General features: G+C 39.7%; 1 protein-coding gene across 1 annotated transcript; it reads right to left on the bottom strand.

Annotated features, from left to right (window-relative positions):
* Nucleotides 1-46112: 46112 nt before the first annotated feature.
* On the bottom strand, nt 46113-254123 carry LOC149167045 (uncharacterized). The gene is made up of 4 exons (XM_089431446.1): nt 253877-254123; nt 150261-150354; nt 46812-46916; nt 46113-46673 (listed from the first exon to the last, which is right to left on the bottom strand). Exons 1-4 carry the CDS (start codon nt 254005-254007, stop codon nt 46398-46400), a joined length of 606 nt encoding a protein of 201 aa, XP_089287572.1. The 5' UTR covers nt 254008-254123; the 3' UTR covers nt 46113-46397.
* Between the last annotated feature and the right edge of the window lie 34235 nt (nt 254124-288358).

Here is a 288358-nt window from a genome sequence, read left to right as displayed (position 1 = left end):
CGTGAAGCTCAGACTGGGTAAAGCAAAAAGAAAAACGCTAAAGAGGGAGGACGCTCCAGAAAATCCTGGAACAAAGAACGGAAGCAATTTTCAATATGGAAGATTGTTCAGGCAACGAAATCCCTAACTCATTGAGTCATTCGCACGGCCGGAAACCGAAATAGCAACAGCACAATCAGTTTGAAAGAAATCTGGGTTATACTAAGTATACACACAGCAAATACACCCAGCCAGAGGAAGATTTTCAAAAATATCTTCTAGTTTGTCAGAAAGAGGTGCCAACTTTTGTTATTTCTACTTTTATCGCTCGAACAAAAGAAAAAGACAGCCATCCGACTCTTTCCAGGCGAACCTTGCATTGCTTACAGCACTAAGGAGCAGATACAGAAACGGTTAGAAATTAGATTCAATTTTTAGAAATAAATTTGTTTTAGTAAAAGGACGGTCATTTGAAGCCGTTTCATAAATTTGTGTAATTAAGATTAGTTAGTTAGTAGTATTTAACCCTTCTCATGGCATTTGGAGAAGGGTCCGGAAATTTGTCAAAAAACTTGTCCTCAGAACATGCACTTTTGCACCCTCGGAGGGGGTTTTTGATGAATGGATGGATCGAGATTTATTTATGTTTGCATTTTAATGTCTGCTACTAATGTTGCACTTCTGTACTCTTAGTAGATGTTAGAAGTAAGTAGAGATAAATCGTTATTGCTTGAATTTTGTGAGTGAAATCAGTCATAAATGATACTTTTATCTCTTGATTAATTTCTGCTTATATTCTTAGAGTGATATACAGCTGAGTTGTTTATATGTTAATGTACGAATGTGTGGGTTACCATTTGGCACTTTTGTATGGTGGAGTCATTTGTTTGTGCTTGACATATGAATAACTTATTATGCGATATGTTGTTCACAACTGTTTTGCCTAACTTCTTATGCAGAATGGTTTATCTTAATTGATTTATATTCTTATGATAGTTGAATGATCTTTATTACCAGTTATTGTATGAAATCTTTTTAGATCGCATGATGAAAGAATTCTACCCTGGGTTAGTATAGATTAGATGTGTTGTTTTTGTTAGATTACAGTAGCATAGAGTCAGTTTAGAATTAAATTAGCTTAAAATTACCTCTAGATTAGCATCATCAAAATCTACACACACACACACATCCTTTAGATTGGGAAGCTGGTCCCATTATCCCCGGTCGGACCCGCTACATCAAACGGGCAAGGAGCCGCCAACCAGGTTTCGGACCGGGTGGGTATCCCCCTTGTTGTTGACCCGATTTTAGGGCCCTCAACATATTTGGCGCTAGAAGGGGGGCACGAACTATGAATGGCAACTAAGTCAAAATCCATATACCATTCTGAGAGTAAATCACCCTCATCAACTCCCCCGACTTCTCTAGTACGGTTAAACCCGGAGTTAGAAGTCGCTCGAGTATCCACCGCTGCTACCTACCCTAATATATCAGACCAACTCATCATTGAACCCCCTGAAATTCAAACTTTGATTCGTAAACTCCAGGGATTCTCTATTTTTTCTCAGAGGTCTGATAAATCTCACAGCAGCGTGACTTCGCAGTACAATCCTACTCATCCCCTGACCAGATTGAAGAGTGAAAAATTTGGCATTCAACCAAGTGAACTCCCTCTCCCTACTAGGAAAAGAGCAAGGAAAACACCACTAGAGTCTGACAGTCAGACTCTTTCATCTACTTCGTCCATTTCAACCCCCTCACCGCGAAGTCAACCACCCACATCCTCATCCCAAATCACTCATCCATCTTCCACAACCCTTCCTCTTCAACCATCAAAGATCATAATATCTTCATCTTCTCAGCATCAAGGACCATCCTCTGCACTTTCATTAACTAGCGGCTCAACGATGGCCCAGTCTCCATGGAACAATCCTGGGGCGGTTTTAATGCCTCCACCCCTGAGCCCAATACCAGCCCATCCTGAGAAATGGCTACCTAAATTCAATCCAGAAACAGGCATGCTAGCTGAAGAGCATATCAATAATTTCATGCTTTCTGTTAATCTCAATGGAGTTACCAACGAGGATGCTGTTGTCCGGATTTTTCCTTATACAATGCAAGGAACAGCCGGGTCATGGTACTTTTCGTTACCTTTCGGGTCCATCACAAGTTGGGACATTTTTCAAAGTCAATTCCTCACCAAGTTTGGTGATGACAGATCAACAGCGACATTGATCAATGACCTATCTAATCTTAAGGCTGAGGCTAGAGAACCCATTAAGGATTTCAATTTACGGTTCAATAAGATCCTCAACAAAATTCCCGCTGCTTCTCAACCCAGCGAGGAAGTAAGATGTGAATGGTATATCATGGCCTTACCATCAAACTTGGCTATCTTCGTAGATAGGGCAAACAAGACAACCTTAGTTGAAAACTTGACAGAAGCGCTAGCAGTAGAAAAGCGCGTAGTTGCCCTAGAAAAGAGATCTGTAATAGAAGAACGCAAATCTAAGAAAATCTCTTTCAAAGAAGGCACCAAGAAGAAGCGAACGAAAGATCCTTTTGATATGGAAGGATTACAAAAAGTGTTAAAGGCCATGTCCAATGAGATGATTGACATAAGAAAACAAGTAGCAAAAACTTCTTCAAAAAAGCCCTACAGATCTTTTAAAAGAAATCCTCCCATGGAGGTGAAACCACCCAATGCTGTCTCAAACATCGAATCTAAAGAAGAAGAAGAAGAAGAAGAGAATACCACTGAAGGGCAGACCGATGATGAAGAAGTTGTGGAACTACAAGGAATGTGGGATTTCATCCTCCCACAAGAAGAATATCAAGAAGCATTTCCGGTTAGCACACGAAGCAAAAATCAACTTGATCCTCCCCAAACTACCCCTAAACAGAAGGGCGCAAGCCCTGCAACAAAAGATAAGGTCGCAACAAAGAAAACAACCGCCAGAGCGACCCAATTTAGCCCAGTCCAATCAGATCAAGCACCTCCATCAAGAACACTGATAGTATCGGATGAAATGGAGTATAACATTATCGATGACATGAAAAAGACTAGGGCTAATATCACTCTTTACGAATTGAGCAAATTGAAACATCAACAGAAAATAATGATGAAAGAATTACATGTCGTGCCTACTACATCTTTACCTATAGCTGTAGCTTCCCACAACATGGGAATACCTCCAACCAACATGATCAATAAGATTGATCCAAATGACATTGCCTTGATTGGAGGAAGATCAAGATCTCATACTCCTCCTTTTCTTCTCACTTATGAAATTTTCAATAAAAACGTGCACAATTGCTTGGTTGATTCTGGTGCTTCAACGAATATTTTACCCAGATCAATATGTGCCAAATTGAATGTTCAACCACAAAAATTCGCAGTGTGCATAGTTCAACTTGATCGATCTCAAGTCGAAGTGATTGGTGAACTTAACCAGGTGACCATAAGATTGTCGTCTAACCCGAAAGTATGCCAGGTTATCGACATTCTAGTAGTTGATATCCCTGAATTCTATGGTTTAATTCTTAGCAGGGATTGGTCCGAAAAACTCCACGGATATTTCTCAACCGACTGGTCGCACATGTGGTTACCCTACAACGGTAAACCGAATCAAATAAAGGTTGAACAAGAGTTGCACCAAAAGTACATAGTGACTGAATTGGAAGGAGAGAATGAAGCAATAGCATACAACAGCAGTATCATAGGCAATTACTTGGTAGATTCTTTCCTCGGCAATTTCAATGCTCACACCTCACCTTACTTAGAAAATTCAGTTTTGTCCCAAATTGAAAATTTTTCCCAAACTGATGATTCAAAGTGTTTTAATTTTTTAGATAACTCTGTAAATACATCTTTGTTTTGGAAATTATATTTTGATGGCTCTAAATCTAATGAGGGAGCAGGAGCAGGATGCGTTCTGATTAGCCCAGACGGAAACAAGATCATGCTTACATGCAGACTTGAGTTCGATTGCACAAACAATAAAGCAGAGTACGAAGCCTTGGTGCAAGGCCTATACAAAGAAATCGGGCTGAATGTTAAGTATCTTCAAGTCTTTGGAGATTCTGAAATTGTCGTCAAACAGGTACGTAACACCATACATTGCCTGTCAAGTCATTTAAAGCACTATCAATCTTTAGTACAAGATCTGACTTCACATTTCATAGCATTCAATATTTCGTCAATCCCAAGACTCCAAAATGCGAGCGCGGACCTGTTAGCTAACGTAGCCTCTAGACTTATTCCCTCCGAAGATTTTAGTCCAGATAGGTTCTCAATACAATTAATCTTTAGACCATCCATCCCTGACAACATCACCAACTGGAGAGTATTCAACGACGATCCTGACATTGTGAATTTCCTCACTTCTGAAGGATCCTACTCAAATCAAATAATTGACGAAGACCATCATGATCACCAAATACACCAAAATAGCATTGATAATGCTATACCTAAATCGGTGGTTAGGTTAGAAGATTTATATGATTTAAAAAGTCGATTTAAAAGGTCTGCCAATTCTAAACTCTACAGTTCAACTCTGAATTATGAATTAGTGAACCTAGGAACCGATCAGAAGCCGCAAAACGTTAATCTGGGCCATGGCCTAGCCCCTGAAGAAAAACCAGCATATATCCGTCTTCTGAGACAATACAAAAACGTTTTTGCATGGAATTACGATGAGCTGAAGACATACAACACTTCTATCATTCAACACACTATCCCTATGATTGACAATGAAAAACCTGTCCAGCAGAAGCTCAGAAAAATCCACCCCAACTTAGAAAATCAGATAAAAACTGAGCTAAATAAGTTGTTGAGAGCCAGAATAATTTTCCCCGTCAGACATTCCAAATGGGTATCCAATATGGTGCCCGTTAGAAAGAAAAACGGAGATATCAGGATCTGTATTGATTTCCGGAATCTCAACAAAGCCTGTCAGAAAGACAATTTTCCCCTCCCACCTATGGAGCAAATACTACAGGCAGTAGCGGGCTCAGAATTAATGTCTTTCCTGGATGGATTTTCAGGATACAATCAAGTGCTAGTACATCCCGATGATCAGTTGAAAACCACATTCCGAACCAAATGGGGCACATACGCATATCGGAAGATGCCATTTGGTCTGATCAATGCCGGCGCTACCTTTCAGAGAGCCATGGACATCGCGTTTAAAGGTTTAGTCAATAAATCGGTAGTGATTTACCTGGATGATATAACAGTGTACTCCAAAAAGCGAAGCGACCATCTCAAAGATTTGAAACAAATCTTTCAAAGATGTTTAAGGTATGGGATTTCACTTAACCCAAAGAAATCTTTTTTCGCATTAAATGAAGGGAAATTGCTAGGATTCATAGTGTCGAAATCTGGTATTCACATTGAACCTGACAGAATCAAAGAAATTTCCGAAATATCCATGCCCCATAACAAAAAGGCCATGCAATCTTTCCTTGGACAAATCAATTTTGTAAAAAGGTTTGTCCCGGATTTTTCACGTATTATTTCTCCTTTACAAAATATGATAAAAAATAATTCAAATTTTAAATGGGGTCAAGACGAGCACGAAGCATTCAACTTGATCAAACAAGCTATCATCAACGCTCCATCTTTAGCTACCCCAAATTTTTCAGAAACTTTTATCTTATACACTTTTGCCTCAGAGAAATCTTATGCCGCGATTTTAACTCAAACAAATCAAGAGAAGGCGGAAGCTCCAATCGCATTCTTTAGCTCGAACTTACAAGGTGCTGAGCTCAATTATTCAGACGTGGAGAAACAGGCATATGCTGTTTTCAAAGCGATCAAATATTTCAGACCTTTCTTACTTAAAGCCCATACCAAAGTCGTAGTACCGTTTCCAGCGGTAAGAAACCTACTGGTACAGAAGGATGTGGGCGAAAAGAGAGCAAATTGGATTACCGCTTTACAAGAATACGATCTTGAGATCAAGCTAGCAAACATCGTAAGAGGTCAAGGCTTCTGCAAGATGTTAGCTGGAGCATCGCAAATTCCTGAGAACTCATCTGAAGAGGTACATACATATGAGGTAAGCCTAAACGACGCAGAATCATTATATGCGGACACCATTTATTATCTTAAGAACGGGTATGCTCCATCACACCTGGATCACACCAAGAAAAGAGCTCTGAGATTGAAAGTTAAACAATACCAGCTCATAAATGATGTTTTGTTTAAAAGGAATTACGATTCTGTACTTCTTAGGTGTCTTGAGAAAACTGAAGCCGAAAAGGTTTTGCAGGAACTCCACGATGGACCAGCAGGTGGACACTATGCTGGAGAAGCTACTGCACATAAGATCTTACGTGCAGGATATTATTGGCCCACGTTGTTCAAAGACTCATACAATTACGTAAGGAAATGCCAAATCTGCCAGACTGCTGCAGGGAAACAAAAGAAATCGCCCATGCCACTACAGTCGGTTAACATCGAGCAACCATTCAGCCAATGGGGCTTGGACATAATAGGTGAGATCGTTCCTCACTCTTCTAAGCAGCATAGGTATATCCTCACGGCAACAGATTATTTTACTAAATGGGTAGAAGCAGTTCCTCTCAAGACAGTTAATTCTGAAAACATTATTGAATTCATAGATCAATTTATCATCACTAGGTTTGGATTGCCAACGGCCTTAATGTTTGATAATGCATCATACTTTTCTGGAAATACAATGACTGAGTTTGCACTTAAAAGAGGGTTCAAACTGAAGTATTCTGCCAACTACTATCCGCAAGGTAATGGGTTGGCTGAATCAACAAACAAAAACATAATCAGGATTATTAAAAGAACAGTCGACCAAAACCAAAAGAATTGGCACAAAGCGCTGGTAAATGCTTTATGGGTAGATAGAATTATGAAGAAAGCTTCAATCGGCACCTCTCCCTTTAATTTAGTTTATGGGAAAGAAGTGGTTCTTCCAACTCACTTAGTCATTCCCTCTTTGTCTTTAGTACAACACATCGATGAAGTATCTACTTCCTCCTTACAATTGAGACAAATGGAGATAATCAAACTAGAAGAACGACGAGAACAAGCTAAGAAAACCCATGCTCACCACCAAGCGCTAATAAAATCCTCTTTTGATTCAAGCATAATGACCAGAAAAAGATTTCAGATGGGAGATTTAGTTTTGAAATGGGATAAGGCTCAAGAAGAAAAGGGCAAACATACGAAATTTCAGAAGCTGTGGCTTGGTCCTTTTCAGATTGTAGAAGTCATAGGCCCATCGACATTTGTGTTGCAGGATTTGGCAGGTAGAAGAGATTCTTTGCCTGTGAATGGACAGATTCTTAAAATGTATTTTCCATAGAAGATCATTCTTCTCTTTTTGTAGGATAGTTTTAGTTTTTTTTATTATTATTTTGCTTTTCTCTTTCTTATAAATAAAACCGGTTGTAAATGATCATTGAAAAGGATTCATGAAAGAGCACACCAACTCTCTATCATATTTTGGTTTCACTTTTACAAATAGCAAAACTTTTCGAAAAATCTGATTTTTATTATTGACAAATAGAGTTAACTTTAACCTGAATATGATATTAGTTTCAACCTCTCAAAAAACTTTGATGAAAGCAACCTTTGGTAAAAAATTGTTTTATGTCAGCACAATGAAAGGTATCTTCAATAATAAAATAAATATTCTCTGTAAAGCTGTTGTTTTCAAACTCTATTATTGTCGTCCAGAGCTTTCTTAAGGAAAAACAATGACTTCCTCCCTGCTAAAGGAAACCGCAGCATTCAGAGAAACAATCTGAGAAAACACTATATCTCAAAGAATAAGAGGTCTCATCACGAGCCGGCTTATCATGATCACAGATATTATAACTTGCTGACTTTGCCAATATTGTCTATCAAAACAGGGCAACGACTCAAGATTGTTGCAATCAAAAGACAAGGGGTCTCATCACGAGCCAGCTTGTTCAGCAAAAGTGTAAATCAAGTGAATGACTGTGTCATAATTTGGCCACCAAACCAAGACATTGTTCTTTAGAGAATAAAAAAAAAGAAAAAGTGTCAAAAAGGATTTTTCTCTGAAATGTTGTAAATAACCTCAAGCAGGAAAAAGGATCATTGTTGGATAACATGGTAACCCTGTCGAGGCTATGGACGCTTGCGGGCAGCAGAGGCTCTACCTACGACAAATGAGCATATTTTAAAGCCAGTACGCAGAGAAGACCTTATTTTATCTTTAAAAAAGGACCGAGTAATGTCTGGGGTGAATGCAAGAACTAAGCCTAAGGAAGCAGACAATTGGAATAAAAGAAAGGTTGAGACAAAGTATCATTGACAGGATAAGGGGTAATCTACTCTATATGTCCATAACAAAATTTATACATATGAAAATTTTTCTATTTCGGAAGTGGAAATGTCAATAGAAAAGCAGAGATAACTGGTTCTTCACAGTGAATCGCCATTGTTGTGGTCACCAACAACCCCCCTCTTTGTTTGGTATTAGCAATAACATCAAGCAAAGGGGGACCCTTAACAAAAAATCCCAAAAACATTTTTATCAAAATTTTTGTATTTAACTCCCTAAAAGCTATATCGCATCGCAAAGAGAGAGTGAAGCGTTTTCCTATGCGCATGAATAAGCTGCAAAGAAGCGGTGCGAAATTCATCGCATCGCATATTTTGAAAGCGCCCTTAAAAGAAAACCTAAGGAATCGCCGACGGCCGATATGCGACGTCGCATATCGCAACGTCGCATAAGCAGCGCACAATGATCAAATGAAAAATGCGATCTTGCGATTTGCGATTTGCGATGAATGAGACTATTAATTGCTGCGATGACACCTCTCGACATCGCAATCCTCGATGTTGCGATGCGAATCGCAGAAACCGCTCATCGCAAAGTTTCCTCGGCATGATCTGTAAACCCAAAATTGAACGCGCACCTTAAGGGAAATTAATGATTGCACGCCTGAGTATCCAAGGATGATCGTGTTGCGTTTTTCGAAGAGTCAAGTCATTATGAGTGTCATGATTATGCATTCATTAGAACTTAAAGCTTTCATGTCAATCTTTTCGTCATTTCTCTTTTCCTTTGCGTAAACTGTAAGGCAGCAACTAATATAAATCTATATGCAGGAAACATCTAAGGAAAAGGGGAAAGCGCCAATACTAGAAGAACAGAGAGAAGATGCCTTCGCAAATGGATGTCGCATGCAGCAGGGCCGTGGATTCCAGAGTATCACTCAACAGACACTGATGAAAATAGACTATCCGAAACTCAGAGTCAAAGGCGCACAAAAGCAGCATGTTTGCAAAAGATCCTGAAGCTCAGACTGGGTAAAGCAAAAAGAAAAACGCTAAAGAGGGAGGACGCTTCAGAAAAGCCTGGAACAAAGAACGGAAGCAATTTTCAATATGGAAGATTGTTCAGGCAATGAAATCCCTAACTCATTGAGTCATTCGCACGGCCGGAAACCGAAATAGCAACAGCACAATCAGTTTGAAAGAAATCTGGGTTATACAGCAAATACACCCAGCGAGAGGAAGATTTTCAAAAATATCTTCTAGTTTGTCAGAAAGAGGTGCCAGCTTTTGTTATTTCTACTTTTATCGCTCGAACAAAAGAAAAAGACAGCCATCCGACTCTTTCCAGGCGAACCTTGCATTGCTTACAGCACTAAGGAGCAGATACAGAAACGGTTAGAAATTAGATTCAATTTTTAGAAATAAATTTGTTTTAGTAAAAGGGCGGTCATTTGAAGCCGTTTCCTAAATTTGTGTAATTAAGATTAGTTAGTTAGTAGTATTTAACCCTTCTCATGGCATTTGGAGAAGGGTCCGGAAATTTGTCAAAAAACTTGTCCTCAGAACATGCACTTTTGCACCCTCGGAGGGGGTTTTTGATGAATGGATGGATCGAGATTTATTTATGTTTGCATTTTAATGTCTGCTACTGATGTTGCACTTCTGTACTCTTAGTAGATGTTAGAAGTAAGTAGAGATAAATCGTTATTGCTTGAAGTTTGTGAGTGAAATCAGTCATAAATGGTACTTTTATCTCTTGATTAATTTCTGCTTATATTCTTAGAGTGATATACAGCTGAGTTGTTTATATGTTAATGTACGAATGTGTGGGTTACCATTTGGCACTTTTTTACGGTGGAGTCATTTGTTTGTGCTTGACATATGAATAACTTATTATGCGATATGTTGTTCACAACTGTTTTTCCTAACTTCTTATGCAGAATGGTTTATCTTAATTGATTTATATTCTTATGATAGCTGAATGATCTTTATTACCAGTTATTGTATGAAATCTTTTTAGATCGCATGATGAAAGAGTTATACCCCGGGTTAGTATAGATTAGATGTGCTGTTTTTGTTAGATTACAGTAGCATAGAGTCAGTTTAGAATTAAATTAGCTTAAAATTACCTCTAGATTAGCATCATCAAAATCTACACACACACACATCCTTTAGATTGGGAAGCTGGTCCCATTATCCCCAGTCGCACCCGCTACATCAAACGGGCAAGGAGCCGCCAACCAGGTTCCGGACCGGGTGGGTATCCCCCTTGTTGTTGACCCGATTTTAGGGCCCTCAACATGGTTGTATTCCAGGGTTTGAAGAATTGATGTCGAGATGCATTCAAGAAGAAACCAGGATGGTGGAGCAAGAAATGCCTTCTAATATAGGTGACCCTATTGCTTTCTCCACTCATGCCAAAAGGAGAAATAATGCAGGGTTTAAAGGTCATTTCAATGAAAAGCCCAGATCTAAGGGTGGAAGGAAAGGCATATGCTTTTCCTGCAAAAAGTTTGGTCACTATGAAAGGGAGTGTCCGAATAGAAGGGACACATCACATGATAATGATCACAATCATTCCAGGGGAAACTTTAATAATTCAATAATCAAAGGAATGACAGGTACAATTGCAAAGGAAAAAGGAATGCAGGGCATCAAGGTAATGGTCGACCCTCCAAGAAAGCAAGGAACTCCAGGTATGAAGAATCAAATGTTGTTTCTAATAAGAAAAAGAAGTATTATTTTATATTGGCCCTCTCCTCTACCTCTTCTCCGGATACTTTGGGAAATTGGCTTATTGATAGTGGTGCTTCAAGGCACTTCACCGAATCCAAGGAAGCACTCCCTAATCTAATAGGAAAGGAAACAAACTTGGAGATTATTCTTGGAGACGATGCCACCTATCCCGTAAAGAGTGTAGGGAATGTTACCCTTCAATTGAATCAGTGTAACACGATTCATTTATAAGAAGTTCTTTATGTACCTAATCTCAATAAGAACTTAGTGTCCATTTCAGCAATGGAAGACAAAGGTTACAAGGTGGCATTCATCTATGGAAAGTTACGTGTTTGGAAAAGGAATTTTAAAGATGCTTTTACTCTTGGGTTCAAGGTTGGAAATTTGTATCAAGTTGTAGGAGGTCCATTGGGGGCCATGTCTGATCTATGGCATCGGAGGTTTGCCCATCTTCATTGTAAAGCCCTACCCGATGTGAGACAGATGGTGACAGGGATGCCTGAATTCAAAGAAGAGCATGAAGGTACATGTTTAAGATGTACTGAAGGAAAACTTACAAGGGAACCTTTCCCCTCATGTAATAGCAAGACCACAGATGTGGAACAACATGAGGGGTTTGAGATTCGTGTTCAGGAATCTCATGCATGTAGGTTGAAGAAAGATCTCTATGGCTTGAAGCAAGCACCCCAGGCTTGGTATGAGATGATTGATAGCTATCTGATGAAGTTGAGATTCACTAGGAGTGAAGCCAATCCAAACCTTTGATTGAAGGTTGTGGATGATAGACCTCTCATACTAGTACCCTATGAAGATGACCTCTTTCTAGTAGGTACAGACCCTCTCATTTGCAAAATTAAGAGGGAGTTGGATTCTAAATTTGGAATGGTGGACTGCAAGCCCGTAACTACCCGGATGGAGCTTAACTTCAAGAAGTTATGTGGTAGTGTTGCCGGACCTGATTTGGGAAAGGCCTCTCAGTTTCGTCAACTCACAATAGCATTGATGTTCTTGGTGAACTCTCTTCCGGATATATGTTTTGCAGTTAGCATGTTGAGCTCATATATGGTCAAGCCTCACTGGATTGGTGCCAAGAATATTTTGATATATCTTCAGGGCACAATCTCTCATGGACTGAGATACACTACCGGAAATGTGAGGCTGCATAGTTACTCTGATTTTGATTGTGCAGGCGGTGTGGAGGATTATAAGAGCACTACTGGGTGTCGGTTCTCTTTGGGTTTTGCTTCGATATCCTGGATGAGCAGGAAGAAGAAGTCGGTTGCTTTGAGCACCGCTGAGGCCGAATTCATAGATGTGAGTATGACCTTGTGTGAAGTTGTCTGGTTGAAGAATCTCTTCAGCGAGCTGTTTGGACACGTGTTGGATACCACCGTGATATTGTGTGACAAACAGAGTGGGATTCAATTGTTGAGGAATCCCATGTTCTATGATCGCTCTGATCATATAGACATCAGGTACTGCTTTATCTAGGATATGGTACAATGAGGAGCAAGAAGGTTCCAACACATTGGGATTTATGTGCAGGTCGCTGATATTCTGACGTAGCCCCTAGGAAAGGTCAAAATCATGACTTTCCGAAAATGACGTGGAGTCGTGGAGAGACCCTCTCATAATGGTCCTGTATGATATGGACATTAAGCTCTGGGAACTCCGCAGGCTTTGGGATACTCCTTGGAGTGATTAGAAACCATAGGGTGAGTGGTTTAGCCTTCCCCTAGTGGTTTTCTATGTAGGTAGGATGAGTGGTTCATCCTTCTCCTGCTGAGACACAATCATAGGGTGAGTGGTTTAGCCTTCCCCTAGTGATTTGTTATAGGGTGAGTGGTTCAGCCTTCCCCTAGGATACCCCTAGAGACATGTAGGCAGGATGAGTGGTTCATCCCTCTCCTCCTAAGACATCCTACCCATGCAGTCTAGGACTCATGGGAAGTACCTCTCATCTGGCCAATTAGCAGGGAAATGAGGATAGGGACCATAGTACTATTGATGGACGCATTGTGTACTACAGTACTCCCTATGCTAGGATGATATTGATCTGGGATCAATTGGAACTGACTTTAGGTCAGTAAGAGTGGTATGAGACACTCACTTTATTTGGAACTGATTTTGGATCAATAAGAGTGGTATGAGACACTCTCTTTATTTGAAACTAATTTCGGATCAGTAAGAGTGGTATGATACACTCTCTTTATATGGGACTGACTTTGGGTTAGTAGAGAATGGTATGAAACATTGTTGATCACTTCTTCTTCTTCTTCATAGTTGAGCAGAGCAAAGCAGTGCAGGACATTGCATTGATGGTAGAGAGTAAACACTAGCAGATGGATTTCTCCCTAGTTGAGAGGGAGTGTTAAAATTGGCAATTAGGGCAAAACTCCATGTGGGTCATCTTATTTATGGCAGTTGATATTTTTCTTGGATTCCTCTCGTCGAGAGGTGTAGGATTGATCTAAATATCATCAGATTTCGACATGTATTCATGGAGATATGAATTTATTTATGTTATGTGACAATTCGTCAAGGTTGGCCAGCAACCAAATTAACCCCAACTTATCTCAATGTTTCACTATAAATAGAGGTAGATTACAAGTTAGTTTAGGCACACATCTCTTGTGATCTCTCTCCACTTGTTTGGGTTTTGGTTGTAGGAGACCTAGCCCTATCCCTAGAGGAGATCTATCCCTAGCCCTAGGCGCAGTCAAACGATAAGGTTCTTCGCAATCAAGGAGGGAGCTCTATCCGCAGTTCAAGAAGGGTTTCATATGCAGCAAGAGGAGCCACTTATACGCAGTTAAGATGAATTCTAAAATGATGTCTTAATGGAGACCTAGCCACAGTTAATAAAATGAGAATATGTCATCTCAATGTGCCCTAATCACAGTCAATGAAGGATGCCCTAGCCGCAGTCAGAAGAAGCCCTAACCACAGTAAAAAGAGAAACTTAGCCGCAGTAGAAGGAGATCCCTAGCAGCAGTTAAGGAAGAGATATAGCCACAGTGGAAGGGAGTTTTGACCGCATTCAAAGGAGGTCTATATCCGTAGCCAAAAGAGCCTAAGCCGCAGTAAGAAGAAGACTGGTCAGCGTGGACATTTAAGGGTTGTTTCAGGGGTCCAATTAGAGGTAATAACTGTTGGTTGGTAGGTCGAGGCCTTGTTCTTGAAGGCCGAGGCTAGGAGGTTTGATTGAGCACTTGCTGGAGGGTTAACAGTCACTCTAATAAGTTTCCACAGGCCTGTTCTAAGGGTTGTTGGATGCCACTGTAATAAGAGGAGGGCATAGCCATTGTTTGGCCATTGTTAAGGGCTAGAAGGTTGCTCTGAATAGTAAAGGGGACAACCTTCCCTTGGAGAACAATTGCAATACAAACCTGGCATATTTTGAGATTCTTAGGAGACAGTACTTTGGACCTTATTCAGGCCCAGTCTTGCTGAGCTAAGTCGCAGGAAATAGCTAGCAACATGATATTAGAAGGACTGGTTGAGGTTGTTTCAACCAGCAAGGAGCAGCATGGTGGTGTAAGAGTCTCACCTTGGAGAACCTTATTCTAGAAGCTTGATATGTTGCAATCAGTTGAAGATTGATGGCTTCTCTACCAGTATTCCGAGCTGCAATCCTTGAGTATAACTCCATTGTGTCATCTTCATGGTGAAGATCTTTTATTTGGCAAGTCAGTATTGAATTTGAATCATTGTACTTTCTCTCCCTCTCTCCCTCTCTCTCTCTCTCTCTCTCTCTCTGTTGAACTATTGAAGACTAAAGAAGATTTGATCAAGGGTTTCCCCACATTGGGGTTTGTCCCTAGCTAGTGCCACATATTGTGTCCTTTTTTCTTGGCTTTTCTTCTATTGTTTAGGCTTATGTTCTATCTACAATTTACTATCATGCTGATGTGATTGCTAATCTGAATATTGTCATTGGGATAATATGAAAAATTGAAGTAAATTTCTCTACGCATAGAACATACCAAAATTTAACAGTCATCTACACCATTGTGCCTTAAAAATTGGGCAGAAAATTACCATTGATCTCCCTTAAGGCTCACTTAACGAGCAGGATGTATGAAGGTCTGCACATTAGGGAAATATGTCAAATCCACTTTTCATGGATGCAATAGTAGAGCATATGCAATCTTGGATCGAGTCCACTTTGATGTTTGTGGACCCTTTTCCATAGCCTCCATAGAAAAACATAAGTACTATGTTATTTTTATTGATGATTTATCTATAAAATTTTGGATCTTATTCATGTGAAAGAAAGATGGAGTTTTCTCAAAATTTGTTGAATTCAAGGCATTGGTTGAGAAGGAGAATCAGAAGAAGGTGAAGGCTCTCATGAGCGACAATGGAGGTGAATTTGTTTCACATGCCTTCAAGGGTTTTTGTGCCAAAGAAGGTATTTGGAGAGAACTGATAGCACCCCATAACCCACAACAAAATGGGGTAGCTATAAGGAAGAACGGGAGCATAGTGGGAGTAGCAAGAGCCATGTTGCATGATCAAGGACTTCCATTACATCTATGGGCAAAAGCATGCAATGTCGTAGTCTACTTACAAAACCAGAGTCCTCATAGAATACTTGGTATGATCACATCGGAGGAAGCTTTATCTGGGAGAAACCCTGATGTGTCTCATTTCAAAAGATTTAGAGCTTGAGTTTATTGTCATTTCTCCAAGGATTTGAGGAAGAAACTTGAGCCCACAACAGAGTTAGGAGCTTTTGTAAGATACATTGAAACTCCGCACAATTATCGAGTGTATTTACCTTCACTGAGAATGACACTTGTGAGGAGATATTTCACGTTTGATGAGGAGAAGACCATGAGATGCTCTCTATAATGAGAGTTAAGTATCCCATCAGTTTTAGCTTCGAAGGAGGAGCCTCTGGATGAGCTTCAGGAGGTTGTGGAGTAGCCACATGCAGCAGAGAAGACAAGAGGTAGAGTGGAGACACCCACTCAACCAAAATCTTCCAGAGAGGGGAGAAAGAGAACCAGAGAAGTTGATAGATTGTTTCAGGATGCTAGGGAGAATGTGGGAGCCCCTACATCACAGCACATGCAGAGGAGGTCACCTAATAGGTACACTGGTTACATGGCTCTCATGACAGAGCTCATTGAGACAAATCCCTCTTCATTTGAGGAAGTGGTTTCTCAACTTGTTTGGGTTGATGCCATGGTGGAAGAATATGAATCCATCATGAAGAAAAATGTATGGGAGGTGGTGCCGAGACCAGAAGGGAAATTAGTGGTTGGTTCCAGATGGATCTACAAAGTGAATCATGTAGATGATGCAAGCATTGAGAAGTGAAAGCCCAAATTTGTGGCCAAAGGATTCTCTCGAGTAGAGGGAGTGGGCTTTGAGGAAATATTTGCACCATATGCAAGATATTCCTCAATCAAATCCGTTCTAGCATTGGTTGTGCAGATGAAGTGGAAAATCCACCAGATGGATGTGAAGACTGCCTTTCTCAGTGGTGTTGTTAAGGAGGAAATTTACATAGAACAGTGAGAAATATTTGAGACATATGATCAGGATTCACATGTGTGCAAACTCAGGAGAGCATTGTATGGTCTCAAATAGGCTCCTCGAGTGTGGTACACTCGGATCGACAGTTTTCTTGGTGGATTGGGCTTCACCAAAAATGAAGCAGATGCAAACCTCTATCACATTGTGGTAGATGGTAATTTTCTTATTCTTGTTTTATATGTTGATGATTTAATATTAACAAGTGATGAGTAGTTGATTTTCTCTTGTAAAAAGGATCTTGCAAGGGAATTTGAGATGAAAGACATGGTCTTAATGCATTACTTCCTCAAGCTGGAAGTATGGCAAGGTGATGGTGAATTTTTTGTGTCCCATGGTGATGGTGAATTTTTTGTTGGCATTATGATACAGGTGTTTTCCTTGATGGCAACTCACTCAAATGACAAATCATAGTGCAGCAGGTCAATAGCAAAGAATTAATGATCAGATAGAGGTATACACAAGTTCACCTGGAAAACGAAGCGTATACACACGGGTTAACAGACGAAAAGGAGCATATAACGTACACACGCACTTTCACAGAAGTAAAGGCACGTATATCTTGGAAAACTAAGTTTTGGTCCAAGGTATTTGTTCCATGATATTTCGATCCATGGTATTGGTCCAAGGTATCTGGTCCGAATTATTGACCATAGGTATTTGGTCCAAGGTATTGGTACTAAGTGGTTTTGGTCCATGGTATTGAGAAAGGCCTAAAACTATAAAAGGAGGAGAAGATCATTAGGCCAAGCATGCAAGTATTGAATATCTGATGAAGTGTGAGATCTAGTATACAGGTTATCAGCTTATGGTGCTTTGCCTGATCTGAATCGAGGATGAACCTTAGCGGTTGATGAAGGGATAAGATCTATTGATGGATCAGGATCTTAAGGCTTGAAATGAATTATCATTATCTGGTTTGATTATGTATAGTCTAGATTTGAATACTAACGCATGGGTTATTCTGTAAATGTTATGATATGGGTATAACTGAAGTCTGTAACAGCTACAAAATTATTTGCAAATGTATAAACTGTTTGGCTTTGGTTAAATTACGTATATATGTTGTTTCGATTCTAAGAGTAGCGTATACATTATGAAATATGATATCTGAATTTGTAGATGGTTCTAGTGGTTGTTGCAGAGTTTTGGGTTCTGCTCTGTGTTCTAGTGACTATGTTTTGATGACAGGTCTTCAGTGATTCAGTTGTGGGTGATTCAAAGATTGAGGATTGAGTATTTAATGATTGGTTAATGCAATGGTCGTATTACAGTGGTGATTGATTTTTAGCTTCAATGTTATTGATGGGTCCAGTATGAAAATTGGATGAAACGTGGCCTTCAGATTATGGTGTTGTGTTCCAGGAGTATCCAGTCTGAAAATTTATGAAACGTGGTCCCTAGAGGAAGAGTGAAGGTTGGAGCCTTCTGTAGGCCGGCGCCTACGTATTGGTAAACATATCGGCCAGTACAAGAGCCAGGGGGTTGGAGCTCCCTTCCAGTAGTAGCTGGAAAACAAGTGAAGGTTGGAGCCTTCAGTAGGCCGGTGCCTACGTACTAGTAAACAGATCGGCTAGTACAAGAGCTAGGGGGTTGTAGCTCCCTTCCAGTAGAAGCTGGAGAATGAGAGAAGGTTGTAGCCTTCTACAGGTGGGTGCCTGCGTACTGGTATGAGTTTGCACCAGTACAAGATTGTAAACAGGTTTTTCTTATATTAAAAGAAGACAGCAGCAGGTGGTTTTTTTCCCGCATTGGGTTTCCACCTTAAATCTTGGTGTTCATGTGTGTTTCTTATGTGTGATGGTCTGTTTTGTTTTTCCTACACCTGGTTACTATTTATATGGTTAATGAAGTTCTGATGCACTGATTAAAAATCAACATATGATGAATTAACTGAATCATAAGTTTGTTAGATATACGCTAGTTGCCTTAAACACAGTTGCGTGTACACGTAAATTCCATTAACTAAAGTAGTGTATATAAATCTGATTATGGAAATGAAAAGTTATTGAATTGCTAATACTGATTCACCCCCCCTCTCAGTATTATTTCCAACATTTCAGTGGTGTTGTTAAGGAGGAAATTTACATAGAACAATCAGAAATATTTGAGACATATGATCAGGATTCACATGTGTGCAGACTCAGGAGAGCATTATATGGTCTCAAATAGGCTCCCCAAGTGTGGTACACTCGGACTGACAGTTTTCTTGGTGGATTTGGCTTCACCAAAAATGAAGCAGATGCAAACCTCTATCACATTGTGGTAGATGGTAAGTTTCTTATTCTTGTTTTATATGTTGATGATTTATTATTAACAGGGGATGAGTAGTTGAATTGCTCTTGTAAAAATGATCTTGCAAGGGAATTTGAGATGAAAGACATGGTCTTAATGCATTACTTCCTCAAGTTGGAAGTATGGCAAGGTGATGGTGAATTTTTTGTGTCTCATGGGAAGTATGCCTCTAAAATACTTTAGAGATTTCACATGGAGAGTTATAAGCCCATGGACACACCTCTAGCTACAAACTGGAGGAAGGAGAATGCCATTTCAGGTGAAGAGGTTGATGCTACCATTTACAGGAAGCTTGCAGGGTCTTTAATATATCTTGTGAACATAAGACCCGACATGTGTTATGCAGTAAACCAGTTGAGTCATGTTATGGTGCGGCCTACCAAGTTGTATTGGAAGGCATCAAAGAATGTTTCATGTTACCTCAGAGGCACTACTGAGTATGGATTATGGTACAGGACGACAAAGGGAGTGAAGCTTCAAGGCTTCACCGATGCAGATTGGGCTGGGAGTCCATCAGATAGGAAAATTACTTCAGGTGTTATCTTCAGTGTTGGATCCGCAGTTATTTCCTGGTACAACTAGAAGCAAAGGTTTGTGGCACTCAGCTCAGTAGAGGTTGAATACATGGTTACAAGTCAAGCAACATGTGAGGCCATATGGATGAGGAAAATACTTGTGGGTCTTTTCATTCAGGAGATGGATTCGATAGTGATATATTGTGATAATAATAGTTGTATTAAGCTCTCTGAGAATCTGGTATTTCATGATAGGTCCAAGCACATTGATATTTGGTATCATCATTTGTGGGACTGTGTGCAGAGGAGAATTATGTTGCTACAGTACATTCCAATTGAGAAGCAAGATGCTAACATCTTGACAAAGGAATTGTCAAGAGGTAAATTCAAATTCCACATGTGCAGGATAGGGGTGGTGAAAAATCTATTTCTTGCTAAGAGGGAGTGTTAAAAAATGTAGCAAGAAAGGCTCAATTTGACTTTAGCCTTAATCAAATTGAGTAAATTGAATTTCCACATCAGTAGGAAAACTTGGAGGCAATTAACTAGTGTGACATGGCTCTTGTCACTCATTTATCTTAGTAAATTCGAGTTAGAGGCTTGGAGTTCAGTTATGCATGTGTTGTTGCTAAATTTTAGCAATCTAGTTCAATTATTTTCAGTTGTATTCAGTTAAGTGACCTCTAACTATTGATAGAGTCAGTTGAAGGTTAGTTGTACAATGGGACAACAATCTAGCTCAGAGATCTATTAGTTAAATGCTCCATCAACCCAAAATAGATCATGCATGCATGGAATTAAAATTCCTCAATTGAAGTGGAAGAGTCAAGGCCAGTTTGAGTGTATAGTTGTTGCATGAGTCAGAAGATCAGTCCTTGGGAATTGCACAAGAAAATAGGAGGAAATTCCTATATTTTAGGAGCTAATTTCCTCATGAATTGTGCAAGGAAACAGGAGGCTAAATGAGAAAATAATCGGCTAAGTGTTGGCCATAGTTTCTCATTTTAGTAGAGAGAAGAATTAATCTTTTGCAGGTTGTGCTCAAAGTTGGAGCAAGTAATTATAATAGTTTCTATATTCAACTTATTAATGCAAAGAGGCTTGAGGGGTCTTTCCCAGTTGGGTTTCCATAGAAATCATTGTGTACTTGTGGTTTTTCTTGTTGCGTGTCTATACATGTTCTAAATTGTGATTTCCATTCCGCGGATCAATAGAGTAGAATTATGTCTCTTGTTTTCAGTTTGACATCTTGAGAAATTGCAATTTCTATCAAATTTCTATAGATGCACTACTATTTGGGGCTAGAAGTATGACAAAATCCTCTTCCTTGTTCAAGGAAAGTATATTATCAAGATCCTGCAGAAGTTTGGAATGATGGATAGTAAATCTATGGAAACTCCCATGGTGACAAATAAAAGAAAATTGAAAGACTCAAGTTAATTTTGGTATCGAATGTTGATTGGCTCCTTGATGTATTTGGTTAATACAAGGTTGGACATTTTCTTTGCAATGAACACCCTAAGCCAATTCTAGGAGGAACCAAGACATGATTATTGGATTGCAGCAAAGCATGTATTAAGAAATTTTTGTGGCGCAATTGATTATGGTTTAAGTTGTCTCAAATGATGATATACAACTACAGGGTTATACAGATGCATATTGGGTAGTGAATGTTAAATACAGATAGAAAATATTCAGAGGTTGCTTCAGTTTGGGCTCTATTATGATTTCATGGATGAGCATGAAGTGTACCTATGTTGCACTCATCACTACCAAGGCAGAGTATATTGCAGTCAATTTAGCAAGTTGTGAAGCAGTGTGGCTTCAGAAGTTACTCATTGGACTATTTGATCAGGTGCTAGATCCGACCATGATATATTGTGACAATCAAAGTTGTGTGAAGCTTACAAAAAATCAAGTTTTACATGACAGGTCGCAGCACATCGATGTCAAGTACCACTTCATATGTGACATGGTGCAAAAGGGAGCATTGAAGCTATAGTACATATATAGTGTGTTGAAAATTTGGCAGCTCAAAGATGAATTTCTAAAAAAATAGAAAGTCTCAAATATGACTTTCCAAAAATAGTAAAACACCTTGCATTAATTTGTAATCAAGTATTGTTAATTGAAAATCCCTTCTAGTCATCAATCAATCCTAATAGTTTAATTTGGACTTAACAATCAATATTACTATTATTATTATTATTATTAGAAAGAAATTCAAGTCTCTCAAACATGGCTCTCAATAATTTTTTCTTACACTCTTTTGCTCCCATTAAAAGAATCATCATAAAATATTCCTCTTACTCATGTCATAAAATATTCCTCTTACGCATGTCATAAAAGATTCCTCTTATAGGGTGTAGCATGCAAGATTTCTTTTACACACTCATTAAAATCATGTCATAAAAGATTCATCTCACCCTCTCATCTAAGGCATGTGTTGTCTCTCCATAATGGAATTTGAATTGTCTCTCCTTAATGGCATGAGTTACTCTTCCCTAAATGGAAAATCTAACTCCTACTCAAGGCATGCATATTGCTCCTCCTTTATGTCAATAATTCATTGCTCCTCATGTATATATGTGTCTCATATCATATCACCTCACTTACTTTTGCATTGTGAATTTGAACTCGAGAGAGAGTTGGAGAGACTTAGAGGATATTGTGAGAGAGAGATACTTGGAGAGTAAGAGTAGAACTTGGTGAGGCAAGGTTGATTATGTGTTTGCTTCAGTTGCTACTACCAGTGATCTTCATGCTACAACTTGTTCAGATTTAGGTGAACTTTCTCATTCTCTTGATCTCTAATTGTATTTTGTAGCTTTGTTCAACTATTAATATCTAATTAATATTTGTTTCATTGTGTTCTTGGTTGTATTATATTGTGCATATGGTTTATATGGTTTATGTTCTATCTACAATTGCTTAACTAACATTTCAACATAAATAAATTTTGTAATAAGTGATTTTTACAGCATAGAACATCAAAATTTCGACACAATGATGAGAAGATATCTGATATTCTTACAAAGCCTTTGTCCAGAGCGAAGTTTGTATGCTTCAAGGACAATCAAGGAAATACATTCTAGTTGTGTCAACTATGTTGACCAAATTAGGGAGAATGGTCTAGCATAGGATAGTCATTCTTCTTGTGTCAAGTATATTGACCATATTAGGAAGAATGGTCCTAGAGGCCTAGTATCACTCAGTTGAGTGGGTTCCTTTCATTATCAAGCTTAGATTACTCTTGAGATAGGTTGAGTGAGCTCCTTTAGCGTGATGGCCTAGAATGATGATTTTGGATTTGGGACTAGATTACTCAAATGAATTGAGTGTGTCCCTAGGGTTTTCACCATAGGTCAGAGATGACCAAGATAATGGTGAACCGGGACTAGTCATTATACCATGTGTCAGAGGCACCGACCAGAATCATGGTGACTAGTTGATGCTAAAGACGTGCCATGTTTCATAGTTGTTGACTAGACTATGGTAATGCGTTAATGTTATTGTTTTACAATGTGTCACAGTTAATGACTAGATTATGGTAATTGGATTTGTTATAACCTTTTCTTAAAGAATTGTCAACATGAGAACATCTAGTTAGTCCTTATCAATACCTCCCTAGCTAAGAGGGAGTGTTGAATTGTGTAGCTATGGTTGGTCTTCATAATTAATGTTTTAGCCATTGAAATATATAATGAAATTGTAAGACGTGTTTTTCATGTCAATTTTATTTATTAGCCCTTAAAAATATATATGTAAGACATGTTCTTCATGTTGGTTTCAAAATAGAAATTTGAAATTTGAAATTTTGGTTCCAAACTTGTCAAATCGACCCTCCCTAAAGTCAAGTCGGCCCCAGTGAAGAGACACTCTTTCAAAAATGAAGAACACTATATATAGAGCACTCGACCTCCTCCACAAGGCACCATTCAACCTCTCATAAGGAAATATATTTTTTGGGCATCTTAGTGAAGAAAAAGAAGAACAAAGTAGGAAAGAGAAGGATGAATTCATCTCTGGCATCTCTCTATTTCTTTGACTTCGCATGTGTGACTTTCTAGGCATATTCTAGGCAGTAGGTCAAACTTCTGGGCAACAAGGCCAAAATTTTGGGCAGATTATTCTGGGTTGCAAGGCCAAGTTTCTAGGCATATTATGGAATGTTTAAATTCGGCCTAGGCAAATCAGAGAGGGCCAAAGTTGTTAGGCAGAAGAGTGACTTGACAAGAGGGTTTTTTTACCAGGTTTGACCATATTATTGTTGGTCAGTTTGATCATCATGGTTAACTAGAGATATTAGGTGCATCTCTTGTTGAACTGAAGAATTTCTCTAAGGAAAAAGGTTGCTAGGTTTTTCCCCCAAGTAGGTTTTCCTAGGGTAAATCTTGTGTTCTCTTTGTGCATTGTGATCTTTATTGTCCTTGTGTGTTTATGGTTGAATTTTTGAACTGTAATTTTTTATTGATAAACTGGAAATGCTAAAAGAATATCTACATCATTAGAAGTAATTATCAGTGTTTTATATATTAGTGCTTGTATATATTTTACTTGAAAAATCAACAAGCCTCCCTAATCCAGTGTCTCCTCACTTCTAGTTCATGATATATGAACCCTAGAAACTCTTCTTTTCTTCACTTGTTTAAACATATCTGAATTTTCCTTGATAAAATTTTTAAAGTGCCTCCTCCTCATGCATATATATAGTGTTTTTCAGGGTCCAAACAGTCACTATGGGGCTGACTTGTCAAAGGAAACATAATTAATCAACTTCAATAAGTCATATATCCTCAACATTGAGAAGTTAGAGGGAGTTACATATACCATTGGAAAGGTTTGGGAATAAGCTTTCTAACCATTTATGCTATGCTTCCATTTGAGCTAGGTAAATGGAGTAAAAATTCATTCAAACAAATGGTATCAAAATCGATTTTTCTTGGACATCCTTTAACATCAATGACAACTTTCAACAATATCTCGCTTTGTCATTGGTGGTAATCAATATACTCCCCCTATGATCATGATCCCCTTGTCTCCATGCTTCCTGGTCTTTCTCTCCCCCTTTGACATCAATGGAAAAGGGTGATTCTTCTCTTTGGGGTTTCTCCTTCTAAACTTATGGCGCTCAATAGTACTTCACCTTTCTTTTTTGTCTTCTTATCCTTTCCTTCCTTGTTATCCTTGGAACTCTTTTGTGTGGCTTAAATCTTATCTCTCTCCATTTTTACTAAGATGTATATGTTATTTGATATTATTGTTGCTATCACAACCAATATTCTAAAGTCTTCTCTGATTTCACATCTTCAGGAATCAAACATGAGATTGTATCCCTGATCACATATTTTGCTAACACTAAGGAGATTATGCTTCAAATCTTCAACTAGTAAAACATTTGTTGCTTTTACATTTTCACTTCCAAGACTTACTACACCCTTTCCAAGTATATTAACAAAGGAGTCATTTCCAAATGCAATATTGTCACTTTTGTTTTCTCCAAACGGATGAATTTTTTTTTGTTCCCAGTCGTGTGTTGAGCACCTATTGTCTATGTACCATTCATATTCTTTATTTTTAGCAAGCAATGCTAGTTTGTGATCTTCTTTTCCTTTTCCTATATTGTAGTTGGTTTCACTTTTATTATAATAGGAGCATTCTTTTATATTTCTTCAATCTTGTGCCTGGAAACCAATATTATTGCATCGTAGCATACAATGTTTTGATCCATCAGTGGATCAAATGGATTGTAATTTATGTTAAAAAATCCATGAGCATTTCTAGGTCTATGGTCGTCCTTTGTATATCCATAATCATTTTTGTTTCCTGTATATTTGTTTCTTGCATTGATTTTACAATGAATTGCTTTATGTCCAAAGTTTTTGCAAGAATAACAATGACCAAGAAAAATATACCTGGTAGGAATGAACCTTCTTGATGGCTCAATTTTCCTAAATTCTGATCTTCTATTCCAACTGGTGGTGACATGTTCCTGTTGTTCTTCAACTCCTTTTTGTTTTTTACTTTCACCTTTCAAAGCATTGGCATAACTTCTATATTTTTCTTCATTTTCCCTTACTAGTGGTTTTGTGACTACCTTCTTTGTGATTGATGTTTTTAAATTGTCATAACCAAGTCCCATCTTATCAGTAGGTGGTATTTTTTGTTGATCATTTCATCTAATCTTTCAATACTTCTTTCAAATTTCAAGTAATCATTTAACTTTTTTGTTGTCAACATCAACTCCTTTCTTGTGTGATCCAATTCTACTTTCAATTCCTCATAATATTTGGCTTTATCTGACTGCTCCTTCAAACTATTAATTTTCTTTTCAAGCTCATGATTCTCTTCTTCACACCTTTTCAGTTGGCCTTTCAATTCTCTATTTTTGTTTTTGAGCTTGATATTTTCTTCTTTAGCATACTTCAATTTTTCTTCAAGATTCTCTTCATCTTCCTATTTGGTTTTTGTATCATCTTTGATTCCCCAAAAGGTGTCTAGTTCCATATTTGTTTCTTCTACATCAAACTTAATTGTATTGTTTATGAACTCTTTTTCAAAATCGATATCATTTGTTTCAGAAGTTTTATGGTCATCATTTTGAGTTTTTTTTAGTTATGAAGAGAACTTCCCTTACATCGTCTTCTTCTCCATCACTTTCATCTGAAGAATTATTGTCCTCTTTGGAGTAAAGACTCTTTTTTCTTGTAGAAGCTTTTCTTTTCTTGAAAAGGACATCTCTTAGCATAGTGTCCTATTTTACCACAACTAAAACGTTTAAATGGTAACTTACATTTGTATCTTCAAGTTCCCCTTTTTAGCTTCCTTACGAAATTTGCTTCTTCTTCATCTAATTCATCGTCTGGTCTTCCTTCTACCCTATGTTCTTTGTTCCTTGTCTTCTTTGAGGCCTTAAAGGTTTCTTCTCTATTTGATTGTCCATCTTCTATATCTATTCTCATTTCATATGTTGTGAGGGTGCCATGTAGTTCATCCATTGTCATTTTGGTCAAATCCTTAGTTTCTTCTATGGTAGATACCTTAGCATCATATCTCAAAGGAAGTGATCTCAATACTTTCTGTACGATCAAGGATTCTTGGAATTCTCCTAATCCTCTGATAGCATTGACAACTTCATCTACTCTAAGTAAATAGGTTGCAATATCTTTTGATTCATTCTTTTTAGATTTTCAAATTGTGCTCTATGTCGTTGAAGCTTGACTTGTTTGACCTTTTGATCTCCTTCATAAAGACTTTTAAGTTTATCCCAAACCTCTTTAGTTGTGTTGCACCCCATCACCTTGGTCTTAATGGTTTTTGACAATCCACATGTGATAGCATGATGAGCCTTTGAATTACAACTAAATAATTTCTTCTCATCAAGATCAGTTGAGAAATTTTTAGAACTTGTAGCCATTAACAATAGAGAGCCAAACATCCACTCCTAAAGCCTTCAAGTAAATTTCCATGTTATTGCTCCATAATGCATAATCATTTCCATCAAAACACCTTAATTGTATTTGGAGAGAGGCCTTTCATTTCATCCATATTTGTTCACAATCTTCCTTCTAGTGATTAGACTATTCTGAAGGTAACCTACTATGATACCAATTGTTGGAAATATTACCAATACTGAGAGGTGGGGTGGGGGTTGAATCAATATTGGACACTTTTAACAATTGTTTAAAACTTCAAAGACAACATTTAAATAATACTAGCCCCGAGGGTTACCTCAATTGGTCGTGTCCCCATCATTAAATTACTTTTACTATTGAAAGGTCACAAATTAAATTCTCTCGACACTCTTGGGGTCAAGCTCCATGAATAAGCCGGCAGGAAGTGATCCCTTCAAGTGGATCCACTTGGTACCAATATTCCATGGATGTAGCAGTCACCAATCTCCATGTTCAGTGTACCACATAGAATAGAATAAAAAAATAAGCAATAATAACAAAACATTCAAATAATATTTATCAACATCACATTCATTTATGCATGAAACTTATCTTACTTAGTTTCAATGTTTACTAGTACCAACTTGAAATAGGCACCAACCCCATACTTTACCAGCACCTACTTGAAGGAGGCAGCAACCCCCTAATTTACAAGCTTCAACTTGAAGGAAACTACAACTCCCTTGCCTTGATCCACCCTGCCACCCTTGTTTTAATAAAGAGAAATAAGGACTCCCATACCAGGGATGTTGACCCTCTCACACACAATGCACAAGAGAAAAAGCTACAGTAATACCTATTATCCAAGGTGTAAGCATGTAAAATCCTCCTAACCATAACTAGAAACTTTCAAAAAGTGTGCCAAAACCCCTTTTTAAAATGTGCCAAAAAGAACTTCAAAAATTGTGCCAAAACCCTTTAAAAATGTGTCAAAGGCCCTTCCATAGATTAACTCCCCGTTTTGACCTCTCCTCACTTCTATTTCATGAGATATGAACCCTAGAAACCCTTCAGTTTTTCACTTGTTTAAACATATCCGAATTTTCCTTGAGAAAATTCCTATATATAGTGCTCTTTGAGGTCCAAACCGTCATGTGGGGCTGACTTGTCAAAGGTAGCATAATAAAAAAACTTTAAAAATTCACATATCCTCACACGTGAGGAGTTTGAGGGGTGGCATATACCGTTGGAGAGGTTTCGGAATAATTTTTCCAACCATCTATGTTATGCTTCCATTTGAGCTTGGTAAATGGAATAAAAATGCATTCAAAGAAAAGATATCAAAATCTCTTTTTCTTGGACAACCTTTGACATCAATGACAACTTCATTCAACAATATATGTGGAGCCTTCATTTGTATCCAAACCAATACTATCCATTCATACATTTATTCAATATATTATATTGTATCATCAATGGATTACTTTATAATCCAAATCTTCTTAATTATTTCACTGTGAGCCACATTTGACTATCACTTTAAACCTTTTCACCAAATCCTCTAAAGGCATTCACAATTTCGGCTGTACAAAGGAGATAGGCTATAACATTTTCTTTGCCTTTCAATTTCAAACTCTCTACCTTCTGTGAGTTTGGAACTGTCTTCTTAATATTGACATTGTCTTCATAGATATTTTGAAGTTTGTCCCATATTTCTTTTGTCGATTCACAACGCATCGCCTTGAAAATCTCTAACTCTGATAAACCACACAGGTTACCATTCATGGCTTTTGCATTATGTTCAATAATTTTCTTTCCAACTTGATCCACTGGTGGAGTTGTTGAAAACTTATAACTAGCCACAACATATTGTCAAATGTCAAAACCAAGAACCATTAGGTAACTATGTATCTTTATACTACAAAAATCATATTTTGTTCAGTCGAGCAATGGAGCTTTGTTTTTGGAGAAGCCTTCTTGTCTAGCCATGTGTGCTTCTGATATCTACCTTTTACTTGTTAGACTATTTCTAAATGAGTTTACTTTGTTATCAATTGTTGAGTACACACTTATATTGAGAGGGAAAGGGGTGAATCAGTATAAGACAATTTTATATATTCAAACCTTCATGAACCATAAAAAAAACCAATCACATATGAGATCTATTAGTTGCAGTACGTGGAACAAGATTTATGTGAAAACCTTTATGGGAGAAAACCACAAACTTTATTTATATTTATTTGTAAGCACCAACCTACTCTTTTAAATCTTTGTAGACGCCAATCTACTACAAACATCAATCCCCACTACTAAGTACCTACTTTGTTATCAATTGTTAAGTACACACTTATATTGAAAGGGAAAGGAGTGAATCAGTATAAGACAATTTTGCTTATTTAAAAATTCATGAACCATAAAAAACAATCATATGAGGTTTATTAGTTGCAGTACGTGGAACAAAATTTATGTGGAAACTTTTACAAGAGAAGACCACATACGTTTTTTTATAATTCTTTGTAGGCACCAATCTATTGTTGCAAATATTTGTAGGCACCAACCTACTCTTTTAAATCTTTGTAGACACCAACCTACTAGAAACATCAATCCCCACTGCTAAGCACCAACTTAGCAAGAGACATCAATCTCTTTGTTTGTGCAGTAACTTTCTCAATCCTTGCTTATTTTTGCCTCTTCCCAAGAGAAAATTTATATAGCATGTCACGTGTTCACTTCATTATATTTAATTCTAAATTTTTTACTTGATCCACATTGGTATGTCTTCTTAGATCTATGAAAATTTCACAAGCAAAAGTGTCCCAAAAAAAGAATTATAGCAAAAATGTCATGATCATTCTTTTGAAATTGATTTCAAAACCATTCACAAACCCTAAATTCCACAAGGCATATCTCCAAAACTATAGTGAACCAGAATAGTAAAGTTTTACCATATGTACTTGAACATGCTCAAAATTTCACAGTTTGATGCTTCACAGAATGCGAATTATAGCCAAAGCTCCAAGTTCATTATTTTAAATTGATTTTAGGACCATTCACAAACCCTCACTTCCATAAGGTATATCTCTGAAATTATACTGAACCAAAATCTAAAATTTTTACCAGCCATACCTTACAATGTCTTTTCAATCTGCTCCAAATTTCATGGTTCGAAACATCTCTAAAAAAATTATAGCAAAAATCCTACGATGACTCATTTGAAATAGATTTCAAGACCAATCACAAACCCAAACTTCCACAGCATATATCTCTAAAAGTATAACAAAGCAAACTCTGAAATTGTAACCACATATTCTCCTTAATCTCTCCTCATTATGCTCAAAAATTCACCATTTGAAATATCATAGATAGAAAAAACACATAAAGAAAGTTACAACAAAACTGTCAATATGACTTGTTAGAAATTCTAGTTTCACACATAGTTTCCTTCCAATACTTTCTCATTTTGTTCATTATCGTAACACCATGAAAAAACATATCAATTCATTAATTAATTCCCCTTTTATTTCAATTTTTCAAATACCATGGGTTTGAAACCACCATTTCACTTTTTATTTTGACTTCACCTTTTTGTTACGAGCACCCCCCTTTTAATATACATGAATACTCATATATATAAAACATCAATGATATAAGCCATTTTACACCCATGACAACACTTTGTTAAACACTCCATTGTCTTAAATCAATGAGACATATAGCTGAAAATTGCAAACTACGAAAAATATAGATGGTAATAAATCAAATTTGCGATAAGGCAAGTATTGGATAGTTGCAAACTTCATTAATATATATTTAATTGAGTTCATATACATATTATAGCCTTGTCACAAGGCTAATAAAATCCATTAGCTCTCCAAAACCTTAGCTAAGGAAAACAAGAAAGCCCTAGCTCAACCAAGGAAATGTAGTAAACATGAATCACTCAAATCACATCCCTCCAAGGCAAAGGCATCTCCTCCTCTTCTCCACTTTAATAAGTGCATTTAAAGTTTCATCTCAATATCCTAATCTCCAACTCTCCAAGGAATGAAATCCTAACCCTAAACTTCAACATGTTCCAACAATGTTAATAAACCCTAGTGACTCTGGGAGATAAATTAAATACATAGAATGATCCAAGAGAAAGAAATGGTGCACTCCACTTAATCACATATCTAGCACAAGAATGAATGAATAATCATCACCAATGTCTTCCTCATAAGAATAAACTCTCATCCCACAAAGATCAAGCTCCAAACCAAGACACCCTCTTAAACTTATAACTCCCCCAACATTTCCTCATGAATACTCGCAACTTCCTCCTAGAAGACAAGTACAAAGCAAGGAACGCAATGATGATAACTAAAATACTTTGTCCTTCTTCTACATATATAAGATCTAAGGAAGGCCAACAATACATATGTGGGTCTATGTCCTTACAAGCAATCTACAAAGACACATGTAGACTCACATAGGTGAAGTGCTACCCTTGAGACATACAAATGTCAAGCTCCAAGGCGATGTAATCCACAAGCAAGGCTCCAAATGCAAGTGCCTTCCCCCATCACAAGCCTTCAAGGCCCCATTAATTCTCCTTGTACTCCACTAGGTCCACTCCCCCTACATGAACATTATGCAACGCAAGCATTCCCGAGCCAACTCTAGGCCTCCATATAGGAATCCAAGCCACCTTGTCTTGTCCAAGGTTTTATGCCCTCCCAGATGGAAAATATTCCTCCAAAGTAGAGCATTCTCCAAGCAAGCCACAATCTCTGTGTGGCCATCATGTAGAGTGTCACCCAAGTTGTTACAAATTTCCAATGCCCTGGGAAAGAATGCCAAGTAACCACTTCATGGAGGTCAAACTATTAGAAAATCAAAAAGGCAAAAATATTTTCTTATACTTGATAATTATTTGTGGCATTCTTAACTTATTATTAGGTTGAATCATATCTTCTTTCTTTTAGTTCATCAAGTGATTACCAAAGCAATAGCACATAAAACAATGGACACCAAATATAGGCTCAAACTTGCTTGTGAGTATTTCAAATGGAATTCGGACTACTTCATTTATAGTCCATTGGTGAGGTCAAATAGCCCTCTTTGAGGCCGAGTTGGTGTGGAGGCAACATAATTCATATTTGACTCAATACTTAACATTTTTAAATGATTCAAAAGCCCAAGAAGAGTCTCTTTACAAGTACAATGACTCTATTAACTCATAATAAATCCTAGAAGTCCTAAGTGGGGGCTTTGACCTAAAACATGATGACCCAAGCATGAAACTCATGCTTTAACAAGTCATAATAATAATTATTATTATTATTTTCTTTATTCTTTTGACAAGTACGTTACAAGATGACTCAAATACATTTAATGAAGACCAAACCTAGTTACATTTTCCAACACTCTCTCTTCACTAGAGAGTATTCATCATATACAAGTACAAGGAAGATCTCAACTATATGAACCATGAAGAACTTTAGGCACCTCAATGCCATGGACTAGATTCTTGACCAGAGAAATATATTAATTGGTCTTTCAAAAGTTTAGGCACCGCAATGCCATGGACTAGATTTTTGACCAAGACAATCTATTCATGTGGGACTAAGATGGACTCGAGCTTTCAACCTCTCTAGGTACCATCAAGCTTACTTACTAACCATCAAACTAAAGGTCCAGGTGTGTATCCAAAAACATAGATGATCCGGATTTAGACAAAAACGCAATAGATTACAGAGATAACCATAAATACAGAGCTGCAATAACCATAAACACAGAGATACAGCGGAAATAATGCTTCATTTCATTAATGGAAAGTACTGAAATATGCTTACAACCAGAAATGGAAATAAACCAGCTAGGGCGATGGTAGCTTATCTCTGAGAAGAGATGTGCGGCTACATGCCTCTGAACTGTTCCCAACTGTGTTACAATGAGGCTCGAAGGCCTATTTATTGTTGAGAAACAATGGAAAACCCTTAACATTCCAAAACCTAACCCTAGAAGATGAAACGCCAAATTGTGGGCCCCGTTTGGGTAAATTGGTACATCAATTTCCCGGGGTCGTAACTTTGGCATACGATCCCCGTTTGACGTGTACGATAGCTCGTTAGAAAGATCTATCCAAGTACTACCACTTTGGGAGGCAACATGGGTCCATGGACCCATGTTGCCCCAAATTCCCAAAAAAACGTCGTTTAGGGCCTCAAAACGGCTCCGGAAGTTCAGGACCCGAAAAACTGCTAAAAATAGTAAATTGTGCTACAATTTAGGAAACTGAAAAGACTGAAAGGGACAATTGTGGGGGTCCAAATGGGATAGGTGGGTGGCCACCAACAACCACCTAGATCATTCATCCCCCCTTAGGAAGCAATGGTCCCCATTGCGTTGAGTTCATCCATCTGCTGAACTTGTCCTGCAATCTCTGATGTGTCCAGTGATGGTGGGAAGCATGGTTGACGATGGTCCACATTGAACATTTGGTGCCGGCGAAGGAATGGAGGAATGATGTGCTCCAAAGCATTGTTCCCCATAGCCTTGGTACTGCTGTAAGGACCATGTCGGAGTGATCTGAGCTTCTGATGGGTTCTCGTAAGGCATTCTTTCTGTCGATGCAACCAGACTTTGTTGCCCACCTGAAACTTGTGTGGTACCCATGTGGGTGAGGAGAAGTTGTTCCTGTGTTTTATCATGACCGTATCCCTTTGCTGCTGCTGCTGCGTGGAGGAACCCTTTGCAGGGGTCATGGATGTAGCAACGATATTTCCCTTACTTTGGGAGTGAACCAGACAGATGAATTTCCTGGTCTGTGATATGAACTTGCTGCCTTTTTTGGTAGTGATCAAAGAGGTGGCAGTAGGTGTGGCTACCTCTGGTATCCTGTATAATGAATTATTCAAAGAAATAATGACAGCACGAGGCCTTGACTCATACACAGCATGTCGTCTCCACGAGTATGGCTGGCCTAATAATACATCACAAACATCCAGAGGTGTAACATCACACAATACCTCGTCTGTGAAGGGTTTGATGCTGTAGGGAAGGCGGCACTGCTGGCAAACTTTTAGATCTCGTCCTTCGTGAAGCCACCCGATACTGTACCGCTGCGGGTGTGGTGTAGTCGGTAGGCCCAACCGCTTCACGACCTCTGCTGAAATGAGGTTCTTTTGGCTGCCACTGTCGACAATGAATTGTAGCGGCGAACCCTTCACCCACATCTATGAGTGGAAAAAACGCTCCCCCTCTTCTGGATCTGCAAGTTCATTCTTCTGGATCTTGGCAATGGCAACAGTGGCGCTGGGATCTGCATCAATGATCTGCTTCCCTTTGCCATTCCCCTTTTCAGGTTCTGGCTCAGGGTCAGAACATGCATCTGATTCGGAAGTCTTCAACTCAGCCACCAGCGACTGCTTGGTCCGACACTCACTTGTGTTATGAGTGGGACTCTTGTGGAACTCACACCACTTTCCTGTGTCCTTCTTCGGCTTCGTGGTGTTGTTCTTTTCTTGCGGCTTCGACGGGTTGTCTTGGGTCACCCCGCCTTGGCTTTGTCCTTTGGGCTTCGGATTTGCAGATCCAAAGTCTCGCTTCTTCTGCTTGAACTTTTGCTCGATTTTGACAGCGTATCGGTATGCTGTGCCAAGTGAGGAGATGTTCAAGAACACCATCTCTTCCTGGATGTACTTGTGCAGGCAGCCACGGTATTTGAGTACCAGATGCAGCTCAGAATCTTTGATACCCAACTGTGTGCAAAGGGTATGAAAAATGTTTGTGAACTCCGGCACATCTTGGTCTCGTCCCTGCCGCAGTGTGGTCCATTTGATGTATTTGTCCTCATAGCTTCCGACAGGGTAGTACTGCTCTTTGATGGCATCCCGGAAGTCATTCCAAGTGGGTGCGGCTGAAAATAGTGAGCCTGTACTTTCATCCTTCTGCTCGCAGTAGGTTTCCCACCAATCCTTGACGTGGGGGGCTGCTTTGAGAATAGCGAAAAAAATCTTTTCCCGACTTGAAAATTCATGAATAGAAAAATACCCATCTAGCAGATTTAACCATTTATCTACGGCATCTGCATCTATTTGACCCTCGAAGATGGGGATTTCAAAATTAACTTGTACCTTAAACGGTGTGGCGTTTCCAGAGTAGCTGTTGGAAGCCGATGCGTCGCCTCTGGGTAGCCGCTGAAGGATCTGCGCAAAACTATCCATCATCGTGTTCCTTTGCTGCTCGAGCGCTTATTCGAGCAAGATTTTGATAGGATCTCCTGCCCCCTCGTCTTTCTTCTCATCCGCCATGGGAGGCCGTCGGGATTTGCGAGGCTAGTCTTGCAAAGGTTTGACCAGTTCAAGCCCTAACTCCTTATATCCCGACCTCGTTGGGGACATGCAAAGAAAAACAGAGAAAAAGCAGACCGCTCTGATACCACTGATCCGGATTTAGACAGGAACGCAATAGATTACAGAGATAACCATAAATACAGAGCTGCAATAACCATAAACATAGAGATACAGCGGAAATAATGCTTCATTTCATTAATGGAAAGTACTGAAATATGCTTACAACCAGAAATGGAAATAAACCAGCTAGGGCGATGGTAGCTTATCTCTGAGAAGAGATGTGCGGCTACATGCCTCTGAACTGTTCCCAACTGTGTTACAATGAGACTCGAAGGCCTATTTATTGTTGAGAAACAATGGAAAACCCTTAACATTCCAAAACCTAACCCTAGAAGATGAAACGCCAAATTGTGGGCCCCGTTTGGGTAAATTGGTACATCAATTTCCCGGGGTCGTAACTTTGGCATTCGATCTCTGTTTGATGTGTACGATAGCTCGTTAGAAAGATCTATCCGAGTATTACCACTTTGGGAGGCAAGATGAGTCCTCAGATTCCCAAAAAAACGTCGTTTAGGGCCTCAAAACGGCTCCGGAAGTTCAAGACCCGAAAAACTGCTAAAAATAGTAAATTGTGCTACAATTTAGGAAACTGAAAAGACTGAAAGGGACAATTGTGGGGGTCCAAATGGGATAGGTGGGTGGCCACCAACATCCACCTGGATCAATAGCTCTACATCCAACACCACCTTTCCAACTTTGGGACTTAGACATCAACACAATGTGTCGGCCATATGCCCTCTTAGGCAATGCTTCACTCACAAAGCCTCAGCACTCCTTGATCCAGCGGATCAAGGATAACCAATCTCTCCCAATCATCCTGATTGGTAACCAGCATGCTATCAAAACCTTCGAGAGATTCACCTATACAAACACAACCCCAATCAATAATATACTTTCACATGTACATAATCAAATACAAACCTTTGGGGTCTTTCAGACAACAGATGTTGCTCCTCAACATAGTAGGATTATCAATCGAATCTTTAACAGAAGATTCCTTAGTCATATGCTTTTCTTTCCTACTTTATATATAGCAACATATCTTTCAAAATGCATTCTCCAATCAAAACTATGTTATGCCCTCCCTCTCAACCAGGGAGCTTCCCTTTATCCAGACTCCCTCTTAATCTCAGGGAGATATTTCTTATTCAAGCTCCCTCTTAACCTAGGGAGATCAACTTCTTTACTTCGACATTGGAGAATATTTTGTGGCTTCCAACCATTTCATCAGAGTTATCATTGCCATCACTATTCACATCATGCTTATTAACAAACATCTTCACCATATTGAAGATTGTGTACCTACACAACTTAGATAACAAGTACAACCAAATCTCTAGAAGCATGAAGTTAGCCATATCAAAATTACAGAAGCATTTCAACCTTATATATATAAGATACCCAAACTTAATTACAAACAAGAGACACATACTCTTCAACATCTTGCTAGGGACTTTGTCATAAACCCTAGACTACTTCATAACAACTTTCATTACATCTAGGGTTTCAATGTTTCTTCCAAAGGTATGACATACCCTACTACAACATATAGCAAACCCTAGAAACAATTCAAATAAATATAGATCTACAAAGCATCTAACAACTTTCAGAATTCATATGTTAGACTTCTCACTAGGGTTTCACACAAATCCTAGATTTCATACATGAGAATTAGTCAATCACAGATTAGTCATCAACATGACCAACTTCCACTAGGGTTAGTTGCAAACCCTAGATTTTTCAATCAAACATCAATTACAACTAAAACTCAAATAACAATCTTACACAAGTCTCAAAGTGTCACATATACATCAAAGATTTTTACTTCTACTAAGGCTTAATTCCAAAACCCTAGAATTTCACAAATATTATCATCCTAGAGAAACAAAACTTTGACTAGGGCTTAGTTCCAAACCCTAGGATTCATGATCACCGATAAACAGGTCAACTCATACATCTAGGACTTCATCATCATGCATAGGCATTTCATATCATGTGTTAGTCAAACCCAACTTCACAAATACCAATAAGAGTTAGACATACTACAAGCTTGGTTAGACTAGGGTTTGATCGGACAAACACACATTCCAAGGAAATCATTTCTAAGAAATTACAAGGGTCTTGTTTACACATTCCACCAAACCCTAATGAATTAGGGTTTCAATATAAGAACATAGCAAACCCAAAATTACCAATACTTCAAAGGTTCGGGATGTTAGACTTTATCATTCAACCCTAAAAAGTTAGGTTTTCATGATCATACCAAAATCCCAAACATGGCATCTATTGAAGTTTCTAAGTTTACTTAGTTCAAAAACTCTTCATGCACTTTTTCTGATTTATTCCTACCTACTTGTTATTTTTCTTTAACAAGTTATTTACAAAGTAAATATTGAAAATAAACACCAGTGCATGCTCAACATATTACAAATCAGCAACTAAAAGAAACAAGAACGAACACACCACATGACACCATTATTTTTGGACCAATGTCCCCGGAAAAACCCAATGCGAGAAAACTAGTGCGACTATCTAATGGTTTTCTTATTAAGCAATATCAAAGTACAATCTGGGTGCCGAAACTGGCCTACCCAACAGAGAATTTCCTTGGCAGCTATACCTCACAGTTTGAGAGAAATCTCCTGGTTGAAACCCCAGAAAATCTTTCTGGCAGCTCCTTAGCACAACACTGCTCTGCAACCCCAGTGTCTGCCCAATCTAGACTACGTTAGCCCCTCTCTGCTTCACGTTGGCCCTGCGTCAACCTTTCTGGGCCTTTGTATCAAACACGCTGGCCTCTCTGGTGCTCTGCGCAGCACTTGGCTGCCTCTGCGTGAGCCCTTGCTGGCTCTGCATCACTCTCCTTAGCGGTTGGGCTACTCTCTCGACACAATATCTGCCTTCTCTGTTTCTCTGTACTCAATGCCCCTTAATTTCTCTCCCGGTCACTGATTATATCTCTCTTTGCAAACCCCGCTCTAGAGAATAGAATGATTGATCACTCTGGTGTATTCTCCTAGTGACCCTCAAGCCTCTTATATTTTTCCTGTTGACATCACAACGACCGAGATTAAGTCCCTAATCAACGGCTAAGATTAGAGTTGGCTTGATCCATGTCTTTTGGACCACTCTAACACAGATTCATATTAATACACATTAATATTTTATTTTCCCTAAGTTTAGACTTAGGGACTTCATTAAAAATATTAATTATTTTAATATCCCCTGATCTGTTTAAAATCTGCCCAAACCCTTTCTGGGTATTGGAAATCTCATATGCCCCAACCTCTCCACCAAATTTTGTGGCTAGGGCATATCCGATGCTACTCCAAATCAGCACTTTCTCTTAGCGAGGACTATGCTCTAGCAATACTCATCACTGAGTATTACTTTAATCATCCAGCATCGATACCTATGTTGATGCTAGGCCTTCTTGCCCAACATCCTTTGCATTGTTGCATCTTGTACTGCTGCCCATGGTTATGCCACTACCACTTTTGCATTTGTACGACAGCTCCCTCTACATCCATGTTGTTGCTGGTCCTTCCTCCCAGCACTGCACCTGTACTGCACCTCCTCCCATCATGTTGCATCGTGCTACCCACTGTTGCACTGCAACTCAGTTACTGATAAGTAAGTAACTGATCTCCCAGCTGACCTCCCTGTTGGGATAGAAACACCCACTGATGCTGAAGCTCCCTCTGTCACTGACAAGTGCTCCCTCTCTCTGACCTCTGCGTTGTTGCAACAACTACCTACATCTCGCACCGTTGCACACCTCGATGTGCCTTCCTGCACTAGTGCAACACTCCTGTGCCTCTCGCATTGCTGCAGCCTGCTAGCTCTACGTTGTCTCGGGACTCCTGCACTGTAGCTCTCTCTGACGCTCCATCTGCATCCGTCTCTACCCACTCAGCGAGTCTTGCTACTCCTTGTGAGGGCTTCGTAACAAGGTCTAATCCAAGAGGCTGGGTACCTCAAGGATCCTGCCCCTCATCGCCTGTAGTCTGCCTGACTACAGCTCAATGTCTCCCCACTTCCGCTCAAGTGGTGCGTGTGCACTCATGGCACAGTCATCATCTGTCAAAACTTCCTTCTATGCCCGTGTTGGCGCTGCCTTAGTCTCGGAAGACTCTCCCTTACTCTTCTTCCTCGGGCACTAGGTCACATAATGACCCATCTCCCCACAGTGGAAGCACTTGATCTTGGAGAGATCTTTCTTCTTCCGCTTCTCCTACTTTCCCTCATATACTAGGGCCACATCCTCCTCCCCCTGCTTGACCTTGATCCCTTTGTTGCTGCTACCTGTCTTCGACTGTTGTTTGATCTCTTCCTGGCGAAGAGTTGCCCACATCTTGTCCCAAGGTGGGAGAGTCCCTCTGCCTAGGATACTCTGGACAAACACTTCCCAATCTTCTGACACAGCATTCAGGGTTGTCCACACCATAAGCTCTTGATCCGATGTCGCTCCTATAACAGTCAACTGGTCTCGGATCTCATTCAGTCCTCTGAGGAAAGTGTCAATCAATTAACCCTTTCTCATCTGATACGACCTCATCTAGTTCTCGAGCAACATTCTTCTCTGCATAGAAGTATGCTAGTACAAGTTCTTGAGAGCCTCCCACATCTCAACTGTCGTTTCCTTCTCGGATATATGTAGTACCACATGATCCTTGACCCCGTCAAAGATAATGCACTTGGCCCTCGCCATTACCTCTTCGTACTTGTCGTTATCATTGGGGTCGACTGGGATAGCTGTAACCTTCAAGGTGAAGTTCTTGACACGATTCATGTCAAGCAGTGATAAGATTCTGGCCTTCCACACTGCAAAGTTCAATGCTCTATCCAATCTATCCTGGTCTCTTACCTCATGTAGTGCCATGACGCTCCTCTACTTCCCTCCTGGAAGTTCTTTGTTTGACTCCTCTGAGTCTCTACTGCCCCTCTGGAAATTCTCTTATGGACTCCCTCTAAGTCTTGATTTCCCTCCTGGAAATCCTTCTGCCGCTTGTCGAGATGCCCCCTACTATGATCGTCTTGTGCAACTGCATTGTTGATCTAGGTTCCTCGACTAGAAACCCTCGATAAAAACTCCTCTGGCCCTACTCTGTCAGGTATTGTTCTGACTACAGTACCTCACCAGCTCCACTCTGCAATATTTTTGCAGCGTTCTGAACTCCAACAACTGTGTCTCTATGAACTGCGTCAGCCCTTCTCTGCCTCACGCTGGCTCTGCGTCACCCCAAATGGGTCTGCGTCAGCCCTTTGGCCCTCTGCGTCAGCAACGCTGGCCTCTCTGGGGCTCTGCGGAGCTCCCAGCTTCTTCTGCGTGGCTCTGGCTGGCTCTGAGTCACACTTCTTGGCTTCTGCGCTGCTAGAAACAGCTTTTGTCATCTTGGGACAACTGTTTTTTGTTGCTATTGCTCTGCTTGTATGATGTCTTTTATTCCTCCTGTGATCTGCAATCACGCTAAAGATACCATGTTGAAGTTTTTAAGTTTACTTAGTTTAGAAACCCTTCATGCACTTTTTCTGATTTATTCCTACCTAATTGTTATTTTTCTTTAACAAGTTATTTACAAAGTAAACACTGAAAATAAACACCAATGCATGCTCAACATATTACAGATCAACAACTAAAAGAAACAAGAACAAACACACCACATGACACCATTATTTTTGGACCAATGTCCCCAGAAAAACCCAAAGCGGGAAAACCGGTGCAGCTATCTGAGGGTTTTCTTATTAAGCAATATCAGAGTACAATCTGGGTACCGACACTGGCCTACCCAACAAAGAATTTCCTTAGCAGCTATACCTCACAGTTTCAGAGAAATCTCCTGGCTAAAACCCCGGAAAATCCTTCCGGCAGCTCCTCAGCACAAAATTGCTCTGCAACCCCAGCGTCTGCCCAATCTGGACTGCCTCAGTGCCTCTCTGCCTCACGCTGGCCTTACATCAGCATTTCTTGCTCTGCGTCAGCCCCAAGAGGCCATGCGTCAGCTTTTTGGGCCTCTGGGTCAAACACGCTCGCCTCTCTGGTGCTCTGCGCAGCACTTTGCTGCCTCTGCGTGGCCCTACGTGAGCCCTTGCTAGCTCTGTGTCACTCTCCTTGGTTGCTGCGCTGCTCTCCCGACATAATCTCTACCTTTTTTGTTTCTTTGTACTCAATGCCCACCAACTGCTCTCCCAATCACTGATTCTATCTCTCTTAGCAAACCCCGTTCTAGAGAATAGAATGACTGATCATTCTGGTGTATTCTCCTAGTGACCCTCAAACCTCCTCTTATACTTTTCCTGTTGACATCTCAACGGCTGAGATTAAGTCCCTAATCAATAGCTAAGATTAGATCTGGCTTGATCCATGTCTTTTGGACCACTCTAACACAGATTCATATTAATACACATTAATATTTTATTTTCCATAATTTTAGACTTACGGACTTCATTAAAAATATTAATTATTTTAATATCTCTTGATCTGTTTAGAATTTGCCCAAACCCTTTCTGGGTATTGGAGATCTCATGTGCTCCAACCTCTCCACCAAATTCCGTGGCTAGAGCACATCCGATGCTACCCCAAATCAACAGCATCATCAATAAAACTTCAAATAGCATTTCTCAATAACCCTAAGCAGATTAGGGTTTTAGACATTAACATTAGCATACCCTTTGGTTAGGGTTTTCCAGAGAACATGTCTAGGGTTCTATAAAATCAATTAAGAATATGAGTGGGGTAGATTTATCAAGTGATGAATCACCCAAAACAAGAATCGTTATGATTCAATATAGCTAAACATAACAATGTTAGTAATAGATTGTCAAATGAACAAACATTTAATATAAATAAATCAATGTTTTGTAGTTTCAGACATACATTTGTTTCTTGACAAACCTTGCCTTGGGTGGCTCTATTCCATACTCCCTGAAGATATAGCGGATGCTTTCCTAATCAAGATAAAAGAGGGAGAATGGTAATTAGTATTTAATATAATCAAAACTTAAATAAGTACTTGAAACCAAAAACTGAAAGGAGATGAGATACTTATCCTTTGGAGATGTTGGGGGCTCCTTCCAAAGCTTTGAGGGATACCTATAATCTTATAAAAACAAAAGAGTATATTTTCCAAAAACATGTTAAAAACCTATAAATTCTAAAACATCAAAAATACAAAATAAGATATCTAAGACTACAAGCAAAGGACTTAGTAGTGTAAGTCCCTTATGTCAGATACTTCGGGTTTGGCTTTCTTTGGATCTTCTTCTTCAACAATGTTAGCATGATCTCTATCTCTCTTCTTATTCTTTGGATTGTCGAGACAATCACTCCTGTAGTGACCCTTCTTATGACATTGATAGCATTCTACCTTGGACATGTCTACTTTCTTCCTTGGTCCTTTCGATTTCTTTCCTTTGTGTTGAGCAGTGTAGGCATTTGAAACTCCTTCAGGATTGGCAACTAGTGAGATCCTTAATTCTTCTTGACTGCAAGCAGTCCATAGTTCTTCAAAAGTGGGAGCTTCCTTCCAATTGTTAAGACCTGCAGCAAATGCACCCAAAATAGGTGGCAATCCTGATAGAGCAATGATCATGAGTTCTTTGTCTGGAACAATTTCATCAATGGCTAAAAGATCATCTTTGATTCTTGCTATCTTCACACAGAAGGGGGCCATTGTGTCTTCTTTAGTCATCTTTGTGGTCCTAGGTTCATTCTTCAAGCTTGCTACTTGACCAATGTTCTTAATAGTGAATAACTTTGACAGGGCCTCATACATTTCTTGAGCATGATTAATGTTGGCTATAAACGGGACAAGGTTGTCCTTTATTCCTTCTACCATTAGGGTCATGGCAACTAATTCTAATTCTCTGAACTTCACTTTATCAGCATCACTAGAGTCATATGTAGGCTTCTTTACTTTTCCTTTGACCAAGTCTAGAACCTTATTCTTTTCAAGGATGAGGTCAATCATCTTCTTCCAAGACATGTAGTTTGAGGCTCCTTCAAGTTTGTTCTCTCCTTTGATTGTGTTAGACATTGTCTTTGAAGATAGTAGACTTCTTCCCTTGAATAATCCTTTTGAATGATTCCTTGATCAAGTGCTTGAGACTGCCTTTTTCTTCTTTCTTCACCAAAGCTCTGAAACCATGTTAGAAAATCAAAAAAGCAGAAAGATTTTCTTATACTTGATAATTACTTGTGATGTTCTTAACTTATTATTAGGTTTCTTTATATCTTCTTTCTTTTAGTTCATCAAGTAATTACCAAAGCAATAGCACATAAAACAATGGACACTAGATATAGGCTCACAGTCAGGCAAAACCCCTCTATAAGGGAAAACCCAATCAATAGTTCTTCCTTCAATAGTTTTTCAGAGATATTCCAAGACTTTAGACCTTGACACAAACTTTCCTCCACATCAAGTCAGTGTTCCTCTTCTCTTGCAGATGATCCTACTTGACCTAGCAGTGGCAACACTTTTTTCAACCCAACAACTTCGACCTTCCTCTTCTCTTGCAGATGATCCTACTTGACCTAGCAGCAACAACAGCAGCAGCAGTATCAACACTTTCTTCAACCCAACAACTTCGACCTTATCTTGAAGACTTCGACCTTATCTTGAAGATTTCGATCTTCACTTAGAAACTTCACTCTTGACCCAACACAACTTCTAGAGGCAACAGCACCCAACAACAGTGTTTTCGACCTATACTTTGATTTGGCGACAACATGCAGCGACTGGCTATGACATCAACAAGAGAACTTCGATCTTCCAAACTAGGGCACAAAAGGGAGTGATGGATGCACCGAAATTTCGATCTTCCTTCCTTCCTTCTCTTAGACCAAACTCACACTTCCTTTTCTTCCATCCTCTATTTCACACTTTTTCCAGCTTCAAGGAGATATCGAACTTGCTTGTAAGTGCTTCAAATGGAATTCGAATTGCTTCATTTATAGTCCTTTGGTGAGGTCAAATAGCCCTCTTTGAGGCCAACTTGATCATATTAAGGCCGACTTGGTGTGGAGGCAACATAATTCATATTTGACTCAATACTTAATCTTTTTACATGATTCAAAAGCCCAAGAAAGGTCTCTTTAAAAGTACAATGACTCTATTAACTCGGAATAAATCCTAAAGTCCTCAATGAGAACTTTGACCTAAAACATGATAACCCAAGCATGAAACCCATGCTTTAATAAGTCATAAAAATAATAATAATAATTCTTTTATTTATTCTTTTGACAAGTACATTACAAGATGATTCAAATACATTTAATGAAGACTGAACCTAGTTACATTTTCCGACAAAAACAACCACTACATAAACCATCTCCAATATGTAAATCTATCACAAACCATCTCTCATGTGCAATCCATCAAGGACCATCCAAGGGCTGAAAATATACTATGTGCCCCAAAACTCATAAAGCACCCCCAAACACGGTGTGTACATGACATCAAAAGCTAACACCTTCAAAAACAATGTTGCTAAAGGGCATGAACTAATACATATGATGCAGACGAATATTCCAAACAGGCTAGCAAGCCAAGAGAGAGACAACATATAATTAATAGAGAAGGCATGATGCAAATGCATCGTGTGGAGATTCTACTCTAGCTAGTGTCTTTAATAAAAACATAGGATGCATTAGAACTTCATATGTAGATGAAAGCCAACATTTCATCTATGGTTGTATTAAGGCCGTACAAGACCAGTACAAGGCATTAGATGCATACAGCAAAAGTTTTTAAGTTTGTGGATCAAACATTCAACAGGGCAACAGGAAGCAACAATGAACCAGATTTGACATCCGAGCTGTAATGAATGCTCATGTTTAGGATTCAGTATCACAATTAAGATGCCATGGGATATGGTACCCAACTTATCCTCCGTGACTAATACATGTCTTGGTTCAAGCTTCTACACCTATTTTAATGTTTTGCATGACTTGCTCAATTGCTGAGAAGCTCTTTCAGTCATATTGTGTTTTGGTTTTGGTTTAGCCTTGTGTTCACTTACCTTTATATGGCCATTGTTAAACTGTGATCACATATCAATATGGTTGTTGATTGTGCTTATAGCCATATACTGCACCAAAATGTATTTGTCATAGATTACTTCCAAATTCTGTAAGGTTACAACTTACAAGCTGTACATACAGCTATCTTAATAATAAAAGTATTCATATTTGGAAATCAAATAAAAGACCGGAAAAGCTTAGGATACAACCCCACTGGAGGTGATGTCTTCATAAATGAGTTGGTCTGAAAACGTACAACACCACTGGAGGTGATGTCTACATAAATGAGTTGGTTTGAAAACGTACACTAGAAATTGCAAATCATATATCACGTTTGTGAGAAGCAACTCATGTCCAAGCTCCGTTATCATAGACATTCCTTGCTAATTGTGTGCTCTCCTCAATTTCCCTTTCAAAGGTTTGCAGATTGCTTGAGTTGTTAATAAGTCCATATTCTGTTCAGTATTCACACTGGCCAGATTGTTTGGAAATGAGATAAACATGCTGAATTAATTACTCCACTAATTGTTTCTTGTTAGGATGTTGAGATACAGAATGAGAAGAGTGATATCAGGGGTTTTCCTTTAGCTACAATGGCTCTGGGATAGAAGGTTTTTTCAGAACTTAGTGGCAGACTTTCATATTTCATCATGAAGAAAGTGTAGTTTTGTTTCACCATCTTCTATAATTAGACCAGATTAGTTGATAATGTCCCGTGGAAATTTATCATAAGGAAAATACCACAATGTTTCTATAACAATAGGTGCATTCACAAGCCAACGGCTGTAGTTATGGAAAGAAAATACTGCTGAATCGCATGGACAATAATGGTATTGACAGTTTCAGTCGAGTGCTTGTTCTGCAATATTCTTTTCCAAGTTCTACGATTCCAAAATGATAGTCACATTTAATTGTCAGATAGCAGTAAGTTTGACACCAACCTCACCAAAGCAAGCAATGCTTCCATAAATCTTATTTCTGTCTTCTTTGCACTTATCTCCAAATGCCTTGCAGGCACTATAAGGATAAGAGAGCCATGTAATACCTTTGTTTGATGTAGGATATACAAATCCTTGTTATAAAATCCATCGTTTTACAACATTTCACAAGCCTTCACTGCAATCTCAGAAAAGCTGTAATACATGTTATATACAAAAAAATCAGGTAGTAGACATACAATTGCCAATGCCTCTTACAATATACCCAGAAATCCAGCTAAGAAATAGTTCATTGATTCTCCTGACATTCTTTAGCTTCCAACTCTTCAATCTCATATCTAACCTCTTCCATTTGATCATTAATATATGTCACTACTTCCTGTATAACTCTGATTGCTTCATTTAATGCAGCATCATACTCAGCATCTGCCTCTGCATCCTCAAGCCCAGTGACCTCTGTTATCTCAGTAACATGAACGCATCGATGCTCAACAGGCCTGTTCTTCAACTGAACATGGCGCTCTGATGGACGGCCAGCCTTCTTCAAAACTTGGATAGTAGCAACCTTTTTTGGGAATAAAACAGGATAAATAAGAAGATTCAGGCCTATTGTTAAGAGTAGTGATGAACAATTAGTAACAGAATTAATAGAATACAGATTTTTTGTATAAGCAAGGCAGTACAATTATGAAATTTCATTTACCATATGTAGCTTCTGCTTCTCATGGGCCTGAACTGTCTTCAGCAAATGAACAAGGTCTTCTCGGCGATAATCTGAGCCCCCGAGTATTGATTCCATTTCAATTACCTGATATAAAATAATCCAGAAAACAATAGTCAACATACGAACTCAAACATTTGGCAAATGGTTAAGCCTCTGCTTGTATGTGGGTTTCATTTGGGTTCTCTTCATATGTGTGAATGTAGGAAACTATCTAGACAATGTGGAAAGAAAAAACCCTTCTCCCTTGTTTGCAAAAAGCTCTATACTAATATGAGCAGCAGAGTATTGGATAGCTTGAAAAATACAACCAACAATGTTCAAGGTACAGCTAGGACACCATGAATTCATTATTTTCTAAGGCATAACCAAAGTCTTGCTCGCATATTTTTCCTTGATGTTGTATTGACAAATACATGTAGCATATAATAATTACCTTAAATAGGAAAACAGCAAAAGTTTCATACAAGAATTAACTTTTTAAAATTTTGAAATTCGGTATAAATATATATTTAAATTTTATAAATATTCATACTTGTGTGTGTAGCCACAGACACGAAGAAACCTTGGAAAAATACCTAAGTTAACAACATCCAAATGTTTCATGTGACAGAATTTACTATTAGCCCACTAAAGATTATGGTTTACAGTCCAAAATATGATATGAACTAATCAAATAGAGCAGCATCAAGATCGTCACATTTCAATATCGCTGACTCAGTTATGAGAATGTTATACCACTGTAATGCTTGCGGGAAACCTGCATAAAGATGAGGCTGACCAATCTGGATTAGAAAAAACAATGTTTGGATTGGAGAGATTTCTATATGTAGTAATCCCATATAGATACATGCTCCTAGTTGAAGACGAGATAATAACTGAACTACATAATAATTACAGCTTTTATTTCCTTTCAACCCAAAATGGCCTTAGACATTGACAAAGACGTTTCCACTTGTGAAAAAACACAAATTGAAAGTGAATGCGATTTTTCAATATCTACAATGTCAATATCCCATATCACTGTTCAGGTATGAATTATATGCAAACAGCTGCAAGGCTATTAAGGATTACAAAATCTTGGTCGTAATCACCTTGTCCCTATGTTGGGCATCCCATGAGCACCTTCCTATTCTTGTTTTGGGCCTCTTTTTTCTATTACTTTGCAAGAATGAAATCATAATCACAATATTTGAAGTTAGCATGTGTGCAAAAAGTATGGAAGCTTATTATGAACAAACTCTATATGAAAAACATAATGATTTTGTATTTTGTAAATGAATATTATAAACTCCATATCAAAAAAAAATGATCTCTTTCATAATGAATATTATGAACAACAGTCTTATTCTCTAATCGGATTACATCCATATAAAAATGCTAGAAGAAAAGAGAGGATATTATGCAATGTCTAATAATTAATACATTGATAATCATGTCCAACGAGAACAACGTGAGTTGGATAGCCACCAGTACGCTGCCATAGAAAAGTGAAAGCAACTTAGTTAATCATCACTTAACTCACTTTATCCCAAGTCAAAAGTACTAATGATATAAAATAATAGGACAATTATTAAAACATAGACTCTATCACCCTCATATAATGGTCATATGGAAAACAAATGATTTTTCCAAATTATAAACTTATATGGACCATGTGTCATAAAACATGTTTGCAGTGTGCCTCTTAATTGTGCGACCAATCAGCAATTAAATCAGATGATATTGGAAGTCAAACTATTGGCAACCCTATATTCTGTTGTCCACAAACTCACATCCCAATACCTCTTGTACTAGACCATATGCCCCTCGCAATGCACTCAAAATTTTAACTTTTGAAGCTGCCGCACAGTGAGTTAAAGTTGAGCACATGACCTACCAGCATGGTTGATGAAGGATATGCCAAGACACCAGCCACCTATCCGAACATTAACTCGTTTTAGTCATATTAGATTCAATGTTAGTTGAAAAATTCAGCCTGCCTACCCCAGATGTAGAAGCTGATTTCAACTCCAGAAAACCACTACTTTCTACACCTAGGTACCAAAGTATATCAATCTTTAGAAACCAAGTCTTCAGAGCTAACTTCGACCTATAAAGAGCCCCATCCACAAGATCCCTCTTACCTGCAAATCGCACCTCTTGTGGCAAACTATTAAATATGCTATTAATTACATCCAACCTGCAAATCCACCAGCCCAAATGTATTTCCATGGCTAGCACTAACCTAGATATATGCAACTTCGTTGTAGGAGCAACAAGTGTTTTCTTCTACTTACCTTGACTTCTTCTCCTCCATCAAACAGGGATTCAAAAGAGTTTAAACCAGTGGAGAAATCAGCCATCAACAAAACACAAGAAACCTATTGCACACCTTGTTTATCTTTGTTTTTTCGTGTTCCACACAATTCCTCGACACCAAGATGTGGAAGTTCTTCCTCGACATCTTCTGGCCTGCCCTCCTCTTGAATAGCATTCAAATCAACATCATTTTCCACTTCTATTGAAACATTTTCTGCATGATTTTTGCATATCACCCTGCACCTGTTCTCCTCACAGACCAGCGAAACTTGCAGTTTCAAAACAGAAACTATCAGCCAATTATGAAGCACAAATAATCTGATTTAGATCTGATTTTTCATATATTCACATGTCATGCTCACAACATGGTTTGAACTTTGCACAAGAATCGAGAATCCTATATACTTTGGTTTGCTCAAAATAGGCAACCAACAATAATTTCCTAGATGTGACTTCATATTCAATTGTATTTTCCCTTGGAATTACCTTATAAGCAACAAAACCAAAGATTTTGAAGTGACTTACTTTTGGTTTCCTTTCGGACCATGCCTCCTCTAGTAAGACTCCTATCTCACTTTTCTAGTGGGACTCCTATTCAAGAAATAGATTGTCATATGCATTGCCTTTGTCTAGTGTTTCTCTAAAAGTAACTTTTGTTAAAAAAATCATCATTTTTATAACCCTTTTCTTTCTTTCACCGCCTAACTTTTTTTGTCTATGTTACTGCAAAATCTAGCACCCTAGCGCTAAGCCTCACTAAGCATTCTAGATTAGGAGCAACAATGGGATCAGCCAACACTGCCACCTTCGTAATTGTTCCCCTGTTGTTCTATGGATGGATATTATCCCCACAGGGGGGACTTCCCAAATCCCTAGCAAACCTCAAAGTTAGATAACCCAAGATTTCCTAGGCTAAATACCCTCCAAGGGTTGTGCTAAAAAAAACACCCAAAGATGATATTCAATAAAGTAGGGCTCCAGGTGAGATGAGAGATAATTCAAGATAACGAGTTCAACGGAGCTATGGCTAAATCTAGAGGGTTTGAATAATCATGAAGAAGCTCAAATAGATCCCAAGCACATGCTACCATTAAATTATCAACAGTTGATATAAATTAGGGTTTTTAAACAATACAATTTACATCATACAACATTTATGACAGCAATTATAAAACAACCTATAAATGATGATAAACAATAAGTTAAAAAGGCTATTGGATGAGTAAATAAGGAAAAAGGTTGCAGCAATTTTTCAATGGTTGAAAATACATAAAACAGCTACGAAACTCTAGGCGTCAGACCTAAAAAGGTGGCTGAAAATTGCATTAAAAATGATATTTTTCTTTTTTCAAATTAGTAGATGCAAAGCCTAAGCCTACAACTATGAGGTCCAATGTATTTTATGCTATTAAATGCAGATTTTGCCGTAACCTAACCCTAATCCACCCTAGAAAACATAAAAAATACAAATCTAGGGCTTTAAATTTGAAAGGATATACACACTAATAGACTAGTGTCTTTCTCAATCCTAGACTAATGGAGTCTTTATGCAAGATCAATGGAAGAACTAAGAAGACCAATTGAATGATTCATGAGAGAGGAAAAAAATACAAAGAGGTTTCTCTACACAAACCCTAGCAATTTTCAATCAAATAGGAGAAAATGTAAAGAAGCTATACTAATGTTCCTTAATGGAATCTTCATGATAATCTTGTCCAAGAGATGTTAGAGCCATAGAATATTCAATACATTTGATGAAAATTTCAATGAAACCCTAATTTTACAACAAGTACAAGGTGGAAGAAAATAACTTACAATAAATTTGCACAAATCACCATTGATTTACCATCCATAATCCAAGAGAAATTCACATCCGATCACAATATCTTCCCCAAGATAATCTTCTCATTTAATGCCCCATAGCGACCAAGAGAAAGGAGACTTAGTGCGCACTCTCTCAAGTGAGTAAAGAGTGCGTGATGACAAAAAATTGACTTCCCTCTATTTATAGGAGGGAAGCCAAGTCGATTTAGGTCTAATATTGGCTAAAAGTGCTAAAATTAATAAAATATGCGATCTGACCACAAGTTAAGTAGGTCACAAGTCGACCTAAAGATAGTTATCTCAATTATAAAACATAACAAATAGTCCCTTTTTAACCTATATGTGTGAGCAAAAAGACTTCCAAGGGTGACATCATCCTCTAAAAATGATTATCTCCATCAAGGTGTGCCATGGATGGGTCAAAGATTGCTCCTCACTCAAAAAGGCCATCTCCTCATCAAGAAGGTGTCAAATCATCAAGCAAAACCCTTTTCATCAACACATCATATTAACCAAGCCCACGTCATGACCCCGAGCCACATAGGGGATGTCACAAGACTAGAGCATGACATCGTCATTTAGGGAGTGTCCCGTCCCCTCCAAAGGGGTCTCAAGTCATCATCCTCATCAAATCGGCTCGGCACTAGGGCAACATCCAAAAAGAAGGTACAACACCAACTTGGGGGCACCCTATTGTCTTTGGGGTACATCATCTTTGCTTCAGCAACGTCCTAATCCAAATGCCCAGTGTTTTAGGCTCTAAAAAGAGAGGAAAAGTTCATCGTCAATGTTGAATACAACCCAAGGTCAATGCTCCTTAAAAGATGGTCAACATCCTAGCTCTAGTGGTCAAAATGGTCATCAAGTGGCATTGGACATCCTCTCTAAAGTGTTGGAGAAGCTACACTCGGGATGGCAGCTACACTTAGGATTAACCACCTGAAACATACCCTCAAAATCAAGTGAGACCATCATCATAGGTAAAATAACCATAAGAGTATCACAGTGGACCATATCTAATGCAAAAGACACAAAAGTACTTCACATAAGCATCATCTTCAAATTCTTCCTAGCTTATGATTTGTAAACAAGTTACCATATTTAGATATGGAAGGGTTATCAAAAGGCCCTATTAGGTGCTTCCAACCCTAAGGGGAGGAATAGTTCCTAGTTTGACCCATCAATCAGTAGGTGCAAGTGGTTAGTGATATGGCACGATTTACTTCATGGAGGATGTCACAGTGTTTGTATTAGTTATGAAATTCCATCATCTTTGAGTGTTATAATGTGAAGAGGGAGCAATTGTGGGACTTGAGTTACCCCTTTCCTCAGCCTATTTTTACCACCCCTCTTGTGCACCTTTTTCTTCATTAATTTTCTTTTTCTTGCATAGCTTGGGTTACAAGCTTTCATTTATGCATCATTGACCCCTTAAAAATGAAGTAGTTTATTGCTCATCGAGGTTGGAATATTCATAGTTCCTTTCATTTTGATTGCTCATGCATTAGCCTAGAACTAGGTGAGGGCTAATGAAGGGAGTTAGAGCTTAGACTAGGCTTTTGTCCACATGCTTTATTATATCCCAACCAATTTTTTACATTTACTCATTATGGCTCATGCTTTTTCTTTTCTTTCTACTGCATCAACCTCTTAGGGCAAGGTTTCTACGCTCCTACTCAAGAACGAGGAAAACAAGAAACCAATATTGGTGAGAGATGGGATGTGGATAAGGGGATAGTTGAATAGTGTTAAGTATGGATTACCATGGACACACAACATCAATCAATGCCTCCTATTTGCACCCCTCGTGAACAGTGAAAGAAAGGCCTTAAAAAAGGTCACACTAGACTAGGGGCAAGGGATAACCACCACGATGAAGCATGGGAAAAAGAATACAACCAAAAGTGGTCTATCATCCAATTCCACCTGTGATATGTACTAGAATGTCCTTGGAACATTAAATCAAAGCACTTGATAAAGAATTGGTTAATGAACTTTTTAATAGATGACCCAGCTAAATCTAATGAGTAAGATGAAAGAAAGCACTGACCCAAGCATGGATGGAAGTCCTTTGACGCTAGCTATCTGAATATCATCTTAGGGCTCTTGGTTGGCAAGTTGAACACATGGGAGAAAAATTTTCTCCTAGTGGTTATCCACTTCGATGGTTAACAATATACTCTCACCAACTTTTGTAACCTTAAATATTTTATTTTTCCTAAATATTTCTAATATTTAATTAAATGTATTAACACCCAATAATGAGCCTTCAATGAAACCATTTAGGAGCGATGGCTCTATCACCTCATGAATTCCTCTCACTCTATGTTGGTTTGTGACAACACCAAGGCAGTATCTCTAAAGTTGCCTATGACCTGCGAATTGGCCCAACAAAAGCAAATTAGGTCAATAAGCACACAAAGCGCACAAAGGTAAAGACTACAAACTTTAGGAATGGATCAGGAAACAAGTGCTTGTCATTGCATCATGGAGTTGAAAAAGAGCAAACAAAAATGTCTATTCGGAGATAGAGAATTCAATGAGAAATCCATGCCACATGAATATCATTGGACTAGTGCGTCCTAAACCCCTCTGTCAACACTAGTTTCACAACCTTATCTTGGTCACTCAAAATACAACCAAAGAAGTAAAATCTACCCTACAAACCCTTGGGGTCAAGAACAACAGCATGGGTTTATAACAACCTCATTAAGCTTAGGTAGAGAGACACACAAGACTTAATGAGATTAACTGGTACCAGTAAATGAAAGCGCTGCAAGCATTAATAGCAGCAATCAATAAACTAGAATGATAAAAAAGATGTGGACCAAAATACTCAAAGCTTTTTTCGTTATCAAAGTTGTTCAACAATTACAAGCAAAAGTTTTTTTTTTTTCAAAAATACAAAAGCAACTCCTCATGAATCCAATTACTTTACAATCAGTTATCCATCATTTAATACACTTCTGATCCTTACCACATGATGTGCTCTTCCACTAAATTTGTGGATGCATACACTATGTATGCTGCCCCACAACAGACGTGTAACTCCCTAAAGAAAACACTTACATGTTTGCATGGAATCACCAACAATCCTTGCCATCAGAACGCTTTCACACACTGTTGTGTACTCACTACATGTAGAAATCCGAAGATAAGGCGAGAATGCACCCACATGTCCTGGCATTTGAAGATTAAGATATGGGAAAACACTATCTAAATGGTGCACTCTCCTCTTGGCCAAAAATAACCCACCTACCACTTCCATATACTAAAACAACCTCAACCATGCAGATTAAATTCACTTCAATATGTATGCCCTCTTTCTGTGCAAGTCAACCGAAAGCATGAATCGGTAAAATCAGATTGCAACTCAACTGCATGCTAACCAATCCACCAGTGTGCCCTCTCCAGAATAGCAAAGAACCTCCACATACACACACTCATTGACATTTGCCAAAGATAAGCACAAACCCCACTATAGATGAGAGGTTACCCCTTCCATAAGCATGCTCTGCCGCTTGTCATTATTTCTATCAAAACCACCCTCATTAAAATCCAGGAGATGAAAGATAAAGCAGCACAAGGTGTACTTCAGCTAGTACAATTGCAGCCAAAAATAGATAATCACTACTGTTGTGAAAACCTAACAAATAGTACCTCTAGAGTCTATGCTCTTGTAAAAGGGTTAAAATAGTGAGACCTACAAGGCTTATTGGATCTATATGACAACACAGCAGAAGCCAATGGTAAATCGGGATGTTAAGTTTGATGATGATGCATGATCTTCTTAGTCTCAAGACCCTCCAATGAAAATTGAGGGACAAAAGCTTGCTCTCACAAAGGTTGATCTACAGAATGAGGAGAAACCAGATTCAGATCAGCAAAGTTCTGTAAGGAAAAGATGCTTCAGTACCCTCCAGTTCAATTAGGAAGCCAAGACAGCTCGTTCAGACATTGCAGAAGGCACTAGAGAAAGTGGAAGCACTTAAAGCTACATTTTGGGCCATTATTCCTCCTAAGAATTTTCCCACTCAAATCACATTAATGACTTCTATTTGTATGAATAAACATTTCCGCTGTAAGGAAGCAACTAAATAAGTATTTCAAGATGCCATGACAGAGGATGTCTCATTATCATAAATAGTTCCAAAACCTAACATGGATACATTGATTGACTGTGAGTATGCAAATGTTGATGAAATCTTCCTTGAGCAAGGGAAGTACACCTTGAAGACTCATGAAGATGCTAAGGGGAGAAGCTTGGTTTAGTGAAAAACTCCTTCCTCACAATGAGGGAATGTTAGAAATTTCCTTAGTTGCTCCAAAGTTCTTCTCCCTTTGCCTTGGGTGAGAAACAGTAGAGATGGCACAGCTGGAGAGAGAGGGCACACTTGTGAGGGTTCCTTAAGGGAAGTTTAATTTGTGAACCCTCTTTACCATTTATGTTCCAAAGTTACTCTCTTCCATGACGGGGATGCTTGCCTGGCTGGACACCTTAATGCTAAAGTATTGAAGTTCTTTAACATTAGCAGTTACACTTGATGCCGAGCACAATAATTCTTGGGCATGGAACATTTATGATAATTGCTATATTCTAACGGTTAGGTGGATTAGTGCAGTGATCCATCTCATTAATGAGCACTAGTGGGGCACATTTATGATGGAGTTAACTCACCATTTAAGGTTAGAGATTATCTATTATAAATCCACTTCTCTTCTTAGACTATAGAAAGAGGAGGGCGCATTAACTTAGCAAGTTTATGACAGGAAGAGAGTTACTGCGTCTATTTTTGTCTGTCACTGTGACAGCGAGTATTTACAACCATTGCGTTAGCTATTGTTGTGATTTCCCTTGGTAATAGAGTAATATGACTTTCTGTTGGAGATGGTACTTGTCCTAAATTTCCAAATTGCAGATTTGAATAGAATAGTTACTATTGCAACTCAGACTCTCGCTTAAAGGTAAAATTCCTAATCCTATTGGGAGAGCCAAGGAGCAACTATGAAGCAAGCCACCTGCTGTCACCTCCATGACCTTGCCTCTCTCTTTAAGGCTAAGAAAAGGGCTTCTTAACCTAAGCATGGTTTTCCTATTGGCCAAAACCAAGCTAGGTCAAGCAGTAGGAAGGGTGAGTTCATCTAGCTAGGCATGGGCTAAGGTAAATTGGTATTTAAGAGATGGATCATGATGGGCGAGCACCAAATCATCCAATAAATCAAGTTCAAGGAATGCTCGGTTTGCCAATATGACTTATCAAATGTATAAAATGCTTGAAAACATGAAAGTTGCACATGCTTCACAATTTATGCTTGCAAGAGTACCAAAATCATCCATAAATTATTATCCATCACAAAGCTATTCTGCTTAAAAAAATTCACTATGGGTCCGAAATGCAGAGACCACATCCAGATCTAAAAATATCTGTGAAGTATACTTTCAACAAGTCAACACTGTCATGGAAGTGTAACATATGATCAATTCAGCAACTTCAGGAAGACAACAGGTACCACATGTTCACCATAGTTCAAGCATTTCAACAGGATCATCAAATTTAACAATTTATCTCAGAAAAGAAACCTAACTTAAGCAATGAAATACATGATTAGCAGTACGGGGCTTATAGTGTTATTGAAATACATGATTAGCAGTACGGGGCTTATAGTGTTATTGAAATACATGATTAGCAGTACGGGGCTTATAGTGTTATTGAAATACATGATTAGCAGTACGGGGCTTATAGTGTTATTGAAATACATGATTAGCAGTACGGGGCTTTATAGTGTTATGATTCTGTTACAATGTGAAAACTCAAATGATTGCACAAACATACACAAATTGCATCAATCAGTATGCACCATTAACTACAAATTGCAAGTGTAGATCTGACAACTTTATGACATTGAAACATTAAGTGATATTCCAGAATGATTATTGTTTTTATTTTGAATGCCTTTAAAACTGCCATGCATCAGCATTTATAAGCAGAGAGTGACTTACAGCTCAGACAGGCATATTATCATCGTTCCAATGCACCAAATTTCATATACCATAGCCGAAACTGTCTCAGGCATAAATGTGAACAGATAAGTTCCAAACCTCAAACACAAACAGTTGAAAATAAATGTACCAGCTAATACTCGACTTTGTTTCATTACCCCTTTTTCATTTCATTCAGTGTTTAGTTTATCGAACATGTATCATTTATTTAGATATTCTTTAGACAAACCAAGGACTAGGGCGATAGCCTCATAATGAGGTAGCATTAACTCAAGCTTTATTTTAATTTCAATTTACTTTGGTACCTAGGTACCGAAGTATGTCCTAATACAACAAGGCAAACAATAAAATTATAGGACTATGAAGTATTGTTAGACCTTACTTCAGTAAGCACCAGCATCACAACCCACTCAAAGCCTTAACACCATGTCCAATTAAAATGCGTATACATGATAATCATGGGAACTTTCATCCAAGGATTTGCATTTTTCCATCTGAGAGGTGAGGAAGACATCTGATACATCTGAGTCAGCACAAGTATCTGACTGAGATAATACATGACTTGTTTGGATGATGAAGAGCAAACGTGAGGAAAGAGATCCTGCAGGTCAGCAGCATACACCCCTATGGGGAGCGCCTCTAATGTAGCTACCCTTTGGGGGGTACAAGTTACTTTGCTTCCAAGGAAAACCTTGCAGGGAAACTATAGGGGAGCGCATCTAATGCAGCTACCCTTTGGGCCGTACAAGTTACTTTGCTTCCAAGGAAAACCTTGCAGGGAAACTCCCAAGCTCTCCCTTGTATTATAGATGGTACCTTGTGAAAACCTATTGTCATTGATTACAACATCTGCCTGTTGTTTTTCCACGATCTTGGTGTCTGGGATAGAATCGCTGACGCTACCAAACCAAGAATCTCAACCATAAACTACTTTGCACAGCGGAAATATAAAGCAGTAAATCACACGTGCACATATATACACAGTTTTTAACAAATATTGTACAATAATGTACAACCCAATCTTCGTTATATTAAACCAATCTGACTAATACAACAGTTTATGGTATACAAGATACAATGGCAAACATCACTGCAGCTTTTATGTCGTATCTTGTCCTGTTGGTCTTTCGCTTCCATACTGCTCTCTAGCTGCCCCTTAGTCCTTCAAAGGACATACTGCTCTCTAGCTGCCCCTTAGTCCTTCAAAGGACAACACATCAAGACTCCAGGAGGGCTGCCACCTAACACTGCTGCGCATCACTTTTGTAGCATGTACACGGGCTAATCAATCTGCTATCTAGGCTGGCCACTTCCCGAGCTCCGACCTGCCTTCTAGTAGCCTCTTTTGTCCATCAAAGAGCTACTCATAAGGCTGTAAACTTCACCCAATCTTCAAGTATCTTTGCCACTTCAAGACTGCTAGCCTAGGGCTACTTTGGACATCCACACACTGCCTTCCAACAGTCCAAAGATGCCCAATACTACACTGTCAGTTCTGCTCCTAGGATGAACTCTTCACCACCACGGAAATTCCTCCACACGGCACCAACAGGCTGCTCCAATTCTGATCCAATTCTCGTCAACAAACTGTGACCCAACATAAGACAACCTCCAGCTTCAAGTCTGATATCACTGCTGTCCCTGGTTAGGGCACTTGCACGCTGCAACAGCCCTTACTTCTCCACCCAAACAGCCCTTAATTCAATGTGGCCTAGTCAAGGGAGTATGCCCTGATTTCGTGTTGCTGTTCTGGGTTTATACCACCCTCAAACAGCCCTGCGTAGGCACCTTTCTGAGGTGGTATGGCCTGCAGCCTACCACAACTATCCTCCTGTACCTACAGCCCACACAAAACAGAGATAACACACCTTAAATCTACCATATCAGACCTGCATTCACACCTTACCTTACTCGGCCTTGCTGTGGCATGAGACAGCCCTCCACGCAGTCGAAGAGCACCCAAACCAGCCCTAAGTCCTCACGCTGTTCTGTCCTCTTCTCCTGTGGCAAAACAGGGGTATTTCCCTCTTCACCAAGTTGCTGTCCCTCCTCCTTAACGCTGCCGTAATGTTGCACTTTTGGATGCCTTAATGACTCCAACTCACCCTTTATTTGTACATCAATAAAGGGGCTCCATGAATTCAAGAAGAGACACATCTATTGGACAATTTTACTTCAAACCTAAATGACTTGAATACCAATAATTATTTGTCAACTTCAAAATTCATTTCTCCACTTCTACAACTTAGAATTCGACGATTCTCAAAATGTTGGATTCTCCTTTCTGCCCTCTATCGTCTCGACTCTCATGCCATCATATGTAGAAATGTGCTTCCGGAATTGCCCCAAACATGATTGGGTGCAAAACCCCATACTCGGGTTCCAAACCCACAAGTGACCCTTGTGGCGCTTTGCCCTCCAAACCCTGAACCCTAGGGCTTGGAGTACCTCCCAAGCTACACAAATCAACACTCCCTCTTAGCGAGGGAGGTACTTCCAAGACTAGGAAGTACTTCGTCATCGTCATCACTGCTCGCAACACTTGCCCAACTCCTGGCGCTCACAATCACAGCAATCCTTGTATGGTGAACTACACCCTTCTCGGAAGTGTCATTGTCACTACTGGAAGCACCATGCTTCTTCTTATCTTGTAACGTCTTCCACTCTCTCCATGATTCCTTCTTGGCAGTTGTAGGAGCACCCTTGCTCCCCACTAACCACGCGCTCTTCTTAGACTGCAAAGTCTCCCTCTAAATCTGCAAGCTCCCTCTCGAACAAGAATCCTTCTCAGTCTCTAGAACCTGGACCTTCTTCTTGGGAACCTATACCTGCTCCTCTGAAGCCTGCACCTGCTCCTGCTTCTTTGGAACTTGCACCTGCCCCACCTGCTCCTTTCCATGATCCACAGGTTTGCCTGTCAACCTGTAGAGACCAAGCTCTCTAACTCTGAGTACAATCCCATCGGACTTAGAGCCTCTGGGCTCGAATATTGCCTTCCCATCATGGAACAAGACCTCAAACCCCTTCCTCTCGATCATCGAGATGGAAATCATGCTATATCTAAGTCCTGGTACAAATAGTACATCTTGGACCCGCATCACACGTCCTGTCTCCATCCTGAATGGCACAACTCCCAACCCTCGAATCTCCAACTGACTCTTGTCACCCATCACCATGTGCAACTTCGAGTCCCTTTCAGCTAGAGTCTCAAAAACCTCCTGACCCTGTCATATGCTTCGTTGCACCATTGTCCACGTACCATCCATCCTCGTAGATAGTACCCTGCGAGAAATGAGAAATCATAGCAAAGTCATCCTCTTCGAATCTCCTGGTGAGATCATCTATCTCAACTGAAGTGGCAACATCGGCGACCTGCTTTCCTTTCCTCTTCTCATCATCTCCCTTCTTCTTCATCGGACACCTCGACAAATAATGACCCATCTCGCCATAGTTGAAACACTGGACTTTATTCAAGTCCTTCTTTTGCTTACCCTTCATTCGCACTATAAGTGCCACGTCATCATCGAAAGACTTCTTCTTTGGATGCAGATCCTCGCCTCGCAACTCTTCCTAAATGAAGTCATCCCACAACCTATCCTAGTCTGGCAGCTTTTCCCTGGAAACGATCCCTTTGATGAAGGGCTTCCATTCCTCTATGAAACCATTCAAGGAAATCCTTACCATATCTGCATCTGAGATAGTCACACCGATGGTAGCAAGCTCATCTTTGACCTAAGACAATCTCGTCAGATACGAGGTCACTCTTTCACCCTTTATCATCTTGGTGGAATTCAACTTATCCTCCAATATCAGTCTCTGGTATGAGGACGGGTTGGAGGGGTTGCCCAACTATAGTCCTTGGAAGGAAAGGATCAAGTTGATCTTGCAGGTCAACAACATCTGGGAGTTTGCCGACAAAGAGATCAAGAAGCCAACTGACCCTGAGGAGCTGGAAATATATGAAGATTTGGATGCGAGGACGAGATTGATCATCCTAGATGGTGTGAAGGATGCCCTAATGCCTCATTTGTCCGGGAAGTACAATGCACGTGAGATATGGATGGCTCTTCAAAATTTGTTCCAGAATAAGAACGATGGAAAAACAACAGTTTATGGCATACAAGATACAACGACAAACATCGTTGCAGCTTTTATGTCGTATCTTGTCCTGTCGGTCCTTCACTTCCGTACTGCTCTCTAGCTACCCCTTAGTCCTTCAAAGGACAACACATCGAGACTCCAGGAGGGCTACCACCTAACACTGTTGCACGTCACTTCTATAGCATGTACATGGGCTAATCAATCTGCTCTCTAGGCTCGCCACTTCCCGAGCTCCAATCTGCTCTCTAGGCTCGCCACTTCCTGAGCTCCAATCTGCCTTCTAGTAGCCTCTTTCGTCCATCAAAGAGCTACTCATAAGGCTACAAACTTCACCCAATCTTCAGCTATCTTCGTCACTTCAGGACTGCTAGTCTAGGGCTACTTTGGACATCCACATGCTGCCCTCCAACAGTACAAAGATGCCCAATACTACACTATCAATTATGCTCCTATGATGAACTCTTCACCACTACAGAACGTCCTCCACGCGGCACCAACAGGTTGCTCCAATTCTGATCCAATTCTTGTCAACAAACTGTGACCCAACATAAGACAACCTCCAACTTCAAGTGTGATATCAATGTTGTCCCTAGTTAGGGCACTTGCACGCTACAACAACCCTTAATTCTCCACCCAAACAACCTTTAATTCAATGCAACTTAGTCAACGGAGTATGCCCTCATTTCGTGTTGTTCCTGGGCTTATACCACCCTCAAACAGCCCTACGTAGGCACCTTTCTGAGGTGGTATGGCCTGCGGCTCACAACAGCTATCCTCGTGTACCTACAACCCACACAAAACAGAGATAACATACCTTAAATCTGTCATATCAGACCTGCGTTCACACCTTACCTTACTTGGCCTTGTTGTGGCATGAGACAACCTTCCGCGCAATCAAATAGGCACCCAAACCAGCCCTAAGTCCTCACGTTGTTTTGTCCTCTTCTCCTGCGGCAAAACAGAGGTATCTCCCTCTTCACCGAGTTGTTGTCCCTCCTCCTTATCATTGCCTTAATGTTGCACTTTTGGATGCCTTAATGACTCCAACTCACCCTTTATTTATACACCAATAAAGGGGCTCCACGAATTCATGAAGAGACACATCTATTGGACAGTTTTAGTTCAAGCCTACATGACTTGAATACCAATAATTATTTGTCAGCTTCAAAAATTCATTTCTCCACTTCTACAACTCGGAATTCGATGATTCTTGAAGCATTGGATTCTCCTTTTCGCCTCTATTGTCTCATGCCATCACATGTAGAAATGTGCTTCCAGAATTGCCCCAAACACGATTGGGTGCAAAACCCCATCCTTGGGTTCCAAACCCACAAGTGACCCTTGCGGCACTTTTCCCTCCAAACCCTGAACCCTAGGGCTTGGAGTACCTCCCAAGCTACACAAATCAACACTACCATGGCATGGACATCAAGTGAGGCACAAAACAGAGGCAACCAACATGGGGAATCAACCCCAAAGCCTCTTGGATGAAACTCAAAGCACCAAACCATTCAAGCTAAATGTGAGGAAAGAGATATTGCAAGTCAGCAGCACACACCCCTATGGGGGGCACCTCTAATGTAGCTACCCCTTGGGGGGTACAAGTTACATTTTTTCCAAGGAAAACCTTGCAGGGAAACTCCCAAGCCCTTCCTTGTATTATAGATGGTACCTTGTGAAAACCCATTGTCATTGATTACAACTTCTACCATAGGATGGACATCAAGTAAAGCACCAAATACAGGCAACCAGATGGTTAATCAACCCCAAAACCTCTTGCATGAAACTCAAAGCACCGTACCCACTCAAGCCAACCCACCTGGCTGATGTATGATAGTTCCAACTTCCTATTTGTCTGTTGTTTTGAATTAGCTCATAGAATATAGTATTTATACTCCTAAATTTACCAAATATTGTTTTAGTAGAAGCAAATGTGAATTTTTTATAGGTGGTTCCTATATTTTTTAGGTTGTAGTTGTAGGTTGTAATTCTTAGAGTGCAGATATGATCGATGACTTAAAAACTTAACAATGGGTCCAAATGTAGTTAGTTATGCTTTTGATGTTGGTCGATACAAAATTACATATTGTTTAGACATTGTCCAAAGTATTTTGTCTTTGTTGATTGCCATTTTCTAGGTTTATTGCTATTGCACTTTTCCTTAAAAAGATACATGTCATTGGGCACAATTCCCGTAAGTGGCATGTTTGCTGGCAAGACCTACACCGAAAAATTTTGCTCATAATCTTAAACTTGGATCCATATAGAAAAGTGTCCCAATCCAATAATCCAAGGCTAACATCAAGCTCAACGCAAAATTAGCGAATAAGTTGTGAGGCCCTAATGAACCTAGCATATTTTTTTAATAAAATGACAAAGGGTATTTCTAATTGTTTCAAGAACTTTCAAGTGCCACATTTAAATCGGAAGATTTGACAATCTTACCCATACTAGAGTTGTAACATCTAGGGTTGAAATCAAAAAACCATTGTTTAACAAACAAAGTTGCTCTAGCGCAAAACCACATTCGATCTTCTATGACTTTATGGCAATGTTCTATTTTCTAAAAGAAACAATAAAAAAATGGCCAAAACCCATTAAACTAGCAAATTAGGGCTTAGTTCTGAAATACTTGGCCAAGGGCATAAACCATTGATTCCTACACTACTAATACTTGAATATCCTCCAAGGGCATAAACCATTGATTCCTACACTTCTAATCCTTGAATATCCTCCAATTATCCACTATTACGGAAATGTTATGAGGATTATTTGTATCTATAAAGGAGGAGAGACTATCCTAGTTCGCATCTTTGAAAGAATGGAGCCTTAAGAGGGAAGGTATGCCAATGCCCACACTCCACAAAGATGTTGCACCAAGATCAGTGTTGAATCCTTGATAAAATCATATTCAAAGCACAAACCAATGATCAACTAGTTGCTTGCTAATGAAGAGCAGTCGTTGTCGACGTAGTGGGATCCCCTCCCTCCTTAAGTTGCATCTTTAGCTTTAGCTTTAAAAACAACCATGGAATCCATACAGTACACTTGCAAGGAAATGGTCTTTGATCCAGAGATTTCACAAAGATTTGAACCCCTATACTAGACCAAAACATTGTGTAGGTATATCATCAAACAAATAGCAAACAAGATTTCCTTCAAATAGTTTACCACCAGGCATCTCAATTTGAAAGAAAATTTGGAATCTAGTGAGCAAAGTCTTTTGAGAAGCCATACTCAAAACTAAGCACTAAGATCTAAGACAAGCTCATCATTGGCCACTCTTGACTCTGAATCAACAACCTAGTGGGGCTTAGAGATTACACAAGTTATGTTGAGAAATCTAGGGTAGTAAAAGTAGGTGATTTCTCTAGCAATGATAATTGCTTGTGAATATATTTTTACTTTTTCTTGATTAATTCTTCTTTAGCTTGATTATTATAGTGTTCTTCTCATCAAACAATTACCAAAAACATGATGAACAATAAGACAAAGGACACAAGATATAGGTTATCAGCCAGGGCCAAAACCTCTCCAAACTTGAGAGGAAAACCCACCGAATTCTTCTTCTTATAGAATCTTCAATTGATGATTTCCAAGACCAAGACCCTTGACCTACTAACCTCTCCAAGACCAAGTCACAAGGCTTCCTTGAAACAATTCTTCTTCCTTAAGTCAACATTGGTCAAACTGATTGTTTCACCACAGATCTCGGCTTCTCTTCAGATTTCGGCCTATTGTCACACGCTACAATTTCTAGCGTCTTCAAAAACCCTAGTTGCAGCACGTGAGAGGGATAAACAACTATTTATCCCTTGATTCCCTTCTCACTTGGATAGTGTCTCTTTCTTTTGCAATTCAACTTGAAAGGTGACTTGATTTCTTCCTTGATTCGGCCTTCTTGGATGACTGTGATAACTCGGCTACTTCTGCAACAGATAGTACCAATCCTCCTCGCACGTGTGAGAGATATTTACCCCAAAACATACCCAAAACACTTTGGTTCCTTCTTCTCCTTTCTTCACTAGATGAGAGGCTCCTTTTCTAGTGTTTCTCTCACTTCTTTCTCTATTTCGAATGCTTGAATGAATACACTCCAAGTAAGGTCGAGTCCTCCTCTATATAGCAATTTGTCCCTAAAAATAAGTCGACTTGTCCTTGTGCCTAGGTCGACATCTCCTAGAATGATCTATATCTTCTTTGGAAGGTCGACTTGTTTGAGTACTTGTGACAAGGCCTTGGAGGGTCTTTTGACTCTTATAATGACTCAAATAAGCATGTAACGTGCCCAAGAAGGGTCTGTCATACATGACAAAGACTTATTTGACTTTTTGACTTAATGACCAATCCTAAGAGCTCACAATAGGAGTTTGATCTATAAAAATAAAATTCTTTGAGCATAAAACCCATGACTCAAGCATAACATAAATAATTTTATTTTTCTTCTTTACATCAATTACATGAAATCATGATTACACATGTCATTATGAAGACTGAACCTAGTTACATATTTCAACAAGTTAGACTTTTGGCCCTCAAAATTAGAATGATGTTCTTGGCCACATAGACTCCTAGGTGTTTTCGGCACAAAATCAACACATAACATTGTGCTTGTGTCCATTGTATGCCCTAGGTATGTAATTGTACCATGGCCTTCTTGGGGAGATGTGAGCTTTTGAAAGGAAGCCTAAAAAAACAGTTACAATACCCAAGTACATACATCACAATTCTCTGAGTAACCTACATGTTACCCAAGTACCTATGCAAAACTCCATGTAGTTTATTGTTGCTGGCTTTTACACTATTTTTGTCGTTGACCATCACCATCAATTTCCATATCCTCTGTTCAGCTATCTTCCATCTGGATTCTATCTAGAGCCCAGTTATATTTTCTCTTTATGCTATCACCTGGCTACCAAAATGGGATAGCTTTTTACATTCTAGAAACAATTCACCAAATAAGAGCCATAATGAAACCTGCAGATGTAGTGGCAATCTAGGGAGGCAGGTGGCACTCCAGCAACAACAATTGATGTGACTTTAGGCCTCAATGAATGACTCCCAGATCATAGACTTTATGGTTCACTTATCTTTCTTTATTTTTGAAGAATGCTTTGATCACAACCGATATGGACATTTGCGTAGAGTTACCTTCAGAAATATCAGATTTTGTTTAAAGCAGATCATAAGACTATTAAATAGGCTCTTAGATAGAGTAACAGGTTTGCTCCCAAACTAAGGAACAAAAAGCATGTCTATAATTTTTTAAATGAAGGTGGTAGGCTCTCTTGGATAAGCTGCCGCATAGGGATTAAGTACTTCTCATGTGAATATGAATATAAAATTAGCTAACTTACCAAAAAAATTAATAGAGAATAATGTTTCAAAAATAATGTAGATTAAACACATTATAATTATCATAACACAAATAATCAATATCAAGCAATAAATAATGACTTACTTGGTGTTGATGTTTGTAGCTCAGGCAGGTACTTCTGCAAAGGCCTAAGTCACAGTGTCTAGGCATGCAGAAGTTGCCCTAGATCTCCTTAGACAATTGCTCTAGTTTGAGCAAGTTGTTTTCGTAACTTAGCTTAAGTTAGAGTTACGAAAAGCACATAATTATTATGCCTGCCTTATTGAGCTAAAGTAAACTAAGGAAAAGTAAAGTAAATTACTTTAGTGATTATGTTTTAATCTCAGCCTTTGATCTCAAGTGAGGTGAAATATACTCTCAGCCATCCATCACTTTGGAGATTAGGTTTAGGGATTTAGCTCAATGTAAAGTTATAAAAGCAAGGCTAGGGAGAAGGAGAAGACACACCATACAGCAACACAAGATTGAAAGAGACATCTCAGTGAGTGTGGTGGGTCCAAAGAAGGACACAGCAAGGAGATCTAGATCAGCCAAAGAGAGTTTGATCAACTGGATCAGATCCAGTTGTTGTATTTATATCCTCAGTTGAGCCATTTTCCCAAGAAGGGAACCTAAGTTTAGAAAGTTAATGAAGAATTGTGATTAGATAAAACCTATTGTGTCATTTTTCGTGATTAAGATTTGTGAATTTTGCTTTTACTAATTTACTGTGTTAGGAAACTAACTATGCAATTAATCAGTAGATTAGTTTTATGTTAGGAATTAAGTGTTGAGTGCTAGGTTTGCAAGAATTCGAACATGTTATCAGAGCGAAAATTTTAAAGTTTACCGATCTCTAAATTACAAACCATGTTCGTATAGGATTGCATGGGCAAGATTCAGTCATGATTGTACAAGCGGAAATTATTTTTTTGAAGTAAGACCAAAGAAATCAGATGTACAATTTCGCTGAAGCAAAATCTTTTAAGAGGGGGCCGAATTTCTTTTAGCTCAAGATAAAGATAAATTTAAAGATAATAATAATAATAATAATAAAGAGGAAGGAAGGAGGAAAGGGCATGCAACCAACTATAGTTGCATTGGCAGAAGCTCAGGAGGAGCTCGCCAGGAAGTTAGAACTGTCGAATTTGTACTTGTTTCCTACAGTACCTCGAGCACATTATCAATGGGTACGTCGCTGATAGATAGCGAAGCCACAAGGCATATGACAGGAGCATGGAAACAATTCAACAGCCTGACCAAGTGGGACTCAAAACTACATGTGGAGTTTGGTGATGATACCAAACATGCAGTAAAAGGGGTTGGAACAGTGATATTTCAACTTGAGTCAGGGGGTAGGATGGAAGTGAAGGACGTAATGTGGGTGTCTGAACTTAGGTGGAAATTTCTCTCTGTCTTTATGGTGGAGAAGAAGGGGTTATGGTTATGTGTTTCTTTCTAGGATAGGAAGGTATTGATCAAACCTAAGTGATCTAAATCCAATGAGGGACATTTCATAGGAGTTAGAGAGAGCGACATGTATAGGCTAAAGGGCCATCCTATTCCAGCAATGGCACGAAGTAGAGCAGTGCCAGAAAACAAGAAGTGGGTAGCTCCAATGGGTGAGCAGCTCAAAGGAAGTCGGCCTTCAAGTTCAGGAGGTGAGGTTCAGTAGACAAATTCCTCCAAATCTATCAAGGTATCTTGGTATGAGATGACCTTACGGGATGTTCAGGAGTAGGAGGCCTCTAAGAACTAGGCCAAGGACAACAAGACTTTGAAGATGTTTCCAAACCAAACAGCACGGAAGGCTTCTAGTTCAGGGGACTGCCTGTTGAAATTGTAACTAGTGTTGGTCTTCATAATGCAATGTAATTTTATCATTAATATATTTATCATATTCATTATTATTATTATAATTTCTGGTCAAAGCATGTTCTCCATGCTTATAGAGTCAAAAGAGTCAAAAAGAAATTATTATGAGTCAAAAAGATAATGTATTTGAGTCAAGTTCCATTTGGACTTTTGTAAGAAAAGAATTTGAACTTTATTTTTGAGTCAAAAGTCAACACAAAGACCAAGTCTGCCCTCTTTGGACAAGTCGGCCTATGTGGCACCTATTCAACCCTCGTGGGCAGTTATAAATAAAGGCCAATTTGACCTCTTGGAGAACCATTCATTCATCACATCACCATCTATCTATTTCTGCGATTAGCCAAGAAGACAGAGAGTCGAAGTCAAAGGAGAGAGAAACAAGTGAAAGGAGAAAGGAAGATCCAATGTTTTATGACCTAATTTTGTTCACACATGCGAATTTTTCTGAAGCAATTTATGTGGTATTGCAGGGCCAAAATCTGAAGTTTGACCAGATTTTGAGAAGGTTGACCAATGTTGACTTTGACTTGTTGGAGGAGGGTTGACTTGGAATCTTTTTAACAGTTTGGTCTTGGTTTGGTTCTTGGATATCTCTAATTTGATCTGATTCTATAAGAGAAGGATTGTTGGGTTTTCCCCCTTGTGGGATTTTGTCCTGGCTTGGAGCCTAATTTTTGGTGTTCTTTCTCTTTGTGATCTTTATGCTTTGAATATTTGTATAATTGCTTGATGAAGAGAACATAAAAGTAATAAGAAGATAGCTAATATTCACAAGTAATTATCAAGAAAGAGGAATCAAGCATTAAACTACATAGCACTTGGTTTCTCAACATGGTATCAGAGCTAAGGTGAAGAAAGGAAGCTTGAAGATCACAGTTTGTTGGCATTTTTTATTTAAGACATCTTTGTAGCAGCTAGCTTTCCTCTCTTTCAATGGCAAGAAACATGAAGGAAGGTCTCAAGGCTCTAAGGAGTCTCTTTGAATCCATCAAAGGATACATCACCAACTTCATCTCTAAACTATCTAAAGAAATCAAGGATGGAAGTCTCTACTCTACACTTACAAGTTCATTTGAAGATGACAACATATGGGTAATCGATAGTGGAGCTTCAAGGCATATGACAGGTGAATGTGGACATCTCAATACCTTAACTAAAGGAAGCTCTCCTCACAAAGTTGTACTTGGAAACAAAAATAGATATCCGGTCAAAGGCATTGGATCTACCTCCATAGAGCTGGGATCTAGTGGGAACATTCATCTCAACAATATCCTCTATGCTCTAGGTTTGAAAAGAATTTTCTTTCTATTTCTTGTTTAGAAGATAAAGGAGACAGGTCAGTGTTTATTGATGGCAAAGTAATTGTTTGGGCAAAGGGATCTAATATAGAAAATGCAAGGATTATTGGGATTCGTGAGGGGAGGTTGTATATACTATAGACTTCTAACTCCTCCTCCTCAAGCTTTAGGTCACTTGGACATCAATCCTTGTGAGTTATGGCATAGAAGATATGGCGATATCCAATTCAAAATATTTCCATCCTTAAATCAAATGGTCATGGGTATACCCCAATTGAAAGAAGAACATGAAGGGGTTTGTAAAGGGTGTGTTCTTGGCAAAAATGTGAAGAATTCATTTCCTAGCAGTGACTCAAGATCCAAGGAAATCTTGGACCTAATCCACTCTGATGTTTGTGGGCCCATGTCAGAAAAATCACTTGGTGGTCATCAATACTATGTAACATTTATTGATGATCATTCTAGAAAGACTTGGATATATTTCTTGAAGTCTAAAGATGAAGTATTCGAAAAGTTCCAAGAGTTCAAAGCAGAAGTTGAGAATATGACAGAAAAGAAGATCAAGACCTTGAGATCTGATAATGGAGGTGAATATACATCTAAAGAACTTGTGGCCTTTTGCAAAGAAGCTGGGATTAAGAGGGAGCTGATAGTTCCTTATAATCCTCAACAAAATGGTGTAGCTAAAAGGAAGAATCGATCTATTGAAGAATGTGTAAGAGCCATGCTACATGACCAATATAGTCACAAGTTCTTATGGGGAGAAGCCTCTATGGCAGTAGTTTACATTCAAAATAGAAGTCCTCACAAAATCCTTGACAACATGACTCTAGTAGAAGCATTTACTGGAAAGAGGCCTAATGTTGATCACCTTAGAATTTTTGGATGCCTCGTCTACATTCATATTCCCAAGGACAAGAGGAAGAAATTGGATCTTGCAGGTTTGAAAGGAATCTTTGTTGGTTATAGCACCTCATCCAAAGCATATATAATCTACATCAAGGAACAATGTCATATTGAAGTAAGCAGAGATGTCACATTCAATGAAAGTGTTGCATATAAGAAGTCGAAAGATTGACTCCGATGAAGAAGGACTTATCCGTCCCAATGAAGAGAGTCCAAGGCAAGTCAATTCTCCAAAACCTACAGTTGATCATCATGAAGAACCAAAAAGACCAATCGAACCTGTACAACCTGTCATCATTCCAGATACTCAAAAAAGAAGGGTTGCCTAGAACAACTCTACAAGACGTTGAAGGACATGTGGCAGCAAAAGGAACATTCATTGAAAGCAAGAGACCCTAAAGATATTCTGGTTTTGCGGCATATATGACCAAACTCATTGAAGCAGAACCTACTTCTTATGAAAAGGTCGTTGAACATCAAGTATGGAACACTACAATGTTAGAAGAATACCAATCAATAATGAAGAATGATGTTTGGGAAATTGTTCCTAGACCAAAGGATAAATTAGTTGTGACTTCCAAGTGGGTGTACAAAATTAAGCACGTAGTTGATGGGAGTATTGACAAATAAAAGGCAAGATTTGTGGCTAGAGGATTCTCTCAACAAGAAGGAATTGATTTTGATTAAACTTTTGCTCCTATAGTCAAGTACACAACAATTAGATCTCTCATCTCTATTGCAACTTCTATGGGATGGAATATACATCAAATGGACATAAAGACAACCTTTCTAAATGGCACAATTAATGAAGAAGTCTACACTAAGAAACCTCAAGGATTTGAAGTGCATGGAAAAGAAACTCATGTTTGTGGGTTAAAGAAGGCTCTATATGACTTAAAACAAGCCCCTAAAGCATGGCATGTCTGAATGGATTCTTATCTAACAAGACTCGGTTATGTCAAGAATACTGCAAATCCAAACCTCTACATCAAAGTAGTGAAGAATGAACCTCTGATCATATTGTTATATGTGGATGACTTACTGATAACAGGAGTGAAGCATATTATTCGTTAATGTAAGAAGGAACTAGCAACTGAATTTCACATGAAAGATCTTGGACTAATGTGCTATTACCTGGGACTCAACATTTGGCAGAAACATGAAGAAATTTATCTTGGTCAAGGAAAATATGTGATCAAGATTCTACAAAAATTTGGGTTTATGGATAGTAAACCCATGACAATGCCTATGATCACCAATTTGAAGAAGCTAAGGAGTTCAGATTCAAGTTTTGTTGATCCATTATCTTACCAACATGTATCTCGTGAACACCTGGCCAGATATATGTTTTGCAGTAAATACTCTTAGCCAGTTTCAGATGGAACCTATACATGATAATTAGATAGCAACAAAACACATCTTAAGATATCTCCATGGGAGCATACATCATTGTTTGAGATATGTTGCAGGAAATAAAATTCAATTATTGGGTTACATTAATTTGGATTGGGAAGGCAGTGCTAAAGATGGAAAAAGTACTATAGGTGGTTGTTTTTGTTTGGGATCCATTATGGTTTCATGGATGAGCAAAAAACATGACTCGGTTGCATTAAGCACTACTTAAGCTTAATATATGGCAACCAACGAAGTTAGTCGTAAAGCAGTTTGCCTCTGTAATTTTCTTGTTGATTTGTTTGAAGGACCTTTGGATTCGACCATCATATGTTGTCATAATCAAAGCTGCATAAAATTGTCAGAGAACCCAATTTTTCATGCAAGTTCAAAGCACATTAATATCAAATATCATTACTTTCAAAGCATGGTGCAAGATCGATTCATGAAGCAACAGTATATCTCCACTGACGAACAAGTAGTAAATGTATTAACAAAGTCCCTTCCTAATAAAAAGCATGAGTATTTTTGAGACAAGTTTGGACTTGTGGATATCTCCTCCCTGGTTGAGAGGGAGTGAGGATCTCCTCCCTAGTTAGGAGGGAGTAGGGTGGACACCGTGATCTCTATGTGTCATGTACTATGGCCAAGATTAACAGCCGTAATCCTACTGTATGAACACCGGTAGGGAGAATGGCGGATTGGATAAGCATCAGGGACTGACATTCTTGAAGATTTGTATTGTGACCAGGACTAACCATTGTAAGTCAAGTACATTGATCTAAGATGAGAATGGTCTTGAGGACCAACATTTCCTTGTGTCAAGTATTGTTACAATGGATTAGGAAATGATCCTCTGAGGACATACCTTAGTGAACATCCGGGTAGGGTATGTGACTTGAAGAGGTGGTGGTGTCGAAATTTATGCCTCCCAGCATTGTGCTCTGATCTAGTGGAAAGAAAGAACTTACTTGTCAAGGCCTTGATAGTTTGACAATGTTGGTTATGATGATGTAATCATCATGGATGCTTATCAATCTAGATCCTTTCTTATATGAATATTTCAAATTGAGACTATCTTATTGAGTCACTATGAATACCTCCCTATTTAAGAGGGAGAGTTGAAATTGTAACTAGTGTCGATCTTCATAATGTAATGTAACTTCATCATTAATATATTTATCATATTCAATATTATTGTTGTAATTATTACTATTATTGGTCAAAGCATGTTCTTCATGCTTATAGAGTCAAAAGAGTCAAAAAGAATTAATTTAGTCAAAAAGAAAATGTATTTGAGTCAAGTCCCATTTGGACTTTTGTAAGAAACAAATTTGAATTTTATTTTTGAGTCAAAAGTCAACACAAAGACCAAGTCAGCCCTCCTTGGACAGTTGTTCTCTGTTATAGATAATTGCATTTTTCAACTTTTTCAACAATTTACACATCACATTCACCCCATATCATCATAAGCAATTATATAGAGAGAACAATAACATCAACAATGTAGCGGAACAGTAAGGAACAATAGAAGAAAAGCATACACAATAGAGACACCATGATTTAGGTCAGAGACCAAGGCAAAACCCCACAAGGGGGAAAACCCAAAAATCAATTCTTCTTCTTCTTAGATATTCATCAAATGTTTAACTGAGATACAATGTACAATTATAATGAGACAAAATTCTTCCATCATCAATCACATTAGGCCACCTCGGGCCTGTTGAAACTCCTAGAGACAGCCCCCGGGTTGAGGAGAGACTAGTGCCTAGGACATCTTAATGAGTGTTTGCAAGATTTGTTGAAATTGTTCACTTACACTCAACATTTAACACATTTTTAAAACATAATTGGTTCAGAACCTCTTTCAAGAGGGAAAATGTAATTGATAGTAAAGCAAACTCATAGAAGAATTAATATCTAGCTCTGGTGGCTAAACTTACAAAAGCACATAGTTCATTTGCCATTGTAGTAAGTGAGTTAGAAGACTATGAAGAAATGAAATCAAATACACAGGGCTAAGTGTAGAATCCAGTGCACCAAACTTCAGCAAGAAACGGATGAATGAAACAATGAATAGCATATCAGATTACATGGAGCGCATATTAAGGATGTTAGATCTTACTAGCCACGGGCATCTTAAATCAGCATTTAGACTTAGATGAATCCATGATCACATAAAATACACCCAGCAACTACAATTACATGTCATCTGAGAAGAAAACAAAGATAAATGGAGTGAACACAGAAGAAAAATACATACTACAGCTTCATGTGAGCCAGAATCACCAAAGTTTTTATTAATCTTCAAACAAAGCATACATTTTCCATTCTCTTCATTCACAGTGCTAGAGCCCCTTTGAAAACAAAATTCAGAACCCTTGATAATGTATCATAAACTGTTTTTATAGGGCCTCAGGACGAGAACCCCTTACAAAATATTCCTTCTTGATCTCTCAATGATTCATCATAACAAAAAAAATGTGAGCATGCTAGTAACACAGCTATACTAGCTAAACCCTAACTAACTGGAGTTCATTTCTTGAAATAAAATATTTACAGAAAACATAAAACAGTGAAGTGTCATGATTGACATGATCAGAAAAATATTCATTCATGGTAGACTAGTTCTGGAGGAAGGGTTGTTGGATCGATGATCTGGAGTAGTGGAGGGTTGACGAACTGGTCACATCTCTGCCACAGTGTTGGACTCAGTTGAGGAGAGCGAAAGAAAACATGATAAGCGATCTTAGGACCTATGAGCCCTACATAGTTTGGCCCGGAGCAAAAGAAGGTGTTCACCAGCCCTAGCAGTTGGAAATCTCTCCTTAGATAGTTCACCATTGTCTTGCCCTTTAAGATGGATGTCTTCTCGTGGGAGGAATTGACTATGCTCTTAGCCTCTACCAGCATTTGATTGTATTGTTCCCATGGGATTAATCCTCCTACGAGGTCCCAACAGTTGGGCAATCCTGCTCGGACCCTCTGCTCGAACTCTAAATCAAAAGCAGCTACATCCTTCGACACTCTCTCTAGACATTCTTTAGCTTTGGCTCTGGCATCTTCTTTCTGGACCACTTTGGAGATCTCCATGATTGCAGACACCTGATCTACCACATCTATGGCCCTCAACTCACTGAGTGGTTTTTCATTGACATATTGGATGAATCTTTTAGTTGTTTGAGCATTCTTTTCACCCTCCTCCTTGGCAGCTAAGATGAAGAACTCATAGTCCTTGATTACAACTTTTTGTTCTGCCATTAGAGTGATATACTCCCAGTTATTCTTCATCTCTGCTATCATTTCATCCCATATTAGATGTTTAGCCTGGAGGAGAGACATGTTTCCTTTCAATTTGCCTTTCAGTTCAATGATTTCTTGATTTGCTGCATGCAAATTTTTGCTGATCAATTCTGCATTGGTCTTGGCAGTCTCCAGCTACTTCTCCTTTTGTGCAAGGGCACGTTTGGCATTGTCTAAATCCACTTGTACCTTCTTGAGTTCTCCTTCTGAGAGTTGCAACTCAATAAGAGTTTTAGTGAGTTGTTCTGTAGGATTCTGAGGATTCTCTAGTACAAGCACTACACAAATGTGGGAGTCAATTTTCTGTTGAAGCTTTGCTACCTGTTGCTTGAGGGCCACCACTTCGTTATTCCTGTCTATTAGCTCCTTAGCCAGGATCTCTTTTTCTTCCTCCACCTGTGCTAGTTCTTTGGACTGCACATGTTCACTAGCAGGCATCTTTAGCTTATGCCTCAGTTCTTGGATTTCAGCTTGTGAACCCTGGATAAGAGTTTCTAAGACAACTTTGTCTTCTGGATTCACTCCCAACTTCACAATCAGTTCCTTGAAGTTCTTGTTTTGCATGTGTAAGGCTCTAGAGTTAGCCCTCTCTTGTTTCAGCTTCGTTGCAGCCTTCTCCAGCAACTTTTTAGCTTTACTAATGGTCATGGCATTCCTGCTTAGCTCACTATACAACATTTCTCCCACCTGCCTGTGAAAGTTGATTTTATCAGGCAGAGGGACACTTGTCAGGTCCAGAGACACATCCAAAGCCTTAAACTGTGAGCCTGATGGGAGGGACTGTGCCAAGGGGTGGTGTAGTGAAAACTTCATCTGATTCCTCTCCAGGTCCATGGCAACCAAGAGTCTAGTCTGGTAGGGGACCGAATGCAATGCCAGTTGTTGTTGCATCTCTTCCCTCACTTTCTTGTTACTTTCCTCTATCACCTTCCCTGTAGGCCAACTGGATTTTGTCATTGTTGAACTCGCTGCAAAACTCATAAGGGCTACCTCTATAGATGAGGAAGCAGAAGCTTGTTGTGGGTCTTCTAGGGTCACCTAGAAGCTTGGTTGGTCTGGCTTTATCTCCATCAACCTGGTTTCAATCTCCTCTTCCTCTGCTTCTTGGGTCTTGGCCCTTTTGCTAGTGTGAATGTCCTCCATCTCCACATCTCTGGTCTCATCCACACTCCTTTTTTGTGTCTTGTCCTTTGTTGTTGGAGTCTCAATCTCCATTTCTGTGTTAATAGGCCATGAATCAAAGTTAGCTTTCCACTCAATCTCTAGCATGTATTCATGATCATAGGTTGAAGCATTAATTCTTTTTCTTTTCTTTGCAATGACACCATGAGGGTCATAATGCCAAACATCTCCCATTTCAAAATTCATTTCTTTCAACAAATTCTTAGCTGGTTGACAATGAAAGGGCCTATAGGCTTCCCAATTTGAACATATAGCCTTTCTTAGCAGGGACAAAGTGGATTTGATCCACATGTAGGCTCTGTCTAATAAACTCAAGGGAAAATATTCTCATTGGCATGAACACAGGTAGACAATAAGGAGGGAGCTCACACCCATAAACCCTGATTTCAGTGTAATTCTCAAACAAATACCAATCACCCACCCTGGTGTCCTTACTGAGCTAGAGGATCTCTTTTTGCTAAGGCAGGATTCTTGGTGGGGAGACATTATGAATGATTTTATATGCAATAGCCATATAAGAGGATATGAATTGAGAGTAGCCCTCATTGTTGGGTTTCTACCTGACAGCAACATCCCAATCAAAGACAAACTTTCTCTGCTTGTTTGAATCCATTAGACTAAGACCCAGGCACTCAAATTCATCAACATGAGTGTATAGGAACAAATAAAACATTAGGGAATAGTATATGAAGAACGAGGTGACAGAAAAGTGGTGCAACTAGAATTTGATGGACTCAGCGAGGAAAGAAGGTATGTCAAATAGATGGTATGGTTGCATCATCTCTCTCAAAAACCCTACGGTGGCTTTAGTAGTAACAATGGCATCGTCTGCCTAAACAAATAGGCAATTACAGTGAGGATGGGCTACACGGCCTCTGTAAATGTAGATACTCAGAAAGCATCAGTAACGGGCTAAGTCACCGCATTCGTGTTCGTGTTCGAGTTCGGCAACCTTGAAATTCGAATAAAGTTCGGCACCTAAAATTTTGCTGATAAAATTCAGCATAAAATTCGACATATAAAATTTGAAATATTATATACAATTTGAGTTTAAGCAAGCTGAAAAACACATTTAGCCATAGTTCTTCTCAAATAAATTATGTAGATTACCCCATAAAAAGCAAAAAATCACCATTAACTTTCACCAAATCCATACAAACAATTACAAATTATTCCGCCGACAATACATCACAATGGAATTATATGCTGATTAACAGAACTATAAATTGACAAGAAAATAATTGTTGTTTTAGTTAGTGAATTCTATTAACTGAACTAGAAAAAAATTCATCTCGAGGATTCAACCCTCTCAATGGGTTGGTTGACAGAAACATTAATGAAGAGGATTGATTATTGTTCACATTAGAAAATTTTGTCAATCGGATGAAAAACCTTTGTCGTTTTTTCAATGACTCCAAATGCCCCAGTGGCCCAATGGCCTAGTTATCCAACTTCCCGATGGCTAGTTATCCAACTCCCAAAGGCCCAATTATCTCATTGGTTGGTGGTGGAGTGAGCGAGTGTCACTGTGAGTGAGGTAGATTTTCGCGTGTCACCAAGCTTTAGCCTCAAGTTCATTAGGGTTACCAAATTTACCATTTAAATTTTTTTTTAATTATTAATGATGAGAAAATGTCGAACCACAAAACCCTGAAATAAACTTCAACGACTTTTTGGCGAATTTCATCGAATTTGTTTGTATTCGGCATAAAGTTCGGCGAACATAAACGAATTTGTTCGAATTTTTTTAAGGTTCGGCGAATTTTGAATTCGAAAGATTAAATTTTCCAAACCCAGTGACTTAGATTGTACATAGCAATAATGTTTTGTGTTCTTACTGTTTCTGTTTTTCTTTATGTGTACCTGAATAAAATGATTCCATGCTCAATGGGTAAGGCACTAGTCTACAGGTTCTCAGTGCATCGCTTGCAATGCACTATCCCCAATTGGAGCCGATGTTGTTATATGCCATACCTTTTGTATGGGTGTCGAAAGGTTTCATTTGACATCCCTGGTACAATGATGGGTAGATCATTTTAGATTGGCCAAAGTGGACAAAATTTTAGTGCTAGTAGTACACTAAAGGTCTTTAAGCAAGAGGCTGCATCAGAAAAATCTCCCAAAGCGGGCGCAACAGTGGAACAAGTGAAAACTAAAGGGGAATGGTCTTTTGTTAAAGGTCTAGCAGATCCTTTGGCAGATTGTCGTCTGTCTCTGCCCAACTAACCTCAAGAGGCACTTCGGTGTGGGGGGGCACTTGCGCGACTATTACATGGGCACCGCCCCCCGGAGTTGAAAAGTCAGTGGGGCAGGATCAACCAATCGACGACCCAGATTAACTCCAGGGGGTCTTGGCTTGATCCCGCCTCCCGCTCCCTCACTCGCCGAAGAGAGGTGGGGACTGTTAGCGCTTGAAATTTCACCTCAGGCTAAGAAAGGTAAACCTCAAGGCAACATCAAACCACTTAGCCTCGTAGCTAGCCCTGCGGGGCGGGAGAGGGCTCTCTCTGTCTATCTCGATAAGGATCTTCAATGGGCGAGATAACCAATAGGGTAACACTGATTTTAGGCTAGTAAACTGATCAAAAGGGTTGATTTGGGATTTTTAAGGTTTTTGGTGGCAAATTGAGGAAATGGCAATTTTGGGTGCGGGGATTGGACACAGTTTCTGCAGGGGGTTCTTTGGGGCGAGATAGGAGACAGTATTGATGCCTTAGATTGAGGTGAATGGATGAGAAAGACAGGTGAGGAGCTAAGGAGAGCAAACAATAACTTTGAATTCTCCTTAAACAGTAGAAAACATTGAAATTAAACAAACTTAAAAGCAGAGCATGACAGTGATGAATTCTACTTTAACACTTCATTTGTTTAATGTGCAGAAGGAAAAGAAAGGAAATGATTCACATAACACACTTACAAGTACATAGAGAAACACACCATCAATACATGTAACCACAAGAATCCCAAAAAGGACTGCAGAACCCTGGTCTTCCTTAGCCAAAAATTGCAGAGATACAGTGAATAATACAATGATAGCTTCTCCCTCAAGAGTCCAACCATGAAAATGAGCAAGAAAGTACATAATATAGATCATCTAACCTCTTTCCCTGCCTCCATGGGTCGAGCTCACTATCCTAGGAGCTATTTCAACCACTTCTAAACTAAGCACTGAAAACTAGGCAGTCAAAACAACTTACCTCTATAAGCTAGGAAACCAATTTAATTTTCACCTTTTTCATGAATGAATCTTCTAGAAGAGGTACATAAGTGTAAAAGTGTCATAAAAGTACATTAATTACATCAAAGAGCATAATAATCCACCCCAAAAAGTCAAACAGGGTCAAACTGCGTTTTTCTGAGCTGTACAGTGAAATTTGGAGAAATTTGTCTGACGGGTCGCGTGCCTCTGCCTGACGGGTCGCGCGCCTTTGGGACCACTTTTGGGGCACTTCCAGGTGTCCAAATTGAGCAAGAGTAGGCTTGTTGGAAAGGTCTGTGAGTCTACTTTCCAACCCAACTGGAATTTCTGAATTTGGTGGTCATTTGCCCCTCCAAAATTGCAATCTCCCAAGACTGCTTTCTGTGTCTCAAAAATGTGGCAGAAAGTCATTTTTTGCTTGTTTTTTGACTTTCTGGAGGCCCAAAACTTCATAAAATCTCTTGTCCATTAATGAGCATATGTAACTTCTCATGACAAATCTGGAAATGCTGAGTTTTTGCAAAATGGAGTTGCCAGGATGAAGGGTCGCGCGGGGGGTGAGACCCGTTAATGGACAAAACCTGTAAATTGCCTGAAAAATCAAAATTGACCCAAAATGTTCAAAATTTCTTGGGATTTGTGCTGTGGCTGGGCTATTTAGTGCCTTGGTCCTTCAGTGAAGCCTCGACCAAGATATGGAGGGGATCGGGCTTCTTTCTCCTTTTTTGTGCCTTGGCTAACCGCCTTTGGAACATCTTCATCTTTGCCTTGCACACGTGCATTCTCGCCCAATAATGGTTCTTCATGTTTCTTAACAATTTTTTATCTTGGTTGGCCTTAGCCAACAGCCTCTCCAAGTGAGCATTGAGCTGGATAAGCATGGACTCTCGCTCAGCAGGCAATAGATCACCGGGTCTTCTTCGATTCAAGTTGCGGTCACTACGAATCCTCCACAACTCATCAAGAGCTTGCTCATCCTCCAACTGTTTGTTGCGCTGCTCCAGATATGAGATTGTCCATTGTGCCCCCTCTAATCTCCTCTGCAATGCATCATTTTCAGCTCTAAGGTGCTGAATGATCTCTTTTGACTCTCGGCTAGGAGAACTGACATCAAGATCAATAAGCTCTATATCTGGAACCCCTGATGGTCCCTCATCAATCCTGGGCTGCTTGCCCCTCTCTGATACCTGTGCTGCTGAAGAAAGCGAGGCCCCTTCCACCTGATGTGGAGATAACACTCGCTGAGCCGATGAAGAAGGTGAGACCCCTTCCACATGCTGTGGAGAAAGTACTCGCCTAGCTGCCGCAAATAAGGCCCTGTGGCCTCTCTGATAAGTGACCAATGGAGGAGAACTGACATGTCTAGCCTCAGGGATATCATGCTGCTGTGATGGTCCTCCCTCCTCATGAACAATCTCAGGATGTGAAAGGGATAACCTTGAGAGCAGCAAAACAAAACCCTATCTCTACTTGCATTTTGACCTTCTTAAGCAAATATACATTGGACTCATTATTTCAAAATGATGACTTTAAAATACATTCTCATGCTTTTCAAGCTTTGGCAAACAATGTATTTGAATGATGGGAGGCCTACCTGCAACCTTGAAGCAATCCGGAGTGATTTAGCAGCTTATTGGCAAATTTCTGTGGAGAAATCCCCAACGGGTCGCGCGCACTGCCCAACGGGTCGCGCGCCCTCAACGGGTCGCGCCTATATAATTTCTGAACTGGAATGGGCAGCCTGACGGGTCGCACGCACTGCCCAACGGGTCGCGCGCCCTCAACGGGTCGCGCTTTTGCAGGAGGCTTTTGGAGGCCTTTCCGGTGTCATAATCAGGTGCAGGATAGCTCGTTGGAAAGGTCTTTGAGTCTACTTTCCAACCCAACTGGAATTTTTCAATTTGGAGTTCATTTGCCCTGTCAAAAATCAAATCTCCCAAGACTGGTCAAAAAGTGCCAAATGAGGCTGCCTCAAGGAAGAGTGCTGTTGCAGTCAACTTTTGAATGCCTTCCTCAACCCCAAATTTAGCTCATGATAGCTCATTGGAAAGCTCTTTGTGTCTAGTTATCATTTTACCCATCAAGAAAATCATTTGGCCAACCAATCTAGGAGAAAACTTGATTTTCCCAAGGTCACTTCAGAGGTGTCTTTGATTCTCCTGAGGCAACGGTATTCTTGACATTTCTCTCAAACCATGACACCTGTGCAAAAAGTGAAAGAGGTTTTTCTTCCTTGGCATGTTTTGGACAGAAACCTCTCTCAGTTTCCCAAAATTCATCTTTTATTTCTCTAAAACATCTTTTGAGTGAAACTTATCCCGATGTGTGGAACAGGGGATTTTGCCGAAATGAAGCGAAATGAAGGGGATAAGAGGCTTCTAAATTCTTGGGGAAATTTTTGGAAGTAGGGCGGGATGTTAGCAAGCAGGGAAAAGTGGAATCTCAGAGATTGAGTGAGGGGAAGGGGTCCAAAAGGGCAAAACACAGGCCCAGCCTAGAAAATTGCCAGGTTGTAGCTAGAAACTAAGATTTGTGCAAAAATGAGGAATTTGGGGGATCTCAATGATGGAAAGTGTTTGATAAGGTATTTTAAGAATAGGGGAAGGTGTATGAACATCAGGATACAAGTTTCGCTAATGATTTGACTGTCCAAGAGATATTGCCATCAAAACCCTAGGAGAAGGAAATGACCTTGCCTAGGTGCCACTGAAGCATGAACAAGGTGTAACATGACCCAATGGAACCTAATATGATGATGACAACCCTCTGAATAATGATACACTCAGTTGAATGATGACATGGACTGACATTTGGGCAACTTTGAAAGGAGTGAAAACAAACCCTAGACCTAATGCCTAGTGACCAAATTTTGCTTGAAGACTCACTGAAATGACAAAATTTGACCTTGACACTTCAAAATCACTTTGTAAGAGCACATTTGATCACTGGAGGAAGGCTGGAAAGACTGACACTAACAGGGACCACACCCGCCATGCATCCAATCATCGACAATTCCAGCAAGCGAGCGCCGAAGGTAATGGTAAAGTACCCCCTCACACTCGTCCACTTGTTAGCCCTCCTATCATCTTCCACTACGTGTCTGCCCCGCTAATCTCGTATGATGTCCGATGACCATTGCCCCTCCCGTTTAGCTGTTTGAATTTAAATCCGTTCTTCTTGTAGTCGAGTTCTCCCGCCATTCGTTTGGTTCGTGACACCGTTCATTCACTGCACTGCTCCAGATCTCTTACCAACGTCGTTCGCCATCTCTCACTCAGTCAACCAGGTAACCCGCTAGCTTCCCACCTGCAATTTTTGTTTCCATGCTAAAAATGAAGAAACTGGCCCCAAAGACCCCCAAAGCCCTAGAAGTCAAACCCTCGTCCTAGGTTGAGCCACTGATGAACACAGAGGCACAAATCTTCAACCCATCCTGTCCTTACCACCTCTCAAACCTCTGGTTCAACTTGTATGGCCACAATGTTAGGGGGGAAGACCCTTCAAAGTGGTTGAATCAGGGCTTTATTACCAAATTGCGCCTTTTGTCTATGATTTCCCCAAGTTTATTTCATGGCTAGTTGTGTCTTACGTTGAGAAGAAGAATTGTTTCATATCTTCTACTGGAGCCAAAATCTTGGAGGTGACCCCAGAGCCGATTCAAAAATCTTTAGTATACCTAGTCTCTATTGAGCCAATAAAATTCATTGAACCCACCTTATTTTACAGTTATGCCACCATCTCAGCTGGGGACAACAAGCCTTCTTGCAAATGATTTTGGCCCTTGCCCACCAATCCTTGCCTGTTACCTAAGTCACCGGGTTCGGCAAATTTAATCCTTCGAATTTGAAATTCATCGAACCTTAAAACAATACAAACAAATTCGTTTATGTTCGCCGAACTTTATGCAGAACACGAACAAATTCAATGAAATTCGCCAAAAAGTCATTGAAGTTTATTTCAGGGTTTTGTGATTCGACATTTTCTCATCATTAATAATTAAAAAAAAAAAAAATGGTAAGTTTGGTAACCCTAATGAACTTGAGGCTAAAGCTTGGTGACACGCGAAAATCTACCTCACTCACAGTGACACTCGCTCACTCCACCACCAACCAATGAGATAATTGGGCCTTTGGGAGTTTGATAATTAGCCATCGGGAAGTTGGATAACTAGGCCATTGGACCACTGGGGCATTTGGAATCACTGAAAAAGCGACAAAGGTTTTTCATCCGATTGACAGACTTTTCTAATGGGAACAATAATCAATCTTCTTCATTAATGTTTCTGTCAACCAACCCATTGAGAGGGTTGAATCATCAAGCTGAATTTTTGTCTAGTTCAGTTAATAGAATTCACTAACTAAAACAACAATTATTTTCTTGTCAATTTGTAGCTCTGTTATCAGCATATAATTCCATTGTGATGTATTGTAGGCGGAATAATTTGTAATTGTCTGTATGGATTTGGTGAAAGTTAATGGTGATTTTTTGCTTTTTATGGGGTAATCTACATAATTTATTTGAGAAGAACTATCGCTAAATGTGTTTTCCAGCCTGCTTAAACTTAAATTGTATATAATATTTCAAATTTTCTATGTCGAATTTTATGCCGAATTTTATGAGCAAAATTTTAGGTGTCGAACTTTATTCGAATTTCAAGGTTGCCGAACTTGAACACGAACACGAATGTGGTGACTTAGTGTACAATGGCTCACCGATATATACAATGGGTGAAAATGGACCTCATTAATGCTGAAAATAGAGCTTGAGACACTGCGCATTCAGAGGCAGTCCAAGCACCTCACCATCCAAATTTTCCAGTAAGAAGGTGTTGTTTCCCTTTGCTTTAGATATCTTGAAGGATCCAAACCACAAGGGATCAAACTTCCCATGCTTCCCCTTATCTTCTCTGTCAGGCCAAGCAGTGACTCCTCAAGGCAAAAATGATTCGTATGTCTCATTCCATCAGGTAGGTCTTCATTATATACATGAGGGAGAGACTGTTCACTTCATCTCCCGATGACTGTTCATATTACTTATTTATCTATTTACATTATATTCACCCAATCCTGAGGATTAGGTGTCAACATTCCCCCCCTTAATCTGAAGGGATGTTGGTGAGTCCAAGCATCATTCTGAATCATTCAAGCTTTTCTCTTCCAAGCTCTTTGGTGAAGATGTCTGCAATTTGCTCATTAGTGGAACAATGATGGAGATGGATTGTTTTGGCCTCAATATGATGTCGAATCAGATGATATTTAGTATTGATGTGCTTCGTTCGATCATGGAACTTTGGGTTCTTGGCCAACTTTATTGCAGAGGTATTGTCAATCATGAGTGGAGTTGATTGTACTTGTTTTACCTGCAAATCTTCAAGAATTTTCCTGAGCCACACAATTTCTTTTGTTGCTTCAACTGCTGCCACGTATTCTGCTTCTGTTGTGGAATCTGCTGGAACTGATTGTTTGCGTGATCTCCAGGAGACAGCTCCTGATCCAAGACTCATAGCATATCTTGAAGTAGATACCCCAGTTTCTTTGTCTCCATCAAAGTCTGAATCAGAGTATCCAATCAAGCTAAAGTCGTCCACCTGTGTATACTTGATTCCAAAGTCTTGAGTTCCCTTCAAGTACCTTAGAACTCTTTTTGCAGCAGACCAATGTCCCTCACAAGGCTTTTGCATAAACCTGGAGAGGATTCCAACAGCAAACGAAATGTTTGGTCTAGTAGTAGTTAGGTAGTTGAGACTTCAAGCCGTCTATACTTTGTTGCATCCTCAAATTCTTTTCCTTCAATAGATGTGAACTTTAAGTTTTGTTCCATTGGAGTAGTAAGAGGATTGCATTCTATTATGCCAAACCTGTTCAACAGATCTCCAATGTATTTCTTTTGAGAAAGAAATATGGACTTCGGATGTTGGGTTACTTCAGTGCCAAGATAGTAATGAACATAGCCCAAATCAGTCATTTCAAAACTTTTCCCCAATTCTTTCTTTATGGATGCAATGTAGCTTTCATTGTTCCCTGTCATCAAAAGATCATCTATATATACCACAAGATATACAAATGTCTTGCCAACTTTCTTGACAAATAAAGTTGCATCATCAAGATCATAATGTTTGAAATTGAGTTTCAGAAGATGCTCAGTTAGCTTTTCATACCAAGCTCGCGGTGCTTGTTTAAGGCCATACAAGGACTTCACAAGTTTGCATACTTTATGTTCATGTCCTTTCACAGCAAATCCTCCAGGCTAAAACATAAAAACATTCTCTTTTAGATCTCCATTTAAGAAAGCAGTTTTTACATCCATTTGATGGACTTTCCAACTGTTCTGAGCTGCTAGGGCAAAGAGTGTCCGGATGGTAGCCCATTTTGCTGTGCGGGCAAAAGTCTCCTCATAATCGACCCCTTCCTTCTGTGCAAAACCTTTTGCCACAAGCCTAAATTTCTGTTTGTCAAGTGAGCCATCAACTTTATACTTGTTCTTGTAGACCCACTTGCAACCAATTGGTTTAGTTCCTAATGGAGGATCAACCAGCTTCCAAGTGCCATTCTTTATGAGGGCATCATACTCCTTTTGCATTGCTTCTTTCCATTCATCATGAGAAGCAACTTCTTTGAAGGAAGTTAGTTCAAAATCTGTAGACAAGTTCAATTCACAATCATAAGAAACATCCATATCAACAGGTGAATTAGAGTCATCTACATCACCTCCATTTTGCCGGTTTGAATTTCTAGTTCCTGTCTTTCCAATCTCATCAGGATGAACAATTTCAAATGTCTTTGTCAGCCACTTTGGGGGACCATTTTCAGATGGTCTAGGTTGCTCCGCTAATTGAGTTGGGACTGAATCAAGATTGAGTCTCCCAATTCTGTCAATCACATCACTTAAAACATCATCCATTGTTGAAGTTTCATGCAGGGGAGAGTGTTCTTCAGAAGAAGATTCCACATGTTGATCTAGTATAGGAATCCCCCCTTCAAGATGTGGAATCTGATTATCAAATTCTTGAAATGATTTTGCTTTTGCGAATCTATCCAAGCGATCAAGTTGCCGCTCAACAACATTGTCAGTTTTGGATGATTCAAGAAAAATTACATCTCTAGATATAACAAACTTTTTATTTACTTCATCATAGAGACAATATGCTTTGGAGGTGTTTGAATACCCCAGGAAGATACACTTACGACTTCTAGCACCAAGTTTGTTTCTATGTACCTTTGGTATCAAGGCATAACAGGTGGAACCAAAGACCCTGAGATGCTTTACCGAAGGAACATGTCCATACCACATTTCATATGGAGTCTTGTTTCCAATGGCATTAGATGGACATCTATTCTTTATATATGCAGCACATAGAACAGCATCCCCAAAACATTATCTTTACATTTTTGAAGAAGAACATGGATCGTACCATATTTATGATTGTCCTATTCATTCTTTCAGCGACACCATTCTGTTGGGGATTATAAGGCACAGTTGTTTGATGTTTGATCCCATGTTGGCGAAGATAGTTTTCAAATTCGTTTGATGTGTATTCTTTTCCATTATCAGTGCGAATAGACCCAATATGAGATTGTGCATCATTTTCAATCCATTTATGAAAATTCTTGAATGTTTGAAAAGCATCAGATTTGTTCTTCAATAAATAAACCCAACACATTCTGGGGTAGTCATCAATAAATGTCATCATATATTTATTTCCATTTGCAGAAGGAACAGGCATTGGACCACATAAATCTGAATGAATGCGTTCAAGTTTTCTATGTGCTCTTGAATGTGAATCATGAAAAGACTGTTTTCTATGCTTTCCTAGGATGCAAGCATCACATTGCTTAAGTTTCCTAGGAATTGTAGGCAAACTAGCAACACCATTTTTCTTCAACAAGCGGAGCTATCATAGTTCAAATGTCCAAATCTAGCATGCCATAATAAACTTGATGGAAGAGTACCTTCTTCATGATGAGAATTGTATGAGAAATGTTGTGCCCGAGCAGAGGTTCCTTGCAGCTTGAGAAGCCTTTCTTCTTCTATTCCCCTCATGACAAGTGAGTGGTCAGATGCTTTTCTCACCTCAAGCTTGCCATCAAATATATGAATGGAGTGACCTTGCTAACGGATGTGAACCAACGACAGCAAGTTTCTCTTCAGCTGTGGGAGATATAGAACATGGTGCAAAAGAAAGTCTGGAAGACCAGGTAATTTAAGCCCGATTGTGCCAAGCTCTGATGGCTTGATTTTTTATTGGTCTGCAAAGTATACTGCTCCATCAACATTGTCAGTAAATTCTTCAAAAAAATCTTTTCTATGAGTCATGTGGCAGGTTGCTCCTAAATCAAGCAACCAATCATTTTTCCAAGAAGCAAGTGAAGCATTAAATAAATCTTCATTTACTCCAATGTTACATTGTGCCACAACATAGTGAATGGATTCAGGTGCTTTACCTTTGTCTATATCATCAGTTTTACCTTTTTGTTGGTTTCTTTGCTGCTCAATTTTGTCCCATGGTAGCTTGCATGTAGAGGCATCATGTGATCCATTTCTTTTGTAGCGAATGCAGTGCAAATCTGCCTTTTCTCCTTGAGAGTGTCTGCCCCCCCTGCCTCTGAAATCTCTTCTACCTCTTCCTCTGGAAAAATCTTGAGCAAGATTATTCTCTCTGTGTGCAAGAAGAGTTGTCTTCTTTTCCAAACCCTTCTCTTTTTCAACAAACTTCTCCATCATAAAAATTTGAACTGAGCCCAAAAATAATTACAGTATTCGTAGCAAAATACTAATAATAATTTGCTATGACTTTACAAAAAAAATAGAATCAACTGCAAGCTCTCAATATTCATATATCATGCAATATATATTGTATTCCTTATAACATATTCCACAATATTCATATACCAAGCACGGTCGAGTTAATGCACCAGAACAGCAGTGTTCTTGGACAGTAGTATCTAGTAAACCAGCATATGGATCTTTACGACTCGAATTCTTTTGATGATCATCAGTAATGCTGCTACAATAATTGTTATTTCAACTATGTTTGTGTTCTTTCGTGAAAGGATATGTTATGTGTATACTGTTATTGTAGGAGATCTGTCAAAGCGATACCAATGGAAGGGTTGATACCCTGCATTTACAGAGTTGTCGTCCGACACAGCTCCACTCATCAAATACTATCCCGCAGCAGCAGCAGAAGGAATCTATTATCTACAGCAGATCAACATTCGAGAAGCGGAGGACCAATGGCAAGGGATGTTGCGAGACTACCCAATACCATGTGCATTCACCAATCTCCAAAGGTTGAATGATATAGCGCAAAATGCATGGACTCAGTGCTCAATTCAACCATTAGACTGCTCATGGACTTGGAATAAAGACAGCGCTTTCAGTATTCAACGCATTCTTCAAGACTATTTAACACTACATTGCTTCAATGCATTACTTAGAACAACAATCAATTTTCAAAGAAATAACACATAATTTCCAGATTTTCTAAAACACGTAGGAGGGGACACGCATTTGGGTGGCGAAGATTTTGACAATCGGATGCTCAAACACTATGTTGATAATTAAAATACAAAAAGGACATGACCACAAGCGCCAAAGCCCTTCGGAAACTCTGCTCATAATGCGAAAGGGCAAAAAGAAATTTGTGTTCAGTGGTAGAGATTGTGATTGATATCGACTGTCTCTATGAAGGTCTAGATTTTCATATGCAGATTAGGAGACCCAAGTTCGAAGAGCTCAATACTGATTTCTTCGATAAGTGCATGCTAATCCTCCACCAATGTCTGCAAGACGCCAGGATGAGCAAAGAGCAAATTAACGAAGTGGTATCAGTGAAAGTATCAATCAACGAGATAGAACGACTCAATCAATCAAAGTATCCTGCATGAAGGCCGAGGATATCACCACATTTTTGTTGTGCTGTTACCAGAGGTTCTGAGAGGGTTTAGGAGAATGGTAGCAACGTTCAAGGCAGGTATCGAGCAGCGTAGCAGTAGCAGTCAATGGTGCAGGTAGGCTTGAGAAAATGTCAGGCAACTGACACCAACGTTTATATGGGCAGCGTATTATATGGACAGCGCTTTTGAATGGAGCAGCACATTGTATGGAGCAGCGCTTCTAAATGGAGAGCAGAAGAGCAAAGTTTTGTATGCAAGGTAGAACATAGGCAAAATAGGGAGTTACAAAGTAGAGGAAAGCCAAAAATGGCGCCGGCTCTGATACCATGTCAGGCCAGGCAGTGACTCCTCAAGGCAAAAATGATTCGTATGTCTTATTCCATCAGGTAGGTCTTCATTATATACATGAAGGAGAGACTGTTCACTTCATCTCCCGATGACTGTTCATATTACTTATTTATCTATTTACATTATATTCACCCAGTCCTAAGGATTAGGTGTCAACATTCTCTTCTAACATCCCATCTTAGTACCAAATAAATTGGTTGTAAGGATATGTCCCTTGCCTTTCTGTCAAAAAGGTATTTCATCTTTTCCTAATATTTAATCAGATTTTGAGTTACCTACTCTTTGTTTTCTTGTAGTTCTACCTGCTGCTTTATTTTCTTGGTCAGAGAATTGGGTTCCTCCTCAACATCCTGTAGAATTTTAGCCACTAGCATGGCTAGTTGAATAGGGAAAATTGCAGCCTTTCCATACACCAACTCAAAAGGAGACTTCCAGGTTGACCTCTTGGTGGTAATTCTGTTGGCCCACAAAGCAAATTTTAGCCATGAGACCCAGTTTTTCTGATTTTCGGATGTGGCCTTTTTCAGAATCCTCACAAGAGTTTTTTTTAAGATTCAACCAATCCATTTCCTTGTGGATAGTAGGTGGTGGAGTGGCCCACGATGATGTTATACTTTTGGCAGAAACTAATAAACTTGGTTGACTTAAATACCTGAGCATTATCAGTGATAATCTTCCTTGGACAGCCAAATCTAGTAAGGATATTCTCCTCCATAAACTTGATGACCACTACATCGGTTGCATTTCTGGCTGGGATGGCCTCCACCCATTTTGTGAAATAATCTGTGGCTATAAGTATCCATTTGTGTTGACCACTGGATGGTGGATGTATTTCTCCAATGAAGTCTAGCCCCCACTCTCTGAAAGTCTCTTCTACAAAGACAAGGATTAAGGGGAGGGGTGCCAACCTCTGTTTTTCTGCAAAAATCTGACATTTCTCACATGCCCTAACATAAGTATGAACCTCACTAAATAATTTTGGCCAATAGAAACCAGCCTTGAGGATCTTATGGGTTGTGGCTCTCCAAATGTAATGTCGCCCACAGACACAGCTATGGAATTCATCGATTACTCTAGGAATCTCCTCTTCTACCAAAAATAAGATCCCCACCAGGTCCTTCCAGTACAGTTGGCCATTTGAAATAACAAATTTATGAGCTTGTAGTCTCAAGGCCCTGTAGTAAATCTTCTACCACCTCCATTGCAAAACATGGTTGTCCCTGGTTTTCTACTCAATAGGTATGCTCCACTCAACTTGCCACAACCTCTGAATAGGATGCCACAAGATTACCTTAAACTCTTGCCAAGGTTTACTGGAGAGGATGATATTTCGGCCCAAAAGCATATAGAAACTTTTTGTGCATTCGCTGAGAATTTGAATGTTGAACATCTAGATGTTTTCCTAAGACTCTTTGTTTAGTCTTTGGACGAAGAGGCCAAGAAATGTTTCAAGATCCTACCTAATGCTTCTATTAATACTTAGGAGGAGATGGAGAAATCTTTCATGCAAAAATGGGGGGGAGAAAAGAGACCATGGGTATATCCTAACAGAGTTTAACAAAATGAAGAAAAAGCATAACGAAGATGTCTCAGAATTTATAAGGAGATTTAATAAATTATATAATAGCCTTCCTGTTGAAATTAAACCCCCACAAGCTGCTGCTAAAGTGGTTTTTGCTGGAGCTTTTGAACCAGAGTTTGGGTTTACCCTCAGAGAAAGAAAGTCTCGTACTCTGGAACAAATTCAAACAGATGCCCTGGAAGTCGAAGCAAATTTCACCTCCACTGGAAAGTGGAAAGGGAAGTTTGAATATGGTGACAGGAGGAGGGGAAAGGAGGAAGCCAGTTCTTCATACCATGTGAAGCAAAGTCAAGAACATAAGCTAGATGAGAAAAGCAAGTTAGTAAGGAGTTTGACCAACAAACTCGTAAAACTGGGGTTGGAGAACAAAAACCCTCCTCGACAAAGCCAACCAATTCCTAACAGAAATTTAACCCTCAGTATAGGAGGCCACCCTTGCAGCTTCTACAAAGGGAGAGAATGGATCATATTCAACCTCATACACAATAGAGACACCATGATTTAGGTCAGAGACTAAGGAAAAACCCCACAAGGGGGAAAATCCAAAAATTAATTCTTCTTCTTAGATATTCATCAAATGTTTATTTGAGATACAATGTACAATTATAATGAGACATAAGTCTTCCATCATCAATCACATTAGGCCACCTAGGGCCAATCCTAGATCATGCTAGATCCTCATAAGATTGTAGCACACAAGACAAGAAGTTCTCCACATGACCTTTGATAGTGTTGTCTCCATATTTACAGAAAGTAGCATATATCTTTGTCACAAGTATTATTGTCAACACTTTCATAAGGATATTGCGATGCAATACAATCATACTATCATACATCACAGTCATAAACATCACTGCCTTGTACATCATTGTCATATGCATCTACATCAATGTCATATAAATCATTGTCATATACATCTCTATCATCATTGTCATCAAGACAAGTATCATTGTCCAAATACGGAAGAAGATCTTTGCAACTATATTGAATAGAGTACCCAAATCTGCCCTTAAACAATTCACAAACTAGGGCATGATCCACAGTCCATACTTTTGTAATTAGCCTCCTTGAATAGCACTAAACTAGGGCTTTCTAGCAAGGTTACTTGAGAGCGGAAGCAGGGAGCGGGAGCAGGCAGCGACATTTTCAAAAGCTCTTGGTTTGGGAGCAAATCGGGAGCAATTTTTTATATAATATATATTTTGATGCACATATGTCAACACAAAAGCATGTAGAATGATGAATTAGATATAAAAGTATAAAAACATGGATTGAACCATATAACATAAATCATCTAGAAGTTATAATCTTCATCAACCACGTCCACAAGTTAGTAAAATACAACATATGGAGTCTCGTGATTCATCAATCTTAAAGTTTCAAACTTTCAAAATTCGATATATAACATTTACCATCATTGATCACTAAAGTTGTAATTTGTACTTGTAACCATTACCATTACCAAGACCAAGTAACCAAACAATAACAAAGAATATCTAACATGAAATGAAATGTTTCAACTTTCACGGAGCATCATATTCATAATTCGTTACCAATGAGTTATAATTGTCAACTTCAAACTTCAAACTTATATTGTCATATATTGTTTCCAAAAAATATCATAATAAATATGAAAGAATCAACAGTTATGAAAACTACTAGAAAAGACAAGTACACCTATGATCTATTGCTCATGCTTGGGCCTCATGCTGCCAAAAGAAATGTCTAATTTCTGAGAAAGCATGTAGAATGATGAATCAGTTATAAAAAGCATAAAAACAAGGATTAAACCATATAACATCAATCATCTAGTAGTTACAATCTTCATCAACCACAGGTCCACAAGTTACAAGTTTTGATTTATATAGCATGTAAGGGTGCACATAACCAAAATAGCATAGAGTGCAATCCATCTCTGAACCAAAAATACATCAACAAACAGGCTCTAGATGGCCTCTATCATCCAAAAAAATCATGCTACAACAAATACCTACATATCATCAAAATCATTGTCTATCTTGGGATCTTTGTCATTAATATCACCCTCTAAGCATTAACATAAGATAGAAAAAACATAGCATGTCAAGTCAAGATTTTGTTTGAGTGATGGGTACATTTTTAGTAGGGTCATGATAGAGGAGTTTGACAACCAATGTCACTAACATCAAGGTACATAGAGGGATTGGTGCTCTTGACGAGTTCCATACCCTAGTACATGACAAAATCCAATGGAAACATTGCAATCCCCCCAATCCTGAAATCCTAAAAAACTGATAAGTCTGCTGGATTTTGAGTGAGATCTAAAATTCTACTTTCTCCATATGAAATCCAATGAGGTCGGAACCACTCTCAAACATCCTGAGTCATTTCATGGTAATGTTCAAAATTTAAGTAGAAGTGACATTCTCCTTTATCTTTCATTAAGTGACATTCTCCTTTATCTTTCATTTTCATCCTCTTACTTTAAGAATTTAACATTACCATGAATTGCATATCAATACTAGGGACATACGCTTGATCATTAGGCTGCCCCACTCAAAAAGTCTTGTTTCCTTGGAAAAAAATTGTGTTTGGAATGTGTTTGCATTAAAAAAATTGCAAAAAGCTAGGGAGCAGAAAAAAAAATTGGAAGCACGCTCCAGGGGTCGCTCCCGAAGGGAGATCGCTTCAAGAGTGGGTTCAAGAGAGGGGGAAGGCATTCCCCCACAACCCTGCTTTCTAGTTCAGCCACTAACAATACATACTTACTGTTCTAATGCTACCCCTAAGCACTTTCCAAAATCCGCATGTATCAAACTACATCACTTTGTAAAACATCAACCATGGAAAGACAACATACCTTGGCTTGGAAGACTTTGTTTCTGCCTTTAAACTTGTTGTCACTCAAAGTGTCTAGGCACCGCGACAACGCTCAGAGTAAGGGTTGTCACTCTCGATCCTTACTCACTCCGTTTAGACTCTCTCCTAGGCAAGTCAAGGGGGGTAGTCCCTAGGCAAATGGATGAGGATAACCTGTGAAAAACAGACTCTAGAAGATTTTAATGATGGACAACTGGACAAAAGTAAACGAATCTCGATTAACTAAGATAAATAGATTAAACACTAATGTAACCAAGACACGACCACAAGATAGGAACAATTATAGACCAGTGCCTTTATGCTCAATTAACCATTAAATAAAACAAGCTATCCAGAGAAGACTTATTTATGTGGCAAAGTGACAATCATGAACAATTAGATGTAAAATGCCCAAAACTCTAACATGCAAGAGATTCAAGATTTAAAATAATTTTCGTTAACTACCCAGATCTAGAACATTTAATTTTCTCCAACAATAAATCTGATTTAAAACGTTTGTCGCACTTGACCATAGAAAAATAGGCATTTAATAACACTAAGGAACTTCAAATTTAAATCTTAATTACCCTTAGTCAATAACTAAAGAAGGAAAACAAATCAACAGGTTAAAAAATCGAAATTTTTAATGGGCCATAGGCCACATTAAAAATTTTAATGTTTAAGCGAAAACCCCTTCAATTTATTTTAAACTCCTTAGTCACCAAAGCTTTTTTAGACTTTTAAAATTTTAAAATGTTTTAATGTTTTTAAGATTTTTTAATTTTTTAATGTTTAGAACTTTTTAATTTTGAGAATTTTAAATTTTTAAACGGTTTTTAAATGTTTTAATTTTTTAGGATTTTTAAATTTTTAGGATTTTAGAATTTGAATAAAAAATATATATAATCAAAATATTAAAAAAAAAACAAAACAAAACAAAAAAACAAAACAAAACAAAACCAAAATCAAAAAAAAATAAAGCTTTTAAATTTTTTAATGAATCAAAACTAAAATGAAATCGGAAGCTTTTATTAAAAAAGAAAAAGGAAACCAAAACTTGAACCCTAAACTAATAAATAAAAGAACTAGCATACATAAAAGAAAATCGAATGTGTTTATTATTGTGAATGCAAGTGCAGGTTTGCGGTGGTTGGAGCAGAACGGAGGAGCGATGAGGAAGGAGGCAATGAAATGACGTTGCAAGGAGAGGGAGGACGAAGCTTGACGTTCTGGCAGCAAGGGTACATGCAGCAGGTTCGAAGAGCAGAAGGAGAGTTTGAGCAACGTAGACGGAGTTGTGGAGATGCGTGGAGATGGCAGCACGCTGGTGGATCGAAGCAGCAAGAGGAGGCCGAGGGAGAATACGCAGGTTGGCACTGGAGGAATGAGGAGCAAGGAACGAGGGTTAGGGAAAGGGTATACTGGCGAAATTTCATGGAGTGACTACGACTTCTTTCTTGCAGGTGGATGCTGGATAGCGAGAAAGAGTACGCAGGTTGGAATGAGGACTGCGGGGAGCAGAAAAGAAGCTTCGGACAGTAATGAGAGAGATGGAAGCAGCGATAAGAGAAAAAGAACGACAGAACAGCTGAAGGCTTGAGGAGAAGAACGTGGATATGACTGCGTGGATGGAAGGGCAGTGTCGATGGCTGCGTGAAGGAGGAGACGGAATGATGTAAAGAGCTCAGGCAGAGACCCAAAATTTTCCAGATCCCTAAAAAAATATAAAAACCCAAGCTCAAACAGAAAATAAAATAAAATAAAAATTGAAATTTTTCCAAAAAACCCCAGGCAGCAAAGGAACTGCATCCAGAAACTTAAGATAAACCCAAGAAAACGAATTTCACACTAATATGTTTTAATGCTTCAGATTTATGAGTGAAACCCTGCGAAATTATTTCCAGATTAAGAAAAAAAAAATTAAAACCCCGGATTGCAAAATCTCTTGATAGAATCCCTACAAAAATGATATTGACGCACACCAGAGATCCAGATCTTACCCTCCAGGGCCTAGATCTGGACTCTATACAGATTTCTCCTTCAGATCTGTAGTTGCAAGACAACAATAAAACACCCAAACGATATATACAATGACCCAAAAAATTAAAACCCAGAAAACCCAAGTCAGAAAACTGAAAATAATTTTATAGATCTATGTACATAAATGGCAAATCTATCAGATCTAGGGAGTGTGAGTTCGACTCCGCTCCCAGATCTGATGATCTGAGGCTCTCAACAGCCAGATCTATCGATTTAGCACAAAAAAGATTAATTTTTTTTTAATTTTAAAAGAGGTACTGAACTCAAAACCCATCATGCATCACCCACAAAAAATATCTTATGATAAGCCCGGGATCAAATTTACGTTGGGCTCTTCAGAAAACACGGATCAGGAGTTGGCTGGTTCAACCGAAAACTTCCCCGAACGCCCAATGATCTAAAAATAAAGACTTTCCTGCAAAACTCAATTCAGCCATCAACATAAAACGAGAAAACGATAATAAAATTTAGATTTAATAGAGATACCTGTTATTATATTCAAAACTTAAATTATCATTCAAACCCCAGCGACTAAACAAGATACATGTACTCGAATCACTCTTCAGAAAGCTATCATCAATGGCTAAAAAGAAATCTATACATGAAAATGACACATCTTACAATATTTCCACAAAGAGTAACACCAACAGAAATTAACCCCAAAGTCTTTCTTTATTGCTCATAAAAAGATTACAAGAGAGCTTTTCGCGTAGTACATGATCCAGAGATCGGATTAACTGACTGACAAATGACCTCCTATTTAAAGATAAATCCTCCAATGGCTAGTTCGAGTGATCCTCGTCAAAACAATCTCAACCGTTGATGAAGATTAAAATTTCTTTTAATCTCATCCGTCGAAATTTTAAATTATTGAGGAAATTCGAAATTTTCAATTAAATGCATTTTAATTAATTCAAAAATTAAATTTTTGAATTAATTTCCCCAATATTTTGATTTTTGACTTAATCCCAGGAACCAAAGGCTTAAAATTTAGCAAAATAATTAATTTACCTTAGTCCCTAGACCTCTTAAACTTTAATTTTTTAAGGACCAACGAATTTTGCCTTTGGAGAATTTAAATTTACCTAGGACCTAGAATTAATCAAATTTCTAGCTTAGGATTTTAATTAATTTTGGCCAGAAAATTTAATTAATTAACATATGAAGGGATAAATTATTTTTCTGACCCTCAAGACACTTACATCATGATTTTTACATTTTTTACATCTCAAGGGCAAAAACCCATTTGCAAAAAACCCTTACAGACTACCCAGTTCTGCGACACAATATAATCTAGCAGATCAAGCAATTTGTAATAAAATAACCTAACCAAATAGTTAAGATTATTCCCAAATCACTTTTACATAGACTCGATCTAGAACACCAAGACTCCCCTAAGGTCCCAACGACAAAATCCATTCTGGCTTTGGGGTAAGGATGAAGGAAAACTCTGCCAACCATCCGAGTATGGATCGATGAGACAAAAAACCTCTCGGAATGTAGATCGTCACTAGAAAAGTAGGTTTACCGAGGTAATTACATACACGACACGGATCTACTGAGATTATTTACATTATACACATGCAGACTGGGTTTACATTATAAGATGATGATCAAGCTGATGATGATAGATGGATGGCAGGAACACATCGATCAGGCGCTATCCCTTTTGCGAAAAAGGGGGTGTACTGCTATGGATCGTTGACACGTAGTGCTCAACACCTAACTCTACTTGGGGACACGTTGCTACACTGGAGGAATGTGAGAATCCATAATCTGCATCCACGCAACAAAACATAAGTAGCGTCCATCGAAAAATCATCATATAACGTTAAGCACAGGAAAGATATAAGTTCTTCATTTATTAACTAGTCTAACAACATGAAAAACCAAATCTAACTACAAAATGAAATACTGAAATAATAGGGCATAAGGTTAGAAATACAATACAAAGATGCCCCATGGCATCAGATGCATTCAATATAGTGCATATTGAGCATTTGCCTGCTTTCAGGAAAATCTGTCGACTGTTTCTCGGATGTGCCATGTCCAATCCTGCACACAATAGGACTTTTTCCTATCCGAAAATCAAGTTGCTCGCGGCCATCAGATGCATCAAACCGCTTCCTCATTATCTTTCTCTTGCGCTTTTTCTTTGTGGCAAGTTGTATCACTGATGATGTGGAACATTCTACTTCAAAACTCTCAGATGAAGTATGTAAGATATGCATGACATGTCTCTCTTCATTCTGCATCTGCTCTGTCAAGAATGATGGATCAGTCTCACAGGTGTCATGAGTTATAACTTGATCTTCAATGACTGGTGGATTAACCATGTGAGCGTCAACCTGATTCTTATCAATTTCAATTTTATCTGGGTCACCTTCAATTAACCACTTTTCAATGGAACAAATGACCTCCTCATAATAAGATGGAGCTTGCTACAGTAGATAAGGAGGCTTTTGATCTATTGATGTTTCCTTGTTTCTTTCATCCTCTGACCAACGCTGAAATTTCTGTACCTGTATTGTTATGGCATCCATTTGGTTAGAGCTTTCAACCTTCATAGAAATGACTTACTTGGCATGGTTTTCATCCATAGTCAACAACTTATTCTGAAGACATATCTGACTAGCTTCCATATCTTTTATTACTGTTTCATTCTTTGCTTTCATGCCCATAAAACAGTTTTGCATATAGTTTATCTCTTTCTTATGATTTGCTTGCATGGTAGCTGACTGATTATTATAATCGAATCTCATGATGGTCATTTCTTCATCCATAACTTGCTTTGCATAGAATTAATTTCTCTACCATGATTAGCTTTCATGGTTTCCACTTCCTTCTGCATGTCGGTCCTCATATCCTCCATATTCTAAGCACACTTTTCTACTACGGTGGTTACGGGATCAAAGTGTTTAATTTTCATGATTTCCATCTCCTGATCACGTTTTTTCAGTTGAGTGTATAAAGTTCTCATATCCTTGTCGTAATCAATTACAAATTTCTCGATTAAGCTCCATATTTTTTACCAGTTGCGTTTGACTGAACTGCATGTCTTTAACCAACTGCTTTAGTTCTTCTATAATTTGCTTATCATTTTCCCTTTCATTATCATCACTGGTTTGATAACTTGTCCCTGTTTTTCCATTGTCATGGATTTGGCTTGCAATGGTACAAGTGGATGGCACATTTTGATATGGAGAATTGTCTTGAAATCTTTCATTAACAGTTGGATCCTTCACAAGATCACTTTCATTATGTTGCATAATTTTAGGGGCAGAAGGCGAGCTACCTTGGTAACCATATCTATCTGTAAAAGCATTGACGATGTCTTGTAAAGAAGCGAAAGAATCTTCGGAACAATTATTAAACCAATTCAAAGCATCACCCTCTAAAGAAAAGGCAAATAAACGCATTTTGACATCTTCATGATCATACTGGGAAGAACTACAATATCTGAGTATTGTATGAGTAAACCTGCATAGATGCTTTCTAATAGCGACTGAATCACCACCCGAGAACAAAGACAATTTATGAATGGCCACTTCCGGAAAATCATGGAGAACAACAGTAAAATACCACAGGGTAAACGAATCATCCATGATGACTTGCCTGAAGGAATAATGAGGGACCAAATGGATGCTAGAGAGAGACCCCTACTCAAGAAAATCAAGAGATCTACTAGAAATTCTTGTAAGAAATGAAAGAAATGGAGTCGCCACTTGAACATGAATCTAACTCTAGGATCCAAAAGGCAAAAAACAACCAGATATAAGGGAGGGCTTCTTGTTTGAGAAACGATGTATGAATAAGTGGAGTCGCCACCCAAACAAGAAATGAACCGATATGTCCAGGTGCTAAAGGTGTAGATGAAACGATTAATGAGATGACAAAAGATAGGGCGATGAAAAGATTAAATGACGCCAGGAAATGCTGTGCCGCTTGACAGGCTAATGAATGGCGGAAAAGATGAGATGATTAAAATGATGTTGATGAAACCAAGGACAGAAAAACTCTATCCCCGGCAACGGCACCAAAAAATAACACCAACAAAAATTAACCCCAAAGTCTTTCTTTATTGCTCATAAAAAGATTACAAAAGAGTTTTTCGCTTAGTACACGATCCAGAGATCGGATGAACTAACTGACAAATGACCTCCTATTTAAAGATAAATCCTCCAATGGCTAGTTTGAGTGATCCTCGTCAAAGCAATCTCGACCGTTGATCTTGTCAAAGCAATCTCGACCATTGATGAAGATTAAAATTTCTTTTAATTTCATTTGTCGAAATTTTAAATTATTGAGGAAATTCGAAATTTTCAATTAAATGCATTTTAATTAATTCAAAAATTAAATTTTTGAATTAATTTCCCCAATATTTTGACTTTGACTTAATCTCAGGGACCAAAGGCTTAAAATTAAGCAAAATAATTAATTTACCTTAGTCCCTAGACTTCTTAAACTTTAATTTTTTAAGGACCAACGAATTTTGCCTTTGGAGAATTTAAATTTACCTAGGACCTAGAATTAATCAAATTTTTGGCTTAGGATTTTAATTAATTTTGGCCAGAAAATTTAATTAATTAACCTATGAGGGGATAAATTATTTTTCTAACCCTCAAGACACTTTACATCATGATTTTTACATTTTTTACATCTCAAGGGGGAAAACCCATTTGCAAAAGACCTTCACAGACTACCCAGTTCTACGACACAAAATATAATCTAGCAAATCAAGCAATTTGTAATAAAATAACCTAACCAAATAATTAGGATTATTCCCAAATCACTTTTACATAGACTCGATCTAGAACACTAAGACTCCCTTAATGTCCCAATGACAAAATCCATTCCGGCTTTGGGTAAGGCTGAAGGAAAACTCTGTTGACCATCTGAGAATGGATCGGTGAGACAAAAAACCTCCCAGAATGTAAATTGTCACCAGAAAGTAGGTTTACCTAGGTAATTACATACACGACACAGATCTGCTGAGATTATTTACAGTATACACATGCAGACTGGGTTTACATTATAAGATGATGATCAAGCTGATGATGATAGCTGGATGGCAGGAACACAACGATCAGGCGCTATCCCTTTGCGAAAAAGGGGGTGTACTGCTATGGGTTGTTGACACATAGTAGTCAACAAAACTCATCGGTCCTGTGCACATATATCTAAGGTATTTCAACCCTAATTAGGACTTCCTGTGGTTACTGTGTTAGCCCTGATTTGGGCCTCAAATCTCCTCAAACAGTCCAGTGCTATAGTTCTAAGGTAATACAGTCTTGAACTAGCCCCTAGATAGGCATCTTGGCCCTCCCAAAACAAACTTACATCCCATAGTAATACACAGAAACTAGCACAGAGAATAAGCCACAATGCCACAGAGAATAGGCTACAAATAAGACAAAGGTAGCTTCATTAAATCCATTAAGATAGGTCGCAAAAGAGACAGAGAATAGGCTGTAGAGATAGCCTCCATTAGGCAACAGAGATAGCCTTCATTAGGCCGCGGAGAGAGGCCGGAAAGATAGACTCCATTAGGCCACAGATGATGCACAGAATAGGTCACAGAACTAGACCTCATTAGGTTGCAGAAGATGCACAGAATAGGCTCGGTCTTGCTCCCATACCTCAGAGAAGATGATCTGAAAATCCGCTATGAAGGTGAGCGAATATGCTCAATATATATTTATTCCTCCATATGAAGGGTCACAACCATTGGTGCAGGCCGACTTGAATATTATGAGGTCGACTTGTGGGAAACCCCATTTTAAATTACTCTTGATAATAAATAAATGTATTTAACAAATGCCTTGATGATCTTGCCCAAATAACTTTGTCACTTCAATCAATAATGGGAGGACTGCCAAGCACACATTAAATAATAACATTTTCCTTTACAATTTGAATTCTTCCTTGGGGAAAGATGGACTTCCTTTGGGGAAATTGGATTTATCTTGGGGAAATTCATCCCATAGCTGCCCCAAATTTCAACAGTCCCTCTCTCTATTAAAGAGGAATTTTCAGTTGCAACATGTGTCTCATCCCGAATGTACATGTCTCGACATAAAAAAGCTAATCTCATCTAGTCTCATAGAAGAAGAATAATCCACAATCAACGATAAGGGGGATCGATTTACCACAACTATCATCCAAACCCTGCGAGTCTCCAGATCAAGCTCCATGACCTCATCTCAGTTGAACATTGATGACTCGATCCATAGAAGAAGAAGAATGATCCACACTAACTTGAAACGTTTGAGGGCCGTTGAATTGGCACTAATTCGTCGAAATCTTGGAGGCAGGACATCTAGAATCTCTATTGACTCATAGTCACCATCTTTTTTTGCATTGTGTTTGTCGTCAGCTTCCATGTTATTACACGTAGTTTTATTCCCACAACAGTCACCCCTCACCTTAATTTCACCAAATGCACCAAAAACTTCTTTTAAATCTTCTTCATCAGATTCTTTGTCAAGGGCACCTATTAAAATTTCAAATTGCTATTGTTTCTTCCCATCCTTTAAGGGGGGCAAGCATGTCATTAATTTCACGTTCATCATCTTTTTCAGCTTCTTCAACGATCTCCCGGCTAGCAGGCTCATCTTTATATTTAAAATCACCTTCATTCTCATCATAATCTAAAATTGTCATAACCTGATCTTCTGCAGAATGTAGTGATTCTTCATGAATAATTTCTGTAGATTCATTTTTGTCCTCCTTGCTTTCATCTTCAGCTGTCATATTTTTCTCTATCAAAACACTTGCCTCAAACTCATCCTCTTTAACATTAATGTCAACTTCTATTGTAGGTGTTGAATTTGGTGTTTTGAAGGCCTTTAACAGGTGAGAAACCAGAGGTCGAGCATTTGAGGATCTTTGGTTGTCTCGTTTACATTCATGTTCCCAAGGAGAAGAGGATGATGTTGGAGCCTTCTGGAAAGAAGGGAACATTTGTTAGATATAGTGAGACATCAAAGGCTTATAAAATTTATATTCTAGGATAGCCGCAAGTTGAGCTCAATCAAGACATTACTTTTGATGAGGATGTTGCCTTCTGGAAATCTAAAGAATCTCAAATGGATATTGATAATGATGAAGAGCATGAAGCTCCTAAGGATATAGGTACAGGGCCTTTTGTACCTATGGAACATCCTCTAGATCATCAAGAAGAGCCAAAAGGGCCCAATGAACTTATGGACCCACCTAGGGTCATTGTTCCAGAATGCAAGAAGAGGTTAGCATGGCTTCGAAGTACCTTGCAGGATGTAGAGGAACATGCAACTCCCAGTGGCACATTCAAAGAACCCAAATGTCTTAAGAAGTACTTGGGATATGTAGCACTAATGAGTCACATAATTGATTCTAAACCATCCAAAGATGAAGAGGCAACTAGCCAGAAGTTTGGAAGGATAAAATGTTGGAGCCTGGAGGAATACCAGTCTATCATGAAAAATGATGTGTGGGAAATTGTGTCGACACCTGAGGGGAAGCCAGTGGTGACTTCCAAGTGTATATACCAAATCAAGCATGCAGTTCATGGCAGCATAGACAAATACAAAGTGAGATTTGTTGCAAGAGGATTCTCCCAAAAAGAGGGAGAGGACAACGAAGAGACATTTTCTCCAATTGTCAGGCACACTTCTATTAGAACTATTATTTCTATTGCTTCTATTATGGGTTGGAAATTGCACCAGATGGATGTGAACACTGCCTTCCTCAATGGAGTGACTGAAGGAGGAAGTGTACATAGAACAACCTTAGGGCTTTGAGGTACATGAGAGGGAATCTCATGTTTGCAAACTGAAGAAGGCTTCGTACGGACTTGAGTTTGGTATTCACAAATTGATAAATACCTAATGAGTCTTGGTTTCTCGAAGACTGATGTTGATCCAAATCTTTACTTCAAAGTTGTTTAAGATAAGCCTATGATCCTGTTGCTATATGTTGATGACTTGTTTCTGACAAGAGCAAAGAATTTCATTGATCAGTGTAAGAAAGAGTTGACCTCTAAGTTCGAGATGAAGGATTTTGGCTTGATGCACTACTTCTTGGGATTAGAAGTATGGAAAAAGTCGAGTGAGATCTTCCTTGGTCAAGGGAAGTATGTTACTATGATCCTTCAGAGATTCAGGATGATGGACTGCAAGTCCATAGCCACTTCCATGGAGACGAACCTAAAGCTAAGAGACTCTGAGTCAGATTTGGTGGATCCCTCTATGTATCGACGATTGATTGGATTCTTGATGTATCTAGTTAATACCAGGTCCGATATTTTCTTTGCAGTAAACACTCTGAGTCAGCTCCAAGTGGAACCAAGGCATGAAGATTGGATTGCAGCAAACAATGTATTAAGATATTTACGTGGTACAGTCAATTATGGATTGACATATGTCTCAAATGGTGAAGTTCGGCTACAAGGATTCACAGATTTTGATTGGGCAGGAAGTACTGATGAAAAGAAAAGCACATCGAGATGTTGTTTCAATCTGGGTTCTACTATGATCTCTTGGATGAGCCGGAAACAAATATTTGTCGCACTCAGCACTACTGAAATTGAGTATATTGTAGCTAGCTTAGGGAGTTGTGAAGCAGTGTGGCTTCAAAAGCTACTCGCAAGATTGTTTGATCAGGTGTTGGAACCGACCATGATATATTGTGACAATCAAAGTTGTGTGAAGCTTTCAGAAAATCCAATTTTTCATGATAGGTCGAAGCACATTGAGATCAAGTACCACTACATTTGTGACATGGTACAGAAGGGAGCAATGAAGCTCCAATACATTTCTACAAATGAGTAGGTTGTTGACATTCTCACAAAGCCTCTACCCAAGGCGAAGTTTGTATACTTGAAAGTTCAAGGACAAACTTGGAGTGGTTGAGAATGCCTCCCTCAGTAAGAGGGAGCGTTGATGTTGTAACATCAATAGGTGGAGATTCTCCCTAGGTCAAGGGTATCAACCAGGTCATGAGTATTGATCCAGAGCCATATAATGTGGCTAGGGAGATTGGCCCAGAGAACGTCAAGGATTGAAGTGCTCCCCCGGTCAGGGGTTACCTAACAATATTGCCAATGGTTTACTTGGCCAGTGGGTTGAGTGAGTGCCTTATAGCATTAGGCAAGTGTTATGCCATTCAATAGCATGTGACAACAAGTAGGGATGGTAAATGGGCCCAAGGTTTCACCATTTGTCAGAGGGTTGCTGACATGACTCCAAGTGACAACTTGTTGAGCTAGTGACCCAGGACTAGTCTTGTTGACCCCAATCATAAGGTTCTGACCATATTGCCATAGGTTTTGGCTAGTGGGTGACTAGATCCATTTGCAAAGAGTATGTGTCTAGTGGGTGACTAGATCCCTTTGCATGATGTTGATGCGAGATGCTTTCCACATGTAGTTGATGGATACATCAAAATGGCTAGCTCATTCAATCTTTTCTTAGGATGGAGAAAAAAAAATTCAACAAATGCACATATGAGGAAGTCAAGGTGAATACCTCCTTAGCTAAGACGAATGTTGAATTCTTTAGCTACAGTCAGTATTCAAGTCAACCAAAATTCAAATTAAATGAAAGAAAATATTATTTTGAGTTCATGTTGGCTCTAGAAAGTCAGGTCGGTCGCACCATAAGAATGCGTTTGACCCTTGGTCAAAACCCTCCTACTTTGACCTCTATATATTGACATTCAACCTCTCTCATTTGGAAAGCAATTCAGATCATCAATTCTTCTGATTGCTTTCCACATGTGCGAAGGAGAGAGAGAGACAAGACCAGCGAAGTTTGACCTAACGTTTGACTTGCGCTGAACAGCGTTGACTGAGGTTTTTTCTGGACTGTCTGACCTGCATTGACCAAACCTCCTTCTGATCTTTTTGACCGCAGTTTGACTGAGGCAGTTGACCGAACCAATTCTGAGAAGTTTGACCACCGTTGACTGAATCTTTTCTGGGCAGGTTGACTGCAGATTGACCGAAATTCCTGAGGCAATTGCAGAGGCCAAAGTTCTTCCTTTTGAACTGAGTTGACTAGCTGTAGCAGAAAGCCAAATTTCCCCTCTTTGACCAGGTCTGACCTAAGTGAATATTGTGGTTAGTTTGACCAAGTTTGACTGGGAAAAATCAGATTGTACTTTGTTGAATTGAACAATTTCTCCTAAGAAAAGATTGCTGGGTTTTTCCCAAGGTTGGGTTTTCCCAGGGTAAAAGTTTTGTGTCTCTTGTGCATGATTATTTTACTGTGATCTCTACTGCCCTACTGCACTTATAGTTGAATATTTGAAATTTCCTGAAGTATAATTGCTTAATGATCTGAAGTGTGCTAAAGAACAATATCTTTGGAAGTAATTATTTGTAGCAGAAAATTGTTGTTGTCTATATTGCACTTGAGAAATCAACAGCACTCGTAACTTCAACAACTCCAAGTTAGTGTCCTATGTTGACCTGAACAGTGACCCAATACAAAATGTTCCAGGCATTAGTGGCCAATGACTCTATGATGGACTGCAAGGAGACGGTTAAAAAACTAGATATATAATTGGACAAGTACAAATAGAATTCATATATTTATGTTGTAGCCTTGGCAGAGACTGGTGTAGTCATGGGGAACATTGGTTGAAAACATTGGTGAATTGTGCATGAATCTGGAGGAGTTGCATATGAAATCTGAGAAAGGGCAAAAATTGATCACAGTTACAGGAATGCAACTTGGTACAAAAAAGCTAATTTCAGCACACAAAATGTCCAAATAGCTTTACTAAAGTTAAATTATGTTTCAATTTTTTATGTAATTTCATGAAGGGCCTGAAACCAGCAAGGCTAATGGAAGTGCAGTAGTTAATTAAGGAGTTGTCAGAGATTTTACAAGACCTCGCTCATGGACTGCCACTGGAGATGGGGCAAGAACGCATCACGGAGATGGAACTGGGATCTAAAACAGCCATTCCTTCTGCTTACAAGTGCCCCAAGTTGTTTTACAAGTATCCCAAATTGTTTAAGGATAAGATTTTAAAAAATTAGTCTAAAAGATATTGGAAATGAATCATATAGTTTCAAGCAAGTGTCGTTTTCCATCTCCAGTGATATTCATAAGTTGGAAGGACAGTTCCTTTCACATGCATATTGATAATCAGTAACTAAACAAGAGGACCATTAAAATAAGATATCCCATTCCTCATGTAAATGAATAACTTGTCAAGTTACATAGGCAAAGGGTATTTTCAAAAGTTGATCTCAGATCTGGATACGATCAAATAAGAGTGAGGCAAAGTGACCAATTCAACACAGTATTTCGAACTAATTAGGACTATGAGTTCCGAATGATGTCTTTTGGGTTAGCCCATGCCCCGGCCACCTTTCAAGGCACAATGACTTGCATTTTAAGCCATACATGAGGAGATTTATTTTTGTTTTCTTTGATGATATTTTTATTTGCAGCAAGAAGATGAAGGAGCATTTTCATCATTTGAGACTAGCATTAGAAGTCCCTCAGCTCAACTCCCAAATGCAAAAGAATCAAGGTATAAATTTGTAAAGGATGGAGTGGTTTGCGTAGAGCATACCATTGGCAAGAATGGAGTTTAAGCTGATCCAACAAGGGTTCAAATCATTCTTCATTGACCACATTAAAGAGTGCAACATGATTGAAAAGGTTTCATGGGCTATTTCACTTTTACAGGAGGTTTGTTAAAATATTGGTTGCCACATAATACCCCTCATTGATCTCACAAAGGATCACTTAAAATAAATAGAGACAACAATGGCCACATTCCAGCATATGAAGAAGCTAGTCATACATTTGTGCTTCCAGATATCTCAGACTCCAGCGCCTTTTGTAGTGGAAAGTGATGCATCAATTACATAAATAGGGGTTTCCCTCATGCAAATTAATAACCAAATTCTTTTGAAATCAGAAAGTTAACTATTAAGGTGAAGTTGTTATACTTATATGTTAGCAAAATGTTGGCCCTTCTGCATGTTGTACAACATTTCAAGCAATATTTATTAAGGGAAACAAATCACTAAAATTTAAAGTACATACTGCAAAAAAACCTGATGCAGCAGCGAGCAAGGTTGATAAGTTATATGGCTTTGACTTTGAAATTCAATACAAGAAAGTTGTAAATAATAAGGTTGCATATTCTTTATCTCAGTCTCCTAAGTCACAAGCAAAATGTATGGTGGAACCTGGGTGGAAAGAAGTAAAGGTTGAATTTGGCAAGGATGAGAGGGACGATACTTTGCTACAAGACTCAAAAAAGGTGCACAAAGAGGAAAATAGGTGTACATTTTGAGGAGATTTAGTTTTCTACTAAAAGTGCATATATCGTGTACGTAATTCTAATTCAAAGAGAAGGGCTTAGTGGAATGTCATCCTTATCCTGTTATTGATCACAATGGCTAGAGTGTGTGTGTTTGGAGAGAGAGAGAGACAAAAGTGTATATGTGTGTGTACATTAATAAAAGCACAGTCATGAAAAAATAAGTTCGTCAAATCTAGTAAATGATGGTGTTCCTTGAGATTTCTAAGATTAGACTCCCAATATTAAGGGAACAGCACCCCATGAGACATGTCTGTGCGCACACAAAGAACAAATATCTATGGATATGTGTGTGTGTTAATACATGCACATTCACAAAAACAATGAGATTGTCAAAACTATGAATTGGGGGTATTCCTTTGGTATTTCTTTGATCAGATACATAGGACATATTGTGCACATATTGCCAAGGGCTTTGTAATTTGAAAATGCATGTTATTATCTTACGTCTTTATTTGATCCATGAGAAATGATTGATCTGGATTGGATCATTATATTGTTTGTCATCCATCTCAATGCTTTCAGGGTGGAAAAATCAAAGAAATTGGCTTACAAGAGCAATTTTAGCAATGGGACCCAATTTGAAGAATTGGGGTCAGAAACCCTTCGGGGCCAATTGAAGTCCTTAAATGACGTTGTTTTGGTGTAAAACTTTGTCTCTTGAGCAATGCAACCATGGCACTATTCTACACTCAAAAACCTTTCCAATAGTGCAAGAATCATATCAATCATAGTTCAGATGCAAAAGTTATGCCTCACAGAAGTTGACTGTCATGTTTGACCACCATAATTCGAGAGAATGCCACATCAACCCACATTACTTATGGAAAGGGGGCTGACCGCATGGGGACTATGAAGAAGACTCTAGAAGGGTCGAATTGCAACTCATGTTGAGGGTTAAATGGGTCAAATTTGACCCCTAGTTGGCTATCGGGTTGTGTTATAACCAAATCATGAGGAGGAAAAGGGGTTCCATTCTATTATCTTGCATTTGTTACATAGCATATCAGAGTAGCTAAGTGTCAATAGAGAGGGAGCATAATAGATGGGGTTTATGTTCTGTAGCAACCCATGGGCCATGGGTTTCAAGCAACTCCATAGAGAGTACCTTCTCATTTGTATTTGCAAATTGCATGATGCATCATTTCCATTCTAGACAAATGAGAACAAAGCAATGTGACCTTCTAGCTAGGCTTTCTCCCAAAAGGGTTTCCTAGATCATATCTTTGTGTTCGTGGTGTTTGGTGTGTGTTTGTATTTCATTAGTTATTAATTAGTTATTAATTAATTCACAAGTTATTAACTCATAATACAACTAATGAATACATCAGTTAACTCGGTGCATGTTCAGTTCAACAGGGACAGGTGGTAGAGAATCAGATTGCTATCAGTTGTGACTATAGTTGTGCACCAGATCTTGCACAATCAAGGGATTGAGTATGCCAATGAGTTTGCTCACGTATTTGCCCACATTATAGCTTGTGCTCACGTCCAACAAAGTGTGAGTGACCATTTTGCAGGTGAAAAACGAGTTTGGTGAGCCATTCTCATCAGTTCTTGAGCAGGTATTGAGCAATGGAGGCAGGCAAGCAGTGGAAGAGATTTGGAGATCAGATCTGAGCTGTATTGTGTGTAACAGAGGTGAAGATACTTGTGAGAAGTATTATGCTGTGTAATGTTACATGACTCAATCATTAATATATAGATAGTTGGGGTTTTTAGCGAGATGCTTTCCCCGGGATACATACTGTGTTAATGTGTGAATGCTCTTGATGTTTTATTGTTATTGATGCTGCTATATTGATGATCAACGTAGAGGAGCTTATGTATTGTGTATGTTTTCCGCAATAGTACATGATCAGGATAATCTCCATTGAATATGTGTTAAATTATTCAAAATTTCTACATGGTATCGGAGCTGCTTGATTTGTAGAAGAGATTTTTACAGGATATCAAGCGAGGATTGATCATCAGATCTACTATTCAGGAAGTGTTTACATTCTATTTCTTCAGGCAGAGTCTGTAATCGGGCCAGGTAGCCTCTGGATTCATCCTTCCTTTGGAAGGTGAGATATCCGGTGAATGCCCATACAGTCAATCTCTGTACGAGAAATATTGTGTTCTCACGAATTTTAGATCGGAAACAGTTGAGTTTGAGCTGGTGGAAATCGAATTTGGAGCAGTGTTGTTGAAATGCCTTTCAACGGATTGCAAATGTTATTCCAAAGCAAGAGCGACCTGGCGCTCAAGGATAAACTCAGAAACAATAAAGGTGAGAATGGATCTTCATCAAAGGTATCTGATGAAGAGAATTGCGCTTTGGCTGCCAAAGCAAAGAAGGGGAAGAACAAGAAAGCTTCTCATTCCGGTGCGAAAGGCAAGAAGCAGGACATGTCCAAGGTGAAGTGTTTTCACTGTCACCAGCACGGACACTATGCCACAAATTGTCCGCTGAAGAAGAAGAACAATCAAGCTGCTGGATCTTCAGGGGGAGAGGCCTTAGCTTCTCAGTTTGAGCTTGATTTTTCATTGATCGCATGCTTGGTTTCAAGTGTGATGGGATCAGTGTGGTTCTTGGAAAGTGGTGCGTCTTTTCACATGACGGGAGATAGAGATTTGTTCTCTGATCTGGAGGACAAAGATCTTGGAGTGCACATCGAGATGGGCGATGATGGTAGATACAGTGCGACCGGTATCGGTACCATTTCCTTTGAGAGGGAGTCTGGTAAACCCTTTGTATTGAAGGAAGTCATGCATGTTCCAGGATTGAAGAAGAATCTCATCTCAGTGGCGATGTTAGAAGACAAGAGGTATGATGTTGTTTTCAGCGAGGGAAAGGCCTTCCTACGCAGCAAGACAACTGGTGAGACCCGGAAGATAGGGGTTCGAGTGAGGAACCTTTATCAGTTGCATGTAGATGGATGCGCAACAATGGCAGGCAAGGCAGAAGGATTGGTGAGCCGGGATGATGGCGAGTTGTGGCACAGAAGATTGGGTCACCTTCACCATGGAGCCTTGAAGATACTGCAGCAGATCACTACAGGGCTTCCTAAAGGCACACTTGCGCAGTTAGATCAGTGCAAGGGGTGTACTTTGGGGAAGTTTGTGAAAGCCACCTTTCACGAGAAGGATAGTCGCGCCACGACGATCCTTGAGAGAATTCACACAGACGTGTGTGGACCTTTCTCAGTTGCTTCGACAGCAAAACACAGGTATTATGTGATTTTTGTTGATGATTTCTCTCGTAAGTGTTGGATCTTCTTCATGCAGAAGAAGAGCGAGACATATTCAAAGTTCTGTGAATTCAAAGCATTGATCGAGAAGGAGTCGGGGAAGAAGGTGAAGGCTCTTAGGAGCGATAATGGTGGTGAATACATCTCGGACGAGTTCAAGGATTTCTGCAAGACAGAAGGGATTCGTAGAGAGCTCATAGCTCCCCATAACCCACAGCAGAACGGGGTAGCTGAGCGGAAGAACAGAACAATTGTGGGTGCTGCACGGGCAATGTTGCATGATCAGGGCCTACCCCTTCACTTGTGGGCGGAAGCATGCAATACAGCAGTTTATGTGCAGAACCGTTGTCCTCATAGGATACTTGGCATGAGTACACCTGAGGAGACTTATTCTGGTAAGAAGCCTGATCTTTCTCATTTGAAGATTTTTGGTGCTAACGTTTACATGCATGTGACGAAGGATGCCAGGAAGAAGTTGGAGCCGACCGCAGAGGTTGGGATATTTGTGGGGTACACTGATACGCCCCACAACTATCGTGTGTATTTGCCAGACAGTGGTAAAACTGTTGTGCGACGAGATATAAAATTTCAGGAGGAGAAAACCATGAAGTGTTCGCTTGAGAGGGAGCTACACTTGCATGCAGATGAGGAGCTATTAGTTCCTAAGGATGAGCTTCAGGACGTGGATCAGCCACAGGAGGAGGTTCATGGAGTGGAAGAGACCACTCATGCAACGCCAACCATCAGAGGGCGAAAGCGCTTGACAGAAGCTGAGCGACTGGCTCAAGATGCAGAGAAAGTTGTAGGACCACCTACAGCCCAACGCAGGCAGAGACAGTCACCTGATCGGTACACTGGATACATGGCTCTTATGAGCAAGTGTGTTGTGACTGAGCCATCCTCTTTCGAGGAAGCTGTGGAGGATCCCGCATGGGTAGACGCCATGGTGGAAGAGTATGATTCTATTGTCAGAAACAGTGCATGGGAGATTGTTCCTAGACCGGAAGGGAAATCAGTGGTGGGTTCGAGATGGATCTACAAAGTTAAGCAAGCAGCTGACGAGAGTGTGGAGAAGTACAAGGCAAGATTTGTTGCCCGAGGCTTTTCACAGATTGAGGGGATCGATTATGAGGAGACCTTTGCACCTGTCGCAAGGTATTCTTCCATACGGATGATTCTTGCTCTCTCAGCGCAGATGGGATGGCACATTCATCAGATGGATGTGAAGACTGCGTTCCTCAACGGAGTCATTGAGGAGGAGGTGTACATTGAGCAACCCGAAGGCTTTGAAGTCTTCAGCAGCGAGTCGCATGTGTGCAGACTCAAGAGAGCGTTGTATGGGTTGAAGCAAGCACCACGTGCTTGGTACACACGGATAGACAGCTATTTCACAGGACTTGGATTCTCCAAGAGCGAGGCGGATCCGAACCTATACCAGATTGTGGTGGAGGGTAAGTTGCTTATCATTGTACTGTATGTTGATGATTTGATTCTAACGGGTGATGAGCTGTTGATACTGTCATGCAAGAAGGATCTTGCTACAGAGTTTGAGATGAAGGATTTGGGCCTCCTTCACTATTTCCTGGGATTGGAAATATGGCAGCGCAGTGGTGGACTATTTGTTTCTCAGGGCAAGTATGCTCGGGAGATACTGGAGAAGTTCAACATGCATGGCTGCAAGCCTGTTCATACTCCTCTTCCTGGAGGTTGGAGGAAGGAGGATGCCACTTCGGGAGAAGAAGTGGATGCCACTGTTTATCGACAGTTGGTGGGGTCGCTGATGTATTTGGTCAATACACGACCTGATATATGCTATGCAGTTAACCAGCTTTCACAAGCTATGGTTAAGCCTACCAAGCTCTTCTGGAAGGCGGGAAAGCATGTATTGAGCCACTTGAGAGGCACATCGGGATATGGATCTTGGTACAAACAGGAGGATGCAGATTGGGTAGGGAGCCCAACGAACAGAAAGAGCACATCAGGAGGGGTCTTCAGTATTGGATCGACGGTAGTTTCTTGGTACAGCAGGAAGCAGAGATCTGTGTGGATGAGGATGATCCTGGTCGGGTTTTTCGGGTCCAAGCACATCAGGTACCATCATATCAGAGATTGTGTGCAGCGGAGGATCATGTTACTTTTGTACATTCCAATAGAGGATCAGGATGCTGATATTCTGACGAAGGCTCTCACCAAGAGCAAATTCGAGTACCACCGAGGCAGGATAGGGGTTGCTGATAATCCATATCTTGTCGAGAGGGAGTGTTGAGATTGCAACAAGATGATGGAGCTTAGTGAAAAGAGTCGCCTTCACTAAGTGGGCCCGCAGGCTATTTTTGGCGCAAGTCTATTTTTAGACATATGGATCATGTCTATGGATTGCAGGTTGTTGTTTATGGATGATTGATCAAGTTGGGAAAAAAATAGATGGACTTCTATTTTTGATGAAAGTGTGAGTGATCAAAGTCTATTTTTAGACTCGCTGTCAAAAATAGAAAAGTCAAATACTATTATCTCACAATAATATTTGGACTATAAACTTAATCTTATTCTCTTGGAGCACTTCAGTTTGAGCTACAGAGGTTGCACATGCAGCTGTCAGAAGGAAATACGCTTTTCTTATGAGTCAGTTGAGTTGTTGCATGCATGACTTCAGTTAGAGCTCAATCAGTTGAGTTTGGTGGAGTTGATTGTGGAGTTGATGGAGTTGTGTTCAGTTTAGCTTTGTTAAACTGGTTGTATTTAGTCTAACTGGCAAATAGACTAGAGATGAGTAGGGTGAATTAGTTATTAATTAATTCACAAGTTATTAACTCATAATACAACTAATGAATACATCAGTTAACTCAGTGCATGTTCAGTTCAACAGGGACAGGTGGTAGAGAATCAGATTGCTATCAGTTGTGACTATAGTTGTGCACCAGATCTTGCACAATCAAGGGATTGAGTATGCCAATGAGTTTGCTCACGTATTTGCCCACATTATAGCTTGTGCTCACGTCCAACAAAGTGTGAGTGACTATTTTGCAGGTGAAAAACGAGTTTGGTGAGCCATTCTCATCAGTTCTTGAGCAAGTATTGAGCAGTGGAGGCAGGCAAGCAGTGGAAGAGATTTGGAGATCAGACTTGAGTTGTATTGTGTGTAACAGAGGTGGAGATACTTGTGAGAAGTATTATGTTGTGTAATGTTACATGACTCAATCATTAATATACAGATAGTTGGGGTTTTTAGCGAGATGCTTTCCCCGGGATACATACTGTGTTAATGTGTGAATGCTCTTGATGTTTTATTGTTATTGATGCTGCTATATTGATGATCAACGTAGAGGAGCTTATGTATTGTGTATGTTTTCCGCAATAGTACATGATCAGGATAATCTCCATTGAATATGTGTTAAATTATTCAAAATTTCTACATATGGCACAACGAAACCTTAATTTCAGAAATTGGCATGTAAAATTGAAGAAAATCAGCGATAAAATTACAACTTTCAATCAAGAATCACTTCATCAATCTGAGACAAGTCTCCTCATACAAAAATATCCCTCCCAAGATAATATGCTCCACCAAGATCACATTACGTCCAAGAAAAAAGAACAAGAATGCTAGAACGCACTTTTTGAGAGGGAGCGAGACAGAGAGAGAACTTATGTGAAGTGTCATGACTCAAAATGAAAGTGACTCCCCTTTATTTATATGAGGGTATTTGTTAGTTATCTTGCAAACCTAACACCCAACACTCAATTCCTAGCAGAATAATAGAATATTGATCTACTGATTAATTGCACAGCTAGATTCCTAACACAATAAATTCAACAGAAGCAGAATACACCAATCTCAATCATGAAAAATGACACAACAGATTCTACCCAGTGACAATTCTTCATTGATTTATTCAAAACTTAATTAGGCTCCTTTCCTAGGAAAATGGCCCAATTGATGAAATACACACAACTGGATCTGATCCAGTTGATCAAGCCCTCCTTAGCTGATTTAGATCTCCTTGTTGCCCCCTTTCTCAGACCCAACACGTTCACTAAGATGCCTCTCTCAATCTTGTGTTGTTGTATGGTGTGTCTTCTCCTTATCCTTATCCTTGCTTTTATAATTTTACATTGAGCTAAATGATTAAATCCCTAACCCTAATCTCCAAAGTGATTGACGGCTAAGATTAGATCTAACCTCACTTAAGATCAAGGGTCTGTGAAAATTCTGTAAACCAAAATCCCTATTGCAGCGACTGATTAAGCTTCTCCTATATGTTAATTTCTAAAACAAATTATTTACTGCTTCCTACAGCAAATATCGAAGCTAATACACTGCAACCTACAATTAAATAATATGCCCAAAACAAGAACAGAACAATAGAGAAAGATACAACACAAATGACATAGTATTTTTTGGACAAATGTCCCCGGAAAAACCCAATGCGGGAAAACCGGTGCAGTAGATCTGAGGGTTTTTATTATTATGCAATAGTTTTCTAAATACAGCTTTGGATGCCCTCCCGGCAATCCAGTTATAGAGAAATACCACTGGCAGAAGAAATTTGTGAGATTACCTCACTCTACCCGGCAAGTCCCAGTTGATCCGACAATTGAACCAAAGTGTACCTGGCTATTTCTGCGTTGCCCCTACGTGGGCCTTGCATCAGCCTCTAAGGCTCTGCGTCAGCTCTGCTGGGAATCGATTTGCTTTCTGGAGCAGTTTCCATCTCTCCCAGCTCAGAAATGTCAGCTCCCTCAGCAAATTCGGATTTCTAGTTGGAGAACTGCATTGCTTCTGCATGAGCCCTTCTGGCTCAGCATCAACCTCTCTGCATGAGCCCTTCTGGCTCAGCGTCAACCCTTCCTGGGTCTTGCGTTGTCTCCTTCTGGTGTCTCTCTGCCTCTCTGTTGCGTATCCTAAGCTCTGGAGAAGATACTCCAACCCAACTATCCCTGCCCCTCACTGCACAAGCTCACTGTCAATATTCTCCTGGCAACTGCTCTGCTTCAAAAAATCGAACTTCTGAACTCACTCTCTATGTGTCTTTCCAAATGACCCTCAAGCCTCCTTAAATAATCTCCTCGTTGACATTCAACTGCCCGAATTAGAAGCTAATCAATGGCTAAGGTCATTTTTGCATGATCCTCGTCTTCTTCTAGAAGTTACACCGACAATTAGATTAATACTCATTAATTATTTTATTTTCCTAAGTTTAAACTTACGGTCCCATTAAAAATAATTAATTATTTTAATAAAACTGTTTCTGGGTGGAATTTCTCAAAACGCTTTCTGGGTTCTTTGGAATACATGCGCTCGGGCCTCCTTGAAAAAATTGAGACTTAGAGCACATCTGATGCTACCAGAAATCAACAGGGTCGAGATTAAAACATAATCACTAAAGTAAATAATTTATGTTTTCCAAGTTAACTTTAGCTCAATTAGCCAACATAATAATTATGTGTTTTTCCTAAGTCTAACTTAGGCTAAGTTTCAAAAACAACTTGCTCACACTAGAGCAAGTGTCAAAGGATACTTTGGGTGACTTTTGCACACCTAGACACTTAGGCTTGTGTGGAAGTACCTTCCTGAGCTACAAACATCAACCACTCTTTAGCAAGGAAGGTATTTTTGCGGCTTGCCACTTGGAACTGAGTTTGATTCTAGAACTACATTTGTTGCCATAGATTCTCCCTCTAAACTAGAAGCCTTCCCTGCCATCTAGTCTAGAAACATCCTCAAAGTCTTGCTTTCTTTCGCCTGGTTACTAGATGCCTCTTGCTCCTAAACATCATGTAAGGTCATCTCAAACCAAGATATCTTGACAAATTTGGAGGAATTTGTCCATTGCTCCTCCTCTCCTGAAAACGAAGGCTAACTTCCTCTAAGTTGCTCAACCTTCAAAGCTACCTACTCCTTGTTCTTTGTCGTTGCTCTGCTACTCCTTGTTCTTTGTCGTTGCTCTGCTTCGTGTAATCACTCAAATAAGATGGCCTTTTAGCCTATAGATGTTGTTCTCTCTAACTCTTATCACATGTACCTAATCAAAGCTAGATCTCTTGGGTGTGATTAGTACCTTACCAACCTAGAATGTAATATAGAACCCCTTCTTCTCCATCATAGAGACTAAGATCAGACTCCACCTAAGTTTTGGCACCCATAACACGTCCTTTACTTCCATCCAACCCCTTAAGTTAGAATATAATTGTTCCAACCCCTTTTACTGCATGTTTGGTATCAACACCAAACTCCACAGGTAGTTCTAAGTCCCACTCAATCAGTCTATCAAATTGTTCCCATGCTCCTATCATATACCTTGTGGCTCTGTTATCTAGTAGCCACACACCCATTAGTAAGGTGTCTAAGGTAAGGTAGGAAACAAGTACGAAATCAGTTTCAAACTTCTTGTCAAACTCATCCTGAGCTTTTGTTGACGCAGCTACAATTGGTTGTATGGCCCTTCCCCCTTTTTTCCTCTCTGAACGTTGTGAAGCATAGTGCCCCATCTTATGACAGGCAAAACACTTGACCTTAGTCAAGTCCATCTTCTTCTTGGGCTATCAGGTTGACTCCTCACCCTTGCTACTCAAACCTTTGCTACTCGTTGCCCTATCGGCAAGAGCAAGGCTCTCATCATCTCCACTCTTTTTTTGTCCTCCACATAATGATTTCTCCTAGATCTCCTTTTGAGTGAAGTCATCCCACAGCTTATTCCAATATGGTAGCTTTTCTCATGCTAGAACACTTGTCACAAAGGTATCCCAAGGTTTTGAGAACCCACTCATCATCTGGTCACAAAGGTATCCCAAGGTTTTGAGAACCCACTCATCATCTGGCAAGGCTACCCCAACAACTCCAAAGCTCATCTTGAACTTGTTGGATCCTATTGAGGTATGATGCCATGATATATGATTTAGTCATCTTAGTGTTTTTTAGCATCCCCCTTCACATCATTTTCCAATTAATTTAGGTTCATTCAAGTGGTCCACATCTCATGGGCATTATTCCTCCCTAATATGGGAGGGATCACGTGATCCTTCACCCCAACCATGATGATATGTTTGGCCTTCTTGTCTTTCAATTTGTGAGTTGTCAAAGCTTTTAGCGTCTGAAGGAGTTGTAACCTGCGTGTTTGCAAACTCCCATAGGCTATTCTCCTTGAGAATCAGCGTTATCCTATCCTCCCATGGACTAAAGTTGTAAGCCCAATCTAACCTGTCCTCAATCCTCTAACCAGTTGATGCCATCTTGAAATCCAAAAAATTATTAAAACTTTTGACTATCACACCCTAAGTGGTATGATCTTCCTCTCTCTTTGTGAGGGTTGACCTTTGTGAATCTTTGGGTCTTGATCACACTTTAGACATTGTACTGGCTCAGTTGCACTCACAAATTTGGGTGACTTCTACGACTAGTTGCTTGCTAGCCATCCCACAACCTATCCAAGCCTAACGACTTGTATCTCCACGTGTTGATAACCTCATCCCGACTGCACTCTTTCTTGCACGCTCAAACTTGCATCCTGCTGACTCATTTGGCTACCCATGAAGTTGAACACCCCTACACACAATCTCTGCTACCTCATGCAACTGCACAACCTAACTCTCCTACGATAAGCTACCTCACACACCTGTCTGTTGCCAATTGACCCACTTGCGGCTAGTCCACGTGCCAATCGACTTCTCTACCCTCTATCGTCAACAACCTTGCTTGCAACTACTTTGGACCTGACCTTTTCCTCTCACCCTGAGCTTGAACAACGAGGCCCTACACCAACTATTTGCTTTATGTAGACTACTCCTTTGTTGCATCTAGTTCCATGCCAACGATGCTCATCTCAAATCTTTGGTGCCCAATAGCTCCCTCATCCTCGTGTGGCCAGAGTCCCAGTGTTGCACGTACCCCCCCCAACCAAGGATCCAAACTAGGAATAGCTCTTCGGATCCGCGGGGGATTCATCGTCAGATCCACAGTTCAGAATTTCAAAACCGCGGGTTGGGCTGGCAAAGACAGTTCCTGGAAATTCAAAATCGTGTCAACTATTAGCCTCCTGTTGCAACAGGTGTTCATCTTTCATGATTGACATTTTTACATGCCAAATATGTCATACTTTGCATGCTGCAATGCTCCATATTTCCTAAAAGAGGCCAAAGAAGAGGTCATGAAAGTGTGCCAGTCTAAATGCCACTACTGTATTCCAATTTTGATAAATTAACCATTTTTGAAGAATTTTTTGTTAAGGGAAGTCCAAACAACCTAATCTTGGCTTCCCTAGGTTTCAATTTCTTGTTTTAGAATATAGAGAATCATTATCTGTCCAAACAGTTTAATCTTGGCAGATTTGTAGATAGGTAGAGAAACAAAGGAGCCCAACTGCTTAATCTGGGCCCTTGGAAGAAATAAGTGCAGATTTAGATAGGAGGACAGAAAAAAGAAAAAGGATAATCAGGGTCTGCAAGTCCAAGTGCACCCATGCAAAAAAGAAGAAAAAATGCTAGGTAAGTAGGCTGGGTAAGTAGTTTTGTGGTTGCAGAATCAAGCTGTGTGATACATTTCATCTTTTCAAGTGTTATATCTATTCAGATCACAGGGCAAGGCAATTCCCCTTTGGAGGAGCTCAAGCGAGGCATGTCTAACTCCCCCTTCTTCTCATTCCCCAAATCACTCACTAACATCCCCTTGAGGACCTTGGGATCTGCCCAACCAGTCCTGTTATAACTTTATTTTTGTAAACAGCACCAAGTCAAGCTTTGACTTTCTTCTGCGAAAAGAAGCTACATTTCTTGTGTAAAATCATGTCTCCACAGTCCATTCACTTTCAATGTCCAAAGTTTTAGTTCACGAACTTAGCCTTCCCCCTACACTCCACCAAGCCATATTAACTTCTAATTGTATTATGTAGCTCCCTAACTATTTCCCCATCCCCATTTACTACTAAAATTATATGAAATCCCCAAAAATATTAAATAACCCCTCCCTTTGGCACTATAACCATATTTCCTAAGTCCAGGAAATAGTAGTCCATCTGGGGCTACTACTAACCCTTCCGTGTCCTAACCTGGAGTTAGTCTGACATCTGGTCACCCTAACAACCATTTCCCCTAAGTCCTAACCCTACAACACTCATTTCCCGCCCTTATCCTAAGGTCATGCTTGTAAATATTTAACCCCGCTTGTATACAACCCAAAAACCCACATTTCTAATGTATAACCCCCCCCCCGCCGTATGAAAAAACAAAAAAAAACAGAGCGGGCCCCGTCCCTAACCCTCCGCCGCCTTGTCTGTCCCGCCATCCGTCCGATTGCCCGCACCCAAGATCTGCCCAACTGCTTAATCTGGTCCCTTGGAAGAAATAAGTGCAGATTTAGATAGGAGGACAGAAAAAAGAAAAAGGATAATCAGGGTCTGCAAGTCCAAGTGCACCCATGCAAAAAAGAAGAAAAAATGCTAGGTAAGTAGGCTGGGTAAGTAGTTTTGTGGTTGCAGAATCAAGATGTGTGATACATTTCATCTTTTCAAGTGTTATCTCTATTCAGATCACAGGGCAAGGCAATTCCCCTTTGGAGGAGCTCAAGCGAGGCATGTCTAACTCCCCCTTCTTCTCATTCCCCAAATCACTCACTAACATCCCCTTGAGGACCTTGGGATCTGCCCAACCAGTCCTGTTATAACTTTATTTTTGTAAACAGCACCAAGTCAAGCTTTGACTTTCTTCTGCGAAAAGAAGCTACATTTCTTGTGTAAAATCATGTCTCCACAGTCCATTCACTTTCAATGTCCAAAGTTTTAGTTCACGAACTTAGCCTTCCCCCTACACTCCACCAAGCCATATTAACTTCTAATTGTATTATGTAGCTTCCTAACTATTTCTCCATCCCCATTTACTACTAAAATTATATGAAATCCCCAAAAATATTAAATAACCCCTCCCTTTGGCACTATAGCCATATTTCCTAAGTCCAGGAAATAGTAGTCCATCTGGGGCTACTACTAACCCTTCCGTGTCCTAACCTGGAGTTAGTCTAACATCTGGTCACCCTAACAACCATTTCCCCTAAGTCCTAGCCCTACAACACTCATTTCCCTCCCTTATCCTAAGGTCATGCTTGTAAATATTTAACCCTGCTTGTATACAACCCAAAAACCCACATTTCTAATGTATAACCCCCCCCCGCCGTATGAAAAAACAAAAAAAAACAGAGCAGGCCCCGTCCCTAACCCTCCGCCGCCTTGTCTGTCCTGCCATCCGTCCGATTGCCCACACCCAAGATCTACGGTGGGCGGGCCTTTTTGTGCCCCGACATGCCGAGGGTTAGCGCCCGGGAGATGGGCGGTTTTCTCGTCGTACTCCCGCCATGCGTCATCCTCTCGGCTGTGGCAGAGCCCCCTCCTCCAAAACCGCCTACGCACAAAAGCGGTGCGCCTAAAACCACCTTCCCCCCTCCTGCGTCAGCAATACGTCATGCTGACGTCATCATCCTGCGTCGACCTCCTGCCACCGTGTCCTTGCCACGTAGCTGCCACCGTACTACCACGTCATCTCTTCCACCATACCGCCACGTCACCCTGCCATGTCACCGCCGTACTGAAACCCACCGCTGACATCATGCTAACGTCATCGTCAAAAAGTGCAAAGGGCGCAAATCGCAGCCTAGAGAGCTCGGAATGAAAATCTGAGGCAGTTTTTGATAGGCCAAAATGGAAAGCCCTTTCATGGCTCGGCCTCCAACAGGCTCGAAAGTCGCAAAATGACCAGAATTTCTTCGCGCAGCATTCAGAAAGGGGCAAAGACAGTTTGTAAAGTAGCAGAGGGCCGAACAGCAGCCATGAAAGGTCGATGCAACAGTTTAAAGAGTATCAGAAGTGAGAAAGGCGCACATTCAGTGCCAAAGCATATCAAGGAAGCGGCAAAGAGTATCAGTCGAATGTTTTTAATGAAAAACTTTTATTCCCAATGCAGGTGAACATTGAATGACCTCCAACAAAGTCAAAGAAAACGGTGGAGCTTTAATCAAGGCTCTCCCATCACAATTAATGCACCTCAGAACCACTCAGGAGCATGGATCAAAACCCAAAGCACAGTTATGGCTAAGTGGTCAGCACAGAGCCATAAAGACAACACATTAAATTCTTTTTTGATACAGCTGCACCCAGCGCAGCTCGAGGATATTTTCCCGCATTTATTTCAAACATGTATTAGGTTAGAGACACTTATTACAGCAGATCTGACTGGGATCTGATTTTGTAGATATTTTATCTATAAAACCACCCTAATTCACTGTTTAAAGGGTTGGTTGGTTGTATAGCTCCAAGAGAGACTTGCTCTGTATACCTGATGTTTTACTTAATCAAAGACTGCTGAAAAGCTTGGAGGAATGACTGTGTGTTGTGTATTAATGTTTTGAAGAATTGAATGTGGAATTCTTGTGCTGCAACATGACTCAATAAGTGTTTCTTACCTTTGTTTTCCATTGATGTACCATCTAAAATAGCAGAAAGAATGAATAGTTTAGACTTGGTTTAATTGCCCTCTATGCTCAATTTCTGTTGTTTCTTTATGTTTTCATCAGGATTAGTAATGAATATGAATTCCCTGTGGCTCATATTTACCCTAATTCACCCATGTTTGACAGTTATCTAGGGATTCTTCACTGCTCTTAAATAGAGCTCATTCACCTTCCCTCTGCTAAGCTGAACGAGAGATTCTTAACTGCCTCTCATTCCTAGCCTTCATTCCATCCTTTTAGCTTGAATCATTGTTTCATGTGCAACTAGCTTGCTCCATATTCCCTCTTGTGACCAAGAAAACGCACCAGCAATCCTACTCCTTGACTCCACACCCAATGGTTCTAAAATTTTCATGCTATCCCTGCCTCTTTACTTGAAAGCATCATCCTTCCCACCAAAACTAAAACAAAACCCCTTGTACTCAATAACTAGCCTAAAATCATCATCAACAAAGCTAAACCCTAAAGAGAGAGCCCTCTCTGACTGCTGGTAGGCTAGGACCTGCAGTCCAAAGATTGGTTTGTGGTTACCTCGGCCGTATCCCTTAAGGAGCCAAGGGACAACCTGAGTGATAACATAATGGCGACTCCACTGGGGAAATCCTCAATTAAATCTCACAAATCAAATTGGAAAGCTCCATTGGGGAAAACAATGAATTTTCCAATTGCTACATATTCCTTAAAACTACAAATGAAGCCTGAATGTCAGCCAGGAAGCCTTTGAAACTGTTCTTGCTTTGCATTTACAAGAGTAAACAAATGTTGCTTCAGTCAATCTTCATGCTAGTTTTAAGTTATACATAGCTATTCCAAAATTTGATCAGTTCCTTGCTAATTCTAAAAACATTCACAGAAAATACCAAAACGAGTTCAGAATCTGGCTCCCAAAAGGAATTCACGTTATACAAGGTCAAATCCAGACCCAAACCCCCCAGCTATTTTTGAAAATCCCAATTTAATCCCAAGGAACCGCAGGAAGCTAGAGCAAAGAAAAGATTTTGTTGATTTTAGCCCTTAAACAGTTCAGCCAAGCTGTGTTCCAACCCCTGTCAAGGTTTTATTTCGTTCAACCCCCACTTCCCCTTGTTCATCATCCACCTCTCAAAGCACTCCTTCCACACCTCCATTTACTGCACATACTCCCATTACCGTTGTTGTTACAGTTGTTCCAGTTGTTCCTGTTGTTCCACTTATCCCTATAAACATGGCTAATAGATATGCACCCCTGCAATTACCTGCTAATCCAGGGGCTATGCCTCAAGATTATCAAACTAAAATCACATATTTTGATGGAACTGGTTCTTGCACAGCCCTTCAGCATACAAAGAAGATGCAAGACTATTTTGAGAACTACGAGATAGATGACGATAGCGTGAGAATGAAGATTTTCGTCCAAAGTTTGACAGGTGATGTTAGAACTTGGTTTAGAGCACTCACAGCCAATTCCATAGCAGACCCAGAAGCCTTATACCAGTCATTTATCAACAGATGGGAGAAAAAGAAAGACCCCTTGCACATATTATCTGAATATGACACCATCAAAAGAGGCCCTCAAGAATCTGTCTTGGACTATTGTGCAAGATTTAATAATGTTTATAATGCAATACCACAGAACTTAAGACCTCCACCTGATCTTGCTTTGTATAAATTCCCTGATGGTTTTGACACTGACATGGCTTATCAGTTAAGGGAAAGAGCCCCTCAAACCCTTGCAGACATGCAAAATGTTGTTGTTAGCGTAGAGGCAAATCTAATTGCCAAAAGAAACAGAGCTAGAACTGAGAGAAGAACCACCTTTAAAGAGGAACCCTCAGCCTTAGATCAAAAGTTGGATGTTATTATCAGTGGCATGCACAGGCTAGGAGACAGAGTAGAGAGTGTTGAGAGGAAATCATCATGGGAAGGACAACAACCTAATACCATAAGGAACCCAAATTTCCGGAAAACTCAGAATACAAATGCTGGTAGGTCTAGCCCAGACCATGATGTAAGGCCTCCTTCTCATGAAAATTACATTGAAGCATCTACATCTAGTGAACGGAGAAGACACTCACATGAACTTGGTGGATTTGAAGGCTGAGCAACAAATTTTCCTAACTCAACAAGACCAAGATGAGCATGACTTTAATCGATTTCAAACTAAATCTGGTGAGTCTTTTGATTTTAAACAAGGCTATGATACTGTTGTGTATGAGGTCCACAAACAATATAAGCTGAGGACAAGAACCATAGATGTGCCTGAAAAGGTTAAACCAAATGATACCAAGCAGCCGAAGAAGATTAAAGAAAAGGTTGCCCTCATAGAAACTGCTGGTAAAACAGTCCCTAATCCAAAGGATGTCACCATAGAGGATGTCACGGACATGCAGTCCTCTAATGATCAGCCTCTGCCACCTTCTTCCTCGAAAGAAAATTTGAACAGCGTTCCAAAAATCCCTCCTAAAACTGAAAAACCGCAAGCAATTACTTCCCTTAACGCCGATAAACAAGACCAAATTGCTGATACTCCAATAGAAAAAGGGAAGCCTGCCTCTCAAAATACTAAAACCCAATCTGAAAAATCATTTGACTTAGAGGCAGAAATAGGTAAACTGAAGATATCCATCCCCTTATCTGAACTTGCCAAACATGATGTGTATAGGCAACAAATTCAAAGATCACTTCAAATGCCAGAGGTCAAGGATGATGTAAATGTGCTTGACGACCAACGTGAACTGCTATTCGGTCCAAAAGTTAATGGAAAATCAACATATGGATCTGTTCTACCTTTTTATGTCAGTTTGCACATACATGACAAAGTCTTGCACAATGCTATGTTTGACTCAGGTGCCTCACACAACCTTATGCCCAAAGCTGTAATGGAAAAACTGAACCTTGATGTTACAAGACCCTACAAAGATCTATTCTCCTTTGACTCAAGTCAAGTCAAGTGTTTAGGCCTCATCAAAGACTTGTGTGTCTCCTTAGTCCAATATCCCAACAAGACAATCCTCATGGATGTGGTGGTTGTTGACATTCCACCAAAGTATGGCATGCTATTATCAAGATCTTGGGGAGCAAAACTCCAAGGATCCCTCCAATTAGACCTCTCTTATGCCACTATATCTGTCTTTGGGCAACCAAAGAGACTATATAGAGAAACACTGATGAAGTATGTGGTAACTAGTGAGGACAAGCCCCAAAATTTTCCTATTCACTCAATCCATTCAGATATGGATTCTTTTATTCTATTTAATGATGAAACAAATACTCTCACTGATGACAAGCCCTTGGCTTTAGAACTAAACACACACACCGATGAAGAATTGGTTGCCCATACTGATGAAACTATCAAAACAATCAAGGCAACCAGCATACAAGAAAAACCTCCCCAAACAGAAATTTCAAATCTGCCCAATCCTAAAGTGACTGAAACTCTTGATACTAACCACAAGCAAGAAATCACATGGTATTTAGAGTTTGATGGCTCCGTTAACAAGTTAGGAGCAGGGGCAGGTGTCTGGATTCACAATACACATAACAATCATGCAGAAGGTCATGCCTATAGACTAAATTTCAAATGCACCAATAACATGGCAGAGTATGAGGCTCCCCTTTTAGGACTTAAACTGCTCAAAGCTCTAGGAGCTGCAAAAGTGTCTATTCTAGGTGACTCTGATTTAATCATACAACAAATGAAAGGCAACTTTGTTACCAATGACAATAGAATGAGGGCCTATAGGACTGTTGCTACTAATATACTCAATGCATTCACTGAATCCAAGCTTGCCAAGATTTCAAGAGATCATAACATTCATGCACACAGCCTAGCCACTTTTGCTAGTACATGCAAGCTTCCCTTTGAGCCAAATCACCATTTTACTGCTGAGATAAAACATAGGCCTGCTATCCCAAATAATGTTAAAGATTGGCAAGTGTTTGAAAGTGATGCCCAGATTAACAACTTCCTCACTCTTGAGCATGAGTTTTCAAATATTAACATTGACATGGATGCTATGACGGATGAACAACAGCAAACAAATGAAAATCAGCAGGCTGTAACCGCTGTAACAGCCAAACAAATGCTGAACCCAACTGTTTTTGACAATGCAAACATAGAAGAGCTGAAACAGATGCATTTGGAGGAAATAGCAGAAACAGAGGCCGTGATCGTTGATCTAAAAGATAACTTTCTCCCTGCTGGCCTCACTCCATTAGAAGATATGTTTGATGCCAATGATGTTCCCAAAAAGCCAAAAATACAGCCCCTAAGCACTACTATAGAAGAACACAACATTGGGACAGCAGACAAGCCCAAAATGATCAAACTATCTCAATCTTTACCACCCGATCAAAAACCCAAATATGTTGATTTGTTCAAAGAATTCCAAGATGTATTTGCTTGGAGTTATGAGGACTTGAAGTCCTATGACACCTCAGTGATCCAACGCACCATTCCTTTAAAACCAAACCAAAAGCCCTTCAAACAGAAACTTAAAAGAATCAATCACGTACTCATTCCTTTGATTGAAAAGGAAGTGAAAAGGATGTTTGAAGCAGGTATCATAGCACCCATCAGATTCTCTGAATGGGTATCCAATCTTGTTCCCACAAGAAAAAAGACAAGTGAGATTAGGCTATGTGTAGACCTAAGAAATTTAAACCAAGTCTCCCTAAAAGACCACTACCCCTTGCCAAAAATGGACCACATTCTACAAAGAGTAGTGGGGTCATCTAGAATCTCTTTGCTAGATGGCTTTTCAGGTTTCAATCAAATACTGGTTCACCCGGATGACCAAGACAAGACAGCCTTTACCACACCGTGGGGAACATTTAAGTATGTGAAGATGCCTTTCGGACTTAAAAACGCTGGTGCTACCTTTCAAAGGGCAATGGATATTGCATTTGCCAAGGAAATACATGATTTCCTAGTTGTCTACCTTGATGACTTAACCCCTTTCTCCAAATCTGATCAAGAGCACCTCAAACACCTAAGGCAAATATTCATGACATGTAGGAAATATGGCATTTCCTTGAACCCCAAGAAGTCCCTCTTTGGCCTTGAAGAAGGCAAACTCCTTGGCCATATCATCTCAAAAGACGGTATTAGAATAGATCCGGAAAGGATCCAAGCCATCCTCCAAATCCCATATCCAAGAAACATAAAAGAGTTGCAAGCATTCCTTGGAAAAATCAACTTCCTAAGGAGATTTATTCCAAATCTAGCCGAGCTAATAAGACTGTTAAGCAACATGTTAAAAAAGGATGCTAAAGTAAAATGGTCTCTTGAGACCAAGCAAGCCTTTGAGGGTATCAAAGCTACCTTAACCCAAGCCCCTGTCCTCACCAGTGCACAATTTGACAAAGATTTCATCATATTTTCATTTGCATCTGAGCACACCATAGTTGTTGTCCTTTTGCAAAAGGACGATCAGGGAGCTGAAAAGCCAATTGCGTTTTTTAGCCGAGCCTTAAGAGATGCCCCTTTGAAATACCAAATCATGGAGAAGCAGGCCTATGCCCTTGTTAAAGCAATCAAATATTTCCGAGTTTACATTTTATATTCACATGTGATTGCCTATGTCCCAAATGCTGTTGTAAAAGACATATTAACCCAAGAGGGATTAGAGGGAAAAAGAGGCAAGTGGATTTCTAACATCCTTGAGTATGACATAGAAATTAAACCAACCAAGCTCATAAAGGGACAAGGTTTAGCCAAACTGATGTCCGAAACAAACTTTCAAGCCTTAGACATCAACCAACTGGACAATGAACAGGAGCTGGCGACTCACAGATCAGTAAAACCTTTTTGCAATCCCCATGGTATGTTGATATATGCTTTGTACTGTTAAACCTGTTTGCTCCCCCAGGATTTTCCAGAACCAAGAAAAGATTTTTAAAAATGAAGGCTTCAAAGTTTTGTGTCATAGATGGTGCATTATTTTGGAAAAATCATGAAGGTATATTGCTTAATTGTTTAACCATGAATGAAACTAACAATGTCATGAAAGAATTCCATGCAGGGGACTGTGGAGGACATCTGTATTGGAAGTCCACTGCTGATAAAATTTTAAGGGTTGGTTTCTATTGGCCCTCTTTATTTGCAGATATAAAGAAGTTTGCTATCTCATGTCATAAATGCCAAATCTTTGAGGGCAAAAGAAAGTTGTTACCCTTGCCCCTTAAGCCCATCTCAACCGAGAAACCTTTTCAACAATGGGGTCTTGACTTCATTGGAGAAATCCACCCCTCTTCCTCAGGCCAGCACAAGTGGATTTTAACAGCCACCGACTATTTCACTAAATGGATTGAAGCCATCCCATGCAGACAGGCCAATGACTCCATTATTATCCAATTCCTTGAGTGCAATATCCTTTCTAGATTTGGCTGCCCTGAGAAGATCATCACTGACAACGCCGCTGCTTTCAAATCCAAAAAGATGATCAGTTTTTGCCATAAATTTCACATTACCTTGGGCCACTCCACAGCCTATTACCCCCAAGGTAATGGCTTGGCCGAGTCATCTAACAAGAACCTGATTAATATTATCAAGAAGGTCTTAGAAGAAAACAAGAAGAACTGGCATAAAAATCTCACAAATGCCCTATGGGCAGAGAAACTTTCAACAAAGAAATCCATTGGGATGAGCGCTTATGAGCTGGTGTATGGCATGGAGGCCAGATTTCCATCTTCCTTGGGCACTCCTATCATCAAAATGTTACAAGAGATCCAAGCAGAACCAAATGATATTCAAAGAAGAATCAATCAGACCATTCATCTTCAGCAAACCAGAGAGCAAGTTTATAACAGAGCTCAAATTTTGCAAGAGAAACTCAAAAAGATGTTTGATAAGAGAGCTAAGGCTGAGGATTTCTACATTGGCAACAAAGTTCTAAGGTGGGACTCACGAAGAGAAGACAAGGGCAAACATGCAAAATTTGATTTTTTATGGAAAGGGCCATTTGTTATTTCTGTTGTTCAGGGAAATAACACATATTTCCTCAAAACTGTAGAGGGCAGCACTGCTGAAGAAGGCCCTGTTAATGGCCGAATGCTAAAACATTACCATGATCCCTTTTAAGGGGTACAATGCAGCTCTGTACATATCTCTTTGTACATTGATATTTGTATATATCAGCACTTTGTTTTATTTTTTATTTTTTTTATAAGCAGTCTGAGTGTTAGAGGAGCAGCAGCAAAGTTTGCTAAGACACAGCCAATGCAAGTATTCCATTTCTAAAAAGCTCTGTCTCTGCATTAATCTCAGCAAAACAGCAAGAGTAACGCTGTCATATCACAGCAATTCATGGTAAAAAGAAACTGTTTGCAGCTTGCAGTCTTCAGTCAAACAGTATCAATAAGAGAGGAGCATTGTTTAGTTTCACATCAGCAACTGTTTCTAGACCAGAAGCTAAGGGAAATACATCAGTTTTGATCCATATTTTGGATCTATTTCAAAGGCAATGCTCAAGCAACATGGTATATAATATCAAGCACGCAGAAGAAAGCAGGCAGTGCTATGTATTTCACAATATTTCAATGAAGGAGATGGCTGCTCCTATTTCAGAGTTTCACATTTTTAGCAGCCAGCACAAGGAAATTTTTCAGTCCACAGCAACAATAGAAGATCAAGGCAGTTTGACCTGTTGTTCTTGGCTTTTCACAAGGAAAAGCCATCCCCAAGTGGAGCCACTGTTAGCCTCCTGTTGCAACAGGTGTTCATCTTTCATGATTGACATTTTTACATGCCAAATATGTCATACTTTGCATGCTGCAATGCTCCATATTTCCTAAAAGAGGCCAAAGAAGAGGTCATGAAAGTGTGCCAGTCTAAATGCCACTACTGTATTCCAATTTTGATAAATTAACCATTTTTGAAGAATTTTTTGTTAAGGGAAGTCCAAACAGCCTAATCTTGGCTTCCCTAGGTTTCAATTTCTTGTTTTAGAATATAGAGAATCATTATCTGTCCAAACAGTTTAATCTTGGCAGATTTGTAGATAGGTAGAGAAACAAAGGAGCCCAACTACTTAATCTGGGCCCTTGGAAGAAATAAGTGCAGATTTAGATAGGAGGACAGAAAAAAGAAAAAGGATAATCAGGGTCTACAAGTCCAAGTGCACCCATGCAAAAAAGAAGAAAAAATGCTAGGCAAGTAGGCTGGGTAAGTAGATTTGTGGTTGCAGAATCAAGTTGTGTGATACATTTCATCTTTTCAAGTGTTATATCTATTCAGATCACAGGGCAAGGCAATTCCCCTTTGGAGGAGCTCAAGTGAGGCATGTCTAACTCCCCCTTCTTCTCATTCCCCAAATCACTCACTAACATCCCCTTGAGGACCTTGGGATCTGCCCAACCAGTCCTGTTATAACTTTATTTTTGTAACAGCACCAAGTCAAGCTTTGACTTTCTTCTGTGAAAAGAAGCCACATTTCTTGTGTAAAATCATGTCTCCACAGTCCATTCACTTTCAATGTCCAAAGTTTTAGTTCACGAACTTAGCCTTCCCCCTACACTCCACCAAGCCATATTAACTTCTAATTGTATTATGTAGCTCCCTAACTATTTCCCCATCCCCATTTACTACTAAAATTATATGAAATCCCCAAAAATATTAAATAACCCCTCCCTTTGGCACTATAGCCATATTTCCTAAGTCCGGGAAATAGTAGTCCATCTGGGGCTACTACTAACCCTTCCGTGTCCTAACCTGGAGTTAGTCTGACATCTGGTCACCCTAACAACCATTTCCCCTAAGTCCTAACCCTACAACACTCATTTCTCGCCCTTATCCTAAGGTCATGCTTGTAAATATTTAACCCCGCTTGTATACAACCGAAAATCCCACATTTCTAATGTATACCCCCCCCCCGCCGTATGAAAAAACAAATAAAAACAGAGCGGGCCCCGTCCCTAACCCTCCACCGCCTTGTCTGTCCCACCATCCGTCCGATTGCCCGCACCCAAGATCTACGGTGGGCGGGCCTTTTTGTGCCCCGACATGCCGAGCGTTAGCGCCCAAGAGATGGGTTGTTTTCCTGTCATACTCCCGCCACGCGTCACCCTCTCGGCTGTGGCGGAGCCCCCTCCTCCGAAACCGCCTGCGCACAAAAGCGGTGCGCCTGAAACCGCCTTCCCCCCTCCTGCGTCAGCAATACGTCATGCTGACGTCATCATCCTGCGTCGGCCTCCTGCCACCGTGTCCTTGCCACGTAGCTGCCACCATACTACCACGTCATCTCCTCCACCGTACCACCACGTCACCCGGCGAGACTGCTAACGTCACCCTGCCACGTCACCCGGCCAGACTGCTGACGTCACCCTGCCACGTCACCGTCGTACTGGGACCCACCGCTGACATCATGCTGACGTCATCGTCAAAAAGCACGAAGGGCGCAAATCGCAGCCTAGAGAGCCCGGAATGAAAATCTGAGGCAGTTTTTGATGCGCGCTTAGCGCAAATCGCGCATCGCTAAGGGAAATAGGCCAAAATGGAAAGCCCTTTCATGGCTCGGCCTCCAGCAGGCCCAAAAGTCGCAAAATGACCAGAATTTCTTCGCGCAGCGTTCAGAAAGGGACAAAGACAGTTTGTAAAGTAGAAGAGGGCCGAACAGCAGCCATGAAAGGTCGATGCAACAGTGTAAAGAGTATCAGAAGTGAGAAAGGCGCACATTCAGTGCCAAAGCATATCAAGGAAGCGGCAAAGAGTATCAGTCGAATTTTTTAATGAAAAACTTTTATTCCCAATGCAGGTGAACATTGAATGACCTCCAACAAAGTCAAAGAAAACGGTGGAGCTTTAATCAAGGCTCTCCCATCACAGTTAATGCACCTCAGAACCACTCAGGAGCATGGATCAAAACCCAAAGCACAGTTATGGCTAAGTGGTCAGCACAGAGCCATAAAGACAACACATTAAATTCTTTTTTGATACAGACGCACCCAACGCAACTCGAGGATATTTTCCCGCATTTATTTTAGACATGTGTTAGGTTAAAGACACTTATTACAGCAGATCTGACTGGGATCTGATTTTGTAGATATTTTATCTATAAAACCACCCTAATTCACTGTTTAAAGGGTTGGTTGGTTGTATAGCTCCAAGAGAGACTCGCTCTGTATACCTGATGTTTTACTTAATCAAAGACTGCTGAAAAGCTTGGAGGAATGACTGTGTGTTGTGTATTAATGTTTTGAAGAATTGAATGTGGAATTCTTGTGCTGCAACATGACTCAATAAGTGTTTCTTACCTTTGTTTTCCATTGATGTACCATCTAAAATAGCAGAAAGAATGAATAGTTTAGACTTGGTTTAATTGCCCTCTATGCTCAATTTTTGTTGTTTCTTTATGTTTTCATCAGGATTAGTAATGAATATGAATTCCCTGTGGCTCATATTTACCCTAATTCACCCATGTTTGACAGTTATCTAGGGATTCTTCACTGCTCCTAGATAGAGCTCATTCACCTGCCCTCTGCTAAGCTGAACGAGAGATTCTTAACTGCTTCTCATTCCTAGCCTTCATTCCATCCTTTTAGCTTGAATCATTGTTTCATGTGCAGCTAGCTTGCTCCATATTCCCTCTTGTGACCAAGAAAACGCACCAGCAGTCCTACTCCTTGACTCCACGCCCAATGGTTCTAAAACTTTCATGCTATCCCTGCCTCTTTACTTGAAAGCATCATCCTTCCCACCAAAACTAAAACAAAACCCCTTGTACTCAATAACTAGCCTAAAATCATCATCAACAAAGCTAAACCCTAAAGAGAGAGCCCTCTCTGGCTGCTGGTAGGCTAGGACCTGCAGTCCAAAGATTGGTTTGTGATTACCTCGGCCGTATCCCTTAAGGAGCCAACGGACAACCTGAGTGTTAACATCAACCCAATCCGCAGTTCTAGATTTCCGAACCGCAGATCCGATGACAGATCCTCCCTGGATCTGCGGCAGATCAAGCACAGATCCCAAGTAGATCCGAAGGGGGACGGGCAATTCCACAGGGTTCTAATTTTTTTTCTTTGACTTAAGTTGGGTTGGGGCTTCTCGGACACTCCCAAGGTGCTCCCTTGATGCTCCTTAGATACTCCCTAGTTGCTCCCTCATGGTAATGTTAAATTCTTAAAGTAAAAGTGGCATTCTCATTTATTTTTCATTTCATCCTTATACTTAAATTTTTAACATTACCATGAAATGGCTCAGGATGTTTGAGAGTGGTTGCAGCCTCATCGGACTTCATATGGAGAATATAGAATTTCATATCCTATTCAAAATTCAGCGGATTTAATAGTTTTTAGGAATTTAAGATCAATGGGATTTTGGCATTTCATTAGATTATATCATGTATGAGGGTATGTGATTAGCATTTAATCAAGAGCACCAAGCCCTATGTTGGTGGTGTTAATCATTGAATTCCTTTGTCATGCCCTTAGCAAAAAAATTACCTTTCAATCAAGTCAAAATCATCAATCAAGCATGTTAAGATTTTTCTACCATATTTTAAGGCTTGGATTAGGTAGTTTGATCAAAATTGGGCAATGTTGACTAATATCCCTAGACAATTGAGGTAGAGGCAAAGGTTAGACAAGGGGAGAAGAATCTAGATTATAGATGGTTGATGCATCTAAATGGTTGATGCTCAAATAATTAATCATTAAGGTACAATGGATGCCATATCTATCTTGATTTATGTACAAATATGCATGCTTCCATATCTTCTACAGCTAATTTGGTATTTTGGATGTTTTTTAATATAAATGCAAAAAAATACAAATATATATAGTAGACACTCTGCTTCCTAGATTTCTGGGAAATGACGCTTTCGTGTCCCCACTTCCAAAAAACGTCCCCCTTCGTGCAACATTGGGCCAGACCAATCTGATGGCTTTGCAGCCCAATCCCTTGCCACTAGATCTAACAACAGCCGCCCTGTGTTTACTTTGGCTAGCAATCTTTTTCGATGACTGCTACAATGGTTGACTACTTATCTCTTGGTGCACGTGTGGGTTGAGTGGGTTTGACGGCCCATTAAGGCGATCAACCCCTACCCTAGGCTCTAAGGCAAGCGTTAGCACATGGGCATGACGTACTAGCCCTCCCAAGTAATCTTAGCGATAACCATCCTCATCTAGGCTCTATAATAAGGCAATGACCATCAAATGCCAACCTAGGGGCATCCCAAGTCCATGTAAGCACATCATCAAACAAGCCAACTCCTTGGCTTCTTCGTATAGCATTTCAGCATTTGGAGGTGCAGCAAGGGGCATACAACCACACCAAGTCTCATCAAGGTCCAAGACCGTCTCATAAGGGCAACACTAGGGCTACAAGATCATGTTTGCTCTCAACAATAGGCAACACATCCTCTGAAAGGAGGTACTAGATAAGTGTCAAGCCTTCCTTCAAAGGATCTTTGTTGCATGAGTATGAACCACCTGAAACATGCCCTCAAGATCAAGTGAGATCAACACCATAAGGGACAAAAACCATTAAAGTATCATTGTGAGCCATATTAAATGTTAGGGCACATAAGCTTTTCCTTCCAATGTCTTTCTAGCTCAGGATTTGTAGGCAAGTTACCACACTTGTGTTAGGTATGGTTATACCTCTAGCCCTATTACATGCTTCCAGTCTGCAAGGGGAAGGACATGTGACACTAGACCTATCAATATGTATGTGCAAGTAATAATGATGGTGATGGAGTGGGAAAGACTTCAAGGAAGATGGCCATAGCCATGGTACCAGTTAGAGAGGTCCAACATCTCTAAGTGCGATAATGAGAAGAGGTAGCAATTGTGGAGGCATGAATTACCCCTTTCCTTAGCTTGTTTTTTCCACCATTCTGGTTTGCCTTTTACTTTAGTGATCTATCTTCTTTCTTTCATAGCTTAGGAGACCAAGCTTGCTTTATGCTTTTCCAATACCCCTTAAAGATGTAGCAATTTCTCGTTCATCAAGCTTGGAACATTCAAGAGTTCCTTTATGATGTAGCATGGAATGTTGAGGAACTCGGTGATGGCTAATGAGAGAGGTAGAGCTCATGCTAGGCTTTTTCCCACATTCTTACAAAGTCCCAGCCACATTTTGCACTTTTCTTTTCTTTAGTTGTGGATTTATATGCTTTTATCATTCTTTTAGTTGCATCAACATCTTAGGCAAATTTCTAGGCCCTGACTCAGAAATGACGATAAAGTGTGTCAGTCCCAATGACAATGACAACCAACACAAAGAATGGAATGGGATGATAAGGCTGCATGGAATGTGTTAAGTATGGAGTACCTTGGGCATGCTGCTTCAATCCATGCCCCTCTTGAAGGAAGGACCTAACGGGAGGTCACATTGGACTAGGGGCACAAGATAACCTCCTAGGTGAAGTATGGAAACAAGGGTACAATCAAGAGCAGTCAATCTTCCAGCTTGGCTTGTGATCCATATTAGCAATGCCCCAAAACATTAAATGAAGGAAAATCATTACAAGAATGGTTAGCATACCTTTGTCAAATGAGGAGGAAACCTTTCTCCTATGGGTTACCCACATTGGGTGGGTAACAGTATCAAATTCTGCAAAAGACCTTTGGTATCAATTGAAAACATTACTAGTTAGCCCATCCTAACCACACGCTAAGAAAAAGTGTAACCAATGTTGCATGAAGCAAGTGCATTTTTTAGAAGCGAAGCATCAAAAGCGTCATAGAGAGAGAGAGAGAGAGAGAGAGAGAGATTGCATTTATATTAAAAAAGAATCCAAAATGCCAAATTAGTTGCAGAATATATGAAAACATGTATATTGTACATAAATCAAGCGAGAGATGGCATCCATAGTACATTAAAGTAACATTTGTATATTGTATATTTGCACCTATTTTCCTTTATTTCACTTGCCCACCATGAGAACTTGGGAAGAGTTAACTGAAATAGATACTAAGGAGAGACTCTATGATGCTGAGAGAGTATTTTCAACCTTGTCAATTGCTGCTAGACAATGGATAGTAGAGTAATTGACCTTGTTGAGTGTTGGTGGACAGTGGATAGTGGACATTGGGCATAGCTAGACCTGGATAGTGGACATTGGACCTTGTTATGTGTTACTGTGAACATCCAAATGGGGTATGTGCCTTGAACACTGGCAATGATGAAAGGGGTATGTGCCTTGAGAGACAATGATGAAAGGTGTCTATTAGTCATTCTCTCGCCAACATTGTGCTCTGATCTTGTGGAGAGATAGAGTTGTTAGTCAAGGCCTTGCTATATGACAATGTTGGTTGATATGATGAGATGCACAGATATAAGCTGATAAAATAGCTTATGAGATGGCTTACCAATCCGACTCTTCTTATGAAAATTCTTCAGTATGAGAAAGTCCAAGACCAAGTACCATGTATGGATTATGAATACCTCCGTAATTAAGAGGGAGTGTCGAAATGTGTAACTAGGTTCGATCTTCATAATCTCTATTGTAATCTTGATGTTATATATTTGATACTAAAGAGAAAAGAAATTTATTATTGTCATTCTTGATGCATGGGTTTCATGTTCAAGATAAATTTAATTGTAGGTCAAGCACCCATTGAGTGCTCCTAGGTTTGTCATAGAATTATGAAGTCAAACGAGACATTATCATACATGTAAGACCCCTTTGGGCATGTTGTATCTTGTAAAGAATTTTTTTTGTAAAGTCAAAAGTGTCGTAAAGACCCTCCAAGACCTTGTCAAACAAGTCAGCCTCATGGGCAGCAATTCGACCTCCTAGGAAGCCTATATATAAGGGGACCTCAACTTCATTTGTGACACATTCATTCAAGCAAGAAAGAAGTTCGATCTCCTCAAAAAAGAAGCTAGAAGACAAGGAAAAAGGACAAAGTTCAAGGAAAAGAAGAGGAGAAGCAAGATCGAAGTTTTGGACCTCTCTCTCATGTTAGGGTTTCTAGAGTAGCTGCTAGACCAAAATTGCAAAATTTCTTGGGAAAGTCGAAGTTACAGAAAAAATTGTTGGGGAAATCGAAGTTGCAAAAGTTGTTGGGGAAGTCGAGGTTGCTAGGAAGTCTAAGTTACTGCTAGATCAATATTGTTGGAAGGTTGAAGTTGCTGGAAGTTGTGTTGATTTGGGGTAGCATCGGATGTGCTCTAGCCACGAAAATTGGTGGAGAGGCTAAGGCCCATGAGATCTCCAATACTCAGAAAGGGTTTGGGCAGATTCTAAACAGTTTGGGAGATATTAAAATAATTAATATTTTTAATGGAGTCCCTAAGTTTAGACTTAGGGAAAATAAAATATTAATGTGAATTAATATAAAACTATGTTAGGATGGTCCAAAAGTCATGGATCAAGCCAGATCTAATCTTAACCGTTGATTAGGGACTTAATCTCGGTCGTTGATTTGTCAACAAGAAAAGTATACGAGAAGACTTGAGGGTCACTTGGAGAACACACCAAGAGATCAAGATTTCGACTTTCTTGGGTTGGGTTTGCTGAGAAAGTTGATAGAGTGATCAGAGTTGCAGCGGAGGGGCAGTGAATACAGAAGTAGAGAGGCAGAGAAAGCACCGGGAGGATCAGCGCAATAGTCGAAGAGGACGCAGAAGCAGCCAAGGGTTCACGCAAAGCCAACCAAGGCTCACGCAGAGGCAGCCAGGAGTTGTGCAATGCCTCAGAGGGACAGCGTGGGTGACACAGAGGGCTAGAGGACTAACGCAGTGTCCCCAAAGGCTGACGTAGGCCAAGCCAGAGTGACGTTGCGCTAACGTTGGGCCAAAGAGAGGCTGACGTTGGGGTTTCGTGGGGCAGAATGGAGCTGTGGCGCTGCCGGAGTGTTTATCCGGGGTTTCAGCCGGAATATCTGCTTCCAAGTAGAGAGGTACTACCACTGAGATTTCTTTGTTGGGTGCGCTGGATTTGGCACCCAGGTTGTATTCTGAAACTACTTAATAAATCAAACCCTCAGATAGTTGCACCGGTTTTCCCGCATTGGGTTTTTCTGGGGACATTAGTCCAAAAACAACGTTGTCACTTGTGTGCTTGTTTCTATTTCCTTCAGTTGATGATCTGTAATGTGTTAAGCATGTACTTGTATTTATTTCGAGTATTTACATGGTAAATAACTTGTTAATTAACAGAACAAGTAGGTAGGAATAAATCAGTAAAGTACATGAAGGGTTTCTAACGAGTTAGACTTAGAAACTTCAACATCATATCAACGCATGGTTGCAGACCACAGGAGAACTGAGGACATCAGCCGAGCAAAGCAGCAGCAGCAGCAGCAGCAGTAGAAAACAGTTGTCCCGAGCGACAAAAGTTGTTCCTAGAAGAGTAGCAGCAAGGAAGGGGCGATGCAGTGCCTGCATCATCAAGATTGAGCCAGGAAGAGGCAGCGCAGAGGCTGAGGGAGGCAAAGACAGGCTCATGCAAAGCCACGCAGAGCCCAGCAAGGCTGACGCAGTAGGCTGAGGACGTTGATTTGCTAGTGTCAGGATTGCGCAGAGCCTAGGAGCTCTAACCTTCAGTTTGTTGGGGTTTAGGAGGTTGTGGGGAAGTTGTAGAGTAGAGCTGGTGGGGTATTGTAGTCAGAACAATACCTAACAAGACAAGGCCAAGGAGGGAGTTGCAACCGAGGATTTATAGCCACAAAATCCGGATCAGTGCAGTTGCACCAGCGATCGGAGTGGGGGCATCTTGACATTAGCAAAAGGGTTTCCAGGAGGGAAATCAAGACTCAGAAGGAGTCACACTGAGAACTTCCAGGAGCGAAGTAGAGGAGTAGCGAGATGGCAGTGAACGGGGTAAGAGACCAGGACAGACTGGACGGAGCCTCAAACTTCGTAGTCTGGAAGGCCAGAATCCTATCCATTCTAGACAGGAATCGTGTCAAGCACTTCGCCTTGAGGATGATAATTATCCCAGTTGACCCAGCTGATAACGATAAGTACGAGGAGGCAATGGCGAGGGCCAAGAGCATCATTCTTGACGGGGTCAAGGACCTTGTAGTACCACATATTGCCAAAAAGGAAACGACAAATGAGATGTAGGAGGCCCTAAAGAAATTGTACCAACATACTTCTGTGCAGAGAAGAATGTTACTAGAAAATCAGTTGTGATCATACCAGATGCAGAAGGGAGAACAGATCGACCCCTTCCTCGGTCAATTGAAGGAGATCTGAGATCAGCTGACTTCCATAGGGGCAACGCCGGATCAAGAATTGATGGTGAGAACAGCCCTAAACGCAATCTCAGAATACTGGGAGGTGTTTGTCCGGAGCATACTGCACAAGGCGACCCTTCCAGATTGGGAGGAAATGTGGGTTGCTCTTCGCCAAGAAGAGATCAAAAGGTTGAGCAAGGCAGGAAGCAACGGCAAGGGGATCAGAATCAAGAAGGAGGAGGTGGTGGATGCTGCCCTAGCATCTGAGGGAAAGCAGGAGAAACGGAAGAAGAAGGACCTCTCCAAGGTCAAATGCTTCGACTGTGTGCAGCTGGGTCATTATGCGACCCAGTGTTCAAGGAAGAAGAGCAAGGGAGAGGCCTCCGAGACCAAGGCTGCGCCAGCAAGGGCAGAGAAGGAAGTGGAGACAAACGATGACTGTGCCATGAGTGCACACACACCACTTGAGCGGAAGTGGGGAGACATCGAGTTGTAGTCAGACGAACTACAAGCAATGAGGGGTAGGATCCTCGAGGTACCCAGCCTCTTGGATTAGACCTTGCTATGGGAGCCCCGAAGAGGAGTAGCAGTACTTGTAGATGTCAGTAGAGACAGATGCGGGTGGAGCGAGAGATGGAGCTACAGTGCACAATTCCCAGGACAGTATAAGGCAACAGTGCGGGAAGCACGGGAATGTTGCACCAATGCAGGATGACACAGAGAGGTTTGCAACGGTGCGAGATGCATGGAGTAGTTGCAGTGGCGCAGATATCAGAGAGGGAACACTTGTCAGCGACAGAGGGAGCTTCAACATCATGGGTGTCTCTAGTCTGACAGAGATGTCAGAGTTGGGAGATCAATTACTTACTTCTCAGTAACTGAGTTGTAGTGCAACAGTTAGCAGTGGCAGTGCTATGGGCAGCATAATGCAGCATGATGAGAGGGGTTGCAGTGCAGATGCAGCAGTGGCAGTGGTAGAGCCATGAGCAGCAGCACGGATGTAGAGGGAGTTGCAGTACAGATGCAACAGTGGCAGTGGCAGGGCCATGGGTAGCAATACAAGATGCAACAGTGCAGATGATGAACAGCAGGCCTAGCATCAGCACAGGGACCGATGCCGGATGATCAGAGTGATACTCAATGAGGAGTATTGCTAGAGCACAGTCCTTGCTAAGAGGGAGTGTTGATTTGGGGTAGCATCAGATGTGCTCTAGCCATGAAAATTGGTGGAGAGGCTAAGGCACATGAGATCTCCAATACCCAGAAAAGGTTTGAGCAGATTCTAAACAGTTTGGGAGATATTAAAATAATTAATATTTTTAATGGAGTCCCTAAGTCTAAACTTAGGGAAAATAAAATATTAATGTGAATTAATATAAAACTGTGTTAGAATGGTCCAAAAGTCATGGATCAAGCCAGATCTACTCTTAGCCGTTGATTAGGGACTTAATGGATTTCAGTGATCTGTGGTTTGTGCTTTTCGAATTTTTGATCGGAGAATCCACAGTAGTCGAGTTTTTACACCAACGTTTCAAATCCCAAATGGGATCCATCATCAGGGAAAAGAGAAAGATGATAAAAAGAAGAGCCAGATGGAGGGAATAAATATTAATGAGGGATGAGAATTAAAAGCAAAGCACAGGTCGGCCAGAAAGAATTATCATAAAACCTAAAATTAATTTTAATTATTATAAATTATTATTATTTACTTAATATTTTTATTATGATATTGATTACTTTATATTTTTGACCAAATTCTTTAAACTAAAATCTAAATTAATCATTTAAACTAATATGAATGTTAATATTTATATATCAAAAAGGTTAAAAACTAATAAATATATTAATATTAATATCATAAACCTAATAAATAATTACTAATTAACATTAATAATTATATAGCTTAATGACAATATAACTTAATAATGATGATTACTATATAACTTAATAATAATATAACCTAAAGCCAATATAACTTAATATATATTAGAGTTAATATTAATAAAGCCTAGAACCTATATTAATAATTAAAAACTAATATATATATTAATATCATAAATAATATTTGTATAACCTAAAAACTATGTAAATTAAATACATACAAACTAATAAATATATATTAATATTAATATAATATCTATGACTACACAACTAATGACTATATAATTTAATGACTATAAGGGACAAATAACTTAATATTAATGTATAAGGTTGAATAACATAATATTAATATATATGACTAAATGACTATATAACTTAATATTTTATAAGACTTGATCATTGTAAAACATAATATTTATAAAACTTAAAATCTATATAACATAATATATGTAATAGTAATAGAATCAATAAAAACCACATATCTATATTAATATCTAAATAAGTTAATATTAATATAACCTAAAATCTAAAATAAAACAATAGTGAAAACTATACTATATTGGAACAAACATTAGGTTCAAATTATATTAAAATCCAACCTAGAATTAATAATTAGAGTATTTAATAGAATATAAATAACCTAAGGAAAGAATTAATATTAAAATCAAAACCATGCTAATATATATAATACTCTTTATATTTAAACTGTAAACTTATATTAGGGTCTATATTAATAACTATCTTACCTGCTTGACACATTACCTGTTTTGACAACTTACCTGGGGCCGGGTAGATGCTTTCTTGATTTTTCCGATCAGGGGAAGCCAGCTTCCGCTAATCTCCAAACCGCTGTCTCTGTTCAGATTACAAGGATGCTTCAAGATTTCGAGGGCTTCTCTGATTTTCCGTCTATGATGCTGCTCTTCTCTCGCGATAATTGATGCGTTTTCTAAGCAGATGTGGTGATTAGTCTTCGAGGAGTGCTCTGCCAAGGCTGAGGTACGAGATCTTTCATTCCTGATGTCAGCGCCATGTTCTTTCAGTCTTGTCTGGAGGGAGCGACCAGTTTCACCTATGTAGCTTTTCCCACACGAACAGTCTATTTTATAGACTCCTTTAAGTTGCTGCTTGTCAATATTATCCTTAACAGATTTTAAACTTTGTCTTATGGTACCAGGAGCTGAGAATTGAGTTAGAACGTTTTTCTTTCTTAGGATCTTTGCCATTTTATCTGTGACCCCATGGATATAAGGTAGAAAAACCTTACCACCATGAGGTTGATCCTCCTCTTTCGGTTTGGGTGAGGACAACCTCCTTTCGGCTTTCTTTATGGCTTTATTAATCTCATGCTCATCGTAGCCTATATTTCTGAAAGTTGAAACTAAATGCCTCTTCTCTTCATTTATATGTTCTGAGTCAGAGATTCTGAGGGCTCTAATGGCAAGGGTGTTCAGAACGCCAAGCTTTTGGGCTGGGTGATGGTGGGAATCCGCATGAAGGTAGCTTTCCGTGTGAGTTGATTTCCTGAAAACCTTATGGCCCAATGAGCCATCCTCTCTTCTGATGATAAGAATGTCCAAGAAAGGGATGCTCATATTTTCTTCAAGCTCCATGGTGAATTTTATATCAGGGGAGATGGAATTCAGGTGATTGAAAAACTTGACGAGTTCTGTTTTACCATGGGTCCATTTTATATTGGTGTCATCGACAAAGCGCTTCCACCATGCTGGTTTTAAAGGATAAGATTCCAAGGCCTTCTTTTCAAAATATTCCATATATAAGTTGGCCACAATTGGCGAGAGGGGGGATCCCATTGCTACACCAGATGTTTGTTCATAGAATGTTCCTTGGAATGTGAATACAGTTGACCTTAAGCAGACTTCAGCCAGTTTTGCGGTCTCTGGATCAGTGACACTTTTTATGACCTGAATGGCTTCATCAAGAGGAATCTTCGTGAATAAGGAAACCACGTCAAAGCTCACAAGGATGTCTTCATTTTCCATTCTTTCATTTTTAATCAGATTCACAAAGTCGTGCGAGTCTTTAATGAAGGAGTCAGTATTACCAACCAGGGGCTTCAGAATCTTGGCGACATATTTAGCAAGTTCATAGGTTGGGGAGCCAATAGTATTGACTATCGGTCTCAGGGGGACCCCCTCCTTATGGATCTTGGGTAATCCATAGATTCTAGGAATGGTTTCACAAGAGGGTGTTAGTTTCTTCTTCAATTTTTCGTCAAGGTTGGAATCTGAGATAATCTTTTTTTACATCCTTCATAATCTTAGCCAGGGGATTCTTGTTCAGCTTCTTATAACTGCCACAATTTAGGTGATCATTCATTTTCTTAACATAGTCTTCTTTATCAAGGATAACTGCTGCTCCTCCTTTATCTGCTTTTAGAACAACTATATTGTCATTATTTCGTAAGGATCTGAAAGCCTCTTGCTCTTCTTTACTCAAGTTACTTTTGGGAGCCTTGGCTTTTCTCATGATGAGAGAAAACTCTTGTCTTAATTCCTCTTTGTCTTCAAGAGGGAGGTTGCCAATTCCATCTTCAATGCTACAAATCATCTTTTCAATGGGGAGGTTTTTAGGGGCTATTGCAAACCCCATGCCCTTGCTGAGAACATTAACGGCTAACTCATCAAGAACCTCGGAAGACAGGTTAACAACTTTCCTTTTTGATGTTGATGTTGCTGCTGATCCATAAGAGTTTTCGTCAGCCTCCTTGTCACCTTTGCTAAGAACATTGCATTTTGCCATATCTTTTTGGAAACTGTCATGAGCATCTTCTCTGGAGACCTGCACCCTATTGATACCATCTATGTCATTTGGGCCCATAATTTCTTTATTCTTTTCATGTTTGGTTCTGTTCACGGAATTATCAATGTTTAAGATGATCTTATTTATTGATTCTAGTTTAGAGTCAGAATCTAAAAACCTTTCTGCGCTTCTAATGTCACACATATTATCATTTTTCGAATTTTCATCTAAATACTTATTAGGAATATCATTTAAATATTCCGGAACCATACAGCTGTTCTTAATACTACTCTCCCCGGGGCTGACAACTATTTCATCAGCGCTATCGTCGCTTCCGTTATTTGTATACAGGATGGAATTACCACTGCGGTTAGTTATTAGTTCTGCGTTCTTAATACTACTCTCCCCGGAGCTGACAACTATTTCATCAGCGCTTTTACTCTTAATATCTAAAATGCTGATCGGATTAATATTAAATTGGTTGTTATCGGCGCTTTCCACCATCGTTTCTGAGTTAACGGTTTGATTTATGCTATCCTTGCTTCCGTTATTTGTATACAGGATATTTGGAGCCTCTCCGCTTGTGCCAATGCTGACGGACCGATTTCCAAAGGAATTTCCACTGCGGTTAGTTATTAGTTCTGCGTTCCTGCAACAGTTATTCGGATCATTATTAAACCGGTTATCGAATTCACCATCGCTGTTTACATTATGTGGCGTGCAGACATCAATTGAGCCTGTGCTAACCAACCGATTTTCAACGGTATTCCTGATATCTTCAGCCTGGTCCATTCGAGGAATTAATTCTGCGTTCTTCATAATTGAATTATTAAACCGGTCCGAATTATTGAATTTTCCACAGCTGTTATTTGAACCGTTCGAATCTCTGCGTTTAGCATTTAGAAGTTTGGTCAGCTTATTCTGTTGTCTGGTCTGCGCAGTCTGCCATTCATTCTCTGCTTTCAGTGCAGTCCTGCCATCTATAATGTCCCACAGGCTTTTTTCGATGATGCTAGCAAGTTTAAGGTGGGAGGAGAGGGCCACCTGACCAAGATGCTCCAGGGAAGCTCCTGATGATGGATCCCATTTGGGATTTGAAACGTTGGTGTAAAAACTCGACTACTGTGGATTCTCCGATCAAAAATAGGGACTTAATCTCGGTCGTTGATTTGTCAACGAGAAAAGTATAAGGGGAGCCTTTAGGGTCACTTGGAAAACACACCAAGAGATCAAGATTTCGACTTTCTGGAGCTGGGTTTGCTGAGAAAGTTGATAGAGTGATCCGAGTTGCAGCTGAGGGGCAGTGAATACAAAAGCAGAGAAGCAGAGATAGCACCGAGAGGATCAGCGTAGCAGCTGGAGAGAGGGACGCAGAAGCAGCCAAGGGTTCACGCAGAGGCAACCAAGGCTCATGCAGAGGCAGCCAGGAGCTGCGCAGTGCCTCAGAGGGCCAGCATGGGTGACGCAGAGGGCCAGAGGACTGACGCAGTGTCTCCAAAGGCTGACGCATGCCAAGCCAGAGTGACGTTGGGCTAACGCTGGGCCAAAGAGAGGCTAACGTTGGGGTTTCGTGGGGCAGATTGGAGCTGTGGAGCTGCTAGAGTGTTTATCCGGGGTTTCAGTCGGAATATCTGCTTCCGAGTAGAGAGGTACTACTGTCGAAATTTTTCTATGTTGGGTGAGCCAGATTTGGCACCCAAATTGTATTCTAAAACTGCTTAATAAATCAAACCCTCAAATCGCTGCACCAGTTTTCCCACATTGGGTTTTTCCAGGGACATTAGTCCAAAAACAACAATGTCACTTGTGTGTTTGTTTCTATTTCCTTCAGTTGATGATCTATAATGTGTTGAGCATGTACTTGTATTTATTTCCAGGGTTTACATGGTAAATAACTTGTTAATTAACAAAACAAGTAGGTAGGAATAAATCAGTAAAGTACATGAAGGGTTTCTAACAGGTTAGACTTAGAAACTTCAACAAGTTGCTGGGTCGAAATTGTTGGAAGCTACTAGGTCAAAGTAGTTGGAAAAGTCTATCAAGGTGAAGTTTGACTTGGTCTTGGAGGGGTCTTTGACAAGGGTCTTAGGTCTTGGAATTCGTCATCTGAACATTCTATAAGAAGAGAAGAATTCTTGTGGGTTTTCCTCTCAAGAGGAGAGGTTTTGGCCCTGGCTTGCAGCCTATATTTTGTGTCCTCTTGTCTATTTGATCTTCATAGTTTGGTAGTTGTTTGATGATAAGAACATAATAATAATCAAATAAAAAAATAAGCTAATCAAGTTAAGTAAAAATACATCACAAGCAGTTATCAAAGTAAGAGAAATCACCTAATCTAGTTGCCCCTAGATTTCTCAACAGAGAGAATCTTCCAAATTGGAGCAAGTTGTGGGATGACTTTACTTGAGAAGAGATCCAAGAGTGTTCTATGAGTAGAGATCAGGTGAAGAAAGATGGTGGTGACAAAGAGAATGTGGCCCTTGTAGCAAAGGGTAAAGGCAAGGGAAATGTAAAGGGAAGTGGGGGATCTACTTCCGAGAAGGACATGAGCAAAGTCAAGTGCTTTGCATGTCACAAGTTTGGTCACTATGCAGGCCAATGTCCAAACAAGAAGAAAGGTAAGAAGGAGAATGAGGAACAAGTAGTTGGATTAGCTAAGTTTGTTGAGTTTCCATAAGTTCGAGAAGGAGTTCTCCTTGGTATCTCATCTTTCGAGGAGCAATGCTGCTGAGTGCGAGAACACTAGAGTTTGATTTGCAGGCAGTAGGGCATTGCGCTACATGACAGGGATTAGAGCTAAGTTCTTGAATATGACAGGTATCGACTTAGACATGTGTGTTGATAGTGGGGTGCATACCACACATGCAGTGAGGGAGACTGGAGATGTAAGATTCCAGTTGGAATCAGGAGGATATCTAGAGGGTGACCATGTGCAATAGGTACCAGAGTTGCAAGCAAATCTCCTCTCTGTGGCAACTCTGGAGGATGACCAATATGCTATTCCATTTTGTAATGGACAGGTGGTGATTTATTTGATGGGAGAGAGTGTGGATGCAGCACAAGTTATTGGCATCCGCGTGGGCAGGATGTATAAGTTGGAAGGTCATCCTATGGATGGTGAGTCCGGATGGATCTCATAGTCAGTGGTAGTGCCAGAGACAGCTGGAGGAGAGGATTGTTCTAGATCGGTCAGGAAACTGTCATCGTTCAAGATGACAGAGGAGCATGCTCAGGGTGGGAGATAGGAGTCTCCTAGGAGCATGGCTTACTGGCAGCGGTCTTCAAATCAGGGACAGCTAACAGGGCAGGTTACTGAGTCAAAGGGAGCTTCTGGTTTAGAGGGAGTTGCTACAGTAAACAGTGTGATGGACTTGAAGTCAGAGCCTGGAGGTGGTAGAGGTGCCAGAAGTACCTCCCTCGCTAAAAGAGTGTCAGAAATTGTAGCTCGGGGGTACTTCAGCAGTCGCAATGCCTAGCCTGCAGAAGTGACTGAGCAAGTGTCACTTCCTAGACACTTTATTTATAAAGTGGTTTTTTATATTTAATTACTAAAAGTGATTTAAGTGATTTTAGAAAGTGGTTTTTTCTAAAAGTGATTTTATAAAGTTTGAGTGACTCAAGTGATTTTAGAAAGTGTTTTTTCAAAAAGTGACTTAAGTCATCTCAATGAGAGATTAAGTCACAACCGTTGATCTTGAGATGGCAAGATTTAATGGTTTTAGTAATTAATGAGTTTATAAAACAGGATAAGAAGTGAAGAGGCACATTTTTCAAGAGACAGAGTAAGGAAAAGAAGCCTGAGGAGAAAAAGAGGAGCAGCAAGGGCACAAATTCCAAGGCAGCAGTAGTGAGAGAATAGCACATTTCTCAAGGCAGCTTGTAGCAGGGAAAGAGCACATTTTGCTAAGAGACTTTTAGCTATTAATGCAGGTCATATAGCAGTAAATCTGGGCACGAAATTTCAGCTGAGAGGGCACAAATTTCAAGGAGAAATACTACTGTTTTGTACAGGAAAAATTGGCACAAAAATCAAGACAGCAAGGCGCTGTTTTCTAGACTGTTTTCTGGTGCATTTAGTGTTGTCCACACAGTCTGTACAGCAGAGGCACGGAATTCTAGACAGCATGTGGCACAATTTTCGAGAGAATATTGGGCACAATTTTTTAGATAAGTACAGCTGGTTTTTGCTGGAAATTAATTGTTGTAAACTCAGAAATTTCTCTGTGAGCATTTAATAAAATTTCCTCTTCTCTACTGGTTTTCCCTTTGGGGTTTTTCCAGGGGCTTTGCCCAAAAATCTCGTGTCAATTTTTGTGGGTTTTTACTGTTATCTTCAGCATTTAAAGTTCAGATTTAGTCTTCAGTGTTTCTGCTCATAAAAATCAGATTGCATGTGTTTGGGTTAAAATACATTATTGCTGAAGTTTTTATTGGAGTCAGAAATCTGAATGTTGACTAAGTGTTTGACGAAATTCCTACATGAGATAATCACATTGTAGGTGAAATTTCAACACATTACTTGAAGCAGCCCCCAAGGGTTAGTTCAATTGGTAGAGGTCCCATTGCTAAAAGTACCCTGCCACTGGGGAGGTCACAGGTTCAATTCTCCTTGACGCCCTCAGGGGTTAGGCTCAGATTAGTGTGGCCGGGGGGTGTGTTCCCTTCGAGTGGGCCTACCCTGATTTTCCGCAGAAAATAAGATAAAATAAAAAATAAATAAATAAAACACACATTTCGTGAAGCTAATGAACTATTGCAGTGCAGTAGTCTAGCACTAAAAATGTCCCCAAAGAGGCTATAGTGGGCCATAGAAAGAAATAAATAATATTAATGTCCACAGATGACCAAAATACAGCCAATGAGACTGTCCCGACTCCCAATCACAGATTTTCTCTAAGATTCTGCAGAAAATATTATAGAAAATTCATAGCTTCTTCTATAGCTGTTCATTGTCGTCAATTTTGAGGCATTCATTAATCGACATTGTATGATGTAGCTAGAATTTACTTAAAACTGTTTCCTGAAGCCTTTCAAAAAAAATATTAGAACATGTAACCCTATTTGCATCCCATAGAGCATATGCAGTCCAAACAAGTCCTTAAAAAACTTATATTTTCATGATTGATCCCAGGAGCTTCATAAAATGCTAAAATAGCTTAAATCCTATTAGATAAAATCAACTCACTTGTTTCGAACAATCATTGAATTCAGTGGTGATTTGACTGCAAATTTGCTGATAGACCCGATCACCTCCTGTTCTTAAATATTCCGTAAAGCCCCTAATGCATGAATATAATACGAAAAATTACCAATAATAGCACAGGTGTTGCAAACATCCTGCTGAATAGACTCTACAAATATTCTTAACAATACCCATAACTAATTTGCATTGAAAGAGTCCATCTGTTTTTCATTTGAGGAGTTTATCTGAGCTTCCCAGAGGCATTACGGAACTCAACTATATCTTCCACAAATAGATATTAAAACTAACTGTTCAAATTTTGACAAGAAAAAAAGTGTTCTTTCATTGCGGTTTGAACAACATGTAATTTTTGTTCCAAGACTTCCATGTGATAAATTCACCAATTGAGGCTACCAAAATTCTGCTGGAACACCTCCATGTGAGAAATTCACCTACTGAGACAGCCAACATTCTAAAGTCTATCAAGGCAGCATGAAGAGGCTCTAACTTGACATCGAGGTTCCCAACGCATGGAGCAGAGCAAGCACACAAAAAGCACCATTTCCCAAAATACCCCGGGAGTTCTTTTTAATATAATATATATTTTTATATTACGATGCATTTGTACTCTCAAAAACTGTGCAGAATGCCAAATTTGTAGCAGAATATATGCGAATATGCGTATTTGTGCTACTTGTAGATGAATACTACGTAATTCTGAAGTTAGAAATGTCATCCATAGTAGATTAATGATATAAAACATCAACCATCTAGCAGGTACAAACACACAAATATTTAAAGCAAATAATAGGAAGTAAACCATTAATTTATGGAATGAAATAAGCTATCCACCCATTGTCAACATGACCAAACAGTTATGTTTACAAAATAGGCCATTAGCAAAAGTTATAAAATAATAATTTAAACCACATATGAGACTGAAAAAACACTCACTGAGCTAAAGTCTATGACATATATAGTGAAAAAAAGAAACAAATATTCTAATTTCTATCTACTTTTTCTTCCTCTTTGCACCACCATGATTTCCCTATGAGCCTCCCCATGGTAGTGGAGCCCAAGCGAAAGCCGGACATAACTATGTAGTATGTATATGAAACTGAACATAAAGGTCCTAGTCAGGGTGACCATGGTAGTAGATAAATGCAACATCACACAACGATCATCATCATCAAAAAGAGTATTCTCCAATTGCTTCAAAACCAATTATCCATCCTCCAATTATCCTCCTCTAGATTCGTGTCCCAACTCTTACGTTCTTTATCCATCTTTAACTCCTCACAATAATGGGACACCAATCGCAAGTTGCAATGCATATAAACCAATCTCCTAACCGGTTTACACTCAACCTATTTCTTATCACATTGTGGATGAAACTATAGAGGTGCTCCAACACCTAGTGTTTGCCACTTGAAAAAGCACCCATGTCACCAAACATTGTCGTTGTTGCACAGAACCACCATGTATGTTCCACCACTCTAGAGAAGACAGATTCCGTCAATCTCTAATTGCATGGTTGGTCCCAAAAGCATGGTTGACACTGATGTAGTGGCTCAATTGTTCTCATATGTTATTACACCACTCCTCATCAGGGACCATTTTATTTAATGCTTTCAGTTTTCAAATCACCAACCTAAACTTCCTGTTGATTTTCCAAAGATCTTCTAATCTGATAATTACTTCTTATGATTTCTTATGTCAATCTTTCTTGTGTTCACATTTATCATAAAGCAATTGCACAAAAGATCTCAACAGTAGAAACAAAAATGCTAATAAGATCATATAGAGACAGCCAAACACATGAGATATAGAATTTTAACCTGCGAAAACCCACTTCGAGGAAAAACCAAACAACCTTTTCCTTAGAGAAATTATTCAATTCAATAAGAGATACAATCTGATCTTCCAGTGGAAAACAAAGTCAAACTGACCACAAACATACCCTGGTCAAGCAAAGATGAATTCGGCCTCCTGAAATCTCGGCCTGCTGCCTCAGAAATCGGTCTGCTGCTACTTCAGAAATTAGGTCTGCCCAGATTCTCAACTTGCCCTTTAAACTCAATCTACCCTTGTCTTTCTCCTCCTTCACTTTAACAAAAGTGCACATTCGCTTGAACAGAAGTAATCTGAATTGCCTCCCAATTGATGAAGTCTAATGGGTATATATAGTGATTGGATGAACCCAAAGAGTTGTGTCCCAAGGGTCAGGCCAACTTGACATTCTTGGAGCCAAAAACTCAAATTTAAAAATTCAAATTCTTTCTTTTGAAAATGACATGAAGAATATGTCTTGAATTTAATATTACATATATATTTGGAGGGCTAAAATAGTAATTATGAAGACTGACCATAGCTACAAAAATCAACACTCCCTCTTAGCTAGGGAGGTATTCATAATGACTTCATCAAATGTTCTCTTGTTGAAAAAATTCTCTAGGAAAAGGTTGAATGAGCTAGCTATGTTGATGTATCTATCCACTAACTGTGGAAAGCATCCTGCATCAGCATCATGCTCAACAAGTCGTCACTTGGAGCCATTCACCAATTATCCAAGTTGTCACTTGGAACCTGGTCAACACCTATGACCTATGGTGAAACCCTAGGCTATTACCATTCCTGCATGTTAATTGAATGGTAACTCTCCTACCCGATGCTAAAGGCACTCACTCGCCCACCTGGGGAGCACTCTAAGCCTTGATGTTCTCTGGGCCATTCTCTCTAGCCACATTTTGTGGCCCCTAGTCAATACTTTGACCTGTCTATATTCTGACCTAGAGAGAATGTTTGCCCCTTGATGCAACAACCAAAACACTCTCTCTAACCAAGGAAAACATTCTCAATCACTCCAGCTTGTCCCTAAAGTATACAAACTTCTCAAGCTTGTCCCTAAAGTGGACAAACTTCTCAACCTTGTCCCTTAAGTATACAAATTTCTCCCTAGGAAAGAGGCTCTGTGAGCATGTTAGCAACCTGCTCAACTGTAGAAATGCATCGAAGCCTCACTACTTCCTTCTGTGCCATGTCTCGATACATGATCTCAATGTGCTTCGACCTGTCATTGTGGTCGTTTCCTACACCTGATCAAACAATCCTACGAGCAGTGACTGAAGCCACACTACTACACTGTTGATTTTTGTATCATCGGATGTGTTCTAGCCACAAAATTTTGTGGAGAGGCTAGAACACATGTATTCTCCAAAATCCAGAAATTGTTTCTAGAAATTCCACCTAGAGACAACTTAATTAAAATAATTAACTTTTTTTTAATGGTTCCTAAGTCTAAACTTAGGAAATCTGGTTAATTAAAGGGTATTAATTAAGTCATGGTGAGAATCTTCTAGAAGAAGACATGGATTGATTTCTAGTTAATCTTAGCCATCGATTATGTTTTAATCTTGGTCGTTGGTGCTCCAACAGAAGATTATAAGAAGTCGATGGGTAGATGGAGAACACACTAGGGCAGATACTCAGTTGCTCAAGTAGATCGATTTTCTCAGTGGCTGAAGTTCGGCAAGAGAAAATCGAGTCAGAGAGTGAGTTGCAGGTGGGAGAGAGAGGGCATCAGCATAGTCTGAGAGTGCAAGACAAATCTAGAGGAGGCAGCACAGAGGAGGGACGTAGATCATCAGCGCAGAGGATTGACGCAGGGCCTACGCAGTCACTGCACAGAGGGTGACACATAAAGGTTAGCAAAAGAGCAGGAGGTCCTCTTTAGGGTCAAAAAAACGTTGTGGAGGGTGAGAAATTCACCAGTAAATTTCTCTCAGTGATTTCGTGTCTTGTACAGAAATTATCACTGAAGATTAATAAAAGAAACCCTCATCTGCTGCACATGTTTTTCCGGGGACAATTGTCCAAAAATAACTGTCATTGTGGTTATATATGTGCTAGTGTGTTCCTTGTATTTATTTTCCACAGAATTTTATTTGTGAAGGCTGCAGTGTATGTATTTTGATATTTGTCGTAGAAAACTGCAAATAATTTGTTTAAGTAATTTAACAAATAGAAGAAACATTATCAGTTACTGTAGTAGGATTCGAGATCACCGGATTTTCACATGGTATCAAAGCACTAGAAAAGCGAGAAGATCTTGGTTGCAGACGGAAGAAGGATTTCGAAAAGCATTGCGTAGGCAGCAGTTCGAAACCCCAGAGAGGTCGCTGAAGCAAACAAAATTCCTTCTACAGATTAATTACTCCAAAAGACTTGGAATATAAAGATATCCATGAAGATACAAATATTATATATTAAATGTGTGAATAAGAATGATTGATACAATGAGAATGAGAGGCTTGTTTATATACCAAGCAGGTGCCTCTTCATGGAGAGTCATGTCTCATTTAGACATGCCTCTTCAACCTAATTACTAATTAACTAACAATTATTTATGATTATTGTCATTTACATTATTTCATATATATGTATTCATAACATTGCCTTCCTCCTCAAAAGCTTTGTCCTCGAAGCTTGTTAATGAAAAAGGCTTGATCTCTTTTTCGGCTTCGAATGTCTTTCTATTTCGAAACAGTCATCTTCGTCAATACAAGATGATATGATCTTCTAAGTGACAAACAAAATTGTCGCACTGAGAAGGGATCAGACCATCCTAGATTAATCTTCTGTGGAATATTCTGATCACTGGAATTTTGTAACAACTTGTCATCATAGGACTGGATTAAGGTTACATCACTCTTCTCTGGAACATCACTTTGTTGTTTATGTTCTGAATAGTACATATACGTAGCTTGATTGAGTTGTCTACTCTCGTGAATCGAATGCCAATACGGAACCTTTTTGGTTTGACTTCCCCTTATTAGGTGTGTGGAAATTTTCTAATTTCCTTCTAGTACTACGATTTTTGAGTTAGGTACAGAATCTTTGTTTGGAATTTTCATTATCTAGATTGTAACATGTGAATGTGTTTTTCCTTCCACTAAGTGATCCTCTTCTTGGGTTCTGCTATTGACTGGTTTGGTATTAATTCCCCTTCAACCTATACTGTTATGTCTAGAGACTTCGATACTTCTTGATTAAGTTGCTATAACTTGTCTGTTAATGATTTTTTGTCCTTTTTAAGCTTCTTAATTTGTGTTAGTAATTTTTCACTATGATCCCTAAGTCGCAAGAATTCATTTCTATCAACAGTGCTTTCGTCAATTCCATTTTGCATAATTTTTTAATATTTTTTTACCTTCTTGAGAAATTACTTTTGAAATATCTGATATTTCTTCTAGCGTTATTGAATTTGGTTTCAGTGTAACATCTTGGACTGTTATTTTCTTCTTCTTGTAAGAAAATGTTAGAAACTTTTTCTTCGTATTTAAGATGACAGATCCTACCGTTTCCATCCAGGGTGATCCCAAAATAATGTCACCTTGATTGTTCCATAGGGTGTGAACTGAGAATTGCAATACAAATGTATAATCTTCAATGTTTAACTGTAAATTGGCTATGTCATATTTTTTATTGCCAAAAAAGTCTAATTTTTCAGTTATATTTGACTCTGGGATCACTAATTGGTTTGCAATTTTAGGTGTTATATAATTTGTATCTTCTATCGGAGAAATAGAAATAATAACATCTTTTCCTGCGAGAGTTCCTTTAATGTTAAATAGCGCTTTACCGTCTCTGGGTAAGGTTTATGGGAATCTTTTGGCCTTCATTTCTATATTAGGCTCCATTTTGCTTCTTGAATATTAAATACTTTTTAAATCACTTTTTTTTAAATAAATCCCTTTTTTCTATATATATTTTTCAAATATTCTCCACTTTTTTTTAAATAACCTTGACTCTACTAATTTCCTCTTTATTTTTTTTATTTTTTTTAATAAATTAAATTATCTAATTGAATTAATTATATGATTATAAAATTATATAACAAAACGGTATAAAAAAATGGTGAAACGGAGTTCAGGGTTAAACTAAGCTGCGGTGTCGCCTTCTACCCTCAACACGCGCTTAAAGTTAGAGCAGAGGATCGTTTTCCTCACTAAGCTGTTAACAAGGAACAGGAAGGCAGAAGATGGTCAAACAGAGCGATGTTGTTGATCTAGACCCCAAACCTAGGGACATACTGTCGGTCTGGGGTCTAGAGGTAACGGACCAAAATATAGAGCAGTATATTCGTCTAGCTGGACGTTCAGGGAGGAAGAAAGGAGGTTCGAAAGCGGGTTGGAAGCAGAGAAAATCCCTAGGACTCCTAGAGGAAAGTTTAGGGTTGTCATGTCTAGAAAGCTGGGAAGGGTAGCAACTGCAAGAGAGGTCGTCCTTTTCTGAGCATAGCACGGTGGATAGCGAAGGTTTCCAAGTAAGTTACGACCCTTCTCGTTCTCTCAATCAATTTTACTTAGGCGGTTTAGAGGATATTGTAATCAGTTCTGGATTTAAAGGCCAAGAAGGTCGGCACACCTGCCAAGCGGTGGGGTTAGGATCGGGAAAAGAGGAGATCGGGTTGAGCCTCACTGATACCCATGCAAGCAGAAGCCCTCACACAAATGGAAGTAGAAGTGCCCTGCGGCAAAACCCATCTATAGGGGCGGGCATTACGGGCCTGCTAGAGATAGCAAAGGACTCGTCAAATGGCTAGAAGGCGGTTGGAGATAGTTTGAAGGAGGGCGGAAAGAGAGGAGGAACCAAGTAGACAGAAGCCGAGAAGGGAACTGCAATTGAAAGGGAAGGGCAGTCGGGTGACAAGGTATTGACCACAGGGGTTGAAGAGATGAACCAAGAAGGCGGAAGGACCTTCGAAGGGCCCAGCGTATTGAGGAAAAAGGGGCGTTTAGGAATGCTCCCAGAAGCAACAACCAATGTGAAAGCAAACACATAGAACAAGGAGAGAGGGTTTAGACAGCGACAGCCAGGGGAGAAGAGGAAAAAACATAAAATAATCAAGAAAAGTGAAATTGTAGCTAACTTGGTCCTGGGAATGGATGTCTAAATCGACAAGGCCATGGAGGTTGCAGAACTAACCCTGGTAGGAAGGGCAAGAGGTAAGAAATACTCCGCCAACTATATTCAAGAATGGACTACAAAAAACTGGCAGGAAGTGTCGAACATAGCTTTTGTGGTCACAACACTGGCGAAAGGATGGTTCATGGTCAAGTTCGGGAAGAGAGAATCAGCGGAATGGGTCATGGCGAGGAATTGGTGTTTCGGGAGGTACCCGATCTTCTTTAAGAAATGGAACCCCATGTTTGATGCACAGAGGGAAAGAGTGGACAAATCACCTGTATGGGTACGCATGATGGGACTACCGTCGTTTCTCTAGGTCGAATCAGTATTCAAGGCCATCGACAACCACCTGGGCAAATTCATGGAAGTAGATATGTTGTTTCTGCAAACAAGAGATCAAGGGATGGCCCATATATTGGTATGCTTAAACCCTCATGCAGGCTTGGCGGAGGAAATCAATTTACAATACAAGGACTTCAAGTATGCTCAAATTTTAGATTATGAACACCTGCCATTCAAATGTCACAGGTGTCACAAATATGGACACCTGGCAAAAGAATGTTCGTTGGGGTTCAGGCGAAGAAGAAAGCAGAGGAAGGAAGAGGGAGGGAAAGCAGCAAAGGAGGAGAACAAGGGGGGAAAGTCGAATAAGGGCTCAGGGACGATCAGATGGATATTGATAAGCCTCAGGAGGATTCCGTGGAGAATATGGAAGTGCAGGAAGAAGGTCATCCAACAATTCAGCAAATTCAGCAGCAGAAGGAGACAAGTCCAGAACCAGAACCAGCAACAGTGGAGGCCGGGAGCCATACTCATCCAAAAGAGGGTACGGTTCTGGTTTCTACCCCTACTCATTTTTCTCCTGTTCATTCTTTGATTCTTCCTGCATCAGTGCCTGGTCCCTCCAGGCCTCAAAATCTTGTAATTCCCTTTTCAATCATAGCAAATGAACAACTAGATAGTATTATTACATCAATCCCTAATTTAGATCTGAACCGAAAGACTGGGAAGGGTGAGGAAGTCTCGAACCTTGTAGATACCCTTGCTGTAAAACCCTCCTACAATCTCAGACCCCGCGAGAAAAAGCCTCCTCCTTGGGAGGCTGTGGGTGGACTTGAAATGCAGAATCTCCAAGAAGGGGACCAGAAGGCTAGAGGGAGGAAATCAAACTTGTCTAAGGCTCAATTGCGAGCCAAACTGGACATTGCGGATGGGAAGCAAATGTCCATCTCCGGGGTGCTTAGAGCAGCAAAAAACCCCCCAAAGGTAATCCAATGATTATTCTATCCCTGAATTGTAGGGGTTTAGCCAGTAGTCCTAAAAAAATGGCTCTAAAGGAGGTGATTCGCAATTACAATCCGGACATTCTACTATTACAAGAAACGTTGGGTGTTGGATCTGAAGTCTCAAAAACTCTATCTAAATTATTGCCTGGATGGCACATCCAGGCATTGGATTGCAAAGGTCGTTCAAGGGGACTGGCGTTGGGAGTAAAAGAAGGAAAATTAAGAGTTCTGAACACTTGGGGTTGGACCAGGCGATCGGAATAGAAGTTTACTCCTTAGAGCTCTGCACAACCCTGCTGATTCTCAATATTTATGGGCCCTGTCAAGACAGAGTCCACTTTTGGAATAATCTTTGCTCAAAGTCCATTATGGATAACCCGAACTTGGTGATTGGGGGCGACTTAAATTTTTCCCTGGGCATTGCTGAAACCTAGGGCCCCCTGCACAAGCAGACCTACTCTCAGATTTTTTCTCAAAAATCATTAGAGAGAATACACTGCTAGACATTAATCTGTTGAAATCGAGACCTACCTGGAGGAATAGGAGAACAGGGGAAGATCAAGTGGCCAAAAGACTAGATCGTTTTCTCCTCAGAGAGGAAGTAGCGGCAAAGATCCCAGTGTTCCATCAATGGGTAGAGGAGGGAGGTGATTTTGATCATCTGCCCATCTTGCTCGAACTAAAAGGGCCTCCCAAAAAGCTGGCAGCTCCCTTCAAATTCAATCCAGCTTGGCTAATGGAGGATTCCTATAACACCCTCTTTAAAGAAACCTGGAGACCTGTGAGGCTTAGTGAGAATGGGGACAAAGCTCACCACTTTATGGAGAACCTAAAACACCTTAAGAAGGCTATGATGGAATGGGCCAGAGTCAAGAAAATGAAAGAAGATGAAAACCTAATCCAAATAGGGGTGGAGCTCGATGAGCTCGAATGCCCGAAGCTAATGGATATGAGACAACTAAAAAAGAGGATAGGATCAAGCTACTGGAAACCCAAAGGAGGAAAATCCTTTTAGCAAGAGAAGAATAGTGGCGCTTGAAAAGTAGGGCCATCTGGTTAAGGGCAGGGGATGAAAACACTAAATTCTTCCAAAATTATGCAAAAGGAAGGAAAAATGCAAATACCATTTGGTCTTTAAAATCAGAGGATGGAAGGCAGGCAAACTCATTTGAGGAATTATCATCAATGGGAATAAGACACTTCAAAAATCTCTTTACAGCACCTTCGGAAGTGTCGTTAGCTGAAGTGATCCAAACAGCTCAGGCTTTCCCTCGCTATGTGGATGAGGAGGATTCTGTTGAGCTCATGGGGGAAGTCACAAGAGGGGAGGTCGAAGGAATCATAAAATCTATGCCAAAGGACAAGAGTCCAGGTCCAAATGGTTGGACAGTGGAGCTGTTTCAACACTTCTTCGAGACTATAGGTAGTGAATTGACTGATGTGGTTGAAGAGTCCAGAAGAAAAGGTGCAATATTTGACCCTTTTAATGCCACTTTTATAGCCCTTATTCCCAAGAAGGAAGACCCAGCCTCTTTTGAGGATTTTAGACCGATTTCTTTGTGCAATTGTATCTACAAAATTATAGCAAAGGTGATTGTTGTCAGATTGAAGCCACTGCTATCCAGGCATATTTCAAAAGAACAATTTGGATTCCTGGATGGAAGACAGATTCATGAAGCGATAGGAGTGGCTCAGGAAACTATTCATAGCATAAAATTTAAAAAAAAAAACAAAGGAGCAGTAGTGAAAATTGACCTATCTAAAGCTTATGACAGAATCAGTTGGATGTACCTTCGAATGCTTCTAACTCACCTGGGGTTTCAAGTGGACTTCATAAATTGGGTCATGGGGTGTTTGAACAATGTGAGCTTTGCGGTGTTAATCAACGGAGCAGCATCCCCCTTTTTCCAAGGTCAAAGAGGGCTGAGACAAGGCTGCCCCTTATCTCCTCTCCTCTTCCTCCTGGCAGCAGAAGGTCTTAGTCAGTTGCTACTAGAAGCCAGAAGAAAAGGAGATATCCAAGGAGTTGAAGTGGCAGTCAACTTATATATAACTCATTTACTGTTTGTGGACGACATTCTTCTTTTCAGCAACGGAAGAAGGAGTGAAACAAAGGAGTTAAAAAGGATATTGGAACTTTTCTCAAGGCGACGGGCATGCTCATCAATAAGGAGAAATCCCATTTACTTTTGGAAGGATTCAATAGAATGGAAGCAAGGTATATAGCAGAAGACTTGCCCTTCGAAGATCGGAAGTTGGAGGATAGTTTCAAGTACCTGGGATTCTTCCTAAAGCCACACTCATACAGGAAACAAGATTGGTTCTGGCTGGTAGCAAAAATAGAATCCAGGATTAATCATTGGAGTTTCAAATGGTTGTCCAGAGCAGGAAGATTGACACTCATTAAATCAGTCCTATTGGCCATACCAGTATATTGGGCGGCACTAACATGGGTTCCGAAAGGAATTCTGGAAAGGATCAGACGAGTATGCAGCCGTTTTCTTTGGGCTGGTTCGAAGGAGGAATCGGTGTTGCCCTGGGTGGCCTGGGATAAGGTGGCAAGACCAAAGGAATGGGGAGGATGGGGAATAAAAGAGTTATTTGCATTTGGACCATCTCTAGCAGCCAAGCTGGGATGGAGATTAATAAAGATGGAGAACTTGTGGACTATAGTGGTCAAAAGAAAGTACATTGATCCCATTCCTTTGGATGATTGGATCAGGAAGCCAAATAAGAAGAAAGGGAATGCTTCGGTGGTGTGGAAAGCTACCATAGATGCCTTCAATATCATAGAACAAGGCCTCTCCTAGAAAATAGGAAATGGAGAACAAGTCAGGATAGGGAAGGATCCATGGGTGGGGTGCAACGAAGGATTTTCACTAACTCCGGGTCTTATAAACCAACTAGGCTCAAGAGGCATCCAGCATATAAGCCAGATCGGAAAGAATGGTCACTCCACGATATGGGGCCAAGTCTGGTTATCCAGGACTAACCTAAATCTCAATCAACAATGGAGGGAGGAGTGGCAAAACTTCACCAAGGAACTGACCAGGTCAAATGTCAGGCTTAGAGATAGACCAGATCAACTAGTTTGGGCACATGCCCCCACGGGCTCCTATTCTCCAAAACAAGGCTATAAATTTCTCATGTCAAGAAAGGGGTGGGGGAATCAAGAATGATGGGTTAGCCTCATCTAGAAGTTGAAATGCCCAGCCAAAGCTCGGATGTTCTTCTGGTGCATACTAAGGAATAAAGTGCCAACCTGGGACATATTACAGAGGAGATACAAGTCGGGCCCAGGAAGGTGTGCTTTATGTAAAAATGACATAGAAATGATCCACCATATCTTCCTAAAATGCCCGTTCACAAAGGAGGTGTGGATGGAATCAGGGAGATTGACTCAGACTAGGATGACCTGGGAAGGGGAATCACTAGCAGAAGTATGGAACAAATGGTGGAAGGATAATCTAGAAGGATGGTGGAAGGATTATCTAGAAGGAAATTTGAGGAATCTACCCCTAATCATAGCCTGGGGTATCTGGTTGGCCCGCAACAACATTATTTTTAAAGACCAGAATCCCACTGCAGGTCACATTGTTGTAGGATGCACTGCAATTTATTCAAGTATACCTGAGGCAATTTGGGATGCAAACCCAAGAATCGTAAGAGAGGAACAAATAAGAGAAGGAACCCCTTGGGCCTATTTTGACGGGGTCGGATCAAAATAACAAATGTGGGGCAAGAATGGTGATTCACCTAAATGACCACAAGAGCCTAAAAGCCTCAGTTGGATTGGGGAATGGAACCAACAATTACACAGAACTTCTTGCTTTAAAACTACTCCTTTGTTGGCTTACTCACCTGGGCATCCATTCGGTTTAGATCTTCGGGGATTCGATGAATATCATTAAATGGTTCAATGGCAAGAGCAGATGCCAGAATTACATTCTATCTCCTTTGTTAGAAGAAGCAAAATACTTAAAGAAAAAATTAATGAATTTTCACTATGTCATATCTACAAGGAACGCAATAGTAAAGCAGACCAGCTTTCTAAAGCGGGTCTACAACAAGATATGGACAGTTGGAGGATAGAGGAAGTTGAACAAGATGAGATCCGTGTGTCGGATCAGCCACCATTTTGACAATCTTGTCACACAGACTTGGCTTCGGCATATGATACCTTTTTCATTCAGTCTTTTTGTTTTTGTTTCAGTGTTCTAGATTTAAGCAGCAAACATACTTATTATCATGTAAATCCGTTACTAGAAAACAACAACAACGACTTGGTTAAATAGATTGTTAAAACTGTAAGTTGAACGCATTCCTGTTTGGGCTATTTTCCTCAATGAGGAGGCCCGAGAATGGCTCAAGGCATATTGTTGGTGCTTTGCTTTTTATCAGTTATCAGTTTTATAATGCTCTTTTTTGGACAGTTACTGAAAGCTGACCAATATCCTATTTGGGTTGCTTTCCTCATTGAGGAGGCCCGAGATAATGTTTTCAGCGATCTTGTTTTAGCAAAAATGAGATGGTAGAGTTAGAAGACACTCAAACTTACCATTTTAGATCAACTCTATGCTTTGAACAAAGTCATACAATTTACTAAATGCTTAAATGCATATACTATGTAACTTTTTATTACCTTAATAAAAAGTTCAATTTTTTCTTTGGAAAAAAAAATAAAACTATATAATTATAATATATAACTATATGGTTAAAACTATATAATAATTTTAATCATATAATGAACCTGCATTCCTGACAGCCAAATTGTAGTGAGGCGAGATGTAAATTTCATGGAAGATAGAGCTTTCAGAAGATCTCGAGAGATGCCTGTAAGAGATCAGTCATCAGATATTCCCTTAGTCCACCAACAGCAGTGACTGCAGGTAGAACAAGCAGGGGGACAGTCACAGGATTCGAGTACAGTGACTAGTACCAGCATCTCCTCAATAGCAAGAGATCCAGGAAGTTCTCCAGAAGCACACTCATGTATGCAGATTGAAGAAAGCCCTGTATGGGCTCAAGTAGGCACCCAGGGCGTGGTACGATCCGATTGACAGTTACTTGCAGCAGTTGATATTCATCAAGAGTGATGCAGATCCCAATCTCTAGTATCTGATGGTGGAGAATGAGCCTCTCATTCTGGTTTTATATGTAGATGATCTGTTTTTGACAGGATCATTGAGGCTCATAAAGGACTGCAAAAGGAACCTTGCAGCAGAATTCAACATGAAGGATATGGGGTTGATGCACTATTTTTTGGGGTTGGAAGTATGTCAGAAGAATGGGGAAATCTTCCATGGGCAAAGAAGATATGCTACAGAAATTCTGAAGAGATTCAGAATGCAAGATTGCAGACCCATGGCAACACCCATGATTACCAATTGGAAAAAGGTAAATACCTCAGGGGGCAAGGAAGTCGATCCCACCTTGTACAGACAATTAATTGGGTCACTCACGTATTCGTTCAACACTAGGCCAGACATTTGTTTTGTTGTCAATACCCTTAGCCAATTCATGGTGGAATTGAAAGGGTATAATGCACAGCAGCTAGGCACATTCTCAGATATGTGCATGGAATAGTCAGACTCAGGTTGAAATATACTCGAGGAGATGATGTCAGGTTGAGCGGATTCACAGATGCAGATTGGGCAGGTAGTTCAGTGGACAGGAAAAGTACCTTCGGGTACTGCTTTAGCGTTGGATCAGGGATGATCTCTTGGTGCAGCAGGAAGCAGAAGTCAGTAGCACTGAGCTCAGCAAAAGCAGAATATATGGCGGTCAGCACGACTACGTGTGAAGCCATATGGCTTAGGAAATTGTTGGTGAGTTTGTTCAAGAAGAAAATGGGAGTGACCAATGTTTACTGTGATAATCAGAGTTGCATAAAACTCTATGAGAATCTAGTATTTCATGATAGGTCGAAGCACATTGATATCAGATGTCATTTCATCAGAGATTGTGTTCAACATGGGGCAGTCTAGCTGCAGTATGTCCCCACAGGCGATCAGGTAGCAGACATACTCACAAAAGCTCTAGGGAGAGCTAAGTTCATCCAATTCAAAGAACAGATGGGTATGGTGGAGAATTTGTTTCAATATATTCTCAGCAGCAACAGTTGAGAGGGAGTTGCAGTGCAAATGCAATAGTTGACAACAGTGCAGCAGGGTCAGTAGCAGCACAGATGCAACACATATCAGAGTTACGCAATTGTTGGTGGGCAATAGCAGCATGACAAGGGATGGTGCAGAGACATGATGTTGCTCCAGTAGATTGCAGCACTAGAACACATTCCCCGCTAAGAGGGAGTGTTTATTTTTGTAGCATCAGATGTGTTCTAGCCACGAAATTTTGTGGAGAGGCTAGAATACATGTATTCTCCAAAACCCAAAAATCGTTTCTGGAAATTCCACCTAAAGACAACTTGATTAAAATAATTAACTTTTATTTAATGGTTCCTAAGTCTAAACTTAGGAAATCTGGTTAATTAAAGGGTATTAATTAAGTCATGATGAAAATCTTTTAGAAGAAGACATGGATTGATTTCTAGTTAATCTTAGCCATCGATTATGTTTTAATCTTGGTCGTTGATGCTCCAACAGAAGATTATAAGAAGAAGTCGATGGGTAGATGGAGAACACACCAGGGCAGAAACTCAGTTGCTCAAGTAGATCGATTTCCTCAATGGTTGAAGTTCGACAAGAGAAAATCGAGTCAGAGAGTGAGTTGTAGGTGGGAGAGAGAGGGGATCAGCATAATCTGAGAGTGTAAGACAAATCTGGAGGGGCAGCACAGAGGAGGGACGCAAATCATCAGCACAGAGGGTTGATGCAGGGCCTACGCAGTCACTGCACAGAGGGTAACGCAGAAAGGTCAGTGAAAGAGCAAGGGGTCCTCTTCAGGGTCAGAAAAACGCTGTGGAGTGTGAGAAATTCACCAGTAAATTTCTCTCAGTGATTCTTCCTCTATTTTGTCTATCCGTGTCTTGTACAGAAATTATTACTGAAGATTAAGAAAAGAAACCCTCATCTGCTGCACCAATTTTCCCACACTGGGTTTTTCCGAGGAAAATTGTCCAAAAATAACTCACTGTGGTTATATATGTGCTAGTATTTTCCTTGTATTTACTTTCCGTAGAATTTTATTTGTGAAGGTTGCAGTGTATGTAATTTGATATTTGCCGTAGAAAAATGTAAATAATTTGTTTAAGCAATTTAACAAATAGAAGAAATATTATCAGTTATTGCAATAAGATTTCGGATCACCGAATTTTCACATTCACAACTCGCAAAATTAGCTACAATATACTCAGCGTCTGCAGTCCTGAGTGTGACAAATGCCTACCTCTTGCCCAAGCAGAATCCAAATTGAAACCTCATCCTAATGTGCTCTTCCTGTCTTCAACACTCTTTTCCCAATCTAAATCTATATATCCCTGCAGTTGTACTTCTCAATTCGCATCTAATTGTACCATGCGGATACCTCAACACATGTTGTGCCACAGCTAATTTCTGGTCACCCTAGTTGGGTGCTTCCTCTGACATTAAAACAGACCCTATTGTGGCAATCTTGGTTGTTCCCTCCGACTTCTACTAGTTCTAAGAAGTAAAGTATCCAAGAAAGATCCTTCATCTCGAACTCAAAGTTCAACTCTCTTTGACACTGAAGCGGCGCTTGACAGCTCCCTCTATCACAGAAGCCAATCCCCCTACCATTGTTGCTCCCTCTGTCACGTGCATCCTTCTACTCCCAGTAGAAAGAAGTCATATAATAACAAGATCAACCAAGGCTTATCAGATATCCATCAAACCAAGAATACCATGCCCAAGATTTGTACAAAGCCTTCATTAATCTGTAATCATGAGACTTCTTCTCATGTACTTCAAAGCCCTGAGGTAGCTCTAAGTAGACCTCTTCTTCCTCAATTACTCCATTGACGGAAGCTATCTCTGCATCCATCTAACAGAAGTGTACCTAACAACAGGAGCAAACTTCTTGTCATAGTCTTCTCCCTCTTTCTGGGAGAATCCTCGAATCTTGCTTTGTACTTCTCTATGTTACCATCTACCGCATACTTGTGAATCCACTTGGAATTCACCACTAACTTTCCTCAAATCTTGACACAGTCTTCATTATGGCATCCTTCAAACCTGTTGGCCTACCTGCTCCCTCTGTGTTGAGAAATCTAGGGGGCAACAAGTGTAGGTAATTTCTCTTACTTTGATAACTGCTTGTGATGTATTTTTACTTTACTTGATTAGCTTCTTCTTTCCTTTATTATTATTAGTGTTATTTATCATCAAACAGCGACCAAATCACGAAGAATAACGAGACAATAGGACAAAATATATAGGCGATCATCCAAGGCCAAAACCTCTCCAACTGATAGGAAAACCCACCAAAATCCTTCTTTTCTTATATAACTTCAATTGACGAATTCCAAGACCTATGACCCTTGACCAAGACCCTCCAACAAGTCATCCTTCCGTCTTGATGAGCTTTCCTTACACAGCTTCCAGCAACTTTGACCCCAGCAACAATTTCTGCAACTTTGACCTAGCAGCTTCAGCAACTTCGACCTAGCAGCTTCGACTTTGATGCAACCTCAGCAGCATCAACCTAGTAGCTTCAAAGCTTCGATCTAGAGGCAGCTTCATAGCTTTAATCTTGCAGCTTCACAGCTTTGACCTTACAGCTTCACAACTTCGACCTTGCAGCTTCAGAATTTCGTCTAGCCCAGAAACTGTAGAAACCCTAACAAAAGAGAGAGAGAGGCCCAAAAAGTTCAATCTTGATCTTCTTCTTCTTCTTCTTCTTTGTCCTTTTCCAGCTTCTATCTTGAGTAGATCAAACTTGCTTGAGTGAGTGTACAAATGAGGTCAAATTCCTTCTTATTAATAGGCTTGTGAGGAGCATGAATTGTTATCTTGAGGCCGACTTGTCCCTTCACGTAGGCCGACTTGATCTTTGTGTCGTGACGAGGTCTTGGAGGGTATTTTGACTCTATTTTGACTCGATAATTTTTTCTTTACAATATGTAACATGCTCAAATGGGTCTTCAATACATGACAATGACTCAATTGACTTTATGACAAACCTAGAAGCACTCAATGGGTGTTGACCTAAAAATAAATTTCCCTTGAGCATGAAACCCATGCCTCAAGAACACAATTAAGAAATTTATTTTTCTCTTTTCATTAAATACATAAAGTCACGATTACATATGCCATTATGAAGACCGAACCTAGTTACATATTTCAACAATCCCTCTTAACTAGGGAGGTATTCATAATCCATACAAGGTACGTGGACATTCTCAATCTGAAGAATCATCTTAAGAAGAGTCGGATCGGTAACCCATCTGTATAGCATCATATCATCCAGCATTGTCACATAGCAAGGCCTTGACTAACAGCTCTATCTCTCCACAAGATCAGAGCCCAATGTTGGTGAGACAAATTATTTATAGACACCCTCATCATTGCTCTCTCGGAACATACCCCACCCAAGTTCTCCTAGAGTATGTTCCACTAGGACTATTCTTATCTTGGATTCCTGGTCCTCAAAGAATATCGGTCCTCTATGACTACTCTTACCTTGGATTCCCTACCACATCTTCAAAGAGTATCGAATGTCAGGACTCAGATGCTTACCCAATCCTCCATTCTTTCTTCCCAAGTGAAGACAAGAATGATGTGTCTATCTCTCCCTCTCAACTAGGGAGGATATACCCATTCCAATGAAGGAATGCACCCATTCCTATAAAAGGAATGTACCCAAGATCCCTCTTAACCAGGGACTTGACCAAGCCTCCCCTTAACCAGAGACTTGCTTACAACAACTTTCTAGGGGGAGATCATGGGACAACCAGCAGCTTGTATGACTCCCTCTTTCGATGGCATGAATTTCTTCTTCGTTATGGAGCCTACATCTTTTGGGACTTCTTCGCAGGGCATCGGCCATCCATCACTTTCATTCATGAATCATGTCAGTCATGTCATCCTTTTTTTCATCATAAAGTGATTCACTAATCCATATCTGGCTTTCCTTCATACAACTACTTTCTCCACATCATGTTTTCTTCAGGATCTTATCATCCCACCACATGAGTATCAGTTGCAGATGACATCTACAACTCTTCCTTTTGTATCCCTACGTTAGCCCATCCAGATATTGTTCAAAAATCAAAAATGAACATCAAATTACCTTTGTGATGGTCTTACATCATGACATTTGCTTGTTGTATCAACATCCTGCATTCATATTGACACATCTCCAAAAAGATATTAAATGTCAAGGGTCATCTTCCTTTCCAGACTTCTTCGGAGTCTTCATACCTTTTCCATGGAGATGTCACGGTCAATTCTTCTAGTTATCAGATGTTGATTTCCTTTTCTATGTGACAATAGTTGCATCTTTCACGATCTCTCCTTACTTTCTTCACATATTTCTTCTCAGGAACTTCCATTCATAGTTCCTTCATTTTTATCAACCACCTCATATTCCATGTGAGGACTTATTATGTTGATTTCATCTAGTCAATATGTGAACCATGCCTTTATGCATCCTTCCAAAGGAGGAGATCCCTTTCTCTTGATCATGCTCATGAGGTGGAGCATTTATCCATGTTATCTGCAACTATATGACATGACTCAATTTTATCAAATACAAGCATACATACCTCATCTCTTCCTTTTGGTCATCTAGACTTCCTTCAGTAGCTTCCTTGATTGAAAGAACTTCAATCACCTTGACCTGCTTCACTTCTTTTGACATCATACCATCATTCCATGAATCCCATACAAGGTGGAATTCTCGGCGAGACACTTGCTTCTTCCAGTAGGTGAACCTTCCGATGAAGATTCCAACAGAGGATCTTGATCATCCTCATCCTGCAAATGCTCCCTTTTGAATGATGTATGATGATCTCTATACTAGATGACTTTCTTTTTCCCATAAGTACTACTTATGCTTCTAATGAGGTTACCAAGAGCTACATCCTTCTATAGGTGACAACCATAGACTTCTATTTCAGCTATCTTTCATGCTTCTTTATGATGATGTCACGAGCGCTTGCTTTCAATCGTATGCTTCTATGATTCCATCTCCTAACATGATGCATCCTATCATGCTTCTAATGATTCCTACCATGATAGTTATACTTTACAACAGAAAACTTGAAACAGAAACTTGAAAAGAACTAGGTGAGGAAGACTATCTCAATCATAGTAGAGATCTTTTACTTCCTCCTTGGATTTCTTCTTTTCAGCTTCTTCCACATCTTCAGTGGCATGAGCTTCTTCCCTTCCTCTTTGGTTGTTGTCCTTCTTGAGCTTTGGACAATCTCTCTTGTAGTGCCCATATTCATGACAGCCATAGCATTGAACCTTCGACATGTTCTTTTTATAAGGACCAAGCTTCCCAAACTTTCCTTTTCTTCTAGCCATGGCAGCAAATGCTTGAGCTTGCTCACTTGATCCTACATCGATTTTTTCCTTCAGGTTGGTTTCTTTGATTTTGCACAATGACCATAGTTCATTTAATGGAGTAGCTTCCTTCTTCCCATAGATGCTTGATGTGAAGTTGCCCCATTCCTCTAGTAGTGCATTGAGCACTATGGTAGTCATTTCCTTGTCAAACATTATTTCTCCCAACTCTTGGAGTTGGTCTCTTATTTCTGACACCCTCAAAGTATGAGGTTATTCCTTCTTCTTTTGATATCTTCATCTTGTAGAGCTTGAACTTCTTCTTTTGGCCATTCGACAATTAAACCCTTAACATGACCAACGACTTCATTTTCTATGGGGATCAAATCTATCCTCTTCTTCCATGCAAGAAAGTTTGACGACCCAACCAATTTGTTGCTCTCCTTGCAATATCTAGTCATTTTGACATATTCAAATATAGATATAAAAATACTTACTTGTCAAGTGAAGATACTCCTAAATGTTGAAATCTTCAACTTGATGCCTTCTTGATTTTGATGATGATAAAGATAATAGAAGATGTCTTCTTGGTGAAGATGTCTTTCTTCAAAAGCGATCCTTGGCTGAAAGGGAGATCACATTGATTCCTTGATGATGATGACAACACTTTACCCTGCTTTTCTTCCTTCAAGATAATGCTAGTTAAACTTGTTTCACAACCTCAAATTTCGGTCCTTCTTCAGGATTTCGACGTGTTGTAGCAGTTTTGCAATTTCGGCCTTTTTTGCAATAACCCTAGTTCACACGTGTGGCTAGAAGATGGACAAATTTGCATCCTTTCTACTTCACTTGACTTGACTTCTTTTTCTTGTTATTTCGGCTTGCAAAGGATACTTTTCTTGGCACAAAACTTAATCCTTGATGGTCGCTGCAGTACGATACTTCATGCTGCAGAATAATGTCTTAATACTTCGCACGTGTGGAGAATATAGCCCAGAAAAATAGACCCAAAAGTGCTTCGCTCTTCCTTCAAAGTGATAATGATTGTAGAATGTGTGAGTTTCCCAAGAATGCTTCAAGAGTGGAACCCTTCTTTGGATGAGCTTGGGTTTTGAGGTCTTTTTAATGCTCTTAATTATTCCCTTTCAATATGATGAGAGGGTTAGTCCTTGATGATTGATGCTCTTGATGTTTCCAAGATGATCTCTTTATACTTTGGTCCTAGAGTATCCTTATTTGTGTTTCCCTTCCTTGATGTAGTCACCTTAGCTCTGATACCATGTTGAGAAATCTAGGGGGCAACAAGTGTAGGTGATTTCTCTTACTTTGATAATTGCTTGTGATGTATTTTTACTTTACTTGATTAACTTCTTCTTTCCTTTATTATTATTAGTGTTCTCTATCATCAAACAGCTACCAAATCATAAAGAACAATGAGACAATAGGACACAAGATATAGGCGATCAGCCAGGGCCAAAACCTCTCCAACTGAGAGGAAAACCCACCAGAATCCTTCTCTTCTTATAGAACTTCAATTGACGAATTCCAAGACCTATGACCCTTGACCAAGACCCTCCAAGACCAAGTCATCCTTCCTTCTTGATGAGCTTTCCTTACACAGCTTCCAACAACAAACTTCAACCTTCCAACAACTTTGACCCCAGCAACAATTTTTGCAACTTCGACCTAGCAGCTTCAGCAACTTTGACCTAGCAGCTTCAGCAACTTAGACCTAGCAGCTTCACAACTTCGACATTGATGCAGCCTCAGCAGCTTCGACCTAGCAGCTTCACAGCTTCGATCTAGAGGCAGCTTCATAGCTTTGACCTTGCAGCTTCACAGCTTCGATCTTGTAACTTCAGAATTTCGTCTAGCCCAGAAATTATAGAAACCATAACGAAAGAGAGAGAGAGAGAGAGAGGCCCAAAAACTTTGATCTTGATCTTCTTCTTCTTCTCCGTCCTTTTCCAACTTCTATCTTGAGGAAATCGAACTTGCTTGAGTGAGCGTGCACATGAGGTCGAATTGCTTCTTATTTATAGGCTTGAGCAGGGTACGAATTGTTATCTTAAGGCCGACTTGTCCCTTCATGTAGGCCGACTTGATTTTTGTGCCATGAAAAGGTATTGGAGGGTCTTTTGACTATATTCTAACTCAATAATTTTTTCTTTACAACGTGTAACATGCCCAAATGGGAACATAGTGCGTTGCCTAGGAAAAATGCGATCCGGTCTGCGATCACCCCGCCTGCAAAACTTCTGAGAACCCTAAACCCTGATCGCCCCTGACGGCTCGAGCTGCGCCGTTGGACTCCTTCTGAAAGCCTTCAATGGCTAAGCCGGTAGGAGGGGCGGGCTCTGCCCCCCCTCCTCTGAACACCCCAAACTCTGACATGAATCAGAACGAGACTCCACTGACCCCTTCTGGCACTGTCCATGAATCTGAGCAGGGAGGACAAAGGACGAATGGAAAAGAGATGCCCACAGCTCAGCCTGAAGCGATGGATACAGAAAAAGAGGCGCACCAAAAAGCCTCTTCGTCACAGCCAAAGGCGACCTCGGCAACCTGTATTCCGAAGGCCGTAGAACGCATCAAGGTTGATCTGCCAAGTCATCGCATAAACGGTGAGATCCAACACATGCAGGATCATGCGTTAATAGGAAAGTTTCTTGGATTCTGGCCTACTGAAAAGGCCTTGCAGGGATGGATAGCATCAAAATGGAAGCCCAAAGGACAGGTTACTCTGCAGCTTGGACCGAAAGGCTTCTTCACAGCCATCTTCCATTGTGTGGAGGACAAATCGCGGGTATTCGAAGGCGGCCCATATTTCTTTAACTCCTCAGGACTCTATCTCACGGAGTGGAAGCCAAGATTTAACCCTGATAAAGAAGACTTCAGCTGGGCTCCAGTATGGATACGAATGTATTCCCTCCCAGTGGAATACTGGAAGGAAGAAACGCTTGCAGACATTGGCAACAAACTTGGGACCTTCATCAAAGTTGCGGCGGAAACAAAGTCCCGCAAATACACCTCGTACGCCAGGATCTGCGTTCAGATGCACCTGACCAAGGCTTTAGCTGACTCGGTAAGTCTCTTTCACGATGACTTTGAATGGATACAGCCTCTAGATTATGAGCATATCCCCTTTCGCTGTCGTAAATGCCATGAGCATGGACACCTCTTCCGAGACTGTCCTCTAAACCTGCAGTCTAAAACCTCTTCCAATGAAACCATCAAAGACTCGGAAGGCTTCACCAAAATTCCTAATCGCCGTAGGCATGCCAAGAAAAGCCAGGCAGTCCCTGATATTGCCGCCAAATCGGATTCCCAGAACAGATTCTCTCCGCTTGCTTCCCAGGATCCGCAGGACCTACCTAGCTCTGATCCCCTGGAGAATATTACTCTGCCTTCATCTTCCCTCCATCCCTCAGCCCCCATGCAGTCCTCTGATCCAGTTTCTTCTCGCCCCTCACCTCAACAAACGGCGGATAATACAAAAATGGTTTCAGATCTTAGCCCCTTACCCTCAGACAAGGGGAAATCTGTTCTAGATTTCAAGCAGCAGGCTTCAGCCATGGATCTAGATGCAGCTCTTGCTCTAAGTCTACAGGAAGCTGCAGATGAGGACGATCAGAGCTCCCCTATCATCATGGAGGAAGATCCGGAGAATATTATCCTAGAGGGTCTTGATATCTTCAAACTTGAAACGGCCTGCAAACAAAAAGAATTTAACTCCATTCCCCCTTGGCAAATAGACAGGCTTGAAGGAGTCTTGACCAAAGTGCAGCACAATAAAAGTCTTGGTATACAAGGAGGAAGCCCTTGGGATGGAAAAAAAAATCTCAAAGAAACCAAGAAAAGGGGACGTAAGACAGACCTTCAGAGGACCATAATAGTGGGAGAAATACTTGTGGAATCGGGGCGATTCCCTAAGTTGACAAAGTTTTATAAACCCAAACCTCAGTTTCCATGAAGCTCATCTCCTGGAATGTGAGAGGACTCAACAGCCCCTCAAAACACCGGATGATCAAAAACCTGATTCAACAAGAAAAACCATCCATAGTTTTTCTTCAAGAGACAAAAAGTAGCAACACAGCTATTGATAGAATTCGAAATAAGATTTGGGCAGGTAGCAGCTCAATTTCAGTTGACGCCTCAGGGGCCTCAGGCGGACTAGCCATACTATGGAATCCGCAGACTCTTTCACTATATGACTTCCATGCCACCCATCACCTCATTCAAGCGTCCTTCCACCTCATCGGCACCAACATCCACGGGCATCTCTCAAATGTGTATTTTCCGCAAAATATTCAGCAAAAACTAGATCTGCTGGAAACAATCTCTATTCTAAATGAGAACAGGCAGTTCCCCCTCTGGATCGGCGGAGGAGACTACAATATCATAAAATCGATGGAAGAGAAAACAGGAGGCAGAACCAGGCTAGAGAGTGACAGCAATGGCCTCAGAGAATTCATTCAGAATAATCAACTTATGGACATTCCAACCTCCAATGGAATTTTTACTTGGACTAATAAGCGCAGGGGCATTCATCATATCGCCTCCAGGCTCGATAGGTTCCTCCTGTCGGACAATGCAATTCATTTGGGCGGGGACTTCAACGCGTCAATCGTACCCCAAGGAGGATCTGACCACTGGCCAATTATGTTACAATGGTCTAGGCCCGGTACTCGCTGCAATCGACCCTTCCGATTCGAAGCCTTCTGGCTTACAAATCCAAACTTCAAGACAGTGGTAGAAGAAGCATGGAAATCTTTTATCCCGCCAGAGGGGGCCAAAATGTATCAATTCCAACAAAAGTTGAAAAACTTAAAACAAGTCCTCAAGGGCTGGAATCGCACACATTTTGGCAACATACAGGAGAATCGCCAGAGGCTGGAAAAGCAAATGGAAGCACTTCAACAAACTTTCATCCGAGAAGGCAGAACAGAGGAACAGACACAACAGGAGCAGATCCTTTGGAATCAAATAGAAGAACGCAGGCAACAAGAGGAAATTCTCTGGCGTCAAAAATCCAGAATCAGCTGGCTAAAAGAAGGGGAGAAGAATACCAAATTCTTCCATAAAACAGCCATCCAAAGGCGTATGCACAATAACATCACTTTCATAAACAATCAACAAGGGGAAAGAGTAGAAGCACACGAAGATATGGAGAAGGAGTTCACAGGCTACTTTCAGGATATCCTCAGGGAGCCCACAGGTAACAGAGATGAGGCAATCAGAACTATCACGCAACACATTCCTCGAATCATAACGGAGGACCACAACAACAAACTGCTTCAACCTACGTCACTAAAGGAAGTTGAAGAAGCTATGGACCAACTTAAAGATGGCAAGGCTCCCGGGCCGGACGGCTTCACAGCCAATTTCTTCCATGAATTTTGGGAGCTCATCAAAGCTGAAGTATGGGAACTAGTGGAGGAATCAAGAATTATGCATTGGATTCTCCCTGCCCTCAATACAACCTTCATAGCATTGGTTCCAAAAGGTGAAGAACCGAGCAAGCCTGAAAATTATAGACCAATAGCGCTATGCAATGTAATCTACAAGCTCATCTCAAAGGTCATAGCGAATAGGCTCAAACCTCTCCTTCCACTACTCATTTCTCCAGAACAGACGGGATATGTAGAAGGACGGCAGATCATGGATGGAATAATTCTATCAAATGAGGTGATTCACTCATTAAAGCTTCTAAAAAAACCAGGTATGTTACTAAAACTGGATCTCTCTAAAGCCTTTGACAAACTCAGTTGGAATTACATTCAAAAAATGCTATTGGCTTTTGGTTTCAGTTCTACTTGGACCAGATGGATCATGAACCTTATTTCCTCTCCCAGCATCTCCGTCCTGCTGAATGGCTCTCCCTCCTCTCCCTTTCGCCCCTCTCGGGGCATCAGACAGGGGGATCCTCTCTCACCTTTCCTCTTTGTTCTAATGGCAGAAGGGCTCAGTAGGCTTCTCAAATCCGTTGTTTCCTCCCAAGCTCTAAAAGGAATCTCTATACATGGTCTTCCTCCTCAGTCCCATCAACAGTTTGTTGACGACACTATGTTATTTGGTCATCCTTCATCACAAGAGGCCTCTGTCTTCAAATCCCTGCTTTCCCTCTTCTCCGAAGCATCAGGCACTTCCATCAATGCCTCGAAGTCTCAGCTCTTCTTCTTCAACACCCCCCCCTCTACGCAAAGAAACATTGCCAGAATTCTGGGGTATACCATATCCAAGCTTCCATCAAAATACCTAGGGGCACCCCTTGCGGACTCTGTCGTCAAACATGCCTCCTAGAAGACTCTACTAGATAAATTAGGATCAAAGCTTTCGTCATGGACTTTTCGTTCTCTAAACATGGCAGGCAGACTAGTCTTAATTAAATCGGTTTTACAGGCAATGCCTTTGTATCTCTTTTCCATTATGGCAGCTCCAAAATGGGTCCTTAAAACCATTCGCAACCTTCAACGCAACTTCCTATGGGGTTCCTCTGGCTTGAACAGAAAATGGGCTCTTGTTAACTGGAAAGAAGTCTGCAAAATCAAATCAGAAGGCGGTCTAGGCTTGCGAGATCCTCTTCAAAGCAATAATACAATGGGAGCACGAATGTGGTGGAATTGGATCTCCAAGCCACACTCACCATGGGCCAGACTATGGCAAGCAAAATATGCCCCGGGTAGTCAATGGAAAGATCTTATCAGAATCAGTTCCACAACCCAAGGATCACCAATATGGAACACTGCAAAGCTCCATAGCAAGTTCATTCAAGAGCACAGTTTCTGGGAAATTCACTCAGGTACGACGGCAAGGTTCTAGGAGGATTCATGGCAGCAACTCCCAAAGCTGGCAACTTTATTTCAAAAGCCTCTTTGGCAAATGCAGATGCAGCAGGCGAACCTTACTTGCGTTCATCAATTCTGGCAACAATCCTCAAATCATGACTTCCGAATCTGGAAGTAGACCAGCCTCTGGCAGATGGACTGGCAGGGAGAAACGTACTCTGACATAGATCAAGAACTTATCTACAGAAGAATCCGTTACTCCAACCAGCAGGACCGATTAAGATGGGGTCACACGCCCAAAGGAACATTCACCACTAAAGAAGCTCACCAATTGCGCTATTCAGAAATCCAGATAGACAAGGACCGAATATGGGAAAAAGTCTGGCAACCAGGACTATGGCCCAAAATTTCAACTTTCTTATGGCTTCTTAGTAAAAGGCGCATACTCACTTGGGACAACCTGTTAAAGCGCGGATTCATTGGGCCATCAAGATGCCCAAATTGTAATCTCCACTCTGAGACCATCAGTCATTTAATGGAAACATGTCAGCTAGCTACGCAACTCTGGAAGAAAGTTGAAAAATGCAACATGAGATCGGAAGCAAGGATGGAGGATGTAACAGAAAATATAAGGAAATGGACTAAGAACCCTTTTAAAAGCTCGCTTCTCAATTCTCTGTGGAGTCTAATACCAGGCTTTCTATACTGGATTCTCTGGAAGGAAAGAAACTATAGAATCTTCAATAACACCTTCAGGTCAATAGATGCTCTGTGGCTCATCTTCAAAAAAAATCTACAAGAAACTCTTGCTATCAGAACCTGGTCTGCTACAGATCTGCCAGACTCTCCAAAGGAATGCAACATTCTGAAAGAATGGAATTTGGACCTCTCCTTTTTAGCAAAGGTCAGCACCCGTCCCACAATTAGTACCACCTCTCCAGCAAGTTGGTCCCCTCCGGCAAACAACTCCTACAAGTTGAATTTTGATGGGGCTGCCAAAGGAAATATCGGGCCTACGGGCTTTGGAGGAATCTTCAGAAGCCACACGAGAGAAATACTGCATATATTCTATGGATCAATTGGCAAAGATACTAACAACGCAGCAGAACTGGAAGGACTCTGGGAAGGCATCTGCATAGCACAACAAAAAAATTTCTTCCGGTTGAAGGAGACTCTCTTATTCTTATAGCTGCTGCAAAAAGAATACAGACAGGTTCTTCAGCTGTCAAGGTCGCATCAAGCTGGAGATTGCTGAGCAGGCTGGAATCACTGGAGGAAAAGCTACAAAATCCCCTAAGCATAGCCTTCCAGCATGTAAGAAGGACAGCTAACCAAGTAGCAGACAGACTGGCTAACCAGGGTGTATCTCAGCTAATTCCATACTTCTCAGGTTCACTTGATATGGTAGATGATGACCAACTCAAAAAGGACTGCATTTCTTTGGTGCAGAAAGATCTCTCCCTCCCGGATGCGGGTGCTTAAGGTGAGCGGCGGACAGATGGGGAGTCACATGGGCAGGGGTCAGCCCATGTGTGACACGCAGTACCTCGCGGGATGTAAGAGAGGTTCGCATGCGGGATCAACGAGGGCATTAATGCTGGTCTTGTCTTCCATAATTCGTCTCCTGGCTAACTGTGCGATGGCGATTAATAAACCGGGAGCTCCTGCTACACTTGCGCATTCTTCTGCAATCGTCTGGCATTCCGCTGCAACACTGGCGCATTACTCGGTGGAGCGGGGGAATGAGCAAGGGCATTCATGCTCTGTGGCCAATTCAGGGACTGTCACAAGCTTGAGAGCAATTCCCAGGCGTTGTGAGCCAAATTCGGCGGCCCCCGTCCTAATTAATCCCTCCTCTCCGGGTTTCTGCAAGCGGTTTCTTCTTTATCCAGCAATGCGGGGTGAGAGACTGAGAATGTGCAGTAGACGCGGAGGCTCTCACGGACGGGCTACCACTCAGAGGCCTGCCCCCATTTCTCCTTCCTCCTCCGTCGAAGTTACGTTTGAGCAGCAGCACCTCCATGGTAACAGAGCCGGACAAGGCAGAGGGCTGGGGAGCGAACGCATAATTGATTGTGGACATGAGGGGCATCCTACGGTCAGGTATCGGATACCCTGCACACTCACCAATTCTACTTTTATTGTCTCTGTAACTGTTGAGCATTGTGATATTTTCAGAGATCAGGCAGATGCAACTCTGGAAAACCCTCCTCAAGTTCAAGGGACAGTGCCTATAATTGACCTGCAACGCCCTGTTAGGGAAAGCTCCCCCTTAGCTACTCCAGCAGCTCTTGCGGGTCCAAGCGAGCCTGTTTAGGGTCTCCCTTCCAGCGCGGTGGTCCCTCTCTCTAATTCTGACGACTCTCTGCAATTTGGGTGCCGAGTTGAGGAAGCGCCCTACACCACGGACGATGAATGATCAAGTCAAGCAGTTCGCTCTCGGCAGCCTAGGCCGCAGGAGCATCACTCTGTCTTTGAATCCTGTGTTTATGTATCAGTTCGGCAGTATGGGTCTGTATGTCTATGTGTCGGCAGTATGGGTCTATATGTCAGTCAGTCCATGTTTAAGCGGTGCTCATCATCGCCATGTTTGTCTATCTCAGCATGTCCCTGTTACGTACTGTTTAGAGTCACTGTTTCGAGTCTTAGGAGAAGACACAACAGAAGATAGTAATCCAAATTTTGACTGTGTTCAATTTTGGAAGGTGTAAATCTGGGCAAACTGTCAATTTCTGGGCAGGATTTACAAGGCCATGGCCTTGTTGTAACTCTAATGTAATTTTTGACCTTTTTGTACTATAATAGAATTAGCCTTATTCAGAAAAAAAAAACATGCCCAAATGGGTCTTCAATACATGACAATGACTCAATTAACTTTATGGCAAGCCTAGAAGCACTCAATGGGTGCTTGACCTAGAAATAAATTTCCCTTGAGCATGAAACCCATGCCTCAAGAACACAAATAATAAATTTATTTTTCTCTTTTCATTAAATAAATAAAATCACAATTACATATGCCATTATAAAGACGGAACCTAGTTACATATTTCAACACTTTGAACTAGGAGATCTTCTGATAATCAAACATGGTTCTAGATGTCAATACAACTTCTCCCTCTTGAACACAAATCACTTTGGGAGAATCCTCTTGTTGTAAGCTTTGCTTCGTTCTTCCCAATGCTTTCAATTGCTACCAAATCCTTAGCATCCTTTACGATGTACCTGCAACCCTCACTAGGAGGTCATGGAAGAAATGATTATATCCTAGCAAAAGGAAACAAAGACAAGAGGTTAACTAATAATAAAGCAATAATAATCAAGGAAGAGAGATATAAAGTACTTATCTTTTGAGCATTATAGGGAAATGTCAGCTCCCTCTTGATCTTAGCCTTCTTGCATCCATCTTGCAAATTTATCAACCTCGTCCTCATTACCAGCATGATGTCATACCTTCCTTGCATGGGCTAGGTTTTCTTATTTCAACGGAAACATTGAACTAGGTCCAACTCTAGGGTTTTATCCACTAACCCTAGGGTTTTTGTAGAAAATATTTAGTCTTTTAGGGTTTACAAACCCTAGATTTACAATTTCTCATTTACACCTTCTGCAAGTCCAACAGACTTTGACATATGTAAATTTTTCTTTCAAATGTCCAAAACCATAGAGTCCCCATGCCTTAGCATCTGAAATCCATCATGTCATCAAACAATCAAGGATGTTCCATCTTGATACCAAGCAAAAGTATTATAATTTTTGTAGGACTTGTATTTTGTCTCTTTCGAACAACATCCTCCAACTATCATCAAGGACAAATATAGCAGGTCAAGTCATAGATACAAATCTCCAAGGAGGGAATGACATTTCATTGTTCTTTGTAGCATCTTATAGAAGAGACCTTGCTCCATCAAGAACAATCTTCAGGTGGCGTGAGTACGGTCCAGACTTCCTTCAGAGTCATTTAGCAAATTTTGTCCATAGGATTTGTTCACAGAGATGATTTCTCTCGGCCCTTTCAAATTAAGTGGCTCAGCCTCTAGTAAACCATATCAACTGAATTCTGCTTTTGTGCATGATCAACATAGCACAGTGATAAACATGAATTCTCTTGCTTTCAAATTTAGATCATTGGCCTGAATTCGATCATCAGTATGTCTTATCAGTCCATGACACTTGAAACAAGTGTATCCAATGTTCATTCTGCCTCAATAAGTGATCTCAATAGGTTTGTTTCAGATTTAGCAAAGTCTATAGCCAATACTCTAAGCTTTTCCTTCTTCAAACAATGGTAGGGTTTGTCTGAGAATTAGGAACTAAAGATTAGCTCCCTCTGGCTCAAAATGGTGATCTTAATTAATGCCTTACAATTTCAGGTTGTCTTCCAATGCTTTCACAGAGGCTGCTTTTATACAAGATTGACCCACCCTTAATCATGACAATGTTCATCTTCAGCATGTCACTCTTCAGGCTTGCCAAGAGATTTTTGTACAAGTGTATTTCATAATCAACATACTTTTTCTGTGGAGTTCTTCTTCCTCCAACAGATAAAATCACAATAGCAAAATGACTTGGCCTTTACAAGAAAACTTTGATTTCCAAACTTGATGTGGAACTCGACCTCATCTTTATTGTAAACATATAAATATCCTTATCATATTTCTAAAAAGCTCTGCCATATAAGTAATGGCACCGGATACAATCATAATCTCAATAGTGCAATGCAAGGCATCTTCTGTATATTGGTCCATCCTCCTATTAGCATGGCTTATCTTGTCTTGGGGTAGGCCTTATGTGTGGTAACACTGAGCTTTCATGAGTACTTGGATAATAGTATGTAAATGTCATCAGTCAAACAAGGTATGCTCTGTCAAGCTCTGCATAATACTTGAAATGATCCTTCACAAGTATAGAGAATACTTTGAACTTGTCACTCTACAAGATTTGGCATAAATCTGGGTGCTGCTTCATAATTTAAGGATCATGCTTCTTGACACCTTCCAGGCAGATTTTAGCATACTTCTTTTGTTGTGTAGAAAGTTAGCAACAGAGTCCTTTGATTATATATGTTTTTTGTGATACATGAAACAGTGTTACAAAAATCGTGAAATTTTTTGAAAAATGAAAGAAATCGTGAATTTTTTTGAAAATTGAAAAAAAAAAAAAAATGAATTTTTGTATTTTGCCAATTTTTACCGACTTTTATGATTTTTTCTTTTTCCAAACCCTCATCGATTTAATCCTGATCGCAATAATCGCAACATTAACATGAAATGAACTTTATTAACCATGAAACAGTAGTCAAATCCCTTTTTAAAAGGGGCTCCTTTCCTTGACCTAAATGTACAGTGCCTTCCATAATCAAAGGGTTACAAACCACTTTTTGCAAACAGATTTTAGTAGACCTCATGCACAAAAGACAATTTTGTTGGCTTTTACACTGACTGAAGTATTTTGGTCTGAGACACTTCGGATCTTCTGAGGTCATCTCTAAGGCCTCTCGGCCCTCTATTACTAGACTTGGGGCCTTTTTGTTCCTCAACAGAATTCGATCCTTAAAATAATAAGACTCCAATCCTCAGAACCATGATTTGACTTCAGTTGTTTTGAGATTTTTGAGCTAGGGTTACAAGATTCAGATTAGGGCTTTTCTTGGTTGCTCCTATAAGGCTGCTCTTCCAACCAGCTCTGATACCATGTTGATTTTCCAAAGATCTTCTAATCTAATAATTACTTCTTATGATTTCTTATGTTAACCTTTCTTGTGTTCACATTTATCATAAAGCAATTGTGCAGAAGATCTTAATAGTAGAAACAAAAATGCTCATAGGATCATATAGAGACAGCCAAACACATGAGACACACAATTTTACTCTGGGAAAATCCACTTGGGAGAAAACCCAACAACCTTTTCCTTAGAGAAATTATTCAATTCAACAAGAGATACAATCTGATCTTCCAATCAAAAACAAAGTGAAACTGACCACAAACTAACCCTGGTCAAACAGACAAATTCAGCCTCTTGAAATCTCAGCCTCCTAAAAGTTCGGCCTGCTGCCTTAGAAATCGGTCTGCTACTACTTCAGAAATTAGTTCTGCCCGGCTTCACGACTTTCCTTTTAAACTTGATCTGCCCTTGTCTTTCTCCTCCTTCGCTTAAACAGAAGTGAACCTTCGCTTGAATAGAAGTAAACTGAATTGCCTCCCAATTGATGAAGTCTAATGGGTATATATAGTGACTGGATGAACCTGAACTGGTGTGTTCGAAGGGTCAGGCCAACTTGATCTTTTGGAGCTGACTTGACATTCTTGGAGCCAAAAACTCAAATTTAAAAATACAAATTCCTTCTTTTGAAAATGACATGAAGAACATGTCTTGAATTTGATATTACATATATATTTGGAGGGCTTAAATAGTAATTATGCAGAACGGCCATAGCTACAAAAATCAACACCTCTGATCCTAGTTTAGGTTTCTCTTCACTCCACCAAGTCATTGTTGCTTGTAACTATGATGGATGATAATATTTTGGTGTACGCACATATGCTAAGGAGTGTAGTGGAATATTTAGCTTTTCCCATCATTTTTCCACCTTTTTATGAATGATTATACAAGTTCACATCTGTACGCTAAACAATGACCTTAATCCAACATAGCATGGTGTCCATCTACTCATATACCTGCCCAATGACTAGCTGATATAAATCTATGAACCAACTCATTTTATAAATTGATTTGAAGAACTCTGAAACATGGCTAAACTATGACCAAAAATGACCAACAAAAACAATTTCCCTCACCACATTAGAATTTAGCACCATCTCTATTAGTACTCAAGTCATCCCTTTTACAATGCATCGCCATAGCAACCAATGCCTAAGTTGCCCTCAATAGGCACCTGAGGGTGACGACATAGCTACCAAATCTAGTCTTTGCAATCTTAAGTAGTTGCAACCCAAATTAAGTGCCATAAAATAAATGGATCCTTGTGTGCCTAATGACGAATTTGATGAATTTCTTCCCTCTCTTGTACAAGTCATTAATCCATTCACAATCTCTATGCTTAACAATATCATGCATCAAAAGATCCAATGTGTGCACCAAACACCCAAACCAAAATATGTGAGGCTGTGCCTTCGCAATGATTTTTCCCACTCCCTTACAACTACATCATTAGTGATTACTTGAGTCACATTAAAGGACCAACATCACTAATGGTTTACAATAGGAGGTGTAAGATGTTTTAAGTAAACGCGATGATTAACAAGGAGTTATGCACTACTAAAGAAAACATTGCGCCACTAGCCAAAACACCAAGAACATTTATCAGATGTTTGTTTATAGCATTTGTCCATACATCAATTAAAATGGAAACCCCACTATCCACTCACTCATTTGTAAATTGTGACAAAGCTCTTGGGATTTTTGCTCTTTCCCTACCGAGTAACAATGTTCTAGCTTCCTCATACCCAAGGCTTTTGTATTCTTAAGGTGCTTTGTTAATGGCTTGAACCATATCGTGCCAATAAGGGGAACGAAGAACATTGAATGATACACCAAACGCATAGAGAAGCTATACCACCTCTTGCATCCACCTCATACCTACCACCAATGTCATGGAAATATGCCATTGCTCTTCTAGCCCTACAATTTCACTAGCACATGGACGATGTAGATGTGGTTTCACTTAATCTAGATGATGCATTAGATCAAACCTATTGGTTTTTACCATGCATTATTTGTGCAACTCCCTCTAACCTCATATGTATATATATAAAGCCCTACAATTTCACTAGCACATGGAGGATGTAGATGTCGTATCACCTAATCTAGATGATGCATTAGATCAAACCTTTTGGTTTTCACCATTTATTATTTGTGCAACTCCCTCTAACCTCATATATATATATATATATATATATAGCCGTACAATTTCACTAGCACATGGAGGATGTAGATGTGGTATCACCTAATCTAGATGATGCATTAGGTCAAACCTTTTGGTTTTTACCATGCATTATTTGTGCAACTCCCTCTAACCTATATATATATATATATATATATATATATATATATATATATATATATATATATATATATATATATATATATATATCTTCCTTTGATACCTTAGGGGAATTAAGATTCCAATGACCCCCTTATTATCATCTCTCCAATACCTCACAAAAATGCCTCCTCACATTGCAACAAACGTGAGAGTGCTTCGAACTACTTGTAGTGGAAGGTTCGAATCACTTATGTTCTCAAGGAGAACAGGTTGTAGGCCTGTGCAAGTACAGAAATGGTTCCACCAGCGAATGATCCCATTTCCCTATATCTGCATAAGGTTAGAGAGGCGAAGGCGTAGAGGATTATCTTTGCTAGGGGTTAAAGATCATCTGATACCCCATCTTAGAAGAAAGACACTACAAAAACGATCTGGGATACGCTCACGAAGCTATATCAAAGCAACTATCAAAGTAAAAAGATGATGCTCAAGGACAGGTTGCATGGCACAAGAATGTCCACGGGCGAGAGCATGATATCTTCCTTGTCTAGGTTGACACGGGTCAATATGAATTGGTTGTTGTTGGAGAGACAATTGATGAGGAGGAGCTAGTGTGTATAGCCTTGAATGGCCTTACGAAGTGTTGGGAGGCCTTTGTCAAAAGTATTATGGGTCGAGATCACCTACAAGACTGGGTGAGGCCTTGAGATGATTTCATCCCATAGGAGATCTAAGAAAGTGGTCAATGGGGAGATCAAAAGAAGAGGTTCGAAGAAGAGGAGAACCTTGCTCTAGCAAGCAAGGGTAAGCAGAAGGCCAAAACAAGGCCACGCTAAGGGTCTTCTTCCAAGAGTGGGAACAAGAAAGATCTAAGTAAGGTGAAGTGTTTTGTTACCATTGTTGGATCACTATGTCAGTCAGTGCCCGAATAAAAAAACAAGGGCAAGCAGAAGAAGCAGGTCGTGGCTACTGCAAAGGTGGACAAGTTTGCAACATGATTTGAGAATGAGTTTTCACTCATTGCCTGTCTCTCGAGTTCAATGCCAATAGTGTGCAGTATATTGATAGTGGGGCTTCTCACCACATGATGAGAGTTAGAGAGTATTTCACCAAGTTGGAGGAGAAGGAGTTGGATTTGTATCTTGAGTTTCGAGATAATGCCAAGTACCATGCAATTGGTATTAGCACGGTCAAGTTTCAGAGGGAGTCAGGCAAACCCTTGTTGGTGGAGGACTTGTTGTATGTCCTAAGGATGACAAAGAACTGTTGATTTGGGGTAGCATCGGATGTGCTCTAGCCATGAAAATTGGTGGAGAGGCTAAAGTACATGAGATCTCCAAGACCCAGAAATAGTTTGGGCAGATTCTAACCGGTTTGGGAGATATTAAAATAATTAATATTTTTAATGGAGTTCCTAAGTCTAAACTTAGGAAAAATAAAATATTAATGGGTATTAATATAAAACTGGGTTAGAATGGTCCAAAAGTCATGGATCAAGCCAAATCTAATCTTAGCCATTGATTAGAGATTTAATCTCGGCCATTGATGGACCAACGAGAAAGGCATAAGATGAGGCTTGAGGATCAGTTGGAGGATACACCAAGAGAGATCAAGAATTTGATTTTTTGGGGCTGTGTTTGCTGAGGAAATCGAGTGAGTGATCTAAGTTGCAGCTGAGGGGCAATGAATACATAGCAGAGAGGCAGAGTTAGTACCAGGAGGATCAGCGCAGAGCCGGGAAAGGTTGACGCAGAGCCAACTAGAGGTTACGCAGAGGCATCCAGTGGCCACGCAGAGGCAACCAGGAGTTGCGCAGAGCCAGAGAGGGCCAGCGTGTGAGATGCAGAAGGTCTAAGGGCTGACGCAGAAGCTCCAAAAGCTTACGCAAAACCCAGAGACACTGATGCAGGGCCAAAGAGGCTGACGCCGGGCCTAGAGGCAGCGCTGGGAGAATTTCGTGGGATACACTGAGAGCTGGAAAGCTGGATAGGGTAACGCAATCCCTATCAAAGTGACACACGGCAGCTGAAGCTGCATTGTTGCTATGGGGTCGTTCATCTGGTGATTTAGCCGAAATATCTGTCTCCTACTGAGAGGTACTACTGCCGAGGGCATCCTCTGTTGGGTGAGCCATTTCTAGCACCCAGGTTGTATTTTGAAATTGCATAATAATAAAACCCTCTAAATAGTTGCATCGATTTTCCCGCATTGGATTTTTCCGAGGACATTAGTCCAGAAACAATGATGTCACTTGTGTGCTTGTTTACTTTTAGTTGATGATTTGTATGTGTTGATACTGTACTTGTATTTATTTTCAGTATTTACATGGTAAATAACTATTTAAGTAATTGAACAAGTAGGAAGAAATAAATCAAATAGTACAGGAAGAATTTCTAATCGGTTAAACTTTAGAAATTCCAACATGGTATCAAAGCGTGGATTCAAATCACAAGATAACTGAAGGCATCAGCCGAGCAGAGCAGTTGCAACAGAAATAGTTGTCCCGAGTGACAAAAGTTGTTCCTAGCAGAAACCAGCAAGGAAGGGGTGACAGAGAGCCTGCATCATCAGTTTGAGCCAGGAGGAGGATTAGCGTAGAGGAAGAGACTAGCAGACCTGACCTACACAATGCCCGGTCATCTTTCTCAGTCAGGAAGGATCGACATTATGGCCAAGAGGTGCAGATTTTACCGGTGTCGAGATTGCGCAGAGCCTAGAGGCTTAGTCTTTCAAGTTGTTGGGGTATAAGAGGCTACGGATAATTTGCGGAGCGAAGCTGGTGGGGTATTGTGGTCAGAACAGTACCTAACTGGGCAAGACCAAGGAGGAGGGAAGTAAAGAGACTCAAAGAAGTCAGAAGAAGAGCAGCAAGATGGCAGTGAATGGGCTGAGAGATCAGGATAGACTGGACGGAGCTTCCAACTTTGTAGCCTGGAAGGCCAGGATCTTGTCCATTCTAGACAGGTATCGCATCAAGCACTTCGTCTTGAAAACGATAGCGATCCCAGTTGACCTAGCTGAAAATGAGAAGTACGAGAAGGCAATGGCCAGGGCAAAGTGCATCATCCTTGATGGGGTCAAGGATCATGTGGTGTTGCATATTGTCGAGAAGGACACGGCAAATGAGATGTGGGAAGCCCTGAAGAAATTGTACCAGCATACTTCCGTGCAGAGGAAGATCTTCCTCGGTGGATTGAAGGAGATCTGTAATCAACTAACTTCCATAGGGGCCACGCCGGATCAGGAACTGATGGTGAGGACTGTATTGAACACAATCTGAGAGGATTGGGAGGTATTTGTCCAGAGCATACTCGGCAGGTCGAGCCTTCCAGATTGGGAGGAACTGTGGGCGGCTCTTCGTCAAGAAGAGATTAGACGAGTGACCAAGGCGGGGAGTAGCGGAAAAGGGGTCAGAATCAAGAAGGAGGAAGAAGAAAATGTGGCTCTTGCATCTGCGGGAACGCAGGAGAAGAGGAAGAGCAAGGACCTTGGAGTGCTTCTATTGTGGGGAACCGGGTCACTATGCGAACCAGTTTCCTAGGAAGAAAAGCAAGGGAGAGGCTTCTGAGACGAAGGCAGCACCAGCAAGGGCGGAGAAAGAAGTCGAGACTGATGACAATTGTGCCATGAGGGCTTATGTGCCACTTGAGAGAAAGTGGGGAGACATCGAGCTGTAGTCAAACAAACTACAAGCGATGACAGGTAGGATCCTTGAGGTACCCAACCTCTTGGATTATACCTTGCTACAAGAGCCCCGAAGAGGAGTAGTAGGACTGGCAGATGTTGGTAGAGACGGATGCGGATGGAGCGGCAAAAAGTACTACAATGCGGGAGTCCCAGGACAGTGCAAAGGCTAGCAGGATGCAACAGTGCGAGAAGCACAAGAGTATTGCACCAGTGCAGGATGGCACGGAGAGGAGTGCAACAGTGCGAGATGCATGGAGTTGTTGCAGCAGCACAGAGGTCAGTAGAGGGAGCACTTGTTAGCGGCAAAGGGAGCTTCAACATCGGGAGAGTCTCTAGCTTGACAGGGATGTCAGAGTTGGGTGGATCAGTTACTTCCTTCTCAGTAATTGGGTTGCAGTGCAGCAGTTAGCAGTGGCAGTGCTATGGGCAGCACGATGCAGCGTGAGGAGAAGGGGATGCAGTGCAGATGCAGTGCTGGGTATATGGACCAGCAGCAGCACGGATGCAGAGGGAGTTGTCGTATGAATGTAGCAGTGGCAGTGGCAGGGCCATGGGCAGCAGTACATGATGCAGCAGTGCAGAGGATGTTGGGCAGGGAGGCCTAGCATCAGCACAGGGACCGATGCTGGATGATCAGGGTGATACTCAGTGAGGAGTATTACTAGAGCACAGTCCTCGCTAAGAGGGAGTGTTGATTTGGGGTAGCATCAGATGTGCTCTAGCCATGAAAATTGGTGGAGAGGCTAAAGCACATGAGATCTCCAAGACCCAAAAATAGTTTGGGCAGATTCTAACCGGTTTGGGAGATATTAAAATAATTAATATTTTTAACGGAGGTCCTAAGTCTAAACTTAGGAAAAATAAAATATTAATGGGTATTAATATAAACTGGGTTAAAATGGTCCAAAAGTCATGGATCAAGCCAAATCTAATCTTAGCAGTTGATTAGAGATTTAATCTCGGTCATTGATGGACCAACGAGAAAAGTATAAGAGAAGGCTTGAGGGTCAGTTGGAGGATACACCAAGAGAGATCAAGAATTTGTTTTTTTGGGAGTGGGTTTGCTGAGGAAATCGAGTGAGTGATCTAAGTTGCAGCTGAGGGCAATGAATACATAGCAGAGAGGCAGAATTAGTACCAGGAGAATTAGCGCAGAGCCGGGAGAGGTTGACGCAGAGCCAACTAGAGGTTACGCAGAGGCAGCCAGTGGCCACGTAGAGGCAGCCAGGATCTGGGCAAAGCCATAGAGGGTCAGCGTGTGAGACGCAGAGGGTCTAGGGGCTGACGCAGAGGGTCTAGGGGCTGACGCAGAGGCTCCAGAAGCTGACACAGAGCCCAGAGAGGCTGACGCAGGGCCAGAGAGGCTGACGCAGGGCCTAGAGGCAGCGCTGGGAGAATTTCGTGGGATAGACTGAGAGCTGGAGAGCTGGATAGGGTGACGCAGTCCCTATTAGAGTGACGCAGAGCAGCAGAAGCTGCATTGTTGTTGTGGGATCGTTCATTTGGTGATTTAGCCGGAATATCTATCTCCGACTGAGAGGTACTACTGTCGAGGGCATTCTTTGTTGGGTGAGCCATTTCTGGCACCCAAGTTGTATTTTGAAACTACATAATAATAAAACACTCTAAATAGCGGCACCGGTTTTCCCGCATTGGGTTTTTCCGAGGACATTAGTCCAAAAACAACGGTGTCACTTGTGTGCTTGTTTACTTTTAGTTGATGATTTGTATGTGTTGATACTGTACTTGTATTTATTTTCAGTATTTACATGGTAAATAACTAGTTAAGTAATTGAACACGTAGGAAGAAATAAATCATATAGTACAGGAAGAATTTCTAATGGTTAAACTTAGAAATTTCAACAAGAACCTGATATCAGTTTCTACGTGGAAGACAAGGGTTACATCATGACCTTTGTGATGAAAAGTGTAACTATGTTCGGTCTTCATAATGACATGTGTAATTGTGATTTTAAGTAATTGATGAAAAGAAGAAAATAAAATTATTTTTGCAGTATTTGAATCATGGGTTTCATGATCAAGGAATTTCATCTTAGCTAAGGTTCCCATTGTGAACATTTAGGTTTATCATCTAGTCATAAAAGTCAATTTGAGTCAATGTCATGTATGAAGGACCCTTCTTGGTTATGTTACATTTTTGTATGTGTCATTAAATGAATAAGAAGACCCTCTAAGACCAAGCAAAAGCACCTCCTACAAGTCAGCTTCAAGAAGGAATAATGAAACCTCTCTAAATGACATGTCGACCCAGGAAACTGTGAAGTCTGCTTATTTACCTTGGCAAACCACTATAAATAGGCAGCTCAGCCTCATTTCAAAAGCAAGTAATTCGATCAAGGTCTAAAATAAGCAGAAGTGTGATAATCACCCAGAAAGAAGTTTCATAGCTAGCGAGAAGAAGGAAGAGCGAAGGTTTCTTGGATCTATTTTAGGGTTGTCCTTCTATCACACGTGCGAAGAATAGAGGAATCGTCTGTTGCAATAAGGCAAAGAAGGTTACACTCATCTAAGGTAACCGAATTAACAGAAGGTCAAGTCAAAGGGAAAATGAATTATCAAGAAGTCTTCTTCTAAAGTGAGGATAGTTAAGGGGTCAAAGTTGGTCAACTACATGAGCTAGGGTTCTGTTTTAGAACCGAAAGTTGCAGACCTGAATCAAGGGGTCGTAATTCTGAAGGATACTCAAGGAGAGGAAGAGGCAAACGGTTTGACTATCGTTGACTCAAGGAAGAAGAGGAAGCTTTGTGTCTTGGTCTTGGAGTGGCAAATTGGTCAAGGGTCTTGGTCTTAGTATTCGTCAATTGAAGTCTCTATAAGAAGAAGAATTTGTTTGGGTTTTCCTCTCAAGTGGGAGAGGTTTTGGCCATGGCTGATAGCCTATATTTTGTGTCTCTTGTCTCTTTATGTTTTATGCATTGGTAACTGTTTGATGAAGAAGAACACTATAATAACATAAGTAAAAGAAGATCCTAATCTAAGAAGTAAAAAGCATTCACAAGCAATTATGAATAGAAGAGAAATCACTTAATCTTGATGCCCTAGATTTCTCAACACTTTGAGGGGGCCAAAGCCTATATTCATCCCAAGGATTCCAAGGTAGAAAAAGTGATTGGAGTCAAGCACGGCAGCTTGTTTTGGTTGCAATTTGAGCTAGTGCATGCGTTGGTGAGCAACAATAGAGAGCTAGGAGAATTGTGGCACAAGAGGACGACCTATCTTCACCATGGAGCACTTAATGTGCTCGAGGAAATAGTTACAGGGCTACATGAGATGAAGGTTGAGAAGCATAAGATGTGCAAGGGTTGTGCACTGGGGAAATATGCCAAGACCAATTTTTTGAGCAACAACACTAGGTCCAAAAGGATTTTAGATCTAGTACACTCAAATGTGTGTGGGCCCATGTCAATGTTGAATTTCCACGACCTTAGGTCTAGGTTAGAGTCTTAAAATCACTGACGCTACCAAACCAAGAATCTCAACCATAAACTACTTTGCACAATGGAAATATAAAGCAGTAAATCACACATGCACAGAACATAGACAACTTTTTAATTTTTCAACCCAACTTCATTATATTAACAACATATAATACAACAGTCTAGGGCTCTCGTACCAGGGATAATGGCCCTTAGTACAAGATACAAAACTAGGACTTGGTGTCAGTCCATTGACAACCAATTTGCCCTCAACAAGATACTCTAACCATCTAGTTGATGTAGCACGCTCTCTCAGCTCCTCTCGGTCGTACCCTGTACCTACTTGGTCCTTCGGCTCCCAATCTGCAACTCCTGCCTCTATCAATGCTCCAAGTCCATCTAGCCACTGAATCTCAGCTATCCAATTTGTTCTCTACATGTGCCTTCATCTATCAATGCCACAACACATCGAGACTCTTGTTGAGTTGTTCACAACTCCACTTGTGAACAACTCTCAATCTGCCCACTGTTGCTCCTCAGCTACTTAGGGACTTCAACCCACTATGGTCTTCCGATGTTGCACTGATGAAGACCAACATAGGGCACGAAGCGCTGCCACCTATCACTGCAAGATGTCCATCTGCCATAACGAACATGGGCCAAGAGGATTTCCCATCATCTATTGTAGAAGTCCTTCTCCACACACAAGTCTCGGGCTCTAATCTACCTTCTAGTAGCCTCTTTCGTCCATCAAAGAGCTACACATAAGGATGCAATACTTCACCCAATCACACACCAACAACGCCCTTGTTTGTTGCTCTAGGGCTACTTTGGGTCCATCTGCAACTCACTTTGTTGTTGTCCTCTTGCCTTCCGATCTGATGTGCCTGCTGTCACCTTGGTTGCTTAGTAGGCCTTCCAACAATCAACATGGGCTCCTCCAAACAACTCTTAAGGCCTCCTCAAGCTGCCCACCAACCGATTCACGCAATAGTCAACACTTTGGCCCAATACACAGCAAACTCTTGCTCCAAGTTTGTTGCCCAATCACTGTGGAAACTATCACTCGTCTAGGGCATCTAATCATGAGATCTTCCCTCTCCTCATTGACTTCCACAAGCTTCCTTAACACGATCCAAATTTGATCCTCGTCTAGGATCCAACACCTATAAGAAATGTCATAAATAACATACCTTTGCTAGTTGTTCATGGTCTCCTTGATTGCTGCATTCATGGACTAGTTAGGGCATCAATGACAATCCTACCAGCCCTCACACATCAGCTGCAACAGCCCTTCTAAGGCTACGGTCACCCTTCTCCAACACTCCTAAACTCCAGGATGTCATGCCATCCACCAGCACTCCCAAACAGGCCTTACGCCTTCCTTGTTGGCCTTAACACAGATTTGTGGGTGTATTTGGGACTGTGGCTTGCTACAGCAAACCTATCCCTTGTTGCGGCAGCCCTTTCCAAGGGTTCTAACCCCCACAAAACAGCACCCTTTCCCTTCCGCCTTCAAGAACAGGCCAGCGGCCTCTAAGACAACCTCTCGACCTCCATCAAGGAACTCGGACCTCCTCCATGCTATCTTAGAGCCTCCCTCTCTTGCTGCAACTAGGGTAATTTCAAAGCTATCTTTCTTGCCTTGTGTTACACCAAATGGATGCTCTAAAACACTCCAATACACCTTGTATTTATACACATACAAGGGCTCAACGAATTGATGAGGAGACCCATCTATTGGACTACTTTTACACCAAGCCTACATGACTTGGTAACCAATAATTACCTTGTCAACTTCAAAAATTCATCTCTCTAACGACAACTCGGATTTGGACGATTCTGGATGCGCTGGAATCGTATCATAACATTATCATCCTCATCCATCACATGTCGTACCTCCATCAAGGTTTTGGCCCAAATCACGATGGGCGCAAAACCCCCAAGCTTGGATCTCAAGCCCACAAGCTCATTTGTGGTGCTTTGACCTCCAACCCTTGAACACTAGGGCTCTTGGCCCAAATCACGATGGGCGCAAAACCCCCAAGCTTGGATCTCAAGCCCACAAGCTCATTTGTGGCGCTTTGACCTCCAACCCTTGAACACTAGGGCTTGGAGTACCTCCCAAGCTACACAAATCAACACTCCCTCTTAGCGAGGGAGATACTTCCAAGACTAGGAAGTAACCATCATCCTCCGGCAACAACACTAGCCCATCTAGCATCCATCACTACAACATGCCTGTAGAATGAATCCGACAATCTCAATAATGCCTTTGCCTCATCATATCTGAACCTAAAGATCCCAAACCTCCATAGGGTTGCTCCCTCTGAGCCTACACGATCTCCACTAGCTTAATCCTACAAGCACTCATCCTCCTAGATCGAATACCACACGTGCAAATCCCTCCAATCTTGGACATGCAACATCACGATCCGATGAAGACTGTAGCCTACCAACTTGTAGTCCATCACATGAAGCCATCTCAATCAACCTGACCTCGTCCATGCCAAAGAAACCCTCGAGTTGTCCCAACCATCCATGACAAGACATTGGAAGTCCACGATCTACAAACCACCACACAACATACTGAAGTGCACCAAGGTCACCATCAATCCACCAGAACTCCCAGCCCATCTCATCATGTAGTCTATCAAGACCACATCTCCATGTCTCCAGCTGAACCCTCTACTCCATGATTCAGACACCCACAACTCCCTCTAATTTGCTTCGTTGTGCACACTCTGATTTTGTGCACACTCTGATTCACTGTCCCTCAAAGTAGCTCAGATATGCTCTAATTCCATGTTGAATTTCCACGACCTTGGGTCTCAATTAGAGTCTTAAAATCACTGACGCTACCAAACCAAGAATCTCAACCATAAACTACTTTGCACAACAGAAATATGAAGCAGTAAATCACACATGCACAGAACATAGACAACTTTTTTAATTTTTCAATCCAACTTCATTATATTAACAATACAATAGTCTAGGGCTCCCATACCAGGGATAATGGCCCTTAGTACAAGATACAAAACTGGGACTTGGTGTCAGTCCATCGACAACCAATCTGCCCTCAACAAGATACTCTAACCATCTGGTTGATGTAGCGCGCTCTCTCAGCTCCTCTCAGTCGTACCCTGTACCTGCCTAGTCCTTCGACTCCTGATCTGCAACTCCTGCCTCTATCAATGCTCCAAGTCCATCTAGCCACTAAATCTCGGCTATCCAATTTGCTCTCTAGTTGTGCCTTCGTCCATCAAGGCCACAACACATTGAGACTCTTGTCAAGTTGTTCACAACTCCAATTGTGAACAACTCTCAATCTGCCCATTGTTGCTCCTGAGCTACTTAGGGACTTCAATCCACTATGGTCTTCCTGTGTTGCACCAATGAATACCAACATAGGGCACGGAGGGTTGCAACCTATCACTGCAAGATGTCCATCTCCCATAATGAACATGGGCTAGGAGTATTTCCCATCATCTGTTGTAGAAGTCTATCATGTCCCTTCTCAAACACATTTGTAACAAGGTGTTGCTACACAATTTTGGCAAAGGAAGAGAACCCATCATTTTCGACTTAGGGACTTAGGAGGCAATTCAACTTAATTTGGTTGCTAGTGGAATGTGGGGGCCACCAACATGAGAATTCGAATTGGCCCATTCGAATAGCTTGGAGGGAAAGTCGAATAGGTGGATGGAGGGGCCCACATGAGGCAAGGGAGGCCCAAGGAGTTATAAGGAGGGAGCAGCTCTCATTTTGGGTTTCATTCTTACATCTTGCAAACAAAACTACTTGATTGTTCGCTCTGCTGTTTAGCTGAGTCAATCGGTTGTTTAGCCACGAATCTCTCAAGCGGGAGATTCAACCTCTACTTTGTGGAACCATCTGTGCTCGCCCTAGATAGTTCCACGAGTTTTTCAAGAGTTTCGAGGTAAACTTGAAAATGATGCCACTCGAGAATGCTTCCACCAGGACACAGATGTGATTGTTGGCAGCCCTTCATGCACATAATGAGCCTGGTCACATACAAGACAGCCTGATCTATCAATCAAACTGAAAAACGTGTCCATGTAAGTTGCCATTGGATCGTGGAAGCCGGACTCTGTTGGCTGCCCCAACTCTGCAACACATACTTCCAGCTGCACACTGTCAATGTAAACATCTGTAGGCAAGTCTGTTATTTCTTGTTTTAATGGAGGAAGGATTTCCAAGAACTTTTTAGGGTCTTGGAAATCATATGACTGGATCTGCTCATCTAAATCTTGAATCTCCTTTTCGATTCTTTCAACAATTAACTCACAAAATTTAGTTTTGAACCAAGGGAACTTTGAAGATTTCAACCATTGAAGCAAGGCACTGAAAACATCTTCATCAAATTCAGTATCTGCTAACTCATTTCTTATTTCTTCTACAGCTTCACACAGGGCAAGGTTTGCCACATACCCTACCATTGCATGAATGGATCAGCAAGCGTTGGACTGTCTGGATCGAGTTGGAGTCGCCAGGTGAATGGTTCAGCCTGCATATGTGTCTGACTGCTGTCCACCATCAGCATCAGATCTGCAATTTGATTTCATGTACTGGGACAAGACAATCAACAAGTCGAATGTTCTCCCCAGTATGGTCGCCAATATGTTAGCGCTCGAATTTGCCTCAGGCTGAAGAAGGCGAAACTCAAGGTAACATCAAACCACTTAGCCTCGTAGCTAGCCCTACGAGGACAGGAGAGGGCTCTCTCCGGTCTATCTCAGCAAAAAGTTTTCTAAAAGGGGCTGAGATGACTTTAAAAGAAACTGATTTTAGGCTAGTAAATTGATAAAAAAGGGGTTTTTAATAAAATGATGGGGTTTTTCTGGGCTGCATGGGCAAAGTAACAGCTTGAGCAGAGAAATGTAATCAAGAACACAGATTATCCCCTGAGGCAAGGTAGGCAAGAAATTTAACATCAAATTGAGATTAAATGGAATGGCAAGACTGCTGAGGAGCTGACAAGGGCATAGAGGATGAATCCTTGTCAAACAGAAGAAAACATTAAATATGAACAAACTTATAGGCAGAGCATAAAATATTATGAATTCTACCTAAACACTTCATTTGTTCAATTGGAAATGATCATGAAGTGAAATGAAAACATAACAGGTTACATATGAAACAGAAGGAAAACTTATGCTAAATTGTCATACCACAGGAATCTCAGGGGTCAGAGCTGTATTTTTCATTAAACTCTCTGTCAAAAACTGTACAAGTAAGCTCTCTGTTCTCCTCCACCAGCACTCAGAATTCTCTCTCTTCACACTAACTCTTACAAATGATTTTTTAATACATTAAATAAACGCTGCTAGGGGAAAAACAAATCGACCCCAAAACAGGGGCGTTGTTTCACCTGCAGTTACAAGATAGAGATAGAGTCATTTCTTTATTCTAAAACAGGAGATCGTTCCCCTTAAAATCCTCTGATGGCTATTTAAGAGATAAATGCTGGAGCGCAGATCCCTTTGAATCATTAACTGAAGTCTTTGAAATAGGAATCGAATCCTATGTCTTCTGTTGTTTTGGCTCCGTTTGAATAGCGCTCTGTTGTATGCCTTGATTCGGATAGGATACACAAAGCGTTCATTGGAGCAGTCTTGAAGCAACGTTATGGTACATGGACTCTGATCTGGTATCCAGAAATTTGGCATACCACTTAATGCACATAATCTCATGTTTAAAAGTGCTGCTGCAAGATATTCTTTAGAATCGTTGAAAATCTCCATAAAGGATTGCCTCAACTTGTGAGTCTTCATCGAGGACAAGTGCTTGAAAATTCAATTGCATCTCCTTCTGAACAGTTTCATCCTCTGATATCATGCGTACACTTAATACTTGCAATGCTTCCATCGCAGTATCAATAAGACCTCTGTCATAATATGAATAAAAGACATGTATGCATGTTTCTGGATCTGGTTGAATATTTTCACGATGCATATGCTCGACTAGTAATTTCAATTATGTCAAGACGTCCTCTAAAAGAAGCTGGCCTAAGAATGGTGTTATAAGACAGAACATCCGAATGAACTCTCTAATCTTTAATTTCATTAAAAAGATTAATGGCTGTTTCAAAATCACCATTTGCCAAGGCTATCTTCATCAGGATTGAGTAAGTACAAGCATGAAATGTGAATCCATCCTGCAGCATTGTGGCCATCACTGCACGGGCAGACTGTAAATCTCCTGTAAGGCTGTAGCAATCCATCATAATATGGTATGTTACTGCATCAGGTTTGAAACCGAACACTTTCATCTTCTCAAAAACATCGATGGCTACATCCCTTTCTTTTTCCTCAACAAGTGCATGAAGAACAGTATTGTACACATTTATTCCAAGCAATGGAGCACTTCGAGCATCTCTACTATTGAAGTGATCTTCTGCAAGATGTAAATACTGTAGCAATTCTTTGACCATACCTTCTGCTCCAAGAGCCTTCAGCAGAGTATGCATTGAATTTTCACTGTGTTCAACACTGTTTCTCCCCATGTCCATCTCTATTGCAGATATTCTTTTTAAAACATCTTCCTGAGACTGTCGACTGCCTGATTCATATGGAGGATTTACACTCCCAAACAAAGAAAGTAGGAGTTCATATGTCATGATATTTGGCTTTACTTTAGCACGTTTCATTTTTGCTAACACACGCAAAGCCCTTTCAGGTTCATCAGTATCCCGTGATGGCTTCAATACTCGGCCACTTAAACTTGTGACTACAGCACCTGGACTGCTTGTCATCTTACCCTTTATAACTAAGGTGGCAGCAAGATAGATACGATCACAATAACAAAGAGCAAGCTCAGGCTCATGAAGCTTGTGTGCATAAAGTGTCAAGGCAAGTTCATGTACACTAAAAGCACTTCCTGGTCAAAGATAACATAAAGCCAAAACTTCTTTAAGACTAATTACTTGGAAAACTTCTTCTTAGCAACCAATTATAACAGAATCAAGAATCCGTTGTAATTCTTTTACTTCTACGCTATCCACACTTCCCGTCGACAGCCGCCGATGTGACTTTTGCAAATGAAGTTTCAGGGAACTGCTACTAACACCTACAATCTTGCCACAAATTGGGCAACTCCTCATGATAGGCTTCCTTCGTTGCCAATCCATAGAAGGTTTTCCATACAGTTTCTTATCCAGATCCATAAGAATTCTCATGAAACCATCATTTGGCTGTGCACGACAGTGAACTCCTTTAAGTCTGGTCCATGCTTCAAAATCACCTTATAGGGATAACTTAGAAATGTCACCATTTTTTCAAGAGAACTATCATGGAAAATATTCAAAAGGAAATAGTGATTCATCTCACAGTATGCGCCTGACAGTTAAATTGAAGGATTTGAACAAGATTGCAAAGTTTGATAGTGAGCTGAGCAAGGAACTGGAACATTGGAATGAAATGCTTGGAACGGAAGTGATTAAACTTTGCCATGAAATGAATTTCAACACCGGTTTTTTTTTTTTTTTGTTGTTTTTGAAGGAGGGGATTCACAAAATGTCATAGACAGTTATAAATTAAAGGTGAGGTTGGAACACCTTCTGGAAAGGATGGCTTTGGTCTCTCAAGCTGCCGACTCAGAGCGGCCATCACATGTTACAGATTCTTTGTTTATTGGTGGAGCTTTGGCTGCAAGGTCTATAAATACACTGCAGCTTTTGGGTGTCACTCATGTTCTATGCCTCTGTGCTAATGAGCTTGGCCAATCAGAAGCCCAATATCCAGACCTTTTTGAGTATAAAAATTTTGAGGTATCTGATCTTACCTTTCATATTTTCCATCATGTTGAAGTATCGCTCTCTAAGGACTTGCTCTTCCTTATAAAGAACTTCCATCTCAGCTAATTGTTCAGCTTGTTTCTTCAAAAGTGAAGCAGTTTGTGCATTCTTCCTACAGCAATCATTAGAAGTGGGCGCCTTCCATATTTGTCCATAATCAATGATGCGAACACCGCCACCATCTGATGAAATCCTCTTTGCAATATTCTTTGCCAATTATGCTCCAACACATTATTACAAACTCTGTTTTCTAATTCCCTTTTTAAATTTGCTGATTTTGAATGAGGGCTTTTTCTTTGTCTGCTTGCAGGGATAGGAGTTGATGAAACCACTGCCATTTGAAGAGCTGGAGAATTTGATACATATTCTAAAAAACACATTTAATGATTTCTTCTTCAAAACAGGGTTTTGAAGAAGAATCAATCTCACATTTGACATACAAGACGGAGTCTAACAGAGTACAGGGAATCCAGAGCTACAAGCTGCAGAGGACCATAGGGAGGATGTATTTCCATACTTTCGATGGCACTGCCAAGTGCACAGCTAAGGCCTGAGTTAAGAAGATGGACACCTACTTCCAACTCAACCGGATGACAGAGCAGGAAGCCATCTAGATGGCGATGCTGCACATGGAGGGGGGAGCCCGTGATTAGTGGTTCCATGGCTAGCCACCCTAGGGCATGCCCACGCGGCTTCTTATGAGGACTTCACCAGGAGGGTGGTGGAGCGTTTTGACCAAAGAGATCCAAAGGCCTGCTTCAAAGAGCTAACCCAACTGCGCCAAACAGGGAACCCGGAGCAGTACATCTCTGAGTTTCTGCGAGTATCAGTGATGGTTCCGGATCTATCAGAGGCTAGGAGGGTGTACACCTTCATTGAGGGCTTACTTGAGCCCCTGTGTGGACTGGTGAAGTCACGCAGACCCTCCACGCTGTAGGAAGCAGTGTTTTGCACCAAAGATCTATAGGGGACCATCCCCAAGACTAGAGCACCTTTTCCGGCACGGACCCCTTTTCCACAAAAGTGGCATGAGACTAGACCTCCACCTCAAAGGACAACACAAGGGAGGGGGCAGTTAGATGATGAGACACGAAAGCACCTCAGGAGGAGGAATTTTTGCTTCACATGCAGGGAGCCCTGGGCACTAGGCCATCAGTGCACTACCGGTAGAGCACACTATATTGAGGTTTTTCTAACAGTGACCAGGAGGACAAGGTGGAGCAGGATTGTGGTGTGGTAAAGGGTGAGAGTTCGACTGATAGAGGGCCACCACCACCACCTCCACAAGGTGGGGCATCCCTTGCCCCAACCGGGGGAGTCCTTGCTTCCTTATGCGAGATTCCCAAATTTTTGACACTGAGGATCAAAGGCACTATACAAGGGCAGAGGGTGTCAGTTCTAGTTGACAGTGGGGCTACCCACAATTTCATAGATGCCTAGTTGGTTCAGAGGAGGGGCCTCACCATGGCTGAGTTTGAGGGCTTTTCAGTCCTAGTACCAGGTGACCGTACCATACAGTGCACTAGATATGTGCCTTGACAGTAGTTATGGGGAACTACTCGATGACAGACCATTTCATTGTGGCCGATGTGCCAAACACCAACGTGGTGATGGGTGTCCAGTGGTTGTATTCCCTTGGGTGAGTCACGACAAACTGGAGGAAGCCAGAGATGGAGTTCATTGGGCCGGATGGCAAACTAGTAGTTTTGAGAGGCATGTAGTCTTATCTACCTCAGACAGTTTCGTCCCACGGGATGGAGGCAGACCTGCAACATGGGGACATTGCATGGATAATTGAGCTGAGGATCTTAGAGGTTGGGGGATAGGCTTAGCCACCACCAGTAGACATACAGGCTTTGCTGGACAGATACGTAGTAGTATTTGGGGACATTCCACCAGGGCAGCCACCAGATAGGGGATTTAAGCACACTATTAAGTTGGAGCCGGGTGTGCATGCAGTGATCACCACCCCTTATACGCATCCCAAGGCCTATAAGGACGAGATAGAGAAATCCATCTAGGAGCTACTAGCATTGGGCCATATCAGGCCAAGTTCCAATCCCTTCGCTTCTTCAGTGGTACTGGTGAAGAAGGATGGAACCCTTCGGATGTGCATTGCCTACCGGGCCCTCAACTGGAAGACATTGAAGAATCGGTACCCCATTCCCAGCATAGATGAGATAATGGATGAGCTTAGAGGAGCCAAATACTTCTCTAAGATCGATCTGCATTCAGGGTACCACCAGATCAGGGTGAGGGATCAGGATATCCCTAAGACAGCTTTTTGGTGCCACTATGGGCACTCCGAGTTCCTGGTCATGCCATTTGGGCTGACCAACACTCTGGCCACCTTCCAGTCATGTATGAACCATGTCTTCCGGGGATAGTTGAGGAGGTTTGTGCTAGTTTTCTTCGATGACATTCTGATTTACAGCTGGACATGGGAGGAGCACCTCCAACATTTGGAGAAGGTACTACGCATTCTGGAAGAGCAGCAGTTTTATGCCAAGCTCTCCAAGTGCGAGTTTGGTTTGACAGAGATGCTCTACCTAGGGCATATCATTGGTGCTGATGGGGTGAAGGTCCATGAGGAGAAGATTTGGGCCATCCGAGATCGGCCAGTACCCCGAGATGTGACTGCACTGAGGGGCTTCTTGGGAATTTTCACCTACTACAGGAAGTTTGTCAAGGGGTTCTCACAGTTGGCAGCACCCTTGACTGACTTGACCAAGAGAGGGGCTTTCGCATGGACTGATGGGGCACAGGTTGCCTTCGACCGCCTCAAGGAGGTGATGAGCAGTTGCCCGGTCTTGGCACTTCCAGATTTTTCCCAGCCATTCATTGTTGAGTGTGATGCATCCGGGTTGGGAGTTGGAGCAGTATTGTCACAGGCGGGTCATCCCATTGCTTTCGAGAGTCGGAAGCTCCTACCACATGAGCTGTCATATTCCATATACGACAAACAGATGTTGGCCATCATGCATGCATTAGCCAAATTTCGTCAGTACTTGGTAGGCAACAAGTTTCGAGTGAAGACTGATCACAACAGTCTTCGACACTTCATGGGGCAGCAGGGCCTCAATGACAGGTAGCAGAGATGGGTCAGCAAGGTGCAAGCCTATGACTTCAATATAGAGAATGTGTGGGGGGAAGCACAATGTGGTGGCCAATGCTCTATCTCGGAGACCAACTGGGTTATCCCTCATGAGCATCTGTCATGATTGGAAGGCTCAGCTATTGGTGGAGTACTCCAAGGACAGGAGGGCATGCGAGGTATTGGAGGGTACCCATGCAGATGAGCATTACCGAGTGATGGATGAGGTCATCTATTACAAGGGGCGCATTTTCTTAGTACCCAACTCGCAGTTGAGGGAGAGGGTGCTCCAGGCAGCACATGATTCACCATTATTTGGGCACAATGGGTTCCAAAAAACTTACATAGTAGTCAAGGAGAGATTCACGTGGAAAGGCCTCAAGGGGGGACATCCTGCAGCACGCACGGGAGTGTGAGGCATGCCAGAGGAACAAGGGGGAACTGATCCACCCTGCAAGATTACTATAGCCACTTCCCATCCCTGAGGGGAAATGGGAAAGTATCTCTATGGATTTCATCACAGGGCTCCCCACAGTGTAGGGGAAGGACTGCATCTACGTAGTGGTCGACAGGTTGACCAAATTTGCCCACTTTTTCACCATCCCCACTAGATACATGATTGCACAGGTTGCAGAACTGTTCTTTTGGGAGATTTTCAAATTGCATGGGCTCCCCAAGAACATTGTGAGTGACAGGGACAACAGGTTCATGGGAGGCTTCTGGCAGGAGCTTTTCAGATTGGTCAGGACCGAGCTCACTCCTAGCACCAACTACCATCCTCAGACAGATGGCCAGACCGAGAGGGTTAATCAGTGGTTGGAGGGGTACCTGAGGAACTACGTGACCGGTCAGCAGAGGGCTTGGATTCGGTGGTTGCATCTGGGCGAGTACTGCTACAACACCACGCACCACATGTCCATTGGTATGACTCCTTTCTGTGCTTTATATGGATATGATGCATTATCTTTCACTAACATTGTTTTTGGAGGCAATCAGGCCCCAAAAGCCAAAGATTGGATACAAGAGAGCAAAGACATCCCCAAGGCTCTCCAGGATAACTTGGTGACAGCCCAAAATCAGCAAAAGGTATATGCAGATCGGCATAGGACGGAGAGGCATTTCGAGGAGGGGGACTTGGTGTACCTCCGACTACAGCCTTACAGGCAGTCCACGCTGAAGCAAAAGGGGGCCAAGAAACTACAGCCACGCTTCTATGGTCCCTACCGAGTGGTTAGATGAGTTGGGGAGGTGGCCTATGAGTTAGAGCTGCCTCAGGGGAGCAGGATCCACGATGTCTTTCATGTCTCATGCCTTAAAAGGGTGCTAGACAACAGGTGATAGCAGCAGCTGATCTACCCCCACTGGATGATGAGGGCCACTTGGTTTTGGAACCTGAGGCCATTTTGGAGAGCAAGGAAAGGAAACTAAGGAGTAGGACCATTAGGGAGTTCTTGGCGCGTTGGAAGAACTTGCTGGATGAGGACGCCACCTAGGAGGGTGAGCACATGTTACAGCACCTAGCTTTGAGGTTACTTGAGGGCAAGCAACATTTGGGAGGGGAGGATTGTCATGTCCCTTCTCAAACACATTTGTAACAGGGTACTGCAACACAATTTTGCACAATTTTGCACAATTTTGGCTAAGGAAGAGAACCCATCATTTTCGACTTAGGGACTTAGGAGGCAATTCGACTTAATTTGGTTGCTAGTGAAATGTGGGGGCCACCCACATGAAAATTTGACTAGCTTGGAGGGAAAGTCGAATAGGTGGATGGAGGGGCCCACATGAGGCAAGGGAGGCCCAAGGAGTTATAAGGAGGGAGCAGCTCTCATTTTGGGTTTTCATTCTTACATCTTGCAAACAAAACTACTTGATTGTTTGCTCTGCAATTTAGCTGAGTCAACCAGCTGTTTAGCCACGAATCTCTCAAGCGAGAGATTCAACCTCTACTTCGGGGGACCATCCATGCCCACCCTAGAAAGATAGTTCCACAAGTTTTTCAAGAGTTTTGGGGTTATGAGACAGCACCATCATTCAGCGCAACGCAGGGAGCGCGTATTTATGGGCAGCTAGAGAATACACAAAGGGAGTTAGGAGCCATCAGAGATCCAGTGTTTGCCAGGAAAATTAGAGGGTTGAGAGAGCAGCATTAGGCCAGCCTTCTTGCTGAGTTTTACAACTGGCAGAGTCAGCATCCCAGCAGTTCGAATTGTTGGGCTAGGGGGCAGCATAGAGGCCACTTCCAGCAGTTTCGTGGAGTTTGGGAGCAGGAGCTATAGGCTAGAAACCCATCTGGGAAATCATGGATTTGATAGCAAGGGTCAACCCAACACTTTGGGACCATTTCCAGGAGGATTTACAGGCAATTTCCAGTAGGCCAAGTTTTGCAGTTGCAGTTGAAGTTGGGCTCCAAGGGGTTCGAATTTTAGAAGTCTAAACCAACCAAAATCCTTCATGGGTTTTTATGGGTTTAGGCCAAGTAGTCTCAGGTTAAAAGCACATAATTTTCTGGGCAATAGAAGTGCACCTTCCAGCCATTCGAACTTCAGCAGTGTTGACCACTATGTGTCAACAACCCATAGCAGTACACCCCCTTTTCCGCAAAAGGGATGGCGCATGATCGATGTGTTCGTGCCGTCCAACTACCATCATCAACCTGATCATCATGTTATAATGTAAACCCATTTTGCATGTGTATAATGTAAATAATCTCAACAGATCCATGTCGTGTATGTAATTGCCTAGGTAAACCTACTTTTCTAGTGATGATCAACATTCCAGGAGGTTTTCTGTTTCACCGATCCATTCTCGAATAGTCGGCAGAATTTTCCTTCAGCCTTACCCCAAAGCTAGAATGGATTTTGTCACTAGGATCTTAGGCGAGTCTTAGTGTTATAGATCGAGTCTATGTAAAAGTGATTTGAAAATAATCCTAACTATTTGGTTAGGTTATTTTATTAATCTTAGGCGAGTCTCAGTGTTATAGATCGAGTCTATGTAAAAGTGATTTGAAAATAATCCTAACTATTTGGTTAGGTTATTTTATTACAAATTGCTTAGTCTGTTGGATTATATTTGTGTCACAGAAATGGGTAGTCTATGAGGGTCTTTTCCAAAAGGGTTTTCCCCCTTATGATGTAAAAATATGAAAATTATGATGTAAAGTGTCTTGAAGGTTGGAAAAAATCATTTGTTTCCTCATAGGTTAATTAATTAAATTTTCTGGCCAAAAAATTAATTAAAATCCTAAGCCAGAAATTTAATTAATTCTAGGTCTTAGGTAAATTTAAATTCTCCAAAGGGAAATTTCATCGGTCCTTAAAATTCAAATTTTAAAAGGCCTCGGAACTAAGATAAATTAATTATTTTGCTAAATTTTAAGCCTTTGGTCCCTGGGGTTAAGTCAAAGTCAAAATTTTGAGGAAATTAATTCAAAATTTTAATTTTTGAATTAATTAAAATGCATTTAATTGAAAAATTCGAATTTCCTCAAGAATTTAAAAATTTCGACGGATGAAGCAGAAGGAACGGCAATTTAAGGAACAGCAAAAAGAAAAACACAAGGAAAAGGTCGCAGAAATTGCTCTTCCAGAGATAATATGTAAGACAGAAAACAAGAATAGCCAAAGAAATCACTGAATTTTTGAATATAAGCATAGGAGAAGGGACTACGTCATCAACTCTTTCTCATTGCTCAGTTTCTAAAAGCTATTGTCGATTGTAATAGGAGCATGCTCCACTTTTGGCAATAAATACATTAACCGTTCTTGTTTTAAAAAAAAAATTAACGGATGAGATTAAAAGAAATTTTGATCCTCATCAATGGTCAAGATTGCTTTGACGAGGATCACTCGAACTAGTCGTTGGAAGATTTATCTTTAAATAGGAAGTCATTTGTCAATCAATTCATCTGATCTCTGGATCGTGTACTAAGCTCTCAACCCCTCTTGTATACTTTTTTGAATTAATGCAAAAGTCTTTGGGGTTTCAATGTGCTGTAGTGTTCATCTTCATGAATTTATGGTAACATTGTTTTAATTTCTGCTTAATATTATGTGAAAACTATCAATCAATAGCTCTCTTAGAATAATCTAAATACAGGTATCTTATTCAGTTTGTTGGATCTAGGGTAACATTTTTGATTTTGATTGAAGTAGCAGGGATCTCTATTTCTTCATAATTTTATTGTTGTTTTATTTTTCTACTTCATTTGATGGTTGATCTAGTGTTTGCAGAAGATCTCTCAGGTTCTCATTGAGCATTTGGCGATAGTCTTCAGTTGGACCAGCCAACTCTCAACACATATTTTCTGAAGAGCCTATTTCATATAAGCCTCGGGATTTATCTAACAATAATCTTTTTCTGCATGGTGTTTTTGGGCTAGTACAACTCTAAAATTTCAAAATCTTTTAAGTATTTTGTGGAAATTTTGGTAGATCTGGCTATTAAGACCCTTAGATAATCAGATCTGGGAGCAGAGTTGGACTCATACTCCTCAGATCTGATAAATCTGTAAATTATTTGTATAGATCTATAAATTATTTGTATAGATTTGTTATTTACTTGTGTAGATCTGAAATTTTGTAGCATAATTTTGAATTTTAACACTTGGGTTTTTGGGGTTTTCTCTATTTTTGTACATATTGGGTATTGGGTTTTTCTCTTTTCACTTGTGCCGGAATAGATCTGAGAAATCAACCAAGGAAATCTTCAGATCTGAGCCATATCTAGACCCTGGAGGGCAAGATCTGGGCTCAAAGATTGTGTGCAAGAATAGATCTGAGAAATCAGCGAAGGAAATCTTCAGATTTGAGTCAGATCTAGACCCTGGAGGGTAAGATCTGGGCTCAAAGATTGTTTGCACGAATAGATCTGGGAAATCAGCGAAGTAAACCTTCAAATCTAAGATTTTTCAAGTAGATCTAGGGGTTTTGAGATAGATCTAGACCCTGGAGTATAATATCTTGTCCCAAATATTCTTCCAAGGCCAGCGATTAAAGATTTTGCAATAAATCTGAAAATCTGAAGCAAAATAATTTTTTTAGAACAAGGGTTTCACGTTTTGGGGCTCCTAAGCCCAAATTTGCCTTCTCCTAGCCCAACGCTAGTTCTATTGGGCCTAGTGCTAGCTCTCATTGGCTCTAGATTCCCCTTGCTCCATTTCTGATTTAAATATTTGCTTTTCTGAAGCTAATCATTAGTGGGTTTTTGTAGAAAATTTGGTAAAAATTTGTGTTTCAGGTATTGAAATTTTTTTGGCAACTTGGGCAAATGATCTTAAAGGCCTGGGGTCTAAGGGTTTGATCTCTAAACCATTTTTTTCCTCACTGTTTGCTACAGCAGACATATACCTTTCTAATAGTGGTGAAAAACAAATCTAAATGGTTTGAAATTAACTAAAAAAATTGTTAAATACATTAATAAGTCATTTATGTTTGATGTGTATCAAAAATTTGGCCTAAATCTACATTTTGGGTGACTGTTATCTCTGAATAATTCTGTTTCTGAAGTCTGAAATATAACAGTGGCAAAATTTCATGTGGGTTAGCCTAAAATCAGTTTCTAAGTTGTCTAATACATCAAGGAATTAATTTCTTGAGTAGGGCATTCATCATTAAGCTTATTTCATGTTTTAATTGCAGGCTATAATAAATATATCAGATCTGATATAATTCTGGAAATCACATCATAACAGGGTGAAAAAAAATATTTGATAATTCATGTGGGCAAATTTGGAAAATTTTTGATAATTTTTTGGCATAAAGATATCATTGATAGCTTACTATTTTTCATTGTCATATTGTTGTTGTCATAAAGTTTTTCTTACTGTTGTCCTAAAAACTAATTTCTGAAAATTAAATACTTTGTCATGGAATTGTGATAAAATGCATATCTTTTGTTTCATAAACTGAGTATTTTTTGAGCATCTGTTGACATTGATTGCAAAGAAGATTTTGTTCTCTTTAAGCTATTAATCGTATCAAAAAATATTTGAAATAAGCTTGTGGTTTAATTGTAATATTTTCAGGGGTTTATTTTTAAGTCTTCATCCAATAAAGTGAACATTTTATTTTGGTGATTGAGGGTTTTGCGATACAAGTGTTTATAATCCTCGAGTCTAACTTCATCCCATCATCTAGTGCATTTGCATATAAATTAGCTTTGCATGAATAAAATTTACTTCCAAGCATAAGCTTGGTCGATAGAGAGATACGTATCCATCCATCTTTGCTTCAGAAGCCTGTTTTTAATAATACTTAAAACGGTGACCTTGTAGTCGTCAAAGCCACAGCGCTCTGTAGCGCCGGAGGCACCTGGTATGTTAGATTTTCAGGAGAGGTATCGTTAATCACACCTTAGTGTGCTCCGCCTTATCTTCTCTCTGCCAATTACTACAAAATCAGGCTCAACATAGAAAGGATTAAAAGATTCGCATTTAAATAGACATTTTACTTAAAATGGTGACCTTGCAATCGTCAGAGCCACAGCGCTCTGCAGTGCTGAAAGCACTGGGTATGTTAGATTTTCAGGAGAGGTATCGTTAATCACACCTTAGTGTGCTTCACCTTATCTTCTCTCTGCCAATTACTACAAAATCAAGCTCAACACAAAAAAGATTGAAGGATTCGCATTGAAATAGGCATTTAACTAAAATTAACCAAGATTCTTTCATCTCACATTAGTTTTAGGATCTGCATTTCATATAAGATAGCAATTCATCTAAGCAGCAGTCGCTAATCGATTACTTGGTCTTAATTTCCCCTGCAAGATCGTTGACTCCATAAGGCACTAGTATCAATCATCTAAAAATCTAATCAAATCCTATAAGTCTTGCTAAATCTTAATCAAGTACTTGATCGCTTCATTGTGTCTCCCGCACTGGTTGGTTCCCAACTAGTTCTTCTTCATTCCATTTTTCCATAGGGTCTACCCCCTTTAGCCTATTGTAGGGAGACAGCTTAAACGAAGAAAATGGGGATCAGGGTGACAGCCCCTAATCTAAGTCGTTGTTGCAATGCCTACACATTCTGTGCGACAACAAGCAGAAAGGCAATTTTCTGGGTAGCGCAGTGCAGATTGGTGCAGCAATTGGGCAAGCTTCAGTTTAACCATTTTCCCACCTGGGTTTGATCATGTTTGTCCATTGAGACAAACCTGGGTGCACCATCTTGTTATACATTGTATTTAACCTTCAAAAAAGTAATAAAACGGCTCAACAGTTCCATATTTGCAGCTTTTCTATGAATGCTTAATGTGTATTTCGTTTTTATAAATTGTTGCACAGATTATTTGCCTTTTATCACTTGTATTCCTATTTAGGATCATTACAAAGTCCTTCTCCACACACAAGTCTCGGGCTCTAATCTGCTTTCTAGTAGCCTCTTTTGTCCATCAAAGAGCTACACATAAGGCTGCAATACTTCACCCAATCATGCACCAACAATGTCCTTCTTGTCTGCTGCTCTAGGGCTACTTTGGGTCCATCTGCAACTCACTTTGATGTTGTCCTCTTGCCTTTAGATCTGATGTGTCTGTTGTCACCTTGGTTGCTTGGTAGGCCTCCTCAAGCTACCCACCAACCAATTCACACAATAGTCACCACTTCGACCCAATACACAACAATCTCTTGCTCCAAGTTTGTTGCCCAATCACTGTGGAAACTATCACTCATTTAGGGCATCTAATCATGAGATCTGCCCTCTCCTCATTGACTTCCATAGGCTGCCTTAACACGATCCAAATCTGATCCTAATCTAGGATCCAACACCTACAAGAAATGTCATAAATAACATACCTTTGCTCGTTGTTTATGGTCTCCTTGACTGTTGCATTCATGGACTGGTTAGGGCATCAATGACAGTCCTACCAACCCTCACACATCAGCTGCAACAACCCTTCCAAGGTTACGGTCACCCTTCTCCAACACTCCTAAACTCCACACGATCAAGCCATCCACCAGCACTCCTAAACAGGCTTTACGCCTTCCCTACTGGCCTTAACGCAGATCTGTGGGTGTATTAGGGACTGTGGCTTGCTACAACAAGCCTATCCCTTGTTGCGACAGCCCTTTCCAAGGGTTCTAACCCCACAAAACAGCACCCTTTCCCTTCTACCTTCAAGAACAGGCCTACGGCCTCTAAGACAGCCTCTCGGCCTCCACCAAAGTGACCCAAAAACAAATCGCTGCTCCAGTAGCTCACTCGGCCTCCATCAAGGAACTCAAACCTCCTCCACGCTGTCTTAGAGCCTCCCTCTCTTACTGCGGCTAGGGAAATTTCAAAGCTATCTTTCTTGCCTTATGTTACACCAAATGGATGCTCTAAAACACTCCAATACACCTTGTATTTATACACATACAAGGGCTCAACGAATTGATGAGGAGACCCATCTATTGGACTGCTTTACACCAAGCCTACATGACTTGGTAACCAATAATTACCTTGTCAACTTCAAAAATTCATTTCTCTCTAACGACAACTCGGATTCGAACGATTCTCGATGCGTTGGAATCGTATCATCGAGCACTATCATCCTCATCCATCACATGTCGTACCTCCATCACGGTTTTGGCCCAAATCACGATGGGTGCAAAACCCCCAAGCTTGGATCTCAAGCCCACAAGCTCATTTGTGGTACTTTGACCTCCAACCCTTGAACACTAGGGCTTGGAGTACCTCCCAAGCTACACAAATCAACAGTCAACAGTATCTTTGAGTGGGTACGAGTATTATGTTACCTTCATTATTGCTCTCATGGAGAATCGGGCAGGGAGGAAGATCAAGACATCGAGGTCAGATGATGGAGGTGAGTACACCTCAAATGCCTTTAAGGACTTATGTGTTCAGGAAGGTATCAAGAAGAATTTGGTTGTTCCGTACAACCCTCAGCAAAATGGGGTTGCAAAACGAAAAAGCAAGGCTACTGTAGTTGAAGTGGCCAAGGCCATGCTCCATGATCAAGATTTAACACAGTTTTTGTTGGCAGAGGCTTGCAACACTGTTGTATACTTGCAGAATAGAAGCCCACACAAGGTGTTGGGAAAATTGACACTACAGGATGCAAAAGACATTAAGAGAGGCCCAAGAGTATGTTGATACTCCATAGTATTCAGTCAAACAAAGTAAGGCTCCTAAGCGCTATTCTAGTTATATGGTGTTGTCGCACAAAATGTCTAGGCACCGCGACAACGCTCAAATCGGGCGTTGTCACCCTGATCCCCAATCTCTCCATTTAAGTTGTCTCCCTATAGCAGGCTAAGGGGGGTAGACCCTATGAAAAATGGAATGAAGAAGAGCTAGTTGAAAGCCAACCAGTTCGGGAGACACAGCAAAGCGATCAAGTACTTGATTAAGGCTTAACAAGACTTAGAATTTGATTAGATTTTAAACAATTAATACTAGTGCCTTATGGAGTCAACAATCTTGCTAGGAAAATGAAGAACAAGTAATCGATTAGCGACTGCTACTTAGATGAACGACTATCTTGTATGAAATGCAGATCCTAAAACTAGTGTGAGATGCAGGAATCTTGGTTGATTTTAGTCAAATGCCTACTTAGATTTTGAATCCTTCAATCCTTTCCGTGTTGACCCTGATTTTGTAGTAATTGGCAGAGAGAAGGTCAAGAGAAGCACACTAAGGTGTGATTAACAATACCTCTCTTGAACTTCTAACATACCCGGTGCCTCCAGCGCTGCAGAGAGCTGTGGCTCTGACGACTGCCAGGTCACCATTTTAAGTACTATTAAAATAGGTTTCTCAAGAAAAGACGGATGGAGATCTATCTGTCTATCGACCAAGCCTATGCTTGGAAGTAAATTTTATCTATGCAAATGCATCAGAAGATGAGATGAAGTTAGACTCGGGTAAACACTTGCATTGATAAAGCCTTCAATTACCCGAATGAGTTGTTCGCTTTATTAGATGAAAACTTAAATGATAAACTCTTGAAGATATTACAATTAAAACACCAGCTTATTTCAAATCTTCTTGATACAATTTAGCTCAAAGAGAACAAAAACTACTTTGCAATTCGATATCAATGCCAACAAATGCTCAAAGGTATGCTTAGCTTAGGAAACAGAGATATGTGATCTATTATAATTCCACGACAAGATTCTTTAACAATCATTTGAAAACATTTGCAAAATGTCTAGCATGTAATGAGCATTAAATAATCCAAGCAATGACGATAGATAGGTGCAATATATTCAACAGATGCACAATGTCTTAGCAATTAAATTTTAATTATTCCTTAGGTGAATCTCTCGATATGCTAAGCAAGACTAAATGTGACCAAAATAATTATTTTTTTTAATAATTTTTAAATTTTTTATGGGCCAGAGGCCACATAAAAATTTAAAACATTTAGATGTGAAAATTTAATTTGATTTAAAACAAATTTTAGTCACACAAGATGAACTTTTTAGGTTTTTTTAGGGTTTTTAGATATTTATGTTTTTTTAGATTTTTAGATTTTTTTAAATTTTTTTTTTAGATTTTAGGTTTGAATAAAAAAATCAAAATCAAAATGAAATAATGTAAAATAAAATCAAAGTGAAAAAGAAAAACCAAAATCAAAACCCCTTTTTTATGTTTTAGATTTTTGAACCAAACCAAAATGACACAACGAAAATCATAAAAATTAAAAACAATAAACCTAAGCAACCCCGAATACAAAGTTAAAGAAGAAAGGAAAAAATGAAATCCTGTTTGCTTGCAGGTGCTTGCTATTGTATGCAGGAAACTAGACGGCGGAAGGACGGAAGAAGGGTTAGCAGCGATGGATGGAGCAGAGAAGGAGGAGAGCGATGGGTAGCATGCAAGTTTAGAAACAACGCGCGGATCTGGACATTCGACGGCAGGAAGCAGACCTCGAAGAAGGAATAAGGGTTGTGAGTGCATTGTTTGCAGGCTGGCAATGAAGGGAGAGGAGTAATGGCAGCAGCCGAAAGGAGAAGGGATGCGTGCGGCGGGTTGGAGCTAAGATGAAGTCGCAAAGAGCAAGATATGGCAGCGGATGAAGAGCGAACAGGAGGCTGCAGGCTAGTCTTGAGGGGCTGCGAGATGACGAGAGAAGGAGAACGCGGAGGGTATGCTGACGAGGATGAAAGAGGGAAAGGGATGAAGGCAACAATGGAGCAAAGATTAAAGGAGAATGCGAGTTAGGGAAGAGGGCACGCAGAGATGATGAGAACGGATACGTGGACAGGATGAGTTGGAGGGATCAATGAGAATGATGGCAGGGATGCGGAATATGCAAACGCGTAGGTCTGAAGCAGCGTAAAGGGAGGCAGGCTCAAGCACACAGCAGCAAAACCCTTAAAAAATTTCGAAAAATAATTCTGCTGGAAAAAACCCCAGGCAACAAACAAAATGGAAAATCGCTACCCAATAAAACCCTGAAATTTCCAAATTAAAATGTTATATTCTGCTTCAGGATTTTAAATTTTCCCCAGATTTAGAAGAGATTTGAAACCCTGGACTGCAAAACAATGCCCCTACAAAAGCTGGTTTTGAGGCCAGATCTTACCCTCCAGGGCCTAGATCTGGCTTCAAAATCAAACTTCACCTTAAGATCTGCAACCTGTACCTGAAAACACATACACCTAGAATCCGGATATAAATGAAACCCCAGAAACTCTAGTCAGAAAAATAAAAATGAAATAAAATTACATATCTATGCACAGAGAACAAATCTATCAGATCTGGTGAGTGTGAGTCCAATTCCGCTCCCAGATCTGATAATCTAAGGCTCTTAAAAGCCAGATTTATCAATTTAGCACAGAAAAATTTGAAATTTTGTTTTTAAATAAAGGTGCTTCACCCAAAACCCTTCGTGCATCAAAAATAAAATTTCTTGTGATAAGCCCGGAATCCAATCAAGTTGGGCTTTTCAAAAAATACTAATCGAGAGTTGGCTAGTCCAACTGAAAACTTCCCCGAACGCCCGATGATCTAAAAAAATCAAGAATTTCCAGCACAACTCAGTTCAACCATCAACATAGGGCAAGAAAACGATAATAAAATTCAGATTTAATAGAGATACCTGCTATTATATTCAAAATCTAAATTACCATTCAAACCCCAGTGATTGAGCAAGATACCTGTGCTCAAATCACTCTTCAGAAAGCTATCATCAATGGCTAAAAGAAAATCTATGCATGAAAATAACACATCTAATAGCATTTCCACGAAGAGTAACACCAGCAAAATTTAACTCCAAAGTCTTTCTTTGTTGCTCATAAAAAAAATTACAAGAGAGCTTTCACTTAGCACACGACTCAGAGATCGAATGATCTCAACTGACAACTGACCTGCTATTTAAAGATAAATCTTCCAACGGCTAGTTCGAGTGATCCTTGTCAAAGTAATCTCGACCGTTGATGAGGACCAAATTTTCTTTTAATCTCATCCGTCGGAATTTTAAATATTGAAGAAATTTCGAATTCTTCAATTAAATGCATTTTAATCAATTCAAAAATTAAAATTTTGAATTAATTTCCTCAAAATTGACTTTAACTTAACCCCAGCAACCAAAGGCTTAAAATTTAACAAAATAATCAGTTAACCTTAGTCCCTGAACCTCTTAAAATTTAGCAAAATAATCAATTAACCTTAGTCCCTGAACCTCTTAAAATTTAATTTTTAGAGGACCCACGAATTTTGCCTTTCGAAAATTTAAGTTTACCTAGGACCTATAATTAATTAAATTTCTGGCTTAGGATTTTAATTAATTTTGTCCAGAAAATTTAATTAATTAACCTATGAGGGGATAAATTATTTTTCTAACCCTCAAGACACTTTACATCATGATTTTTACATTTTTTACATCTCAAGGGGGAAAACCCATCTGAAATAGACCCTCACAGACTACCCATTTCTGCGACACAAATATAATCCAACAGACTAAGCAATTTGTAATAAAATAACCTAACCAAATAGTTAAGATTATTCTCAAATCACTTTTACACAGACTCAATCTATAACACTAAGACTCGCCTAAGATCCTGGTGACAAAATTCATTCCGGCTTTGGGGTAACGCTGAAGGAAAACTCTGTCGACCATCCGAGAATGGATCGGTGAGACAAAAAACCTCCTGGAATGTAGATTATTACCAGAAAAATAGGTTTACCTAGGCAATTACATACATGACACAGATCTGCTGAGATTATTTACATCACATATATGCAGAATGGGTTTACATTATAACATGACAATCAGGGTAATGATGACAGTTGCACGACATGGACACATCGATCAGGTGCTATCCCTTTTGTGAAAAAGGGGGTGTACTTTGATGGGTCGTTGACACGTAATGGTCAACATCTGACTCTACTTGGGGACATGTTGTTGCACTGTAGGAATGTGAAAATCCAGAATCTGCATCCATGCAACACATACTATAACATAAGTAGCGTCCATTCAAAAATCATCATATAACATTAAGCACAGGAAAGATATAAGCTCTTCATTTATTAACTATCTAGTAACATGAAAAGTAAATCTAATCCTAAAACAGAAATGAAACGCTGAAATAACAAGGTGTAAGGTTAAAAATACAATACAGAGAATGCCCCATGGCATCAAATGTCATGTTTGAAGAATAGCTTGAGCATTTGGCCATTCGCAGGTAAGTCAAGTGGTTCACCATCCAATCTGCTCAAGTGGAATGAATTTGGCCCAACAATGTCTCGGATAATGTATGGTCCCAGCCACAAACTGTGAAATTTCTTATGTTTTCCTGGCTTTTCATTCTTGCGATCCCAAAGGAGTACCATATCTCCAACCTGCAAAGATCTAGATCGAGATGATTTATCAAAAATTTTCTTAATGTTAGATTGACTTTTACATATATTATCAAAAGTTGTACTACGAGTTTCATCCAACTCCACAATCTGATCAATTCTATTTTGAACAACATCTTTATTAGTGTGAAAATGCTGAAGGAGTTGATAAGCTGGCAATTTCAGGTGCATAGGTAAGGTTACATCCAAGCCATAAACTAATTCAAAAGGACTTTTACCAGTAGCTTTCTTTTTAGTAATCCTATCAACCCATAAAGCATACTTGATTTTGCTATCCCAAGATCGCTTATTATCTCCTACTATCTTCTTGATAATGGTTATGAGACTTTTATTACTTGATTCAGCAAGTCCATTACCCTGAGTAGTAATTTGATGAATGAGATAAAACAATGCCATACTTGAAACAAAAAGATGAAAATTCTAAAGAACTAAAAGCCTTGGCATTATCAGTGGTGATCTTAGCAGAGACACCAAATCTAGTAATGATATTATTTTCAATGAAATCCATAATGACCTTTTCAGTGGCATTCTTAGCAAGGATGGCTTCAACCCATTTAGTGAAATAATCAGTAGACGTCAAAATCCATGAGTATCCATTGCTAGAATTTTCATGAAACTTCCTAATGAAGTCCAGACCCCAATGCTGAAAAGGTGCCTCCACAACCACGAGTTGTAAGGGCAGGGCAAGGCAGCAAGCTTCTGTTTCCCAATGAACACCAAAAATAACCAGCTCTCAAAATTTTGTGGGCAGTAGTTCTAGCAGCATAATGACCACCACAAAACCCCGAATGAAACTCAAAAACTAACTTCTTGGACTCAATTTTGTCAACACACCTAAGTACTATGCCCTCAGGATTCCTCCATCCAAGGTCATCCTTCATGAGGCAATACTTAGTAGCTTTTAATCTAAGAGCCCTTCTCTTATGAGCGACTAAATGGTTAGGACATGTAAGATTTAACAAGTAATAAATAATGTCCTTGTACCACTCATGCTCTCCTAATCTTTGCAGCTCAGGTGAAGATGGATCGTTAAGACAAATCAAACCAAGAACTTTTTCATTACCTTTGGTCATCATTTGAGCCAAGCCTTGGCCTTTGACTAACTTGGTGGGTCTAATCTCTAAATCATATTCTTGTATTTTAGTAACCCACCTAGCACGAGTCCCTAAGCAATCAATTTGAGTTAATATATCTTTAACTGCGGAATGTGGGACAAAAGCAATGATTTTGGAATAACCCATATAAGTCTTTAAATGCTTAAGAGATTTGACTAAGGCATAGGGTTGCTTTTCCATGCTATTGTATTTTAACTCAGAATTTTAAAGCGCTCTACTCATGAAAGCAATAGATTGCTCGTGACCATCCTTATTTTCTGCAATAAGACACCAGCAATGGTATCTTTAGAAGTGAAAGAGAAAATCATGAAATCCTTGGTGTAATCAGGACTAACTAAAACAGGGTCTTTTGCAATAGCACCTTTGATTTCCTAAAAAGCCATTTTGTCATCTTCTTTCCAAACAAATTTTACATCTTTTTTCAGAAGACTTTGAATAGGCTTAGGTATTTCTGCGTAATTTGGAATAAATCTTCTAAGAAAATTTGTCTTTCCAAGAAAAGACTGAAGGAATTTAAGATTATGGGGGAGAGGAATCTTTTGGATTGCCTCAACTCTTTCAAGATCAATCTTGATTCCATCTTTAGAAATGATGTGACCAAGTAATTTCCCTTCAGTTACTCCAAAACCAGACTTAGCTGGATTTAAGGAAATCCCATATTCTCTACATTTGTCAAAAACTTGCCTAAGATGACTTATGTGACTAATACCATCCTTAGAAAAAACAGTAAGATCATCCTGATAAATTTCAATAAACTTTCCAATTAAACCCTTGAAGGCATAATCCATAGCTCTTTGAAATGTAGCCCCAGCATTGGTTAATCCAAACGGCATTCTAATATATTCGAAAGTACCCCATGGTGTGGTGAATGTAGTTTTGTGACGATCCTCCTTCTTAACCCATACTTGATTATATCCAGAAAAACCATCTAGCAATGACATCATTCCAGAACCAGTTACTCTTTGCAACATAGTCTCCATTTTTGGCAAAGGGTAATTATCTTTCTTACATGCTAGATTAAGGTTTCGAAAATCGACACAAAGTCTTATTGTACCATTCTTTTTCCTAACAATCACCAGGTTGGAACACCATGTTGAATGCCTCGTTTGAGCAATAATTCCTGCTGCAAGCATCTTTGAAAGCTCCTTTTGAACCAAAGGGGCTAACTTAGGATTTATTTGCCTAAGCTTTTGACGAAAGGGTTTAGCATTTTCATCTTTCAAAGGGATAGTGTGCTCCATGACATCTTCCCTATAACCCTTTAATTCATCATAAGAAAATGCTAAAACATCCCGATATTCACGAAGTAAATTGGTTAACTTTTTTCTTTCTTCAACATTAGTACCCTTGCCAATTTTGATAATCTTTGGATCCCTAGAAGTACCAATGTTTACCTCAATGTATTCGCCTGGATCCATTTTATTTTCCTCTTTCATCTTTGTGGCATCATGTCGATCAAAGTGTTGTTCTAAAGAAACCACATTCCTAGGAGTAGGATTTATGATATCTTCATGATCATCAGATCCATCCTCCTTAGAATCTATCCGAAAATTTTCAAACTCATCCAAATTATCAAGAAAACGAATCACTTGTTTCTCGTCATCAAAAACTTGCCAATGCTCTGAGTTATCTGGAACAGAAGGCCTAAATATAACTTCCATTTTTATCTTATCCTTAATCAGCCCATCAGATAACTGCAAAGTAGAAGCAGCTATGGCAAGCTCATCTGCTGAACTATTCTGCTCTCTTGGGATAGCCTCAAGGTCAAGGGCATCAAAGTATTCCATAGTATCCCATACAGCATTTCGATAATTCTTTAACCTTTGATTTTTACATGTAAATTTATTTTTAATTTGCATGATAATTAAGTCGGAATCCCCCTTGATGCTAAGCAACTTAACTCTTAAAGCCTTTGCCAACTCAAGACCCAACAAAAAAACCACATATTCAGCAACGTTGTTGGTTGCTTCAAAATCTAGTCGATAGGCAAACTCAATGTTGCGGGGGAGCGCTCCCCCCCCCCTTGCTCCCGCTCCCAATCCGCGCTCCAGGCAAGAGCAGCTCGGGAGCGGGTCGAGAGCGCGCTCCCAATAAAAAAATTTGCGCTCCTTGCCAATTTAGGGAGCAACATCGGGAGCGTCGCTCCCGAATCGATTTTTAATGCTCGGGAGCGATCGGGGAGCGATCGCTCCCGAGCGTTAAAAATTCGCTCCAAGAGCATTCCGGGCGGAAATTAAAAAAACAAAAACAAAAAAAAAACAAAAAATAAAAATAAAAATAAAAAAAAAAAGCCGCGGACACGAAATTTTTTTCCAATTACAGAGCAAACAAAAAAAAAGAAGAAGAAGAAAAGAAGCCCAATGGGACAAACAAACATTTCATTATCACTTGAATGAGAGCCACAGCAAGGAGAGCAAGAGCAAAGGAGCGAGGAGAAGCAAGGAGCAAGCCTGCAGAGAGGTAAGTAACTTAGTAATTTAGGTAGTTTAATTTAGTTTATTAACTATATTTAGTAAAAAAATTATGAATCTAAATTAAATTAATAGATTAAAATTATTAAATTAATTAATCTAAATAAATTAAATTAATTTGCAGATTCAAAAGCCTACAAATATCAAACATCATGGACCTAGCTATATTTCTTGGGATTTTCCTCTTCTTGGTCCCTTTTATGGTTATTATGGTGTTGGAGAGTAGGAAACGTTGGATGAAGAAGCTGGAGAAAGTGGATTTGATGAAAACCCGGTGAGGAGGAGCTGGAGGAGGGTGAACATGACTCTCAAAAAACTGAACAAGACCAAACCCCATTGTGGAAATATGTTAACAGGCCTGAAGCAAGGAAAGGGGTGGAACCACTAAATTTCATTGCCCCCATGGCAACAATGATTACACAGGTTCATACACTCGTGCTAGAAAACACCTCTGCGGGAAAAGGCCATGGGATGGAGACAAACAAATAGGAATCAAAACTTGTCCAGCGGTGTCAACAGCGGACAGAGCCAAATACATAAGGGAAGAAGAGGAAGCCCAATACAAATCAAAAAAATCAAGGGGTTTCTTTGAACCAAGCTCACAATCACAAGCACAAAGAACTCCTTCAGCATCCTCCCAAGGCAGTGGATATGGAGGCACAGGGTCATCAAGTTTAAGGCGTAGAACCATATCATATTTCCTTGATGAGGGGTGTAGGAATGATGTGGATTCTAAGGTTTACAGGTTTCTCTATGCATGTGGGATACCATTCAATGTTCTTCGCTCACCTTATTGGCACGAAATGGTTTCTGCCATAAATGATGTCCCTAAAGGATACAAGAGCCCTGGGTATGACAAGGCAAGAACTGTTGGACTTGATCATGAAAAAGCAAAAATATCACATTCTTTGAATAGAATGACAAGTTCTTGGACTGACCACGGGGTGTCCATTGTATCTGATGGATGGACAAATGTAAAAGGCAAGCCATTGATAAGTGTTCTTGCTATGTCTGTTAGTGGTGCCATCTTTCTAATTGCACATGATTACTCAGACAAGTTCAGGACTGGCATCAACATTGCAGAAGCATTACTTGAAGCAATTGACCATATTGGGCCATACAATGTCATCCAAGTCATCACTGATAATGCTCCTAATTGTAAGGCAACGGGAGCAATTATTGAGGATAAATACCCCAACATATTTTGGTCTGGATGTTTGGTTCACACATTGAACCTTCTGATGCATGATGTTGTCAAGAACAAAAATGCACAATACTAATGGATTGGTGATTTGTACAAGAAAGGCAAACAAATGATAAAATTTATTACAAATCATAGCAATACACATGGCCTTTTCCGCAGTCACTCGAGATTGGAGTTGTTGAAGATTGGAAAGACCAGATTTGGTAGCTATTACCTCACCTTCAGGCGCCTTTTGAAGGTAAGAGAGTCATTGGCTAGCATGGTATCAAGTCCACATTGGCAGGTATTAAAGGAGAGGGCTACAAATGCAGCGGACAGGCAAGGTTTTGAACTGGTGGAGGAGACCGCTCTTGATGGTCAGTTTTGGACAAGTGTGAGGCAAGTGTTGGATTTCACCAAGCCCATTTATGACATGATTCGGTTTGCAGATACAGACAAACAAGTGATTAGCGAGGTGTATGAGCAGATGGATACCATGTTGGGGCAAATAAAAGATATTGTTCATAACAGAGATCCTGACTTGTACAAAATGATTCACGATTTTGTGTGTGTACAGTGGAATAAACTTAATCTTCCACTACATCGGTTGGCGTATATCCTTACGCCAAAATACTACTCTACATCTTGGTTGGGCCAACCTGCACCAGGGGGTGGGATTAGGACCAAACCCCATTTAGATGCAGAGGTAACTAGTGGATATTTGCAAGCATTGGAAAAGTTGATACCTGACAGGGAGGAATGTGCAGTTGTGCGCCTTGAAATAGGCAGATACTTCAATGGCACTGGTTTGTTTGGTACCTTCCATGCAATGGAAGACAGAGACAGATTTGATGCTCTCACATGGTGGGAAACATATGGCGACCATGGACTTTTGCCAAAATTGGCAAAAAAAGTTCTATCACAGGTTGTGAATACTTCTTCTGCAGAGAGGTGTTGGAGCACCTACAGCTTCATACACAATGTGAAAAGAAACAGACTCAATGAAAACCGAGCAGAAAGCTTGGTTTATGTGCACTACAACTTGAGGTTGTTGAGTCATTACTGTGATCAGGCTTATGAGGATCCCACATATAGAATTTGGGACAATCACCCAGAGGATGACAATTTGGAGGATGGTATAGTGCATCTTGAAGAACTGGAAGATGAACTTATAAGGAATGAAGATGAAGCAGCTGCAGCAGCCATGCCACCTCCACCTCCACCATCCAGTAGCAGTGCTCGAGGTCCGAGTCTTGTTCCTTTGCTGTCGCCACCTCCATCTACACCCTCACGTGGAGGTTCTAGTTCTGGTCATCAGTCTGTGCGGGAGACTCCTAGAAGACCACCACGACCTGCTTATACTCCTGGAGACTCTCGTGGCAAGGGCCACATGTAGATTTACAGTTTACTTGTCTTTTCTAGTTTCTATTAGACTTTAGTTTTCATAACTGTTGAGTTTTGAGTCCTTGACTCTTGACTCTTTCATATCATAATGATATTTTTTGTAAACAATATATGACTGTGACAATGAAAATTTGAAGTTTGAAGTTGGCAATTATAACTCATTGTTAATGATTGTGAATTAAGAATATGATGCTTCGTGAAAGACTAAAGTTGTTTCATTTCATTTCATTATTCATGTTTCATTTTATAACATTTCATTTCATGTTAACAGTTAGAAGTTAGGACTTAGAAATATCTAAGATATTACTTCTTGTAATGGTTAACCGTTAAACTTAGCTTACAAGTACAACTTTGGTGATCAATGATGATAAATGTTATATATTGAATTTTCAATTTTGAAAGCTTGAAGTTGAAACTTTAAGATTGAATTTGATGAATCATGATTCACGAGACTCATTATGTTGCAGTTGTAATATGTATTTTACTAACTTGTGGACATGGTTGATGAAGATTATAATTTCTAGAATCTAGATGATTGATGTGATATGGTTCAATGATCAATCTATGTTTTTTTATGTTTTTAATATCTACTTCATCATTCTACATGTTTTTGTTGACATATATGTATCAAAAAATAAAAAATATAAAAAATATATATATTTTTAAAAAATCGCTCCCGAATTCGCTCCCAAATAGAGAGCTTCTGAAAATGGTCGCTCCCGCTCCCAAGTAACACTGGGCAAACTTGAAAATATGACCAATGAGAGATTTTAATACTATTCCTACACCTTTACCATGCCTAGACGATGCACCATCAAAATACATGTACCAAACTTTATCCTTGAGATTCCCAATCTTTTTATCAACCTTATCATCGGGAAGAACTATGGAATTAGACAGGATAGCATAATTCCCAATATCAGATTGTTCTTTTATTATCTCATTATGAGGTCTCTTAATATCTTCAACATGGAATCTTCTCTCAGACTCTCTATTTAGTCTCACAAAACCATCACCTCTAGGAGAAGGAATCATAGCATATGACCAATTCATTTGAATACTCCCTCCTAGATCAGAGGCCCATTTTCTAGATAAAAGCATACCCCAAGCATCAGGCACATCAACAACAACAATGTCCATAACAATCATAATGTCAAGGTAAATTGATAAATGAACCTGTAAATCCTTGATCAGACCGTGAACTTCAATCTTCTTAGAATCCATGGCACATATATTGTAGTAAGGCTTAGAAACTCTTAAATTAAGTTGTTCCATGACCCTCTTGGTCATGACCAATGTTGCACGAAGCGGGAGCGAAGCGGGAGCGCGGAAGCGGAAGCGGGAGCGCGGAAGCGTCATTTTCCAAAAATCTAGGAAGTGAAGCGTCCGCGGAAGCGTCTGCTATATATATATATTTTTTTTATATTTTTTTGCATTTATACTCAAAACAAACATCCCAAATACCAAATTAATTGTAGAAGACATGAAAACATGCATATTTTTGCATAAATCAAGATAGATATGGCATCCATGATTCCATTGTAGTTACTAGTATGTACAACAATCATCTATATTCTAGCTATTACAAACATACATCAAATTTTTAAGCATATTATAAAACATAAAACATTTAAGCATATTATAAAACATAAAACATTGAGCATATTATGATTTATCTAGCAAGTGAGCAACTGTCAACATTTGTCATGTCCAAAATTCAAATAATAATGTTTACAAAATATGTCACTTGGTCACCACCAAGCCAAAAAGGTTCAAAATTCAAATTCACAAGTCTACAAGTCTAATGAGTAATCTATGACAAAAAGTAGTAGATTGTGAATATATCTACTAATCTCTCCTCCTTCCACCACGAATAGAACGTGGTGGCGGGCCTCCACGTGGTGGCAATGAAGAAGATGGTGCCTGTGTAAGTCGTGGCACTGAAACTGATGAAGAAGAACCCCCTGCTGTTGGTGTTGAACCATGGAACCTAGGAACCAAGGGACCAGATGGGGGTGGGGGTGGTGGCATATCAACACGGTCATCATCATCCTAGAATCGCTCAAAAAATTCATGCAAAAAAAAAAAACACTAGTTAACAAAAAAATTAAAAACATGAATTAGAGAAATGCTTTATAAGGGAAAATTGGAAAATTCATACCACAATGGACATACCTGGATAAGAGCATCCTCTAATTGCTCTAGTCGCAACACTCCATCCTCCAAATTGGGCTCCTCTGGATTCTTGTCCCAAATCAACAAGTCTTTATTAGACTTTGCATCTTCACAGTAATGGGACAACAATCGCAAGTTGTAATGAACATAAACCAAGCTCTCTGCCCGGTCTAAATTCAACCTGTTCCTTTTAACACTGTGGATGAAAGAATAAGAGCTCCAACACCTCTCTGCAGAAGAAGTGTTTACCACCTATGATAGCACCCGCAATGCCAAACTCTGTAGAAGTGGAGTACCCCCTCCATGCATGTTCCACCACTCAAGAGCAGAAAAAGTCTCTCGATCTTGAATTGCATGCATGCTCCCAAATGGACCAGTGTTGAGCGTATAGTTGCTCACCTGTCTCCGTACCAATGCAGCCTCCTCCTCATCAGGGATTAATTTACTCAATGCAGCCATATATTTTTCGTGAACCTCTCTATCTTGGTGTGGTTTTTTCCTGCTTCCCCCCCCAGGTGCTGGTGTTGAAAGCCATGATGGATGATAGTATTTAGGTGTCAAAACATATGCTAATGCATGCAATGGAATATTTAGCATTTCCCATCGGTTTTGCACCTCTACACGAATATAATTGTACAAGGTGGTATCTCTAGGCTCAACAATGTCTTTAATCTGCCCCAACATGCTATCCATTTGCTCATACACCTCCCCAATTACTGGTCGATCTGAATCTGCAAACTTGATCATGTAATAAATTGGTTTGGTGAATTGCAAAACATATTTAACCTGTGACCAAAAGTAACTGTCAAGAACAGTGTCCTTGACTGCATTAGCACCATCTGTGTCAGTGTTAATTTCATCCCATGTTTCAGCACACACCAGATTAGTTAAAGCTTGTCTCACCCTCACTAGCCGCCTAAAGGTGAGGTAATAACTAGCAAATCTTGTCTTTGCAATTTTAAGCAATTGCAACTTGGAGTAAGTGCCATAGAAGTAGTTTACCCTTGTATGCCCTGTGATGAATTTAATGAGCTGCTTCCCTTTCCTGTAAACCTTAGCAATCCACCCACAATCTTTGTGTTTCACAATATCATGCATCAAAAGGTTCAATGTGTGAACCAGGCACCCAGACCAAAAGATGTGTGGATGAGTACGCTCAATAATTTTTCCTGCTGCCTTACAATTTGCTGCATTATCTGTGATCACTTGAACCACATTATTCGGACCAACATCTTTGATTGATTTCAATAGGAGATCTGCAATGTTTTGTGCAGTTGCACTGATGGAGGAGGAGTCATGACATGCAATAAATACTGCACCACTAGAAGAAACACCAAGAACATTTATCAAATGTTGATTTCTAATATTTGTCCACCCATCTGATACAATGGATACCCCAGAATCCACCCACTCATGTGTAAAACGTGTCAAAGCTCTTTGAACCTTAGCTTTTTCTCTTTCTAATAACACTGTTCTAGCTTTCTCATAGTTGGGGGCCTTGTATCCTTTTGGGGCTTCATTGATGGCCTTTACCATGTCATGCCAATAGGGAGAGCGAAGCACATTGAATGGTACACCGCAAGCACAAAGAAAACGGACTATCTTTCCATCCACATCATCCCTCCCAGCAACATTAAGGAAATCCCCTATTGTTCTTCTACCTCCAGAGGTTGCAGAAGTACCATGAGGAGATGGGCAACTACCAAATTAAGAGGTTGCACTTGATTCAGAATGAGTTTTTTGTTTCTTGTTTTTTTGTTGTGCAGCCATCTCTATTTGGATGTATTTTCTTCTTTCTTCAGTTGAAATGTTTGGGCAAATTTGTACCCCCACAGAACCCTTTTTTTCATCACTGTCCAGCACCCCACAAAGATGCCTCCTCAGACGGGTATATGAACCACAATATGGTTTTCCTCCATGACAACCATGAGGGCACACAAATTTGTAAGATCCACCACCCTTTCCCCCATCAAGTTTGGTCACATAGTTCCACAAGGGTGTTGATGTACCTTTCCCATCTTGTGCTTCAGTGTCCCCTTCAAGTTCATCCCCTTCCTCTTCAAACCCTTCCTCCTCATCATACATTGGGTCACTACTACTAGGACCAAGTTCATCCCCTTCCTCTTCCCTTCTATTCCTCACCCTTGCCATCATTAAAACCAAGAGTGGAATGATACATAGAAGCCAAAAGAACACCATCTTGGAATATGGATATAGGTGGTGGACAACCTGTAAATAAAGGAGCAAGTAGAAACAATGGGAAAGAGTAGGAGAGGGAGGAGAAAAATACAAATTTTTTTTCAAAAAAACAAGGGAGTTTGGGGTTTGAACTTACCTCTTTAGCTCTTGTAGATGAAGTCCTCCAAGCTCTTGCTCCAAGCTCCTCCTCCTTCTCCTAGCTCCTCCTTCTTCACTCCTCCAAGCTCTCCTCTCTTCTCCTCTCCTTTCCTCTCTTCTCTTCTCCTCTCCTCTCTTCTCTTCTCCAACTCTCATAAACTCAAAGTGAGAAAATGAGGAATGAATGGGAGCTTTATGCTTTTCATTCCTCACCCTAAACTCACCCTAACCCACCCCCTCATTGCTAAGTTAAGTTAACTTTAAAAAAAAATTTAAAAAAATGAGACATTTTTCCTTGCCCGCGCGGTTTTTTCGGAAGCGCTCGTGAAGCGTACGCTTTCGGGCCTGAAGCGTGGCGCTTCGGGCCTCCGAAGCGCGCTTCGGGGCCCACGCTTCATAAAAACCAGGAAGCGCATTAAAAACTCGGAATCGCGCTTCGGGATTTTTGGAATCGCGCTTCCTGGAGCGCTTCCGTACGGGGCGCGATTCCGGCCTAGGATCCGGGGGGGGGGGGGGGGCGCTTCCTGCAACGTTGGTCATGACACAAGTTGACGCACCAGAATCCAGCATGCAATTATTCAATTTATATCCATTAACCATCAAAGTAATAAAGAAAGGTTGATGATCATTATTATCTGAATCTAAACTTTGCAAATATATAGGAGCATCCTGATAATCAACCTCTAGTGCCTTCTGTTGAGAAACATTCACTTGAGGAGCTTCAATAGCTTTTAGTAACTTAGCCCTTTGGGAAGGAATCTTCACAATCTCGGTGGCAAGAACCCAGATTTTTGCATTATTAAACCAACTTCCCAAATCGACATCTAATCCAAAGTTTGAACTCGGGTTAACAATTCGAGGGGAATTTGATTCCCGCTTTGATCTTTATCCCTTCTTTGATAAGTTAAACCCTTATCTTTAGCAATTTCCATGATTCACTCTGGAGAAGGCTTCTCACCATATAATTTAACCATCATATCATCTTCTTTCTCAAAATTATTTATACTAAAAGATGATGTGGGAGACATAACATCTCGACTGTTTTCCTTAATTTCCGTCCAGTCTTTCATAGACAAAGAAAACTCTTTACCCACTACATTTATTTGATTACCTACCCCAAACATTCCATTATCAAAAATCCTTCTAACTATGGGGCAAGTAGCCTCCTCATGAAGAGCATCACAAGCCCAACAATAAGGCGGAGCATCATCGACCAAATTAGTATGTTCAAGCGGATTAGGTGGTCTCTGCTCACTAGATTGACCTTTCTTCTGCCAATTATTATTTTGATTATTATTATTATTTCTAGGCTAGAAATTTTGCGTTTGAGCTCTTTCCATTTGGACCAACCCATTCTGCAAAGTAGTTATTTACTTAGCATGGTTAGAAGTTAATTTCGCTTGGTTAATCTCCATGCTTTCAATCTTTTGCAATAATTTCTTAACGAAGTCGTTATCTAATTCTTGAACCTCTTTTCCTTTAGGTTCTTTCAATTTCGTTGAAGCCCTATCAAAACCTGGGATTTCAGACTTCCCAAATGCTGCCTTATCTTTTTCAAACTCTACTGCTAAAGCTTAACAATCTCTATAATCAAGAAGTTTAGCACGTCTTAACTCATAAGAGGGCTCAAGGCTAAAGGCATCAATATAAAAGTCCCGAAGAGATTTATCAGTAGGTTTATAATCTTGAGGTAATTCCTTGATAATATCATTGAACCTCTTGTTAAATTCTTCTGCGGTCTCATTTTCTCTTTTTTTAATGACACTGATAGCTTTTACGAGATGCCTTCCTTCTCTCTTATCTCCATACTTTTCCTTAAAGTCATTAACAATTGATTGCAAAGAATCAAATGAATTTTGAGGCTTTTCAGTAAACCAATCTAAAGCACCCCCCCTTCCAAGGTAAGAACAAAAAAGGTCATTTTTACATCTTCATGATTAAAATCAGTAGCCCTTGCATACTTACCCATCCATGAACTAAAAGATTTTAGATGAGAATTAGCACTAATTGCATTATTGCTCTGAAAGAGAGGTATTTTATCCATCCCATGTTTTGGAATATCATTGGGATAACCTTAAATGTTAGCAAAGTTACAAGAGGCGAATATGTCCATGATGTTGTGCTCGACCGGGTTAGTAAAAAGCAAACGGATATCAGAGAGAGCTTCTTGTCCGAGATAAACAAGAAGGGTATGAGAAAATAGTTTGTGTAATCGTACTTAAAGAGCCCTTTCAAGATCAGGAGCAAGATTAACCAGACTGCTTGGATGTCTTCTAGTATACACTCTCGCAGAAGATAAAGGTAGTTGAGTCGCCATCCGGACAAAAAGTCTAACTCAGAATAACCCAAAAGTAGGGACCAAGAACAAGGAACTTATCTTGGCAAGAGACGAAAGGATGAGAAGAAAGAAATAAGATGAATGTCGAACGAACAAAGGACAGAAAAAACTCTATCCCCGGCAACGGCGCCAAAAATATTGTCGCACAGAATGTGTAGGCACCGCAACAACACTCAAATTGGGGGTTGTCACCCTGATCCCCAATCTCTTTGTTTAAGTTGTCTCCCTACAGCAGGGTAAGGGGGGTAGACCCTATGAAAAATGGAATGAAGAAGAGCTAGTTGGAAGCCAAACCAGTTCGGGAGACACAGCAAGGCGATCAACTACTTGATTAAGGCTTAGCAAGACTTAGAATTTGATTAGATTTTAAACAATTAATACCAGTGCCCTATGGAGTCAACGATCTTGCTAGGGAAATGAAGGCCAAGTAATCGATTAGTGACCACTGCTTAGATGAACGACTATCTTGTATGAAATGCAGATCCTAAAGCTAGTGTGAGATGCAGGAATCTTAGTTGATTTTAGTCAAATGCCTACTTAGATTTTGAATCCTTCAATTCTTTCCGTGTTGAGCCTGATTTCGTAGTAATTGGCAGAGAGAAGGTCAAGAGAAGCACACTAAGGTGTGATTAACGATACCTCTCCTGAACTTCTAACATACCCGGTGCCTCCAGCGCTGCAGAGAGTTGTGGCTCTGACGACTGCAAGGTCACCGTTTTAAGTACTATTAAAACAGGCTTCTCAAGAAAAGACGGATGGAGATCTATCTGTCTATCGACCAAGCTTATGCTTGGAAGTAAATTTTATCTATGCAAATGCACCGGAAGATGAGATGAAGTTAGACTCAAGGATGGGGAAACACTTGCGTTGCTAAAGCCTTCAATTACCCAAATGAGATGTTCGCTTTATTAGATGAAGACTTAAATGATAAACTCTTGAAGATATTACAATTAAAACACCAACTTATTTCAAATCTTCTTGATACAATTTAGCTCAAAGAGAACAAAAACTACTTTGCAATTCGATATCAATGCCAACAAATGCTCAAAGGTATGCTTAGCTTAGGAAACAGAGATATGTGATCTATTATAATTCCACAACAAAATTCTTTAACAATCATGCGAAAACATTTGCAAAATATCTAGCATGTAATGAGCATTAAATAATCCAAGCAATGACGATAGATAGGTGCAAGATATTCAACAGATGCACAATGTCTTAGCAATTAAATTTTAAGAGATTCAAATACTTTAAACAGCCACGAAATTTAAATGCTAACCGATTTAGATCCTAGAATTGAAAGATTTATACTTAGTGACCCAAATCTAGGAAATTTACCATCTTCCTATAGTTAAACTTAGGATATAAAAATTTAAGCACATTTAACTAAGGAAAAATTTTGATACCACACAAGTTTTTCTTTTAGATCTTAGCGTTAGCACAAAAAGACACCAAGAAGAAATTCTAAATTGATAACTTAATTATTCCTTAGGTGAATTTCTCGATATGCTAAGCAAGACTAAATGTGACCAAAATATTTATTTTTTTTTAATAATTTTTAAATTTTTAATGGGCCAGAGGCCACATAAAAATTTAAAACCTTTAGATGTGAAAAATTACTTTGATTTAAAACAAATTTTAGTCACATAAGATTAACTTTTTAGGTTTTTTAGGGTTTTTAGATATTTATTTTTTTTAAGATTTTTAGATTTTAATTTTAATTTTTTATTTTTCTTTTAGATTTTATATTTGAATTAAAAAAATAAAACAAAAAAACAAAAAAAAAAATGAAATAATGTAAAATAAAATCAAAGTGAAAAAGAAAAACCAAAATCAAAACCCCTTTTTTATGTTTTAGATTTTTGAACCAAACCAAAATGACACAACGAAAATCATAAAAATTAAAAACAATAAACCTAAGCAACCCCAAATACAAAGTTAAAGAAGAAAGGAAAAAATTAAATCGCGTTTGCTTGCAGGTGCTTGGTATTGTATGCAGGAAACTAGACGGCGGAAGGACAGAAGAAGGGTTAGCAGCGATGGATGGAGCAGAGGAGGAGAGTGATGGGTAGCACGCAAGTTTAGAAACAGCACGTGGATCTGGACATTCGACTGCAGGAAGCAGACCTCGAAGAAGGAATAAGGGTTGTGAGTGCGTTGTTTGCAGGTTGGCGGTGAAGGTAGAGGAGTAATGGCAGCAGCGGAAAGGAGAAGGGATGTGTGCAGCAGGTTGGAGCTGCGATGAAAACGTAGAGAGCAAGATATGGCAACGGATGAAGAGCGAACAAGAGGCTGTGAGCTAGTCTTGAGGGGCTGCGAGATGAAGAGAGAAGGAGAACGTGGATGGTATGCCGCGAGGATGAATGAGGGAAAGGGATGAAGGCAGCAATGGAGCGAAGGTTAAAGGAGAATGCGAGTTAGGGAAGAGGGCACACAGAGATGATGAGAACGGATATGTGGACAGGGATGAGTTGGAGGGATCGATGAGAATGATGGCAGGGATGCGAAATATGCAAAGGCGTGGGTCTGAAGCAGCGTAAAGGGAGGCAGGCTCAAGCACACGGCAACAAAACCATTAAAAATTTTCGAAAAATAGTTATGCTGGAAAAAACCCCAGGCAGCAAACAAAATGGGAAATCGCTACACAATAAAACCCTGAAATTTCCAGATTAAAATGTTATATTCTGCTTCAGGATTTTAAATTTTCTCCAAATTTAGAAGAGATTTGAAACCCTAGACTGCAAAACAATGCCCCTGCAAAAGCTGGTTTTGATGCGAGATCTTACCTTCCAGGGCCTAGATCTAACTTCAAAATCAAACTTCACCTTCAGATCTACAACCTGTACCTGAAAACACATACACCCAGAACCCGGATATAAATGAAACCCCAGAAACCCTAGTCAGAAAAATAAAAATGAAATAAAATTACAGATCTATGTACAGAGACAGCAAATCTATCAGATCTGGCGAGTGTGAGTCCAACTCTGCTCCCAAATCTGATAATCTAAGGCTCTTAAAAGCCAGATTTATCAATTTAGCACAGAAAAAATTGAAATTTTGTTTTTAAACATAGGTGTTTCGCCCAAAACCCTTCATGCATCAAAAATAAAATTTCTTGTGATAAGCCCAGGATCCAATCAAGCTGGGCTCTTCAAAAAATACTAATCAGGAGTTGGCTAGTCCAACTGAAAACTTCCCCGAACGCCCGATGATCTAAAAAATCAAGAATTTCCTGCACAACTCAATTCAACCATCAACATAAGGCAAGAAAACGATAATAAAATTCAGATTTAATAGAGATACCTGCTATTGTATTCAAAATCCAAATTACCATTCAAACCCCAATGATTAAGCAAGATCCCTGTGCTCAAATCACTCTTCAGAAAACTATCATCAATGACTAAAAGGAAATCTATGCATGAAAATAACACATCTTACAGCATTTCCACGAAGAGTAACACTAGCAGAAATTAACCCCAAAGTCTTTTTTTATTGCTCATAAAAAAAATTACAAGGGAGCTTTCACTTAGCACACGACTTAGAGATCTAATGATCTCAATTGACAACTGACCTCCTATTTAAAGATAAATCTTCCAACGACTAGTTCAAGTGATCTTTGTCAAAGTAATCTCGATCGTTGATGAGGATCAAAAAAATTTTAATCTCATCCGTCAAAATTTTAAATATTGAGGAAAGTTCGAATTTTTCAATTAAATGCATTTTAATTAATTCAAAAATTAAAATTTTGACTTTGACTTAACCCTAGGGACCAAAGGCTTAAAATTTAGCGAAATAATCAATTAACCTTAGTCCCTGGACCTCTTAAAATTTAATTTTTAAAAGACCCACGAATTTTGCCTTTGGAAAATTTAAATTTACCTAGGACCTATAATTAATTAAATTTCTAGCTTGGGATTTTAATTAATTTTGTCCAGAAAATTTAATTAATTAACTTATGAGGGGATAAATTATTTTTCTAACCCTCAAGACACTTTACATCATGATTTTTACATTTTTTACATCTCAAGGGGGGAAACCCATCTGAAATAGACCCTCACAGACTACCCATTTCTGCGACACAAATATAATCCAGCAGACTAAGCAATTTGTAATAAAATAACCTAACCAAATAGTTAAGATAATTCCCAAATCACTTTTACACAGACTCAATCTATAACACTAGGACTCCCCTAAGATCCTGGTGACAATATTCATTCCGGCTTTGGGGTAAGGCTGAAGGAAAACTCTACCGACCATCCGAGAGAACGGATCGGTGAAACAAAAAACCTCTCGGAATGTAGATTGTTACCAGAAAAATAGGTTTACCTAGGCAATTACATACATGACACAGAGCTGAGATTATTTACATCACATATGCAGAATGGGTTTATATTATAACATGACAATCAGGTTGATGATGATAGATGGACGACACGGACATATCGATCAGGTGTTATCCCTTTTGCGAAAACGGGGGTGTACTGCTATGGGTCATTGACACGTAGTGGTCAACATATGGCATTATGAATGAATTGATTGAGGCAAAGCCTTCCAGTTTTCAAGAGGCATCCAAGCATCAAATATGGATGCATGCCATGGTGAAGAGTATTCTTCCATCGTGAAGAATAGCATTTGGGAGGTAGTGCCATGGCAAGAAGGCAAGTCAATGGTGGGTTCAAGATGGTTGTATAAGATTAAGCATGTTGCAAATGTGCAACATGGAGAAGTTCAAAGCTCAATTTGTGGCTAAGGGCTTTTCACAAAAAGAAGGGATCGACTATGATGAGATCTACACTCCAGTAGTTGGGTACTCATCCATCAGGGTTGTCAATTCTATAGCAGCGCAATTGGGTTGGAGGATTCACCATATGGACGTGAAGACGGACTTCCTCGTGTATGCAGGTTGAGGAGAGCACTGTATGGACTCAAGTAGGCTGCCAAGGCGTGGTATGCACGTATTGACAGTTATTTGTAGAGCATGGAATTCACCAAGAGTGAGGTTGGCCTGAACCTGTACTACATTTAGGTGAAGGGTGAACCTCTCATATCGGTGTTATATGTTGACGCCCTATTTCTCACAGGGTAGGAGCTCATAGTGCACTACAAGCGGAATATTACAAGAGAGTTGGAGATGAAGGACTTGGAGTTGATGCACTACTTTCTGGCATTGGACGTGTGGCCGAGAGAGGGAGAAATTTTCCTTGGGCAAGGGACGTACATGTAGAAAATCCACGAAATTTTGATCTACTAATATGAGCAATTTGAAATAAAATTTCTTCTCTCATAAACACAGAATTTTTCTACTAAATGCAGTGGAATAGGAACAAAAATAAAAACAGAATCACACAATTCAAAAACACAGAATTGTCTAGGGAACCCAACTGGGAAAACCCTCTGCTTGATGAGAATTTTATTGATAGCAAAACCTAAGCAATTGATCTCTTACAACATACAATTGTTTCAATCTGAAAGACACACTTGCCTTTCCTGCTTGATCTAAGATTGAAACACTTGCAAGATTGTTGAACTTTGTTGCCCTCTACCAACCTGTGCACAAGCTTCTCTTGCACACTCTTCCTCTCACAAGCTCCACGCCCAAACTCGTGCTTCTTATTGCTTGGTCTCGAAACTCATACTCACCAAAACAATGATTAAACTTGTGCCTTTTTTCCTCCTTTTAAGAGCAATTCAAATGGTTAAAATTAGTGAGTTTTCTAATTAAGGAACGATTTTGTGATTAATTGAGTTAGCATGAGTTAATTGCTCATGCAACTCGTCCTATTTCAAGTCAACCACTTGAACTCAATCACTTGTGTTTTTCTTCAATCAACTCACACTAGAAAATCAAGAACTTGACTTTCAATTTCAACACATTAGTTAACTGCATCCTAACTCGTCCTAATTTTTAGGGACTGGTTCCTAAATTATAGGAACTCGTTCTAATTTATAGGGAATCTCCTAATTTTTAGGAACTCGTTCTAATTTATAGGGAATCTCCTAATTTTTAGGAACTCGAGTCATGCACAAGAAGGAACTCGAATTTGACTCGTTGAATTAAGGCACAAATCAAGGAATCAATTTCTCGCTACTATTTTCAACGCTCCCTCTTAGCGAGGATGGGATTCCTATAAGAACCTCGTCCACCTGGATTTGTCCCCAACACTACCAAGTTATCCGTTGTTGCAGCTACTCCCTCTGAACTAGAAGACTTCCCTACTTTCTTTTGTGGAACCTGCTTTGAAGACTTGTTCTTTCCCACCATGCTCTGCAAGTCCGCTTCTTTAGTCATAAGTGTCATGTACCCTATGTGTCTGCTTCTTGATGTTGGGAAACTTAACTCTCTTATAATCTCCCTTGACCAAATCCTCTGCCCGCGTACTCAAACTTTCCTTATACTGGAAATCTCTAACTGAGTGGCTACCTCCACTCGCCCTGGGCTATGGTCCTCATCATCATCATCCTGTTGGTCAACCAACTGCCAACTAGCTTAACCTGAAACTGAGATACTGGTTGAGGCTCCATCTTGAGAGCTTTATCCTGCTCTTGCTCAACCGTCACTTCTCTGCATTGTGCACTACCTATTGAGAAATCTAAAAGGGCAGTGGTCAAGATGATTTCTCTTTTTTTATGACAACTGCTTGTGATGTCTTTTTACCCTTTCTTACTTATTAGCTTCTTCACTTATTATTATGTTCGGATATTATCAAACATCGACCAAAACAAGAAGAACAATAGTACAAAGAACACAGAATGTACGTTGCAAGCCAAGGCTAAAACCTCTCCACTTGAGAGGAAAACTTGCAAAATCTCTTCTCTTCTTATAGATTCTTCAATTGACGAATTCCAAGACCTCTAGACCAAGAACAATACCCTCCAAGACCAAGTCCAACCTTTCTGAATGATGTGCTTCCCTTGTCCAAGTCAAACCTAGTCAAATCTCTTCCAGCAACACAACTTCGACCCCCAGCTTCAGAATTTTAGCCTCTACTGCAGGTCTGAAATTTTTGGCCCCCTGCAACTACAATTGCATCCACATGTGTGAGCGAAATTAGCCTTCCAAGGCCTCCCAGCAACTTCGCTTGTCTTGCTTCCTTGTCTAGGGCTAGTAGGAGACCTAATAGACTCTTCTTCTAGCAAATTTGATCCTCTTCCAGCAGATAGAGAATTTCGACCTTGAAGTTGCAAACTCTAGGATCTTTTCTTCGCACGTGAGAGAGAGAACTAGCCCAAAAACAATCTTTCTACATCCTCTTCCTTCTTCGCTTGCCTTCTTGCTCTTCTCCTTCGCTTGAACGAGTGAGTGATGAATGTGTCTCAAGGAGGTCGAGTTCCCTCCTTTATGTAGGCTCTTCAAGGTGGACGTGGCTCCTCAAAATATGTTGACTTCCCAACTGCCAGGCCGACTTGGTCTTGAAGGGTATTTTGACACTTTTAATGACAAAAAAAAAAAATTGTTTACAAGTTACAATGTGCCCAACGGAGTCTTCAACTTATGACAATGACTCTTTTGACTTCTTGACCTAGGACAAACCCTAGAAGCACTCAATGGGTGCTTGACCTATAAAATAAAAGACCATGAGCATGAAACCCATGCTCCAAAAATAATAATAATAATTTGTTTTCATTTTACAATATATAAGAATCAAAAGTACATTTCATATTTATGAAGACCGAACCTAGTTACACATTTTTCAACACACCCTCTTAACTGAGGAGGTATTCATAAATGGTACATGGACATTCTCAAATTGAAGAGATCTCATAAGAAGAGTCAGATTGGTAATCCATCTGTTTAGCATCATACCAACCAACATTGTCATATAGCAAGGCCTCGGCTAACAGCTCTATCTCTTCACAAGATCAAAGCACAGTGCTGGCGAGGCCAATGATTTATAGACACCATCATCATTGTCTCTCAAGGTACATACCCCACCCAGGTGTTCACAGAGTATGACCTTCATTGGATTGTTCTTATCTTGGATAGCTAGCCCTCAAAGAATATCAGTCCACGAATACTCTTATCTTAGAAGCCCTACCTCGTCCTCAAAGAGTATCGGATGCCAGATGCTTACCCAATCCTCAATTCTATCTTCCCAAGTGAAGACAAGAATGACGTGCCTATCTCTCCCTCTCAACCAGGGAGGATACATCAACCAAACCAGATTTGTCTCTCAAATACACAAGCTTCTTATTGGGAAGAGATTTTGTCAATATGTCAGCTACCTTCTCATCGGTGGAGATGTATTGTAGCTGCAGCACACCATCTTGTACTAGCTTCTGAATGTAGTGATACTTATTGTTGATATGCTTTGTCTTTCCATGAAATATGGGGTCTTCAGACAATCTTATACAACTAGTGTTATCACAATATATCACTATAGGGTCCATTGGTCCTTGAAACCAGGGTTGCGAGGGAGCGCCCCCCCCACCAATGAATCTGCTCCCAATTCGCGCTCCTCTCAGGAGCTAGTCGGGAGTGCACTCCCTTTATAAAAAAAAAACGCTCCCTGGTTTTAATGGATATAAGAGCCCTGGGTATGACAAGGCTAGAACCGTTGGACTTGATCATGAAAAAGCAAAAATATCACATTCTTTAAGTAGAATGGCAAATTCCTGGACTGAGCATGGGGTGTCCATTGTATCTAATGGATGGACAAATGAAAAAGGCAAGCCATTGATAAGTGTTCTTGTTGTGTCTATTAGTGGTGCCATCTTTCTTTCAGCATATGATTACTCAGAGAAGTTCAAGACCAACATCAACATTGCAGAACCATTACTTGAGCAATTGAACGTACTGGGCCATACAATGTCATCCAAGTCATCACTAATAATGTTGCTAATTGTAAGGCAGCGAGAGCAATTATTGAGAATTAATACCTCAACATATATTGGTCTGGGTGTTTGGTTCACAAAATGAACCTTTTGGTGCATGATATTATTAAGAACAAAAACCAACAATACAAATGGATTGGTGATTTGTACAAGAGAGGCAAACAAATGATAAAGTTTATTACAAATCATAGCAATACCCATGGGCTTTTCCGGAGTCACTCAAGATTGGAGTTGTTGAAGATTGCGAAGACTAGATTTGCTAGCTATTACTTCACCTTCAAGCGCCTTTTGAAGGTAAGAGAGTCATTGGCTAGCATGGTACCAAGTCCACACTAGCAGTTATTAAAGGACAGGGCTACAAATGCAGCTAACAAGCAAGGTTTTGAACAGGTGGAGGAGACCGCTCTTGATGGTCTATTTTGGGTACGTGTGAGGCAAGTATTGTAATTCACCAAGCCCATTTATAGCATGATTCATTTTGTAGAGACAGATAAACTAGTGATTGGGGAGGTGTATGAGCAGATGGATACCATGTTGGGGTAAATAAAAGTATTGTTCAGGAAGATGATCCCAACTTGTATACACCGATTCACAATTGTGTGTACATGGTGGAATAAACGTAATGTTCCACTACATGCCTTAGCATATATCCTTATGCCAAAATACTACTCTCCATCTTGATTGGGCCAACCTGCACCTAGGGGTGGGGTTAGGATCAAACCCCATACAGATCCAAAGGTATCTAAAGGATATATGGAAGCATTAAACAAGTTGGTACCTGACAAGGAGGAATGTGTTAATCTGCGTCTTGAATTAGGCAGATACTTCAGTTGCACTGGCTTGTTTGGTTCTTTGCATGCAATGGAAAATAGAGACAGATTCGATGCTCTCACATGGTGGGAAGCATATTGCGGCATGGGACTTTTGCCAAAATTGGCAAAAAAAGTTCTCTTGCAGGTTGTAAATACTTCTTCTGCAGAGAGGTGTTGGAGCTCCTACAGCTGCATACATACTGTGAGAAGAAACAGACTCAATGAAAACCAGGCAGAAAGCTTAGTTTATGTGCACTACAACTTGAGGTTGTTGAGTCATTATTGTGATCGAGCTTATGAGGATCCAACATATAAAATTTGGGACAACCACCCAGAGGACGATATTTTGGAGGATTACACTATACATCTTGAAGAATTGGAAGTAGAACTTATGAGAGATGATGATGAAGCAATAACAACCATGCTACCCCCACCATCCAGTAGCAGTGTCAGTGCTCGAGTTGCAAGTATTATTCCTTTGCTACCGCCGCCTCCATCTACATCCTCAAGTATTGTTCCTTTGATGTCGCCACCTCCATCTACATCCTCAAGTATTGTTCTAGTTCTGGTCGTAGGACTATGATGGAGGAGATTACTAGAAGACCACCAATAGTACCATGACCTGCTCAAAATTAGGCATTTCTCGTGGCAAGAGGCCCAAGAATTAGCAATAGATAATAGATTTACTTGTCTTTTCTAGTTTCTAGTAGTTTTTATAACTTTTGACTCTTTCATATTTATTATGATATTTGTTGTAAACAATATATGACAATTTAAGTTTGATGTTTGAAGTTGGCAATTATAACTCATTGGTAATGAATTATGAAGATAATGCTTCGTGAAAGTTGAAAGTTGTTTCATTTCATCTCATGTTAGATATTACTTCTTGTAATGGTTACACTTAGCTTACAAGTACAACTTTGGTGATCAATAATGATAAATGTTATATATTGAATTTTGAAAGCTTGAAACTTTAAGATTGATGAATCATGAGACTTAATGTGTTGTATGTTACTATGCTACTAACTTGTGGATGTAGTTGATGAAGATTATAACTTCTAGATGATTGTTGTTATATGGTTCAATCTATGTTTTATATGCTTTTTATATCTAATTCATCATTCTACATGCTTTTGTTGACATATATGCTTTAAAATAAAATATATATATATATATATATATATAAAATCACTCCCAAACTGGGAGCTTCTGAAAATGTCACATTCGCTCCCGCTCCCAAGTAACCTTGTTTCAAATAGGTCGGATAGTAGCTTCCTTAACCAGATAGCTTCTTTGCTTACTTCACAAGCTGCAATATACTCAGCCTTAGCACTACTCTAAGCAATTTTTTCTTGCTTACTGCTCATCCATGAGATCGTGGAGGATCCCAAACTAAAGCATCCTCTGATAGTGCTCCTTCCATCCTGCTCACTGCCTCCCCAGTCGGAATTTGTATATCCAATCAAGTGGACATCATTCCTTCTATCATATTTCAGACAATAGTGGATGGTTCCTTGCAGATATCTCAGTATATGTTTTGCTGCTATCCAATGATCATGCCTCGGCTCCACTTGGAATTGACTGAGAATATTTACTGCAAAACATATGTTTGGTCGAGTGTTCACCAAGTACATTAGTGAGCCAATCAATTGTCTATACTTGGAAGGATCCACATGGCTTGATTTGGAACTCCTTAGTCTTTTTAAGTTTGTGATCATCGGGGTTGTCATTGGTTTGCAATCCATCATGTCAAACTTCTTCAACATCTTGATCACATACTTTCCTTGACCTAGATAGATTTCATCAGGTCCTTGCCAGACTTCCAGTCCCAAATAGTAGTGCATCAACCCTAGATCCTTCATGTCAAATTATGTTGCTAGTTGCTTCTTACATTCTTCAATTCAACCTTCCACACCTGTCAAGAGAAGATCATCCACATACAGAAGAATGATTACCAGCTCTCCCTTCATAACCTTAATATAAAGGTTCGAATCAGCAAAACTCTTTGTGAAGCCTAATCTCTAAAGGTATGCATCCATCCTAGCATACCATGCCCTTGGTGCTTGCTTGAGGCCATATAATGCCTTCTTCAATCTGCAGACATATGCCTTTTTGTCTTTAACTTCAAATCCCAAGGGTTGTTCTATATAGACTTCCTCATCAATTGTGTCATTCAGGAATGCAATCTTGACATCCATTTGGTGGATGTTCCATCCCATCGATGCTACCAAAGAGACCAATGAACAAATAGTTGTATACCTTGTTTTTGGAGCAAATGTCTCTTCATAGTCGATGCCTTCCTATTGAGAGAAGCCCCTAGCCACAAATCTTGCCTTATATTTATCAATGCTTCCATCTGCTGCATGTTTGATCTTGTAGATCCATTTGGAAGTTACCACAAATTTGTCTTCAGGCCTAGGTACAATCTCCCAAACTCCATTCTTCATTATAGATTGATATTCTTCATTCATGGCATCCTTCCATTCTTGGTGATTGACAGCTTCTTCAAAAGTGGATGGCTCTGCTTCTATTAGTTTTGTCATGTAGGCTGCATACCCAGAATATCGTTTGGGTTTCTTGCTTTCCCTGAATGTACCTTGAGTTGCTCCATGACCTTTTGCATCTAGAAGTGTAGACTTCAACTAGTTAGGTCTTTTTCTAGTTTCGGGGATTACTGTAGGTTGTATAGGTTCACAGGGACCTTCATCTTCATGATTTGATTCTTCTTCCCTAGTAACTTCTTCTTCAAATATCGGAAGTTCTTCATCATCAGAGTCCATAGGGAGATCCTTTGATTTCTTGAATGCAATACTTTCGTCAAATATCACATCTCGACTGACTTCTATTCAGTGTCCTTCCTTTATGTAGATCCTATAGGCCTTAGAAGAGTTACTATAGCCCACAAACATTCCCTTCATGCCAGATGGATCCAACTTCTTCCTTTTGTCCTTAGGTATATGAATATAGACAAGACAACCAAAAATTCAGAGATGATCTACGGTTGGTTTCTTTCCAATGAACACTTCTTTGGGAGTCTTGTTTGTAGGTTTTAACCCCGTACAGAAATTACCTGCATACGAATTCTAAAACACATAAAATAAACAATGCGAGAGTATAACACATAAAACACATATACACAGATATTTTCCCCTGGATCCCAAAACCGAGACTACCAGCTTGATTTTTCATTATGTTCCTTTCAATGTTACAATACATATTTATACATACCGAAGCATCCAATACCATGGACCGAAAACCATCACGTCCAAAACCATGGACCGAAAACCATCGCGTCCAAAAACATGTGCGAAAATCATGCACAAAACCATAGGTGGGTCCGCCCAACCTAACATAGGGTCCAAAACCAAAATTTTCTTGGGCGCTGCCCCGGACCCCATAAAGTGGGGTTACGGGTACACCTCAAACCCCCTGTTAACTACGTGGAAAGAATATAACACAACCCAACATTGTTATCTAGTGACCTATGGGGACTTCGATTTTGTATGTATACAGTTGTCTTTGTAGCTTCACCACACAGAAATTTTGGTAAATCTTGATCATGTAGCATTGCTTTTACACTTTCTTCAATGGGTCGATTCTTTCATTCTACAACTCCATTTTGTTAGGGATTATATGGAACTATTAGCTCCCTCTTAATCCCAATCTCCTTACAAAAAGCTATGATTTCTTTAGATGTGTATTCTCCTCCATTATCGGATCTTAATATCTTGACTCTTCTTTTTGTAAGGTTCTCTACTTCAGCTTTGAATTCTTGAATTTGGTAAACACTTCAGCCTTGGATTTCATTAGGTAAACCCAAGATTTCCTTGAATGGTCATCTATAAATGTGACATAATATAGATGACCTCATAGTGATTTAGGAGTCATAGGACCACAAACATCGGATGAATAAGATCCAAGATTTCTTTGGCCGTGAAGCATTGCTTCCAAATGGTCTCTTGGTGTTCTTACCCAATGCACATCCCTTGCATACTCCTTCATGATCTTCTTTCAGTTCAAGGATTCCATCTACTATTGAATTTAGAGTTGGAAGGATTTTGAAATGGAGATGATCGAATCTTCTATGCCAAAGTTCACATGGGTTGATTTCAATGTGAACTAAAGCTTGAGCAAGAGGAGACAACAACCTGTATAGTCTTCCTTCACGAATCCCAATCACTCTAGCATTTTCTATGCTTGAGTTTTTACCCCATACTACAACTTTTCCATCAATGAAAGCCACTCTATCACCTTTATCTTCTAGACTTGAAATGGAGAGTAAGTTCTTATGCAAACCTGGAACAAATAGGATGTTGTTGAGATGAATATTGCCTCCATTCTCCAGCTCTATTGAGGTTGATCCAATTCCTCTCACAGGATAGCTCTTATTATCACCAAGCTCTACGGAGTAAGAAGACTTTCCTTTTGATAATGTTTTTAGTTGCTTGTGATGACCGGTCATGTGTCTTGATGCTCCACTATCGATCACCCAAATGCTCTCATCTTGAAATGTGCCAGTGAGTGTTGAGAAGAGTCCTTTGTCCTTTGTCTTGGTCACTTCCTTCTTTGGGGTAAATAGGAGATTCCATACTTCTTTGATGCCTTTCTTGAGATGACTTGCCACCTTTGAACACTTCTTTAGAAACTTCTTCAATGTAGTAGAGATCTTCATAATGCCCTTTGCCAACCTTAGCTCTGATACCATGTTGAGAAATCTATAATGGCAATGGTTAAGATGATTTCTCTTTTCTTTTATGATAACTGCTTGTGATGTCTTTTTACCTTTTCTTACTTATTAGCTTCTTCATTTATTATTATGTTTGGATATCATCAAACAGCTACCAAAACAAGAAGAACAATGGTACACAAGAACACAAAATGTAGGTTGCAAGCCAGGGCTAAAACCTCTCCACTTGAGAGGAACACCTGCAAAATCCTCTTCTAATAGATTCTTCAATTGACAAATTCCAGGACCTCTAAACCAAGACCGATACCCTCCAAGACCAAGTCCAACCTTTTCTAAATGATGTGCTTCCCTTATCCAAGTCAAACCCAGTCAAATCTCTTCTAGCAACACAACTTCGACCCCTAGCTTCAGAATTTCAACCTCTACTGCAGGTCTGAAATTTATGGCCCCTACAACTACAACTGCATCCACACGTGTGAGAGAAATTAGCCTCCCAACAACTTTGCTTGTCTTGCTTCCTTGTCTAGGGCTAGTAGGAGACCGAGTAGACAATTCTTCTAACATATTTGATCCTATTCTAGCAGATAGAGAATTTCAACCTTGAAGCTGTAAACCCTAGCTTCTCTTCTTCACACGTGTGAGAGAGAATTAGCCCAAAAACAATCTTTCTTCGTCCTCTTCCTTCTTCGCTTGCCTTCTTGCTCTTCTCCTTCGCTTGAATGAGTGAGTGATGAATGTGTCTCAAGGAGGTCAAGTTCCCTCCTTTATATAGGCTCTTCAAGGTGGACGTGGCTCCTTAAATATGTTGACTTCCTAGCTACCAGGCCGACTTGGACTTGAAGAGTATTTTGACACTTTTAATGACAAAAATAATTTTCTTTACAAGTTACAATATGCCCGATGGGGTCTTAAACTTATGACAATGACTCTTTTGACTTCCTGACCTAGGAAAAACCCTAGAAGCACTTAATGGGTGCTTGACCTGTAAAATAAAAGACCTTGAGCTTGAAACCCATGCTCCAAAAATAATAATAATAATTTTCTTTCATTTTACAATATACAAGAATCAAAAGTACATTTCATATTTATGAAGACTGAACCTAGTTACACATTTTTCAAGACTACCTGCCTTGTTGCTCAAGGCCACACTTGTCTCTACCTGTAACTTGTAGAGATTCTTCACCCTCACACCTATCTACTTCTTACATCTAGAAGCTAAGTGCTAGAAGTATGCCTTGCCTCTGTTGAAGATGTTATCATATCCGTTGTCCTCGAGAGCGGCTACCAAAACAAGATTCTGCCTCAATCCTGGAACATAGAGAACATCTCTGAGATGAAGAGGATTACCTGACTCCCTCTGAAAGTTGACAGTACCAACTCCTCTAGCTGCATATTGACCATCATCTCCTAGCTCAATCTGAAACTGCATGTCCTTCTCCTTCAGGTGGCTGAAACTCTTCTTGTTCCTAGTCATGTGGAAGGATGCTCTTGAATCAATATACCATATACTGCTATCTGTTGAGCTTGCCATGCAAGCAATCAATGAGAAATCTTTCTCGAACTGGGCAAAAAAATGCATCTACCTCCGTTGATGCAGCAACATGATCCTTACTGGACTCCTTCCGATTAGGACACTTAGAAGCATAGTGCCCAAACTCATGGCAATGAAAGCACTTGATCTTGCTTAGATCCTTCTTCTTGCCCTTCTGACTGGACTCGACCTCTCCTTGGCCCTTCTTGCCCTTGGCCTTGCTACTCTTGCCTGCTAGGGCACAGTTCTCCTCGTCCTCTGTCATAATTGGTCTCCCTTCTATGGTTCCTCTTTGGATCTCTTCCTGTATGCAACCAGTCCAAAATCTTTCCCAATTTGCGAAGTTCTTTGCCTTACTAACAACATCCTGGAACCCTTCCACAGCTAGTGAAGTCCAAGTAAGGCAAAACTCACAAGATCGTGATCAAATACAACCACGCCCACCCCACCTAGTTCATCTCGTACTTGAGTGAACCTTGTCAAATATGGGACGATGAGCTCATCCTTGCTCATCCAAATACTCCTCAAGTTCTCCTTAAGAGCAAGCTTACTGGTATCACCAGTATTCTGATACAACTTCAGGATTGTATCGTACATCTCAAACATTGTCTTATTCTCATGGATATGAGAAATTATATGATCTTTGACCCCTTCTAGAATGATCCTCCTTGCCTTGATATCATTTTGATTATGCTGGGCCAATTGTTGGGCATCTCGTGCTAGTGGGATAGCCTGCTTCACAAATTCTCCCACACCATTATCTTCCAACACTATCATAATCCTCCCTTTCCAAGCTATGAAGTTTGATGCTCCCTCTAGACAGTGATATGCTCTCAACCCTTGGTAAGCCATCCCGCTTCCCCTGAGAGCTCTCTAAAACCTGCCCACTAACAGCATGTAATCCTTCACAAAAGATTGTACTTAGGGCTTTAGAGGCTACCCACCTCACTACTCCTTTAGTCCGTCAAAGTCTACAATCTTTTTTGCTTGAATATTTCTACCACTGCTAGCACTCTTGTTGTCCTTCACACAATTTGCTCTCTGGCCACAATTGGGCACCTCCTAACAGCCCTCCACCTGTTCTTAAGATACCACCAAAACTGTCCAAACTAGACTCTATCCACTAGCAGAACAACATCAACAAAAGGAGACACACATACCTTATTTTTGCTCCCTTTGTCCTTGGCAACTATGCACTTTTTCTGAGCTCTGACAAACCTAGTTAGGGCACACGTCAGCCTTAACTCACTATTGCTACTTTTGTGTTTACCCTCCAAAACATGCCTAAACTACTTGCTTTTCCTTCTTGTGTATGCAACCTGGGTTGAACTGCCTCCTAGGCCTCTCAGCCTCCTTTAAAACAGAGATTCGAACATGTTGTCACCTCAGAAAGGTCTACGGCCTAGACCAGAAGTATAATGCAACTTAGATGTGCTCCAAACATGCCGAGATCTTACCTCAAATACTCAACCTCCTACCTAGGGAACTCAGCCCTCCAAACAGTCTAGAAAAGTAACCAATCTTGCTCCTTTCCAACTTCGTTGATGTCCTTCAAGTCTACGGCCACTTCAGAAATCTTCCTTGATGTGTTTTGCACTTTGGATGTGTTATCTTTATTCTGATCTAGGCTCTGATACCATGTAGAAAATCCACGAAATTTTGATCTGCTAATATGAGCAATCTGAAATAAAATTTATTCTCACATAAACACAAAATTTCTCTACTAGATGCAGTAAAATAGGAACAGAAATAAAAGCACAGTCACACAATTCAAAAACACAGAATTGTCTAGGGAACCCAACTAGGAAAATCCTCTGCTTGATCTAAGCTTGAAACCCTTGCAAGACTATTGATCTTTGTTGCCCTCTACCAACCTGTGCACAAGCTTCTCTTGCACACTCTTCCTCTCACAAGCTCCACGCACAAACTCATGTTTCCTATTGCTTGGTCTCACCAACTCATGCTCACCAAAACAATGATTAAACTTGTGCCTTCGTTCCTCCTTTTAAAGGCAATTCGAATGGTTAAAATTAGTGAGTTTTCTAATTAAGGAATGATTTTGTGATTAATTGAGTTAGCATGAGTTAATTGCTCATGCAACTCATCCTATTTCAAGTCAACCACTTGAAACTCAATCACTTGTGTTTTTCCTCAATCAACTCACACTAGAAAATCAAGAACTTGACTTTCAATTTCAACACATCAGTTAACTGCATCCTAACTCATCCTAATTTTTAGGGACTGATTCCTAAATTATAGGAACTCGTCCTAATTTATAGGGAATCTCCTAATTTTTAGGAACTCGAGTCATGCACAAGAAGGAACTCGAATTTGACTCCTTGAATTAAGGCACAAATCAAGGAATCAATTTCTCACTACTATTTTCAACAATACACAGTGCAATCTTAAAGCAATTAAAGATGGAATGTAAGCCCATGTCCACACCACTTATGACCAACTAGAAGAAGATTGATGTTTCTAGATCAACGGCAGTGGACCCAAATTTGTACAAACAATTGATAGGATCTCTTAGTATATGGTTAACATTAGATAGATATTTGTTTCACAATTAACTCACTCAGTGAGTTTATGGTAAAGCCTAAGTGAGTGCACTGGTAGCTGTGAAGCATGTTTTGAGATATCTCTGAGGCATAGTTGAGTATGGGTTGAGATATGTTCAGCAGAGTAGAGTGAAGCTTGAGGGGTACACCAATGCGAATTGGGCAGGCAGTACAACTGACAGGAAAATCACTTTAGAGTGTGCAGTTTCAGCTTGGGATCAGGAGCAGTCTCTTGGTACAGCAAGAAACAGAAGGCAGTTGCACTGAGTTCTGCAAGGTCGAGTATATGGCAACACGTATGGCTATACATGCAAGATGATCTGGCTTCAAAAACTTCTTATTGGGTTTTTTGATCAGGAGCTAGATCCAACTATCATTTACTGTGATAATCGAAGTTGCATCAAACTCTCTAAGAATCAAGTGTTTCATGACAAGTCAAAGCACACTGAGATCAAGTACCACTTCATTAGTGATTATGTGCAGAAGGGGATAGTGAAGCTACAATACATTCCTACAGACGAGTAGGTAGCAGACATCTTGACCAAAGCCTTGATGAAGGGCAAGTTTGTATTCTTCAGGGATAAGTTGGGTGTTGTGCAGAACACCTTCCTCGCTAAGAGGGAGTGTTGATTTTTGTAGTTGTGGAAGGTCTTGTAGCCTTGTGTCTTAACTAGAAGGACCTTTTTTTGCCTCTTTAGGAGCTTGCATGTGACATGCAAGGCATGCATGTGAGTTGCAGGCAACATGTGAAGTTTGCATGTGAGTTGCATGCGATATATGGAGTTTGCATGTTGGTTGCATGCGACATGCGGAATGTGCAAAGGGGTTGCATGCTAGATGCGGAGTTGCATGCATGCGGATGAGTTACATGTGCCATGCATGAGATATACATGTAATGCAAGCTAAAGTTATGACTAGTACTTAAGTTAAAATAAAGAAAGCTAAAGATAAGAAAGTTAACTAAAGTAATTTATCTTTAGTTAAATTGACGAGCTAATTTTTGCCATTGACCTCAACTTAGAAAAGTTATAAGTTGAACCATCCAAGATCATCTGCTTCGCCTTTGCCATCTCTTTCCTGTACTCTCGGAGTTGATCTGCATCAGTGGGTACTACAACCACATTTTTGCATAGGTCTTCAGACTCTACCAAGAAGAACATCTTTGCCTTCTAAATGAATGAAATGGAGGCTCCCTCCAACCTATCCTGATCTTTAAGCCTAGTTGTGGCCATCTCGAATCTAAACTGGGAACTCCCTCTTTCCCCCTGCTTGGCTGTTGAATCTGCTACTCGCACTCCCTTTTGGAGTGAGAAACTCTGCTCGTAGCTACCACCAACTACAACTAGAAAATTGGGTTTCTAAACTAGAAACCCTTTGAAAGAAATTTCCCTCTATATGTGCACTTTCTCTTCCACCTAACGCTAATTTTGCTACTACAAACTGCTACAAAACCCTTCTGCACCCAACCAAGGAATTTGCCCAGCGAAAATATGTGCTACAGCTACCCTCTGCCTACTACAATCACTCGAACTAGCAAGCCGAATTTTTCTGTCAAATTGCACTGCAAAATCAAATTGTCTAGCAATTCGCACTTCCTGGCTTAGGCTTTGCGCAGCCCCCAAAAATTTGTCTTGCTACTCCCACTGAATGGTGAATTTCTTCCTCTGCTTCTAAGCTTCCCCATCTTATTAAAATCGCTCTATTACCATGTGAAAATTTCACTACTGAAATCCTATTGCAACAACTAGAATTATTTCTTCTAATTGTAAATTAATTTAACAGTTTATTGTTACGGCAACAACGAAATAATCACATTGCATTCTTCAAAAATATTGCAGAAAATAAAAGAGCTAGTAACTGAGAAATCCTAGCACACACACAATAAATTTGACACAGTTATTTTTGGCCAAATGTCACCAGAAAAAACCCAACTTGGGAAAACAAGTGCAACAGCGAAGGGTTTTTATTACTAAGCAGCACTGAAATAATCTGAGCACAATCTATATGCCAAAAACTAGCAATCCTAAAAAGAAAATATTGGCAAAAATCTAGTGAGGAATTGTCCTCACCCCACAAGCAATTTGGCACTGAACACTGCCCTCTGAAAACCCCTCCACAAATTGCCCTGCGTCACCCTTTGCGCAGGCACAAATCTGTGTTGCCTAGATCTCACACTGAGCTACCTCTTCAGCTTGCTACTTACTGTGGAAATGTTTCTCCCGGCCTCTGCAAAATTTTCCTGCTTCCAGAACTCTGAAATGACTTCCCGATTCTGCAAATTGAACTGCATCTTAGAGGCTTTTGCGCAACCCTTGCATAGCCTCTCTATGGCTATCTCTGTCTCTCTGCAATGTACTCTCTGAAACTAGAAAATCTTCCTCTGGATCACTATCCCTGCCCCTCTTTGTCTTTGCTTCCCTTCTCTGGCTCGAACTCTTCCGGCAACTGTTGTTGCTCTCTGGAGAAATCGAACTACCCAAGGAAATCAATCTCAAGTGCGTTTCTCCATCAACCCATCGACTTCTTCTTATAATCTCATTGTGGGACTCTAACGACCAAGATTAAAACTTAATCAATGGTTGAGATTATTTCCTAGTCAATCTGTATGAGTTTCTAGAGAGATCTCACCTTCCTCATTTAATTCTTGTTAATTAATCATTTTCCCTAAGTTAGACTTAGGAAAAACTTAAGTAATGATTAAATAACTTAATTAAGGCATTTCTAGGTGGATTTTTCTGAAACCTTTTCTGAGTTATGGAGTCCTAGTGTTTCTTACCCTCTATGACAACTGTCAAGACTAGAACACCATCTGATGCTACAAAAAGTTAGTATTTATTCAAAATGACCAACCAAGCTAGTATTTATTCAAAATGACCAACCAAGCCATAACTTCTTCCTCTTTGCATGAAAGCTTTGAAAAGGGGCAATGGGATGGTTTTAATGATTTTTCACAAAGAATATTATGCTCATTTATGTGTCTTTGACTTGTTTTTTGTTGTGATGAATATCATTGTTTGTTAAGATGCACAAAAAATAGAGAAATTGATTAAGAAGGGGCACTCTAGTATGTTTTCATTTTTTCTCATTCCAAGCAACTATCGTGAATTAAAATCAAGAGGATTCACCAATGAATCAACTACTTTATCACTATGGTGATCTATTTCAAAATCCTTTTGCAGATTTACCATCAATTGTTAGGATGGGTGAAACACAACTTTGATGGGACATCAAAAGGTGAGGGGTTGGAGGCATCTTCAAGGATCATGATAGTAATTTCTTCACTGCTCTCTAAGTTTCTTGAATATACAAACTAATAATCAAGTAGAAGTGGAAGCTTTATCCTTAGGGATCATTGAATCTCTCAAATTCATATTTAATAAAATTAAATTCAAAGGAGATTCTCAACTTGTCATTGACTTGATGAATGGGAAGATTCAAAGCCTAGCTTGGGATTTATCTAATATACAAGAATGGGATTTAGGCAAGCAGTCAATTGCTTTGACTAGTACTCCTCATGCATGTTAGGCAATCCAATAATAAGGTAGTATCCATTGTCCAAAAGACCTCTAAAATCAAACATACTAAACCCCACCCCATGAAGGAGGAAGAAGATTGGAAAGTAAGGCTAGCCAAAATTTAGAAAAGGGGAACCCCTCAAATTTCCTCTTCACATCACATTAAACATCATAAATAGGAAGCAATGAGAATCTGGACCTCCCATCTATGATTGTCCATCCCCCTAATCAGTTGGGCAAGCAAGGGATGGGTTTATTGTACTTCCATCATGAGATAGGGTAGCGGAATGAATTTGCCACCCTACTCCATAGTGTTGTTATGTCATTCTTGTCCGCTCATGTGAAGAAATTCAACTTGCTTTCTCCAACTTGCAATCTAGACTTCTAAAGGTCTATAGATCCTCTACATCTTTGAACACCGACATGGTGAAACTTGCAAAGCATAAATGACAACACCCACAAAAATAAGGAAATGGACCCACTTCCAGATCTCTTCAATTATAAAGAGTGGCTTAACAATTTTATCATTCAACATGGACTTTAGGAAGCATTCGAGAAATTCTATTCAACCCTGAACAAGCAAAGACAGAAAGCCAATAAAGCCTCTGCTGATGATCTAAACCAAGAAAGCCTCTGCTTGGGTTCATTGAGTACTACAAAAAGTGAAGAGAAACAGTCGTCTCAAGCTCGAGTTTGAAGACAAAGCTTTATGAAGCTAAAGAGCTTGTGTATGGAAGGTGCCAAGGGCACTCAAGGAACCATTGTTGAAGAGGACTGCCCAAGCCCAAAATGGAGTTCCTGCGCTAGATTTTGCTTCATATTTTTTTGTCAATTTCGTCGATATATGTTGGATATGGTGAATGAGCAATTGGCTTGTGCTTGTGTATGCATTGATTGTATCAGCGATAGTTAGTAGAAGTTGATATCAGTTTGCAAGAGGCATACGAAAGATGGGACATGAATGTATATCTTGCGAATACACAATCAAATTGGACTGTTATAAAGCTCCTGGTTACGTGAAAAACAATGATATGTACTGAATTCTCTCTCCCAAAGAGCTTGAAATATAAATGAGATTTATTTTTAATATAAAAAAGAAGATTAATAACATTGAATGATTTAATCTTAATTGTAATAAAATCAGTTAGATTAGTTAGAATAGTTGTCTAGAGAGACTAGGTTGGAAGAGCGAATGCGTCAATTTTCAATCCGTTGGGATTGGAGGCTTTGTTAGTTAGTAAAGCGAGAATGTTGTTATTTCCCACCAATAATAATAACAATGCAAATTTGGTAAAATTAATCACTTAGGATTAATGACATTGAATAACTGAATCATAATTGTAATAAAACAATGGTTAGATTAGTTAGAATAGTTGTCTATGGAGGCTTGGTTAATTGGGTGTTGTTATTCCCCACCAAAACTCAAATACCCCATGTAGATGTTCACCCCTCATAGGGCAGTACACCTGCATATGCAGGAGGCTGAACGCAGCTGGGTCCAAGTGCAAGTCTTACGTAACTTTGATGAAATAGATACCCCAATAACAGTTGGTTAGATGAAGGGTAGCTTTGATTGAAATATCCTGTATTGGACAGTGTCACTTGTGCTGACAGGAAGCATCTATTGCACAGGCCAGTAAAAGAATAATATGTCAAGGAGGTCTTAGTTTGATGGTAAAGTGGGAATGTTCCATACTCCCACCGAGGTTCTAATCTAGAGGCATGTTTTGTCTTTGTATGTCATTTTGCACATGCAAGCAAGCAGAGAGTTCCATGCGGTTGGGGCCAGACGAAGAGATTCTTCCAAGTTCTTTGAAGTGTTGCAAGCCCGTTACATTCAATTGCAATACTCCAGAAGGGCATGCTTGCGAAAGTGATACTTGAAAGAGTCATATCAAAAAAAATAGTAGAATAGTAAATTTCCTGTAAACTGCAAATTTTCCCACAACATTTTCGCGGAAATCAACTCATGCCAAGTAAGCTCGGCCGGCAGGTCATGGGTCCAAATTGCCCAGCGTTCCTTTCGCCCTAATTTCATTGTTTATGGTCTCGACTAAAGATTTTACCGTTTTGCTTACAGGGCAAAGCTAATTCAAGCTGAATGTTGCTCTAATCTTCATTCAGCAGAAGTACCCGGTTGCAGAAACTTATTTTACCATGGCAATCTGTGAAACGGTGCCTTAATACACAACCCTTATCCTCGGTCATTCCCCTTGCATGGAAACTGTTACCCACTGTCTAAGAAACCAAATTACACACACACGTATACTATAATGCCTAACATGTATAATTCGGAAAAATGATCCAGGAAACACAAAAGTGCAGAGGACCATGCACATACCTCTTCCATCTGGCGTAAATTGCAGCTCTGTTCTCTTGCACCGTGAGAAACCGACGGAGCAGATCAACCACCGTCGCGGGCTTCGAACTCTCGCAAACACTGTCCACCTCCATCTCCACTGCCTCCGCCATTGCGCGAAAAATTCAGGCCTTCTTGACACTATAGTTGCGCTTTCTCCGAGATGCCCGGGAGTCCGCGCGTAAGTATCGAACGACACTTTTTCCATTCCAAATCACTAAATTTAACGGCAAAACTACCTCAATCTCCATTGTCTTAGTTGCGCTTTCTCCGAGATGCCCGGGAGTCCGCGCGTAAGTATCGAACGACACTTTTTCCATTCCAAATCACTAAATTTAACGGCAAAACTACCTCAATCTCCATTGTCTTTATCATGTGATCATATTAATTATCGGCCTTCTACTAACGTAATTGATTGTGGATAATTGTCTTGGTGTAACATTATTATTAACTTTGTACAAGATGCAATGTCACTTCTTTTTTTACCTTTTTAATATATATGATAATATTTGACATAAAAGGATTTCTAATGTGTTCAGATATGATATCGGTGGATAGAATGGTTGAGTATTTCTTCAAAAGTCTAAAATATCGAGAGGTTAGATTATGTGGAATGTCATTTTATAAAAAAAGGTTTTTTAATATATATATAATGGAGGATAATTAAAGCATATTAATTAAGGTAATTAATAGATAAGTTGGGAAACTGAAGATAGTTGTATATTGGGATTGCAAATAAACAAAGTCAAAAATGGAGGGAACTAAGTATTTGATTACCACATTAACCATATAATTAGTATTATCTTGGCAACATGAATTCCCAACAATTCTATTTACCTCAAAGGTAGTGAAGGGCTTCCTAGTTAGTGACTTTGATGGTGCTCATGAAATGAGGATTGTTTTGATGTCAACACGAGAGAACATATGGCAATAAGAGGGAGGATAAACATTGTGGACTATAGGTGGCCTATGATTGTTATCAAAAAGTGGCAATATGTGAGCATAAAAACAATTAGTATAGGTCGAAATGTAGGGTAGCATGGTTTGAAAAAATGACATGATAGAAGGCTCTTGGTGAATGTTAGTAGGCATGAAGAAGTTCATAGAATCTCATGGGTCTTGGTGAGGAAGAGGATGCCATGAGGGACATATACACCTTGGAAGGTGATTGGAGAAGACGACATCAAGCCATTATATTTCTAGTAAGTTATGGAGATGGAGAATGACCAAGAACCACATTGAGGAGGGTGTCATTTGGCTCAGAGTCGACTAGTTGTGAAAGATCCAAATCACTACTTTGAAGTTGCAAACAATAACCCATTTGATTTCCTTCCTAGTTGGTATCACTTGCTCATTATCATGTGAAGAATAGATTCTAAATAGGAAGGATAAGATTGTCAGGTTTCTTCATGTAGAAAGAAAATGAAATAAAACCTAAAAACAATACTAAAAAGTTGTTAAAGACTATCCCTATCTCCATGCTTCATATAGAAATTTCAATATACTTCAATTTGCTTAGGCTGACCTTTCAAATGAAGCTAAATATAACATATGAAAAAAATGTAGTTTTGGCAAAGCGCACTTGCTTTGATAAAGGCAACAGCCTAAGCTCTCCAGCAAGCTTCCCAAGTTGATTTAAAAATATGGCACCAAGACATTAGACTAGGATATAAAGAAGAGTGCTTATAGATGTAGTTAATTCAGTGCAAAATCTCTACCAAACGACTTTGCTAATAGATATTAAATTGAAAATCATTGTTGAGAATAAGATTTGTATTTACTAACTTCAAATTCATCAAAATATGCATTGTAAATATCTTTGCATGCAAGTTAAGAAAGTGAAACCTCCTAACAACCACCTTGGTTTTATGCCCAACAAACCTTAACACCATTCTGAGTGGTAACAAACCTTAAACCAATTTAACCAATTAGAGTAACATGTATAGCAACAACACCTTTTCTGTGAGAACAAGAATTGTAACTTTTAAAGAGGACACAAAAGGTTGCTAGTTGTTACAAAATATTCAATTTACTGTAAAGTAGGCTAATGATTAGCCTTTTTAATGATGCATGTCAGAATGTTTATTTAATATAATTGTTTGGTTGTTTAATCTGATTTACAAGCCCCTGAGTATACAACTGACAATTCATGGTTCTCTGCTAGTTTTATATGTGGTTATTAGATGAGGAAACATGTTCTAACAAACATAGGGGATTTAAGCCTATCATATAACTTCAAATGGAGTTATATCTATAACATTAGATTGACATCATGCAAAGCCTACTCTTTTAGGTAGGTAAAATTGAATTCTTTATAATGTTATAATCTCTTTTCACTAGTAAAAAAAAAATGAGTATCACAAAGGAGATCAAGAAAAAATTATGCAATCCACATAGCAGTAAAGATTAAACAAATGAGGCCATCCTTATAGAGTTAAAAAAAATAACTAATGGTTCCATCCATGGAACATAAAAAAAATTTGAACATGCACTCTCTGTGAAAACTCTTCTAATGTTTTCGTTGTTATAATTACACAAATTTATTAAGAAAATACAAATTAAGACTTCAATTATTGTCTTCCTTGCCTCAATAAACAAGGATAATAGATGCAATGCAACATAGTCCCTGCCTCTACTGCTAATAAATTGATTAAGGCCATGCTTCTTTCAGTGGGGTCTTCATTTCGCCCACATTTATGTCTCTGCACACGCTTCCTCCGCACTTGGCACAATGAAAGCCACCTTTACACAACTTCTTCCACACAACCACCTCTACACACACTTGCTTTGCACATGCTTCCTCCACGCAACTTCCTCTGCACATCCATCTTCGCACACACTTCCACCTTCCCTCTAACTATAACCAATGGCTCGACCTACTGCGAGTTGTGGGTCAATTAAAACAACTAGCTTTTACTATTCACAAGGAGAAATGATTGTAACTTTTATCCTATCAACTATGCAAAAAATTCTTATGTCATTACTGTCTTTGTCTCCATTAAATCATATCCGCATATTGATTATTTATGCCTCTCACTTATCTCTTTTAAGTTGGAAATCATTTGTTATAGATTAGAGTTGTCGCCTTATGCAACCTTTACATTGTTTCACAAATAAACATCCCTTTTGTTAATGTATGTATATTATCACTTATTTTCCAAACAAAAAAATAGCAATATTTTTTTGTTGATGTATGGTTACATTAGAATTAAATTAATTTTTCGAATAAAGAAAACAAAAAAGTAACCATGGACATCAAATCATACAAATGTCAACTTGTCTTTTTACACTATTAATTAAATTAATTTACAATCAATAAACATCGACAACTAATGACAAAATCGTCAATATATAGTATGATATGTCATAGAATATACATCATTTGGGTGTGGAAAAGTTTAATGTGTGGGAGCACAGAGAAATGTGTTTTCTTCACACTCCTGGACAATCAACTTCTTTGCACTCAAGTGAAGCTCCGCACTCTTGCAAGTGTTAAAATGCCAGTATGGTCAAGGAAGCTCCGCGTTAGTTTTTGGTAGCAATGAAAAAGTGCTCTAATCTCAATTTGTGTCTAAGAAACTAAGGAACAAAAGATCTCCAAAACCCATAAAAGATTTCAGGAGATAAGCTTGTGAAATGCCTTAATTAAATTAATTGATCGATAATTAAAAAATGCTTAAGCCTAACTTGGGAAAAATGATTAATTAATGGAAATTAATTAAGGTTGAACGAGAATTCTCTAGAGACTCACACATATCGATTCTAAGATGATATTATTTGTTGAAGAGGATTTAATCATGGTTGTTAAAGCTCTAGCAAGAGATTATAAGAGAAAGTTGATGGGATGGAGAGAGACACAAGAGGGGAGTGTATTTCCTTGGCAGATCAAGTTATACAGTTGTAGTGATTCAGCAAGTAAGAAGAGTTCAAGCTAAAGGGAGAGCATTAGTGATTGAGGGAGCAACAAAGAGAATTCAAGAGGATGTAGGTTTTAACCCCATACAGAAATTACCTGTATACAAATTCTAAAACACAGAAAATAAACAATGTGAGAGCATAACACATAAAACACATATACACAGAGATTTTGCCTTGGATCCCAAAACCGGGACTACCAGCTTGATTTTTCATTATGTTCCTTTCAATGTTACAATACATATTTATACATGTCGAAGCATCCAATACCATGGACCGAAAACCATCACGTCCAAAACCATGGACCGAAAAACCATAGGTAGATTCACCCAACCTAATATAGGGTCCAAAAAGAAATTTCTCGAGGCGCTACCCTAGACCCCGTAGAGGGGGCTGCCTACCCCCCGGTTCACTACGTAGGTTAGTCGTGGAAAGAATATAACACAACCCAACATTCTCCCACTTGTTGTTTTCTTTCCACATGGGGCCACAAGAGAGCTTAGTCATTTTTCCAGCGCTGAAATGCCCATTGTTTCTCTACACCAAGAGAACTTCTCAGAGCTCACAGATTTTGTCAATGCATCTGCAGTATTCTTCAAAGTGTCCACCTTTACCAACAACACCTTTTTGTCTTCTATCATATCCCTCACAAAGTGATACTGAACATCAATGTGCTTTGTCTTTGAATGATAAGCAGGGTTCTTTGCCAAGAAAATTGCACTTTGGCTGTCACAGTCTATCCTTATAGCTCCCTGTACTAACCCCATACTTGAACACAATCTCTGCAACCAAATTGCTTCCTTGCTTGCATGAGTGGCTGCCATGTATTCTGCCTTTGTAGTTGATAATGCCACCAAGAGTGTTTCTTACTCATCCAATTGACTGCACCTCCAAATAGGTTAAACACATACCCACTTGTAGATCTTTTCTGATCCAGATCTCCAACCTAATCTGCATCAACAAAGCCACGAATATCCAACACTCTGTCCAATCCTGGTCTTCCTTCGTAGCAAAAACCATAATCACTTGTGCCATGCAAATACCTGAAAACCTGCTTCACTGCTGTCCAGTGCTCCTTCCTTGGTTTTGACATAAAACTGCTCAATACTCCCACTGCATGTGCAATGTCTGGTCTAGTACAGACCATTGCATACATCAGGCTACTGACTGCACTTACATATGGAACACGGGACATATCCTCTTCCTCTTCTTGTGTCTTGGGACACTGTTCAGCAGATAACTTTACACCTACAGGAATAGGAACCTTCACCGGTTTACTATCCTGCATATTAAACCTCTGCAATATTGTCTCAACATACTTCCTCTGGTTTAACCAGAGCTTCCTCTTTGCCAGATCTCTTTTAATTTCCATGCCCAAAATATAATTTGCAGCACCAAGATATTTCTTGTCGAATTTGGAGGACAATTGGGTCTTCAAATCCTGGATAATTTCTTTGTCATTTCCAACCAGCAACATATCACCCACATACAAGAACAGATAAATAACACAGTCACCAATTAATTTAAAATACACACAGTGATCTGCATTGCTTCTGGTGAAGCCAAGTCCCCGTATAAATGTATCAAATTTCTGATACCACATCCTTGGTGACTGTTTTAACCCATACACAGACTTCTTTAACTTGCATACCAGTTCTTTCTTACCCTTCACCGCAAAGCCTTCAGGTTGCTTCATGTAAATCTCCTCTTCTAGATCCCTGTGAAGAAATGTTGTCTTCACATCCATCTGTTCTACCTCAAAATCAAAAGCAGCAGCAACAGATAAAAGTAATCTAATAGAAGTTAACTTGGAAACAGGAGAAAAAATATCACCAAAATCAATTCCTGACACTTGGGAATAACCTTTTGCTACCAACCGAGCTTTGTATTTCTCCACCTTTCCTTCTGCATTTGTCTTCTTTTTGAACACCCATTTGCTGCCAATGGGTTTTCTTCCAGCCGGCAACTCCACCAGATCCCAAGCCTCATTTTTGTGCAAATATGCCATTTCATCAACCATGGTCTCTTTCCAAAGTTTTCCATCCTCTGAATCTACCGCTTCCTTCACAATTATGGGATCATCATCAGTGATAGATAAAGCAAAATTTGAACAGAAAGCAGATGGACTATACCTTTCTGGCTGCCTTCTTTCTCGAACTAATCTTCTTACACCCAGAGTTTGTGGCTCTTCATCTTCTGATTCCTCCTCTGTTGTAGAGTCTGATTCTTCCTCCTTTAGCTCAAACTCTATCTTCTCAATTTCCTTTGGTTGGACTTCATGTTTAATAACATCTTTCACCTCTCTGAACACCACATCTCGGTTGTACACAACCTTCCTTGTTGATGGGTTCCAAAGCTTATAACCCTTTAAACCATCCTTATACCCAATAAAGATGCACTTTTTCAGATTTACTATCCAACTTGGTTCGTTTCTCCTTTGGAACATGTACATATGCATCACATCCAAATACCCTCAAATGTGAAAGAGAGGGTTTCTTACCAGTCCATACCTCTTGTGGAGTCTTATCCTCCAACACTGATGAAGGTGATCTGTTGACCAGGTAACATGCTGTCTCCACCGCCTCTGCCCAGAATTCATGTCCTAACCCGGCACCACTGAGCATGCTTCTTGCCCTTTCCATCAACGTCTTGTTCATTCTTTCTGCAACTCCATTTTGCTGAGGTGTATATGGAGTAGTCTTTTGTCGTGCTATACCACACTTCTTACAGAATTCTTCAAATTCCTTACTGCAAAACTCTCCACCATTATCTGTGCTCAGCACCTTTATCTTCTTCTATGTCTGGTTTTCCACCAGAGCCTTAAACTCTTTAAACCTGTCAAAGACTTCAGGTTTCTTCTTAAGGAAATATATCCATGTATTCCTTGAGAAGTCATCTATAAATGATACATAGTACACATACTTACCTAGTGATGGAACCTTCATAGGTCCAAACACATCACTATGCACAAGCTCTAATATATGTTTCACCCTCTTACCACCAGAGGGGAAACTCACCCGATTCTGCTTCCCATATACACAATTTTCACAGAAATCAAAATCCATAGAGCTATTAGTCATACCTTCTACCATACCTTTACCATGAAGTATTTGAAGGTCCTTCTCTCCAATATGTCCAAGCTTTTGATGCCACAGCATAGTCTTCTCTCCAGAGACCACTAGATTTTCTACTCCACTTTCAAGAACCACAGAACTGTTGCACCCATCAACAACGGTGCTACTTTGTAGCTTGTACAGAGTTCCAGTCCGAACTCCCTGCATCAATACCAGTGCTCCTCGAACCATCTTGCAGGTATCCTTCTCGAACACTGTTTTTACACCTGCATCATCCAACTTGCTTACAGAAATCAGATTTTTGGCTAATGCAGCAATATGCAGAACACCCAGAAGTGTTCTGACCCTTCCACCTTGCAACTTCAAATTTAATTTTCCGCGACCAACGATTCTAGCCTTCCTATCGTCCCCTAAGAAGACATCACCACCATCGTATTTATCATACTCGCAGAACCACTCTCTATGGGGAGTGAAGTGAAAGGATGCACCTTAGTCAATCAACTATGTCTCATGATCTACATGTGTACTTGAAGAAGCCAAGTACACATCCCCACCTTCATCTGAGGTGGTTTTCACCTCTACAGAAGGAGCATCATCAGATCCCTTTCCTTTATCAGGAGCTTTAGATTTATAGTCCCTTTTGTAGTGCCCTTCCTTTCCGCATTTCCAGCACACCACCTTTACAGGTTTTCCTGGAGATTTAGATCTCCCTCTAGATTTAGATCTCCCACTCAATGAATTATTTTTGTTTCTGTTCTGGGACCATCCTCGTACAGACAAGGCATCACCATTCTAGCTCTCCATATTTTTTCCATCTCATCTCCTCCATCAGTAAGGATGAGACTATTTCATCAAAATGCAAGGCAGTTGCATTGCTACCTATTGCAATAACCAGGCTATCCCACGAATCTGGTAGAGAACACAACAAACTGATGCACTTATCTTCATCTGAAATTTTAATATCAACATATGCTAACTGACTTACCACAGTATTAAATGCATTCAGATGCTCTGTCACCAAGTCTCCATCTTTCATCCTCATGTTATATAGCTTTTTCCGCAAGAACAGTTTATTCACCAGAGACTTAGATTGGTACAAAGTCCCTAACTTGTCCCACAAAGCCTTTGCAGTAGCTTCCCCTGATACATTCAGCAATACTGAATCTCAGACACACAATCGTATTGTTCTCTTTGCCTTTCGATCCAACTTCTTCCATTCTTCATCGGACACTCCCAATGGTTTAGTACCCAGATCTACCACGATCCACTAATCTTTATCCACCAACAGATCCTCCATCTTGAGTTTCCACAACTCAAAACTCTGACCATTAAATTTCTCGATCTCTATCTTTCCACTGCTCGCCATCTTCTTTCACCGCCAAAATTGATCTCGCAGATCTCCCACTGAACAGGGTCTACCACAGGCCTGAGCGAAACCCCTCAACAACAAAGGCATCCCCTTCAAGCCAAAACAACTCTGATACCAAATGTAGGTTTTAGCCCCATACAGAAATTACCTGCATACGAATTCTAAAACACAGAAAATAAACAATGCGAGAGCATAACACATAAAACACATATACACAGAGATTTTCCCTGGATCCCAAAACCGAGACTACTAGCTTTATTTTTAATTATGTTCCTTTCAATGTTACAATACATATTTATACATGCTGAGGCATCCAATACCATGGACCGAAAACCATCGCGTCCAAAAAAAAAAATTCCCGGGGCGCTGCCCCAGACCCCGTAGAGGGGGGCAACCCCCCCCCCCCCCCCCCTCAAACCCCCTGGATAGGGCGGCTACCACCCCCCCTCTAACCCCTCGGTTCACTACGTAGGTTAGTCGTGGAAAGAATATAACACAGCCCAATAGAGGAGTTTCCCAACAATTTTCTAGTGTCAAAGAGGCAAGAAAAGGGAGGTCGATATTATTTCTGCAGAGAGGTCGAATAGCCAGTGCGAGCAGCTAGAAACCCCAGTGCAAGTGCCAGAAAGAGAGTCGTTTCAGTTGTTGGAGGTCGGGATATCACCTAGAAGGTAGAGTGAGTCATTTTTAGAGGCAAAGGGAGGTTGAACAACTCAGTTAGAGCCAAGTAGAAGGCAACACGAATTTCCCAGGCCAATGGTACGAGTTCCAGGCAGGGCGAGTTGCTGATGATGGAGAATGAGCAAGCCAGAGTGAGGTCGAATTATATTGCATAGGGAGAAAATTATCTCCCAGTATTTTGCTAGTGTATTTTCTGGAGGATAGTCAGCTTGGCATCCATAATATTGTACTTAGAATTTTACTGCTACATGATAATAAATAAACCCTCATTTGTTGCTCAGGTTTTCCTTTCGAGGTTTTTCCAGAGATTATTAGTCCAAAAATATTGGTGTCTATTTTATTGTGTGCATTATTTTCTAAACTTCCAGTTTATTTTCCACTGTGTATTTTATTCTAGTTTATTTTCGTAATAACCAATAACATGCAAAACAATTAAGAGATAAAGATTTTTCACACTCTACACTCCTACATATGTTAAAACGCCAGTATGGCGTGGCATGCTGTCATGCTTCCACAAACATTGGCACCTACACCTTTGCCTCCTTCCATTGTTACCATGAGATCACTTTCCCAATGTGGACTACAACAGTGGAAGGGTGTTCATGGAAACCATACCCCTGCAATGTTGATGACACTGAGTTGTTGGGTATATACCTAATTCTCATCTCCTTCGTTCCCAACATTGTTATGTCATTTCCACTCCCAACTTCTCTAAACGAAGGAGCTGCTATTTCAGTGCAAAAAATGTGCAGATTTGGTGAGTGCAAATTCAAACCTTGAGAATGAAAAATGTTCTCCAAAAGGGAACTAGTGGAATCTCATATTGATAAAAATAGGGATCACATAAGAGACAATGAGTGCAGCCGAAAATACCCACCACATTTGCCTTATGACGATTACTTGCAGGGGCCACGTTTTGATAACACCAAAATTGGTCACAGAGCAAGCGATGCCTTCCCCACAATGCACCTCCATGATCTCTCATTCAATTGTGGGGAGGGTGACATATATGAATTATTTGGTGGGCTTGACATTTCCAATGTTCTGTCAGTAAATAAGCAAGGTTGCTTCTCAAGAGACGCCTTAGTCATCTTTGCAAGCCCTTTCAGGTCAACCTCACACTACGAGAATAGAGTAGTTGCAAGACTACCTATGTCAAGACGAGAGCACCGATTCTTCACTTTAAGGGTTATAATGATAATTCTCAACACCGGGATGATTTTAATAATGATAATGATGGTGTTGAGTGTTATGAAGCTAATGGGCCTCCCATTCTTTGTCACAAAGAAAAATATTATTGATTTCTTTCATTATAATGTGTTTGAGGAGAGTGTGCATACTGTATATCTCTTTAATGGGAAGGCAATGAGGGATGTGTTTGTTGATCTCTTAAGCAGGTGATAGTATATATGATAAACATGTCAAAAGGTTCTGTGGAATTGGTTTAGACATTGTTAGAGAAGAATACATATTTAAATTCAAGCATTGGGGACCATGAGAAATATGTTAGTTGTGGAGACCAAGTGGCAGTGTAAAGCCTCTACGAGATGATGGCAATTGGGAAGCCAAAATAAATAAATAAGGGGCTTGGTTTACACAGACTTGGGGCGAGGAGTCCATAATGACAAAGGCCATGAGACACAATCAAATAATTTTTTTTAGACTATGGTCTAGAGGGGCTTTTGCATGGGGGCAAAATATTGGAAATCGTTGTAGAGAAACTGAGCATGCTGCATCGATGAGTGATGGATAAAGTCATCGTCGTGATGATATTGGCTAGAGATGATATGAAGGTGCATGTTGGAGTAAGAAGCCATGAAGTGGACGTTTTGTTTGTCTAATGTTGCCATAATTATTGGTTGAGAATAAAGTATACGATGACATAAGTACTTGTAAATTTGGCTCTAAAATAATCTTTGTAATTATAAATTCTTGTGATAAAAAGAATAAGTTGATATCTCTTCAAATACATGTCTATTTTCATCGCATCTTGTCATGTGCATAAATCTCGATTGCTCCACACATGATTTCTCTTTGCGTTGAAAATGTACATTTTATATATCCATGCACTATAAGAGTTCAATTTTAAAATGTTTGTAAAATATATTAACATAGTTTAGTTTAATTATTTGAAATTGTGATTTTAGAGTCATCGCAAAACAAATATCTACGCAAGCTTGTGTACTCCTCCCACTGTTTGACTTTGCAATTTTGGTACTCCTCCCGAAGTCTTATTTTGCAATTACAGTAATCCCCCCACACTTTGACCTTGGTTTACCTGATTTTGACATTTATAGCCATGACCACACACAGAAAACTGTTGGAAGTAATGGAGAAAGATAAACTTAGATTATTGTTATGATGATGATAGGTTTGAGACTCTAATCTTAGACCTCATATCCTAATATCTAGGGAGTGGTTGAAACCATCATGTTAGTGTGAAAGCCTATATATTTGAGGCTCATCTGACTCAATGTAAAGCGGGCTTGTATGAGTGTTTGTACACTCTCCAGGTATCTCACCTGGAGAGCCATTTAGTTTATAGCTAATATATTCAGATTTTATCATGGTATCAGAGCTGCAGGGTCGAGGAATCTGTATGCTAAGTGAAGGATTTGCCCGGTGTGCCTGAGGCGAAATTGGTATGTGGTTTGGATGAAAAATCACGTCGATCCCACTGTGAGACTTGCGTGCATTTTATTTTGACATTTTGGCGCGACTGAAGGGTTGAATGGCGCGAATCCACTGTGGTAAATCGCACCGACCGTGCAGAACAACAACAACAACAAAAAACTGTGTTGTGTCGTTGCTTCTGCTGTGAAGAGATCGCAGGATGCTGGACTTGCCCAGAGGTCGAGGAGACCAGATCTCTGTTTTTTATTTGCAAGCCGCGAGGAGATCGACAACAGCCTGGATCGTTGGATTGTCAGAACACTGGATCGTTGGATTGCTAGATCAGGTCGTTGCGTGGAATTTTGTGGAGACGTGCAAGAGGCCGCGAAATCGCCGGAGGCTGTAGAATGTTGTTGCATTGAATTAAAGAAAAACCTTAAACATCTGTCGTAAATGGCGTGGAGGATTGAGTTGAAGTGGTGAATGCCATTCAAGGTGATTTTCTCCCTGTTTTGAGCATTAATGCTTGAGAGGACGAATTATTTGCCTGGTTTCGAACTGAATCATCATCCAGGCCATAGATCCGGTATTGTTGTCAGCATTATCTAGTAGATTTGTCCTGGAAATATTATTGTTTGAGAAACCTAGAAGTTGCAGGTTGTGGAGATCCTAAAACCAATTGGGTAAAATTTTCCTCTAAGTTATTATATGCCACAATGAAAATGCGAAAGTTCTGCTGATTTGAACCCATCTTCAAAAATATGTGTTATCAGAAATTGCTAATTACATACATCAGAATTAGATATTGATAGCGTTTCCAGCTTGTGAGAGGTCGTTTTGTTGCTCATTGCCAGAGCCAAGGGCACTGAGACCTGTATGGCATAGAAGCCACAGTGTACAAGATTCTATAGTTGAAGAGCTGCCAAAGGGAGAAGTTTCCCACCTGCGTGGTAACGAGGTTGTTGGAGCTCATTAGAGGACCGTGTGGAGTCGAAAAGAAATCTCGAAGCAAGATAAAGCGAGATAAGCTGGACTTTAACAACATGTCTATATTTTTAGATATTTTTTATTCTGATGATGATATTTTTCTCATGTGGGCATTTAGAGGCATTAGCATGAGTAGTATGTTCGAGTCAGAAGAAATTTCAGAAAAACAATGTGGTTATGTTGATGACCACGAGAATCAAGAGGCACAGTCTGTTGTGCAAGATCCTGAGATTGAAGACACACGAGCTGATCTTCAAGAAGGGTGTAAAGAGTAACAAAGTGTTGAAGATCAATTGGATGAGCCACGTGAAGCTGATTGCAAAGACATGGCAGAAGAAGACAAAGTTGGAGAGAATTTAAATTGTGATGATCTCATCAATATTTTTGTGTGTGCAGACGTTACATCAATGAATGATTAAGACATCATAGCTGACGTTCAGATGGTTGACACCGAAAATAGTGAGAGGGTAAATTCTCCTATCCAGCCTGTCATAATCTTGAGAAGGGCGAGAATAAGAATTCAAGCTTTCCATCACTAGGGAAGAAATGAGGAGAAGATACATCACTACCTCATGGCGAGGAAAGCGAAGATGAAGCCTCGACTCAAAATGAACAAGCATGGACTCACAAACAAAAAGACGAAAATGAAAACCTCTATTACCAAGTTTTTCATGTTTTAATTGTAAGCCTAGCGGAGACAAGACCAGCAGGCGTATGTTATTTTTCAATACCCTTTCTCCATTAAGGGGGAATGTTGGAAGTAATGGAGAAAGCTAAACTTAGATTATTGTTATGATGATGATAGGTTTGAGACTCTAATCTTAGACCTCATATCCTAATATCTAGGGAGTGGTTGAAACCATCTCGTTAGTGTGAAAGCCTATATATTTGAGGCTCATCTGACTCAATGTAAAGCGGGCTTGTATGAGTGTTTGTACACTCTCCAGGTATCTCACTTGGAGAGCCATTTAGTTTATAGTTAATATGTTCAGATTTTATCAAAAACTCTGCACAAGTAAAGTTTCTCACATCCATGAAAGGACAAAATTTCCTCTTTTGGGAAAAAAACTATTAATATAAAAATTATTAAAATTAGATTAACGGTATTACAATGTCACCCAATTAACAAAATAGATTTGGAAATAGCATACAAACCAACGATAGTTACATCGAAGAATAGAATAAGGAACCCGAAGTCTATCAGTAGAGACGTGAACTAAAAGATATCAAAATGCTTGCATCTCACATGTGTGTTTTTAGTGTTGAACAAAATATTTCATTAACATTAGCAATATTCCTCGGTCAAGTGGACAGACTTACGAGATTTGTTGCCTCGTGATTTGAAGGATTAAACCTCAAGCTTCTTTCACATTAATAATGTTGTCTCAGTGGTTTTACAGTTGTTAATAGCCAATGAATCTATTAAAATCATTTTTTTAAGTTATAATTTTTGTAAATTAACCCCTTATTCTTGTTTCATCCATGCATTTATGGGTTTGGTTATGAAAAGTAGTTTCAGAGAAAAGACGAAACTCTTCAGATGGATGCTTGTAAATTTATTGATTTATCGTGATAAAACCATTTTCGTAATGGGCATGCTTATGCACATTTCTTTGTCCAATTACATAGTTACGGTCGTAGGGATGCTTTTCCTTTTGGGTATTGAACATTGAATAGGTTTGTGATCTGTTAAAATTAAAATGTTTGGCAAGGAATTGCGTTAATGAGTCTATTTGCATAGTGAATAGATTGTCATAGATTTAAATATTAAATTTGGTATTTGTTTCAAGTTAATAATTTTGCACTTAAAGCCATGTATGTTAGGTCCCTAAAATATTAGTGGAGTCTTTTTATTGTTATTTTCCCCATATTGTTATTGTTTTGCTCCATAGAAGGCCACTATTGTTATGGTTGCGCCCTTACATTATTATTGTTATGTAGGCTTTGATTATATTGTGACCCCTTAGACTCTTGTATATACAAAGGAGGTATTGTCATTTGTATCATCCAAGAATTGTTCATTTATGTAATTTAAAGGAGGTTTCCCCCTCGAAGAGGATAATTTTTAAGTTGTCGATCTATTTATTTGTGAGCTGGTTGCGTAACATTTGGTATTAGAGCTTTGGATTCTAGGGTTTTGCTGCTTAAAAAAGGTCATCGTCGTATTTTCGCTATAACTTTTTTCTACGAAACTTTAAAAGCGTAAATTGCAACCATGTGGAGCCGAAATCTTGGTGAACTTTGTGCCATAATTTCATATTTTGGTTTGCTATATATTTGAGATATGGTCCAAAGAAATTAGGGTTTTATCATTCTCCATAATTCAGTCTCAAACAAGCAACCTACGGAAAATCGCCATGACTTTTGTTTCCAACATCGAATTTGAATCCTAGAAAAAGTTTTTGAAAGTGCACAGACTATAGTTTCTTCTGTAGCAATTTCAGGGTCGAATATTGAAACAATGACACATGGCATCCCGTACAACTTCTCTCTACTGAACTAGTCCATAATCAGGCCATCGTGGGAGATCTGGCATAACTATATATTGAAGAATCCAATATTGGTATGACTTGTGGCATTGGAAAGAAGATTCATAGGGCTACCATAGGACCAAATTTCAGACTTTGGCAATTTGAAATTACATAGATACAACAATTGCAATATCGAGCTCCAAAAAAGCAAGAAAAAGGTGTGTATTTTTTAAATTTTGTCATAACTTTTGTTTGAAAAATTAGTTTGAAGTGATTCAAAGGGCATATTGAAGCATAGATATAAGTATTTGGTTCTAAAATGCCTCCAAAACAAAAGAATTCTACACCTATTAAGCCCCCATAAAGCTCTACTATGACACATGAAGAGGAAGAATTGCGGCATGATATATCAAAATTACGAGACCAAGCGCAACAAATTTCACTCTTACAAATAGAAACGAAAGATGACATTGATGTTGTTTGAGGGATGGGATGGAAGCTAATATGAATGCTTTGAAATCAACATGGAAGGTTTGACAAAGTTGTTGCAATAAAGGCTTCCCGATGGTGACAAGGTAATCCATGAAAATTATGATGAGGCCAAAAAGAATATGTATTATAATTTTAGAGACTCCAATGTGTTGTTTAATAACCACCACATTCCAAATATAGATATGAGGAATTTTGATGGTAAGCATCCGGTAACATGGATACTACAGATGGAGCAATATTTTGATCTACAGGATGTGCAACCCTCACAAAAGGTATGTATTGCATCTTTATATTTAGAACCCAATCAGTTTGTATTGTATAAATGGCTTTGTTCTCGTAAACCACTTGTCACCTTGTCAATTTTTACAGAGGAAATGATATCACATTATGAAGATACAAAGAGCAACACCTTCTTTAGCTAATTGATAAATCTCAAACAAAAGGGTTCAATGGTGGAGCATATTAAAGACTTCCAAAAATTGAATATTAGGGTAATCGATATTCCAAGGGAGCATAGGATCGATGTCTTCATAGGGACTTTAAAAGATAACATCCAACATGAGGTTCACCTTTGGGAACCTGATTCATTAGAGAAGACATTTAGGTTCGCAAGAAAAGTTGAAAGCAAAATTATGGCAACTAGGAAGTCTACCACTCACAACTATAAATATGGAAGTGTTGTTGCTCCTAGTCTTCCATAACCTACAAGGTTGACACCACAAATATTGGAGGAAAAAAGAGAAAAAGAGCTTTGTTACAATTGTGATAGAAAATACATTAAAGGTCATAAATGCGATGAGAATAAATTATTCTACATAGATTGTGAAGAGAAGAAACAATTATATGCAAAAACCTCCAAATGTTTCTTTCTAGTATAGGAGGTGGAATATTTGGGTCATATTGTATCTCATGAGGGTGTTAAGGTAGACCCTAACAAAATTAAATCCATTAAGGAATGGAAAATCCCCACAACCGTAAAGTATCTTCGGGGATTTCTCGGGTTGACAAGGTATTATCGCAAGTTTGTTAAGAATTATGGGAGAATAACGACACCTCTAACATCATTATTGAATAAAGATGCATTTTCTTGGACTCCAAAAGCAACGAAGGCCTTTGAACATCTTAAAGAGGCAATGTGCCAAGCACCAGCCTTAGCTATGCCAGACTTCACAAAAACTTTTATTGTGGAATGTAATGCCTCAGGAAATGGAATTGGTGTTGTTTTAATGCAAGAAGGAAGACCCATTGCTTTTGAAAGTCGTCTAATCAAAGGAAAGTGTTTACACAAACCTATTTATGAGAAAGAAATGTTGGAATACTATATGCACTAAAGCAATGACAACCTTACCTAATGGGAAGACACTTCAAGGTAAAAATGGGTGACAAAGATGTTGGGTTATGACTTTGAAATGATCTACAAAAAAGGGAAGCAAAATGTTGCTACAGATGCACTCTCAAGAAAGGATGAGGATGTGGAAGCATTGCTTTGTGCCATTTCTATTATCCAACTTGAGTGGATAACCGAAGTAAGGGATGAATGGAAGAATGATGAAGAGGTGTGGTCACTCATTCAAAAGTTGCAGCAAGATCCCAGTACATCTGATACATTTAGCTGGAAAAATGATTCATTATGGTACAAAGATCGCTTATATCTTTGTAAGAATTCCTAACTAAAATAAAAGATTCTTTTGGAATTGCACACATCTCCCTTAGGAGGGCACTTAGGATTTTTAAAAACTTACCATAGGGTCAAGAAGGATTTTTTGTTGGATGGCCTTAAATATGATATTCAGAAGTTTGTGGCAAAATGTTTTGTTTTCCAACAAAATAAAGTTGAGACAATTAAGGCCCGGGTCCGTTACAACCTTTAGCCATTCCAAGTCAGCGTTGGAGGAGGTCTCAATGGATTTTATCATTGGTTTACCCAAGTATGAAGAAAAGAGTGTCATCATGGTGGTAGTTGATAGACTTACCAAGTATGCATATTTGTGTTCATTATCTCATCCTTTTAAAGCCAATATAATTGCTATTGTGTTTATGGAAACAATTCAAAATCTCCATAGAAACGCAAATATTATAGTAAGTGACAGAGATCCAATTTTCACTGGAAATTTTTGGACGGAATTATTTTCTGGTCTTGGTACTCAATTAGTTCGTACCCCATCTTATTATCCTCAATCTTATGTTTGGAAGGATATATTTGTTGATTTTTATATGATAAAAAAACACAAACAATCAAGTGGCTACCTCTAGCTGAATGGTGGTATAACACTTCCTTCCATACTGCAAAAAAAATGACCCATTTATGGCACTTTCTAGATATCATCCACCATCCATCACATCATCTTTAAGCGAAAATTCTAAGGTTCAAGTAGTGGAAGATCACATCGAGCATCAACAACAAGTTCTCCAACTCTTAAAGGATAACCTCACTCTGGCGCATAATCGAATGAAACAATAGGAAGATCAACATCACAGTGAAAGAAGTTTTGATGTAGGTGACTCGGTATTTTTACGGCTACATCCATACAAACAAATGTCTCTCAAGCAAGCTAAGAAAGATATTAAATTATCACCCAACTAATATGGTCCTTACAAGGTGCTGCAAAAGATTGGTAGTATGGCATACAAATTGGAGTTGCCTGCATCTTCCCGAGTACACCCAGTTTTCCATGTTTCATGCTTAAAGAAGGTTATCGGTGACAAGCTTTAAGTTCACACAATGTTGCCAAAACTTGATATAGAAGGAAAAATCATATTTGAGCCTGAAGCAGCGACGAAAACAAGAACCCGACAACTACGAAATCGATCAATTTTAGGGTATCTCATTATGTGGAAGAACTTATCCGCCAAAGATTCCACATGGGAGGATGAGAATTTTATACAAAAGCATCCATAACCACTCAAGGGTTGAGGACAACACTTTTTTGAAGGAGAGGGGCATTTTAGGTCCCTATAATACTAGTGTAGCCCCTTATTGTTATTATTGTGCCCATGCAGCTCCCATATTGTTATTGTTGTGCCCCATAGAAGCCCACTATTGTTATGGTTGTGCCCTTACATTATTATTGTTATGTAGGCTTTGACTATATTGTGACCCCTTAGACTCCTATATATAGAAAGGAGGTCTTGTCATTTGTATCATCCAAGAATTATTCATTTATGTAATGTAAATGAGGTTTCCCCCTCAAAGAGGATAGTTTTTAAGTCGTTGATCTATCTATTTGTGAGTTGGATTCATAACAATGTTAGCTTAACATGCTATCAACAATTTAAAAAATTGATATCAGGTTTAATATTAGTTATGTTAAAAATGGTATCGAATCAATAATTGTCCATCTCCCACTAGAAAATGCAAGTGACCAAGATATCTCCATTTCGATGACATGTCAAGCTATGAGTAATACACAATTGGCCCACCCACTTTCGATGATGCAAAGTTTCAGCTTTCAGAAGTAGCGGGTATGCATGTCGATGCAAATCTTTCTTATGCATGCCTAGGGCTACCCCCGTTTCGCTCTATAATGTTGTCGGCTTCACTTCGACGAACTATAGTAATACACTTTTCCAATATAGTGGCTTTTACACTCTTAACCAATTGTTTGTTGGACTTTTGTTGGTTGGTTCGACTTCCGCAATAGAAGTTTACACATGTAGACAAATATGGATGCCATATAGTCGAAGCAGGTATCTTGCACTTTAGGAACATATTCATTTTGCATTTCTCGCAACATGTTGTAGTTGGACATCCTTATTGATTAGCAACAAGGTCTTCTCCACCCTCATTTTTCATACCAGGATTTTTCATTCAGAGTTAATTTGGGTATAATACGCTCCCATATGATAGTATTCTTATTTTGGCCGACTAGGGATATTCTCTTACAATAGATGGACATCCCACGCCACACTTCATTCCACTGACAGCAATTTAGTTAATATAGCAAACGCAGTCCCATGTTGAATGACTGAATGTGGAAGTGTGTGTTTGATGCTTATGTGATGGGGAGTGTTTTTGTTGATTGGTTGTTTCCTTTAAAACCAATATCCTATCCTCTTGTCACCTCTGATGTGTGGTGGCCTCGTGTTTCTATCCTCTGGGTTGGTGTCATGTAGTCTAATGGGGAGCTCTGCCTTATTCAATGGGTTTGGTTGGACTCGCTCTCTTGTAGCTCCCAGGTGTGTTGGTTGAATAAAGTCATTCGAGTGGGAGCTCATGTACAATAACAATCGCTAGTGTTCCACTTAGCATTCCTAGTCCCGTAGGAAGTTCCAATACTTATTCGGAAGTGTTATGAAATTGTTGTAAGTTACCTCATCAACTGCCACGTTGTATCACCAAGGTAATAGGTGCCAACCAAATTTTTGTTCAACTATGAGACTTATATAACAACATAAGAGTATGTATTCCACTGTTGACATTTGTAAAGTCATATCAATTCATTTATGGTCTCTGAGATATTGTATAAATGTGATATAGTTCTATTTCAAGCAAAAATGGATTGAGTGAATAGATGGCTTAGGATACTAAGTGAGCATGATGTATCATCTAAATTTCATTTGCTAATCATATATTTTCGTTCCATTATTTATGAGTAGGATTCACTTTTAAACTTAAAGATGTAGTTGCCATCACCCTGACTTTATTCCTTGGTCCATGGCTTGGTTGGAGCTGAAACAACAGATAAAAGATAAGACATAAAGGGATGGATCAATATATGACGTTTGCCATTTAGTTTAGAGAGCTGCCTACCTTTCCACTAACTCCTCGTTCCTATGCCTTTGCTTTCATTGCTACACATTTTCCCTTCTCAATGCAACTAATTGGCACACATGCTAATATCGCCCTTTAGACTCCACTAACTTAGTTTGCTTCCTTTATTTCTTTTGGATCCAGCGGTCAAGATCTTGTTTCCGAGTTGATGCACTATCCTTCCTAAAGGGATTTCTTTCTATTTTCATCAATTTGATCTTGTTGCATGCTTGATTCCTTTCTATCTATTGTTAGGCCCCCTTGTCAGGGTGGGCTGGAAAGCAATCTTATTAACAAGCAGAGGGGAATGAGACCTGATGTTAGGTACAACATTAAAGAAAGCAAGTTAATCTCATACAAATCGGAATTCCTTGTCAGTGATGACCCAACCAATGGAACTTGGAGCTGAAGGAGGCATTTCAGAATCCATGAAGAACAATATTACTTCTCGTTTTTTCATCTTTGCCACCTTGACAAACGTCATGGCTACTTCAAAAGATACAATATGAAATGAAGTATTAAGGCAGCTACTTCAAAAGATACACTATGAAACGAAGTATTAAGGCTTTCCACGCAGTGGAAGTTTTACAAAAGTCTAACCAAATGAATTTCTTCCACACTAAAGACACCGCACTCTAGATTTTTTCTCGGAACTACTTTGATATGTATTTACTGTACTGGAAAACATACTCTGCTAAATCTGAAAAGATATTCAGAATAAGCATTGTATTGTTATATTTCATTTAACAGATCTCACATTCAATAGAGGCATACAAATAAGAGAAACGATAATGAAGAAGAGTTATGTTCAGCTATATAGCAGCAGCGATCAAAGACCATCTCAGCGTGAATCTTAACATTTAATGAAACTCAAAGACAATACTGAAAGTAATGGACATTTTCGTTTTTAAATGGACAGTTAGATTTAAAACAAACAAAAAAAATGCACGAAAGTTCTGCATATTACAATTGCATAGCGTAAGCAATGCGAAGAGGAGCATTTGCATTAAAGGGTAACCGATATGCTTTTCATTTTCCTCGTCCACTTTGCAGCGTGGACAATTCACATTGTAATTTTTGAATTCAGAGTTATGTGATTCAAATGAATTACGAAACCATAGAAATTACATAATAGAATTATTTAATAGTATTTGATTTTAATAAATTAATTTTAAGTATTATTTTTTTAAAATTAGTTGTTTAATATATTCGTTACTTAATAATATTTGTTTTTAATAAATTAATATCATAATAATTATTATTGATTTTTTTTTCATTAATAAAAAATTTAATAACAACTCTTGCATGGGCTCATGAACGCAAGTCTTTAACTAATTTAGTTTGATGGAGAGACAAGTCAGTAGCCCTTTCCATTGTTCAAGCACGATTTAATTTATTAAATTCAAATATTATTTTTCAAAAACTAGTCATTTAATATAACCGTTACTTAATAATATTTGTTGTCAATAAATTAATATCATAATTTAAATATTATTTACTTTGATTTTTTGATTCTTGTTAGTTATATTTTTCTATTATTTCCCATTAATAGAATTTTTAATAATAATTTATTTTAATAAATTAATTTAAATATTATTTTTCAAAAATAGCCATTATTTGAAATTTTGGTCTCTACATTGCTCTCTATTTAAGTCATTGCCATGGTCTGCCTCTTCATCTAATCCTGATGATGAACCACACTGGTTGGTTCGAAATGCGTCGGCCAAAAAATTATGTTATGTGATTTCTATCGAAAGACTTTTCGTACTTCTCATTGTACTGAATATTTTTCTTTTATAGTGGTTCATCACTACCAACCATTTTTTTCTCAAGACCAAAAGCTCAAACAATAGAGCAAGGAATCATTAAATTTCAAATTAATTTTCGCGCGTTTCTCAAGTTTTCGATAGTATCTTCAATGGAAGTCGACAATTCTCAGGCAGAGCCATCGTGCCTTCCTCATATAATAAAAGCTTTAATGATTGAGGGTCTCAAAGTTTTCGCTAGTGTCTTCAATGACACTCGACAATTCTTAGCATAGTTGTCGTGCTTCCCTCATACAATCGTCTGATGATAAAAGCTTTAATGATTGAGGGTTTGTCTGAGAGTTCAGAAGCCTCATTATTTTTGTTATCATAGGATGAGAAATTCAATGGAAGAAATTATTTGTCCTCCACTACGAGAAACGCAAAATAATTTATAAACTATCACATATTTAAGTAAATAATAATGTGCCCCACAACAACATAACATTATTCAACTAAATATGCAATTATATAGAAAGAACGAAATCATCATTAATGCAACGGAACATAAAGGAACAATAGAAGAAAAACATTCACACATAGAGACACTAGGATTGGTTAGACAAAACCCACCACGGGGAAAATCCTTTCAAATTATTCTTCTTATTATATCGTCATTGAATGATTCAACAAAGGAGAGTACAATGATTCATATCTTCAACCATAATCCTATCCAGCAAAATGAACTAAACAACATACATGAAATGAACCCAACAAAGCTAATAATCAAAACCATGATTTAGAAACTTGCGGTAAGTTGTCACTATCCGCCGTCAATTGCCAAACCCTGTGGTCAATTGATGAAATATGCGGTTAACTGTAAAACTCAAACCCTAGCTTCCAACCGCATGCAGAGAGTTATGTGTGTGCGATTGAAACACTCCAACTCCACACATGAGCATGGGTGCCTACAGTTGCAATCGAAATCTTCTTGTCTCATGCCTTTGGTTGGAAACCAAAACCCTAACCACATGTGTGAGCTTCAGATTCTGCAATCTCGGACCTGTACGAACCAATCTCCGTGACCTAGCCTCAAACTTGTGTGAGCAAACCCAAAGAAAGAATAATGATGATAAAATGATGATGTCCAAATGAGGGTCACTTTACTTGAATTTATAGCCATCCATGGGTGTCCAAATTCTCTTTTGGTTCATCCTATCCTTTTATGCACATGTGGGCTTTAATTAAAAAAAAAACACTTTCCCTTGTCCAAATTGAGCACTTCAATAGTTAAAATTGCTCCTCTTGAAAAGAGGAAGTTGGTCCCATGATTGGAATTTATCACTGAGCTACCAAATTAAAACTCCCTATTAGATAGGGAGAAATTCCAATTGCATCATGTAATCATTGCAAGTCTATTAACATCAAATCGTATCATATCTCAAGTATCTCATCATCAAATGTCGCCACTACTCATTTATGCTCATCTCTGCTTATCCCTACTTATCCCTACTTATCTCTTGATTGTATATGCTCATATGATGAACATTTTTGAATCTAAAGGAAGAAGAATTTTACATTGGAGGGGAGTCCAAGATACCACCCTTTATTCATCAGGGAGCCATTGCTACCACCCATAATCATTTGCCAGCATGGAGCTTAATGCTACAACCAGGAAACATTAGAGGGCTTAACATCAGGGAGCACATCTCAACCTGAAACCACATCGTGGAACTTAGTCTCAACCCAAAATATAATGACAATGAGGAAGGTCTGATGGGACACTCTTACATTGAGTCCTCTCTTAGGGGAGTAAACATCTTCCACCCTATGTCGACCAATAGGAGTCATAGCATAGGGGAGAAAACATCTTCTAGCCTATGTCGATCAACAATATCTCATCCATCCTATTACCCATTGATCTTCCCAAAAATCATGTGGTAGAACACCTGCATCATAACCAGCTTGGGTTGTACATCACCAAGAACTCTCTCAACCCATTGGCCACACAAGGAGTGGTATCCCCAACATGCCCAGCTTGTGTGTATGATGTCAAATAGGGTATATTCTACATAGACCAAGATAGGGGAGAAACATCTTCGACCCTATGGGTAATAGATAGGGGTGATACCATGTTGTCCAGAGATCCCTTAACCGTAGGAGCCCTCGATCTCAATTCCTCATCATGGGAGCTCAGACAAGGGGGAAGTGTTGGCTCAGTGTCCTCAATTATTCCTCTTCTCCGTAGATCGAAACATATCATCATGCTTGTATCTCGTATCAGCGTAAACAACTCACTAAAGAGTTCAATCATAATGTCTCAATAGAAATTGTCTCTTGTTCATGCAGGACATCAAACCAAATATTATATTAGAATAAATATATATCACAAAAAGGATGCCTTATTCATCCTCCCTCCCATGGAGGCGGAAACCAAAAGCCTAAGCTTGTTTCGTACAACAACATTGATTCAATATATGAAGACATCTCAATCTCAGCTATATATGAGATTCTCTGCCAATTGGATCCCACTCTTTATTATCACAATGTATCATTGTCACATCCAGAACCCATTCAAAATAACTCTCACAGCTAGCCATGCCAGCAACACTGTACTCAACCTCTGTTTTGCTTAAAGCTATGAACTTTTCATCCAAAATATCATGACAGATCTCATACTGAAGCAACACCAAGATGTGCCCATCTCATCAATAATGATCCCAAACAACATTAGTACATCCATGCGGTCATATATCATAGGAAGAATATATCAGACCAAAAAATTGATCGTCCCATGCAAATATCTTGAAGGGTGCTTCGTGGCAACCTAATGTGTATGAAGTGGCTCAATCATGAATTAACTTAAGTTGTTCTTTGCAAAACATATATCTAGATGGATGTTACAAGGAACATCAATTCTTTAATAAACTGTTGGTTTCCAAGCCAGGTCCAACAATATCTCTGCATAACTTCTTGAAATTCAATTTCATCGAGGTGTCCAAGGATTTGCATTCCCACTTTCCAAAATTTCCTCAATAGCTTCATGATATATAAAACTTCATCATGCCAAGATTCTTCATCTCGAACTTCAGATGCTAACTCCCTCTTAATTTATTCATCATAGGCTCATTACCTGTCAAGAATAGATCGTCAACATATAAAACCAAAATCAAAGGCATACCTTGGACCACTTTGAAGTAAAGGTTTAGATTGACACATCTTCCTAGTTTCACCAGGTAATTGTCAGTGTGGACATACTAGGCTCAGGAAGCTTGCTGTAAACATTATACTTATTAAACCAATATACTCGGCCTCACACAAATCAATATTGTGCAATCAAATAAACTAAGTCGACTTATCAAGCCTTGGATGCCAAATCAAAATAAATATCAAAGTCATAAAAGTTTATGCCAATATCACTGTAACAAACTCTTTGGAATATGTGTCAGGAAGAGCTCACATCATGTTACGACTTAATCTATTGTCATGTCAACAAATTGTTATTAGGCAAAACTCCATCAGGGCATCCATGAATTATTTTTCAAATTCAAGCTTCTGTGATCCATATTTTGAATATTTGAAACTAATTTCAGAAGAAATCACATTTGTAAATTTAGGCCGACGCGTTTCGAACCAACCAGTGTGGTTCATCATCAGGACAAGATGAAAGATCAGATCATAGTTTTAAGTTAAATAGAGAGTCAATACATTCCAAGGGCTAAAAAAAAAAACGGTTATTTTTTAACACGATAGGTAAAGGGACAAAATATTATAATTTATTATTTATTTCACTTATTTATAAATAATAAATTATAATATTTTGTCCCTTTACCTATCGTGTTAAAAAATAGTTGTTTTTTTGTCGTTTCCACATAGCCGTTGGAATGTATTGGCTCTCTATTTAACTTACAACTATGATCTGATCTTTCATCTTGTCCTGATGATGAACCACACAGGTTGGTTCGAAAGGCGTCGACCTAAATTTACAAATGTGATTTCTTCCGAAATTAGTTTCAAATAATGAATTATTTTTGTCATTGTACATCAAGGATAAGTCATAAACAATCATTGCGAGATTACTGCATACTGAATCACAACTGATTATACTTCAATCAATGTGCCAAATCCAATTATGCCAATACATAATCACTATTGAATACCAATTAGTCACTAAGAGTTACTATGCCCACATAACACTCTCATCAAGGCAAATCATCAACTATTAAATCAAAACCCTAATTTGTTATCACTGAATTAAATCAATCCATAAGTTAAAACATATCTATGAAATATCAAGCATAATGTCAAAATTCCAGTATTGCTCATCTATATATAACCAATAAGCCAAATCTTGTCAAACCCTTGCAACTATTATCAGTTACTGTCATATACTAGCTTAATGATCAAATCAAAATAGCATTACTAATATGCATATTCTAGTCCCATACAAACACAAGTTTAGTCAACATATTCATATTCTCTATAGTAAGTCAATCATTCAATCTTCCCTACTCATTGAACTTTCTATTGTCTGCTCTATATCTATAGGACTCTCATACTCTTGTTGTGCTCTTGGTTTGATGCATAAGGCTTTAGTTTTTGTGGCCTATAATCACAATTGCACCCAGAGGCCTTCTTCCATGCGGTTGGGAGGCCTATAATCGTACTCTTAAGCCTTCTTCCATGTGGTTGGGGCTTAGACTAGGAGAAACCTTCTCTTCTTAGACCAGAACTTGTTGCAGACTAACAACATTAGATATTTGACTATTCATGTCGAAAAATATTACTTCAACAATAAATAATTTTCTGTACATTTAATGCAAATTATAATAGGTGTAGGGATCCTATGGAGAGTTTCTCCCTTTGAATGGGAAGCCACTCTAGTCATCATCATTCAAGACATCTGCTTGTCTGTCATAATACTGTCATGCATCAACATAACTGTTAGATTGTGAAATCAAACTATATCAGGTTCTAAAACATATATCCATCATGGTCATAACATATCGACATTAGCTACTTCATCGTCACACATGAACAAACCATCAAAATTTCATCAAGGGTTAGAGTCATATAGTTAGGGCAACTAATACGTGTATCATCATACTTCAAGGATCATAATCACTACATTACTTATTGTACATTATTCAATCATCAAGATAGGACATTCAATTTTACCATATTGTCAAAATTACTAAGCCTAGTTCAGCAAGGAGATCTTGAGCAATAATATTATTGTTACAATTTTATCATCAAGGTTACCATGCTTGTTATAAGCATTATCAATAGTATCAAGTTACCATATATCAAAAATAAATGTTTGTAGGAAGCTTTACTATGACTTAATAGAATGTAAGGGACTTGTCCAATACCAAGTACACCAACTCATCATATGTACCATGAATCAAACTTACTTTCATATGCATATATGAGTCATTTGTGAAGGTGATATTCTCATCATACCTTAGGGATTACCCTGCCATCCAATATTGCACCTGAAACATTATACCATACATACCTTAGAACATTCAAATACCTTTGCGCCTTCTTATTTGACATTGGTAGATGGAGCACTTTGTCAACTTTTCATCAGGTGCCTCTTTCCTTTTCTAAGACTAGCTCTTCTCTTCTTGCACTAGCCATATTTTCTTGCACCTCAGATGATCCTTAAGAAGAATCCACTTATCACATCTCACCAAGAGGTTAGAAGTATCCAAAGACTCAAATATACATGCAAGAAGTATAGTCAATGATTAAATAAATAAATATAAACAAAAGTAAAGAGATAAAGAAGTAACATAAAAAAAAGTACTTATATTCAATGAGAGGTGATCATCTCCCTCTTGAGTCAGCCTTCACGTGATTTTTCATTGTCCATATAACATTGTTGCCTTCATTATATTTCAGCCAACTATATGGGCAGCCAAACCTAATTGAGACTATCTCATCTATTGTTATATAAAACCTGTCATAAGTACCATAACATTTTTACACTGATCATGCTAGGGTTTCTAGATTACATATCTCAAATCTTTGTTATAATCCAGGGTTTCTTCCAAACAGTAACCTCATGATATCCATCAAACCTTAATAACCAAATTGCCTAGGGTTTCCTTCAAACCCTAGTATTATTTTAGGTTTCCACCATCTTCTCTAGCTTTCGACAAAGTGCCTTCATAGGGGTGAAGACACTTTTCTTCAACCTAGTTTTGATACCATGTTAAATTTTCTTCAGTCTATATTGTTCTTTGCTTTAGATAATTGCACTTCTTCATTTAGATAAAAAGATTCAGCCCACAACGTCATAACATTATTCAACAACATATGTAATTATATAGAAAGAATAATATCATAAGCAATGTAGCGGAACATAAAGGAACAATAGAAGAAAATCATTCACACGTAGAGACACCAGGATTGGTCAGAGACCAGGGCAACACCCACTACGGGAAAAACCTTTTCAAATTATTCTTCTTATTAGATTTCCATTGAATGATTCAACAAAAGAGAGTACAATGATCCATATCTCCAACCATGATCCTATCTAGCAAAATTAACTAAACAACATCCATGAGATGAGCCCCACAAAGCTAATAATCAAACTCCTGATTCAGAAGCCTTTCGTGAATTGTTAATGTTTGCGGTCAACTGCCAAACTCTGCGGTTAATTGATGAAATTTGTAGTTAACTGTAAACTCAAACCCTAGCTTCCAACCGCACACAGAGAATGATGTGTGTGTAGTTGAAACCCTCCAACTGCATGCATGAGCATGTGTACATGTGGTTGTCACTGAAATCTTCCCATGTCATGCTTGCAGATGGAAGCCAAAACCCTAACTACATGTGTGAGCTTCAAACCCTGCAATCTCAGACCTGTACAAACCAATCTCTGCGACCTAACCTCAAACTTGTGCAAGCCAAACCCAAAGAAATAAGAATGGTCATAAAATGATGATGTCCAAATGAGGGTTTCCAATTTCTCTTCTGGGCTGACTTGTCCTTTTGTGCACATGTGGGATTTAATTCAAAAATACACTTTCCCTTGTCCAAATTGAGCGCTTCAATAGTCAAAATTGGTCCTGTCGAAAAGAGGAATATAGTCCCATGATTGGAATTTGTCACTGAGTTGCCAAATTAATAATGCGAACACGATGACTTGGAGGTGGGGTTGAGTCATAGTTGCATAGGCATATTTGCGGAAGAAGTGCATGAATAAAGGTTCTCCGCACATCATTTATTCGACACACTAAAGCTTTGAAATGTCTCACACACTTATCTAACTATGCAGATTAGTGATTTCAATTAAAATAAATTTTAATATGTTTGTTAATTTTCATTGTTTAAAACGACTTTTATTATTTGAAGACAATGCATTGTGTTGCCAACCATCATGCATATGTTGACATAGCAAATTAGATTTACTTTTGACATTCAATTTCTTTGTTAATATTAATGTTTAATATAAAAAACTAAGCTATGATTCGTTCTTCAAAAAACTAAGCTTTCCTGCTCCACGTCTCCAACATTTCCCATTATATTGTAACTGAATCATGTATGTTCCAACCATTAACATGTCCAGATCTCAAATTTATGAAAAATGTTCAAACCATTACAACGAGGGCGAGAGAAGAATTAGGAATAAGTTTGACAGTAAAGGACTTTCAATCAAAGCTTCGCACAAGGAAATATTAACTGGATATTTGTTCAACCCACACATCCCCCCCAACCTACGTAAAGGACCTGCAACCGCATCATTTCTGGCATCATTGGGCACAATAGTACCATAACAATGTAAGTGTCAGTGTCAGAGCACTCACCGATGGAATGAACACTCACAAAATCAATTTTTTTCTTCTTCTTTTTAATGAATTGTTAGGCAGTGACAAATACCAAAAATAAAATGCTCTCCACTAGGGGAATTATATCCCATCAAAGGTCATTGAAAATTAGAAATAAGGTTTAGAGGAAATTGGAAAATTATTTTTGAGTTCACAAAAATTAGAAGTATTCATTTCTCAATTCTTTGGTCAAAATTCCAAAAAAAAAACTAGTAATGAGGATTCAATGCACTTTAACCACAAGGAAAATGCTATAGTTCTTGGTGAGGCAGGGAATAATAAGACAAGTGACTAAAATTCGTACACATTTTTTATTGCCATTTTCCTACACCTATGTTATCACAATATGAATGGTTAGTGCTTATCTTCTAAAGAACGGAAAAAACATTGAACATTCTGATTACATTCTGGTTAAGTTCTTTAAGTAATTTTAATTTAAGAGAATAGGTCCTCCAAGAATATCTCAATGGACGATGAAAGGTAAACATAAACATAAATTGTTAGAAGTGAAATTTCAAAAATTGTTGGCTTATTCCAATAGTTGCTAGCTTTAAAACATGAAGACTAGAAATTGTAGGTGATGTTGAAAGCTACAGAGTTAGTAATACAAAATTTTGTCAAACAAAAAAGAAAAAGTGAAATTGGAGTCTTACAAGAATTTTTCCTGATTCACTAAGTGCTCCTTAAGTTTTTCTCAATTAAATTTAGTCATATCCATAAATATTGGATTTGATTTTTTTTTCTTGGTTGAGAAGATGTCGCATCTCAAGAGATTTGATTCCTCTCGACACTTGGTAGATTTGGAGTTAAGATGGATCTAAGCTAGGTCGACTTGTGAAGTTGGGTTACACTTTTGTGAGAATTGCTCATGAAAAATTTGTAATTGCACATTTTCGGCCGAACTAAAAAAAAATTCGGCCGAAAATTTGAATTTAACGTTTGGCAAAAAACATGGACATTTAAATTAACGACAACATGTAATGGATTTTTGGCAGGAGGTGGAAAAATTCGGCAACTAAATTTTTCAGCAATTTTTTTTTGACCGAATTTATTTCTTCGACCGAACAATTGTTTCAACCAAAAATACTTTTATATATGTATGGGTTGTTATAATATTGAAGAGTTTTCACTTGTTCGCGCATCCACTGAGTTTGTGTCGGCTCATCCACTGAATCTATTTGATTTTGTTTGTGTCGACTCATCCACTTGTCGACTCGTTCGTCGCCGTGGAGGAAAAGTTTGCAGGCGGAGGAAATTTTTCGAGGTTAAATTTTTGTTGTTGTTTTTTCCGGATTTCTTTATTGGGTTTTCCAGAGCATAAATTATTTTTTGTTGGTTTTTTTCAGGATTGGTTGGTGACAGAGGATTTCTTGCACCTCGTTGTCGTTGAAGGAATTTTGTCAGGCTCCTTGTTTAACCACAACAACTAAAAACCAGGTATGTTGACACATGCACCTCCTCTTTCTTTCAATCAGTGAGAGGAGAAAAGAGAATTATAGGAAAATACATGCATGTATATGGTAGTGGTTAGTTGTAACATAAGATTCAGAGGCATTTGACTCCCTTAATCTTAAGACTTGAGTGTAGAGGGCTATTTTTTGTTAGCAATTAAGGCGTATATAAAAAATTTCTCTTTTAATGGAATTCCTACGATTTGTTTTACCAAATTTTGAATCAGAGGTTAGCCTTATAAGACATGGTCTAATCTACTATAAATTTATTACTATGTTTTTCGAGTTTTAAAGGAATTGTTATCGGTCGTTGTTCTATATATTTCTTTTATTGTGGTCACTATTTCCAGCCTGTAGTCTCTTTCTTGAATTAATTCAGTTTGGAAGATCATTGTTGTATTTTGGTTAGAGAGTATGCATTCGGTAAAATTATTTCTCTTGAACAAGTGCTACAACTTATCGACTTGCATTCTATTTACTTGGGAAAATATATAGGGCTTCACGCAAGTTAATATTATTATTTCTTTGGAATGCTCATAAAAAATGATTTCAGTTGTCAAAATAACGTGACGCTATGGATTCCAGTTAATAGCTTGTAGTTCTTTACTCTTCTTCTTGCTTTCATTGACTCAATTTATAGTCTCCTATATTTTAACTTTATTATTAACTGTATACATACTATTTTCGCACACACACAGATTTCTCCAGTCTCTTTTTTTTAACTGTTGTAACAATGATAAAAAAAATACAATTTATTATGTTATTTGCAATATAATTGTGGATATATTCTTTTCATAAATTTGTCTTATAAATTATTTTTTTAATGTTTCCAACATAGCTTAGACTTATTAATGAATACCCCTAGATTAGAATCACTGGGCCTAGACCGGTTCTTGGTTGTTATCCTCACAGCTAGGCCTAAGGACTAAACTATCCCAGCGTAACAGAGCGGTGTCCACCCTTTGTTATTGCTATTATTTTTGTTCTATTCAAATGTTCAGTGCATAATTAACATCATAATTGTGTTTCAAGACTTCTCCATTCATGGTCATCTGAATCTTTCTTTGTACTACCGCCAATATCTTAAGTGTACGAAATTTGAGCTCTCTTGGAGTCCACTAATTTCCTTTCCACAATATATATATATATATATATATATATATATATATATATATATATATATATATATATATATATATAAGCCATTAAACATAGTTGTTGAAATCGTTGCTGATATATAAATCATAAAAAATTTCACATCCAAAAACAACTACGTGTGCAACAAAATTTGTTTGACATACACATCCATCCATCCCTGCACTGTTAGGCCCCTATAATACTAGTGATTGCCCCATTTCTATTGTCATTGTATCCCTTATTGTTATTATTGTGCCCCTATTGTCCCCATATTGTTATTAGTATGCCCCATAGAAACCCATTATTGTTATTTTTGTGCCCTTATGTTATTACTGTTATGTTGGCTTGATTATATTGTGACCCCTTAGACTCCTATATATAGAAGGGAGGTTTAGTCATTTGTATCATCAAAGAATTGTTCATTTGTGTACTGTAAAGGAGGTTGCCCCCGAATTTAGATTAATAGAATAAGCTTTCAATTTTGTCGAGAAACAGGGATTAACCTAAAGTGGAAGATACATGTTCGATGGCTCCGCTAGGGTTTGATCCAGGAACCCTAGGCCTAGGGCCTAGCTGAAGCAGATGGCGCAGAGAAGTCAGCGAGGGTACAGGCTATGGGCTAGCTGGCAGATCCATCAAGGACGGACATGGCAGGTTTCGGTAGCTAGTGACAGCTGGGATCGGGTGGAAAACGGGTTAATCGACAGCGACAAACGGAGGTTTCCTTTTCCCTGCAGGAGCTTTTTCGGGTTTCTGAACACGGCGGTTTGGTTACGGTTTCATTCTCTCGGGAAGGTTTTCAACCTGTGGTTTTACCCTGAAACGGCACTCGGAGGCGGTTTTGTGCAGTTTCCCTTTCGGGCTTTGAGCGCAAGTCGGTTACAGTTTTTTACGGGGCGCTTTTAACCATGGTAATTACTAGTGATTCGGTTGACCTGGACCCGGCCCCTGAAGATATACTTACTGTTTGGGGCAAGGAAGTCACGGAGAAGAATATTAGTGAAATTGTTGAGCATTCGAACAGTTTCTCTGGTGCGTTTTTTCCGGGAGGAGTCTCGTGGCGTCACAATCCGGTCAAGGGGCTCTTGGAAGAGAGTTTGGAACTCTCGAGCAGCTGTGGGGGAGGAGGAAGGCTTTCGGAGCCTTTAAGCCCTCACCATCATCTCGGCCCGCCGAAGGACAAGTTTGGCCCTCCTCCGGTTGGTAAGGCTTTCTCTCCTGCAAAAAACATTGTTTCATCGGGCGGTCTCGAGGACATAATCAATTTTCCCCAAATTCATGGAGTATGGAGAACGGTGGGTGGCGTACAGGGGGTGGGGAAAGTTTCGGGAGAACAGTTTTCTCAGGAGAAGGTAAAAAGAAAGTTGCTTTCGAACGATCGGCTGCCGGGTATATTTGATAGGGAAGAGGGTAATGCGGGTCTCTACAATTCTTCGCCTGCGGGGGTCCTCTCAAACCCTCCGCAGCTCGAAAAATCTTTGCATGATGGACATTCAGCTCTAGGAGAGGCGGGCAGCCCTGTGGAGGGTCTGGTTGATCCATCACTGGCCAATGAAAACCAAAACCCCAAGGGCGTTGGGAAAACCCTTGTGCGGGAGGAGGACGGCCTACTTTCGTCTGATGAGGGAAAGGCTCCGGAGCCGGCATTAGAGAAAGTAGAGGAAAAAAGAAAGAAGGCAAAAGAGTGGAAAAAGAAGCGGGTTTCAAATCTGGTTCTGGGCATGGATGTCCAGGTCGAAGAAGCATTGGAGGTTGCTGAATGCACTCTTGTTGGCAGAGCAAGAGGGAGGTACGTATCTGGTAAATTTTTAAGGCAGTGGGCGGAGAGTCAATGGCGGGAGACACCAGCAAAGTCCTTTAGAACTGATACGCTGCTTAAAGGATGGTTCAGGGTGAAATTCGACTCAAAGGAAGCCATGGAATGGGTTGAAGCTCGGAATT

The sequence above is a fragment of the Pinus tabuliformis genome, chromosome 5_1 (assembly GCF_031772625.1).
Source record: "Pinus tabuliformis cultivar Carrire ecotype Pingquan chromosome 5_1, CPIR1, whole genome shotgun sequence".
NCBI lineage: Eukaryota > Viridiplantae > Streptophyta > Pinopsida > Pinales > Pinaceae > Pinus > Pinus tabuliformis.
The sequence above is the reverse complement of the archived record's forward strand: the minus strand, read 5'-3'. Positions and strand labels throughout refer to the sequence as shown.

What these genes read in the sequence shown, in the direction of transcription:
- LOC149167045 (XM_089431446.1), bottom strand. Translation starts at nt 254,007, where the DNA reads ATGGCGGAGGCAGTGGAGATGGAGGTGGACAGTGTTTGCGAGAGTTCG. An exon ending in ATTTACGCCAGATGGAAGAG is followed by an intron (nt 150,355 to 253,876) that starts GTATGTGCATGG and finishes TTCATGCATTAG; the next exon opens with GGGCTTTACGGAATATTTAA. An exon ending in TCAATGATTGTTCGAAACAA is followed by an intron (nt 46,917 to 150,260) that starts GTGAGTTGATTT and finishes ATTTTATATCAG; the next exon opens with GTAATTGAAATGGAATCAAT.